The 251,179-nt window shown below is 46.1% G+C and overlaps 2 protein-coding genes and 1 long non-coding RNA gene across 7 annotated transcripts; 1 reads left to right on the top strand and 2 right to left on the bottom strand.

The window, feature by feature from the left end:
- Positions 1 to 7,868: 7,868 nt before the first annotated feature.
- On the bottom strand, positions 7,869 to 31,015 carry TP53INP2 (tumor protein p53 inducible nuclear protein 2). 4 transcript variants are annotated; one of them, XM_063960239.1, is made up of 5 exons: positions 30,829 to 31,015; positions 30,325 to 30,496; positions 22,444 to 22,712; positions 20,204 to 20,513; positions 7,869 to 18,944 (listed from the first exon to the last, which is right to left on the bottom strand). In XM_063960239.1, exons 3-5 carry the CDS (start codon positions 22,559 to 22,561, stop codon positions 18,695 to 18,697), a joined length of 678 nt encoding a protein of 225 aa, XP_063816309.1. In that variant the 5' UTR covers positions 22,562 to 22,712; positions 30,325 to 30,496; positions 30,829 to 31,015; the 3' UTR covers positions 7,869 to 18,694. The 4 variants fall into 4 exon arrangements, with proteins under 4 accessions (XP_063816309.1, XP_063816307.1, XP_063816310.1 ...); XM_063960237.1 differs by having other exon boundaries at positions 30,834 to 31,015; XM_063960240.1 differs by lacking the exon at positions 30,325 to 30,496.
- Positions 31,016 to 31,043: 28 nt separating this feature from the next.
- On the top strand, positions 31,044 to 149,943 carry LOC135055793 (uncharacterized). Of its 2 annotated transcripts, none has more exons than XR_010243813.1 (4): positions 31,044 to 31,279; positions 134,986 to 135,097; positions 141,019 to 141,149; positions 149,608 to 149,943. It is a non-coding gene; the product is annotated as an uncharacterized LOC135055793 (long non-coding RNA). The 2 variants fall into 2 exon arrangements; XR_010243814.1 differs by lacking the exon at positions 31,044 to 31,279 and adding an exon at positions 32,986 to 33,207.
- Positions 149,944 to 223,117: 73,174 nt separating this feature from the next.
- Positions 223,118 to 224,134, bottom strand: LOC135057300 (adenosine receptor A3-like). The gene has a single exon (XM_063963189.1). The coding sequence runs from the start codon at positions 224,132 to 224,134 to the stop codon at positions 223,118 to 223,120; it is 1,017 nt and encodes a 338-aa protein (XP_063819259.1).
- Between the last annotated feature and the right edge of the window lie 27,045 nt (positions 224,135 to 251,179).

Raw genomic sequence — 251,179 nt, 5'->3', positions numbered from 1 at the left:
TCATTTAACTCATGTGAAGGGGGAAAAGTCACCTCTTGCTTTTTCTCCCCATACATATATACCCTTTTGTCAGGGACAGGGTTTTCCTCCGGTATGTGCAATACATCCTTCATTGCTATAATCATGTATCAGATGGCTTTAGTCATTTTAGGCTGCAACTTTGCCTAATCGTCATCGACACTGGAGTCAGAATCCGTGTCGACATCTGTGTCAACCAACTGGGATAGTGGGCGCTTTTGAGACCCTGACGGCCTCTGAGCTGCAGAATCAGACACGGGTTGAGACCCTGACTGATTATCCAACCTTTTATGCAAGGAGCTTACATTATCATTTAACACCTTCCACATATCCATCCAATCAGGTGTCGGCGCCGTCGGCGGCGACACCACAGTCACTGGCACTTGTTCTGCCTCCGCGTAACCGTCCTCGTCAAACATGTCGACACAAACGTACCGACACACCGCACACACACAGGGAATGCTCTAATTGAGGACAGGACCCCACAAGGCCTTTTGGGGAGACAGAGAGAGAGTATGCCAGCACACACCCCAGCGCTATATAACCCAGGGATTACACAGTAACTTAGTGTTTACCCAGTAGCTGCTGTTTATGATAATTTTTCGCCTAAATTTATGTGCCCCCCCCCCCCCCCCTCTCTTTTTACCCTTTTTCTACCTTAATACTGCAGGGGAGAGCCTGGGGAGCTTCCTCTCAGCGGAGCTGTGAAGAGAAAATGGCGCTGGTTAGTGCTGAGGAAGAAGGCCCCGCCCCCTCAGCGGCGGGCTTCAGTCCCGGGTCTGTGTAATAAAATGGCGGGGGCTCGTACATATATACAGTGCCCAGCTGTATATATGTGTCTTTTTGCCAAGAGGTATCCTAATTGCTGCCATGGGCGCCCCCCCCCCCCCCCCCTGCGCCCTGCACCCTACAGTGACCGGAGTGTTTGGGTAGTGTGGGCGCAATGGCGCACAGCTGCAGTGCTGTGCGCTACCTCATGTGAAGACAGGAGTCTTCTGCCGCCGATTTCGATGTCTTCTTGCTTCTGCCGGCTTCTGACTTCTGGCTCTGCGAGGGGGACGGCGGTGCGGCTCCGGGAACGGACGACAAGGTCAGGTCCTGTGTTCGATCCCTCTGGAGCTAATGGTGTCCAGTAGCCTAAGAAGCGCAACCTAGCCGCAGTTAGTAGGTTTGCTTCTCTCCCCTCAGTCCCACGTAGCAGAGAGTCTGTTGCCAGCAGATCTTTCTGAAAATAAAAAAAACCTAACTAAAATACTTTATTAGCAAGTTCAGGAGAGCTCACTAAAAGCACCCAGCTCTGGCCGGGCACAGATTCTAACTGAGGTCTGGAGGAGGGGCATAGAGGGAGGAGCCAGTGCACACCAGGTAGTACTAAATCTTTCTTTAGAGTGCCCAGTCTCCTGCGGAGCCCGTCTATTCCCCATGGTCCTTACGGAGTCCCCAGCATCCACTAGGACGTTAGAGAAATATGAGGCGTATAATTGGTCCCCCTTGCACTGCAACATGGTTTGTTTAGTGCAAAGTTACAGGCTCTTTTTTTCTTTGGGCCTGAGTCTGAGGTGGGAATAAAGTCTAATATCCCCACTTATGCTCTCTCTCACCGCTGTGCTACCATACTTGGTTACTGGCTCACTTTGTAATCTAAAGTCTTTAGAATCAGGAAAAAATCTGACTTGTGCCAAAATGTAGGTAACGAATGCTGATAATATCCATCCTTCATACATCATGTGAAAAGATTCTACTGGCCACCAACATAAATTTTGCTCCAGGGTAAAATACTATCATTTATGTTTCATACTGTGTGGTAAGCTGGCTTTATTATTATGTTGTTAAACAAATGCATTAATAGGGTTTTTATACCACAAATGGCAAAAATATTTCTATATTTTATTGTAGAATTGTTTAAATGATTCAGTGGTACATGCTGTTCAAAAACAAAGCCTTTCCAAAAGTGATACTTCCCTGTTTCATCTAGGTCACTTTTGTGGGGTTTAATGACTGATGCTTTTGTTCCCACAGTGCATTTCCTTGCTGTAATCCTGGGATCTTGAGCAGAATATTGCATTTGGGTAGTTTTCCTGTGTGCGTAGACGTAGCTACCGAAAGCGGGAGGGTATCAGAATCCCAATGGTCAGGTATCCCGAAGTTGACAATCTCGAGTGTTCCCGGTGAGTATTTTAACCTTACCCCCAACTCTAACTCACCCCTCCCCTCCCACAGTCAACCAACCCCTCCCACAGCCTAAACCTAACAGCCCCCTAGTGCCTAACCCCAGTACTTATTGTCGGGATTCTGACCATCGGGTGCTGCTGTCAGCGGCGATATTAAATACATCCACTAAGACAGTGGTTCTCAAGTACCCCCAACAGTTCATGTTTTCCAGGTCACCTAGCTGGTGCACAGGTGTATTTATTACTCACTGACACATTTTAACAGACCCACAGGTGGAGCAAATTATTTCACTTGTAATCCTGTGAGGAGACCTGGGAAACATGAACAGTTGCTTGGTACTTGAGGACCGCGGTTGAGAACCACTGCCCTAACACACCCCTTCAGAAACATATTTCTGTGCACTCAGTTTCAAATTTGTATTAAACTGATCTTGTTTTTTGAAAGGGTGCAATTGGCCCCTTAAGGATTATCAAATATGCTTTAAAACTGTCTGCAGGTAGCCATACCGTAGGTATTTCACCTGTGTCTGTCTCCTATACACCAGATAATCAGCTGTTCTGTGGGCAGCACAGTGTTCATGAGAATGGATGCTCCTAATTCACGAAGAACTAGTGACAGCAGTGCAGAATAAGGCACAAAGTGCCTCATAGATCAGATATGCCAGTAGTTTCTAGTGAATTGACGGGCTGCTTCAGTCATTGGGGGTAATTCTGAGTTGATCGCAGCAGGAACTTTGTTAGCAGTTGGGCAAAACCATGTGCACTGCAGGGGAGGCAGATATAACATTTGCAGAGAGAGTTAGATTTGGGTGGGTTATATTGTTTCTGTGCAGGGTAAATACTGGCTGCTTTATTTTTACACTGCAATTTAGATTTCAGATTGAACACACCACACCCAAATCTATCTCTCTCTGCACATGTTATATCTGCCTCCCCTGCAGTGCACATGGTTTTGCCCAACTGCTAACAAAGTTCCTGCTGCGATCAACTCAGAATTACCCCCATTGTGTGAAGGTGACATGTATACAGTTCTAAAGTAGTGATTAGCCATAGTAGTGCCATAGTGATTGCCATTCTAATATGGCAGCTGAAAATGTGTGAGATCCCATGGACCAATAAGAAACCAGAAGCTCTGTGCATGCAGCTCATACTGGTCCATATGGTCATACCTCAGTAGGCTGTGTATACAGCATCAATCATTACATACAGCAACACTGTAGCATCAGGTAAACATTTTCAGCATGTAGTTGCCAGTGCTCCACTAAGAAGAGGAAGCATCAGCTCAGATAAACTTGAACCAGAAGTGCTCTCCCAGTGACTAAGCTGGCAATGCTAGGGGTATTTAATTGATTTGAAAGTACTTGTTTTGTTTCTTAATCAGATATAATCATCTTGTATGAAGTCCCTTATTTCCTAAAGCCAGTTTACACTGTGCCTCCAGGTGCGAAAGAACTCGATGCAATGGATGTAGAGTAATATACTAATTTTCACAGCAGTATGAGCATGATTCAGAACTGACCAGCCAGTGGCGTAGCATCAACCCCCACAGACCCCGCAGTGGCTTTGGGGCACCAAAGCTGTTGCTCTCACCAGTGTTTATGCATCTTCAGCAGATTCCGCATGGAGGAGACTGACACTAGAGGCCCTACTTGACCTCTAGTATCTGTCAGGGCAGCACAGCGTCATAGCGTTACCCAAAAGTTTCGGGAACGCTGGTGTCGCTGGCTGAAGGTGCAGAAAGCTGCATTTTCTTCTGTGAAACCCCTGGCAATGAGCATGGAATCTAGAGCATAAAACCGCTGGCAACGAGCATGGAACCCAGAGCATGAAATCCCTGACAACAAGTAGTTAAAGTAATTACAATAGCCTTACTGCGGGGCATAATTGTGTGTGGGGCATAAAATGTTGTCAGGGGCATAACTGTGTGTGGCATAATGTGTAAGGGGCATTACTATAACGATTAAACATGACAAATATTGTAAGGGGTATGAATCAGGATTTTTTTTCTATGATGGCCAATGTCTGGGCTTGCAGGTTGCAAACCCGGGGTATAAGGTAGTTGTTTATTTTCTGCACGCCCCTTGCAGTAAGGCCATGCCCCCTTTTTGGAGCGCATCTGTGGCACGAGCAAATTCTTTATTTTTAAAATGTCTATGGGGGTGGGAGCGCATTTTTAACTGTTCACATTGGAAGCCAAATTGCCTAGAAAAGACCCTGTTTATTTCAGCAAAATTCCATGGGGGCGCCAGAAACATTTTATGGCAGGGGAGGAACAAAATTTATAGTTACACCATTGTGGCCAGCCCATGGCTTCATGTATCTGTGGGAGTTGCCTCCAAGTGTTGTGGAACTACTAGCTATAGCATGCTAGGCCAGATAGTTAATATCTGGCAGAACCAGATTGTCCAGGCCTGTTATAGTGCATACACAGACATGCATAATCAGGTCATCACATTGTCCTCTAATTACACAGCATATCTAAGGTGACCCATGTACTTGGAGCAATAAATAAATAGACAATACAATGCATTAAGTAAATTTTAATTCTTTGCATTTTATCTTTTATGTTGTTTTTTTTTAAGTAATGACATGTTACAATTTAACAGAGTCATCTCAAATGAAAATTAAAGTACAAATAAAGAATATTAAACTCCATACAGTCATACGAGGACTAATGATCTATACAACATAATTATATTCTTATATCCACTAGCGATTATGCATTCTTACACACACCCCAATAGCTTACACTTTATATTCAAACTCTATTCCCTCTAACAGGGGGACAAAAGAATACAGTTATTATAACCCTTTAGCTTCCAGGGAACCTAAACTTGCTGGCAGTGAAAGGGTTATATCATCTTAAACATTAATATAAGGACCACTCCAGTATAAAGTGGTCACTACACAGGCATGAAGACTGAACTACTACACAGCAAATGCCACACATTGCACAGACCTGCTAGTTTGAGAGACACTTATTTCTCATTATAGCAGTGCCTGCCAAAACCCCTTTTTTGTCCATACTCCAAAGATGTTTTGTTGTAAGGCATACAATGGGTTAAAAGGCTTCACTTCCTGACATATAGGAGTGAGTTTTAGATTTCTCTATTATTTGCACTATGCATCTTATCACCATAACATTGACCACACACACACACACTTAGGGCAGAGAGAGAGACAGAGAGTGACAGACTAGGGCTGTGCATCTGCATTCGGTATGTTGTGATTTATAAAAAGAAAAAAGTGTCTCTAAGGGGGAAATTCATATAAAAGTAAAGTGTTACCTTAGTGACAGAACATTTATGGCTCAGCCACATTTTAATTAAAGTAAACCTCCTGAACTGGAAGTGCTCCGTTAATGTTTAATAACGTTGGCCCTAGCCCATAGTGGAGCCCAAGGTACTGTATGCTGAGTTATTTGGGACCAAACATCTGCTATAATGCATGCACCTACAGACCAATTAAAAGCTGCAAAAGGAAACTCATGGCAGCTTCCTATTGGTCCATGGGTCAATATACTATACAGCGGAGATATTAGTCTGGCTAACCTTTTTAATAACAATGTTAGCAAGTGGGGGCCAATTTCCCCAAAATGGAGGAGCCCTGGGGGAAAACTGCCTTAGATCACAGATCCCAAGCCTTGCTAAGAGGAAAGCAGTTTAATTAAACTGTAACTTAAGTGGGAGTGTGCCTTTATAATAAGCCAAAAGGCAGGGTCTATAAACTTCTTCTGCTCAGCCAAATAATTAAATGATTCGCATGTGTGTCATGGATAATGGGCCTAATTCAGAGTTGATCGCAGCAGCAAATTTGGGTGGGGTGTGTTCAAACTGAAATCTAAATTGCAGTGTAAAAATAAAGCAGCCAGTATTTACCCTGCACAGAAACAAAATAACCCACCCAAATCTAATAGGCCCTACACACTAGCCGACATCACTCAAAGATATGAACGAGATACTGTTCATATCTTTCAGTGTGGAGGCACCAACGATGAACGATGCGCGGCCCCGCGCTCGTTCATCGCTTGTGCCCCGTCACCTGTGCATGCAGGACAATATGGACAATCTTGTCGATATTTGCCTGCACTGCTACGGAGCCGGGTGACGGGGGGAGTGAAGAAACTTCACTCCCCCCGTCACTGCCTCTCCGCCGCTGGGTCGCCCGCCGGCCGTATCCGCCGTCGGGCAGCTCGGCGGCGGATCGGCCAATGTGTAGGGCCCTTTACTCTCTCTGCAAATGTTATATCTGCCACACCTGTAGTGCACATGGTTTTGCCCAACTGCTAACAAATTTGGTGCTGCGATCAACTCTGAATTACCCCCAATGTCTCTTAAGCAGTAACTAGAACATGATTTACTGTATAAATAAAAGGATAATAATAATTTCCATTTTTTAACCCTAGAAACAGCAAACCTATCACTCATCCCCATTGCAGATATCCTGTAATTAATATCACAATAATGTTTGCTTTTATTTGTCTTCACATCATTTTGCAATACATTATCTACAATAAATTGAATTTAGGGCTCATAACGGTTGTCGGGAAAATGTACAATGTAATACCTAGTTTAATGATGGGTGGTCAGAGCATTTATCATCCACAGGGTAAAGGGAATGTGATAAGATATGAGTCTGTAAAATAACATTTGCAGGTGTGGCAGATACCGCAGGTTTTTTGGGTGATTGTGCCACTCAGTTTATATTGGCAATATTTTTAAGAGCTAAACCAGGTAACCACATCAAGTAAAGATCACTTACAAGTTCATACCCTATTACATTCCACCCTTAAGGGCCCTACACATATAAAGATCCGCCGCCGAGCTGCCCGACGGCGGATACGGCCGACGAGCGACCTGGCGGCAGGGGGGGCAGTGACGGGTCGAGTGAAGTTTCTTCACTCCCCTCGTCACCCGGCTTCACTGAAGTGCAGGCAAATATGGACGAGATCGCCCATATTGGCCTGCATGTACAGCCGACGGGGCACCAACGATGAACGAGCGCGGGGCCGCGCATCCTTCATCGCTGGTGCCTCCACACTCAAAGATATGAACGGTATCTCGTTAATTAATGAACGAGATCGTTCATATCTTTGAGGAATATCGGCCAGTGTGTAAGGCCTATTAGCCTTCAGCATAGAGCACTGCCCTGTAGTACTGGGGCAAACCTTACAGATGATTTTACTAGATTGGTTCTGCATTCATTATTTTTATTTACAGCACTGCATTTTATCATAATAAATATAGTTTGGGCACTGCAGATCACATGTGGCGCCATATAAATAAAGGATAATAATAATAGTTTGTGTCCAGCACTTATTGTTGCCCATTATAAAAATAAAGTCTTTATCCAATGTATTTATCTCGGTTTCATTTGGTTTGTACTGTATCTCCATCCTCTCTCTCTGCCTTTGCTGGTTTTTGCCCTGCATAGGGATAACAGTGTATTTATTATATCTATGTAAATCACTGCTCACATCTCCAAAGGACACACACAATCCACTCACTGAAGAACAACAAACGTTCAAAGATGGCTTCAAAATCTGTGACTAAAAATCCATGCAAAAACATGACCAAAAAGGCACATGCATCTTATATACTGCAAATATGTATTACTTCCACTACTATATACAGTGTATCTTTTTATATTGCTGCAATTCATTTCACCACACAAAACTGCTGTCATTCCAACGCAAACTTTATTTTTTTCACTTTTGAATTATAATCTATTTAGCACACAAACACTGGTAGCATACGTATTATCAAAACTAGCACCCAAAATACAAAACCAGATTCGCGCTGAAGAATTATATTCCTTGTATATCTGGTGCACTTTTTAAAAACTCTGATAACATTTCTTACATGTACACATGTAACAGCACCATAAAGCTGTGAGAGCCTGTAGAGTCTGCACTAATGTCACATATACAGTTCTAACAATATATATAGATTTTAAAGAAAAAAAACAAAACAAAAAAAAAAAAAAACACTTGCATGTTTCCTCTAACTTTAGATGATGTAGATGTGGCCATGTCATATTTGACATGTACAATGGTTTTAAATTGCAAAATGGAATAAGTCCGCCATTTTGTGTAGTGACACTTTTGCAGGACCATAGGATGTAAAATGGGAATAGGACATTTCTGAATACAGAAGCGCAAACCTCATTCTTGTACTGTATCTAGCACAGAGGTTCCCAAACGTGGTCCTCAAGGCACCCCAACAGTCCAGGTTTTAGGTATATCCATGGCTCATCACAGATGGTTAAATCAAATTGACTAAGGTGCTAATTAAGTCACCTGTAGCCAAGCATGGATACATTTAAAACCAGGACTGTTGGGGTGCCTTGAGGACCGCGTTTGCGAACCTCTAATCTAGCAGATAATTTTTTCTTAATAGAGTTTAGGTGCATCCATTGCTTGTACACATTGGAATCAGCTATTTTGTAGGCTGGACAAATTTCATAAGAATACAAAGTATTATATTAAAGTCAGTGTTATTTCTGAATGAACCAATAATCTACTTTCTCCCAGCCTTGCCTGTCTGCCACGGACATGGTGGTAAGCATGTTTCCTAATTACTTATGAAGTTAGTGGTCTCCCTGAAGGTTATGCCGTTAAAGGTCGACAGTAAAAGGTAGTCATGCACAAGGTCGACAGGGAAATGTTCGACATGAAAAGGTCGACGTGAGTGTTTCATGTTTTCTTTGTGTCAAATTTTAATTTGCAGCACATAGAACCCAAATTAGTGTACCGCGTCGCTCGCCATTCTTCGGCAAGGTTACTATTCCCAATTGTAGTTCATGTGGATGGAAAAGCATGAAGAAGTTGAAAATAACCCAAACCCTCATGCCGACCTTTTGACCATGTCATCCATATGCACCAAGAGGAAGGCAGGAAAAGGCAGGAAATGTCATAAGATGACGTTACAGAGCGCCTTCACCCCACCACATGGCTGTTCTTACCCTTGCTAATGTGGAGAGAACACACCACCACAAGAAAAATGCAAGGAGGGGGAGAAAGGAGTATGGCTCATGGCTCTCAGCAAAAACAGATATTCCATCTTTGTTACAGTATGTCACAAATCTCCCAAATTCATTTTTTTTTATTTCTAACCAAATTCAGTATTGCGTAGTTTAGCACACATGCTGTCCCCAGAAGTGCCAGGATCCAAATGTGTATATTTCTGTGTGTGTGTTATTACATACTTTGTGGAGTATGGAGCTGTGTATTACAATTTGTAGGTATGGTGGCTTCAGAAAATAAATGTCCATTTACAATAATGGCACATGCCAAGTATGGTGAGGGGGATGTGATCAGGATCCCGGAAGTGGAGTCCCGACAGTAAGTACTGGGTTGGGGTTAGGCACTAGGGGCAGGTTAGGGTTAGGCTGCGGAAGAGGTGGGTTAGGGGTAGAGTAAAAATACTGGTATCCATCAGTATTTTGATCATCAGGATGATGACTACCAGGATTTCTATACCTTCCCGTCAACAAAACACCCTTCTATAACAATATTGTATGTCATAAGAGATAACCCAGCAAAACTCCCTTTCCACACATGTCTAGGTTACTAACATGTTCTAAATGGTGCCGCAATACTTCTAACTGCCAACAGGCATTGTACCATGTGCCTCAGTTTAAATGTAACAGAGAACACAAATATACCTAGACTGCATAGGTGTTTCTATAATGGGTGCAATGTGTGGGTCCAGGGGGGCCAACACTGCACACACTGCACCCATTTTTAATACTTACCTTTCCGGAGACTAGTGTCGGGCGCTGCAGTCACAGCGACAATGGCCACCACATATGCGCAGTAGCCAAATTGGTCTCTGGAACATGGCGGGCACCATGTTTCCGGAGACCTGCGCAGTAAACTCCAGCACAATGCCAGAGACTACTGTGACGTAGAGAGGAGGGGGCCCACCCAAAGGTACACACGGGCTCCATCCTCTGTTAAAACGCCCCTGCTAGATTGCCATCTGGTTGGTTAGCAATAGGACCAGTACATTTTAGGCATTCAGCGTGATGCAGTTTTACCTTAATACATATCTGCAATAATATCACAGGGGGAAAAAAAAGACATTAATCCTACTGAATACAATTTTAACCCTATTCCCTCATAGGCCCTCATTCCGAGTAGTTCGCTTGCAAGCTGCTTTTAGCAGCTTTGCACACGCTAAGCCGCCGCCTACTGGGAGTGAATCTTAGCATAGTAGATTTGCGAACGAAAGATTAGCAGATTTGCGAATAGACAGTTCTTAGCAGTTTCTGAGTAGCTCGAGACTTACTCTGCCACTGCGATCAGTTCAGTCAGTTTCGTTCCTGGTTTGACGTCACAAACACACCCAGCGTTCACCCAGACATTCCCCCGTTTCTTCAGACACTCCCGCGTTTTTCCCAGAAACGGCAGCGTTTTTTCACACACACCCATAAAACGGCCAGTTTCCGCCCAGAAACACCCACTTCCTGTCAATCACATTACGATCACCAGAACGAAGAAAAAACCTTGTAATGCCGTGAGTAAAATACCTAACTTAATAGCAAATTTACTTGGCGCAGTCGCACTGCGGACATTGCGCATGCGCATTAGCGACTAATCGCTCCGTTGTGAAAAAAAAATAACGAGCGATCAACTCGGAATGACCACCATACTTCCATATCATTTTTGATAACAAGTCTGCAATATAAATGTTAACACTAACATAGTATAACCTCATATATTTACATGTTAATATTTTAAAACCGCATTACATGGGTTATCAGAATTGAATTTTCACCTAGTGCTGAACTAGAAACATGGGCCCTCATTCCGAGTTGTTCGCTCGGTATTTTTCATCGCATCGCAATGAAAATCCGCTTAGTACGCATGCGCAATGTTCGCACTGCGACTGCGCCAAGTAACTTTGCTATGTAGAAAGTAATTTTACTCACGGCTTTTTCATCGCTCCGGCGATCGTAATGTGATTGACAGGAAATGGGTGTTACTGGGCGGAAACACGGCGTTTCAGGGGCGTGTGGCTGAAAACGCTACCGTTTCCGGAAAAAACGCAGGAGTGGCCGGAGAAACGGTGGGAGTGCCTGGGCGAACGCTGGGTGTGTTTGTGACGTCAAACAGGAACGACAAGCACTGAACTGATTGCACAGGCAGAGTAAGTCTGAAGCTACTCTGAAACTGCTAAGTAGTTAGTAATCGCAATATTGCGAATACATCGGTCGCAATTTTAAGAAGCTAAGATTCACTCCCAGTAGGCGGCGGCTTAGCGTGTGTAACTCTGCTAAATTCGCCTTGCGACCGATCAACTCGGAATGAGGGCCATAGTTCATTTATATATATATATATATATATATAAATTACCAAAAAAAAAAAGGTTTCTGCATCATTGTACTTTTTCCCATTTACTATTTTATTTAAATGGGGGACATGCTAAACAAATTTGTTATTCTTAATTGAAATTAGCAGATGGGTTTGAATTTTCCGGCGCTGGAATCCCGACCACCGGCATACCGACAGCTGGGCGAGCGCAAATGAGCCCCTTGCGGGCTTGCTGCGCTCGTCACGCTGCGGACACGGTGGTGCGCTACATGCGCCACGATATCTATTCTCCCTCCAGGGGGGTCGTGGACCCTCAAGACGGAGAAAATGACTCGGTATGCCGGGTGTCGGGATTCCGGCGCCGGTATACTGAGTGCCGGGATCCCAACAGGCGGCAAACTAAATACCACCCCTCCTGTCTGACCAGCTAAAAACCACTGATCTAATACCTATCAGCATTACTGTTCCTGCACAGTTAAGAGTACCCAGATTTTAATATAATTTATGAAATACTTAGTCTTTGTTCTAACCAAACAGTTGGGACAATCATGTTTCTTCAGCATTTTATAATGAACATTTAAAAACTAGAGTGTTATATTACAAGTCAGCACAAAATGTTAATGCCGCGTATTAAGAAAACCCAGCTTCTTACCGTCTTACATCAACCTCTATGGTGACTTGTAATAGTCTTATAAAAGTTAAATGTAGATTAGGTTATATCATGTGCGCTTTAAAGAAGAGTAACTAGTAAGTATATGTCTGGAATTCACTTAGCCACAGTATTTTTTTCAGGCACGGTGAGGTTTTTTTTCTATTTTTTTTTTGTGCTATTTAATTAGCCACCGTTTTCTGGACCTGAAAAAAATATCTGATAGCTGCCGATGGCCGCGCTTCGGGGCTAATTGTATAACTCCAGGAGATCAATTTGCCTGTGGTAAATTACCATGGCTAACTGAATTTCCCTGTGTGCTTAGGCACACCTTAATATTTAGGGCTCCATTGAAGAACAAGTTATAACCCCTCCAAGTAACCGCAAATGGGATTATTCTGAGTCACATGCGGCCATGTCTTTTGCCGCAGCCTTATGCTAATGCCAATGATCTTCAAACTGATATGCCCACTTCCTGCCGAGCAAATCCTTCTTGGTGTATCTGTACGAGCAGTTCTCTTAGATGCAGTCACTGTCAGTGACACGCCCGCATCTGGCTAACCTCCCAGGAGCACTCACTGAAATTCACTCTCCCTACGTCCAAATTTGTTATGCATCACTCAGCGGTAATCAATGGGATGCATACGCAGACTTAAAACATTGGCCAATGCGTGCCACATCGCCACTGCGGCCAACTCTGAATCTGTACCTAAAACAGTTCCAACATCCATGCTGTACTTAGCAAACAGCGGTAAGCTTGTGACTGTACGGTTTACGCCATCAATAGGAACCCAGCAAGAGCCTTTTCCGGCTTTGCAGAGTCCCGGTCAGGTTGAAGCACATGCACATTCACAGAGGGCTGTCGTGCATTAGTCAGAAATACAGGAGGGGACACCAGAGAGAAAGGAAGACTGCACTGGACCTTGCTGGACAAGTAATAGTAAATACCACCTGCATATTCATTAGGATCACTGTGATGCAAAAAAAAAAAAAAATGCAAACAATTATTTCCATTGTTAAATAAAGTCTTTAGGGAGAGATTTATGAAATATTATAAAGACAACTAGTGGAGGTGTTGTCCGTTGCAAACAGATTCTAGTTATCATTCATCTAATACGTTCTCTAAAAATGACAGCTAGAATCTGATTGGTTGCTATGGGCAACAACTACACTGGTCCTCTTTAGAAGGTCCGAAAAATCAAAATATTGAACAAATTTTTCTGTGCTTACGGAGACTGTCTTCCTGATATTCTAACAAGCAACCAATTGGTGAGAATTTGATGTCACTGTGCAACTCCCCGATTAATTTCTGCTGCCTGGTACCGCCCCCTGGAAGGAGGAGTATACTACCGACACATGCTGTAACCCATCCATGTGCAGCTATCTGTAATAGTATTGGCAACAGACACATGACAGACAGGAGGGTACCTGGCATGTACCTCTTGTAGTGACTGAAAAGGGTGTGTGTGTGTGTGTGTGTGTGTGTGTGTGTGTCTTATTACATGATGGTTTTTAGATTATGAACTGGCACCATAACTGTGTGTGTGTGTGTGTGTGTGTGTGTGTGTGTGTGTGTGTGTGTGTGTGTGTGTAGCATATATGTTGTTCCTGACCAATGTCCCTTTATATAGAATTTGTATCTAATGAAAATAGTGATTTTAACTAAAAAACACATCACTCAGTGTGTATGCCCAATATGTGTGTGCCCGGGGTCGCTAGTGATGATGCCCCAGTTGGCCCTGCTGCATGGCCAACCGGGTGAGAATGCTAGTGATCTAGGTGAAAATTAACCACGGCTAATTGATTTGCCCCAGGCTATCATATTGTCCCCAAAAAGCAGTCACAAAACGCGGTTTATCAATGGCATTGTTTCATCTGTCTCGAGCAGGCAAAACAAAATTCCAGATAAGCGACGACTTTACGGGGACGTGAACGCGAAATTACACGGGTTTCACTGAACCTGTGTGTTATTGCTTGAGAATGGATTTTTTCGGGTGTCCTACTAGGATTGCCCCCCAAAAATATTGGGGAAACATTGCGAAAAGTACCCATTTTTTGCATCTGATGATTTTTCGCTGATAATTGGATACTGCCCCTAGTTCTATTGTGTACCCAGAATCCGCTATGTCGGCCCTTTGGGACAACATATCGACTGGGTACGCATCGCTCAGTTTGTACCCAGCTTAATGTTTCAGAATACGCTTTAAAAAAAAACCAAATCTGATTATATTAAGTGATAACGATATATTTGGATTATACATGCTAAATCAAAGTACTAATTTACTGTAAAACATTTTAATTAAATACAGTAATATTAAGGAACAGGCCTTAATATATTCATTTCAATTTAACCAAAATTAAGTTCTTAACAAAATACAGCCTTTAGGCCAGCTTTCAACTGGCGTCATGTTAGTGTTTTCTGCAACTAGCATCTGTAGTAAATACATGTATAGCACTCTTAATCGGAATGCTAGAAAACACTACTAACAGTGGTAGTGGGTATGGGGACATTACAAAGCCACCCCATAAACATTTGACCACTAAGCTGGTGGTGTATCTTGGGAATGGGGATTAAATCTAAAAAGGTGGCTCCTATGATCTCCAATGGTTGGAGCCTCATAAAACTATCAGCTATTTTGTATTACATTCAGAAGTACAGTAATCAAATCACTGCATAGATATTTTCCATGACTATTTCCAAGCAATCTAGATAGTAGCCATTTTGTGTTTGCTTTTATAAATATTATTTGACTGGATAGTTAAAATAATCATACAGAAAATGTAAAAGATGTTTTGTTCATGTAACAAAATGGAGGAAGTAAAGTACAACTTGCTGAATAAATGGCTGCCTTTTCAATGTCAGGGGGTAGCAGTACATCTGTCACTGAAAAAGGTAGGTGAAGTTCAGCTCAGCAACTCATATATTGTATCTGCTTTAAAATGGACCTGTGATCTTCATATACACAGTAGAAGCAGCCATTTTGGGTGCTGAACCAACATACAGACATGTCCCTAGTGATCCCTGACACATGCACAATTGAGAGGACTACTTTCTATAATGGCTATGGTTTAAGACACAAAATGGCTGCCACCACTCAAAATAGGGGATGGGTACATTTCGATAGACTTACACATCCAAATAGTTTCATCATTAGCTGTTATGTCCCTGAGTCCACACAGAAATTGACATTTCTCTCACTTATGCACACAATTCTTCCAAAAATAGTTTAAACAGCATTTTTTTTTTAATTAATTACAAAATAAAATGAAGCAAAACATGTATCTGGTAGCTATCAGGCATCTCTGCACCTAGACAAAATGGATTACACTAATCGTGCAAAGTCCCATTTGTGAAAACACTGTCACCAAACACTCACACATGCTTTTAATAGTGTTCTAAAATATTTACACACTGTTAAAGAAAGTTACTATAGTAAGCACCTTTTAAGTGTTTATATACAAGTTTGTTGAATTAAAAATAAGGGTTGGTTACTGCAAAGATATATGGTTGTTCAGCCATAAATATTCCATAACTTAACCCAGTCTCTAAAATATTATGCTTTTAGTAGGTTAACTGAATGTACATGTTTGGATATTAGGATAAGAAAGTAGCAGACATTAGGCCTGAAATAGTTTGCTTATGTTGCCAAGTTAGATGACTGGTCATTAGAAAGAAGCCCAACACTGTCTGACCCTGTCCTGGCAATATGCAGTCAGATTACTGGACATCAGGCTGAAACCCATAATAGGTGCTGTGTGTTACCATAATAGAAAGGAGTACTAACTCTTTTAACCAATAAAAAGTTAGACCAAATTCAAGTTAGACCAAATTCAAGTTAGCCAATGAAAGGATATTCACGCTTGTTCTCTATATCTGATTATACCGAGTATGTGAGGGACTTGCAATGCTCCAGCTCTCACTCTCTATTCAAGTAAGGCTGCTGTTAGAGACTTGGGGCTACGATTTACGAAGCAGTGGCTTTTGTAAGCCGTCCCTTCTCAGTGGGCTGGTGCCAAACATTCAAAGTGACACTAACATTCAGTGTAAAGCCCAGCGTGCTTTACCGTGAATGTTAGTGCTGCCTTAAGTTTTCAGCTCCCAACGAAGAGAAGCTTCTGCTTTGTAAATATAGCCCTTAGGGGTATACTTGCTAACAGGCTGTTTGTCAAAGCCAGACCAATAGTTTTAAAGAGACAACAGGAATCAGTGCTGTTCAGCTAGTTTAGCATTCATTCCTTTTAACACGTTTTGGCCGGGTGGGTAGTCTTCAAATATTCCCACCAGATTTTTCTTAATTGGGACAAATTTAGACATCCCTCGAGAAACCTTGAAAAATGTGTAGAAAACTGCCCACCTGGGATAAAACTATTGATCAAAGCTGCTGATGACAAACCACTGTTACTAAATAAGGGGTCTATTTGCGAAGACTTTGAGAGAGATAAAGTGGATTGTGATAAAGTACCAGCCAATCAGCTCCTAACTGCCATGTCACAGGCTGTGTTTTAAAAATGACAGAGCTGGTTTGTTGGTACTTTCTTTCAAGGCTTAGTAAATAGACCCCAAACACCTTAAAGGTAGATTTACGATGGATAGTTTTAAAACAGCAATGGGAATAAGCCATTCACTCCTATTGCTGTTACATAACTATCAGCCAAAGCTACAGATGATCAGCTGCTTTAACAAACTGCTCCTTAGTAAATCTATGCCTTACAAAGAGATGTATCATACGCTCTAATGAGAAGTGAAGGATTTTCTAACTACCATTTATCTAGTATATTCTATAAAATTATAGTTAAAAACGGATTAGTTGCTATGGGCAATTTCTAAATGTGTCCTCTTTAGGAGGCTTGATACATTTCCAGCCTATTTTGTAGTTGAAATTATTATGCCGAATCTGTTTGAGAAGCAAATAGAAATAAATGAGAACATATGGATTAAATAATTGCGGTATAGCACGCCACCCTATCAAGTGTGCATTAAAATTAACAACACAAGAAAAAGTAATATGTGTGTGTGATATATATATATATATATATATAACACCCACATTGTGTCTTTACTAGTTTTAGGTTCTCTTCTGTATTTTAAAAAAATATTTAACAGAAAATTTACAAACATAATTATGTGTTAACGGCCCTGCAGCTTGAAATGATACAAAATATTCTGTAACCAAGCTATACGTCAGGCAATATTGTTCTAGTTTATAATATCATTTACACATTTGTCCCAACAGCAACCTTATTTGTCAACCATTTACCACCTCTCATTGCCATAACATAACTGACACGTGCACATTTACTTTCCCATCACAGAATTCCATTCACCCTGCATTTGCTTTGCTACATCCTCTTGCGATCGTCAACCTACATTTCCTTTCTACTAATGCGCAGCATTGCAGGTCCCTCTGGCAAGTGCAGGGAAGGGGTTCAGTATGGTATGCCGGCGGTCGGGCTCCCGGCGACCAGCATACCGGCGCCGGGAGCCTGACCGCCGGATTACTGACAGCGTGGCGAGCGCAAATGAGCCCCTCGCGGGCTCGCTGCACTCGCCACGCTGCAGGCACGGTGGCGCACTACGCGTGCCACGCTATTTTATTCTCCCTCTAGGGGGGTCGTGGACCCCCACGAGGGAGAATAAGTGTCGGTATGCCGGCTGTTGGGATTCCGGCGCTGGTATACTGTGCGCCGGGGTCCCGTCAGTCGGCATACTGAAGACCACCCCAGGGAAGACCATAAACAATTTATTTAGGACGTGTGTTCTCTTCCCGCCATCTTCAGATGTGCACAATGCTTAACAGAACAGACCTCACCAAAGAGGTACACTGTGTGCTGGTTATTTGTGTGACAACTCTGCACAAACAGATGAATGAAAGGCTACACCAGACATTTTGGGAACATTCCATTGGAACAGGATATAAAGGTGCATCTTTCAAAAACATCTAACACATTGTAATGGGATTTTACAATGTTTCAATATTCACAATTACCCTTGCTTATTGCAATATGTAAATCCTTTGGCCATTACATTTCAAGGATTACAATTTTGTAAAATCATATCAAAGAAAAATTGCCACCATTTTGTTCGGGGAGTTCCACTTTGTTCCACTCAGGAAACAGGGAGTAACAAAGCCTAACATTACTATTGGAGAAAAGTGCTATATAAATACAATTATTACATTTTTAGAGTTACATGAAAGTATTAGGATGGCGCCATATTACGGGTTGGAGTTTTAAAATAATTGATAAGAACTAGAGGAAATCAATTTTGAAGCATCTCAAGGGTAGGATTACCTTTTTAGTTAGCTTTTATCCACCCTTACTACAGTTGCCATGAAATCTGTATACTTACAGCATTCCCATGCAGTGGGACATGTTTATAACATAAAACCAAGGGGAGGGGGAGTGAGGGCAGATATCGGTGTTACGTTCAGGGGAGGCTGTATAAAAGAGGCAAGATACAGTATTGCCAAACCATGAGGCAGGACAGGAGATTTCTGGGTAGTGATAATGCCCATGTTCTTGTAAACAGCTAAAAGAAGTTCAGTGGTTGCACTGGCGCTGCCTTGGTTGGCACATATAGCTGCGGTTCCGCACTGCATTGCGACCCTGGAACTCCCGTGCCAGATTCTGCCTTTGCAGATTCTTACGTCCTAGCTTACGCTTATCCGCCAGAGCTCTGGCGCGTTGGATCCTCGAGACCTGACCCACTTTTTCCAAGATAGCGGCTTTGGCAGAAACTGACGTGGCATGATGTGGTGTACGACGCTCCACTCTGGTTTTGGATGGTGATCTGCGAATAAGGTGGTCATAAATTAGAAGTATTTTCTTGTAATCATTCTAACATAAATCAGCGTTACATACCCATCTTAATCATTATACCTGTCACTTTATAACCCCATGTCTACAAATCAGTGTCTTATTTTCTGGCATGAAATAGGTGTAATTTTCTAGATCAATTCGATAATCTTCACTCAACTTATGTCCGTCCTGCGTTTATTTTTAAAGCGGCAATCATTTACAAGGCAAAACCAGGTCGGTTTTGCCTTGTAAATGATTGGCGCTTTAAAAAAATATGGGCAAGGCTTGCATCTCGCAAGCTATTACATTCTGCCGTTAGTCTCAGACTTCTTCATGAAGAAGTCTGAGAGACGAAACGCGTTGGACCTTTCCCTAGAGACCTCTCGCTAAATCAGTTAAGATACCTAAACTATATACTATGTAATCTCTCTCCTGAGATTTTTTTGCACTTTAGATGAGAATTATATATAATATATTGTGAGAGCATTTTTTATATATATACTTTTTAATTTCATAATTGTGTTCCTTTTTATAGTGTTTTTTAGTATTGTAAAATAAAATATTTTTATTTTAATATACACACTTATTTTGTGGTAATTTAGATTGTTAATATCACACCACTGGTCACTAGAACCCCTATTCGGTATATATATATATATATATATATATATATATATATATATATATATATATATAGATATATATAGATATATATATATAGATAGATAGATAGATATAGATATATATATATATATATATATATATATATATATATAGATATATATATATATAGATAGATATAGAAGAATGTGTATCTCGGCACTCCCTCTATTAAGTCCGTGCCCCGGTGCCTTCAGAAAGAATACTCAGTAAAAGAAATAAATGCTGCGGCACTCAGGGTCTTGTAGCGGAAGATGTGTATTGGTAAACAATTACATCAACAACGTTGTTGATGTAATTGTTTACCAATACACATCTTCCGCTACAAGACCCTGAGTGCCGCAGCATTTATATCTTTTACTATATATATATATATATATATATATATATATATATATATAATGATAATAATAACAACAATACTTCCAGTTTAAAACCAAACGTTGTGGTAAATGGGATTTTTATAAACTACGCTGGTAACTTATACTTTTTAAAACACAGTTTACCTACAGTTTCAGCTTCTTTTAGCCCCCTACACCACCACACTATTGTTCCAAACATGTTGTGAGATATGTTTACGAATGCACTTACCTGTTTCTGGTTATGTCACTAGTGTCTTGCTCCACAACGATGCTGCCACTGGTGACGTACACCGACATGCTGGGATGCTCTATCAGAAGGTCTTCCAGTGGACTGCTTCCCACTGCACTGTGGCCAGGACCCTCTGCAGTGAAACAGGGGGGAGGGGTAACGAACCAGCTCTCGTCCATCGAGTGGGGCGGGTGGGGGGGAATGGACCAACCAATCCGCTCACCCAGGGAATGTGGCAGTGGGCTGGAAGCAACATTCTCCACTTGGCCTTCTGCCACATCTTCCCCGCTTGAGGCTAAGATGTAGCTATCTGATATGGTCAAGTTAGGAAGGTAGGGAACATGCCATGGGAGAAAGAAAGAAAGATGAAGGATCACACACATACCGTGTTAAGGAGGAAGGGTGAGGGATGGGAGAAACCATGGGGAAGTTATTAGAAATTATTTATTTAGGTGTTTATCCTTTCATTTACATTTCTTTTTAGCTTCAGGTTAACAGTGTTTTCCCCCCAAAACTGCACCAATATTACATTCATGTAGGTGCACCTATCAGAACTTGTGAAATGTGTAGTACTGTAATAGTTATAATTGCATGAACAGGCATTGGTAAAACACAAAAGTAATATTACAATGGAAATCCATATGCCAGGATGAGTGTACATCACAAGATGTTATAATTATTATTCCTGAAACCAATTATTTAGTGCAGCAATGTGTTGACTTCTATTTAATAAGAGTACCATGTGCTTGCACTGCAGGAAAGTAGTCATGTCACATTTTTTTTTTTTTTTTTAACAATCTTCACTTGCTCTCCGTTTCCCATAAACCAACATGAGGTAGTTTGTATAAAAATGTTTTACCATTAATAGTAATGTTGATTTAGGCCTAGATTACAGCAAATGAACCTGTGTATCTGTGTTCTATAACTGGTTCGAGGGTAAAAGGAGTGGAGGAGGTTACTGGTTAAAGCAAGAGGCACTGTAAAACCATATTATTCTTCCGAAGTGTTAGTACATTACTCAACACTGGCACTGGCTTGAGGAACAAAACTTGGAATAGTGTAACAGTTATGTTGTGATGTACCCACACTGCCAACACCAAGAAAAGAGTAGGAGGCTTAACCAGCAAACATTTCAACAATGTTTTTGTAGGCCTTTAGACACCATCAAAAAGATGGTGTTATGGACTCTTCATTAATTATCAGTATTGTTTCCTATCAACACATGTTCATACCATTATGCTTATAACACACATTAGTAAAGAGAACATTGCACAAGTTGTGTTTTCTAAGCATACTGTAGATTGGCTTTCTACTATACTCGCATATTGGGGTGGGATGCCCCTCATTTCAGCACTGATCCTTTATCCTCAAATATGCTGCTTCTCAATGATCTGCTACTACACAAGCAGTTACAGGGGATACAACAGACTAACTTCTCCGGAAGATTAGCCCAGTCCACATAGGATCGGCTCCACTGGAAGATGGGCCCACTTTATATTGTATATAGTACAGTCAGGCCCCATAGCATTATTTGGTGAAGGGCCCAACCCCTGGACCTGCTTGGGCAGGAGCACACAGTTTCTTTGGAATCGCTATTTTGCCAATTTGTGCAAAGCTGTTTTTACCAACTTTGATTACAAAATAAATGAATGTTGTACTATTGTTGTGATGTGAATGGCCAAAATATTCTCTGTAAAGTGCTGCGGAATATGTGTGTGCTATATAAAGAACTGGTAATAAATAAATTGTTGCTGAGGAATTTGTTTTATCAGGTAGTTATAGTCTGCCAATAAGATCTCCTAATTACTGGGTGCAATCTCCCCAAATGGGGTGAGCATCACTTGAATCATAAACAGGTTATAACTTATTTGTCATCTTACACTGTACAAAATAAAAACAGGAACTGTAGAGAGGATCACTCTCATTAATCATCTTAATTTGAGCATTAAATTGCAATAGGCAACACTTAATGAATACTAAAGTATACTGCAGCTTTCTGTCATTTCTGAGAAACTAAAGGGCATTGGGCAAGCCAGATACAGCTGTAGCCAACAGCCTGTCTGGAAACTGATAAATAGTTTTTCCTGAACCTTTTTCCATAACACGATATCATGGGACTGAGAACAGACACATGCTTAGTGCAGAGCTAAATTTAAGGCAGACCTCTGGAGAATGGGCCTAGGAATGTTAACAGCAGATAAAGGCCACTAGCAGTAACGTTTCTGTAGTTCATTACTTACCTGGGATGTCAATAATCAACCAGCCATCATCTTCTTCCTCTGAAACAAAGGCTTTGGGTTCTGTGGGATCAGTTACTGGTCCCTCACTGAAGAACAGCCGGGTTAAACGTTGAAACATGGCTGGAGCGAGCCCTGGGGTTTGCTGGAGATTCTGGGAGCGGAAGTTGGTGGGGTGTAAACAACTTGGTGATATGGTGTGGTGGGGTCAGCAGAATCCCACAGAAGGATTTGTAAACATCAGGCTTCTGTATTGCTTGGTTAAAATAGCCCTGCAACAGGAGACAACAGATTGTAATAGAAGAAAATGTAACTCTGTGCACTAGACATGTGTTAGCTGTTCACATAAAAATATTGGATATAACTCATAAATGATTTTAGAATGTGAACAAATTATTTTAATCTTTGTGTTTATTATTTTGACCGCTAGGTGGCACTGCTCTATGAAGTCTCATTTTCCAGAATACAGGTACTTATTTCACCATTGCTCCAATGTCTGACAATTTACATTTTGCTTAGCAGCTAAGGAAATGTGGCCTATCACACTCTTTAATAAATGCAAACCAACACAGAGCAACTAAGATTTTTGTGCACTAAAGCTAATGTTCCTATAGAGAAAAACAGGCTACATTAGTAAAAAGAATATACATTTATTCAGGTAGAAGTTGCTTATTCTGATACTCATAACCATCTGGTAGTGACCTAGTACTGTGTACCATTAAGCTACATAAAAGGCCCAAACATCTAAAACGCCTGTTTTAATTTGCATTAAGTTACATGTACAATTATATTTCAGATTTATTTAAATACACAAAGCCTTTTACACAGGGTTCTGTATCCCTTTTACACAGTATATATTCCTCTGTACATCAAAATTCACAGTGCGATCATAAAAACACTGCAATATGTCACCTAATTCCCTTTGTTTGGGGTATGACTCTTGTCGTGATTTGCACACAGACATTGGTAGTTTTATTTAGGGCAAAGAGCAAGGTTCACTAATCTCCTTACTATTTGGGGCTGTGACTGGCATAGAAACCTCCCAATAAAACAGTCACCAGATCTCCACAAACAAGAGCTGGAAAGAGCATTATTGGCCCCTGTTTTGTGTAGGTTTAATGTGACCTCTGATAAAATGGTTGCAGTTGTGTTCTGCGGAAATAGGCCTTTAGTACATATATCTGTACGTGTATATCTGGTAATGAAGCGTTAATAATATTTTAGTGTACAGTGTTAACTTGACCCAGGAGGCTGGGACTGTTTGTACAGCTCACAGGGTGAGCTCACCTTACAGAAGTGACACAAATATCCAGACCTGTGAGTGTTGCTGCCTCATTAAGTTGATATGCCTATCTTAGTAGGAGTCTCTATAATCTACCTAATAAAAGTCCCATATATATGTATCCGTGATTGGCGAATATATTATTTGCTTTGTTATCATTGATTTGTATAGAGAGACACCATATTATGTAACACTTTCCAGAGTATGTTTTTGGAATGCGGAAGGAAACTGAAGCACCCAGACATAAACACACAGGCAGAACATACAAACTCCTCACAGATGGTGCCAAGGTCAGAAATGAACACACGGTCCCCAGCATTGTGATGGCAGCAATGCTAACCCAGGGTGCTGCCATGAACAAGAACACACTTGAAAAAGCCAGGGAATACATATCTTATGTAACGCACCTAAATATGTAACTCTAGTCTGATAACATTGCATCAGCAAACACAAAGAGATAAATATATGAGTAGTGTCACAGAATACAGCTAGGGAACAAAATTCCCTGCACTCCCTAAGGGCTCTATGTACTAAGCCTGGGAGAGAGATAAAGTACAAACCAACCAGCTCCTGACATTTTTCAAACACCTGTAACATGGCGGTTAGGAGCTGATTGGCTGGTACTTTATCTCCATTTACTTTATCTCTCTCCAAGGCTTAAGGGGGGTACACACGGAGAGATCAGTGTTTAAAATCTAAGCAATCTGACCAGATTGCTTAGATTTTGAGCACGGATCTGCCGTGTGTATGCCCCCCAGCGATAGCGATGCGCGGGGCTATCGCTGGTGCTAGATTGGCCTGCATGCAGGCTCAATCTAGCGGGTCACTCACTTCACCATTGTGTGAAGTGAGCGGCCCCCAGTCTGTCCGTCACCCCTCGCTCAGCACATCGCACAGGGGTCTGTATTAAGATCGCTCAGCACACATCTCCCCCGTCAGTACCCCCCTTTAGTACATAGATCTGTGCCATTATATGCTGTGACTGTTGCAGATATGAGACAATAAAAAGCTTATAAAAATAGCTCCTCAGAATTTTTACTGTTAGCTGCTTAATGCACAATTCATTTAACAGAAAGAAATAGTCATAGGAAACTATTTTAAAGGTGTCAGAATTCAAACACTACCAATAGGAAGAGGGAGGCACTCAGCTCTTCCTAACTTGGCATTCTGCTGGGAGGTCACATTTAAAAAAAGGAGGCAGACATTGGAATAATAAGATTAGGTGCAGTACATAATGTACTGAGCAGACACCCAGCTGTACAGTGTCAGCAAGGTGGACTAAGGGATTCTAAAAATAGGCTCTAGGGTACAGTAATAACCTTCTACCTGATACAGAGTTTGAACTTCAGGATTCTGGCCAAGGAGGGCCAGCCATGACAAGGTCATAGGTCAGTAAAGAAGATTCTTCTTTTTTTACAAACATCATCTAACTGGATGGCTGCACCATGGGGGTAATTCAGAGTTGATCACAGCAGCACATTTGTTAGCAGTTGGGCAAAACCATGTGCACTGCAGGTGTGACAGATATAACATTTGCAGAGAGTTAGATTTGGGTGGGTTATTTTGTTTCTGTGCAGGGTAAATACTGTCTGCTTTATTTTTACACTGCAATTTAGATTTCAGTTTGAACACACCACACCCAAATCTAACTCTCTCTGCCAACCCTGCAGTGCACATGATTTTGGCCAACTGATAACAAATTTGCTGCTACAATCAGGTCTGAATTGGGCCCCATGTCTGCAGGCTGTTGAGTCATTTAGCTGAGGCAATAGGATGAGCATCTCACAACAAACTACCGGTGTTCTGCTTTAAACTGGCCAAAGTGCAATTGTTCAATCCCTTTAGAATAGTACAGGCATTATGTATTCCGTTACAGGGACCAAAGTGTAAACCCTTGTGGTTATCCTCCTCTAAATTATACCAAAGTATGTAATTAATCACCATTATAATCCCAGGCCCTTTGCTTCAATTCTAATGGGGGCACATTTCGATTTATCCCAGACTACTGTAATAAACATATAATAGTTATATATAGCAATTGTAATCATATAAAGTCCAACAAGTTGCAATAATTTGTGCAGTCCAACGACCATGTTTAAGGCACCTAGATTACAGCTTCAAAGGAAAACCATCACGTCCACAACCATTTTCCAGACGCAATGACGATTCCAAATGTAATTCATTGGACAGTACATAGAACTCGGATTCTGCCCCAGGTATTGCAGTTAGGGACCTGATGCAGAGTGGCCTGCAGATTGGCTGCAGATAGCAGATTTACGCCTGTATACAGAGTTAGCTGCATATGCACCATGCCCCCCCCCCTCATGCGCTTATGAAAGTAGTTGTCATCGCTATCAGCCCTATCCTTGGTGCCCGAAATCAGTTGGATCTCCGCACACTGAGCTGTGAATTGCCGGCAATTACATCTACACGCCCTTTACATGCCCTCTTTCAACTTTGCCTATGTGCAAACACCCTGTTACCAACTAGTTACACCCATTTTGCCACAAGTGAGAAGCAACAGATGCGTACATCTCTGAATCACTCATAGATGTGTGTGCCAAGCTCTGACACATGCGTAGTTGCTAAAAATCACAACGAACTTGCGTGCAACTCTGAATAAGCCCCTTATTGTTAAAGTACAATAATCGCTCTTATGAGGCAGAACACAAAGGGGGTAATTCCAAGTTGATCGCAGCAGGATTTTTGTTAGCAGTTGGGCAAAACCATGTGCACTGCAGGGGAGGCAGATATAACATGTGCAGAAAGAGTTAGATTTGGGTGAGTTATTTTGTTTCTGTGCAGGGTAAATACTGGTTGCTTTATTTTTATACTGCAAATTAGATTGCAGATTGAACACACCACACCCAAATCTAACTCTCTCTGCACATGTTATATCTGCCCCCCCCCCCCCTGCAGTGCACATGGTTTTGCCCAACTGCTAACAAAAATCCTGCTGCAATCAACTTGGAATTACGCCCAAAGAGAGAGTAACAATATGTCTCATTCCAGTAACTATGTATACAGTATCTTACAGGAGCTGGCGACTACTTTCTTTCAGAGAAAATGGCAGGGCCAGAATAAGAATGCTCTAACACAGCATTTCAAATATTCTACTCACTCACTTAAAGTACAGGAGCCCTGTTTTGATTCTAAAAATAAGTGTTAACAATAGATATCTGATCCATATATACTGTATACCCTCTGGAAAGGATATGACTGACAGGCCGATTGTCAATAATAGATGTACATTACTTCTCTTCTGTGGACAGCTAAGAAAACAGCAGAAGCTTTTCTCCCTGACTGACTATTAAGATGACAACACTATATTAAAAAAAAAAAAAAGTAAACAACTACACTACAACTAAATGCAAACATAGCGTCTCACTTCACATATACTGTCATTTTACAATCATATATACTATGGATCAGCAGTGGCCAACCCGCGGCTCTCGAGCCACATGCGGCTCTTTCATCGGCCGCTTGCGGCTCGGTCGGCTCCTGGCCACCGCTGCCCCAGCCCCAGACACACGCACGCCTCTCCGGCGCGGTGTCTCGCTTCAATACGGCACCAGCCCTTGAGCCAATCAGAGCTCGCTGACCGGCAGCTAAGGCTCCTGATTAGCTGCCGGGCCGCGAGCGTTGACTGGCTCACGGACTGGCGCCTAATTGAAGAGAGACTTCGGAGAGTGAGCAGCAGCAGCAGCGTGGTGAGCGGGGCGAGGGGGGGCTGATGAGCACTGTGGGGACATGTGTATCTGGGACTGGGGGCATAGCAGGCACTGGGGGCATATCTGGCACTGTAGGGGCATAGCAGGCACTGTGGGGACATGTGTATTTGGCACTGGGGGCATATCTGCCACTGAGGGCATAGCAGGCACCGGGGAGCATAGCAGGCACTATGGGGACATGTGTATCTGGCACTGGGGGCATATATGTATCTGGCACTGTGAAGACACCCATTTTTTGGCATTTTTATATGTATGTGGCACTGTACTGGGGCATTATATGTATGTGGCACTGAACATGACAAAAAACGGGGTTATGATATGAGGTCATACTTCTACAAACGTCATACCGAAAGGTGTGCACACAAAAAATAGGATTTTAATTACCTACCGGTAAATCCTTTTCTCGTAGTCCGTAGAGGATGCTGGGGTCCATATTAGTACCATGGGGTATAGATGGGTCCACCAGGAGCCATGGGCACTTTAAGACTTTAATAGTGTGGGCTTGTTCCTCCCTCTATGCCCCTGTCTGGTAGGAGGTGCATAGAGGGAGGAGCCAGCCCACACTATTAAAGTCTTAAAGTGCCCATGGCTCCTGGTGGACCCGTCTATACCCCATGGCACAAATATGGACCCCAGTATCCTCTAGGACGTAAGAGAAATGGGGTGTGGCTTTGTGACAACTAGGCCACGCCCCCATATTTGCGCGCGCGTCTTCGACACGCGCATGATAGTGGCTCTTGCTCTTGACTACAGATCTTTTCTGGCTCTTTGCCTCTGACTGGTTGGCCACCCCTGCTATAGATGATGACTATCGTGTATGTCAACACTGGGGCTGAAGTGACAAAGTGGCTACTCGAAAGAAAGTGGACATAAAAATATTTAAGCCCAACAGATGCGCCTGGTTTACTACAATTCATCTTCATTGGTGTATGCATGCATCTGCCCTATGATAGGTGCAGAAGATACACCTTATAACAGAGCTACATTTGTCTAAACATGCCTTTACTGGCCTTTGCTTACTTAAGAACACACCTTCCCACAGCCAATCTCCCTTTCCAGTCTGAAGGCTTAATAGGTGCAAAATGCATGAGTGTCTGCCTAGGCGGATATGTACATTTACTCTCGGAGAATGCACAGTGCAAAGTCATGCAATATACACTGTGCAAACTGGCATACTACTTTCTCTGCACTCACTTAGCACAGCTCAATTGTTTATGGGTGGATCAACCTACAATCCAGAGTGACGGTTTAGTTAAAAAATAATGATCTGTGTGCTCTAATCGCAGAAAGAAGCAATCTTTCATACCAAGGCACTTGTGTTGATTAACCCCTTTAATAGTAGTCAAGTGTCATGCAAATAGATCAATAGTCATAAGATACATAAATCACAAGTAACATAACATGACCACAAAGGTAACCAGTAGAGGTTGCTGGTCACATAACTACATCCCAACCCGTAGCTCTACCAGCTGCGATACAACATAAAGCAATCATATAGTGTTATATTATCTAAGGGGGTTACTATATAAGGCCTATGTTCTAAATGTCAGTAACTGGTCATGTGAAGATGGGGTTGTAAGGTTTATGGAGAGGAGTAGGGTATGCCCTGCACATACAGGCAGTTCAGCAGAGGACACAGTGTGACATTCAGTGTCAGATGCAAATTAGGCACACATCACTGATTTCTTTAATATGAAACAAATCCACATTAACTAGTGAGTGCCTACTCTTCATTCACCAATATCTAGTAATGCTGTATTATACATGGTATATAACTCTGTAGTATTTGTATAAATTAACTGTCTCCCCCTATTGCTCCATAATAGCTTTCCTTAATAAATGTCTCTTTATCTCTTATATGGCCCACTGTGACTCCGCCTATTGCTTGGTTAAGCCCCTCCCACAACATGTCTAACCTCTGTGCTCATTAGAATTTAAAAACTTAATATGTAGTAATATGTGTTTAGACATATATTGATGAATATTAAAAGAAGTATGCACTTTAATAAGCTGGACTGAATATTAGTCATGTATTGTATTACTTAAATGTCACATTCTGTAATTGCTCATCGTTTGTATGAAAGGCAATGAATAAAAATAGACTGGGAGTGATGTGGTACACCCCAAATACTCTAGACAGAGGGTAGTGATTGGACGTAAATAAAACCAGGTAAAAGTAGATTACTGAACACATAACTACTGTACAAGGGGTCATATGATTTGTAGACATACCACATTTTGGGAAGAGTTTAGGCTTGGGCTGTGATCCACAAACAAGACACTTGACAGTAATTCAGATTTCCATAGAAGGATTGAAATTTAAGGCAGATTTCTCTTGCAGATGACACCCCTCCCCCTGCATAACGCATCCTGGGCTTTCATCAGACCCGGATTATATATTTGCATATTGACAGCCCAAGCTCGGGAAGAAGGAAGGGAGGGGAGGCAGTGTGGCACAACAGGGACATTAGTCCATAAGTACCTCTAAATCACGGCTTGCTAACCCCTTCCCAGCCAGGGGGCTCGTAATGATGGGAGGGGGGCTCAGTAGGACCACACAGCCCTGGGGCTGAGCCCACTCAGGGGGAAAGAGGAGAGAGAGGGGGGAGGGAGGGAGAGGTACAGATGGAGGATGGAAGAGGAGGAACTACAGAGATAAGAAAGAGGACAGGACACAGCTATACAAAAGCAAAGGCTTATGGAAACAGGGTCACCCATCAAGCAGGATGACAGGCATAGTGCAGTCTAGGGCAAACACATGCAAATAAAGAAGAAAAGTGGTCACATCTTATGGGAAAGGTGAAGCAATACATAGTAACTCTAGTTATCTTATTCCTCGCTGCATTTATACAGACATACAGTTTAAGGTACCTGCACAAAGATGTCCTCTCCTCCCCACCTCCCCCATCTTTTCTGTCTACAGTCACCTATGACAACATCTGATCCCTCGCCGAGTGACGTCACAGTGGAGTTGACATTGTAATAAAGGAGAGATTTATGATGGGAGGGGGAACCTGTGACTCCATCACTTGCAGATCTGTCACTGTACGGGTGTGTATGGGAAAGATCATTAACAGCTGTCTTTTATAAAATAGGTGAATGTCCTTAAAATAAAATATATATATACATACATACAGTGTAATACTAACATCACTGTCACTGTGACCTCAAGGGCAGCATTATTTCACCTCCACAACTTGTGACATTGCTGTCTAGGCCACACAGTAACCTCTGCACTGCTGATTAGAATAACAATGCCGGCACATCACGTACACAAGACAAACATACAATATTTCAAGTAACCGTATCCAATATGTCCGGACTGTATGCTCGCTCTCATTGGACGATGCACAGAACTCCCGATAGTGTAGTTACCTTACCGTGCAGCAGTCAGTGTATACAGACAAATACAGTATCCAAGCCGCTGTACAGAAGCCCAGGTTGAGGTAGATGCACAGTGCTGTATACAAGACAGGCTCTGCCGCCGGCTCATCTCACTGCTCAATCATTAGAACGGTTCCAACAGCTGATAACCACGTCACAAACCCTCGCCCCGCCTCCACAGGTGACGTCACAATGTGCAGTTTAAAAGCACAGAGGAGGAGGCGGAGCCGTCCTGGAGACAGGGGCGGGGAGATAGCGGCGGTGACGTCATAGTGAGTTAGCTTGTGTTGTTGATGCAGCGGTGGGACACCGTCTCGGAGCAGAGAGGAGAGGCTTATGCTGGCCATACACCAGGACGACCTGCATCCGATTCCAGCCTCGATTTCTCTTCAATTCACACAGCAGCTCTGGACACACGATGGGTCGTTAAAATTCAGAGCAGGTTATTTTTATTGCTTTTAATGGTCTGAGACTTGGGTACACACTTGCCTATGTCAGTGACATCGTGCAAGATCCTCACCAAACAATATAGTCATCTTTAGATGTCAAGTTGAACCTTGATAATGACCTGCAGGAGTGCGGATCGTTAAACACATAGGGTATACACAGGGCCTGCTCCAGGCCTATTTGCACCCTGAGCGAGAAAATGTCAAAATGTCCCGTCCCCCCATCTCCCCCCATGTGCACGCCAAAGGTGCGCACGCTTCTGGAAAAGTGGGTATGGCCTCGCGTCTTCATATTATCAAACGATAAATAAATATATTTTCACCCCCCCTCTAAATGCACACAATTATCAGCTTTACACATAACAGCCACATTACTGTTCCTCTCAGCAGTGTCAGCTACACGTGATATGCCCCCCAGCAGTGTCAGCCAGGGGCGGAACTACTGGCGGGGCAGGCAGTGCATTGCACTGGGGCCCCGCCGCACTCAGGGGCCCACAGCCGCCGGCCGGCATTTAGAACAGATTGACATGCGGACGAGAGTCCGCATGTCAATCTGCGTTCTCCTCTCCCTCCTTGCTGCTCCCCTGCTCCCCCGGCCCCCCCCTATGTGTTGGAGGGACACGAGCGCATCGCGCGTCTCTCTGTGTCCCTCCTGGCTCTCCCCCGGCCGCTCTAAGGAAGCATGTGCCGTTCGTGAGCTCTGATTGGCTCACGAACGGCACATGCTTCATTAGACCAGCGGGGGAGAGCCAGGAGGGACACAGGAGAGACGCGCGATGCGCTCGTGTCCCTCCAACACATAGGGGGGGGGAGGGGGGACCGGGGGAGCAGGCACTGGGGGGACAGATCTGGCACTGGGGACATATACCTGGCACTGGGGGGACAGATCTGGCACTGGGGACATATACCTGGCACTGGGGGGACAGATCTGGCACTGGGGACATATACCTGGCACTGGGGGGACAGATCTGGCACTGGGGACATATACCTGGCACTGGGGGGACAGATCTGGCACTGGGGACATATACCTGGCACTGGGGACAGATCTGGCACTGGGGACATATACCTGGCACTGGGGACATATACCTTGCACTGGGGGGGCATATACCTGGCACTGGGGGGGAATATCTGGCACTGTGGGAGAATATCTGGCACTGGGGGGGCATATACCTGGCACTGGGAGCATATAACTGGCACTGGGGGAGCATGTACCTGGCACTGGGGGCATATACCTGGCACTGGGGGCATATACCTGGCACTGGGGGGGAATATCTGGCACTGTGGGAGAATATCTGGCACTGGGGGGGCATATACCTGGCACTGGGAGCATATAACTGGCACTGGGGGAGCATGTACCTGGCACTGGGGGCATATACCTGGCACTGGGGGCATATACCTGGCACTGGGGGGGAATATCTGGCACTGTGGGAGAATATCTGGCACTGGGGGGGCATATACCCGGCACTGGGGGCATATACCTGGCACTGGGGGGGGAATATCTGGCACTGGGGGGGAATATCTGGCACTGTGGGAGAATATCTGGCACTGGGGGGGCATATACCCGGCACTGGGGGCATATACCTGGCACTGGGGCATATACCTGGCACTGGGGGCATATACCTGGCACTGGGGGCATATAACTGGCACTGGGGGGGCATGTACCTGGCACTGGGGGCATATACCTGGCACTGGGGGGGAATATCTGGCACTGTGGGAGAATATCTGGCACTGAGTGCATATACCTGGCACTGTGGGGGAATATCTGGCACTGGGAGCATATGTGGCACTGGGAGCACGGCCCTAGCAACAAGCACTACCCACTAGCAACGAGCATGACACCCAGTGCATGAAACCCCTGGCAACGAGCATGACATCCTGGCACTGTGCATGGAACCAAGTGCATGAAACCCCTGGCAACAAGCAGGTAATTTCTTTTTTTATTTGTTGGGACTGCCTGCCGCAATGTGTAAAAAGGGGGGACTGCCTGCCGCTATGTATAAAAATGGGGAATCTGCATGCCGCAATGTAAAAATGGGGAATCTGCCTGCCGCTATGTGTAAAAAGGTAGAATCTGCCTGCCGTAATGTGTAAAAAGGGCACGCTATCTGCCGTTATGTGTAAAAGTGTATGGTGTCTGCCGTAATGTGTAAAATGGGGACGCTGTCTGCCGTAATGTGTAAAATGGGGACGCTGCCTGCCGTAATGTGTAAAAAGTGCACGCTGTCTGCCGCTATGTGTAACGAGGGCACGCTGTCTGCCGCTATGTGTAACGAGGGTACGCTGTCTGCCATTGTGTAAAAAGTGTATGCTGTCTGCCGCTATGTGTAACGAGGGCACGCTGTCTGCCGTTATGTGTAAAAAGTGCACGTTGTCTGCCGTTATGTGTAAAAAGGGGAATCTGTTCGCTGTAAGGAGTAAAAGGGTCTCTACCTGGTATAGTGGTGCTACTGTGCGGCGTAATTTGAAGAATGGAGACTACTGTGCACCGTTTTATGAATTGGTATTATTTTGTGGACACACCCCTTCCCCACGAAGCCACGCCACTATGTATTTTTGCGCGCGCGCCTACGGCGCGCACTGCCCATGGGGTGTACTTGGATGGGGGGCCCAAAGCATTTTGTTGCACCTGGGCCCACCGCTTGCTTGTTCCGCCACTGGTGTCAGCTACACGTGATATGCCCCCCAGCAGTGTCAGCTACACGTGATATGCCCCTCATCAGTGCCAGCTACACATGACATGGCCCCCAGCAGTGCCAGCTACACATGACATGGCCCCCAGCAGTGCCAGCTACACATGACATGGCCCCCAGCAGTGCCAGCTACACATGACATGGCCCCCAGCAGTGCCAGCTACACATGACATGGCCCCCAGCAGTGCCAGCTACACATGACATGGCCCCCAGCAGTGCCAGCTACACATGACATGGCCCCCAGCAGTGCCAGCTACACATGACATGACCCCAGCAGTGCCAGCTACACATAATATGCCCCTCAGCAGTGCCAGACATGATATGCCCCCCCAGTAGTGCCAGATACACATGATATGCCCCCCCAGCAGTGCCAGATACACATGATGTGGCCCCCAGCAGTGCCAGATACACATGATGTGGCCCCCAGCAGTGCCAGATACACATGATATGCCCCCCCCCCCCCCCCCCCCCAGCAGTGTCAGTTACACATGATATGATACTTCCATAGCCTGTATAATAAGGACTATCAGCATGAGATATATGGGCACCTCCAGCTGCTGGTGTATAGTACAGACAGTGCAGTATATATACCTGATAGAGGGAGGCTGGAGTGCTGTACCCAGTAGCATCCCATGGGAGGGTCTGCACAGTCTCCAGCCCCTGACCCCCCCCCCCCCCCCCCTCCGCATCCCAGGCATGAGAGCACTAGTAGTAGTGAGTGTGAGCCCATGTGTAGTACAGGATTTGCACCTTGCTGTCAGTGCTGGCAACCTGTGTGAACCCCCTCCTCTTGCCCTTGCAGAGCACCATCATGCTGGCTTCTCCCCATACAGCCTGGAGAATTCTGGCGCTGCCCTGCTGCTGCTGATGTATCACAGTGCGAGTTACGGGACAGCACGCCCGCAGACTAAAGCTAAACTACTCTGTGTGCGGTTCCGGCGTCTGACCTCAGACGCCGGCGCCGCACAGTGTGCACAGAGTAGTTTAGCTTTAGTCCACGGCCTGCCCACAGCACTCCCCTTCGTCGTCACACACAGCCACTGCTGCTAGTGCTAGGAGGCGGGCTGGGATGGGCGCTGCTGTAGGACCTGGCTCCAGGCAGGCTCCAATATGGCGGCGCCCTGTTGGAACGAGCCTGGAGCTGACCCTGGGTATACACACCAGCCGATGTATACGATATATATATCGCATACCCTCCAACATTTTACACATAAAAATCGGTACAAATTAGGAAAGGGGGGCATGGTTACAGGTAAAGGGGCGTGGCTACACCCCCTTTCCTATACTTTTAATGGAAATTTGGACAATCAAAAATCAGTACAGACCATAAAAAAAAGGTACTATACCTGCCAAAAAGGTACAGTTGGAGGGTATGATATCGTCTGATCCTCCGGTTTGGACGATATATCGGGTGCACATCTGCAAGTGTAATATCTTGGTTTCGTAATAAAATGTGTCCATTGTTAGTTGAAAATACTTTCTAACATTAACCAGTCTCTATTCCCACTGGCGTTTGTATAATAATGGGTGCACACTGCACCCCAGTGCCGTCTGGTGAGTTGAGGCAGAGCCTTTCTTGCCATACTAACATGTAAACCAGAGGTTTGATTATATAAAGTACATGAAAAATACAAAGCATATATTAGAAATATCATCTTTGTGTTATTCTATCATTTTTATAGTCAAAACTCTGGAGCAAAAAGTCTGAGGGCGATTCTCTGTGATGCACGGGACAGTTACACAAATTCAAATGACATACATCTCCAAAATACCAAGATTTTAGTGGGTCTTGAGTTATAGGGCAAGGCATTACTACTAAGTAATTAAGTTTTCATATAACAACAATTTCTTAACAGACCAGTTTAAAAGGAAAAACATTTTTAAAAGCATGTGATGCACCAGACTTTATGTTCACTTTCTGGAGAATCACCCATGGCACGCGAGGCAGTGCCTCACCTGCCTATCTTGTCCACACATCTCTGATCAAAACTCAGCAAATTTCCAGCAGTATATACAGTGCATCTGGAAAGTATTCACAGCGCTTCACTTTTTCCACATTTTGTTATATTACAGCCTTATTCCAAAATGGAATAAATTAATTTTTCCCTCAAAATTCTACACATAATACCCCATAATGTCAACATGAAAAACTTTTTTTTTTTTTTTTGCACATTTCTTAAAAATAAAAAACTAAGAAATCACATGTACATAAGTATTCACAGCCTTTGCCATGAAGCTCAAAATTGAGCTCAGGTGCATCCTGTTTCCACTGATCATTCTTGAGATGTTCCTCCAGCTTAACTGGAGTCCACCTGTGGTAAATTCAGTTGATTAGACATGATTTGGAAACACGCACACCTGCCTATATAAGGACCCACACATGACAGTGCATGTCTGAGCACAAACCAAGGATGAAGTCAAAGGAATTGTCTGTAGACCTCCGAGACGGTATTGTCTCGAGGCACAAATCTGGGGAAGGGTACAGAAAAATATCTGCTGCATTGAAGGTCCCAATGAGCACAGTGGCCTCCATCTTCCGTAAATGGAAGAAGTTCAGAACCACAGAAATCTTCCTAGAGCTCTCCGGCCATCTAAACTGAGCAATCGGGGGAGAAGGGCCCTGGTCAGGGAGGTGACCAACAACCCGATGGTCACTCTGTCAGAGCTACAACTTTCCTCTGTGGAGAGAGGAGAACCTTCCAGGAGGACAACCATCTCTGCAGCAATCCACCAATCAGACCTGTATGGTAGAGTGGCCAGATGGAAGCCACTCCTTAGTAAAAAGCACTGGGCAGCCCGCCTGGAGTTTGCCAAAATGCACCTAAAGGACTCTCGGACCATGAGAAACAAAATTCTCTGGTCTGATGAGACAAAGATTGAACTCTCATCACCAGGCCAATACCACCCCTACAGTGAAGCATGTGGTGGCAGCATCATGCTGTGGGGATGTTTTTCAGCGGCAGGAACTGGGAGACTAGTCAGGATAGAGGGAAAGATGAATGCAGCAATTTACAGAGACACCCTGGATGAAAACCTGCTCCAGAGTGCTCTTGACCTCAGACTTTGGTGACGGTTCATCTTTCAGCAGGACAACGACGCAGCCAAGATATCAAAGAAGTGGCTTCAGGACAACTCTGTGAAATTATTGATTGGCCCAGACTTGAATCCCATTGAACATCTCTGGAGAGATCTGAAAATGGCTGTGCACCGATCCTTCCCATCCAACCTTATGGAGTTTGAGAGGTGCTGAAAAGAGGAATGGGCGAAGCTGACCAAAGATAGGTGTGCCAAGCTTGTGGCATCATATTCAAAAAGACTTGAGGCTGTAATTGCTGCCAAAGGTGCATCAACAAAGTACTGAGCAAAGGCTGTGAATACTTATGTACATGTGATTTATTAGTTTTTTATTAAGTAATTTGCAATTTTTCTCGTTGTCATTATGGGGTATTGTGTGTCAAATTTTGAGGGAATTTTTTTTATTTATTCCATTTTGGAATAAGGCTGTAACATAATAAAATGTGGGAAAAGTGAAGCACACTGAATACTTTCCGGATGCACTGTACTGCTGCACCTGTGTATAATGCTCGCATGTACTTATTGGCTCATACATTGTGTGTAAATCTCCTCAGCAATTTACCTGGTATCCGGTAGATAGACAGTGTCTAATTAAACACTCAATAGATAGACACCTTATATTAGACAGACATTAGGTAGACAGGGTCAAAAGGTCGACATGAAAAAGATAGACAAATGTTTTTTTAAAATTTAACATGTTTTTGGACTATTTTATACCTTCTCTATCCATGTCGGAATAGAGTTGGTTATAAACCTTGTGGCGAGCGCAGCGTGCCACTGAGCCCGAAGCGTGGCGAGCGGATGACCTTCTACAATTGGGGGTCCCAGATGACAAAACTATCCACACAAACCGCAAAAATGCAAAAAAAACATGGTGTCTTCCTTTTGACCCTGTCGACCTTTTGACCCTGTCGACCTAATGTCTGTCTAACACAGGCATTCCCAACCACAGTCCTCAAGGCACACTAACAGTGCAGATTTTTGTGATATCTGGGCTTCAGCACAGGTGACTTAATTAGTAGCTCAGTTATTCTGATTTAACCATCTGTGCTGCAGCCTGGATATCACTAAAACCTGCACTGTTGGTGTGCCTTGAGGACCGTGGTTGGGAATGCCTGGTCTAACATATGGTGTCTATCTATTGACTGTCTAACAAGACACTATCTTTTATACCACACCCATTTACCTCACCGCACGTCCCTGCTGCACCCATGTTTAGTTTACTTACCTTACCGGAATCCTATGTCAGAGATGCAACCACGGTAAAAAAAATCACTGGTAAAATGGCGGCTGTGCATGCGCAGTAGGGATTTAGGGGGTAATTCAGACCTGATTGCTAGGCTGTGTTTTCTCACAGCCTGCGCTCAGGTCCGAACTGCACATGCATATGCACCGCAATGTTGGACTGCACCGGGCATTGGTGCATAGCGACGGGATGGTGCGAAAAAAGCGATCGCAAGGAGATTGACAGGAAGAGGACGTTTGTGGGTGGCAATTGACCAATGTCAGGGAGTGTCTGGATAAACGCAGGCAGGACCAAGCGTTTGAAGGGAGGGTGTCTGACGTCAAATCCGGTCCTGAACAAGCTGATGTGATCGCAGCGGCTGAGTAAGTCCTGGGCTGCGCAGAGACTGCACAAAATCAGTTTGTGCAGCTCTGCTATACACATCCTGCGATGATAGTCCTGCTATCATCGCAGGACTGTAAAAATCGCTTCCTAGCGATCAGGTCTGAATTACCCCCTCAGTCTCTGGCAGACACAATGTTTCCAGAGATCTGCGCATGCGTAGTAGACTCTGGCACATCTACTGTGTCATGAAGAGGAGGAAGCCCACCCAGATTCTGCACACGGGCCCCCTCCTCTATTAAAATGCCCCTGCCTATTCTCCAATGTAAAATGCTGCTGCCTGCTGAGAGCAGTGGTGGTGCTATATAAATATTAGTGATGTGCACCGGAAATTTTTCGGGTTTTGTGTTTTGGTTTTGGGTTCGGTTCCGCGGCCGTGTTTTGGGTTCGAACGCGTTTTGGCAAAACCTCACCGAATTTTTTTTGTCGGATTCGGGTGTGTTTTGGATTCGGGTGTTTTTTTCAAAAAACCCTAAAAAACAGCTTAAATTATTGAATTTGGGGGTCATTTTGATCCCATAGTATTATTAACCTCAATAACCATAATTTACACTCATTTCCAGTCTATTCTGAACACCTCACACCTCACAATATTATTTTTAGTCCTAAAATTTGCACCGAGGTCGCTGGATGGCTAAGCTAAGCGACCCAAGTGGCCGACACAAACACCTGGCCCATCTAGGAGTGGCACTGCAGTGTCAGGCAGGATGGCACTTCAAAAAAATACTCCCCAAACAGCACATGACGCAAAGAAAAAAAGAGGCGCAATGAGGTAGCTGTGTGAGTAAGCTAAGCGACCCTAGTGGCCGACACAAACACCTGGCCCATCTAGGAGTGGCACTGCAGTGTCAGGCAGGATGGCCCTTCCAAAAAATACTCCCCAAACAGCACATGACGCAAAGAAAAATGAAAGAAAAAAGAGGTGCAAGATGGAATTGTCCTTGGGCCCTCCCACCCACCCTTATGTTGTATAAACAGGACATGCACACTTTAACCAACCCATCATTTCAGCGACAGGGTCTGCCACACGACTGTGACTGAAATGACTGGTTGGTTTGGGCCCCCACCAAAAAAGAAGCAATCTCTCCTTGCACAAACTGGCTCTACAGAGGCAAGATGTCCACCTCATCATCATCGTCCGATTCATCACCCCTTTCACTGTGTACATCCCCCTCCTCACAGATTATTAATTAGTCCCCACTAGAATCCACCATCTCAGATCCCCGTGTACTTTCTGGAGGCAATTGCTGCTGGTGAATGTCTCCATGGAGGAATCGATTATAATTCATTTTAATGAACATCATCTTCTCCACATTTTCTGGAAGTAACCTCGTACGCCGATTGCTGACAAGGTGAGCGGCGGCACTAAACACTCTTTCGGAGTACACACTGGAGGGAGGGCAACTTAGGTAGAATAAAGCCAGTTTCTGCAAGGGCCTCCAAATTGCCTCTTTTTCCTGCCAGTATACGTACGGACTGTCTGACGTGCCTACTGGATGCGGTCACTCATATAATCCTCCACCATTCTTTCAATGGTGAGAGAATCATATGCAGTGACAGTAGACGACATGTCAGTAATCGTTGGCAGGTCCTTCAGTCCGGACCAGATGTCAGCATCAGCAGTCGCTCCAGACTGCCCTGCATCACCGCCAGCGGGTGGGCTCAGAATTCGTAGCCTTTTCCTCGCACCCCCAGTTGCGGGAGAATGTGAAGGAGGAGATGTTGACGGGTCGCGTTCCGCTTGACTTGACAATTTTCTCACCAGCAGGTCTTTGATCCTCTGCAGACTTGTGTCTGCCGGAAAGAGAGATCCAACGTAGGTTTTAAATCTAGGATCGAGCACGGTGGCCAAAATGTAGTGCTCTGATTTCAACATATTGACCACACGTGAATCCTGGTTAAGCGAATGAAGGGCTCCATCCACAAGTCCCACATGCCTAGCGGAATCGCTCTGTTTTAGCTCCTCCTTCAATGTCTCCAGCTTCTTCTGCAAAAGCCTGATGAGGGGAATGACCTGACTCAGGCTGGCAGTGTCTGAACTGACTTCACGTGTGGCAAGTTCAAAGGGTTGCAGAACCTTGCACAACGTTGAAATCATTCTCCACTGCGCTTGAGACAGGTGCATTCCACCTCCTTTGCCTATATCGTGGCCAGATGTATAGGCTTGAATGGCCTTTTGCTGCTCCTCCATCCTCTGAAGCATATAGAGAGTTGAATTCCACCTCATTACCACCTCTTGCTTCAGATGATGGCAGGGCAGGTTCAGGTGTTTTTGGTGGTGCTCCAGTCTTCTGTACGCGGTGCCTGTACGCCGAAAGTGGCCCGCAATTCTTCTGGCCACCGACAGCATCTCTTGCACGCCCCTGTCGTTTTTTAAATAATTCTGCACCACCAAATTCAAGGTATGTGCAAAACATGGGACGTGCTGGAATTTTCCCAGATGTAATGCACTCACAATATTGCTGGCGTTGTCCGATGTCACATATCCCCAGGAGAGTCCAATTGGGGTAAGCCATTCTGCGATGATCTTCCTCAGTTGCCGTAAGAGGTTTTCAGCTGTGTGCCTATTCTGGAAAGCGGTGATACAAAGCGTAGCCTGCCTAGGAACGAGTTGACGTTTGCGAGATGCTGCTACTGGTGCCGCCGCTGCTGTTCTTGCAGCGGGAGGCAATACATCTACCCAGTGGGCTGTCACAGTCATGTAGTCCTGAGTCTGCCCTGCTCCACTTGTCCACATGTCCGTGGTTAAGTGGACATTGGGTACAACTGCATTTTTTAGGACACTGGTGAGTCTTTTTCTGACGTCCGTGTACATTCTCGGTATCGCCTGCCTAGAGAAGTGGAACCTAGATGGTATTTGGTAACGGGGGCACACTACCTCAATAAATTGTCTAGTTCCCTGTGAACTAACGGCGGATACCGGACGCACGTCTAACACCAACATAGTTGTCAAGGCCTCAGTTATCTGCTTTGCAACAGGATGACTGCTGTGATATTTCATCTTCCTCGCAAAGGACTGTTGGACAGTCAATTGCTTACTGGAAGTAGTACAAGTGGTCTTCCGACTTCCCCTCTGGGATGACGATCGACTCCCAGCAGCAACAACAGCAGCGCCAGCAGCAGTAGGCATTACACTCAAGGATGCATCGGAGGAATCCCAGGCAGGAGAGGACTCGTCAGACTTGCCAGTGACATGGCCTGCAGGACTATTGGCTTTCCTGGGTAAGGAGGAAATTGACACTGAGGGAGTTGGTGGTGTGGTTTGCGCGAGCTTGGTTACAAGAGGAAGGGATTTACTGGTCAGTGGACTGCTTCCGCTGTCGCCCAAAGTTTTTGAACTTGTCACTGACTTATTATGAATGCGCTGCAGGTGACGTATAAGGGAGGATGTTCCGAGGTGGTTAACGTCCTTACCCCTACTTATTACAGCTTGACAAAGGCAACACACGGCTTGATACCTGTTGTCCGCATTTCTGTTGAAATACTTCCACACTGAAGAGCTGATTTTTTTGGTATTTTCAAAAGGCATGTCAATGGCCATATTCCTCCCACGGACAACAGGTGTCTCCCCGGGTGCCTGACTTAAACAAACCACCTCACCATCAGAATCCTCCTTGTCCATTTCCTCCCCAGCGCCAGCAACACCCATATCCTCATCCTGGTGTACTTCAACACTGACATCTTCAATTTCACTATCAGGAACTGGACTGCGGGTGCTCCTTTCAACACTTGCAGGGGGCGTGCAAATGGTGGAAGGCGCAAGCTCTTCCCGTCCAGTGTTGGGAAGGTCAGGCATCGCAACCGACACAATTGGACTCTCCTTTGGGATTTGTGATTTCGAAGAACGCACAGTTCTTTGCTGTGCTTTTGCCGCAAGTCTTTTCTTTTTTCTAGCGAGAGGATGAGTGCTTCCATCCTCATGTGAAGCTGAACCACTAGCCATGAACATAGGCCAGGGCCTCAGCCGTTCCTTGCCACTCCGTGTCGTAAATGGCATATTGGCAAGTTTACGCTTCTCCTCAGACGCTTTTAATTTTGATTTTTGGGTCATTTTTTTACTGATCTTTTGTGTTTTGGATTTTACATGCTCTGTACTATGACATTGGGCATCGGCCTTGGCAGACGACGTTGATGGCATTTCATCGTCTCGGCCATGACTAGTGGCAGCAGCTTCAGCACGAGGTGGAAGTGGATCTTGATCTTTCCCTATTTTTTTAACCTCCACATTTTTGTTCTCCATATTTTGCGCACAACTAAAAGCCACCACAGGTATACAATGTAGATGGGTGGATAGTATAGTATTATATTACTTATGGACGACGAGTGACGACACAGAGGTAGGTACAGCCGTGGGCCTACCGTACTGCTGCTTATATATATAATATACTGTATAACGGACCTGGTGGACACTGTCAGCAGACTGCTAAACTAGTATGAAGAAAAAAACAACACAGGTATACAATGTAGATGGATGGATAGTATAGTATTATATTACTTATGGACGACGAGTGCACTGACGACACAGAGGTAGGTACAGCCGTGGCCTACCGTACTGCTGCTTATATATATATATATATATATAATATACTGTATAACGGACCTGGTGGACACTGTCAGCAGACTGCTAAACTAGTATGAAGACAAAAAAAAAACACAACAGGTATACAATGTAGATGGATGGATAGTATAGTATTATATTACTTATGGACGACGAGTGCACTGACGACACAGAGGTAGGTACAGCCGTGGCCTACCGTACTGCTGCTTATATATATAATATACTGTATAACGGACCTGGTGGACACTGCCAGCAGACTGCTAAACTAGGATGAAGAAAAAAAAAACACCACAGGTATACAATGTAGATGGATGGATAGTATAGTATTATATTACTTATGGACGACGAGTGACGACACAGAGGTAGGTACAGCCGTGGCCTACCGTACTGCTGCTTATATATATAATATACTGTATAACGGACCTGGTGGACACTGTCAGCAGACTGCTAAACTAGTATGAAGAAAAAAACAACACAGGTATACAATGTAGATGGATGGATAGTATAGTATTATATTACTTATGGACAACGAGTGCACTGACGACACAGAGGTAGGTACAGCCGTGGCCTACCGTACTGCTGCTTATATATATAATATACTGTATAACGGACCTGGTGGACACTGTCAGCAGACTGCTAAACTAGTATGAAGAAAAAAACAACACAGGTATACAATGTAGATGGATGGATAGTATAGTATTATATTACTTATGGACGACGAGTGCACTGACGACACAGAGGTAGGTACAGCCGTGGCCTACCGTACTGCTGCTTATATATATATAATATACTGTATAATGGACCTGGTGGACACTGTCAGCAGACTGCTAAACTAGTATGAAGAAAAAAAAAACACAGGAGTGTTTTTCAGGCAGACAAACGTATACTGGACTGGTGGTCACTGTCGGCAAAACTGTGCTCTGTACTCCTGCTATAACTGCTCCCCAGTCCCCACAATTAGGCAGTGTGAGCAGAGCAGTGCACTCAGCACAGATATATCATGCAGCAGTGCAGCACACTGAGTGAGCACAGATATGGTGGTCGGAGCGGTTTTTTCAGGCAGAGAAACAAAGGATTAAACTCACTGGTGGTATAATCAAAACCCTGCACTGTACTCCCTAACAGCTGCTCCCCGTCCCCAATCCTCCCCACAATTATAACTAAGTCACTCTGTGTTCTACTATAACGGAGAGGACGCCAGCCACGTCCTCTCCCTATCAATCTCAATGCACGTGTGAAAATGGCGGCGACGCGCGGCTCCTTATATAGAATCCGAGTCTCGCGAGAATCCGACAGCGGGATGATGATGTTCGGGCGCGCTCGGGTTAACCGAGCAAGGCGGGAGGATCCGAGTCGCTCGGACCCGTGTAAAAAAAAGGTGAAGTTCGGGCGGGTCGGATTCCGAGGATCCGAACCCGCTCATCACTAATAAATATATGTAAATAATAATGACAGGGATTCTCAGTAGGTCCTAATACTACATATACCTGCCCACCACCACCCTACCCTCTGGAATATCTGATGAAAGGGGGGAAGGGGGGGAGGAGGTGTGTGTGTGTTTGTGTATATTGCATACATGGTATTCTAAATAGACTACCATGCCTGATCGACAGTTATGCTGATTAGACAAACAGCCTAGCGCACCAGGATGTGGGGCTACCGCCCTACAGTTAGCTGCAAGGGAAGAAATTTAAAACCTAATTCATTCCATGTTTGCAGCGGCAGTACAACTTAAAGAAGCTTGTTAGTTATCCAGCTGCCCCAAGGTGTTGTTGAGGGAGGTTTTTAAAGTGACTACCAATGGCAGTGGTGCTGTAACCATGTAGCTTATCGTTAAAATCTTTATGCACATAAGGATGGGCATACAGTCTCGATCTTTCAAAAAGATACGTCATCATTCCCGACAGTGGCGCTGACCATATAGTGCATAGAGGAACCGCTTAGCACATATAAACATGCATGTTTTGATGTATGTAATATATGTGCTGGTTTGTTCTCCAGGTATTGGCAGTGCTGTGTGTATCAAGCGCCATGAGGCACCTGGGGCTCAGCATAAGGCAATGGCGGATTTAGGGGCAGGCAATAAGGGTGATCGCCCCATATAACACACAGCCCCAGCCCTGCCCAATTGCTATTACTGTGGCCAGCAGAGGTCGGGGTAACTGCGGGTGTCGGCGAGGACCTGGCCATGTTTAGTCAGGGCAGCTGAGTCGGCGCTGGGTGAGTAAACCCAGTGTGCCCAGACCTCTTCTACCAGCAGCACAACTCATTCTGTCCCTGCTCTATAGCGGTCTCTCACAAGCTGCACTAAGTCACCATCCGACTGGAGCAGTGTCTCTGCCACCAGTAGCCACTTCTACCAGGGGCACACATGACCAGAACTGCAGATTCCCATTTGCCAGGTCTCTTGACTTTTCCTAATCTCTGCAACCTCGAGCGTGGCTTGCAGAAGGGAAAGTCTCTCTAGCACTCTAGCAGCCCAGTTCCCTTAGCTAACAGTAAGCGTTGTTTGGGCACCACTGGCTGTGTGACACTTTGTTTTCCAAGCATTGATGAGACCATGCGTGCTTTATCTGTTACTAGGACTGTAGCGCTTAGGGATGGGGATCAAAATAAAGATATAATTGCAGCTAGTGATTAATGAATTAAAAAAATCTCATCACTAATTATCTTACTTCTCGATATGTTAGGAAGCTGAAATTTAACATAAGTATTCTGCAGGTGGGAAATAGGAAAACTTTGGAATTAGAATTTTAATAAACCTCCCCTAAGGGGATGAAAAGGGGTTTGACGTAATGACGTCACAACTGATGTGTGGCTTGCATTGCATGAAGGGTAACTCCCAAATGGACAATCTGATAAAAATTTGGATTGCACCTTCAATGTGTAGAATTTAATAAACTACAAAAATGGTCCTGTCACGTTTTACCGCATCTGCTACAGGTGATCCTTGGGTAACGGCAAGAACCATGGATTAATATTTTAAGGCTAGAGAAAATCGGTCTCAAATCCTCAACCACTCCCCAATCTATTTTTTTGTGCTGTGAAACATCTGGAGCCTGCTGCTGCAGTCATGCTTTTTTAGGAGTTTATTTATCACTAATTGTGTAATCCTTACGTTCTGGGCGCAAAATACAACAAAATACAAGAGATAAAGGTATGTGAGGTCACAGTTTGAAAATGGGAGGAGCCAGGACTGGAAGCGGGAGGAGGAATGAGTATTGAGGGGAGGAGTCAGAATTTATTCTTCAACTGCCCCCCCCCCCCCCCAAAACAAAAGTTTAGATCCACCCCATACACACACTTCTTCTAAGCCTGACCCCAGACTCCTGTGAAACTAGCCAATAGGTGGGCTTAAGTTTAGGCCCAGATGCCCCATGGCATCTGATACACACAGTGCTGCTGATCCCTGCGGGAACCAGCCTGCACATATATTACATACATCAGAACATGCATGTTTATATGTGCTAAGCAGTTCCCCTCTACACTATATGGTCAGCACTGCAGTCACCGCTTATTCCCGATAGTCCATGATTTCTGGACCAATTGTGAAATTGTGATGTATCATCAGGATTGATCCTAAAATCGTGATGCTGGCGATCTACTCATCTATTCCTGGTGTCTCCACTGCACATCTGTAACCTTTTACTTTTATTTTCTAACTGCACATGCATGGCGGTTCCTCACCTTCCAACTGCGCATGCACAACAATATCAATCTTGCAGAAGAACAATATATTTGTGCTGATTTTTCTTTTTATTAAATACAAAGATGCAGATCCAGTATCCACTGAAAAGATTGTTGTGGAACTGCCAAGCACATTGTTCTACAGTGTCATCTGGGTAGCCTAGGGAGAGGCATACGATTATCTTTAGAGTAGGTGCACAACTTACAGGCCGCATACGGGCAGTAGTTTAATAGCGGGAAGCAGTTGGCTTCCCGACGAACGGATCCCGGTGGTCAATATACCAATGCCGGGATTCTGAGTTAGGACAGAAACCCGGCGTCGCTATACCGACACCGAACGGGATGCCGGCATCAAAATACCGTCAGCCGACATCCCGATCGTTCCGGACAGCAGGACGCGCTGCAGTCCTAACGTCCGTTCGGAGGGGGGGGGGGAGAGTTAGGTTTTTAGGCTGCAGAAGGAGCGTTAGGGTTGGGCATTGGGGAGGGAGGGTTAGCTTTAGGCACATAGAAGGGGAGATTAGGGTTAGGCACCAAGCAAGGAGGGTTAGGTTTAGGCAGTGGGGAAGGGAGGGTTAGGGTTAGGCATCTAGCGGGGAGGGTTAAGCACCCACAAGGGAGAGTTATGGTAGGGAAAAGGTGAGGATTAGGGGACATCCTGGGGGGCTGTCGGGATTTTGATAGATGGGATGCCGCTGTTGGTATACTGAATGCAGGCATCCCGTCCATCGGCAAATCATACTGATCTCCTTAATAGCATGTTGCCCGCTCCTCAATGCCCACCTTCTAGCACTCAGACCTGCTTCAATTAATCAGAGCAGGCCCACAGGGCATTCACTAGTCATTGATGTTTCTGTGACAGACAGCCATGACCGTAAATGAGATCAGCTGCCTGGCTGTCTGTCTTAGCAGCGCAGAGCTTAGTCTCGTATTTGGCAATCTTGTGACATTGACACTCTGTTCCTGCAAAAGTGACCATGTGGGAACTCTTGAAATCCACCATGGACAGATTCACCCCAATGGACAACACCAGACACCTTTCTGGACAAACGAAACTATATTTTTAGTTAAACAATTTAATCTGGGACAGATCTCAGCAGTTTACAAACAGTCCCTCACTTCGTCTCTTCCTTTACTCCATTTTATTTTTCTCTAACGTCCTAGTGGATGCTGGGGACTCCGTAAGGACCATGGGGAATAGACGGGCTCCGCAGGAGACAGGGCACTTTAAGAAAGAATTTGGATACTGGTGTGCTCTGGCTCCTCCCTCTATGTCCCTCCTCCAGACCTCAGTTTGAATCTGTGCCCGGACGAGCTGGGTGCTGTTTAGTGAGCTCTCCTGAGCTTGCTATAAGAAAGTATTTTGTTAGGTTTTTTTATTTTCAGGGAGATCTGCTGGCAACAGACTCCCTGCAGCGTGGGACTGAGGGGAGAGAAGCAGCCCTACTCTCTGAAGATAGGTCCTGCTTCTTAGGCTACTGGACACCATTAGCTCCAGAGGGATCGTACACAGGATCTCACCCTTTGTCGTCCGATCCCGGAGCCGCGCCGCCGTCCCCCTCGCAGAGCCGGAAGACAGAAGCCGGGTGAAAGAAGCAAGAAGACTCCAGTCTTCAAACTGAGGTAGCGCACAGCACTGCAGCTGTGCACCATTGCTCCCACACTAAACCCACATACTCCGGTCACTGTAGGGTGCAGGGCGCAGGGGGGGGCGCCCTGGGAAGCAATTAGGACCGCTTTGCAAAAGTTGGGCATATATACAGTTGGGCACTGTATATATGCCTGAGCCCCCGCCATAATTTTACACAGAAACGCGGGACAGAAGCCCGCCGCTCAGCACTTACCAGCGCCATTTTCTCTCCACAGCTCCGCTGAGAGGAAGCTCCCCAGGCTCTCCCCTGCAGATTCACGGTAGAAGAGGGTAAAAAGAGAGGGGGGGGACATAAATTAGGCGCAAAAACATTATATACAGCAGCTACTGGGTTAACACTAAGTTACTGTGTGATTCCTGGGACATATAGCGCTGGGGTGTGTGCTGGCATACTCTCTCTCTGTCTCTCCAAAGGGCCTGGTGGGGGAACTGTCTTCAAAAAGAGCATCCCCTGTGTGTGTGGTGTCGGTACGCTTGTGTCGACATGTTTGACGAGGAAGGCTATGTGGAAGCAGAGCGGGAGCAAATGAATGAGGTGTCTCCGCCGACTGCGCCGACACCTGATTGGATGGATATGTGGAAGGTTTTAAATGATAATGTTAATTCCTTGCATAAAAGGTTGGATAAAGCTGAAACCTTAGAACAGTCGGGGTCTCAGCCCATGCCTGATCCTATGTCGCAGAGGCCGTCAGGGTCTCAGAAGCGCCCACTATCCCAAATTATTGACACAGATACCGACACGGATTCTGACTCCAGTGTCGACTATGATGTTGCAAAGTTACAGCCTAAATTGGCTAAAGCTATACGTTATATGATTATAGTAATGAAGGAGGTGTTGCACATCACAGAGAAAACCCCAGTCCCTGACAAGAGGGTTCATATGTATGGGGAAAAAAGGCAGGTGGTGACCTTTCCCCCTTCACATGAGCTAAATGAGTTATGTGAAAAAGCTTGGGAATCTCCAGATAAAAAAACTGCAGATTTCCAAACGGATGCTTATGGCGTATCCTTTCCCCCCAACGGACAGGCTACGCTGGGAATCCTCCCCTTGGGTGGACAAAGCTCTAACACGCTTATCCAAGAAGGTGGCCCTACCGTCACAGGATACGGCCACCCTAAAAGATGCTGTGGATAGAAAGCAAGAGGGTACCCTGAAGTCCATTTATACACATTCAGGTACCTTACTAAGGCTGGCAATTGCGTCGGCCTGGGTGTGTAGTGCTGTAGCAGCATGGACGGATACCTTATCTGAGGATCTGGATACCTTGGACAAGGATACTATATTAATGACCCTGGGGCATATAAAAGACGCTGTCCTGTATATGAGAGATGCTCAAAGAGACATTAGCCTACTGGGCTCTAGAATAAATGCAATGTCGATTTCTGCCAGAAGGGTCCTGTGGACTCGGCAATGGACAGGCGATGCCGACTCAAAAAGGCACATGGAGGTTTTACCTTACAAGGGTGAGGAATTGCTTGGGGAGGGTCTCTCGGACCTGGTCTCCACAGCTACTGCTGGAAAGTCAAATTTTTTGCCATATGTTCCCTCACAACCTAAGAAAGCACCGTATTACCAAATGCAGTCCTTTCGTTCACAAAAAGGCAAGAAAGTCCGAGGTGCGTCCTTTCTTGCCAGGGGCAGAGGAAAGAAACTGCACAAAACAGCTAGTTCCCAGGAACAGAAGTCCTCCCCGGCTTCCACTAAATCCACCGCATGACGCTGGGGCTCCACAGGCGGAGCTAGGCCCGGTGGGGGCGCTTCTCCGAAATTTCAGCCAGAAGTGGGTTCACTCCCAGGTGGATCCCTGGGCAATAGAGATTGTGTCTCAGGGATACAAGCTGGAATTCGAGGAGATGCCCCCTCACCGATACCTCAAATCGGCCATGCCAGCTTCCCCCTTAGAGAGGGAAATAGTGTTAGCTGCAATTCACAAATTGTATCTTCAGCAGGTGGTGGTCAAGGTTCCCCTCCTTCAACAAGGAAAGGGTTATTATTCGACCATGTTTGTGGTACCGAAACCGGATGGTTCGGTCAGACCCATATTAAATTTAAAATCCCTGAACATATACCTGAAAAGGTTCAAGTTCAAGATGGAATCGCTCAGAGCGGTCATCGCAAGCCTGGAAGGGGGGGATTTTATGGTGTCTCTTATGGTGTCTCTGGACATAAAGGATGCATACCTTCATGTCCCCATTTATCCACCTCATCAGGCGTACCTCAGATTTGTGGTACAGGATTGTCATTACCAATTCCAGACGTTGCCGTTTGGTCTCTCCACGGCACCGAGAATATTTACCAAGGTAATGGCGGAAATGATGGTGCTCCTGCGAAAGCAGGGGGTCACAATTATCCCATACTTAGACGATCTCCTCATAAAGGCGAGGTCCAGAGAGCAGTTGCTGATCAGCGTAGCACGCTCTCGGGAAGTGTTACAACAGCACGGCTGGATTCTAAATATTCCGAAGTCGCAGTTGATTCCTACGACTTGTCTGCCCTTCCTGGGCATGGTTCTGGACACAGACCAGAAGAGGATTTATCTCCCGATGGAGAAGGCTCAGGAGCTCATGACACTGGTCAGAGACCTATTAAAACCAAAACAGGTGTCGGTGCATCACTGCACGCGAGTCCTGGGAAAGATGGTGGCATCATACGAGGCCATTCCCTTCGGCAGGTTCCATGCGAGGACCTTTCAATGGGATCTGTTAGACAAGTGGTCCGGATCACATCTTCAGATGCACCGGCTGATCACCCTATCCCCCAGGGCCAGGGTGTCTCTCCTGTGGTGGCTGCAGAGTGCTCACCTTCTCGAGGGCCGCATATTTGGCATTCAGGACTGGGTCCTGGTGACCACGGATGCAAGCCTCCGAGGGTGGGGGGCAGTCACACAGGGAAGAAATTTCCAAGGTCTGTGGTCAAGTCAGGAGACTTGCCTTCACATAAATATCCTGGAACTAAGGGCCATATACAACGCCCTACGTCAAGCGGAGACCCTGCTTTGCGACCAATCAGTTCTGATTCAGTCAGACAACATCACAGCAGTGGCTCATGTAAACCGCCAAGGCGGCACAAGGAGCAGGGTGGCGATGGCGGAAGCCACCAGAATTCTTCGCTGGGCGGAGAATCACGTAAGCGCACTGTCAGCAGTGTTCATTCCGGGAGTGGACAACTGGGAAGCAGACTTCCTCAGCAGGCACGACCTCCACCCGGGAGAGTGGGGACTTCATCAAGAAGTCTTCACGCAGATTGCAAGTCGGTGGGAACTGCCACGGGTGGACATGATGGCATCCCGCCTCAACAAAAAGCTACAGAGGTATTGCGCCAGGTCAAGAGACCCTCAGGCGATAGCTGTAGATGCACTAGTGACACCGTGGGTGTTCCAGTCGGTTTATTTATTTCCTCCTCTTCCTCTCATACCCAAGGTGCTGAGAATCATAAGAAAAAGAGGAGTGAGAACAATACTCATTGTTCCGGATTGGCCAAGAAGGACTTGGTATCCAGATCTGCATTAAATGCTCACAGAGGACCCATGGCCTCTGCCTCTAAGACAGGACTTGTTGCAACAGGGGCCCTGTCTGTTCCAATACTTACCGCGGCTGCGTTTGACGGCATGGCGGTTGAACGCCGGATCCTAGCAGAAAAAGGCATTCCGGATGAAGTTATTCCTACGCTGATAAAGGCTAGGAAGGACGTGACGGCTAAACATTATCACCGTATATGGCGAAAATATGTTGCTTGGTGTGAGGCCAGGAATGCCCCCACGGAGGAATTCCAGCTGGGCCGTTTCCTTCACTTCCTACAGGCGGGAGTCACTTTGGGCCTAAAATTATGTTCCATTAAGGTCCAGATTTCGGCCCTGTCTATTTTCTTTCAAAAAGAACTGGCTTCTCTGCCTGAAGTGTAGACGTTTGTAAAGGGAGTGCTGCATATTCAGCCCCCTTTTGTGCCTCCAGTGGCACCTTGGGATCTGAACGTGGTGTTGAGTTTCCTGAAGTCACACTGGTTTGAACCACTTAAAACCGTGGAGTTAAAATATCTCACGTGGAAGGTGGTCATGCTATTAGCCTTGGCTTCGGCTAGGCGTGTGTCAGAATTAGCGGCTTTATCACATAAAAGCCCCTATCTGGTTTTCCATATGGACAGAGCAGAATTGAGGACCCGTCCACAATTTCTGCCTAAGGTGGTGTCATCTTTTCATATGAACCAACCTATTGTGGTGCCTGTGGCTACTACTGACTTGGAGGATTCCGAGTTACTAGATGTGGTCAGGGCTTTGAAGGTTTATGTAGCCAGAACAGCTAGAGTCAGGAAAACTGAGTCGCTGTTTATCCTGTATGCATCCAACAAGCTGGGTGCTCCTGCTTCAAAGCAGACTATTGCTCGCTGGATCTGTAACACGATTCAGCAGGCTCATTCTGCGGCTGGATTGCCGCTGCCTAAATCGGTTAAGGCCCATTCCACATGGAAGGTGGGCTCTTCTTGGGCGGCTGCCCAAGGGGTCTCGGCATTACAGCTTTGCCGAGTGGCTACTTGGTCAGGTTCAAACACTTTTGCAAAGTTCTACAAGTTTGATACCCTGGCTGAGGAGGACCTTGTGTTTGCTCATTCGGTGCTGCAGAGTCATCCGCACTCTCCCGCCCGTTTGGGAGCTTTGGTTTAATCCCCATGGTCCTTACGGAGTCCCCAGCATCCACTAGGACGTTAGAGAAAATAAGATTTTACTTACCGGTAAATCTATTTCTCGTAGTCCGTAGTGGATGCTGGGCGCCCGTCCCAAGTGCGGACTTCTACTGCAATGCTTGTATATAGTTATTGCTTAAATAAGGGTTATGTTATAGTTGCATCAGGGTTGGTCTGATGCTCTGTTGTTGTTCATACTGTTAACTGGGTAAAGTTATCACAGGTTATACGGTGTGATTGGTGTGGCTGGTATGAGTCTTGCCCTGGATTTCCAAAATCCTTTCCTTGTACTGTCAGCTCTTCCGGGCACAGTTTCTCTAACTGAGGTCTGGAGGAGGGACATAGAGGGAGGAGCCAGAGCACACCAGTATCCAAATTCTTTCTTAAAGTGCCCTGTCTCCTGCGGAGCCCGTCTATTCCCCATGGTCCTTACGGAGTCCCCAGCATCCACTACGGACTACAAGAAATAGATTTACCGGTAAGTAAAATCTTATTTTTTCTCTCCAGGTACAGATACTTTTCCAATCTAAATCCACCCCTTCTATCATCACTGAAACTAGGAGGGGTGGGAGCATGCTGCTGTGCAGGGAGCCTGTGGGCAGCACCAGTTCTCACCCATGGCCCCTGCATCTGGCTAGTAGGGTGCCTGGAACAGCCCCCTGCTGTCAGAATCACTACTATAGTTTTTACAGCTTCTGGAACATCATGAGAATATTCTGTCCAGTACTGTAAGTCCTGGACCCATTATAGATATGCCACTGCTTACCCCCCTGTGCCCATATTTATTTATTACCAGTTATTTATATAGCGCATGCATATTCCACAGCACTTTACAGAGAATATTTGGCCATTCACATCAGTCCCTGCCCCAGTGGAGCTTACAATCTATATTCCCTACCACATGTACATGCACACACATTCACGCTAGGGTTAATTTTGTGTTGGGATCTTATTAACCGGAGTACCCGGAGAAAACCCACACAAGTACAGGGAGAATATACAAACTCCAGTTAGGGCCATGGCGGGAATCGAACCCATGACCTCAGTGGTGTGAGGCAGTAATGCTAACCATTACACCATCCGTACAGTTGAGCCCAAAGGTCTCAACTGTAACATTACCCCATACCATACTTGCCTACGTGACCCTCTCCATGAGGGAGAAAATGCTCTGTTCCTGGACTTTCCTGGTAATGTATGATTGCCATCACCTGTGGTGAGCTAATTAATTGATAAGAAAGGTGTTTCACCACAGGTGATGGCAATCATACATTACCAGGAAAGTCCATGAACAGAGCATTTTCTCCCTCATGGAGAGGGTCAGGTAGACAAGTATGCCCCAGACTCCAAATGTCCACATATCCCCATTGTTGCCTATCCCACCGCCCACCAGGGACAATAGACTTCACAGTAGCATTAACCTCCCACCATCCCCTAGTAACAATAGATTCCCCTCCCCTCCAGTAAAATTAGCTCCTCCCCTTGTGCAGAGTGCAGTAGAGGAGAGTGTGCCAGGGAGAGCTGATGATCGGTTCCCCTGCTGCTCTTATCTCTGCACTGGCAGATATCAGCCTTATAGTATTCCACTTTTGCAAACAGCACGTGCTCTGGAATGTCGATCACACAGCCATTAGATGAAAAAGAAATCACGGGAGAGGTGACCTTAACTAAGAGTATAGCGGCTTAACTATACCTCAGTACTTCACTACACATACAAGTGATATGTATTGTTTTACCACAACAGATGAGGCAGAGGTCTGTTATATCACAGAAGCTGATGAAATGCTTCCTTGAAATTATATCAGCTATTTATTGTTCATAACAACTTAACGTGTTCTGTGTGAATCATCTTCTTTATGAACACAAAACTGGAAATACAGAGTCAACCGCTACTAAAACAATGCCTGGTTATCTAGAAACGTGAATGTCCGTGTATGATGGCCCTGATATTAGAGAGCAACCCAGCACTGCCTGATCCTCTCCTGCAATCTGAAGTTTAGAGCTCACTGGAAATTATTAGATAGAAACCCAGCACAATCTGATCTTGTCATCTTGGTCTGCAGGCAGGAAATCACTGGACACTAAGGAAACGCAGGAAAAGCAGCAGGCATCCCGCTGCTACACACTAGCCAAATAAATACTTGCAGCCTGGTATTGAACACAAAATGGTCACCACTTTTTCACACTATTAATATACACGGCCTAATTCAGATCTGATCGCAGCAGCAAGTTTGTTAACTAATGGACAAAATCATGTGCACTGCAGGGGAGGCAGATATAACGTGCAGAGAGAGTTATGGGCCCTACACACTCACCGATCCGCCGCCGAGCTGCCCGATGGCGGATAAGGGGGAGAAGTGACGGGGGTAGTGAAGTTTCTTCACTCCCCCCGTCACCCGTCTCCATAGCACTGCATGCTAATATGGACAAACTCATTCATATTGGCCTGCATGCATAAACGACGGGGCACCAAAGATTGAGTGCGGGGCCGCGCATCGAATCGTTGGTGCCTACACACTGCACGATATGAACGAGAACGTTCATATTGTGCATTTTATCTGCCAGTGTGTAGGGCCCTTTAGATTTGGGATGAACCCCTGTAGCTGCAGATAGGCTGCGTATGCAGGAGATCCGCCACCAATCTTTTAAAATCGGAGCAGCTGCGTGTGACGTCACGCAGCCGCCCTGAAAACTTCGCTGCCCCCTGCACACCCTGCGAACGCCTCTGCCTGTCGATCAGAGGCATTTGCACCCAATGCGAGACAAACATATTCGGCGGCCACACATGTGCAGGACAGTACCTGCTTCTATGTGATGCGACCGCAGTATCTGCCTATGTGTACAGTCAGGGGAACAAATGAGCCGTAGGGATTTCCAGGACTTTTCGTGTATGCTCAGTAGCAAATAATCGCTCAATTGCACAAACATTGGCATTGTGTCCTCTAAATCAGGCCTTACATCCTTTTGCTTGGTTGTATTTGTGGAGAAAACAGAAGATTATTAAGAAGAGATTACAAGCTATAGATCCCGATGCAGAGTTGGAAGTAAATAGGGCAGGTGATGTTCCTGAACTGTGTGCATGGAAAACAATGTGTATATCCACCTGTATGCAGAGTTGTATGCAGCCTGCAGTGCACCAGCACCCTGGGCTGATTCATGTAAGTAAAGCAAAACAAGCAAGCAACTGGGCAAACCATGTTGCACTGCAGGGGGGGGGGCAGATGTAATGTGCAGAGAGAGTTAGATTTTGGTGGGGTTTGTTCAAACTGAAATCTAAATAGCAGTGTAAAAATAGAGATGTGACTTCTGCTGTGCATGCCCACTCTCTGTGACTTGATCTCCTGAGGAATTCATACCTGGACCAGGTCCCCACCATTGTCTTTCTGTGGACCCCGTTGGAAGAACATCTCCTCACCGTGGAACTTTCACACAGCCAACCAAGGGAAAAGCCTTCTGCGGATGCCAACCGCTTAAACGCCTTGACAATTGCTGGTGGTAAATATTTTACACGGTGGGACACTAACGGGAAATCCAAGTTAACCAACAGGGGACTGTTATTGGAACAGGCTTGAACTTTATACATCTATTCCCACTGGGATTGAGAGGGGCACAGCTCATTTGAGATTTGATACTCACTTGTGTTTTTCAACCCTTTTTTGTTTTTAATTACCTTTTAAATCATTATTTATTCATCAATTTAATAAATTCATGTGTTTAATATGTGACCTTTTCCTCTCATATGACCACCTAGCGCTATCATTTTATCTGTATTTTGTTTTGTGTTTTGGGGGTCTGACCAACCCCTTTTGTTTAGCTGCTGTGCTGAACCTCCCCTTCCAGCGCCAGGAGTAAATCCACCTTAGGGTTTTTTTTCTTCCCAGCGAAAGAATCCAGCTCTCTTTTTTTAATTTTTTTTTTATCGCTAGACGTAGACAAGTTGTTTAACAGGAATCAGAAGTTTTGGGGTGGCAACTGGTAGTTTTCTGGGAGTGTCAGTAAAAACGCATGCGTTCCCAAGCGTTTTCAGCAGGAGGGATTTTAGGGGTCAGGCCGCCCCTAGGCACATTATTGGTTGCTGCATCCTAACCCCTCAATAACGTAATTTGCCTCTTCGTTTCGGAGCCAGCAGATGCCTCAAGACCAGCCAAAGCAGCACCAGCCTCACACTACTACCACCTCCTGGACCACAATTTGCTACCTATTGTCCCACTCCCAGTAAGGTCCCCCAAGAAGTGCCGCCCCTAGGCACGTGCCTAGTGGGAAATCCACTAGTGGTTTTCAGGGAGGGCGTGTGATGTCAGCTCCAGCCCTGATCAGCCTGTTTCTATCGCACTGTAGGAGTTGGTCCTGGGTAATGCACAGACTGGAAAAATAATTCGATGGTGAGCGAGTTGCGAATGGATTTGCAGCTGACCGGTGTTTGCATGACTTTTCGCATGGCCTATGCAGATTTGGATGGGGCAGGTTTTCACTCTGTCTGGGCGCTGACTATCTGATCGCAGACCTCTGCAAACTCGCAGGTGAGCGATCAGGTCTAAATTAAACCCTTAGCCTGCATACTGTACATGTGGTCATAAGCCCACTAGCTGTCAACGTTTACCACAAGGCTACGTCAGGTATTTACTATTGCAACATGTGACAGGATATGTTTTCAGCAGCTTATTAAACGATGCAATGTAATTAAGTAATTTTCCAGCAGGTGTAAGACATCCACAGCTGTAATCAGTTTTGTAATTGCCAGGTCAGGTCAGTTGTTGATCACTAGACTTTTCTTGATGACATTTTTGGCAGTGCTTGGCTAACAGCCTCAGTACAGCATAAATGATGAGTGCTCCGTGCTCCATGCACGGCACCCCAACTATGATATCCTGCTCTGTCCTTGTTGGACCATACGAAACAGGTAACTCTTTGCAAAATTTCAACCTTTGCCGTCAGCTGGCCTGCAATATGATAATCATGGAATATGTACAGCCACTGTTGCCCTTTGCTGATGATGCTTTCCCTTGTCATGCTGATATCACCTTAGACATCACTTGCCATGAAATATTAGCAAGTTTAACTGTGTAGGTCACAGAATCGCCTCTCAAACACATCCCAGCAATCCCTCAGAGTTACGGAGGCCTGCTTGTACAGCCAGACTAGCCATAATTACAGGTAACCAGGAAAGCCCAGCAAGCTAGTGGGCGCTGGTAAATTTGCCAACTGTCACTCATTTCTCCAGTCAGTCCCAAGTTTTAAATTTTATCCAGGAGATTTTGTATTTGGGAAGATGAGGATGAGCCAAAACGAGCAATTTGGAACCTAACGCCCTTCTCATTAAAGTTATTATAAAATGCAGGTAACAGTTTGTCATGGCCATTGTCGCCTAGATCTCACAATGCCGTAAGATAAGATTCAGTCCAAAAACGGAAATGGAATGTTGCCGAAATGCGAGCAAAGATTGTAGCAATAGAAGGGAGTATGATAAAATGGCGACGCTAGTATCAATGGTGTGTTTATTGCTGTAGAACCCCTGCCTTAGGCTAAGGTATGGCTACTACCTTTTTTATTTCAGATTCTCAGAGAGAAGTTGTGTTTAAAACAGCAGTAGCTTTACACCTATTGTCAGAGCTCCATAATACACCCAATGTGCCATTAGACTCCTCCACATGCACCTAAATGTGCCATATGTCATGGGGGGGGGGGGGGGGGGGGCAGTCAATTGACCGCCGGAGGAGATCCCGGTGGTCAATAAACCGATGCCGGAATCCCAACACAAGCTACGATACCACCGGCTGGTCCCACCACTTGGGTGGTGGTCCACTCCACCACAAGAGGTGGAATAGAACCCTGTGGCGACCGAAGCATGGCGAGCACAGCTAGCTCGCGAGGGGACTCGATGCGCTCGCTGCCGGGATCCCGGCTGTTGGGTTCCCGACAACGCTCTCTTCCTCTCTTTGCCCCTTTATAGGCCATCAGAACCCCCACATGTCCCTTTTACATGCAGAGCTCTCACAGCACAGGCATCAGTAGGGGTTACTTCTGCAGGGATAATAAAGTGGTCTATAGGGTGATAAATCCCATTTCTGGTTTGATTTTTGTATATCTATACCAGCGTTTTTCAACCCATGTGAGTGTGCCGCGGCTGGTTGACAAGTGTGCCGCAGAGTCAGAATCCCCTTCACGAACTGTGGACCTGGGCAGTGGACACGCGGCAGCGCTGGGCTCTTCTGGGAGTGCCTGAGCTGTGACCTATAGTGACGCGGCGGCATGGCATCACAGGTCACACGCGCTACATACCATGGCTGGCAGCATGCCCGCCCACCAGCCAGCCCATACAACCGTCTGCCATCCAGCCCGCATACCGGCCCCACTTGCCAGCTAACCAGCCAGGCAGCTAGTCTGCCTGCATGCCTGTCTACCGCTCACAGATCTGCACTGTGAGTTTCACTTCAGCCGATGAGGGACCTGAGCTCCTTTCTCTTCTACCAGCAGGTAGCGACCAATGTACTGTATTTTATTTATTTTTATTTTGGGAGCAAATGTGTGTTTCTCTATCGTCCTTGTGGATGCTGGGGTTCCTGAAAGGACCATGGGGAATAGCGGCTCCGCAGGAGACAGGGCACAAAAAGTAAAGCTTTCCGATCAGGTGGTGTGCACTGGCTCCTCCCCCTATGACCCTCCTCCAGACTCCAGTTAGATTTTTGTGCCCGGCCGAGAAGGGTGCAATCTAGGTGGCTCTCCTAAAGAGCTGCTTAGAGAAAGTTTAGCTTAGGTTTTTTATTTTACAGTGAGTCCTGCTGGCAACAGGATCACTGCAACGAGGGACTTAGGGGAGAAGGAGTGAACTCACCTGCGTGCAGGATGGATTGGCTTCTTGGCTACTGGACATCAGCTCCAGAGGGACGATCACAGGTACAGCCTGGATGGTCACCGGAGCCGCGCCGCCGGCCCCCTTGCAGATGCTGAAGTAAGAAGAGGTCCAGAATCGGCGGCTGAAGACTCCTGCAGTCTTCTAAAGGTAGCGCACAGCACTGCAGCTGTGCGCCATTTTCCTCTCAGCACACTTCACACGGCAGTCACTGAGGGTGCAGGGCGCTGGGAGGGGGGCGCCCTGGGAGGCAAATGAAAACCTTTTTTGGCGAAAAATACCTCACATATAGCCCCCAGAGGCTATATGGAGATATTTAACCCCTGCCAAGATTCACTAAATAGCGGGAGACGAGCCCGCCGAAAAAGGGGCGGGGCCTATCTCCTCAGCACACAGCGCCATTTTCTCTCACAGAAAGCCTGGAGAGAAGGCTCCCAGGCTCTCCCCTGCACTGCACTACAGAAACAGGGTTAAAACAGAGAGGGGGGGCACTGATTTTGGCGATATTGAGATATATATAAAGATGCTATAAGGGAAAACACTTATATAAGGTTGTCCCTATATAATTATAGCGTTTTGGTGTGTGCTGGCAAACTCTCCCTCTGTCTCCCCAAAGGGCTAGTGTGGGTCCTGTCCTCTGTCAGAGCATTCCCGGTGTGTGTGCTGTGTGTCGGTACGTGTGTGTCGACATGTATGAGGACGATGTTGGTGAGGAGGCGGAGAAATTGCCTGTAATGGTGATGTCACTCTCTAGGGAGTCGACACCGGAATGGATGGCTTATTTAGAGAATTACGTGAGAATGTCAACACGCTGCAAGGTCGGTTGACGACGTGAGACGGCCGACAAACTATTAGTACCGGTCCAGGCGTCTCAGAAACACCGTCAGGGGCGTTAAAAACGCCCATTTACCTCAGTCGGTCGACACAGACACGGACACTGAATCCAGTGTCGACGGTGAATAAACAAACGTATTTCTCGTTAGGGCCACACGTTAAGGGCAATGAAGGAGGTGTTGCATATTTCTGATACTACAAGTACCACAAAAAAGGGTATTATGTGGGAGTGAAAAAACTACCTGTAGTTTTTCCTGAATCAGATAAAATAAAATGAAGTGTGTGATGATGCGTGGGGTTACCCCGATAGCAAATATTGGCGTTATACCCTTTCCCGCCAGAAATTAGGGCGCGTTGGGAAACACCCCTTAGGGTGATAAGGCGCTCACACGCTTATAAAGTGGCGTTACCGTCTCCAGATACGGCCGCCCTCAAGGAGCCAGCTGATAGGAAGCTGGAAAGATATCCTAAAAAGTATATACACACATACGGTGGTTATACTGCGACCAGCGATCGCCATCAGCCTGGAGATGCAGTGCTGGGTTGGCTTGGTCGGATTCCCTGACTGAAAATATTTTATTCATATAGAGCATTTAATAGGATGCATTCTATATATATGTACGTGAGATGCACAGAGGGATATTTGCTCTCTGGCATCAAGATAAGTACGTTGTCCATATCACCCAGAAGATGTCATGGACACGACAGTGGTCAGGTGATACAGATCCCATACGGCACATGGAAGTATTGCCGTATAAAGGGAAGGAGTTAGTTGGGGTCGGTCCATCGGACCTGGGGACCACGGCAACAGCTGGGAAATCCAACCTTTTTACCCCAAGTTACATCTCAGCTGAAAAAGACACCGTCTTTTCAGCCTCAATCCTTCCTTTCCCATGAGGGCATGCAGGCAAAAGGCCAGTCATATCTGCCCAGACATAGAGGTAAGGGAAGTAGACTGCAGCAGGCAGCCCCTTCCCAGGAAAAGAAGCCCTCCACCGCGTCTGCCAAGTCCTCAGCATGACGCTGGGGCCGTGCAAGCGGACTCAAGGTGGGGGGGTAGTCTCAAGAGTCTCAGCGCGCAGTGGGATCACTCGCAGGTTGACCCCTAGATAGTACAAGTATTATCACAGGGGTACAGATTGGAGAGTCGAGACATCTTCTCCTCGCAGGTTTCTGAAGTCTGCTTTACCAACGGCTCCCTCCGACAGGGAGGCAGCATTGGAAACAATTCACAAGCTGTATATCCAGCAGGTGATAATCAAAGTACCCCTCCTACAACAAGGAAAAGGGTATTATTTTTCCACACTATATTGTGGTACTGAAGCCAGACGGCTTGGTGAGACATAGTCTAAACTGAAATCTTTGAACACTTACATAGAAGGTTCAAATCGAGATGGAGTCACTCAGAGCAGTGATAGCGAACCGGAAAAAAGGGGACTATATGGTGTCCCTGGACATCAAGGATTACCTCCATGTCCAAATTTGCCCTTCTCAACAAGGGTACCTCTGGTTCGTGGTACAGAACTGTCAATATCCGTTTCAGACGATGCCGTTTGAATTATCCACGGCACCCCGGGCCTTTTACCAAGGTAATGGCCGAAAAGATGTTTCTTCAAAGAAAAAAGGCATCTAAATTATCCCTTACTTGGACGATATCCTGAAAAGGGCAAGTTCCAGAGAACAGTTGGAGGTCGGAAGAGCACTATCTAAAGTAGTTCTACGACAGCACGACTGGATTCTAAATATTCCAAGAATCGCAGCTGTTTTCCGACGATACGTCTGCTGTTCCTAGGAATGATTCTGGGCATAGTCCAGAAAAAGGTGTTCCTCCGGGAGGAAAAAGCCAAGGAGTTATTCGACCTAGTCAGAAACCTCCTAAAACCAGGCCAAGTATCAGTGCATCAATGCACAGGAGTCCTGGGAAAAATGGTGGCTTCTTACGAAGCGATTCCATTCGGCAGATCTCAGGGGATTTGCTGGACGAATGGTCCGGATCGCATTTTCAGATGCATCAGCGGATAATCCTGTCTCCAAGGACAAGGGTGTCTCTTCTGTGGGGACTGCAGAGTGCTCATCTTTTAGAGGGCAGCACACTCAGCATTCAGGACTGTGTTCTGGGGACCACGGATACCAGCCTGAGAGGCTGGGGAGTAGTCACACAGGGAAAAAAATTTCCAAGGAAGTGTGGTCAAGTCTGGAGACTTCTCTCCACATGAATATACTGGAGCTAAGGGCAATTTACAATGCTCTGAGCCTAGGAAGACTCCTGCTTCAAAGTCAACCGGTGCTGATCCAGTAGGACATCATCATGGCGGTCGCCCACGTTATCAGACGGGGCGACACAAGAAGCAGGAGGGCAATGACAGCAAGGATTCTTCGCTGGGCGGAAAATCATGTGATAACACTGTCAGCAGTGTTCATTCCGGGAGTGGGCAACTGGGAAGATTTCCTCAGCATAAATGAATTCCACCCGGAAAAGTGGAAACTTAATCTGGAAGTTTCCACATGATTGTAAACCGTTGGGAAAGACCAAAGGTGGTTATGATGGCGTCCCACCTGAAGCGCCAGGTCAAGAGACACTCAGGCAATAGCTGGGACGCTCTGGTAACACCGTCGGTGTACCAGTCGGTGTATGTGTTCCATCCTCTGCTTTTCATACCCAATGTATTGAAAATGAAAGGAAGGAGAGGAGTAAGAACTATACTCGTGGCTCCGGTTTGGCCAAGAAGGACTTGGTTCCCGGAACTTCAAGAGATACTAAGAAGGGTCTTGATTCGGCAAGAACCGTGTCTGTTCCGGGACTTACCGCAGCTGCGTTGACGCCAAGGCGGGTGAACGCCGGATCCTAAGGGAAAGAGGCATTCCGGAAGAGGTCATCCCTACCCTGGTCAGAGCCAGGAAGGAGATGACCGCACAACATTATCACCACTTAGGTGAAAATATGTGCCAGGGTGTGAGTCCAGGAAGGCTCCACGGAAGAATTTCAACTAGGTTAATTTCTACATTTCCTGCAAACAGGAGTGTCTATGGGTCTCAAATTGGGTCCATTAAGGTTCAAATTTCGGCCTGTTGATTTTCTTCCAGAAAGAAATTGGCTTCAGTTCCTGAAGTCCAGAAGTTGTTAAGGGAGTACTGCATATACAGCCCCTTTGATGTCTCCAGTGGCACTGGGCGATCTCAACGTAGTTTGGGGATTCCTAAAAAAATCACATTGGTTTAAACAACTCAAATCTGTGGATTTGATATATCTCACATGGAAAATGACCATGCTGTTGGTCCTGGCCTGGGCCAGGCGAGTGTCAGAATTGGCGGCTTTATCTCACAAAGCCATATCTGATTGTCCATTCGGACAGAGCAAAGCTGCGGACTCGTCCCCAGTTTCTCCTTAAGGTGGTGTCAGCGTTTCACCTGAACCAGCTTATTGTGGTACCTGCGGCTACTAGGGACTTGGAGGACTCCAAGTTGCTGGATGTTATCAGGGCCCTGAAAATATAGTTTCCAGGTTGGCTGGAGTCAGGAAATCTGACTTGCTGTTTATCCTGTATGCACCCAACAATGCTGGGTGCTTCTGCTTCTAAGCAGTCGATTGCTCGTGGGATTGGTAGCACAATTCAACTTGCACATTCTGTGGCAGGCCTGCCACAGTCTAAATCTGTTAAGGCCCATTCCACAAGGAAGGTGGGCTCATCTTGGGCGGCTGCCCGAGGGGTCTCGGCATTACAACTTTGCCGAGCAGCTACGTGGTCGGGGGAGAACACGTTTGTAAAATTCTACAAATTTGATACCCTGGCAAAAGAGGACCTGGAGTTCTCTCATTCGGTGCTGCAGAGTCATCCGCACTCTCCCGCCCGTTTGGGAGCTTTGGTATAATCCCCATGGTCCTTTCAGGAACCCCAGCATCCACAAGGACGATAGAGAAAATAAGAATTTACTTACCGATAATTCTATTTCTCGGAGTCCGTAGTGGATGCTGGGCGCCCATCCCAAGTGCGGATTATCTGCAATACTTGTACATAGTTATTGCTAACTAAATCGGGTTATTGTTGTTGTGAGCCATCTTTTCAGAGGCTCCGCTGTTATCATACTGTTAACTGGGTTCAGATCACAGGTTGTACAGTGTGATTGGTGTGGCTGGTATGAGTCTTACCCGGGATTCAAAATTCCTCCCTTATTGTGTACGCTCGTCCGGGCACAGTACCTAACTGGAGTCTGGAGGAGGGTCATAGGGGGAGGAGCCAGTGCACACCACCTGATCGGAAAGCTTTACTTTTTGTGCCCTGTCTCCTGCGGAGCCGCTATTCCCCATGGTCCTTTCAGGAACCCCAGCATCCACTACGGACTCCGAGAAATAGAATTATCGGTAAGTAAATTCTTATTTTTAATACTATGGGGGATAGTGTGTGTGTTTTTTGTTCTTGAGGAGGCAAATGTTTGTTTTTATTGCTGAGGGGGCAAATGTTTGTTTTATTCTGAGGAGGCAAATGTTTGTTTTTATTTGTGAGGGGACAAATGTTTGTTTGTTTTATTCTGAGGGGGCAAATGTTTGTTTTATTACTGTGAGGGCCAAATGTGTGTGGGGGTTTTCTCTGGTGGCAAATGTATTTTATTACTGTGAGTGCCCGTGTGTTTCTTTTATTACCGTGGGGGCCACTATGTGCGTTTTTCCCTGTGGAGGACTGGTGGTGTGCCTCAGCAATTTAAAAATATTGGGGGTCATTCCGAGTTGTTCGCTCGTTATTTTTTTCTCGCAACGGAGCGATTAGTCGCTAATGCGCATGCGCAATGTCCGCAGTGCGACTGCGCCAAGTAAATTTGCTATGCAGTTAGGTATTTTACTCACGGCATTACGAGGTTTTTTCTTCGTTCTGGTGATCGTAATGTGATTGACAGGAAGTGGGTGTTTCTGGGCGGAAACAGGCCGTTTTATGGGTGTGTGCGAAAAAACGCTACCGTTTCTGGGAAAAACGCGGGAGTGGCTGGAGAAACGGAGGAGTATCTGGCCGAACGCTGGGTGTGTTTGTGACGTCAAACCAGGAACGAAACTGACTGAACTGATCGCAGATGCCGCCGAGTAAGTGTGGAGCTACTCAGAAACTGCTAAGAAGTGTCTATTCGCAATTTTGCTAATCTTTCGTTCGCAATTTTGATAAGCTAATATTCACTCCCAGTAGGCGGCGGCTTAGCGTGTGCAAAGCTGCTAAAAAGCAGCTTGCGAGCGAACAACTCGGAATGAGGGCCCTTGTTTGGTGTGCCGCGAGTTGAAAAAGGTTGAAAATCACTGATCTATACAATAATAAATTTCATGATCTAATTTGGTAAAGGGCCACCACAGATTTTCCTGCATTGAGTTAAGTTTAGCAGTAGGTGACAATATTGTGAACTCCTTGCTCCTCCACTGTAATTTATTACTTTTAATATTAAAATGATCTTTGTAGATGTCATCAGAGTTGTAATCCTTCTGTTTTTCCATCTTTTATTTCTAGGGGTACAGACACAATGAAATAGAGAGGCTGGCTTATATGAGGCACACTAGGGGAGTGGGTTCACAACTACTTTTCTTGTGGGTGAGAAATCTTTCCACTAGGTATAAATTGTTTAACTGTAATACCCTCAAAATGAATTTAAAACAGAACATTTATTTTCTCTTATGTCCTAGAGGATGCTGGCTCCACATTAGTACCGTGGGGTATAGATGGGTCCCTTGGGAGCCATGGGCACTTTAAGAGATTAATAGTGTGGGCTGGCTCCTCCCTCTATACCCCTCCTACCAGACTCCGTTCATAAAATGTGCCTGGTGGAGCCGGTCACAGCTATGGAGGTCCAAGGAGTTTTTCTAGTTTTATTGTTTTCTTGTAAGAGTTAGGTACAGGAAGGCTGCCTCCCTGCTTTGTGGGACTTAGGGGGTTGGGAGTAGGATCCAACCCTAGAGATTGATGGCTCCTATCTCCGCTGACAGGACACTGAGCTCCTGAGGGTGATGATCGCAAGCCCACGAGGCGACCGCTCACTCCCGCAGCACAGCCGCCACCCCCTAACAGAGCCAGATGATGGAGTGGTGAGTATGACGCCGGCGCCCCGGTAAGCGGGTCACCGGCGTGAAATGGCAGCATAAGGATTGGAGCGCAGCCCTGTGAAGCTGCGCTCCGGAGTGCTCAGCGGTACGATGTGTGGCGCTGTGAGGGGGGGTGCCCTGAGCCAGCACGCAGACCCTACACTGGTATCCAGAGGCTAACAGGGGCTAATCCCACTGTTAGCAACCACAGTCACCTCAGGCCAGTATAATTTCATCAGCAAGAAGACGCGCCATTGCAGTGGGCGGGGCTTCTTCCTCAGAGCGGACTCAGCACTCACCAGCGCCATTTTCTCCCTGCAGATAACACTACAGAGACGCTGACGGGGAGTGCTGCCCCCCTCTTCACTCCAGATATCCTCTGCGGTACCAGGGTGTATTAGATAAGGGGGGAAGGGTGTGTTTTTTCACTGTTTGATCTATTAGGGTTATTCAGTCAGTGCCAGGCATTTATCATAATAACTGCCTACTGGGGTGCTGTGTGGCTGGCTCCTTATACTCTGTCTCTCTCTGAAGGTACTCTGTGGGGAAACTGTGTCTGCATTTTCCTGTGTGTGTTGATATATCTCACATTACCATGTCCAGAGACTCTGTATCTTGTGCTGCAGAGTGTGTATCTTCTCCTGTAGAATGTAATATTCTGTCCCAGGATTTTGAATCCGAACCCCCATGGGTGGCTTCTATCCGGGGAATGATATCCCAGATTTCATCTAAGATAGCTCATAATGAGACTGAAACACAGGTTTTAAGACAATCTGTAGAGGTTCTGTCGTATTCAGCTCCCACTGCCTCATCAAAAGCCCCTGGTATATGCCCTAAAAAGCATGCTCTTGCCCAGATAATGCAAGTCGACACGGGTACAGACTCTGATTCAGGGGACGGTGATGGTGATATACTGGGTGGGGGGGAAGGGAGGGGAAGGCAGCCCTTGCTAAAGGGGTGCAACTCATGATTGAGGCTATTAGGGATGTTTTACACATTACTGATAAGGTACCTGAGCAGGTGGAGGAGGCTTATTTTACTGACAATAAGAAAGATTCCCTTACCTTTCCTGCATCTAAGGCATTAAATGCATTGTTTGAGAAATCCTGGGAAAATGCAGAGAAAAAATTTCAAAGAGGGTTCTCATTGCTTTTCTTTTCCCTGAGGAGGATAGGAAAAAGTGGGAAAACCCGCCTGTAGTAGACGCATCTGTATCTAGGTTGTCTAAAAAGGTGGTTTTACCTGTCCCTGGTTCAACCGCGCTAAAAGAGCCGGCTGACCGCAAGATTGAGACTACATTCAAATCTTTATACACAGCTAATGGCGTAGCTTTAAGACCCACTATTGCTTGTGCATGGATTTCTAAGGCCATAGTACAGTGGTCAGGCACATTACTAGAGGAATTAGATTCTATGGATAGAAGTGACATTGAATTGTTTTTACGTCACATACAGGATTCTGCTGGTTTCATGATGGAGGCCATTAAGGACCTTGGACATCTGAATGCAAGGGCTTCTTCCATGGCTGTCTCTGCACGCAGGGGGCTCTGGCTGCGCCAATGGTCTGCGGATACTGAATCCAAGAGAAGTGTGGAGAATCTACCCTTCACAGGTCAGGCTCTGTTGGGGGAAGCGTTAGATGCGTGGATCTCCTCGGCAACGGTGGGTAAGTCCACTTTTCTTCTCTCTGTACCACATACGACTAGGAAATCCTATTCTACGTCTACAATGCAGTCCTTTCGGACCACAAAAGTTAAAAAGTCCAAAGCCCCTTCCACTTTCTTTAGAGGAGGTTGGGGGAAATCCAAGAAACCTGCACCAACAGGTTCCCAGGAACAGAAAGCTGATTCTGCTTCCTCAAAATCCTCGGCATGACGGTGGACCTCCCAGCCTGGAGATCGGGCAGGTGGGAGCAAGACTAAAGAAATTTCAGTCACATCTGGGCGTCCTCATGCCTGGATCCTTGGGTACAGGATATTGTCACCCTGGGATACAGACTGGAGTTTCAAGAACTCCCACCTCACAGATTCTTCAAATCAGGCTTACCAGCTTCGCTGACAGAAAGTGCTATCCTACAAGAAGCCATTCAAAAATTGCTAAAGTCAAATGTAATTGTTTCAGTTCCACCTCACTTAACAATTACTCAAACCTGTTTGTGGTACCGAAACCGGACGGTTCAGTCAGGCCAATATTGAACCTAAAGTCATTGAACCCTTATTTCAGGGAATTCAAATTCAAGATGGAGTCTCTGAGAGCGGTGATCTCAGGTCTGGAGGAGGGGGAATTTCTGGTATCCCTAGATATCAAGGATGCGTACCTTCACATTCCGATATGGCCGCCTCATCAGGCTTATCTAAGATTTGCGCTGCTGGACTGTCACTATCAGTTCCAGGCACTGCCATTTGGCGCCTCCACGGCACCGAGGGTGTTCACGAAGGTCATGGCGGAAATGGTGCTACTCCTCCGCAAGTAGGGTGTGAACATAATTCCTTATCTGGACGATCTGGTGATAAAAGCGTCTTCCAGGGAAAAGTTGTTACAGAGCATTGCTCTCTCGACTCAACTACTACAGGATCATGGTTGGATCCTGAATTTTCCAAAGTCGCATTTGGAGCCGACAAGGAGACTGTCCTTCCTGGGGATGATCCTCGACACGAAAAGTACAGAGGGCGTTTCTACCGGAGGAGAAAGCGTTGGTGATTCAAACAATGGTCCGGGATGTCCTGAAGCCAGCCCGGGTGTCGGTCCATCAGTGCATTCGCCTTCTGGGAAAGATGGTAGCCTCTTACGAGGCTCTACAGTACGGAAGATTTCATGCACGACCCTTCCAACTGGATCTCCTGGACAAGTGGTCGGGATCTCATCTTCACATGCACCAGAGGATATGTCTGTCGCCGAAAGCCAGGATCTCGCTTCGCTGGTGGCTACAAACTTCTCACCTGCTGGAGGGCCGCAGGTTCGGGATTCAGAATTAGATCCTCCTAACCACGGATGCAAGTCTCAGAGGTTAGGGAGCAGTCACCCAAGGGGAAAACTTCCAAGGAAGGTGGTCGAGTCTGGAATCCATCCTTCCGATAAACATTCTGGAATTAAGGGCCGTGTACAACGGTCTTCTACAAGCGGCACATCTTCTAAAATATCAGGCCATTCAGGTTCAGTCGGACAATGTAACGACGGTGGCTTACATAAACCGACAAGGCGGAACGAAGATCAGAGTGGCAATGTCAGAGGTAACAAGGATCATTCTCTGGGCAGAAAAGCACGCGGTGGCACTGTCGGCAATCTTCATTCCGGGAGTGGACAACTGGGAAGCGGACTTCCTTAGCAGACACTATCTCCATCCAGGAGAGTGGGGCCTCCACCCGGAGGTGTTTTCTCGGAGGTGACAGGTCTTTGGGGCGTGCCTCAAATAGACATGATGGCCTCCCGCCTCAACGAGTAGCTTCGGAGGTACTGTTCCAGGTCGAGAGACCCACAGGCAGTGGCGGTGGACGCCCTGGTAACTCCGTGGGTGTTCAAGTCCGTGTATGTGTTTCCTCCACTTCCACTCATCCCAAGGATTCTCAAACTAATAAAGAGAACAAGAGTTCAGGTGATCCTCATTGCTCCAGACTGCCCAAGAAGGGCTTGGTACGCGCATCTTCTGGAGTTACTGCTGGAAGATCCTAGGCCTCTTCCTCTCGCGAGAACCTTCTGCAACAGGGGCCGTTCGCTTATCAAGACTAACCACGGCTAGTTTTCACGGCATGGAGGTTGAACGCCAGATCTTGGCTCGGAAGGGCATTCCGAACAAGTTTATTCCTACCCTGATGCAGGCTAGGAAGGTAGTAACGTCTAAACATTACCATCGCATTTGGAAAAAGTATGTGTCTTGGTGTGAATCCAAGAATTTTCCTTATGTGGAGTTTCAACTAGGACGGTTTCTCCTCTTTCTGCAAGCAGGTGTGGATGTGGGCCTGCGTTTGGGCTCCATAAAAGTCCAGATTTCGGCCTTGTCCATTTTCTTCCAGAAACAATTGGCTACCCTACCTGAGGTTCAGACTTTCTTGAAGGGGTTTCTGCACATCCAGCCTCCCTTTGTGCCTCCTACGGCACCTTGGGATCTTAATGTGGTGCTGCAGTTCCTGCAATTTGATTGGTTTGAGCCTATACAGGAGGTTGAGGTCAAGTTTCTTACTTGGAAGGCGGTCACACTGTTGGCATTAGCATCTGCTAGACGTGTGTCAGAATTGGGGGCATTGTCTTGCATGAGCATGGTTCAGTACTGCCTTGTTACTTGGTTAAGTACTGCATTGTTGGTTAAGTTGTTCAGCCGTTGCTGACTTGTTTCAAGCTAGTTGGCTTGATTTTCTGTTTGTGTGAGCTGGTGTGAATCTCACCACTATCTGTGTATTTCCTTCTCTCGAAGTATGTCCGTCTCCTCGGGCACAGTTTCTAGACTGAGCCTGGTAGGAGGGGCATGGAGGGAGGAGCCAGCCCACACTCTTAAACTCTTAAAGTGCCCATGGCTCCCAAGGGACCCATCTATACCCCATGGTACTAATATGGACCCCAGCATCCTCTCCGGACTACGAGAAAAGGATTTACCGGAAGGTAATTAAAATCCTATTTCCTCTTAAAATGTCTTGATAAGCGAGACATTCATATATAGCAAAATATAGAAATGTATAAGTACACTGTGGTATAGTCTACTGCTCATGTGAGAATGTCCAGGAAAATGGTGCCAGTGTCATTCTCCCAGTGATCTCTGTGACAATTGGTGGATAGGTAAGTATAAGCCATGGGTGCAGGGAGTGCTGTGTGGGCCCCGCTGCACTCATTATACACATGCATGCATGAAGTGCCTTGGTCTAACAGCAAGATTCCATTTGCTTGTCCCCTCTCCGCCAGCAAAAGGAGCAAAACTGGGCATTCTCCTATTCCACACATTAATGACTAAGCCTGGGTACACAATAAACAGTCCGTGGATCATGGCCGATGATACGATCGATGGGGTGTTGGTTGGCTATACACACTGAACGTTATAGCTTACGATCCTGCGATATATCTTTCATGGCCACATTCAGCTATATGCTGTTAGGGGCTGTGTGGTCCCATCAGCAATGCAGCACAGCTGATGGGACGAGCCCGATGTCAGCATGCGGGAGTGCATGGTAGTGTGTACACACATGACCCGATGTGCATGATATATCGGTCTGATCCGCCGACCACCCTGGATTTGCCTTCTAATTGATTGGCACTTTAAAACATCAGAAACTTTCCGATGCCTGCAAGTCAGTCTCTTACATTTCCCCCTATATCATACTGGACCTGAGGAACAACTCCCAACATCCCAAACCCTGCCATCCCCAAACTCTCACACCTGGAACATGTGGCTGTGGCAGGTTTATAGCAGCAACAATGTAAGTACAGTACCCATGTTTCGCTGATGGCTGTCCTGCACACAAGTACATTAAAAATCATACTTATCTACTGTTTTTCCTATGCCCCTTGGATGATACCAGAGGGAGAGGTCCAGCTGGAAGGCTGTATAATGCCAGAGAAATGGTTAAATTGTTCCCGGAGGCTACATCCTGAGGAGTCCAGGAGATCTGACAAGTCTCCCAGACGGGTTTGGTATGTATTACTGCCGCTTGGGATGCCGAATGTCGTTATACAGTCATCGGCATCCCGAGCAGTAGAATGCTGGCGGGGGGGGCGGCGACTGCAACGAAGCCGCTTGCTGCGTTAGCCATGCTGCGGGCTTGGTGGCGATCCACAGGTTCTATTCTCCCTCTATGGGTGTCGCGGACGTATACCGGTGGTGGTATGGTGCCCCCCTCGGGATCCTGACGTCGACATTGTGACAGCCGGGATCCTGACGAGCGGTATGCTTTTATAGTTAAAACCTATAATAAAATATCACTTTTTATGGAAAATTCTCATATGATAACTTCATGTGTAGTCAACGCTTAAGATTGAGATTACTAAACTAACATGTAACCAGTCTGAACACCTAATCAATAGCAACAGCAGTTTGGATGTGAAGCTATTAGTATTTATGTAAAGCAGTGCATTTGATCAGTCTTGTCATATTTAGCATAGGTGGCACAGTCAGCGTTACATAACTCATAATAAATCTTGTCCTGTTTACACCCACTCAAGTCATATGCTAGGCCATGTGCTGTCAGTGTATGTCCTAATCTGTTCCTATGTCCCATACATTTCCCCTTACTGTCACTTCACCTGTCCCTATTTCCCCAGCACCACATATACCACATATCAAAATATCAACACAGATGCCAGGCATGCCATTCTGCAATATGTTTACTGCTGGCAAGTCTGTGCCGTACGTCACTAGTATAAATGTTCATTATATAGGAATGTGGCATCTAGCCAGGAGTCGTCATACTAAGGTATACAATTCAATAGCTAAACATTTCAGATCCTATCACTGGGATATGTTACTCTGCCTGTTTCTGTCATTCAGTCTGAGCATCAAACTTATTTAACCCCTTTAGTATGTATGTAATAGAGGTTTAGAAACCAATAACACTTTTATGGGTTTTTGAAAGTTCTTATTAGACACATATTGTACAAAAAGTTTTTTTTACATTTCCAGATCACTCGCGTTGCTGGGAACCATTAATAATACCTAACTTGATTGCAGCTTAAAAAAAGAAATAATACTTTGCTGTGGCAAGCCTCCTCTTTTGGCTGTGGATATATCACACGCTTTACGTTTATGCAGTACGCTTACTACAGCGGAGGTCCGCAGGGTACAGGTGAATCATAAAGAGCCACTGTGGACTCATTGGTGGGCAGCATTGGGTGATTAGTACAGACATCATATGGTAAGCATGATGTGCATTGTGTTATGTTTGTGTCTGAAATGTCACCAGGGGAATAATCAAGGGTTTTACAGGAAGTCTATATATGCCAGTATGTCCTTCTAATCTCCGCCATCACGTCCCACTCTTTCTTTTCGTGACAGGAAATTCCTATCCATGGAAATCAGCTTTCCAAGTAAAAAGCATGGAAGGGGTTAACGTGAGGAAAGACTCATCATTACCATACACTCTCCCTTTAGTTCAGTGATGGGGAACCTTTGGCACTCCAGCTGTTGTTGAACTACACATCCCAGGATGCCTTGCAACATTTTTGCTATTTGGCCATGCTAAAACTGTAGCAGGGCATGCTGGGATGTGTAGTTCAACAACAGCTGGAGTGCCAAAGGTTCCCCATCACTGCTTTAGTTCCAGCAAGAGAGCAGTTAGACTCGGTTAAATTTACTAAAGCTTCTAAACATGAAAAGAGATCATGTTGCCCTCAGCAACCAATCAGATTCTGTCAATCTGATTGGTTGCTATGGGCAACACCACTTTTCACTTTTAGAAGCTTTAGTAAATTTACCCCTCAGTGTTACATATAAAACACAGAAGGGGAAGACCTCCACATGCCCCATACAGCCCTCTTCATAGGGTATATGATTATATGGTATCAGCCCAAGTAGAAATTTGAGTGGGAATAAAGAGAGGTGTTCTAGGGAGAACTGGGGATTGCTGTGACTGGCATTATTCAGAACTTGGAGTGTGGAGCCTCCAAGGAAAGCTGGGCCTAATTCATATTTGTACGGAAATGCAGTAGAATGAATAGAGACGCCCACTGGAGCCAAAGCACTCATTTGCAATTGTGTAGACATTTGCAGCCCAAACCTAGGAACATCAAGGCTATGGCTTTGCAGACTAGACACATCAGTAGCAGCAAAGGCGCCATGTTTTTGCACATACAAGCTTGCAGCTGACGGCAGATGCACGCCCCGAAAACGGCTATGACACGTCTGTGTTTTACCAAACACTCCCCCTAATCTCCCAGTTAACACCTCCAAAAGGTCACTTTCCTTGGCGCATGCGCATTGTTGCATGACAATCAGCTATTGCATTCAAACATGAATTAGGCCCACTGTGTGGGTAAGATCTTTCCTAGAGGTTTTTATTATTAACATATGTGATATAGAATTATTATATTGCCACCTTAAAATATAATAAAGATACAGTTGTACAGGTATAATACCGCTTATCTTGTCAGTGTGATCCAGGGAAGGGCGGTGAGCTAAGTGGCTCAGGAGGCACTGGCTAGTACCAGAGCCAGATTTACACACAATATATGAGCCAAAGGGTACACCTAGGCATTATACACAGGTGCAGCAGTATAAACTCCTGGAAATTTGGTCAGTTTTGATCAGAGAAGAGCGGAAAAGATAGGCAGGTGAGGCACTGCCTCACCTGTCATAGACTTTTTACTCCACAGTTTTGGCTATAAAAATTATTAGAATAATACAAAGAAGATATTTCAAACAAATTATTTATATTTTTCATATACTTTATACAGGAAATACTCTGGCACAAACGTTAGTATAACAGGAAAGGCTCTGCCTCGCCCCACTGCACGTCACTGCACTGTGATCACAACCCTTAATAAAGAGGTGGTGGAAGAAAAACACCATCTCATATGGTCTTATGCTCAGGACCAAAAGGCCACGGATGAAGGAAGCTGTCCCATGGGAGCAATTTTATTCCAAAATAACCAAAGTGGTTATTTAGTGGTTAAAGCACCATTTAAGGTTTCACTAAAGGTGCCAACTTGATATCGTCCTTTCTGCGGGCATGCTACTCTCTGATGGGCCTGTCCTGCACATTGCAATGCTGCTTAACTATTCCATAAGCACAGAAAACAACAATACTTAGTAATTCTTCATGCTCGGGACTGTAACTGGGGTCACAAGATGTAGAGGAACCAGCAGTGGATTCTGGTGACTCTTGCTCTTCTTCTGGATTGGTGATTTTCTCCAAGTTAGATGGAGGAACAGGAATTGGGAGTTTAGATGTATGTGGGGGTTGGTATGAAATGACGGCTGTTGGGATGCAGGCGGTCAGGAGACCAACAGCGGCATCCCAACAAAGGGCAGTAAGTAATTCTAACCCTCTCCTTACCCTCCCTTTTAGGTGCCTAAGCCTCATCCCCCGCAGCCCAACCTCCTCGGGTGGTGCCTAAACCTAACCACCACTCCTCGCACCCTAAACCTAACCATCTCCTCCTCGCAGCCTACCCCCGAACTGGTGGTGACTAACCCTAACCTTCCCTCCCCGCCCGAGGGGCCTGGTCCCAGTCATCTGTTAAGGTGGTCCCTTTTCCAGATGCGAGGAGGAGGGGACATGAGGGTGGGGAGCGTGTGCACTCAAGAGGAAGTCTCTCTCAATAGGTGCTGGCTGCTGTCGGAGGAACCCTGCCTCCTGTAGATCACATTCACCCTCCACATTAACTTCTACCACCCCAGCAGCACCCAGACAGGGAGAGGAAGGTCTGCGGCACATGTCCCCTGGCCTCCCTGCTTATTCCTGCTATGGGGCGCATAAAGCAGAACCTGGAATAATGGAGTAGGTCAGTGTGCTCCCTCCAGGGCTGGTGCCCAGAGACCACTGCCTTCCATTTTCTCCTTTATGTACGTCCCTGCCCACACTGCAGCCATAATAATCATAATAAGCTTGTATTCGCTTCTGCGTGATTGACCGATGATGTAACTTCACTGTAATTTATCCACAAATACAGCAAATATTCCGTGATGGATTTATACATGCTCAACGCTTTCACTCAATCATTAAATATTCTACGAAACAAACATCACACTTAAACTAGACAACCTGCCACTGCAGCTTATAAAGAAGGACTATCTCCTGAAGCTTGTTGCTGCCGCCAGGCTCAGCCCTGAAGAGGGCACCACCTCCGTTGTCTCCCAGCCCATTCCATGCTTTTCATGGTTTTTGCTTTAAAACAGGAGCCACCGAGGGGGCGCTCCTTCCCTGTTATCTAGTGACCTGCTCTGTCTGCTGGTCGCTGTCGGATGTTACCCTGAGCCTTAGGACCCGGCCGAGAGACAGTGCCAGTCCAGAGAGGAGGCTGATGCGCTGTCACTGGAGGGGCACAACATTTACTGTCAACATTGTGACTGCTGACGTGCACATGTCGCCATTTTCACTGTCCACATGCTGGCCGCATACCATGTCATGTTGTTACTGACTGAAACTTACTGCTTTTTATTTTGAATATTCGTATTGTACCAAATTGTTAAATATGACAGGAATCTGCTAAGACGTTTTTCAACCAGATTAATATCTGTTTTAGCTATATTTACAAGCTCAGCAATAACATGAAGTATATTGGCTGCTATTAGCTGTGAGCTATCTGTTGTTATTATTGAAACAGGCAGTCAAGGTGACCATTCCCAGCAAGTTTATCACTCAGCCCTAAAGAAATATGTGAAAGGTGAACGCACAGGAAAAAGTAAAGAACTCAATGAACTACAGATTCCAATGAGCAACTGTGTACTAAATGCATTCAGGTTATTTACACACACGCACACGGACTACCAAGTAGGCAGAGTCAATGGATCACAATAATATTGATTTGAAAGAAAATTACAATCAAGCTTTCTGAAATAGTTTCCAAAAGATAGAAAAAATGAATCAACCACAAGGGGCATATATTCATCATCACTAAAATAAACATTTCTACCTACTTTTGTAAAAATGTACTTTTGGGGTCTTTTCTTTATGAAGGTAATGCAGGAGATTTCACAGATATCTCCTGCATACCTTTCTCTCCCGAGCTGGCACGATGTCCCCATCAGGGGCAATTTAAGGGAATAGGGGACCCGCGTGCAGCCTTCGTTGTGGGCCCCCTCCTCTCCAGCAGCTAGTAGACTCTGGCATAATCTACCCATTATAGGAATGGCTATGGTCCCCATAGTATGGGGACTTCATTCATCAAGCTCTGAAAATACACACCAATCACAAATGATTCTCAGGTCATGGCAATTTTTTATTTGTACATTGAGAGACCCAAAGATCACTTTTATGGCCTCCATGCACACCTTTGAGGTTGGACTGACCAAACTTCCAAAACACGTTATTTTCACAATTTTTACAAAAAATTTGAAACTTTAAGGTGCTTGCCAGAACAGAAGATCTTGACTCAGACGGTTGTAATTGACCCCGAATGGCAACATTTGGATACTAAGGCCGTCACTTTCGAGTTTTCCAACCCACCCTAGTGACAGAAGCTGTAACTAGGTGTGTGCGGAGTGTGCCACTTCACATAGCGCTGCAGGGAAAGGGGCACTAGTCAATGATCTGTTTTAATTACTTTCACTTGCAGCATCTTTTTGAAGGCCATCAACTCCTAATTACCACTGTTTCCTACCCCCACCCCTTCCATTGCTAATACCTTTACAACATTCATGAACCTTAACTTGATAGTTCTTTGTTATTCAGTCATACTGTCCTTTATTACATGTCAAGATGCTGACATACCCGGGATTCAAATCCATTGCCTGTGGCATTGCAGTCATACACTGTATTAATTGAGCTATCTGCCTGTGCAAAGAAGGCTAGAGAATTCTAAACAGTTGAAGCTTACCTTGTACTTTATGAAAAAAAATGGGCTTTGACTGGAATGAAACAGGTTATAGGTTTGAATCCTGGATATGGCAGTATATTGAAATGTGTTATTTAATAAAGTGTATTGTAACTGAATAACAGCGAGTACTCAAGTCAAGTGCATGAATGTGGTATAAATAGGATTTGTGTCCAAATCCATTTTTTTGCAGTGGTCTATAAATGTGTGCATTATATATATATATATATATATATATATATATATATATATATATGTATTTTTTATCAAAATCTGGGAAGGGGCATTATAGCATGGGCTTTTTCTGGGATCTATTTTGTCATGCCCCTTCCCCATGAGGCATGCTAAGGTGCATGTCCCTATTGGAAAAATGAAGGGGGCACCAATTCTCTTTCTTGCACAGAGCACCAAAAAGTCTAGTTACGGCTCTGCCTGACAATAATGTGCTCAAAGACGTAGGCTCAGTGAGAAACAGATAATGAAATCTAGCAATATCAAAATTCATAACTGGAGAGTCAGCATGAATTTGGAAGGGTTCTCATGGACAATGCTAGTGACTGATTTCATACAAATAAACTCACTAACAGTATATTTGTGGTGTTGCACCCAAAATGTCACAATGAGTAACTTCACAATTTTAAATTATATATAAATAAAACACAGACAGCAGTGCTGGCGTTAAAATTATGTCAAATTTTATTGACAATAATTCAAATTGGTCCCAGCATTTAAGGATGGATAGAACAACAAGCATGCGTGCAAAGCCAAATATTGGTATTCATCTCCCCTCTTACCTACCCATTCAGGTGGTGTAGTCATTTCCCAGTAATACAATTGGCCTATAATGTAGAGTGCACCCAATAAGACTAATGCTTAACTTTAAGAACTGGATTTCCATTCTGTACTACCATAGCAAGGCCTAATCTGACCCACAACCAGAGTGCCCCCTGTACATATAATACTACACACCTGCCCATCCCTATACATATAACATTACACACCTCCCCTCAGTACATATAAAACTACACACATGCGTCCCAAAACCTCCTCCTCTGTACATATAACACAGCTGTTCCCCCCCCCCATACATTTAATACTACACACCAGCTCCACCCCAACTCTACATAATGTATAACATTACACATCTGCCCCTAATGTACATATAATGCTACACACAAGCACCCTCCACCCACCGTACATATAAAACTACACACCTTGGTTTACATTTTCAAGTACTAAGTTATCAATTAGTTTGATGTAACTGTCAATCTTTTAAAAAGTAATTGGCAGCTTAGCAGCTCTTCCAACACACCCATGAGGTGGCTGCATAATGTGTTTGTGGTTTTTATTTTGGTGGGGTGTTGCCAGTAGCCCTAATCCCCAGCTTTCCTTATTGTTTAGTTATATTGGGTTACATTTTTTTCTGTGTAGGGTAAACACTAGCTGCTTTTGCATGTAACCCACAAATGTTAGACTGTTTTATTTTTATACTACATCTCTCTGCACATGTTACATCTGCCCCACATGTAATGCAACATGGTTTAGCCTGTCATGCCTGAGGTCTGACTTTGGACAGTAGAGATCTCAGGCGTAGGGGCAGAATGGTATGTGAACCTGAGAGCTTTGATTAAGTTCTTGTACATAAACCAGGACGTGATGTACTAGAGCATAGGCCCGAAGGCGTGACCCAAACAACAGAGATTGTAAAATAAAATAAGTCTTTTATTCAGCACGCAAGATGGTACAGTTAGCGGCAGTTGGTAATAGACTCAGATACTCGGTATCACAGATAATGCAGTAACTTAGGCATAGGAACTGAGGCAATGTTGTAGCAGATGTAACATCGATGGCAAGATGTAATATCGGATGTAGTGTGAACCACTAATGAAGTCTCAATATGGGTGAGCACACAATAGACTTTAGATGCAGTGTGAACCACTGATGAAATCCCAACATAAATAAGCACAGCAGCAGACTTGGATGCAGTGTGAACCACTGATGAAGTCCCAATTTGAATGAGCACAAGGTTACTGACCACTGGAGCTGAGATAGATACCGATGATACTGGATATTGGTGCGGAGCACCACTGTAGCTTGAGATCGATGGCGGAACACCAAAGGAGCTAGAGATCAATGGCAGAACACTGATGGAGCTAGAGATCGATGGCGGAACACCGATGGAGCTAAAGATCGATGGCGGAACACCAATGGAGCTGAGTATTGATGGCGGAACACCGATGAGCCAGGCAAAGCTGCAAGCTGGATGGAACTCAGGTCTCAGGACAGAGTGGAATCTCCTGGAGCAAGGTATCCTGGAAGCAGCTGAGAGCAAACAACCATACAGGGAATGGCAATCATAGCACTGGCTTTTCTGGACCATACCCTTTCCAATCAATTAGGTATTGGTGATGATCGTACCAAATACGAGAGTCCAGGATCTTAGCCACTTCGTACTCCACTCCTCGCTGAGTTTGCACCTTAGGTGCATTGGGAAGCTTGGAATGGAATCTATTCAGGACCAGAGGTTTCAACAATGAGATGTGAAAGGTGCTGGGGACTTTCAGGAAAGGAGGCAGTTTAAATTTGTAAGTCACCAGATTGACGACTTCTTCAATTGCAAATGGACCAATATAGCGAGGAGCAAACTTCATGGAGGGCACTCTCAACCACAGATTTTTTGTAGACAGCCACACACGATCTCCCGGTTGGAGAGCAGGAACCGCTTTCCGCTTCCTATCACCAAACTTCTGATACCTGACAGATGCCTTGAGAAGCGATGATCGAATGAGTTTCCAATTTTTAGAGAATTGTTGGAGTGTAAGATCCACTGCTGGCAGAGAAAAAGCTAGAAGCTGGCTGAATTCGGGAACTCTGAGATGGAACCCACAGTTTGCAAAGAATGGTGTGGCTGAGGATGAAGAGTGGTACTGGTTTTTATGGCAGAACTCTGCCCAAGGAAGCAAGTGGGCCCAGTCATCTTGAGAGGAGGATACATAAATTCGAAGAAAAGACTCCAAGTCTTGATTCACCCTCTCCGTCTGTCTGTTCGTTTTGAGGTGATAGGCCGTGGAGAACTTCAACTTGACTTGGTATATACAGAGACTTCGCCAAAACTTGGCGACGAACTGGACTCCTCTGTCAGAAATAATTTCCACAGGTAGCCCATGCAGCTTGAAGATCTCTTGCACAAATAATTGAGCCAGCTTGGAAGCCGACGGAAGACCAGTGAGCGGAATGAAGTAGGCCATCTTGGTGAACCAGTCAACTACCACCCAGATGGTATTGTATTTATTGGACTCAGAGAGGTCTGTAACAAAGTCCATTGAGAGATAAGTCCACGGACGATGGGGCACAGATAAGGGCATTAATTTCCCGGCTGGAGACTGATGACTGATCTTGTGCTGTGTGCACTTAGAGCAAGAAGCAATAAAGTCCTGTATGTCCCGTTTCAGGGTTGGCCACCAATACTGCCTGGTGATGAACTCGTAGGTCTTATGAATGTCTGCATGACCAGCGAAGCGAGAAGCATGTGCCCACTGAAGGAGCTTTTTCCTGAGTGCTGGCTTGACAAAGCTTTTTCATGGAGGAGGTGTAGAGTCCACTCCCACTGCGGAGAATGCCACTGGATCAATAATTGGATACTTTTCAGTAGAACTTGACTCATTTTCTTGCTCCCAGGAGCGGGAAAGGGCATCAGCCTTATGATTGTGACCCAGGACAGAACGACAGTTTAAAGTGAAACCTGGAAAAGGGCCCATCTGGATTGACAGGGGTTGAGACATTGAGCAGACTTGAGGTACAGCAGATTTTTGTGGTCAGTTAGAATGGTGATTTCATGGGAAGCGCCTTCAAGTAGATATCTCCACTCCTCTAATGCCAACTTGATCGCAAGCAATTCTTGGTCACCCATAGCATAGTTGCGCTCTGCGCATTTAACACCTTTCAGTGAAGAAGAGATTGGCCAATCTTGAATTGCTTGAAGCTTTTCTGGATCCATTCTAAGAACGGAACCTGAAATACTGTAATATAGCCATGGAATGGACTTTACCTCGAACATACACTTTTCAAGCATGCAGATTAAATGGTTGGCATGTAGACGGAATAGAACCTCTTTCACCCAAAATCGATGTCCTTCCAAATCGTTTGCAAAGATCAGAATGTCGTCCAGATATAAGACAACGTGTCGGTAGAGCAGATCATAAAATATGTTGTTTATGAAGTGTTGGAAGACTGCTGGAGCATTACTGAGTCCGAAAGGCATGACGAGGTACTCATAATGACCGTCCCTGGTGTTAAAGGCCGTCTTCCACTCGTCACCCTTCCGGATACGGATGAGATTATATGCACCTCTCAGATCCAGCTTCGTAAAAATGGTGGCTCCACTGACTCGATCAAACAATTCGGTGATGAGAGGTAACGGGTACCGATTATTTACTGTAATGTTGTTGAGACCTCTATAGTCAATACATGGACGCAGTCTGCCATCTTTTTTTCTTCACAAAGAAGAAACCTGCTTCAGCAGGTGAGGAGGATGGTCGAATTAACCCCATGGCAAGATTCTCTTTGATGCAGTCTGACATAGCTTGAGTCTAAGGAAGCGAGAGAGGGTAAGTACGTCCTCTGGGCGGAGTCTTGCCTGGAACAAGGTCTATGGGACAGTCCCATTCCCTATGAGGAGGAAGTTCATCTGCACTGGTTTTTCTGAAGACATTGGTAAAGCTGGTATATGGATGAGGTGGAATAGCAGCAGATTTGGAATCTGAAGTATGTGCCAGAAGAACCCGCTGAAGAAATGTACCTAAACAAGAGGACCCCCAGACTGTGACTTGAGAAGTCTTCCAATTGATCTGGGGGTTGTGGAGGTGGAGTCAAGGCAGGCCCAGAGCCAGAGGATTGGTGGCTCTGGGTATCAGTAGGAAAGACAACAGTTCAGAATGCAGGACTCCCACTTTAACTTGGAGAGGCAATGTCCTGCAATTAATAGTAGCTTCTGGAATCCTGCTGCCATCCACAGCAATGAGATACACAGGATGTGAAAGGTTATCGGTGGGAAGGGACCACCGCTGAACCAGTTCTGCAGTCATGAAATCCCTGCTACTCCGGAATCCAGTAAGTCAGAGACAGTCTTGAAGTTTTGGGAAACTTGCAAAGAAACTGGTAAGATACAGTCAATTATAGATGGAGAAGATTTAATTACTTCTAGCCGGCCTTCACCCTGACGGACTAGGATTTGGAGTTTTCCTGATGCCTTGGGCATGCATTAATCATGTGCGAAGGAGCAGCACAGTAGAGACACAGGTATCTTTGTCGCTCCTGTGGAGACAGGTGGGACCGATTTACCTCCATTGGCCTGGAAAAACCGGACAAGGTGTAGAGACGACTTGCACCTTGGATTGATTGGCTTTTCCACGTTTAATTGCACGTTTCCAAAAATGGAGGTCAACTTTGGTACACAAGGAGATGAGCTTGTCCAAAATCGAAGGTAAGTCACGAGTAGCTAGCTCATCTTTTATATGCTAAGAAAGACCATGCCAGAATGCTGCGTACAGCGCCCCATCATTCCAGGTAAGTTTGGATGCCAGAATTTGGAAAGTCGCCACAAAGTTCTTATATGATGACAGGAGGGCATCCAATCTTTCCCATAATGGTGATGCCCAGTCTAGGGCTTAACCGGACAGGAGAGAGATAATATATGCAACTTTAGCACATTCTGTCGGGAAGTTGCTGGGCTGCAGTTCAAAATGGATCTCGCATTGGTTCAGGAATCCCCTACAGGCTTTAGGGGAACCATCGAACTTGGCAGGAGTTGGCATGTGGAGACGAAGAACAGTTGTAGCAGTTGGAGGTGACAAGTCCACCTGGGGTACACTGGGAGCCCCTGAACCACAGAGGGTAGCCTGTAAATTATCCAGCCGAGAGGAGAGGTCTTGCAGACAATGAATTACCTGACCCTGTGTAGCTTCTAGATGAGCTGACAACAGTTGTACAGGGCTGGTGGGTGGGGTCTGTTCTCCAGATGAATCCATTGGGCCAGTGCTAACTGTCACGCCTGAGGTCTGGCGTAGGGGCTGAGTGGTATGTGAACCTGGGAGCTTTGATTAAGTTCTTGTACATTAACCAGCACATGGTGTACTAGAGCATAGGCCCAAAGGCGTGACCCAAACAACAGAGATTGTAAAATAAAATAAGTATTTTATTCAGCACGCAAGAGGGTATAGTTAGCGGCAGTTGGTAATAGACTCAGATAATCTGTATCACAGATAATACAGTAATTTAGGCATAGGAACTGAGGCAATGCTGTAGCAGATGTAACATCGATGGCAAGATGTAATATCGGATGTAGTGTGACCCACTAATGAAGTCTCAATATGGGTGAGCACACAACAATAGACTTTAGATGCAGTGTGAACCACTGATGAAATCCCAACATAAATAAGCACAGCAGCAGACTTGGATGCAGTGTGAACCACTGATGAAGTCCCAATTTGAATGAGCACAAGGTTACTGACCACTGGAGCTGAGATAGATACCGATGATACTGGATATTGGTGCGGAGCACCACTGTAGCTTGAGATTGATGGCGGAGCACCGATGGAGCTAGAGATCGATGGCGGAGCACCGATGGAGCTAGAGATCGATGGCGGAACACCGATGGAGCTAGAGATCGATGGCTGAACATCGATGGAGCTAGAGATTGATGACGGAACACCGATGGAGCTAGAGATCGATGGCGGAACACAGATGGAGCTAGAGATCGATGGTGGAACACCGATGGAGCTGAGTATCGATGGCAGAACACTGATGAGCCAGGCAGAGCTGCAAGCTGGATGGAACTCAGGACCGAGTGGAATCACCTGGAGCAAGGTAACCTGGAAGCAGCTGAGAGCAAACAACCATACAGGGAATGACAATCATAGCACTGGCGACTAGGCAGTCCTTATCCAGCATTCTTATAGAAGCCAGTGTGCAGGGATTGGCTGGAATGATCAGCTGGACAGCAGGATAGACTCACTGGCATCAGATGACTGGATCAAACATGGCAGCCCCCATGTTTGGTTTAGGAGGGAAACTATGTTTGTGTTACATGTGGACGCAGACCACACTGATAGCAACTGGGACTGGAGCGTAGTGACAGCTTGGACAGGCACTTGAAAGGTAAGAATGTCTGTTTAATTACCCGGACCGTGACATAGCCCAGTTGCTTGCATTTTTGCTTTACTTACAAATATGAATCAGGCCCTTTATGTAATCCCACAAGGGCCTGCACAAATAGTACTGGCTGTAATCTTGACAGTTCTGATGTGTGTGAAAAATAAAAATAAAGAACAAGTTTACCGCTATATACTTTTGATGTTTAGATTGGGTCCTCTGCTTCTACCCTTCAGATAAGGTAGGAAAAAATGTCCAGGTCACATCACATTGCACATTGGGACAACACAGTATATCTGTAGCCATTGTGTCAGGCAAGGGACATGGAAGGTATGGTGACAGGATGATACAGCCATTTCCATTCCAACTTCAATGTCAGACATGCAGATTATACAGTACGCTACATCCTCTCCTGCAACAGTGTGTCTACTGTAGAATGGGCCTTAGGATGTTCTCCAGCCTCAGGAATGCTTCCCTCATTGCAGCTGTTTATTTCTTCCTTTCTTTTTATAATGGTCCAGCTCTTCCTCTTCCCAATGATGGTCCAGCTCTTTCTCTTCCCGATAATGGTCCAGCAATTTCACTTCCCGATGATGGTGAAGTTCTTCCTGATGATGGGCCAGCTTTTCCTCTACCAGATGATGGACCAGCTGTTCCTCTGCCTGATCATGGTCCACCATTGGATGGTTTGCGGTGTCCTGACCTCAGCCATGTCACACTGATGTTATGGTTTGTTCCTCGATTTCTAAACAAATGGGCTAACTCCCTTCGGCGGGAAAGAAAAAACACAGATGTGATTGTTTGCGGAGATCTGGTCACTGGTGAATCGCTGGCAGCAAATACTAGTGAGCAAACGTGATCTCTCTTGGGAGGCTCTTTCTCATGCGTAAGCAACAGCTTCAACTCAAGAAATGCCAGTGATATTGCTGTGCGCTGGGGATTTATGCCATGGAGAATTCAAATGTGGCATGCGGGTGGCAGTTGGTGATGGTTGCGCTTCACGTCAGCAGCATCTTCCCACTGATATTACACAGTGATACATGTGGGAAATTAGTGGGACATCAGTGTGAAATTACATGTTAGTGCTGAGGAGTCATTACACCAAGAACAGGCTTTACTACTGGGGGGTGGGGGGCATTACTACTGGGGGGCATTACTACTGTGGGCAAACTACTGGGGACATTACTACTGGGGGGCTTTACTACTGTGGGCATTACTACTGGGGCATTACTAATGGGGACTAACTACTTGGGGCAAACTACAGGAGGGCATTACTACTGGGGGTATAACTACAGGGACATTACTACTGGGGGCATAACTACAGGTGCATTACTACTTGGGGCAAACTACAAGTGGGCATAACTACTGGGGCTAAACTACATGGGGGCTTACTACTAGGGGCATTACTAATGGGGGCTTACTAGTGGGGCTTACTACTGGGGGCAAACTACAGGAGGGCATTACTACTGGGGGCAAACTACAGGAGGGCATTACTACTGGGGGCAAACTGCAGGAGGGCATTACTACTGGGGGTATAACTACAGGTGCATTACTACTTGGGCAAACTACTGGGGGCATTACTACTTGGCATTACTACTGGGGGCTAAACTACAAGGGGGCAAACTACATGGGGGCATTACTAACAGGCTTACTACTGGGGGCATTACTAACGGGCTAACTACTGGGGGCAAACTACAGGAGGGCATTACTACTGGGGGCAATCTACAGGAGGGCATTACTACTGGGGTTAAACTACTGGGCATTACTGCTGGGGGCAAACTGCAGGAGGGCATTACTACTGGGGGTATAACTACAGGGGTATTACTACTTGGGACAAACTACAGGGGGGGGTTAAACTACTGGGGGCAAACTAAAAGGGGGCATGACTACAGGGGCTGAACTACAAGGGGGCAAACTACAGGGGGCATTACTACTGGGTGCTAAACTACAAGTGAACAAACTACTGGGAGCATTACTAACGGCAAACTACATGGGGGCTAAAGTACAGGGGCTAAACTACTGGGGTCATAACTGCAGGGGCATTACCACTGGGGGCATAACTACTGGGGCTAAACGACTGGGGGCATTACTACTGGGGGCAATACTACACAGGGGCATTACCATTAAGGGCATTACTACTGGGGTCACTAATGAGGGCATTGTAAAGGGGGCACTTCATAAAGGGGCATCACTCCTGGGGACATAAGGGGCACTACTATTGCGGGCCTTGCATAAGGGGCACCACTACTATGGGCTCTATATAAGGGGCACTACCAATACAGTGGACATTGCATAAGGAGCACTACTACTGTGGGCATTGTATAAGGGGCGCTACTGCTATGGGCATTATGTGTATTACGGGGTGCTGCTACTGTGGGCATTATTACTATTGTGTGACTACGCCCCTTTTTTAGAACACACCCCTTTTTTGTGGCGCGCGCCTTAGGCACAGTATATCTATATATATATATATATATATACACACAGTATGTGTGTGTGTATATATATATATATATATATATACACAGTCGGCGACATTCACGGCTCACATGGACAAAAAGACAAGCCGCGCAGCTTGTATGTCAACGTTTCAATGTTCATTAGACATTTTCATCAGGAATTTGTTAGATATATACACTGCTCAAAAAAATAAAGGGAACACTAAAATAACACATCCTAGATCTGAATGAATGAAATATTCTTATTAAATACTTTGTTCTTTACATAGTTGAATGTGCTGACAACAAAATCACACAAAAATTATCAATGGAAATCAAATTTATTAACCCATGGAGGTCTGGATTTGGAGTCACCCTCAAAATTAAAGTGGAAAAACACACTACAGGCTGATCCAACTTTGATGTAATGTCCTTAAAACAAGTCAAAATGAGGCTCAGTAGTGTGTGTGGCCTCCACGTGCCTGTATGACCTCCCTACAACCCACACAAGTGGCTCAGGTAGTGCAGCTCATCCATGATGGCACATCAATGCGAGCTGTGGCAAGAAGGTTTGCTGTGTCTGTCAGCGTAGTGTCCAGAGCATGGAGGCGCTACCAGGAGACAGGCCAGTACATCAGGAAACGTAGAGGAGGCAGTAGGAGGGCAACAACCAAACAGCAGGACCGCTACCTCTGCCTTTGTGCAAGGAGGAACAGGAAGAGTACTGCCAGAGCCCTGCAAAATGACCTCCAGCAAGCCACAAATGTGCATGTGTCTACTCAAATGATCAGAAACAGACTCCATGAGGGTGATATGAGGGCCCGACGTCCACAGGTGGGGGTTGTGCTTACAGCCCAACACCGTGCAGGACGTTTGGCATTTGCCAGAGAACACCAAGATTGGCAAATTCGTCACTGGCGCCCTGTGCTCTTCACAGATGAAAGCAGGTTCTCATTGAGCACATGTGACAGACGTGACAGAGTCTGGAGATGCCAAGGAGAACATTCTGCTGCCTGCAACATCCTCCACCATGACCAGTTTGGCAGTGGGTCAGTAATGGTGTGGGGTGGCATTTCTTTGGAGGGCCGCACAGCCCTCCATGTGCTCGCCAGAGGTAGCCTGACTGCCATTAGGTACCGAGATGAGATCCTCAGACCCCTTGTGAGACCATATGCTGGTGCGGTTGGCCCTGGGTTCCTCCTAATGCAAGACAATGCTAGACCTCATGTGGCTGGAGTGTGTCAGCAGTTCCTGCAAGACGAAGGCATTGATGCTATGGACTGGCCCGCCCGTTCCCCAGACCTGAATCCAATTGAGCACATCTGGGACATCATGTCTAGCTCCTTCCACCAACGCCACGTTGCACCACAGACTGTCCAGGAGTTGACGGATGCTTTAGTCCAGGTCTGGGAGGAGATCCCTCAGGAGACCATCCTCCACCTCATCAGGAGCATGTCCAGGCGTTGTAGGGAGGTCATACAGGCACGTTGAGGCCACACACACTACTGAGCCTCATTTTGACTTGTTTTAAGGACATTACATCAAAGTTGGATCAGCCTGTAGTGTGTTTTTCCCACTTTAATTTTGAGGGTGACTCCAAATCCAGACCTCCATGGGTTAATAAATTTGATTTCCATTGAAATTTTTGTGTGATTTTGTTGTCAGCACATTCAACTATGTAAAGAACAAAGTATTTAATAAGAATATTTTATTCATTCAGATCTAGGATGTGTTATTTTAGTGTTCCCTTTATTTTTTTGAGCAGTGTATAAACAGTAGTTTTGGCAGTCAGTGTACATAAATCAATTGCCCTGGTGTCCTAGTCCAACGCGGTGTGTCTGCCAGGTATATGGAAAAGTATGGGACGGCACTCAGAGGTCTTTTCAAACTTGCAAAAATTTTATTAAAACATGCAGGAAAAAGTTACATACTTCTGTCAACATTTCGGTGCCAGCATGCACTGTCGTCAGGACATGTAACCATGCAGAAAAAAAAACAAAATATGCCAGAGAACACCAAGATTGGCAAATTCACCACTGGCGCCCTGTGCTCTTCACAGATGAAAGGTTCTCACTGAGCATATGTGACCGACGTTACAGAGTCTGGAGACGCCAAGGAGAACGTTCTGCTGCCTGCAACATCCTCCAGCATGACCGGTTTGGCAGTGGGGTGGCATTTCTTTGGGGGGCCGCACAGCCCTCCATGTGCTCGCCAGAGGTAGCCTGACTGCCATTAAGTTCCGAGATGAGATCCTCAGACCCCTTGTGAGACCATATGCTGGTGCGGTTGGCCCTGGGTTCCTCCTAATGCAAGACAATGCTAGACCTCATGTGGCTGGAGTGTGTCAGCAGTTCCTGCAAGACGAAGGCATTGATGCTATGGACTGGCCCGCCCGTTCCCCAGACCTGAATCCAATTGAGCACATCTGGGACATCATGTCTCGCTCCATCCACCAACGCCACGTTGCACCACAGACTGACCAGGAGTTGGCGGATGCTTTAGTCCAGGTCTGGGAGGAGATCCCTCAGGAGACCATCCGCCACCTCATCAGGAGCATGCCCAGGCATTGTAGGGAGGTCATACAGGCACATGGAGGCCACACAGACTACTGAGCCTCATTTTGACTTGTTTTAAGGACATTACTTCAGAGTTGGATCAGCCTGTAGTGTGTTTTTCCACTTTAATTTTGAGTGTGACTCCAAATCCAGACCTCCATGGGTTAATAAATTTGATTTCCATTGATAATTTTTGTGTGATTTTGTTGTCAGCACATTCAACTATGTAAAGAACAAAGTATTTAATAAGAATATATCATTCATTCAGATCTAGGATGTGTTGTTTAAGTGTTCCCTTTATTTTTTTGAGCAGTGTATATATATATATATATATATCTATCTGCAGCGGGGTACACTGGGATTCCACAGGGAATACATTGGGGTGTGGAGTTGGATCTTGATCCGAGGCACCAACAGGCTAAAGCTTTGACTGTTCCCAGGATGCATTGCACCGCCTCCTCTATAACCCCGCCTCCAGGCACTGGAGCTCAGTTTGTAAGTTGGTGCCTGCAGTGCAGGTCACTAACAGGTGGGGCTGCGCTAGGCAGCCCTGAAAAGAGCTTTTTAAGAAGACTTCAAGGGCCGCAGCACTATTTATGTCAGTCTGACATTCTGTGCTGCGGCTCCATCACCTCCCCAGCAGCACTGCATACTCCCGCGTCCGCGTTCGTGGGTACTTGCAGCGGAGGCGCATCGGTCATCAGGCACACCACCGCTGATGCTCTCCAGGATCGCGTGGCTGCACATCAGGGAGGAGGTAAGAGGGTCCCCCAGGTGGGACCCGCCGGTTAATCGCAGTCCGTGTAACGGTCCCAGGAGACGGCGTGGACACTGTACTGCACAGGGACCCCACTATATCCACCAGGGCAAGGGAGCACAGGTCGGATTTACTAAAATCCATTTGTTATAGGCTCCACAGTACCCCGTGGTGAGGACCAGCATAGGAGATAAGGCGCTGACCTATAGCCCCTTCTCACCGCTGCGGGCACCATCTACTGCTGGTGTTCCCGCCCTGGAGCTGCAATCACTCCCTGACAGAGATTTTGGCGCCATCTTCACCAGCTGGGCTGATCTCCGGGACTGCAGGGCCCTGTCTCCTCTGTAAAGCCGCCTGTCTCATCAGACGTAATGAGATAGGCGGCTTTACAGCATTTACAGGCACTTAAGTATTCTACATGTCATTTTAGACAGTGTTAAGAACAAGTGTACTGCTATCTGAATATTTAGTACAAGTATTCTGTGATATACATCCAGTATCTAGTGTGCATTGTTATATCTATACTCATACATATCTTTATGTAAATTTACTAGTCCAGTGCAATTTTATTGTTTATATGTAATAACTTATGCGTTGTACATGTGACTGAGTGTGCCTGTAGCTGTTGTGTGGGATTCCATTCTCCTGTATCACATATTGCTATCACTATATTCTGTACCCTGAGGGGCTAGGTGCGTCAGGGTCTCATATATATATATATATATATATATACATATATATATATATATATATAGTCTCGGCGGTATATATATATATAATAAATAAATGATGGTCCGCATCATTTATTCATACAGAAAAGCTGAGTGCCGTGCCACCGAGACTGTATCTACATTGTAAGTGAAGGCACCGGCGCACGTTGCTTTCTCTAACTATGGAGTGCCAGACCCCCGAGAATGCTATATATATATATATATATATATATATATGCGTGTGTGTGTTACACAGAATATACAATTTGGTATTTTTACTGTGTTTTTCAGTCACCTCATACCGCTTAAATCCTCTGTTTTATGTCCTGTGTTCACTGTCACATAACATAGGGGGTGTTTGCAGGTATTGTGTTTGTCTGGCTATATTGTACTGTTACGCCCTAAGGCTACATTCCTTATAATGTCTGCCACACAAGGCGGGAAATCCGCGGACGCTTTGGCATCCTGCAGTGCTGGCACCACGGATTTACTTGAAGGGGAAGTTTTAGCTGCTGGTTCAGGTGCTGAGTGCCATACACCCAGTCAACCTGCAGCACCTGTGGCCAATCAGGACCCACCTTGGGCAGCGTTCTCAAGTATGCGGAGTACACTTGTGACACGTCTTACGTCCCCTGTGGAACCTCCGTTGCCATTGCAGCCACATATTGTCCCTGTAGTTAATCCGCCCTGGACGGATACTCTGTCTACCCAATTACAACAATTAAATCAATCCTTGGTTAGACAAAAGTCTACCCCACGCCCCTCTGGGGCCAAGGGGTCATTTAAATGGGCCATTTCTTTCTCACGGGCCATTTCTTTCTCACAATCCACTAATATTTTGGATAATTCTTCCGATGAGGTTGGGGAATATACTGATCCGTCAGACACTGATACAGTTGCTTCTGATGAGGAATCTACAACCCAGATTGATGTTTCTGACCTAGTGGAGGCTATTAAGCTAATTCTTCAAATAGATGATGACATTGAGCCTACTACTGCGTCTAAGAAACGCTCAATTTCATTCCCGCCCTCTGTAGAGGTTAATCCTTTCCAAGTGGGACAGCCTGCCTCATTGGATCAGGTCTCAAACGATCTCCTTGACTCCGGAGGTTCGCCTGTCACTGAGCTTGTGGCTACAGGACCAACAGTTGAGCAGGGACCGTCCCTTCTGGATCTCCAACTGGGTCCTCCTGACGACGGAGGCCAGTCTGCGGGGTTGGGGCGCGGTGTTGGAGCAACACTCTCTCAAGGGTCGGTGTATCAGGGAGGAGTCTCTCCGCCCGATAGACATTCTGGAATTGCGGGCGGTGTTCAATGCGTTGACACTGGCCCTGCCTCTAGTACAGAACAGGCCTGTTCAAGTACAATCAAACATTGCCACCACGGTGGTGTACATAAATCATAAAGGCAGCACTCGAAGCCGCATGGCAATGCTGGAAGTATCAAAAATCCTCAGTTGGGCGGAACGCTATCTGTCAGCAATATCGGCAGTGTTCATCCCCGGAGTCCTCAACTGGGAAGTGGATTTCCTCAGTCGTCAGCACGTTTATGTCGGAGAGTGGAGTCTTCATCCGGAAGTCTTTCAACTCCTAGTGGACAAGTGGGGCCTACCAGATGTAGACCTGATGGCGTCTCGACACAATCACAAGGTTCCGGCCTTCGGATCAAGGACAAGGGATCCACGAGCATCATTCGTGGACCCACTGGCAATTCCATGGAACTTTCGGCTGCCATACGTGTTCCCTCCAGTGTCACTCTTGCCCAGGGTACTACGGAAGTTCAAGCAAGAAAGAGGAATACTACTTCTAGTCGCTCCAGCATGGCCCAGACGGCATTGGTTCTCAGACCTGCAGCGTCTATCAATAGAGTGTTTTCTTCTACTTCCTCAACGCCCAGATCTCCTCGATCAGGGCCCTTGTGTCTATCCAGACCTGGCCAGACTGGCTTTGACGGCATGGCTCTTGAAGCTTCACTCCTGAGGGCCAAGGGATTCTCTGTGGCAGTTATTCAAACTATGTTGAAGGCCCGCAAACCGGCTTCTGCACGGATTTATTACAGGGTCTAGAACTCTTACTTCACATGGTGTGCTGCTAAGAATTATGATGCCTCTTCGTTCAAAACGCCTAGGCTTTTGGCTTTTCTGCAACAAGGCCTAGATTTAGGCCTTCATCTGCCCTCCCTCAAGGTTCATATATCTGCCTTGTCAGTGTGGTTGCAGAGGAAAATTGTGTCTATTCCTGACATTCATACTTTCACTCAGGGTGTTTTATGGATTCAGCCTCCCTATGTCCCTCCTGTGGCTCTATGGGATCTGTTTGTTGTCTTAAATGCCCTACAAGAGTCTCCATTTGAACCTCTTGAGTCTCTGGGTATTAAATGTCTTACACGTAAGGTCGTGTTTTTATTGGCTATTGCCTCTGCTAGGAGGGTGTCGGACTTAGGCGCCTTGTCCTGCCAGCCACCCTTTCCGATTTTTCACTGTGACCAGGCAGTTCTTCGAACTCACCCTGGTTATCTTCCTATGGTGGTATCATCTTTTCATCCAAACCAAGAGATTGCCATCTGCAACTTCTCCACTGGCTCACTTCTCCACTCTCCACTCTTTTCACTGCTTCATAAATAGCCCCGTAAGTGTTGTTTATTTTGTGTATGATTCAATTTTATATAGTTTTGCAACAAAGATTTTAGTGCTTGGGGGTCCAGAGAATATGTTAGAGAAACTTGACAGCATTTTCATAGTTAAGAATTGCATCTGTAGAGATGCAACAGTTGTTTATATACGTATGTGTACTATTCTGTGGTGAATACAAGTGATGAATAGTAAACAACAGCACAAAGACCAGTTGGAGGACACCAGCCGGATAGATTTAATCAGGAGCTTTGGTTTATTTGTAGTGCACAGATATTGTAAAGCGGTACTTATGGATACACAGGTAGATAGTTGAGATGGAGCAGAGCATACAGCAGACCAGCCAGTCATGTATGTAGGCACTGGCAGTAGGATATTGCAGGGTCCCCCAAAGAGCTAAGTTGTACACAGCAGGGTACCACTGTGGCACTCCAACACAGTGACAAGATGGCGCAGCATATGCGCAGACTAGGTATCGGTGGTCATCTTGGTAAAGGAAGATGCTTCAGTTATGGAGCATCATGGAGGGAAAAGCACTCCATAGTCCAACAACAGAAAGTTTTTTAAGAGGTTTCAATTGTTTATGTATAAAGGGGAAATTCGTTATAACTACTAATTACACTCCAGAGTTAGTGTGCCTCCCTCTCGTGATGGGTGAATAATGGTATATTTCTTGTAGTTTTAACAAAATAGTTCAGTGTTTTTGTTTAATCGGACACTAACATTCAGGGCTTGATAGAATATTTGGAACTAGATTCTTTAAGCATTGGTATTATTATAGTACTTATATTAGTATTACTATTCCCTGGCCAAGCTCCCTGAGACCCAACGTACCACGCTTAACATGACATTGGCATGCTGGAAAAGATTTAGGCAACTCTCTTAATTTGCTCTTACAGTTTGCATACATGTTTCCTTTGGTGTCCAACCCAGATTTCTCTCCAGGACTTATGCAAATGCATATTACAGCTTAGTCCTCAGCTAGTGAACTTCATGCAGTGAAATCTATTGCAGATCTTCAACTTGCCCTTATCCTCCCGTCCCATTCTTTCTGGATTTATCTTCAATTGTGACACTTTGTACTTTCACTACCTCATCATTGCTCACTCTTCAAGTCATCTTCTACATTTGAACACCTGTGTCTGGTGAAAGACCCTCCTCAACATTTGATCTCAAAATTATACCAGTTATGTTTGTAAGGGTTATATATCTTTCCCTCCCCATGTTAACCCTTGCTTGGAACAGGGAACTAGATGAGGAGCTTCGGAAGAAACAATGGTATCAGATATTCCAACACTCAAATGTAATAGTTCTGTAATAGTAATGGAAACATAATAGTGTGTACTCAGCCAGATACCTACCCCTATACCCCACCCAAACACCAACTTCCCCATGTTCTCCTTTATCTACTCACTCTCCCTTGCACTGTTGTGTTTTACTGATAATGTTTATTTCCTATATATAAATGTAATTTTTAATGCCAGATATCTTTTATATGACAAGCCCCTGATGATTTGTTATTGTTTTTCTACCAGATAACCATTGTTTTTATGTTAATTATTCTCCTGAAGAATCAATGTTAGACAGAGACAAAGGGCGGAGGGGGTGCTGGTGCTTTCTAGCACCTGAAGAATAAATGTTGCAAATTACTGTCATCTTTAATAAAAAAGAGATTGCAAATAAATATATATATATATATATATATATATATTTGCAATCTAACCGCATTATATATATATATATATATATATAATCTGTTCCAAGTCAAAATGAAGCTTTGAAAGACATATGTACTGTTTTCAGCAGCAGAGAATTGACGATACTGTATTGAGCGCTTGCAGTTAAACTGAGCTACTCAATGTATCTTTAACAAATCCAGGCCAGTGTGTTGTAACACAAGCATGAAAGCAAGCTCGTTGTTAGGACACCCTACCAAGTACAATCTGCTGAACAATGGGATTAGACAAGAGGGAGTTGTCCATGGAATTTAAACCATGCCTCAGTGCATGAAAAGTTAATATTTAAACTGACGCTTGTAAGCCAGAACTGAATTTTCATTTGCACAAAGCAAAGATTTTCTTGACAGAACTTTCTATATTATTATTTTTATCAGCGTAAGGAGCTTATTTATAAATATTCGGGACTGCTTCGCTTTCCAGAGCTTGGTAAATCTGACAGCATCACATTCCCTCATAGAAATCTATGGGGGTTGCGGCTGCAGTTGGAAATGGAGGGATTGCAGCAGATTTCCTGGAGATATCTACTGCGATCCCTCCTTCTTACATGGGGGTGATAGTAAATATTTTCAGTTAACCCTGAAAGCAGTGGGAAAACAGGCCGTACATAAATCTGGCATACCATACATGCCAATATTGGTTCCATCATCAGAAATTGCACCAGCCCTATGGCAAGTGCAGTTTGTCCATCCGACCGTGGCCTCCTATGCTTGTGGCTGTGCATCTGTGAACACAGCTGCTCACATTAACATGCAGACACTTTCATAATACACCCACTGAACGGGCCATATTTCTGTTCATTTCCAAGATTCCCTGCAGTTGGCTCTCATAGGACCTGATGCAGAGCCACACAAAATACAGATATTCACAGAGGACCATCTTAAAGTATGAGCTCACTGGGCAGCTGCCAAGGACCCCATGATTCTAATGGCCTTTGAGCAGGGCTGGTGCCTCTGGAGCTTCTAGGGGGCAGGTAGACAATGCCGCCTCACCGCTCTGTTTGTGAATTACATGCAGTCAGAGCAGCCAGGCAGCATTCTCTACTTGCCTCCCAGCCTGCAGCCAGACAGTGAATGGCTGTCAGCATACTGGTGGATCACTGGCGCTATCCACCAATCAGAGTGCTGACAGCCGATCACTCCATGTAAGCATGTGGTTATACGGCTCAGGACCCCAGGAGGGGTAATTTATGATTCTTTTAAATTTATTCCAGCAAATGGTTGGGTAGGGGCCCCAGTGCATTGCTTTGCTCAGAAACTAGGAACTACATTGCTGTTAAAACGGCCCTTAATCCAGGATTTGAGCAAGTTTTTTGCTCCTGTGGTTGTTGCAAAAATCCCTAAAAACTTCTACAGCACATGTGTTACACAGAGTGTATGCACAAAGGTGCTTTGAAAAGTTCCGGGTGTTCCTGAGCGGTGACTGGGCGGTGGCTAAACAGACCCATGGAGACATGGGCGTGTTATAATCGTGTTACGGACGTATCGCTGAAGTGTTTGAGTACTCAGACACTCAATTGGTAACACTGGATCTATACTCAGACAGTAAATCTGCACCTGCCACAGGGTGACTGATGGTGGCGTCCCCCAGGGTGCAGCCTAGCCCTAACCCTCCCCCACATCTTAAACTTGACACTGCCCCCACCCCTCCCCTGTGGCTTACCTCACCAGTGTGGTGGTAGCTGGCTGTCGGGATTCTGGTGCCGGGCTGGAATTCCTATTCGGGATGCCAGTGTCAGCATTCCGAATAGTGTCTGGATTTCGGCGTCGGGATTTTGACTGCCGTGATCCCAACCGCTGGGATCCTGACGGGATCCCAATGTAGCATATGAAGAGAACATGGTATTCTCACTGCTGCTAGCTTAGTGCTCCCTTCTTGCTTGTGGATCTAAACATACATGTCTTTAACCATTATGCTTTTAGAGAGGACAGTGTGACCTCAAATGAATACACAGCTGGGCACTAAGATACCGCTTCAAGTTACATGGATCAGTGGTGATAAATATCCAGTGTCTGCCTGAGATAAATAGGGGCAGGAATGTGCTGTTACACAAGTATGTCCACAGGCTTGGCATAATCTGCGCACAAAACAGTAAATATAAACATGCATACATAGAGGGATAGGGCAGAGGAGTAATCAGTATGTGGATACCATAGAGAATGGGAGAAAGTGTGACTAATATAGAGGGCAGGAGCAGAATGGAAGTCATTTACCTGGATGTAGAACAAAGATGGTAAAAAGAAGGAATGAGATTGATGCTTATATGCCTGAAGAAGGGAATTAAATTGCTACCTGCACAAAACATATACTTTACACTAAGCAAAGCCAGCCTTGTACCCGCTGTGCCCTTCAAATTGTACAAATGCGCCTAGTTTTTCACCAAGGTGTATATTGTTATGGAGCAAAATGGCAACATTTGTGGAAAAGAATTTCCATTTGCAGTGTGAGATTACTACAGTGAGATAAAGGGATGCAAGTGGCCCGGAAATCCGCACCATACATGCGCTCTGATTTTGTACATACAGTCACAACATGGATGGTGACTGGGAAGTAACAGGGATGGCTAAAAAGAAGCACAGAGATGTTGTGCCTTAAGGGAGTGCTGCAGTCGTGTCACATAAAGCGGTTTATGTACAAAGATAGTGACCTGCTCAGAGGCCATACTCAATCAGAGGCACTGCACCTAGCATAGGCTACTGCAAGCTTTGATGGCGTGACCAATGGTGGCGCCTATAAACACACCAAACGGTATTTCAGCATCTAAGGAAGCGGACAGTGGGCATCTCAAACATTGCACCTTCAATCGCATAGATCTACCCCAAGGAAGGGCTTTGCTGTATCATTGGCATACATACACAGCCATGATCCCGTATGCATCCACCTCAGAAGCAACGCCTTTATCTACTCCAAAAGAGGATTTGAATCTTACACCGATCCTTGGGTCTCACCCTACAGTTCCAATGGGACAAATTTAGTACCTTTATGTTGCATGTCTGCAGAGAAATGCATTTCTGTGGGCACTACCAGCAATGTAACAAAAAACTACATACACACACACACATAAAAGCTGCCATTTGAAATAAATATAATCCCTATGTTCTCTCACTCTCATTATAGATGTAAGCTATACAGATGTATCCTCCCTCATCGTTGTTGCAGTCATGTTAAACAGACCTTCTAATCGCGCCTAGTTGTGAGCGAGTTTATTAACACAGAGTGTCTTTTAGTGCATTTTTCACCTGAAAATGCATCTTATTCACATCACTATGCAAATAAGACTTGCAGGTAGACTTTGCTGAATAACATTATATGTGGCATGACTGTATTCTGTGTGTGACTGCAGCTGTATCTGTATAACAAGTATTACACTACAGTATTTTCCTGGAGTACACTGTAACCACTGGCATATCTACAATGGGTGCAGTCCAGCAGGGCTCACACCACACATGCTGCACCCATTACTTTGATACTCACCTCTCCAGAGTTTCCGTCGGCAGCAGCGACAGAGCACAAATCACTGGGAAAATACCATGGCGGTCATTTTAACTACATTTTGCTCATTCGCAATAAGGAAACCGTCAGAAAAATGGCCACCTCTTCCTGGTGCTCAGACTCTCCACAACACAGTAGGTTAGAGAGGAGTGGACCCGGACGGAGGCTGCACACAGGCCTCCTCCTCTCTTGAAATGCCTCTAACTGTAACGTAGCATTTTGTATGCAGATACATCTGCGGTTGCACACAGAATATAGTCATTCCGCATATCATTTTAATCTGCAGTATGCTTGTGCGTCTTATTCGCATAGCTGTGCATTTTCCGGGTACAAAATGTTACCTATGATAAGCCATAAATCCTGTGATGACCTCAGTTTGTGCAAGACTATGGCAAAATTAAATAACTTTCCTATTAATGCAATAACACAGAGATATCACATATCTCTATAGTGACAGTGATACTGATGTATTTAAAAAGCTTGTTTCTGCTAGCTTCCCTATGGCGAATGCCTGGCCATAAAGGGATCTTCTTCTGACCCAACCTGTAGTATGAAGCGCCTCTATTCCTTCTTTGCGAAAATATGGCAGTGGCATGGCCGGGTCCTAACCCTGCAGGATAATGAATGGTGAGGGGTATAACTATACTGTATTCTGCTCCTAGGACAGCATCTTATCAGCTGGGGTCTCCTGGCTGGGGCTTCTTGGTAAATTGCCACAAAGCTTCGTCTCTTACTGCCGCCAATAGCGATCAGAGATGATAGTTTATTGTAATTTGTATTAATTAATAAATGTGCCCCTCATCAGTCTTCGCTGCAGAAATCTGCAACACAAGTCACTGCAGCTGCCAAAACTTCTGTCAGACTAATCTGTAAAAATGGTTGTCTTTTTGCTATTTTTTAATAGCATTTATTTTTCTCAGTCATTACAGAGAACTCTAATGGGATTAGGTTGGCTATAAAATAAAGTCGAGATATGAGTTTTGATACAGGCAGCTGGGGACTGAAGTCAGAATAGGGATAGCGGAAATTCCAGCAGTATAAGTATATGAATACACGCGAGTGTTACACAAATACATATACTCTGCACTCTGTTGGCATTGCTCCAGCTTTCTAGAGTCAACGGGTTCATGCAGCCTTCTATGAAGCTTGTCACATTCCTTGTAGCTGCCCCTCCTCTCCTCACCCAGACAGCAAACCACAGCAAAACACAACACACATTACAGCGCGGCAACAACAAAAAAAAGGATTAATGATTAACATTTTTTATTATCTATTTTAATTTGCATTTACTGTATCAGACAATTTTGCTAAACTACAAACATATTACAAACTCAACTAAAGCCTCTTCATATGTAACTAAAATATGCAACAAACCCAGTGAGGTTAATTTAATGCATTTTACTAGAGGGTTTACTGCTTTGTAGAATACATATAAATAGTTTTAGTACTGTATCATACACCCTACAGCGGTTACTAGTCTTGGCTAGCCGTGTCGTAGCGTTACTTTTACATTCCAGTTTTCGGACCGCATTTTGGCGGGTGATTCAGATCTGATCGCTGGGCTGCTAACTTTGCTGTCCTGCGTTCAGATAGTCGCCGCCCAAGGAGGAGTGTAAATTTGCTGTGCAAGTGTGCGATCCAATGTGTACCCTGAGCTGCAAAAATCCAGTGTGTGCAGTCTGTGCGCAGCCCAGGACTTACTCCTACAGTGCGATGAGAACAGGCTGATGGGGGCCGGAGCTGACATCAGACACCCTCCCTGAAAACGCTTGGGAACGCCTGCGTTTTCCCTGACACTCCCAGAAAACGGTCAGTTACCACCCACAAACGGCCTCTTCCTGTCAATCACCTTGCGAACGCCCGTGCAAATGAAATTATCGCACCATCCTGTCGCTGACCAGTGATGCCTGCTGTTTGCCGACACGCGTGCGCATTGCGGTGCATACGCATCTGCAGTCTGTTGCTGATTGCCCACTGTGCGAAAACGCACAGCAGCTATCAGGTCTGAATCACCCCCTTTGTTTTATCCACATAAGCTTTAATGGGTGTAAACGCATTATGGAAGTCTGCAAGGGGATCTGTTGGCAAACAATTTATATATAAGATTAAAAAGAGACACTTTTGCTTGCTGTACATATAAATAGATCATATATATTTTGGAAGGCACACAAACAGAAAGACATCAACATAAAACAGATTTCCATAATCACAGACACACTCCAGACATTCAATATTATAAAGATGATGGAAATTGTTACATTGCATTTAGGATCTTCTCAAACAATTCTCGAGTTACATAAAATATACCAAAAAGCATATGATACATGACAAGCGGGACATAGAGTACAAACCAAGGCCACATATGTACTTTTTATTTTTAAATAATCTGCTTTAAGGCCATAACGTAGTTATGCAATTAGTTTTTCCAGAGCCAGCACTACCATTCTAGCACTCTTCCAGTGTATTATAGGCCCAATTCAGACCCGATCGCTGTTATGCGAAATCGCACAGTGGGCAATTATCTAATGACTGCGCATGCATATGCACCACAATGCGCAGGCGCGATGACAAACAGCGACAGGATGGTGTGAAAATTTAGATCAGCGGGCGTTCGCAAAGGTGTTTGACAGCAAGAGGACATTTGTGGGTGGTAACTGTCCGTTTTCTGGGAGTGTCTGGAAAAACGCAGGCATTCCCAAGCGTTTTCTGGGAGGGTGTCTGGCGTCAGCTCCGGCCCCGATCAGCCTGTTTGTATCACACTGTAGGAGTAAGCTCTGGGCTACGCACAGACTGGAAAAATAATTTGATGGTGAGTGAGTTGCGAATTAATTTGCAGATGTCTGCAGCCTGGCAAAGTTTTCACACGGCATACACATGCATTCGCACACTTGCACGGTGCAAGTATTCACTCTCCCTGGGCGGCGACTATCTGATTGCAGACCTCTGCAAATTTGCAGCACAGCAATCAGGTCTGAATTAGGCACTTAATGGCTACATGGAGCACCAGTCACTGACATGACAGCGAAGTCAGCAGCTTCTTTCTAGCTATGATGTCACAAATATGCGCCACACTCCCTGTGTGAGAAGCTGTAGATGTTGCCCCCAGGGCTTATACAAGCACTGGGGACTGATCATCTAACCATTTATCTTACTGTACAGATACACAGTATATCTCATAACAATCTTTTATTTAGGTGCATTGAATGTCAAATAATTTGAACTCTTGTATGTCTTGTAGCTTAATACAATAATTCCCTATAACACGCAATTCAAAGTTCAGCCTTGCTCATACTCTTCCTTCTAGTGAAGACCTGCAAATGACCAAAATCATAGAAAAATTCAGAACAACTCAAGGGTGGGATGTAATGCCTCCCGAGTTCTGCAACCATGCGGAGTGCCGGCCGAACTCAGAGGTTTTTTAAAGGGGCAATCACTTACAAGACAAAACCATGCCCCTTCAAGTTAGGCCAGCATACCGCACGGCCGCTGAACTCAAGCGGCATTACATCCCGTCTCAAGTTTTCCATTGTAAACATTTCACGACGTTGTATTGCGACGTTGCGGCAATACAAATTCCGAATTCTGCTTTATTTGCCATTCTGCAAAATGTCATTGTCACGATCCGGGTATCTGGATGCCATTACTTACCCTTCAGATGCCTCCTAAGGCTGGCTCAGCGTTCCAGGACCGGATCCCGCTGTTCCTGAGTTTCCACATGCAGAATGTCAGAGTGGTGATTTCATCAGCCGCGGCCTCCGCTGTGCCCGCGTGGTTAAATGTGCGCTTGTCAGTCTGGCATCTCCTGTGGCCGGCGTCGCCATTACTGTTTCAATTCTCACATGGATTACAAACCAAACTTCCCTCCAAGTGTCTGCATGGGCGCAGCCATCTTGGATTTTGTCATCTGAGCATTTCCACCAATCTGCTGTCTGTATTGTTGATTTGCATAATTGCCTAGCCAACCCCTTCCTTGCTGCAGGTATAAGTAAGCTGTGCCTGAGCAAGGAAGGCGTCAGTGCTTTGGTTGTCTAACCTAGTTCCAGTTTGTCTCTCTCCTGTGGTTGTCTTCCAGGTTCCAGCTCCTGTCTCCAGACTTCTGCTATAGAGACCCGCACCAGCATTCCATCTGCGGTGTAGCCTGACTCTCCGATCCATTCTGGACTCACCTGTTTCCAGTTACAACAATCACCTGCTTCCAGCCCAGCTTCCAGCAGTGTACAGCTTCTCTTAAAGGGCCGGTGTCCTTTCTGCAGTTTACCACTCTCCACCGGTATTATTATTTCACCGCTCTCAAACTCCAAACTTCATCAATCACCTGCTTCCAGCCCAGCTTCCAGCAGTGTACAGCTTCTCTTAAAGGGCCGGTGTCCTTTCTGCAGTTTACCACTCTCCACCGGTATTATTATTTCACCGCTCTCAAACTCCAAACTTCATTATTATTTCATCGCTCTCAAGTTCGTTTATTATTTAACTGGTTCCAGCCAGTATCCACTCCGTACCAACAACAGTCTGGTTCCAGCCAGTATCCACAGCAGCCGTTTTATCTTCAGCAACCCAGCCTTTCCTGGAACACCAGCTGGTACGATCCTGGGTTCTCTCCATTGCTACAGTCAGGTCTGGTAAGGACTTTCCAACTAGAAGATTATAAGAACTGTCTCACCCTACCAGTGCCTGTGGCCCTTGCCGCCCTGTAGTACCCAGGAATTGTATTTATCCTCTGTTGACTTTTATGTTTTCTTTACTGCTGCTGTGTTACGGAGTTTGTCATAATAAACATCATTGACTTTTATCCTGGTTGTCGTGGTCACGCCTTCGGGCAGTTATTCTACATGATACTTACATGTCTAGGGGTCTGATACAACCTCCCAGGTTCCGTTACATCTCAGCCCCTACAACTGAGGCTGCCTCCCGTCAGCTCAGTCCCTCAGTTGTGACAGTAAGCACTGACCTAATGAATCCAGCCGGAGACCAGGATCAAGCGGCCAGGCCAATGCAAGAACTGGCAGCCCGACTTGAACATCAGGAGGCTGCACAGGGCCACATCATCCGCTGTCTCCAGGATCTCTCTACACGGCTGGATGGGATTCAAACGACCCTCCGTGGACCTAGCACGTCCGGTGCGTCCACTACAGTGACACCAGCTGTAACCCCACCCACCTTACCCATTTCCAGTCCACATCTTCATCTTCCAACGCCAGCAAAATTTGATGGATCTCCAAGGTTCTGCAGGGGATTTCTCAATCAATGTGAAATCCACTTTGAGCTTCTACCTGGCAATTTCTTCAGTGACCGTACCAAAATTGCCTATATCATCTCCCTTCTCAGTGGCTCAGCCCTTGACTGGGCATCACCTTTATGGGAGAAGTCTGATCCCCTGCTATCCTCCTATACTGACTTTGTAGCTACATTCAGGCGCATCTTCGACGAGCCAGGCCGGATAACATCTGCTTCATCTGAGATTCTCCGTTTACGCCAGGAAACACGTACTGTGGGACAGTATCTTATACAGTTTAAAATCCTGGCATCCGAACTGGCATGGAACGACGAGGCCCTGTATGCTGCATTCTGGCATGGCTTATCAGAACGCATCAAGGATGAGTTAGCTACCAGAGCAGTGGTTCCCAAACTTTTCTGAATCACGGCACCCTAGAGTATCAGAATTTTTTTCACGGCACCCCTAAGCCAATAGTTTCTTATTGAAAACTTTAGAAAGAAATATTAAATAAAGTAAATTGTCTTTATATGTCATCCTTAGGGTAACTTATGTGGTGAGGGACAAGATTTGCTTCTGATTGTCAATATATTTTATGATTGGCAGCCATTAACACTGGTTTTGCTTTTTACATTGACCATGCATAATTTGAATTGGTTCTGGACCACCAACCCGAGGCACCCCTGCAAGTGTCCCGAGGCACCCCAGGGTGCCACGGCACACAGTTTGGGAACCACTGTACCAGAGACTTGCCCTCTAAGTTGGATGAGCTAATTTCTCTTTGCACGAAGGTTGATCTACGTTTCAGAGAGAGAGCAACTGAGCGAGGAAGATCATCTACTCCTAAATCTTCTGCTCCTCCTCCTCGTCAACCATCTCCATCCAAGGATGAGTCTATGCAAATTAGTCGTTCTCGTCTATCTCCCGCTGAGCGCCGAAGACGTCTCTCTGAGTCTCTCTGTCTCTACTGTGCAGCTCCGTCGCACACTATCAATGCCTGTCCCAAACGTCCGGGAAACTCCAGATCCTAGCTCGCCAAGGAGAGGGCCGGCTAGGAGTAATGATCTCCTCTCCATCTCCTCATGACTGTAACCTCCCAGGTTCGCTCCAAATTGCTCAACGTTACAGGAACGTCATTGCCCTCCTTGATTCCGGAGCAGCTGGGAATTTCATAACCGAAGCTTATGTTAAACGGTGGTCCCTACCCACCGAGAGACTGTCCTCGTCCATCTCTTTGACTGCCGTGGATGGCAGCAAGATTTTTGACGCAGTCATTTCCTTAAGGACTCTTCCAGTTCGTCTGAGAGTGGGAGTTCTTCATTCTGAGTATATTTCTTTTTTAGTGATTCCAAGAGCCACACATCCAGTGGTTTTAGGCCTTCCATGGCTCCGTCTCCACAACCCATCAATTGACTGGACGACTACGCAAATACTGGCATGGGGTCCCTCCTGTGCTGAGACTTGTTTAGCCAAAGTTCTTCCTGTTTGTTCTTCCTTCCCCAGGTCATCTGATGTTCCGCCTCCTCCATATCAAGACTTCACGGACGTGTTCAGTAAAGCCTCTGCTGATATCCTTCCTCCTCATAGAGAATGGGACTGCCCAATCGACCTCATTCCAGGGAAGGTTCCACCGCGAGGCCGAACTTATCCGTTATCTCTGCCTGAGACACACTCCATGGAAGAGTACATCAAAGAGAACCTGGCGAAGGGTTTCATCCGACCATCTTCTTCTCCAGCCGGCGCAGGCTTCTTCTTCGTTAAGAAGAAAGACGGTGGTCTGCGTCCGTGCATCGACTACAGAGGTCTGAACGACATTACCGTCAAGAACCGATACCCTTTATCCCTGATTACCGAGCTCTTTGATAGAGTTAGTGGTGCAACTATTTTCACAAAGCTGGACTTGAGGGGTGCCTACAATCTCATCCGAATCCGTGAGGGTGACGAGTGGAAGACCGCCTTTAACACCCGTGACGGACATTATGAGTACCTCGTCATGCCCTTCGGATTGAGCAATGCTCCAGCAGTCTTCCAGCACTTCGTGAATGAGATTTTCAGGGACATCTTGTACCGCCATGTCGTGGTTTATCTAGACGACATCCTCATCTTTGCTAATAATCTCGAAGATCATCGTTTCTGGGTAAAAGAGGTTCTTTCCCGTCTCCGTGTCAATCACCTCTATTGTAAATTGGAGAAGTGTGTGTTTGAAGTTAAAACCATTCCGTTTCTAGGTTACATTGTGTCCGATTCCGGACTAGAGATGGATCCTGAGAAACTCCAAGCAATCCAGAATTGGCCTATACCCTTAAGCCTCAAAGGGGTCCAGAGGTTCTTAGGGTTCGCCAATTATTATAGAAAATTTATACGAGACTTTTCCACCATTGTGGCGCCTATCACTGCATTAACCAAGAAAGGTGCTAATCCGTCCAAGTGGTCCGAGGAAGCTACACAGGCCTTTCACCTTCTGAAGCAACGGTTCATCTCTGCACCAGTTCTGAAACAGCCCGACACCGACTCTCCTTTTATCTTAGAGGTAGATGCCTCCTCCGTTGGAGTAGGAGCAGTGTTATCCCAGAGGGCCAAAGATGGACATCTACATCCTTGCAGTTTCTTCTCCCGGAAGTTCTCCCCAGCTGAGCGCAACTATGCCATTGGCGATCAGGAGTTGCTAGCCATCAAGCTCGCTCTGGAGGAGTGGAGATACCTGTTGGAGGGAGCTTCCCACTCAATCACCATTCTTACCGACCACAAAAATCTTTTATATCTCAAAGGCGCACAATGTCTGAATCCTCGTCAGGCCAGATGGGCACTTTTCTTCTCTAGGTTTGACTTTAAACTCCAGTTCTGTCCGGGTTCTCAGAATCGTAAGGCCGATGCCCTTTCCCGCTCATGGGAGCAAGAAAATGAGTCCGAGTCTGCAGACAAGCATCCTATTATTAATCCGTTGGCATTCTCCACGGTAGGGATGGACTCTACGCCTCCACCAGGGAAAAGTTTTGTTAAGCCAGTTCTAAGGAAGAAGCTCATGCATTGGGCCCATGCTTCTCGTTTTGCTGGACATACAGGCATTCAGAAAACCCTTGAATTTATTTCTAGGTCCTACTGGTGGCCAACTCTGAAGAAGGACGTTATGGAATTTATTGCCTCCTGCCCAAAGTGTGCCCAACACAAAGTCTCCCGCCAGTCGCCTGTGGGGCAACTGGTTCCATTATCTGTTCCCCGTCGACCTTGGACCCATTTGTCGATGGACTTTGTTTCCGATCTACCTATCTGCAACAAGTTTAATACCATCTGGGTGGTAGTTGACCGGTTCACCAAGATGGCACATTTCATCCCTCTCACCGGTCTTCCGTCAGCTTCCAAGTTGGCTCAAGTGTTTATACAAGAGATCTTCCGACTTCACGGTCTTCCTGAAGAGATCATCTCGGATCGTGGAGTACAATTTGTAGCCAAATTTTGGCGAAGTTTGTGTCAAGCCCTCCAAGTCAAGTTAAAGTTTTCCACGGCTTACCATCCTCAGACCAATGGTCAAACCGAGAGGGTGAATCAGGACTTGGAGGCCTTCCTCCGTATATATGTGTCTTCCTCTCAAGATGACTGGGTTCAACTCCTTCCTTGGGCCGAGTTCAGCCACAACAATCAATACCATTCCTCATCTTCTTCTACACCATTCTTCATTAATTATGGATTCCACCCTAAAGTCCCAGAATTCCAACCGCTTCCCGCAACTTCTGTTCCAGCAGTGGATGTCACCTTGCGTCAGTTTTCAAATAACTGGAGGAACGTCCGCGCAGCCCTGCTTAAAGCCTCATTCAGGTATAAGAAGTTTGCCGATAGAAAGCGTAGAGCGGTTCCTGCCCTCAAGGTGGGTGATCGTGTGTGGCTGTCCACGAAGAATTTGAGGTTGAGAGTTCCCAGCATGAAATTTGCACCTCGCTACATCGGACCCTTCAAGATTGAACAAGTCATCAATCCTTTTGCCTACAGGTTACAGTTACCATCCTTCTTGAAAATACCCAGGACATTTCATGTTTCTTTGTTGAAACCGCTGATCCTGAATCGGTTTCATTCCGCACTTCCTCCAGCTCCCAAAGTTCAGACTCAACGCGGAGTCGAGTACGAGGTGGCCAAGATTTTGGACTCACGTTTCCGTTACGGTCAGTTACAATACCTCATTGGCTGGAAGGGCTATGGTCCTGAAGAACGCTCTTGGACCAATGCCTCAGACGTCCATGCTCCTGCCTTGGTCCGAAATTTCCACGCAAAGTTTCCTTTAAAGCCTAAGAAGTGTCCTGGGGCCACTCCTAAAGGGGGGGGTGCTGTCACGATCCGGGTATCTGGACGCCATTACTTACCCTTCAGATGCCTCCTAAGGCTGGCTCAGCGTTCCAGGACCGGATCCCGCTGTTCCTGAGTTTCCACATGCAGAATGTCAGAGTGGTGATTTCATAAGCCGCGGCCTCCGCTGTGCCCGCGTGGTTAAATGTGCGCTTGTCAGTCTGGCGTCTCCTGTCTCCTGTGGCCAGCGTCGCCATTACTGTTTCAATTCTCACATGAATTACAAACCAAACTTCCCTCCAAGTGTCTGCATGGGCGCAGCCATCTTGGATTTTGTCATCTGAGCATTTCCACCAATCTGCTGTCTGTATTGTTGATTTGCATAATTGCCTAGCCAACCCCTTCCTTGCTGCAGGTATAAGTAAGCTGTGCCTGAGCAAGGAAGGCGTCAGTGCTTTGGTTGTCTAACCTAGTTTCAGTTTGTCTCTCTCCTGTGGTTGTCTTCCAGGTTCCAGCTCCTGTCTCCAGACTTCTGCTATAGAGACCCGCACCAGCATTCCATCTGCGGTGTAGCCTGACTCTCCGATCCATTCTGGACTCACCTGTTTCCAGTTACAACAATCACCTGCTTCCAGCCCAGCTTCCAGCAGTGTACAGCTTCTCTTAAAGGGCCGGTGTCCTTTCTGCAGTTTACCACTCTCCACCGGTATTATTATTTCACCGCTCTCAAACTCCAAACTTCATTATTATTTCATCGCTCTCAAGTTCGTTTATTATTTAACTGGTTCCAGCCAGTATCCACTCCGTACCAACAACAGTCTGGTTCCAGCCAGTATCCACAGCAGCCGTTTTATCTTCAGCAACCCAGCCTTTCCTGGAACACCAGCTGGTACGATCCTGGGTTCTCTCCATTGCTACAGTCAGGTCTGGTAAGGACTTTCCAACTAGAAGATTATAAGAACTGTCTCACCCTACCAGTGCCTGTGGCCCTTGCCACCCTGTAGTACCCAGGAATTGTATTTATCCTCTGTTGACTTTTATGTTTCCTTTACTGCTGCTGTGTTACGGAGTTTGTCATAATAAACATCATTGACTTTTATCCTGGTTGTCGTGGTCACGCCTTCGGGCAGTTATTCTACATGTTACTTACATGTCTAGGGGTCTGATACAACCTCCCAGGTTCCGTTACATCTCAGCCCCTACAACTGAGGCTGCCTCCCGTCAGCTCAGTCCCTCAGTTGTGACAGTCATGAACTCTGGGGGTCATTCAGATCTGATCGCTGCTGTGCGTTTTTTCACAGCGGGTAATCAGATCCGAACTGCACATGCATCTGAGCCACAATGCGCAAGCGCATCAGATGGCTACAATGGGCATCGGCGGTCAGCGATGGGATGGTGCGACGGATCCATTCGCACGGGTGGTCACAAGGTGATTGACAGGAAGAGGCCGCTTGTGGGGGCAACTGACTGTTTTCAGGGAGTGTCCGGAAAAACGCAGGCGGGCTCAAGGGTTTTCAGGGAGGGTGTCTGACGTCAGCTCCGGCCCTGATCAGCAGGACTGGAAGAGTAAGTCCTGCACAAACTGACATAGGAACATACATAGGAACGCACACTTGCGCAGTGAAAATACACTCCCCCTGTAGGTGGCGACTATCTGATCGCAGGACAGCAAAAAATGCAGCCTAGCGATCAGATCTGAATTAGGCCCAGTATTTCTATGTCACTTTTCTGAGATTACGGGCCAAATGTAATAGAGTGAGAGTTTCCGAAAGTGAGAGATTTGGTAAGGTTTTTCAGTTTATTTGTAAGTGGCAATCATTTACACTGCAAAACCAGGTTGTTCTTGCGTTGTAATCAAATGATTGCCACTTTAAAAAAAAATGCAAAATCTTACCAAATCTCTCACTTTTTGAAACTCTCACTCTATTACATTTGGCCCTATGTTTCATAACTAGAACTGGGACAATAATAGTCATTCATTCTGACATGTAGTGTGGTGGCTGTCGGATTAAGATTTGGTAACCATATAACCAAACTCCACTAGCAAAACATACAAAACATTGTGGCCAACTATTAATAAATGAATACGTTTTTAAAATGACTCTAATTATACTCATCACATCAAGTGTAGTGTTTCATGCTTCATATAAAGCTCCAAGTCATCAGGTCAGACAGGTCTGGATTTAAAATTGTTACCACCCTAAGCCACCCCAATCACTCTATGCTTCACATTCCAGGGCCCAAATGTAATAGCCTGCGAGTTGGGGGCAGCGGTGACATATCAGTGACATAGGCTTATGATTTAAAGTGACGATTTTTTGTAAAAATGTAGCCAACCTGGTTTATACCTTTAAAAATTTGCCGCACTAAATCTTGAGGCTACCTTTCCGAAATGTTGTCGCTACAAAAAAGTTGCAGGTTATTACATTTCAGTCTATGTCTCATTTGCATAAGATAAATAGGTATGTAAAAATGTATTCTTCAATTTTAAAATCATCTGTCTGTCTACAAGTCCAGGTCTGCGTTTTCATATTCTATTTCTTTGCTTTTTTTTTAGTTTTGTTTTTTTAATTGGTTGTTGCGTGTTGCGTGTTGTTTCCGTCAAAACCACAGGCCTTGCTAAAAGGGTTGAGAGTTCACAAATGTATATGATTCACATGAAGTACTGTATGGTCGCATTCATTCATGATGGCCTTGGGCAGCTCATTTCCTAAATATGGTCCTACAGATAATGCTTCATAGAATTCTGACACATTCACAGATGTCAACTGGAACATCACATGCAAAGAACCAACTTTCTGTGCCAGACCAGGATATTTGCTTAATAATTAGGAAGCTTGTCAGACAGGCCAGTCCTGCTCCTATTTGCGCTGCTGTGCAGGATTCTAGAATACCACAGTGCTGACTAATAACCCATGTGACCAATCATGCCATCTGTTTCATGCCAAGTTAGGTCTTGGTAGCTCTGTAGACACCACATAGAAGCACATTATTAAACTTCTAAACAATCTGAGTCAGTTGGAGACCATTTTCTCCCACAGGAAGTGTTCTGCAGTCACCGTTTTCTAAATAAGCAGCATTAGGCAAGCTGTCCAGTGGCACTCAATGTATCCCTGGTCTTTATGGGGCTAAGATCTAGTGGTTTGGGAAATTATATCCATAACAAAGTTTCCAAGAGTCACTGGCCAAGCCAAGCAAATATAGGACATAAGTATGAGACTTTGGCTGCCCTCTAACAAGGCAGATGTCTCTGAGTAACAATGGGCTTTTGAGAACACTTTTGAAACAAACACTTTGCAGTAGAGGTTGTGTTCATTTGTTATTTCTCGATTGGTGATGAATTTACAATTTGAGTATAAGTACGGTTTAATGTTTATAAGATCCTATGGAGTGATCTTTTTTTGATTGAGCAGTAAAATTGGTTGGAGCCACTGAGAGATCTCACATCCCAATGAGGGCTGTATTCATAACATCATACACCTATACCAACATGATATTAGGCTTCTTCAAGATGCTCATTGCTACATGGGTGGAGAAGTTGCCCATTGCAACTACCTAGCTTCTACCTACTATTTTATGGAATGCACTTGACAAATGCAACTTAAAGCTGATTATGGACAAGTTGCCCAGAGCAAATTGTCCATTTCTCCACTGACCCACATGTTTTGAAGCCCTCTGTTCAAACGTAAGAAGAAACTATTTTAAAACATGTCCATTTCTTTTACTTTCCAATTAATATTTATATCACATAATTTCCTCATTGTATATTGTAACCTCTATTTAAACGTTAAGGGTTTCATTTATCAAGAATTGCATATGCAATGTGATCGGAGTGCAAACTTAGCACCCAGAATCGCATTGCATTATGTGATTCTAATGGCTGGATGTATTACAGATCACCCACAGGGACACCCATCATTGCTATGTGCGCTGAGTCCTGCCGGAGCTCCTGCGTATGCACGGCCCCACTGCCCATTGCTGGGGAGGATCCCGGGGAAACCTCTGCTGGCTACCTATGTGATATGATTATGTAGCCCATAGGCTACTGCTATGTTGGTAAATCTAGCAGCATCGCATCCCCCATAGAAACCTATGCGGGTTGTGGATGTGAAGGGAGCTGCGAATATTCAATGATAAATGGGCCCCGAAGACTTTCCAGCTATCATGCTACATTATTGTTACACAACCAGCTTGGTATAGAGACATATAAATGTATTATGAACCTCTGCTTAGGAATCTCAAGTATAAAATATGAAGCAGCAAATATAAAGAGAAACCTAAAGAAAACAAGATTTTTCTACTACTTCAGAAAAGGTTAGCGCAAAAAAGGGATATCTGTCCATGTAATAAAGTCCTTTCCAATTAGTCCCAATTCACAAATGTTCTGTTTTTGCTCAGTCAGCCAAGTGTAAACACTATCCTCCAAGAAATGAGAGCCATGTTTAAAACACTAGGGAGAGCTAGCCTGTTAGTCTACAACACCTGTATTCTTGTTACTGGATAAATTCATCTGAGTAAAGCCAATCAACCGCATTGTTTCATGCTCAACAGCCAAAAACTGTCGATGTCCTCTGACACATGGCACTGAGGAAGGGACAATCTGAAAGTTATGTCCAGTCTTCTCAGACATAGGGGCCTATTTTTTGTTTTTTTTGTTTGCGGCTTGTTCAATAAAAACACCCGTTTTAGTGTCACCTAAATGTATGTAGGAGGGACCGCAGTAGGTATGCCATCCGGCAGCTGCATCCGCATAGGTTTCTATGGGGCATGTGATGCTGCCAGATTTGCCAATTTCCAGAATGCCAAGTATTCCGTAAACTGGCCCCCACAGCTACCGCCATCTTGCTTGCTGTGGCGATGGGCTACACATTGGAAACCTAGCCGGCAGAGGGTTCCTCCAGAATCCTCCCCGGAAAAAGGCTGCCATGCATGTGTGGTCAGTGGTACTGTGCCAGCGCAGTAGTCCAGCTTCCACACTGAGCACATCACAGATGGGCTCCTTTCTGAGCCCTTGTATCAGCGGCTACTCCATCATACATCTAGCCAATGTATGCACATTGTGCAATGCAATCTTGTGCATTAGCATCGCCCCCAAATCACATTGAAAGTGTAGTGATAGAAAAATGGCCCCAATAGAGTAAATCACCTGGGGTATCATGAGAAGTAGAGTATTAAAAGGGTCTTATCGTAGAAATGGGGGGTGGTTTCTCTTTTAGGAAATTAAGTCTGGAGATGACTATTTCCATACATGTATCTGGAGTAAACTTGCTCAAAGCAGGGTGACTTTTGTGGCCTGTTGCCTTCAGTGACACAAGAGGGAAGTGAAGCCCTTGGGCATGCAGTTAGGAAGGTGCCCCCATTGCACTCTATAACAAGCACAAGGACTATCCTGTGGAGAAGTACAGAAGAGTGACTTTACATATAAATTATTACCCACATATCAGTGTGATCTATGGATGTTTAGTGTATTAGCTATGAATGTTGCCATGTACCTCCATTAATACATTGTGTTTACTTCTTGTGAGCCACAGTGTTAACCAGTGTTGGACTGCACGGACATTCAGTATCTTGCCTCCCATTCACTAATAGAGCTCTGAGGAAACTAAACATACTTTTCTGACAAATCTGAGGAGTTTATAAGTGGCAACGTATACTAGGTACCAAGATAGTCCAATTCACTGTGAATAGTAATAGGCCTCACCTATGATCATGATTTAGAGAACAGTCCTGGTTATGTTCAAGGCACATAATGAAACAAGATAGAGGTATATACTTTGTTTCATATAAGAGACACATCTTCCTGCCCCATTGTGCCTGGAGCCTTATATCATCACATGACAGGCAGTGGTGTTGAGTGAGGGGGGGAGAGGGTACAAATTTCCCGTGCTCAGGTCTGATGGAGGGGCCCTGTGAGGGTCCAGTAAGGGCCCAGGCCCCCTCCCCCTTACCTGGCAGCAGCAGCTGCAGCTCTTCTTCTCAGCCCAGCACACTCTGCTGTGTACTGGGCTTCAGTTTGGCCATGGAGGTTCTTAAAATACAAATTTTCAGTATTTTTTTCTAAAAGTACATCACCACACCTCCTGTGATTAGGCCACGCCCCTTGAAAAGTACCTGGGCCCAGCCCGGCTCTCGACTGCCCTGATGACAGGTACTCTTGTCCTCAGCAACTCGCTATCACAAGGGTACAGGCCATTTCCAACCACAAGAATACTCATCTCCTGCTGCTGTAACTTTTCCAGGTATCTAATTGGCAATGCTGTGAACACTCCAATGATCTGATTGGCTAAGGCACAGTGTACATAGTGAAGTTGGTCAGTCCCCAGTTAAAACAACTTAAAGACAACTTTCTTAAGCTTTATTTGGGACAGACGTATTAAGCCTGGAGAAGGCATAAAGAAATGATAAAGTGGTGATAAGTGCAAGGTGATAACGTGCCAGCCAATCAGCTCATAACATATTGGAGCTGATTGACTGGTGCGTTATTACCTTGCACTTATCACCGCTTTATCACTTCTTTATGCCTTCTCCAGGGTTAATACATCTGCCCCTATTTGTTTGTATTTGTCCCATGCCAGCTGCCCAAGCCCCATTAGTTTATCCAAATACAGTATAGAATAAACTTATATGTTACATTACAGCTGCACCTTATTCTTATGTATAAGGGCTTTCAATGCTTTACATTTACAGATTTAAATATGGCAACACTTTTTGCTTCATGTATTCAATTGTGTGAATGTCCACTATGCTATTTTCTACACTGAAGTTATGTGAAATTGTTAGCAGGAAGGTAATCGACAAGAGACTTTGGGGGTGATTCCGACCTGATCGTAGCTGTGATCATCTTCCCTGACATGCGGGGGGACGCCCAGCATGTCAGGTTGCCTCCCCCCAGCACAAGTACAAAAGCATCGCACAGCGGCAATGCTTTTGTGCTTGAAGAATAACTCCCAGCCAGCGCAGCTCCTGCGGCTGGCCGGGAGCTACTCGTCGCTGCTGCGGCTGCACGGCTCGCAGCGGCTGTGTGTGATGTTACGCAGCCGCTGCGCCCGCCCCCACCCCGCACGGTCTGGTCACGCTTGCATTGGCCGGACCGCGACCCTAAAATGGCGGCCAAATGCCGCCGTGCCGCCCCCTCCCGCCCAGCGACCGCCTCTGCCTGTCATTCAGGCAGAGGCGTTCGCTAGGTAACAACAGCAGTCGGCTGTCAGCCATGCGCCAGCGCACTGCGGCACCAGCGCAAGCGCAGTTCTGACCTGATCGCTGCGCTGCGAAGAACTGCAGTGAGCGATCAGGCTAGAATGACCCCCTTTAACCCATGAGATAAAAACATTCCTGTGATCCATATAACAATATGCAAGTTTATTTTACTTTTACTGCTCAGTCATCTACTGACTATGAGAGACAATATTTCAATAGTGTTACATCTGAGGTATACAATTACTTTCAAATAAAGACACACAGACCTATAACAATGTTTTACATCTATAAGCTATTATTATTATCGTATTATTCTTCCAGCTATTATTTACATACAATGAGGAGGAGGAAAGAGCAAAGTCAAATGGCTCCATTTTATATCAGACCAACAAATCATATTTTACAAGAGGGCAATAATATAACATTACCTGCTCTTTAAATAATTTGACCTACAAAAGGAATTTCTCAGCTGTGACATACAGACATTGAGCATTCAGGAAATAAACTAGTAGCAGCTATGCTTACTCTGTCCACATCTGAATCAGGCCCAAAATGCGCCGTAAACAGGGCCGGTGCAAGGTTTTTTGGCACCCTAGGTAAAAGTTCAGCCTACAGCCCCCCCCCCCCCCCTCCTCCTCCCCCCTTCCCCCTCTATTAGTAAGAATTAGTTCTAATAAAGACGTGAAGTGTGAGGTGTGATCTAGAGGCTGTGCAAATAGCAGAAAAAGAGAAACTAGATATTTACAGTATTACATAAATGACATGTTAAAATGAACCCAGTCCCAAAACCAGGTAAGGTACAGTATAATACAGTACCACAATCTGTTGTTTTATATTATAGATATGCACTATATCTCATTGTTAATAATACTGTGGGCTGAAAAGCCTGCAATTGTTTATAGGGCTCCTCATAGGGGATGCAGTTAAGTTTGCGACGGTCAGGATACCGACGCTGGGATCCCGACCGCTGACACTTCTGACAGCCGGAATACCAGCTAACGGGCTATTCCCACTTGTGGGTGTCCACAACACCCATAGAGTGGGAATAGAACCTAACGCAAGCGCAGCATGCCACCGAGGCTGAAGCATGGCGAGTGTATCGAGCCCGTAAGCGGACTCTTTGCACTCACCCTGCTGCTGGCATACTGAGGGTCGGGATGCTGTTGTCGGTATACTGACGGACGGCATCCTGGCCGACCGTATATCATACTGAACCCCCTCATAGGGCCGCAGAAACTGAACGCTATGTGTCTGCGATAGGGGAATACAGTGCGTCCACATATACGCACATTACATACAGATATATACACACACTCACATATACACATACATATCACGCACACATACAGCATGCACATAGATACACACACACACATACAGCATGCATATATACACACATACAACATACACGCACACACACACACACACACACACACACACACACACACACACACACACACACATATACACAGGCACAGCATGCACACAAATATCACACACATATTACATGCAGATATATACACACACTCACATATACACATACATATCACGCACACATACAGCATGCACATAGATACACACACACATACAGCATGCATATATACACACATACAACATACACGCACACACACACACATATACACAGGCACAGCATGCACACAAATATCACACACATATAACATGCGCATATATATATATATATATACACAGCATGCATTGCACATATACACACACATACTGCGCTCCTGTCCACACTCTGGCCACTTGTTTCTCTGCTCTTACCAGCCTTGTGCACCGCTGTTGTGACACAGGGTCTTCGGGATAACATGGCAAAGCAGGGAGAGGCCAGCAGGGTGGCCTGATCTCCAGGATTCGGGCTGCTGATCCACCACTGCTCCCTGCATCCTCTGCTCCCTGGCATCTCCCGAGCCCATCACTTACCCGCACAGCTGCAGCATTCACGGCTCTGCCCCTGCCGCCTCCGCCTCCTCCGCTCCTCAGCGTCTCCATCCTGAGAAGCAGCCCCTGAGTCACTACCGCACACAGCCGCATGCTTGGCTCCGCTGCTTCCTCCGCTCCATCAGGATAAACTGCGCCCCCCCGCTCCTCCCCGCATCCCCCGAGCCTGTCACTTCCACACACAATATGCTGTTCGGCTCCGTCGCCGCCTCCTCCGATCCCAGTCAAGCGGCAGAACAGCGGCTATTCTGCTGTTTGACTGGAATCGGAGGAGGCGGCGACGGAGCCGAACATGCAGCTGTGTGTGGAAGTGACAGGCTCGGGGGATGCGGTGGGGGGATTGCCTGGGACACATAATCTGTGGGCGCATCCTCCAGGGGCAGTTGATTAAAAAAAAAAGTAAGTTTAGTGGAAGCTTGCCGCCCTCCAGTGGCAGGCGCCCGTAGGCAGCTGCCTAAAGCTGCCTAATGGTGGGGCCGGCCCTGGCCGTAAACCACAGCAACCAACTAATACTTTGCTTTTTTATGACATAGACCAGCGGCTCTCAACTTCGTTTCTCAAGTACAACCAACAGATCATATTTTCTGAGATACTTTAATCGTGCACAGGTGACTTGATCTATTTTTCTGGGTCAGTAATTAGTCTACAAACAGAATTCCAGAAAACATGACCTGTAAAGGGGGGAAGGGGGGTACTTCAGGACTGGCGTTGAGAACCCCAGGCATAGTGCAACTAGTTATTTGTTTTCTGATTTAACTTTTTCATAAACTCCAAGATAAATTATCAGAATTGATTTGGGCAAGGCTTTCACCTCGAGCAGCCCTGTTCCCATAGAACGCTACGATGCTACTGCAGAGATACGTGCAACAGAGGCGGAACTACCGCCAGTGCAACCAGTGCATTGTACTGGGGCCCGCCCCTGTCCAGGGGCCCAAAGCATGTAATGAGTCAAACTGACTCATTACATGCCGCTGTGTGCTGCGGGCAACCGCTGCCCGCAGCACACAGCCGCCCGCAGGACACAGGAGAGGAGCGCAGCGGTCACGGGGGTAAGGAGGAGGAGGGAGCCGCAGCAGCGCTTTGTTACTGGTTGAGGCGCTGCTGCTGCTGTCCCTCTGCTTCACTATAAGCTGTCTTCCGCCGCTGTGAAGCGCATCCCAGCCATTCACAGCGGCGGAGAACAGCCTATAGTGAAGCAGAGGGACAGCAGCAGCAGCGCCTCCACCAATAACACAGCGCTGCTGCGGCTCCCTCCTCCACCTCCCTCCTCCTCCTTCTCTCCTGCACGGGAATCGTGATCCATTTCTGCCAGAAGCTGCACCGAGGAACCTGAGCCAGAGAAGAGGGTAAGTATAATTATCTTTCTTTCTTTCTTTCTTTCTTTCTTTCTTTCTTTCTTTCTTCATGTGCAAAAAGGGGGACTGTCTGCCGTGATGTGTAAGAAGGGGGAATCTGCCTGCCGCAATGTGTAAAAAGGGGGAATCTGCCTGACGTAATGTGTAAAAAGGGGGAATCTGCCTGCCGCAATGTGTAAAAAGGGGGAATCTGCCTGCCGCAATGTGTAAAAAGGGGGAATCTGCCTGACGTGATGTGTAAAAAGGGGGAATCTGCCTGCCGTGATATGTAACAAGGGGACGCTGTCTGCCATAATGTGTAAAAAGGGGGAATCTGCCTGCCGTAATGTGTAAAAAGGGGGACGCTGTCTGCCGTAATGTGTAACAAGGGCACGCTGTCTGCCGTAATGTGTAAAAAGGGGACGCTGTCTGCCGTTATGTGTAAAAAGGGCACGCTATCTGCTTTTATGTGTAAAAAGTGTACGCTGTCTGCCGCTATGTGTAACAAGGGCACGCTGTCTGCCATTATGTGTAAAAAGATGACGCTGTCTGCCGTTATGTGTAAAAAGGGGACGCTGTCTGCCGTTATGTGTAAAAAGTGCACGCTGTCTGCCGCTATGTGTAAAAAGGGCACGCTGTCTGCCGTTATGTGTAAAAAGGGGGAAGCTGTCTGCTGTTATGTGTAAAAAGGGGGACTGGCTGCCGCAATGTGTAAAAAGAGGAATCTATCTGCCGTAAGGTGTAACAGGGTCTCTACCTGGTGTAGTGGTGTTACTGTGCGGCGTAATTTGAATAATGGAGACTTCTGTGCACCGTTTTATGAATTGATATTATTTTGTGGCCACACCCCTTCCCCACGAAGCCACGCCACTATGTATTTTTGCGCGCGCCTACGGCCCCTGTTTTGCATGCAGGGGTGGGGCTCTGATGCCGTTTCTTGCACACAGTGCTAAAATGTCTCGTTACAGCACTGTTGCTAGGTATCCATTTCTCTGGCCCTGAGCAGGTCCCCCTCACCAGATCCTCTCCAGGGGTGAGGGGGTGGACTTGGATGGGATGGGGTGGGGGTGGGGCCAAAGCATTTTGTCGCACCTGGGCCCGCCGCTCGGTAGTTCCGCCACTGACGTGCAAGTCTGTTTTCCAGTCAGATTTTGAGTATGTTGTCACTGTGCATGCTCTATGGGTGTTTTAGAATCATATGCAACTGAGTTGCACCTCCACTTACAGATGAATGGATGCAACTGGGTGGTAATGGGATGTTCCCATGTATGCTAACTTGTGAGCTATGTTGAGTTGTGGATATGCAAAGTCCTATCTGATTTTATACAGATCTCATACACCAAGGACAGGTCATGTGCAGGTGTGCACCGATATTGAAGACAACTATAAAAACAAGTGTGTGAATCGGTGCGGTTAAGCCGCATAGGGGTACTGCCATAGACTGCTGCCATTTAAAGTAGTTGGCACAGATGAAAGTCCAGCATAAAACCAACCCCGAGGGCCCAGATGACATACAGTATAATGTTGGGAACATATGTATATAGAACGCATAGGAACAAAACTGAAATGTTAGCAAGGAAAGGCAACTGCACACAGACCAAATTAAAGCCGGTCTGTCCGTAACAAAAGTATAGAGCTACATAGTAACATAGTGTCTAAGGTTGAAAAAAGACAATTTGTTCATCGAGTTCAAACTATTTGTGGTCTCCTAAGCAGGTTTATTTGGTCTAAAATTTTGACTGATGCTGATGTCAGCCGTTGCGTTGTACCCTTTTTGTAGTATCTATAGTGCGTGACTATGCACCATAACCCTGGATATCCTTTTCCATTAGGAATTTATCTAACCCATTCTTAAAGGTGTTGACTGAGTCCCCATTACAACTCCCTCAGGCAGGAAGTTCCAAACACGTATTGTCCTTACCGTGAAAAAGCCTTTGCGCCGTGATGTGCGGAATCTCCTCTCCTCTAACCCAAGCGAGTGTCCACGTGTCCTCTATGCTGATCTAACCAAAAGCAGAGTTGGCAGAAGGTATGAGTAGTTTGCAAAGTTCAGGGAATTTACTATAAAGACCTGCACATTCTCTTGTGCTGGTTATCTTCTTGCTAGGAATGTATGTACCTGTATGTACAGTGGCCCTCATTCCGAGGAGTGTATTTTAGCATAGCAGGGCTGAGATCGCTTGTGCAGCCCTGCTATGCTAAAAATGTTTCCTGCAAAACAAGACCAGCCCTGGACATACTTACCCTGTGCGACGGATCCAGCGATGACGGGCACGGCTTTGACGTCAGACATCCGCCCTCCGTTCGCCTGGATACGCCTGCGTTTTCCTTACAAGTCCCCGAAAACGGCTCCAAAAGGTGAGTTGCCGCCCCAGAAAGCCTTCCTGCAGTCATTCTTCTTGCGGTCGCTGCTACGACCGCTTTCTTCGTAGTCAGCGTCGTTGCCCGGCGACGGCCATCACCGGGCAACGACTCGCATGCACATTACTGCCCCCGCGCATCGGAAGTAGTGACCCGGTCGCAGCTGTGCGAATGAAAGCACGCTGCGATTGGGTGTACAACAGTCCTTAGTATATAACACAGGTGTTTCATGGATATGAGATTGAGTGGTCTACGTACTAACCGTTGGAGAGAGATAAAGTGGAAGGTAATAACGCACCAGCCGACCAGCTCCTGTCATTTTTCAAACACAGCCTGTGACATGGCAGTTAGGAGCTGATTGGCTGGAACTTTATCTCCATCCACTTTATCTCCATCCAAGGCTTAGTACATAGACCTCTTAATGAGTTAACTGCAAAAGTGGAGCTCAGACTAAAACTGTCCTGCTTCTTTGGAGAGAAATTAAAATGTGTCCAGCATTGAGAGCAAGTAATTTCAGCCACTATAGTACATGTCATATTCTGTCCTTAATGGTTTTCTAATTGGCATTGACGCCCTTTTGTTTTTACTCAGCAGGAAATGATGTGTTTTACATATGACATTTCACAATTAGAAATACTAAACACTGTAGATAAATGCAAGCACATTGGCCCTCATTCCGAGTTGTTCGCTCGCAAGCTGCTTTTAGCAGCTTTGCACACGCTAAGCCGCCGCCTACTGGGAGTGAATCTTAGCTTATCAAAATTGCGAACAAAAGATTAGCAAAATTACGAATAGACACTTCTTAGCAGTTTCTGAGTAGCTCCACACTTACTCGGCATCTGCGATCAGTTCAGTCAGTTTCGTTCCTGGTTTGACGTCACAAACACACCCAGTGTTCGCCCAGACACTCCCCCGTTTCTCCAGCCAGTCCCGCGTTTTTCCCAGAAACGGTAGCGTTTTTTCGCACACACCCATAAAACGGCCTGTTTCCGCCCAGAAACACCCACTTCCTGTCAATCACATTACGATCACCAGAACGAAGAAAAAACCTTGTAATGCCGTGATTAAAATACCTAACTGCATAGCAAATTTACTTGGCGCAGTCGCACTGCGGACATTGCGCATGCGCATTAGCGACTAATCATCCGTTGCGACAAAAAAATAACGAGCGGACAACTCGGAATGACCACCTTTGATACTTCTGTTAAAGAGAACTCTGAAATCTTACAGGGTGCTGCTTTCTAGTTGCAAGAACCATATTCCAAAATGCCAATTTCAGTACAGAAGTGCTAATTTATTTTTTTTCTTTTATTTCGCAAGTGTAAGGCTTGATGAATACTGTAATAATAGAAATGCTTGGGGCTTAGCAAATGCTGCGATGCTGAAAGAATTATTTTTAATAAGGAATTGTTGTTCTGAAAAGACTGCACTGGCTAAAAGACTTCACCATTGTTGCTGATAAAAGCAGTTTTATTTTCCAGACAAAAAGAAACTCCTTTAGATGAACCTGCCTCCACCTCTCCATTTAATACTTCTATCCAGAGTGCCTTAATTAAACAGAAAGATGGGATTTTATGAAACTGACTGCTCGCCTCACTCAAGAGTGAATATTCTGATGGTGTAAATGGACTTTTAGCCAAAACCATATTAGATTTTATAAATATATTTATTCACAGGGATATAATCCAAGGCAGGAAACCAAGAATAAGTATAACAGATTTAGGGGTGAAAGTGAGCATTAGCCTCAAGCATTAACACCTGTGGCTATTCGATTGGAATCCCAAATTAGCTTGGTTATCGCCCATTAAAGTACTGTGTTAATGAACATAAACACAGGTTAACAGGCATTGTATCAATACCTCAGACATTCACAATGATTATCCAATATTTTTAGTGTCACCATCTACACACATGTTCATGTCCGACGTCGTTCAACTTATACCACTTGTCTTTCCACATGCCATATTACTTTGTCCGGTGTGTTTAGTATAAAATAAAGTCCCCAGTAAGCTTTTGTCTGTTTGTTTGGGCTAATTTCGAGAACCACTGGATGGATGGTATTTTGATGCGGTTTTCACAATTCTATACAGCATTTGTCAAGGATGCTTTAAGTATATGAACCATTAATCTGAGACAAAAGGGAGACGAGCAGTGACTATTTTAGTAATAAGAGTACATTTGCTGATGGCAAAGTGAAAAACACATTCTAATGACTAGAGGGCAGATATTTCTGATATCTGCTGCGATCCCTCCATACCCGTTGGCAGCCGCTGCCCCCATAGGTTTCTATTGGGAATGAGATGCTGACAGATTTAACAGTTTCTGGATTGCAAAGCCTTCTGGTGGAGATTGCCCCCCGCAGCTACCTCCATGTGAAGATGGCAGTAACCCTCCGTTACCTATGGGCAACACACCGCAATCTTAGTCGGCAGTGGGTTCTCCCAGACCCCCCACCTGTTTACTGATACAAAGTTCCACCTGTCCCTGTGGGTGCATGTTAATACATGCAACCACAGTAATCACATATTGATTGCTATGCAATCCTGGGCGCTAATGTCACCCAAATGGCATTGCATATGTAATCAATAATAAATGGGCCCTAAAGTCCCCAGTAGGCATCTGTCTGTTTGTTCAGACTAATCTCGAGGATCTCTGGATTGATTTTGATGTGGTTTTTACAATTCTATAGGGCTTTTGTTGAGGAAGGTTAAGGTGTATGACAAAGGGGAGACGAGGAGTGATGCTTTTAGTGAAGCACGTCAAAGACAAGACACCCGTCTAAGCGTTTTCTTGGCTTACGCTGCCTAAACCATTAAATATATATCATAACTATTGACTTTATTTCATACTATGTAGAGATTAATACGTATTATTCAGTGTCTCCAGAAAAAAATATTTAAACCCTGTTTACTGATACAAAGTTTAACTTTTTTTCCCCCTGTTCCTATTTGTTATGTGAAAAACATTTTTTTTTTACCTCAAACTAATCTGTGTAAATTCAAAATTGCTCTCGTGCGAAGCCGGGCGGGTCCCTAGAAGAGTGATAAAGGGAAATGCCTTTAGATGAAAAGACCGTCACTGTCTCAATAGTGCACTCGCTGAAGAATTTGTGTAGAACCAGTACCATTCTATGTGTACTAAATAGAATGAGAATGCCCCATATACAGTTCAGATATGAGGCTCAAGTTCAGAACATGGAATCCCCTGGGCTATCAGTTTTACTATCCACGTGGACATCTATTGGGAATAGTAACCGTGCCCGAAGTATAGGTAGTGAAGCGAGCCCGCAAGGGAACACTTTTTTAATGTTCTGAATAAGCCTAATGATGTTATGAAGCAGTTTAGTTATGCTAGTACAGGGGAGCCTATGTTCTGAACTTGAATCCAGATATGATGATAATTGGAACTAAGCACAAAGACCATGGCCCTCATTCCGAGTTGATCGGTCGCAAGGCGAATTTAGCAGAGTTACACACGCTAAGCCGCCGCCTACTGGGAGTGAATCTTAGCTTCTTAAAATTGCGACCGATGTATTCGCAATATTGCGATTACTAACTACTTAGCAGTTTCAGAGTAGCTTCAGACTTACTCTGCCTGTGCGATCATTTCAGTGCTTGTCGTTCCTGGTTGACGTCACAAACACACCCAGCGTTCGCCCAGGCACTCCCACCGTTTCCCCGGCCACTCCTGCGTTTTTTCCGGAAACGGTAGCGTTTTCAGCCACACGCCCCTGAAACGCCGTGTTTCCGCCCAGTAACACCCATTTCCTGTCAATCACATTACGATCGCCGGAGCGAAGAAAAAGCCGTGAGTAAAATTACTTTCTTCATAGTAAAGTTACTTGGCGCAGTCGCAGTGCGAACATTGCGCATGCGTACTAAGCGGATTTTCACTGCGATGCGATGAAAAATACCGAGCGAACAACTCGGAATGAGGGCCCATGTTTGGAGATAGACTAAATATGATCTGTAAATAGTCATCGGATGGAATACTCTCAGTGAGTCTGCTATGTACTTAATAGCCATGTAGGAAGGCTGCGCACCACACTACTTTTCCTCAGGTGGACGTGCTGCACCCAATCACCAGAGCAACTATTCCACCAAGGAAAAGGTAACACAGCCATTATAATGGGAGTGTCCCATCTAAATTAAGATGGTTGGGAGCTATGTTTTAAGGCCCGTACACACTGGTCGATATATCGGCCGTTCTCTTGAACGGCCGATATATCGCGGGACCATCAGCCAGTGCGTACGGCCGATACGTCTGTGAACTCCGTCGTTCACAGACTTATCGCATCGGCCGCGCAGCACAGCCGACGGCCAATATATCTACCGATATATTGGCGCGTCGCTGTGTTTGTACGGGGCGGTCGGCCGACCGCCCGTACACATGCTGCGGCGGCCGGCGGTGATTGACAGGTGAACTGGGCGGGCGTGTGTACACGCCCGCCCAGTTCATGACGTCAGTCCCCGACGGATCGAGCAGTGTGTATGCTGAACACACTGCTCGATCCGTCCATAGATATATCTGCAGATCAATTGATCTGCAGATATATCTGTTAGTGTGTACCCACCTTTAGTTGCTCAGATCTCTCAACTACAATAATCCCAAAACCCTGGCATGGATAATGATATAAATGCTTTATTAACATATAGCTGTATTCTGAAAATAAATGTATTTGACCTCTAGTCCTTAAAATTATTAAAAATACAAAAATAAGAGATCATGACAGCTTCCAGTCTCCAAATGCTGAGATTGAATGTATAGAAATATAGACTGCCGAAGTTGTGCACAGACATATCTAAATGTGAACGTTTTTAATGTACATGTTCATGTTTATTTTTGGTTTAAAATAAATCCCAATTAAAGTAGTCATATGTACCACTAGAGGGCACCAGAGACCTTTACTGTGCTACATACTCCAGAACAGTCACATGAAATGTTACCAGTTACAGATTCATGTTTGTGATTAGCTTGTTGTTATTCATTTTGAAATGGCTAGCAATTAATATAATTAGAGAGGCATTTGCATTTGCTGCCTTTAATGATGAAGTGGTAATATAATAGTGGGCTTTTAAAACATGCAAGTGCCCAGTGGAGGATTTACCACAAGGCACCCAAAACAGCTGCTTAGGGCCCTGCTGGTCTAAGGGGGCCCGCCGACAAAGCTGTATAAAGGGCATTTCCGGTGGACCATGAGTTTCAACGAAATTGTCCGAGAGCTGGGCTGGCTGCATACTCCCAGTAGGCTGTCAGTGATTAGATTGTAAGCTCCACTGGGGCAGGGACTGATGGGAATGGCAAAATGTTATCTGTAAAGCGCTTCAGAATATGCATCCACTATATAAATAACTGGTAATAAATAATATCAAATAAACAAGTACAACTACCATCCGCCTGCTGTAATCGGCAGGGCGCAGAATGGGGAGCATAGACTGACTGGGGGGGGGGGGGGGGTGACATAATGAGTGGGGACCTGTCTACTACAACAATTGGTCGGGAGACACACAGAGGATTGTTTGAGGAAGGGGGGCCCCAATTCAGTGTCTTGCTTAGGGCCCCATGAGTTCTAAATCCACCTCTGCAGGTGCCAAACAGAGACCCTATAGCACTGATTGTGAGTCACATGCTGCTGTGACCACTTAGCGTCTTTAGTCGTGTCTGTGACTATATAATAATGCTAGTATCAGCCAATCCCCATTGTGTAAGCATGCAAGGACTATGACAGGGTTGCCTACCCTCCCGCATTCCCCGGGAGGCTCACGCTTTTTCATTGACCCTCCCGCTGCCCCGCTTAACCTCCGGGTCCTCCTGGTTTTTCTGCGCAGTACGCCGAAAATGCAGACTGCACATGCGCGATCCAGACTGACAAGAGGCGGGGCCATGCATCGCGACGTCATGAAGAGGATGTCACTTTTATATAAATGCCGGCCTCTGTTCTCCACATTCCCGCCCGCTATGGCTCATTTAAATAACATGCCGCCCATATGACATCGTCCGTGCAGGCCACGCCCCCAACATTCAGGACTCGCGCATGCGCAGATTGCATTTTCGGCGAGTCCTGAATGCTGGGGGTGTGGTTTGCACAGAGGATGTCATGATACGGGCAGCATATTATTTAAATGAGCCACAGTGGCCGGGAATGTGGGGGAACAGAGACCGGCATTTCAATAAAAGGGACATACACTTCATGACGTCGCGGTGAAGGCCCCGTCCCCATCATTCCGGACTCGCGCATGCGCAGGTTGCATTTTCTGCGAGTCCTGAACGCTGGGGGTGGGGCCTGCCTTAGTCACTTCATGACGTAGACGTCATGTTATTAAAATACCGGCCACAGCGGGGTTCTCTGGGTGGGTAGCACCGAGGGAAAAAAGACGTCTCGTGTCACTAGCAGGCTGCAGCAGGTAGCAGCACAGGCAGGAGCAGTGGTGGTCTCTCCCTCACCCCCAAGGTAGCATATTACAATTAAAATGTAATTAATTCATTTAAACAGCATCATGGAGCTGCGTGATGGCTGTGAAGGAAAGAGTGATTGAACTGTGGCAATGTGGCCTTTTTTTCTTTCAACTCTCTCATACAGAAGTCTGATTTCACTTTTACTTACTACTTGTGTTATGGCAGGGTTGCCTATCCTCCCGCATTGAGCGGGAGGCTCCTGTTTTTCAAGTGACCCTCCACTGCCCCGTAAAAACCACTGGGTCCTCCCGGTTTTTAGGTACAGCTCAGTGAAAATATGTACTGCGTATGCGCGAGTACGCTGGAATGCTGGTGGGCGGGCCTGCCCACATCATGACGTCGCCTGTGCAGTCCCCGCCCCCGGCATTCTGTACCCACGCATGCGCAGTTCGCATTTTCTGCAAGCTAGGAATGCCGGGTGCGAGGCTTCCCGGGTGATGTCATGAAGTGGATGTTATTTTATGTAAATGTTGGCCACTGTGGGGTTCTGTGCGCTGGGCAGCAGTGGCTTCTTGGAAGAGGGTTTTTTATATATTTATATATAAGTTCCACAGACGGCACTCCGATCATATCATAAAGAACAACACGAACACTGCTTCTTTGGCAACATTTCAGTGCCTCATAGCACTTTTATCAAGCCTCACAAAATAAGAAGTGACACACTTACCAATTTTATAGATCCCCGCCACCGCTGCCAGCGGTATTCGCCCTGCTTCCGCGTCAGTCACTGCTCTTACCAACCCGGAAGAGACGGCGGTGCCCACGGCAACTATATAAACAATAACACCAACGTGACACATACAATAATACAACAATACAAACACACAGATAACAGCATGAGATATGCACAATAAAGCTTACAATCCATATTATCATAGTTAAACATTATAAACATACAGATCATCCATAATAAAAATAAAAAAAAACTTATGTGCAAAGCATAGACCGAATCTGGGACAAAACACCACATATCGCCTTATTTGAACAAACATACATCCTACCTATATATCACGTACTAGATCAGCCGTGGCCAACACACGGCTCTCGAGCCGCATGCGGCTCTTTCATCCCCCGCATGTGGCTCGTTCGCCTCCCGAGTCCCGCCCACCGCTCCCTCCCTCTGCTGCTCACCGCGCTGCTGCTGTGAGGGCAGGAGAGCACGGCGTGCGCCTCTCTTGCCCCTCAGTGTCTACCTTCAATTCGGCGCCGGCCCGTGAGCCAATCAGAGCTCGCGGACCGGCAGCCAAGGCTCCTGATTGGCTGCCGGACTGCAAGCTTTGATTGGCTCACGGATCGGCGCCTAATTGAAGATAGGCACCCGCACAACTGCCGGAGACTGAGGGGCAGGAGAGGCGCACGCTGCACTCTCCTCCCCTCACACACAGGACAGCAGCAGCGCGGTAAGCAGCAGGGAAAGGGGGGTCACGGTGAGGACATGTGTTTCTGGCACTGGGGGTATTTCTGTATCTGGCACTGGGGGCATATCTGGCACTGTGGGGACATGTGTATCTGGCACTAGGGGCATTTCTGTATCTGGCACTGGGGGCATATCTATCTGGCACTGGGAGCATATCTGACACTGGGGGCATATATGTATCTAGCACTGGGGGCATATCTGGCACTGTGGGGGCATGTGTATCTGGCACTGGGGGCATATCTGGCACTGTGAGGGCATGTGTATCTGGCACTGGGGGCATATCTGGCACTGTGGAGACGTGTATCTGGCACTGTGGGGGCATTTCTGTATCTGGCATTGGAGGCATATATGTATCTGGCACTGGGAGCATATCTGGCACTGTGGGGGCATGTGTATCTGGCACTGTGGTTACATGTGTGTCTGGCACTGTGGGAACGTGTGTATCTGGCACTGTGGGGGCAAATATGTATTTGGCACTGTGGAGGCACCCATGTTTTGGTGTTTTTATATGTATGTGGCACTGTACTGGGGCATTATATGTATGTTGCACTGTACAACATGACTAAAAATGTGGTTATGACACAAGGTCATACTCCTACAAACGTCATACCGATAAGTGCGCGCGCATGACAGTGGCTATTGCCCTTAACTACATATCTTTCCTGGCTCTTTGCCTGTGACTGGTTGGCCACCCCTGCACTAGATCATAACACACCAATCAATTGGACTCCAAGCCAGTGGCTCTTCAAATGAATACTTGCATACCCAATGTTGAAATAGATATGCCCATAGGTGGAGCTAGACACGCCCCTTGGGTGGAACATGACACACCCACTCAGTGGCGTGCCACACATTCTGCTAACATCTACAATCTCTCTGAAACTACTTTTCAAAAGTAGGCAAGTATGGACTATGACACCCTCTTTGTGCATCTTTAGATGCTGTAATACCGCTTAGTGCATCACCAGTGGTTGCACCATCAAAACTTGCTGCAGCCCTATAGTGGGAGCAGATTTTTCATCTGCATATGGCCTCCTATGTGATCAAATAAGCATCTGTCTACACAACTACTTCAGCTACACTCCCATGTTTCTGAATCACCACCTCCTTGTCACTGCCCAGAAAGGTCCAGCACATTTCCAATACATTTCTAGTATTGTTTTTTATGGATTTTCACATATGCGTAGTAGCGGAATATCGCTCAACTCTGTGAACACTGGCATTGCATGTGACTCAGAATCAGGCCCTATCTATGCAACTGCCATAAAAATTACTTACAACCATCATCCAGCACTGAAAGGTTGCTTCATAATGCTACTTCCATGTATAAGCGTAGAAAAGGCTGTTGCTACATTCATAACCAACATATTCAAGTGATATATCACTCCACTCCCAATCTTCTTTCTAAAGTGATCCCGGTTATCGCGCATAATGCACCCATAGTAATCAGGTTTAGCTGCGTAAAGGGTTTGGCGCCCTCGCTACTCTGGGGGTAATGAGCTGAAATGATGATATATGGCATACTGGAATGTTAACAGATATTGGAAAGTTCCAAAAGCCATTTGATTCTTATCAGTGAGTGGGGGAGTTTATGGCCCCAAAACCAGTTAAACCAGTTCTGGCAGACCCTGCCACATGGAGGGGGGTTTATAACAAGGAACAAAAGACAGGCTACGGTGGAGTGTGAGCTGAGAACTGGGATGGAAGGCACAGGCTAAGTGACCAGGGAAGAGAGCCCATGCTAGAGCTGTGGGACAGGCATGGCATCCCACAGCCCCTGGCATTATGGAGAGAAGAGCAGCATGTGGGTGTGGGAGAGCCCATATCTGCAGTGTAACAGGAGAGCCAGCAGCTTCAGTGAGAGATGGAGAGTGCAGTGTGCGAGCCACAGTATGCAGAATACAGTGGAAGGAACCAGGAACAAAGGGGATCCCCACCTTCAGGGGTACCCAGGAAGCAGGAGAGGAGGTGTGAGTCTTTGGGAGAGGACTACCTGGGTGAGTGGTAGTAAACCACGTGTGGCAGAAGGCCCCTAGTGATGAGTCCATGAGAGATACCATTTATATACACTGCAAATATCCCCAAGCGAATGGGGGAGAACGCACCGAAATGAATCTCAGTTTGCGGCTGCTCAGTTTACTGATTCCCAGTGACTGCATGGGTATGTAATATAATGCTGTCCCATCATTGAGTATGCTGTTATTGCCAGTGAAGCGAATGGAAGGAAATGCTAACCTGATGTAACCCATATGAATATTGTGCTGGAGAGAGGAGAACAAGAAATTACATGTGATTGTCGTGATAACCCTGTCTGAACTTTGAATAAACTGCTTGCTTATGTGATGCTTTAAATGCTTTAAAATCACTGACGGACCAGAAACTGCCCGGGTATCACAGATACCTCGCCTGTCAGTAGAAGCAGAACGGGTGGGGAAGGGGGTGAAAATAATTGAATACTGTCCATAGTATGACCTAGGAAGCAGGGGCTTAGCCAGAACTCTGTGGGCCCCATAGCAATACCTTGAAGCAGTCCCCATCTCAATGCTTCTAGATAGACAGCTCGACCCACAGCAGATGCTCATTTTATGATCCATAGTAGTGCCCTAGTTACATTTATATCCCATGGCAGTGTCCTGGTTCATTTTATGCCCATAGAAGTGAACTTACCAGTATAACATCCATTACCATATACCTCCTGTACCATTAAAACTTATTAAAAATGGGATGTTACCCTGTTAGGCCGCCTTATCCTACACAGACATCTGGTGAGAGATCATATCCCATGGACCTCTTATCTCGCATTATTTGGTGATACTTGAAGTGCTTCATCCCTGTTGGTCAGATTTTGAATCTTACATGCCAGCCACACATCTGCAGATCCTTCAGGGATGAGAAAATTGAAGTTTGGATTGAGTATAAAGATAGTGGAGGAGGGGACTGAAATCAACCAGCTCCTACTTGAAATGGATACTCCCTATTGCAACTTTGAGAGCAGATCTTAATTTCAGCACACTGGGCCTGATTCAGATGTGGTCGCAACTTCGATGGTGTCACAACTGAGTGGTTAACGGTAGACGGCATGCGCCACGGCCACAGTGTACATAGACCAAGGTACCTTTTACAATACCGTTCACAGTGAGGAATCAGTCACAGAGTGATTGACAGGAAGAAGTAGTTTGTGGATGGTAATGGGGTATGTCGTGGCTGTTTTTGGAGTATGTCTCAGCGTGTGACTGTAATCTTGTATGCATAAAACATGGCGCCAGCATTACACCACCTGCCTTTTTGTGCAGTTGTGTAGGAACTCAGGGAGCCAATGTTCCTTGCATCTGCATCGCGGCTGAAACAAGATTATGCAGTTGCTGAGCATGTTGTGATGGCTTTGGTGGGCATCTCTTTTCACTTGTAGGTAGCTGCTACACTTGCAATTTCTCACAGTTCCGTCACTGAAATGGACCACATCTGAAACAGGCCAAAATCCCTTTCTGCGACTTTCTAATCTCAGTGCTTCATCCCCACTCGCCGCACACTTCATAATGGTTGTAATCAAGCAGAAGTCTACTCTCCGACTTTGCCATGCTTACTGATTAGCTCTGCGCTGCCTGTGAGAGTGAAACAGGAGTGCTGGAGATGAAGCATATCAGTATGGAGCTTTACTGAGTGGGAGAGACAGAGACCGCCACCGTTATAGGCGCTGATGGGTCCCCCTTTTCAAAGCAGGCCTTGGGTCAGGTCCAATTGCTTAACAGGCAATTACAGAAACTTGGTAGATAACTATAAGACCTGAGTCTGGGGTTCTCTATGCCTCTGGCCCCATAGCAGTGGCACCCCAACACCCACTAGCTACGCCCATACTAGTAAGCTATTGGTCTTGGTAGCCACTTCCCCCACCTATTATATGAGTTAGCTGGGGCCAAGCATGCTTTAGTTATCATTCTTGTGCTCCAGATAATCCTGGAGATTTTGAAATGGACATGAATAAAATAATTTTTAGTAAACACTTCATTGGACACACATACGTTCTAACAAGTATTTGCTTCTCTATGTTTTGCATCCACATCAGTAATGCTAGGTACAATATAATATAGTAGCTTGCTCTTCGCTCACCTCTTTTTTTTTTTTTTAGACATCACTAGCTGCAGTGGTCAATGCGTAGGCCTGTGCTTGTATGCATGGCAGGCCATCACCAAACACCCTAGTTCAGAGGTTCTCAAACGCGGTCCTCAAGTCACCGCAACAGTCCAGGTTTTAATTATATCCATGGCTCAGCACATCAAATTGATTGAGGTACTAATTATGCCACCTGTGGCCAAGCATGGATATACTTAAAACCTGGAGAACCACGTTTGAGAACCTCTGCCTTAGTTGTTTAAACATTTCTAATTATTCAATCTCACTCTCCAGAGGAGAATGTGTGCTCCCACTGCTCTAGTCCCTCATCTTCGGTATATAGAATTACAGTAACAATCTAATGCTTCTAAACAGGGTATGGAACCATTGGGAGCAATAATATCACTTATTAAACTGGAATTTAATATAAAGCATAAAGAAAAATTGCTAAAAGGTTCACAGAAGAGACATGCAGAAGCATATGAAAAAGATAATGGAATAAAAAGTAGAATAATCACATTAAACAGGGTCACTAAACAGACTTGCCGGTGGCTGACATATGTGGAAGAATCAGACTTCCCAGGTAGACTGGGCCACACTAAACGACCATCTTTCAGTACATTTCAATCCTTTTTAAAGTTTCCTTAATCCACGGCCCCCTTTCAGGTGAGCCTCTAGGAAGGCAACACCCTCCTTATACAGGAATCTTGCCTCTATGCTTGTACTCTTAGCTGGAATATGTTTTTATTGTTTATGTGTTTGTTAGGCTAGTGGCTATGGCAACAGACAGAGTATGATGACATCATTTATGGACGCCATCCCTCTGCTTCCGGACGCCGCCTCCTTCACAGAGGGAGACTTACCTTATACCCTATAAGGTAAGTGTTGTTTGTAAATGTGGTTTATGCCTGACGACGAAGAAAGTAAATCTTCGAAACGTTCCAGTTTACCTGCCGCCTATTTGTGATTTGTGACTGAGTGCCACGGAACGAAGTATGATATGCTGGTGTTCGTTGTGATACCTACCGCTGGCACCAGGACCTTTTTATGTGAGTTTACTGGTGTGCTTTCCTGAACGTATATATTTGGGTGTACTCACTTGGCAGTAAGTAAATTACACCAGAACTAGCACCCGTCACTTTTTGCTTGATACCAAGTTGCCTGGCTACTAATTTTGATTGGACTGTGCTATGACCTAAAGATGGCCGAAGGTACAAGTGGGGCAGGCAATTCCATGTTTGAATCTGTGAATCTCTCTAAAATTACTCAGGGCACGTCTTTGTCCTTCTCTGAATCAGAAGCTGAGAGCATATTATTCAAGGACTCGGTGGGTGATGATGCTGAATTTAAATCCCATTTATAACAAGGCTAGATTAAATTAAAACAACGTGATATGGCTTTTTACTACCATGGTCTTACCCTAAGTGATTACTATAAAGCAAAACGCATTCCATGTGGATTCAGGGTCAAAAATTGCCCAACTATTGGGCGTCATAACAGTACTTTCTGCAAACGGTGGACAGCCGTCCTTAACAAGTGTAGTTATAATTTAATGTTATTGATGATAGAAGAGGCGGGTAAAGAATTGGCTATCACCTGTGATAAAATCATGACATTTGAGTCTACACATAAATCTACATTTACTGATGATACCACCATTGATTGGACTGAGAAATTGAATAAATAGATGACTATCTATAAACGTGAATTGGTGCAATTTAAGAAACATAAACTCAATAAAGTAATTGCTGATTACGAACAAAACGGTGTATAGCTGGATTGACAGTAACCAATAACCATGGCGATAGAGCTTGTCCACAGCGTAATTTCAACCGGGGTAATAGTTTTTACTCAACACCAGATGTCATGACAACAAGTGATTCTGATCTAAATGATGAAAACTCCAGCCACGACAGTGCTCCTTTAGGTGTATGTACATGGCGCCAGTTAAGAGACCCCCAAGGCGCCTGAAACGTTGAGGTGGCAAGAGGTCATGGTCGTGGAAAGACCGTCAGGCTGCCACTTCCTAGAAGATAGTTATTCAATTTTCTACTGCAGGGTACACTGGGCTCCACAAGTCTGGACAATGGGGTGTAGAGTAGGGTCTTGATCCGAGGCACCAACAGGCTCAAAGCTTTGACTGTTCCCAGAATGCACAGCGCCGCCGCCTCTATAACCCAGCCTCCCAGCACAGGAGCTCAGTTTGTCAGTTGGTGCTGCAGTAAGCAGGCACTTAACAGAGGGGCTGCTCCAGGCAGCCCTAAGAAAAGCTTTTTATGAGGTAAAAAGTGAAGACTTCAAGGGCAGCAGCAGGGGTAAATGTCTTCTGACATTCTCTGCTGCAGCTCCAGCTCTCCTCAGCGGCGCTGTACACTCCCGAGCCCTGGTTGCCAGGTACATATAGCGGAGGCTCCGGTTTACTTCACGTTAGGCACACACGGCTGGGGCTCTCCAGGATCGCGTGGCCGCGCTTCGGGAGGTAGCAAGTGGGTTCTGCTTGCGGGACCCGGTCTTTATCACGATCCGGCGTGGTCAGTGGGAGGCGGGCCACGCGCGCTGGCGGTGGACACTGTAGATACAGGCGATCCCACTAGATCACCAGGGCATAGGCGCAGGTCAGGTTTTCTCTTAAAACCGATTTTAATATCGCCCACAGTACCCGGTGGTTTTGCCAGCAAGGGGGATAAGGCTTAGACCTGAAGCCCCTCCCCCAGCCCCAGGGCGCCATTTACAGCAAGTGTTCCCGCCCTGGAGCTGCATCTCTGTCTTTCCTCACTCCCTGTCAGTGTCTGTGGCGTCATTACTCCTCAGCTCACTGTTCCTGGGACTGCTTGGGCAAATCCTACTATGTAAAGCCGCCTGGTTGTCAGTGCTGTGACTTTTCATGACACTTAAGTATTTTACCTGCCTTTTTAGTCAGTGTTAGTAAGAAAGAGTGCATTTAGTCAGGGGTTTATAGTACAATTACCCTGTGATATACATCCAGTTTCTTACTATGTAGTGTTATATCTATTGTTATATAGCTGTGTAAGCTAGTCCAGTGCAGTATTATTGTCTGTAATAACCTCTGCATTGTACAAACTGTGACTATTTGTGTGTGCATTGATAGCTGAGTGGTGTCCATCTCGTGTCTTTCACTCAACCTGCTATCCCTATATTCTATAACCTGAGGGGGCTTGGTGCGTCAGGTGTAATTTAATATAGGATTTTCACAAAGATATACTGTATTACGTATTTTTCTCTGTGATTTAGTCACCATATCTCTCCTTTATCTCTGCTGGTGCTGACTACACTGCGCAGGGGTTTGGGTTTAGGGATATAGTGCTGCTAATAATTGTACTGTGTTACCTGATACTGCAAGTTATATCATGTCTGCTTCTGAGGGTAATGGTTCTGGGGCGGAACACACTGCTGGTGTTGCTGATGCCACAGGCACATATGGGGAGAATATAGCAGCTGTGGGCTCTGGTTCTGGGGGTTCCTTGCCCCCCAGTGGGACTGTGGCAACGGAGGCACATACTGACCCTCCGTGGGCCGCTTTTTCCACGCTTCTGCATACGCTAGTTCATAAACTAACACCCCCTATGGGACCCCCAATGCCGTTACAACCGTATGTGGTCCCTGCAGCTAACCCGCCATGGGCGGACGATTTATCTGCTCAATTAAAGAAGTTGAACCAGTCCCTAACTACTAAAAAGTCTGACCAACGCTCGCCTAAGTCCAAGAGGTCCTCTAAGCGAGCGCTTGTCTCCTCACAATCCACTGCTGTCACTGACACCTCGTCTGATGAAGACAGCACATACACTGACCCCACAGGTTCTGACTCAGATACGGCTGATGGGGAGGGTAGTTCACATGTGGATGTTCCTGATCTTTTGGAGGCTATTAAGTTAATTCTGCAGATTACGGATGATCTCAAGCCATCCGTTCCTCCTAAGAAACCAGATAGGTTCAAGCGTCAGAAGGTGATTAAACAAGTTTTACCTCACTCTGACCACCTAGTGGATATACGTCAGGAACCCTGGCAAAGCCCGGGTACGAAGTTTGTGCCTCAAAAGAAGATGTTGGCTCGCTATCCCCTCGCGCCAGAGCTGTCTAAGAATTGGGAAACACCTCCTCCAGTAGACTCACATGTGGCTAGGATGGTGGTTCCCTCAGCTCTACCTGTCACTACCGTCACGTCTCTAAAAGAGCCTACGGATAAACGTGTCGAGGGTTGTCTAAAAGCGATTTACACCCTCATGGGTGCTGCACAAAGGCCCACTATTGCAGCTACATGGGCGGCAGAGGCTATTGAAGCATGGGCCTTGGAGTTAGAGGCTGAAATCTCCTCTGACCATGCTAGACAATGCTTGTCATATATTGTCACAGCTTCTCGCTATATTAAAGAGGCGGCTTCTGATGCCGGTATCCTAGCAGCCAAGGCCTCCACTACGTCAGTCCTGGCTCGCAGGATATTGTGGCTGAGATCCTGGTCTGTGGATCTGGACTCTAGAAAAACCCTGGAGGTACTCCCTTTCAAGGGAGATATTCTGTTTGGGGAGGACTAAAATAAGATAGTGGCTGACTTGGCTACTGCCAAAACTGTCTGTCTGCCTAATACAGCTCCTTCTGTGTCGAATTCCAAAGGTTCGCCCCTTTCGTCCTTCAGGTAAAGCAAAAGGTCAGGCGTACCATAAGCAGGCCCGTACTTCCAAACCTGGTAAGCCGAAGCCCAAAAGAGCCTGGGCTGCCCGTCAGCCAGCAGCCAAGACCGATAAGCTTGCTGCATGACGGGGCGGGCCTCCCCCTAAGGGATCCCAGGGTGGGGGGCCGGCTTCTAGGGTATACCCAGGAATGGTTGAAGACCACTTCAGATGCCTGGGTATGGGAAGTCGTCACTCGAGGTTACGCCATAGCCTTCAAAAACCGACCCCCTCATCGATTTTGCCAGACAGACATCCCGTCGGACCAGACAAAGGCAAACACTCTGCATTCGGTGGTACAGACCCTCCTGGATACAAGAGTCGTAGCACAGGTGCCTCTTGCTCAGAGGGGCCGGGGGTACTATTCTCCGCTGTTTCTAGTCCCGAAACCGAATGGGTCCTCCCGGCCCATTCTCAACCTCAAGGCACTGAACAAATGTGTGAAGGTTTCCAAGTTCCGTATGGAAACCCTTCGCTCTATAGTTCTGGCCTTGGAACCTGGGGACTACATGGTCTCCCTGGACATACAGGATGCTTACCTGCATATTCCTATAGCAGTGTCACATCAACAATACCTGAGGTTCGCTATTGGCAACCTCCATTACCAGTTTTGGGTGTTACCTTTTGGTTTAACAACGGCTCTGCGAGTCTTCACCAAAGTTATGGCGGTGATGACGGTGGTACTCCGCCGTCAAGGGGTCAGGATACTGCTGTATCTGGATTTGGGTGCCTTGTCTTGTAGTTCCCCATATCTGATTTTTCACCATGACCGGGCGGTTCTTAGGACTTGTCCCGGATATTTACCTAAGGTGGTTTCTTCGTTCCACCTTAATCAGGAGATTGTGGTTCCAGCTTTTGTTTCTCCTGATTTGTCTCCCAAAGAGCGGTCTTTGGATGTGGTGCGGGCTCTCCGTATCTATGTGAAGAGAACTGCTTCTATTTGAAAGTCTGATTCTCTCTTTGTTTTGTTTGGATTTCACAAACGTGGCTGGCCTGCTCACAAGCAGACCCTGGCCAGGTGGATTAGAATGGTGATTGCGCATGCTTATGTGAAGGCTGGTCTGTCAGCTCCTGTTCACATTACGGCCCATTCTACTCAGTCTGTTGGACCTTCTTGGGCGGCCCAACGTGGTGCGACCCTTGACCAATTGTGCAAGGCGGCTACGTGGTCCTCCGGGAACACGTTCATAAGGTTCTATGCCTTCGATACTGCCGCTTCCCAGGATGCTTCCTTTGGACGCCGGGTTCTTGTGCCCGCTACTGTGCGTCCCCTCCCATAAGGAACTGCTTTAGGACATCCCCATTGTCCAGACTTGTGGAGCCCAGTGTACCCTACAGCAGAAAACGAGTTTTATGGTAAGAACTTACCCTTGTTAAAACTCTTTCTGCGAGGTACATTGGGCTCCACAAGGCACCCACCCTGACGCACATAGCTTCTTTGGGTTGATATGGCATTAGCCGCTGACACTTCTCTTGTCGTGAGAGTGTGGTGTATGTGGCTACTAACCGTTGTCGTCTCTTTTCCTGCTACTGCATTGGGCTGGTTAACTAAACTGAGCTCCTGTGCTGGGAGGCGGGGTTATAGAGGAGGCGGCGCTGTGCATTCTGGGAACAGTCAAAGCTTTGAGCCTGTTGGTGCCTCGGATCAAGATCCTACTCTACACCCCATTGTCCAGACTTGTGGAGCCCAGTGTACCTCGCAGAAAGAGTTTTAACAAGGGTAAGTTCTTACCATAAAACTCGTTATCTGCCCACACCCTGACGGAAACAGAGTTTGACAGCTTTAAGTGGGAGATTGAGAAATATCGTTTAAACCGGCAGCTATGTATACATGAACATTTTAATGGACAGAATAAAACACCGGTAGTAAGACAGGATGAAACCAGTATTCCACCACAATTGCGCAGGTAACAGCCTAAATCTATGTTTGAACCATATACAGCCACCTCGGTGCAACTTTTAGGTCTAAAAACAATATTGTGAGGTGTTCAGAATAGACTGGAAATGAGTGGAAATGAATGTTATTGAGGTTAATAATACCGTAGGAGCAAAATTACCCCCAAATTCTGTGATTTTAGCTGTTTTTATGTTTTTTCCCCCCAAAAATCATCCAGATCCAAAACCAAAACACGAAAGGATGGGTTTGACAAAACCAAGCCAAAACCAAAACACGAAAATGGAATTAGAACCAAAACCAAAACACAAAACACGAAAAGTGCCAGCCGCACATCTCTAATAACCAAAGGTGATATCATGAATTGCTATACTAGAAGGCAGAATATTCACTATATGGTTGTAAGGACGCATATAATTAAAATGCAGTTAGAACGTGAGGATACTAGTTTCTTGGGACGTAAAAATGGGTGTTATCGCTGCTTGGATTGTACCATGTTTCGATCTTTAGTGGTAGGTACTAGTTTTTGTTATCCCTACAGTGGGGAAAAACATTATATATAAACATTGAGTGACCTGTACTTTATTATTTATCTAATTATGTGCCCATGTGGCTTGAGTTATGTTGGGAAAACCGAGTGTATCTTGCGCAAATGAATGGCAATGCATCGTTATGCCATTCTTGATGCCCTGACTTCTAAACAGAGTGACCAACCTGTGGCTCGCCACTACATGCAGGTGGGTCACTGCTTGGCCACTCTACGTTATATGATTATCGATCATATTCCACCTAAGATCAGAAGGGATGACCATGCATTGACTCTACTAAGGTGTGAGGCACGTTGGATTCACTGCTTGCAGACGCTATCCCCTAGGGGGCTAAATGAACAGTCTGGTATCTATGCTTGCATTTGATTTTGATATTATACTATGTTTTTGATACACTATCATCGATGTCAAAAACCATCGGCTGTCAGTAGTTATCCATTGATGTTTGGCAACTATCAATGGTTGATGGCCATCCCTACTGCATTCCTCCAGTCCAATACTGCAAGGATGGACAATGCATTAGTAGATGAGACACACAGACTGGTGTCTATGTTGCAAAAAAATGTAAAACTGCCGGCAATTATATAGAGCGCTTGAAAAATCAAATACAGGTTGAGTATCCCATATCCAAATATTCCGAAATACGGAATTTTTTGAGTGAGAGTGAGATAGTGAGACCTTTGTTTTCTGATGGCTCACTGTACACAAACTTTGTTTATTACACAAAGTTATTAAAAATATTGTATTAAATGACCTCCAGGCTGTGTGTATAAGGTGTATATGAAACATAAATGAATTGTGTGAATGTACACACACTTTGTTTAATGCACAAAGTTATTAAAAATATTGGCTAAAATTATCTTCAGGCTGTGTGTATAAGGTGTATATCAAACATAAATGCATTCTCTGCTTAGACTTGGGTCCTATCACCATGATATGTCATTATAGTATGCAATTATTCCAAAATACGGAAAAATCCGATATCCAAAATACTTCTAGTCCCAAGCATTTTGGATAAGGGATACTCAACCTGGGTACATATGTATATAAAGAAGCATTACCTGTAAGGGAAAAAAAGGTTAAACAAGCCAAATTTGAATATTTAAGCTCTTTTATGAAAATTTGTATCAGTGGACTCCTGTTTTAGGTGGTACATGGTATTGATGCAGATATGGCGGGTGTGCTGCTAAAACTAATCTGTCCCTAATTCTGCCTACCTGCTTCCATGCACTTGTCCGACTGGATTCTTCCATCCTCCGTTCCCCGTCCAGCGTTAGCTCGTGATTGGCGCTGAGGTCACTGTCCAGTTGCCACTGATTCGATAGCATGCTCCAACACGTTTCTGGCCAGTAGCCATTTGTCATCCAGTACACAAAGCGTTCCATATACATGCAAAAATGATTAAACATTATACATTCATACTTTATGTTATAGTCCTTACTGTCGATGTCATAATCTCCATGCTATGATTCTGCTTTCTTCTCTGGCTGCACTTAAGAGACTATTATTATATTATTATTATTTAAAGACAGGGAATCTCCTTTGGCGACGGAAGTCATGTTTATTCTACATGATCAAAACGGGTCATACAATGGGGCAGATGTGTTAACCTGGAGAAGGCATAAGGAAGTGCTAAACCAGTGATATGTGCAAGGTGATAAAGGCAGCAGCCAATCAGATCCTAACTGTTCATTTACATGTTGGAACTGATTGGCTGGTGCCTTTATCACCTTGCACATATCACTGGTTTATCACTTCCTTATGCCTTCTCCAGGTTAATACATCTGCCCCTAGGTTCTTAAACACAATTTATGGCTGGTGCAGACTGTGTCTGTATCTGTGGTGAAGTGAATCTTGTCTATTTTCACAACATGCATGCTGCAGAACAGATATATGCAAGTTTTGCAGTTTTTGGTTGCAGTTACACCTACAAGTGAAGTGGTGGAACTAGGATATAACAGGACATTCTTACATTCAGTGAGAGTGTGATGCAATTGCTGATTAAATACACCTGGACATAAGCATGAGGATGGTTGTTTCCAGGCGTATCTTTTGCACCTACTGTAGTATAGGATAGATGCAAGTTTGCACTAATGATGATGACTATTGGCATAGCAAGGATACACACAGGCGGGCGCACAGCAAGGTGAATACAAGCCTGCATCAGTCCATTCATTTACAGTAAACTAAGCTTAAGGGGGACATTTACTAAGCAGTGATAAGAGCGGAGAAGTGAGCCATTGGAGAAGTTGCCCCATCAACCAATCAGCAGCTCTGTATGATTTTATAGTATGCAAATGATAGATGTTACTTCAGTGCTGATTGGTTGCCATGGGCAACTTCTCCGCTCTTATAACTGCTTAGTAAATGTTCCCCTAAGTCATAAATCATAACTTTTGAAGTTGCATGAGAAAGGGGTGTGCCCACACACTGTGAGGGTGTGGCCACATAATGCTGAACCTCAACAGAATGGGCTAGATGCGTCATCGCTTGTAGAGTGATAAAATGGAGAGAGTAGAAGTACCAGCCAACCAGCTCCTGTCATTTTTCAAACACACTCTACGGTATGGCAGCCCTATACAAATGGTTTTGATTGCTTGTAAGTGGTGTTAGGGAAAGATGAATAATAGAAACGTAGAAACATAGGGGTCTATTTACTAAGCCTTGGATGCAGATAAAGTGGGCGAAGATAAAGTACCTGCCAATCAGCTTACAGGCTGTGTTTGAAAAATTCCAGGAGCTGGTTGGATGGCATCTCCATCCACATTATCTCCATCCAAGGCTTAGTAAATAGACCCCATAGAAACATAGAATTTGACAGCAGATAAGAACCACTTGGTCCATCTAGTCTGCCCCTTGTTTAACATATTTTTACCTCAAACCTTAATTTGATCCTTATTTGATCCATAATGATGTATATACCAATGTGTTCATTATATTGCTTACACTTTTATATCTTCTTTATAACACACATCTATAGACGTTTTCTGGGCCTAATTCAGACCTGATCGTAGCAGCAAATTTGTTAGCAAAACCATGGTGGTCATTCCGAGTTGATCGCACGTAGCAACTTTTTGCTGCTCGTGTGATCAACTAGATGCCGCCTATGGGGGAGTGTATTTTAGCATAGCAGGGCTGCCATCACTTGTGCAGCCATGCTATGCTAAAAAAGTTTCCTACAAAACAAGATCAGGGTCAGACCTACTTACCCTGTGCGACAGATCCAGCGACGAAGGTCCCGGGATTGACGTCAGACATCCGGCCTCCAAACGTCTGGACACGCCTGCATTCGGATCTCAACGCCCGGAAAAAGTGTGTTCAAACTGAAATCTAAATTGCAGTGTAAAAATAAAGCAGCCAGTATTTACCCTGCACAGAGAAAATATAACCCACCCAAATCTAACTCTCTCTGCACATGTTATATCTGCCCCCCCTGCAGTGCACATGGTTTTGCCCAACTGCTAACAAATTTGCTGCTACGATCAGGCCTGAATTAGGCTACCAATTTTATTGCACAATGGTTACCAATGTGCAATAAAATACATTTTCAGATTTTGCAGAGGCCAGTTTACTTTTATATATAGCAAATGATGCTACATAATTTCAGCTAAAACCCATAACTGACTTCACAGTTGTCTCTGTAAAGATGCTATTCAGTTCATTCTCCATTTACCATAAGTTCCACTGCATTACCGGTAAAGATAAGAGCAGCTGAGGTCGTTAATGCATCTTAATTAGTATGTTTGCCACAGTGGGAGTGTTGTACTAGTATGCACGAAGAGAGCTTCACATGCCACTTCTGATGTTGAGGTCACCTTATGTTGAAGTAGCTTATTTACTGAAAGTTTCTTCTCTTCTTCTTATTCTTTCTGTAGTAATGGAGCCACTGTCTTATAATGCATTTAAATGATTTGCCAGTACATTTAATTTTTGCAATTCAATTTAAAAAGCATGTTTAATCAAAAGAGGCATAATGCATACAGTAAAATACTGTTAGACATACAGGGGGGAATTCAAAAGTTTGAAAAGTTGGTTGGGTGTCTGTTTATTCCTGTCTATTAGATAGGAAAAAACAGACACCCAACTGACTTTTCAAACAATTGAATATCCCCCATAGACATAGAGTAATTATTTCATGCAGAGATGCATTTAACAACACAGTTTTCGGGCATCAGTATGACTGAAGCCTCACATCGTTACTCCACTAACTCTTCGACTGTGGCTTCCTACTTGACTCTATTTACCTAAAGGGCCCTACTCACTGGCCGACCCGCCGCCGAGCTGCCCGACGGCGGATACGGCCGACAAGCGACCCGGCGGCGGGGGGGCAGTGACGGGGGGAGTGAAGTGTCTTCACTCCCCCCGTCACGCGGCTGCATTGAAGTGCAGGCAAATATGGACGAGATCGTCCATATTGGCCTGCATGCACAGCCGACGGGGGACCAGCGATGAACGAGCGCGGGGCCGCGCATCGTTCATCGCTGGAGTCTCCACACTGAAAGATATGAACGAGTTCTCGTTCATTTATGAACGAGATCGTTCATATCTTTCAACAAATCGGCCAGTGTATAGGGCCTATAACAGCATGACACTTCCTCATCTACCAAAGATACAAAATATTAGGTACTGAGGGCCTTATTCAGACCAGGAAGCAGCCGTGTGTTTCTCCGCAGCGGCTGCATCCAGAGGGTCTGTGCAGGAGCACCAGCCGAAGTACGCATGTGCAGGCTGTCATGATGTGATCGCATCCCAAAAAATGCGTTTGCATCATAATTGATAGCCCTGGGCGTCGAGCGCGGTGCCACAGCATTTCTTGGGCATAGTCCGGACAACGCAGGCTGTCCAGACCATTTTCGGAGCGGCTGCGTGAAGTCACACGCAGCCGCTCCGAGAAAAAAGATCGGCTGCGCAGGCAAGGGTCTTCCTCTAATCGATGCATTTGTAATTAAATTGCGAATGCATCATGGGGTGGTGCAACACACATGCTGGACGGCCTTGTCCCGTGCTGGATGGCCCTCAGCATGTGAGTAGATGAACGCAAATCTTGCTGCGGAAGCAAGATCCGCTTCCATCCCTTAATAGAACCCTGAGACCATAGTCAAAAGCACCTTTTTTCACTTAATATTCCATTGATACTCTTACATAGTCTGAGTATAGAACCCAATTCAGCTGTGTAGAGAGGGAGGGTGACAATGGGTAACAAAGGGCCCAGGTCTTTGTAGTGAAGATTATCGATGCTGGCAGGGGCTTAGCCAGAACTTTGTGGGCCCCATAGCAACATTTTAAAGGGGCCCCCATCCCAATGCTTCTAGAGAGACACTTCTCTGCAGCAGTTGTTAAGTGTATGCCCTATAATAGTGCCCTAGTTTATTTTCTGAACCATAGTAGAGCCTTATTTAATGTTATGCTTCATAGTAATGCCCTAGTTACTTTTATGAATTGCAGTAGTGCTTAAGTTCACCCTATGTCACATTTCAGGGGTTACGGTCATTAGGTCGACAGCACTTAGGTCGACCACTATTGGTCAACATGCATTAGGTCGACATGGTGAATAGGTTGACGTGTGCTAGGTCAACATGGAAAAAGGTCGACATGAGTTTTCATTTCCCCCCCCATTTTTTTAACTTATTCATACTTTACGATCCACGTGGACTACAATTGGGAATGGTAACCTGTGCCGAGTGCAGCGATAGTGGAGCGAGGCACCTGTCCAAAACATGGTGAGCGAAGCGAGCCATGCAAGGGGACACGGTGCACTAATTGGGGTTCCCCGTCACATTACGAAGAAAATGACACCAAAAACTGTAAAAAAAAACCTCATGTTGACCTTTTCCCATGTCGACCTAGTACATGTCGACCTATTGACCATGTCGACCTAGCGACCATGTCGACCTACTGCATGTCAACCAATAGGGGTCGACCTAATGACTGTTGACCTAAGTGTGGTCGACCTAATGACCCATACCCCATTTCAGAGCTGCCAGTACACATTATGCCGCACAGTACCCCCCGATTCACATTATGATATATAGTGCTCCCCATTCATATTGTGCCTCATTACAGTGCCCCGGTTCATATTGTATAACATTAAAATGCCCTCCAGTTCATTTTATACCACACTACAATGAGCAGGTCTGGAGGCAAGTCCTCTAGCTCATCTTCTCTAGTCTCCTCATGCCTCCTTCCAGAGCCAGCCCTAGCCAATTTGATGCCCTAGGCAAAATTTTGTCTGGTGCCCCCTAGCTCCGCCGCTAGTTCTGCATCTGTACCTGCAACGCTCAGGTAGTGGGGCCCACCGGGGGGTTACCCTGTGGGCCAGTTCAACTCTGCACAATGCCACACAGTAATGACCATAATACATATAATTCCACACAGTAAAGGAACCTTACACATATGCCCCACATTAGTAATGCCCATAATACACATAATGCCACACAGTAATGCACCTTACACATATGCCCCACATTAGTAATGCCCATAATACACATATACTGCCACAGATACTGCCACACTTGCTGGTTATACAAAAAGATCAGTATCAAACATGTAGAAACTGTCCATTCTCTTCACTATTCAGTGTGTTTGCTGGTGTCTGTTACTCCCGTTAACTGCATGCACTTTACTTTATACTGTGGGAGCTAAATGCTCTGCCCTCCAGTCTGATGTGTCCAAAAGTCACGCTGCACTGATGTTTCATATAGAAATAGCACAACGCAACTTACTGACCACGTTACAGTGCTAGATGGCAGGGGAATTTTACGGTATGGACTGACTAGGAAATAAAGTGTGGGGAGAACACTGCCCATGTTATGTCCCTGCAGACACCTGGGGTTTGCACAGGGATAAGGGACACACAACAGGATGGCAGAGTCCCCCTCCCCCATGTGCACAAGCAGTATAGGTGATGTCAGGTTTCTGTGAAGCAGTCTTCCAAAATACACATGTGTTATCATAAGAAGCCATCCAGTAATAACCTTATATAGTCAGTAAAATGTCACAGGTCCAGGAATTGCATTTACTGGGCTTCTGCTGTCTGTCTGAGGTCTCACAAGTCAGGAGCATTCAAGCATGTCAGAGGAAGTTTAAGGCACAGTGTGCATTTTTTTTTGACAAATGTAAACAGCAGTGTATACAAGTACTGATTGAATACATTTGGAAAGTAACAGTTAGTTTGCGGACTGTCCCTCTCAGCATGAGATGCTGCAGGGGCATGCTTGGATGCCCCTAGACATGCTTGAATGCCATAGGCAAATGCCTAGCCTGCCTATAGCTAAGGCCGGCTCTGCCTCCTTCCTTAACATGCACATTACTGCTGAATGAACCATGATTCCACTGGTTTAGTACCGGGCTGGGCTGCATGGAGATTTGGAAAATTCGCTGGTGTGTACTGTTACCGTGCCATGCCACCGCCAACAGTGCACATATATTTAATTTTCAACAAGTTTATCTTTTTTTAATAAGAGCTGCCGGACTACTGTTGCTAAACAACTGTATGGGGATGGTGATATCAGTACTTGTATGCAGAGACTGTAGAAAAATCTCCTGGTGATACACTACTCCCTACCAGTTGAATTGTTAAATTATTATTATTATTATTATTATTATTATTATTATTATTATTGATAATAATGGGAAGTAGATTTAATAAAATTGATTGTTAATGTTAAAAACTCCTTTAAGTAATCTAAAAGCATTTTCCGCATTGTGGAGGGAAAATCCTGTAACTTTCCTGTGGGTTAATTTTGTTAGTACACAGTATATGAGACCTGCACAATACTGCTGTTGTGTTAATCAGAGCATACACTAATTAAGCTGAGATAAGGATTAAACACTGTTATGTACCACTGAACAGGTCCAGATGCAGATGCTTTCAACAAATGAACGCCTTCTCTCCCACTATCTCTAAGGAGGCAGATCCGAAAACCTTTTCTCGTTGTGCGTTTCCTTACTGTCTTATTGCTGTATATGCTTCATACATAGTATTCTTACTAGGTCTGTAAATTGTCCCTCTGTGTAATTCCTATAAACAGTCAAAGGATCTGTTGCTGAAATGATGCTCTGTTGGATTGGTGTAGGAGCTGTAGGATAACTATACCTTATATTATACAGATCATACCTCTAGCAGCTAGACTCAGTTTAGATTCTTGGTCATAGCTTGAGTAACAGAATGCTGCTATACTGTAGTTACTTAATATAACCCATTCACATCTGTAAATGTTCCATACATAATTATCGTGTCTTTGTGCCCAACTGTTTTACAGATGGCAGATTTCTGATTTGAGAGAGTCCCAGGGGCTGCCAGCATCCTGAATCAGCGCACCGTGACAATAACTTACGCTGCCAGAACTGCGCAGTCAGGAGGACATACAGACATCTGCTGGCGCGGACACGTGTCACCAGGACACCTGCTCTGAGCAGACACATATTTCCCATTTGCTTTTGAGCACAAACTGGACTAATGGAAACAATGTGTTATGACAGTTTGCGCCGTTTCTTACTTTTAAAATGACTGACATGTCTGCTTGTACTTGCCAAACCACATTACTTAGCAAAATATGACATACAAAGCATTGAGGGGCAGATTTATTAAGCCTGGTGAAGTGATAAAGTGGAAGGTGATAAAGGACCAGCCAATCAGCTCCTAACTAACATGTTACAGGCTGGGTTTGAAAAATGGCAGTTAGGAGCTGACTGGCTGGTGCTTTATCACCGTCCAATTTATCACTTCACCAGGCTTAATAAATCTGCCCCTCAGTTCTCCAGCACTTGTGTGAAAACAGATTTCATGAAATGATACCCACTTTTCTAAACTGTTTTGTCCATGCGATGCAGATCACAGTGGCACAAAGAAATACATCACCGTTTACACCTCTGGCCCATGGCATCAGAGTTTCTATTGTTTGCAGCTCCCATTTTTTTTATTCCACACGCACAAGCATATGCAGACAGACAGACACACACAGGGCCGGTTCTGGCCCTTGTGGCGCCCCGGGCGGAAAATAGGGGCGTGGCTTCATACAGGGGCATGGTCAGTTATGCCCCCTGTAGAGTTGTGCCCCCATTTGTGCCCCCTGTAGAGTAGCGCCGCTTACTAAAAAAATAAAAAAAAATACTGTCCCCGTTCCTGATTCCCGACCGCTGCAGACCTCCGCCGGCGCCGCTCCTCTCCTCGGATCTATGGGAGAGACGTCATGACGTCTCTCCCATAGTACAGCATAGATAGACACTAGAGGTCAAAGGTCCTCGCCACGAAGGGAAACTAGACGGGTAGCGTCTAGTTCCCTTCACAGCGGGGGACACACAGCGGGTGGCACTGCCAAACAGTAGCAGATCTTGCCATGGTGCGGCGCCCTACGGATTGCGCCGGCGATCTCAGGAAGGCGGCGCCTCGGGCAAAAGTCCTGCTTGCCCGTGGCAAGATCCTACTGGACACACACACATTGACATTAGAAACTGCCATAACATACCGTATATATGTTATACGAGCAACCTAAAAGGATTTCTAAAGTGCAGCCAATGTATGTACTGTCCATTACAATTCCCAGCAACTGATGCACTGCCAATTTTAAGGCCACTGACATACTGTCCTGCATTTAAGAGATGCTCAACAGACAAAGAGGAAGGGGGGTGCAAATCCCCAACCCCCAAATTCCCTTCCGCACACTGAGAATTACCTGTAACAATCCCTGAACCTATCTGGTAATAAAATTCAGAGAATTCGTCACAAATGTTTGCAAACACATGTTTAGCTGCTGGCCACTTCACGGCTTCTCTGATACAGCAGTCCTAACCTACATAATAGCAGTGCCCACATAGAGCCATGTAATTTGTCACAGTACGCCTCATGATAAAGGCTTTTACTAAAACACTTCCAAACAGAGAGCTAACTTACCCGGGAGCCACCCCCAGGATCTCCCATTGGCACTACAAGGAACAGCATGCCTTCCAAATGCTGCTCCCATTCAATGCCTCATGCACGCAAGCAGACAAACAATTGGGAAGCTGCTCAATCATACCTGGAGGTAATTATATATCAGGTGCTGGAAGGGGGAGGGGTCACAGACAAACAACAGACAAAGAGGAAGGGGGGTGCAAATCCCCAACCCCCAAATTCCCTTCCGCACACTGAGAATTACCTGTAACAATCCCTGAACCTATCTGGTAATAAAATTCAGAGAATTCGTCACAAATGTTTGCAAACACATGTTTAGCTGCTGGCCACTTCACGGCTTCTCTGATACAGCAGTCCTAACCTACATAATAGCAGTGCCCACATAGAGCCATGTAATTTGTCACAGTACGCCTCATGATAAAGGCTTTTACTAAAACACTTCCAAACAGAGAGCTAACTTACCCGGGAGCCACCCCCAGGATCTCCCGTTGGCACTACAAGGAACAGCATGCCTTCCAAATGCTGCTCCCATTCAATGCCTCATGCACGCAAGCAGACAAACAATTGGGAAGCTGCTCAATCATACCTGGAGGTAATTATATATCAGGTGCTGGAAGGGGGAGGGGTCACAGACAAACAACAGACAAAGAGGAAGGGGGGTGCAAATCCCCAACCCCCAAATTCCCTTCCGCACACTGAGAATTACCTGTAACAATCCCTGAACCTATCTGGTAATAAAATTCAGAGAATTCGTCACAAATGTTTGCAAACACATGTTTAGCTGCTGGCCACTTCACGGCTTCTCTGATACAGCAGTCCTAACCTACATAATAGCAGTGCCCACATAGAGCCATGTAATTTGTCACAGTACGCCTCATGATAAAGGCTTTTACTAAAACACTTCCAAACAGAGAGCTAACTTACCCGGGAGCCACCCCCAGGATCTCCCATTGGCACTACAAGGAACAGCATGCCTTCCAAATGCTGCTCCCATTCAATGCCTCATGCACGCAAGCAGACAAACAATTGGGAAGCTGCTCAATCATACCTGGAGGTAATTATATATCAGGTGCTGGAAGGGGGAGGGGTCACAGACAAACAACAGACAAAGAGGAAGGGGGGTGCAAATCCCCAACCCCCAAATTCCCTTCCGCACACTGAGAATTACCTGTAACAATCCCTGAACCTATCTGGTAATAAAATTCAGAGAATTCGTCACAAATGTTTGCAAACACATGTTTAGCTGCTGGCCACTTCACGGCTTCTCTGATACAGCAGTCCTAACCTACATAATAGCAGTGCCCACATAGAGCCATGTAATTTGTCACAGTACGCCTCATGATAAAGGCTTTTACTAAAACACTTCCAAACAGAGAGCTAACTTACCCGGGAGCCACCCCCAGGATCTCCCATTGGCACTACAAGGAACAGCATGCCTTCCAAATGCTGCTCCCATTCAATGCCTCATGCATGCAAGCAGACAAACAATTGGGAAGCTGCTCAATCATACCTGGAGGTAATTATATATCAGGTGCTGGAAGGGGGAGGGGTCACAGACAAACAACAGACAAGGAGGAAGGGGGGTGCAAATCCCCAACCCCCAAATTCCCTTCCGCACACTGAGAATTACCTGTAACAATCCCTGAACCTATCTGGTAATAAAATTCAGAGAATTCGTCACAAATGTTTGCAAACACATGTTTAGCTGCTGGCCACTTCACGGCTTCTCTGATACAGCAGTCCTAACCTACATAATAGCAGTGTCCACATAGAGCCATGTAATTTGTCACAGTACGCCTCATGATAAAGGCTTTTACTAAAACACTTCCAAACAGAGAGCTAACTTACCCGGGAGCCACCCCCAGGATCTCCCATTGGCACTACAAGGAACAGCATGCCTTCCAAATGCTGCTCCCATTCAATGCCTCATGCACGCAAGCAGACAAACAATTGGGAAGCTGCTCAATCATACCTGGAGGTAATTATATATCAGGTGCTGGAAGGGGGAGGGGTCACAGACAAACAACAGACAAAGAGGAAGGGGGGTGCAAATCCCCAACCCCCAAATTCCCTTCCGCACACTGAGAATTACCTGTAACAATCCCTGAACCTATCTGGTAATAAAATTCAGAGAATTCGTCACAAATGTTTGCAAACACATGTTTAGCTGCTGGCCACTTCACGGCTTCTCTGATACAGCAGTCCTAACCTACATAATAGCAGTGCCCACATAGAGCCATGTAATTTGTCACAGTACGCCTCATGATAAAGGCTTTTACTAAAACACTTCCAAACAGAGAGCTAACTTACCCGGGAGCCACCCCCAGGATCTCCCATTGGCACTACAAGGAACAGCATGCCTTCCAAATGCTGCTCCCATTCAATGCCTCATGCACGCAAGCAGACAAACAATTGGGAAGCTGCTCAATCATACCTGGAGGTAATTATATATCAGGTGCTGGAAGGGGGAGGGGTCACAGACAAACAACAGACAAAGAGGAAGGGGGGTGCAAATCCCCAACCCCCAAATTCCCTTCCGCACACTGAGAATTACCTGTAACAATCCCTGAACCTATCTGGTAATAAAATTCAGAGAATTCGTCACAAATGTTTGCAAACACATGTTTAGCTGCTGGCCACTTCACGGCTTCTCTGATACAGCAGTCCTAACCTACATAATAGCAGTGCCCACATAGAGCCATGTAATTTGTCACAGTACGCCTCATGATCCTACTGGACACACACACATTGACATTAGAAACTGCCATAACATACCGTATATATGTTATACGAGCAACCTAAAAGGATTTCTAAAGTGCAGCCAATGTATGTACTGTCCATTACAATTCCCAGCAACTGATGCACTGCCAATTTTAAGGCCACTGACATACTGTCCTGCATTTAAGAGATGCTGCAATGCTTGTGGCATAATATGATAGTAAAGATTGACACTGGTGCTAAGGGGTTGGAGATGGAATGCCGGTGGCCGGAGATTAGTATATCGGCACCGGGATCCCGGCCGCCAGAATGCCGGCAGCGGGGTGAGCACTAGAAAGACCCTTGCGGACTTGCTGCGCTCGCCGTGCTGCAGGCCAGCTGGCTTGCTGCGCTCGCCACAGGTTCTATTTCTGCTCTGTGGGTGTCGTGGACACCCACAAGTGGGAATAGCCCTAGTGCAGCTGTCGGCATCCGTGGCGGTCAGGCTCCTTGCATCAGTATTCTGACTGCCGGGATCCCGACCGCTGGGATATTAACTACATCCAATGCTAAGTGCAATGCTGAGGGAGTCTTGAAATCCCCAACAAAAAGGTGCACATTGAACACACACTGTGAACATTGTTGCTTGTGCATATGGTTTATGCTCCTACAAGCATCACCATTGCCATAAAGGACAAAATCATAGCAAACCTGAATTGCTTACCAGTGTTTGGAGTCATCGCAGTTGTAGAAAAAGTTAGTCAAAGGATATCAGCTATGTTGTATGCGGTAAAGGATGGCTTTGTTTGCATGTGCAATTATTGGTTCACCTTAACAAGGAGGAGATCACATCACTCATTCAGAACTGACTGCGAATATGCCAGATGCCAAAGTCTTCATCACATTGGATGCCAAACTTCAGTTCTGGCAAATGCTTCTCGACAAAGAGTCATCCATGTTGACCACTTTCATGACACCCATGGGTCTATATGTTGTCCTGAGAATGACTTACAGTATCAATATGGGCTGTAAAGTATTTCAGGACTGTAGTATCCCTTTGCTTGACATCCCTATGAAGTCAGTACTGATAACATGCTCATCTAGGGCAGCCACATACAAGGGCATTGTCATGACTTGGGCACGCCGAACCCAAAAATATGCTAATTTGCGAATCGCCATCCATTACACTTTCCAGTTACCTCAGCGTGTGTGGCTAATCAACACAGTTGCTTCCACCAACTGAAGTGACTTTTTGAGACAACTCCCAGAGCAAGCTTCAGCTCTCACCCGCACACACAATTATTTATACATGATAAATAGGTAACATGGTCCGCTTGGGGTCTTGGGTCAGAAAACTGAATCAGAACTAGAATTTAGTATTTAATTCAAGAATATCTTCAAAGCTGATATTTACAAAGAAAAAGCTTACAAAGATTATAATAGTTTGAAATGGTCACACAAGTAATAACAATTTCATAAAACAAATAAATGAGAGAAAAAACAGCGTTCATAGACAGGGTTGGATGCTGTTAGAAGTGAAGACTCTTCCTGAGGTTTGGTTTCATCATGATCCTATAGATCCCTTCACGACAATGAACAAGCAGTACTATGTAGGTTTTATGGGCCTACTCAGGAAAGATTTGGACTAAATGCCTTCTCCCAGCAATCTCTCGCCCCTACATCAAAAGGAGATTTGATACCTCTGGTGGGCAGTGTGTCAAGCTCTGTCCCAACACCTGGCCTTAGATCAACAGCTCCACATAGAACACAGGGTCATTAGCATTTGGTCTCTGGGGTTCTAGTGTGTATGAGTACATCCCAGCAAAGTAATTCACTTTCAACCATTTGTCATTCTAAGGAATTTTTTTCAACACAATATACATTGATACATAACCCAATGTGAATAATACAATCACTAATCAAGACAAAAAAACCTGACCCCTCCAAAACTACACTGTTGCACTCAGTTGATCACCCTACTGTGGCAGCTTCTCCATGCTGATGCAGAATGGTGTTGGAAAGAGTATCATGATGCAGCTATAGCTAATATGAATCTCATGTTGACCAGCCATCCCATGCTCTAATATTTTTTTATTCATTTCTTGTATAACAAATTATAGTGGGACATTGTCAAAGAATCACAAAGCAATAACAGAACATGGTAGATCACATGAGTTATCCAGAAGACTCTTAAGCAAAAAATCAAATAGTAAAAACAAAACAGCAATGTCAACAAATATTTTTTGTTTTTTTTGTTATTAGAATAGAAAGAAGTAAAAGCAGAGTAAGAAAGGACCAGGGAACAAGGGAAGGAGTGGGACATGGGAAAATTAGAGGAGAAACATACTATTATGCACCAGAGTCCACAGAACTTCAATAACACAGAAGACACCAGGGCATCTTCCAACAACTTCAAAATATGACATATTTGAAAAGCAAAACAGTGAAGGCCAATATGAGTGTAAAGACCATGTAGGAGCACAATAAATGCAAAGCATCACAGCTTAAATACATACATTGATTGTATACATACAGAGAAAAACAGTTATGGAGTTGGGAAAAGAAAGAGAGCCAATGCCATTTAGGTAATTTGGCGTAACATAAACCATATGGTGGATTCAAATACTTCACAATATGTGACTGAGTCATATCAGGCAGTGTTTCAATATATGGATTACATTTCTTACAGAAGCATTGAACCCCTCTTTCTAAATCAGAAAAGGTCCCTACGATCATGATAAATGAGATCAAGAAGAATAGCTTTAACATCACTTACAAAGGGTGCAGATTTGTCTAACCATTTGCGGAGGATAGTCTTTTTAGCTACTGTGACTACTGTATAAGCGTCAGGAGGGGGATTAGGTGCGTTATATTGGAATCCGTTTTCCAACTATGAAAGTTGGAAAACAGTAGAGGAATCGGGTGGAGATGTAAACGTATATTGAAAGATTGATTAATAAACGATAAAATCTTGTTCCAAAATCTTCCTGAGGTTTGGTTTCATCATGATCCTATAGATCCCTTCACGACAATGAACAAGCAGTACTATGTATGTTTTATGGGCCTACTCAGGAAAGATTTGGACTAAATGCCTTCTCCCAGCAATCTCTCTCCCCTACATCAAAAGGAGATCTTGTTCCAAACTCGACGGATCTTAGGGCAGGATCACATGTTATGAATGAAATCAGCGCGTGAGGCAGTACATTTCGGACATTGACCAGTTTCCTCTGACAGTATATGACTTTGAATTTGTGATACATATGCCCTGTTCATAAATTTATAATGCAACTCTTGCATCATGGGGGAACCTAAGGCTTTCAATGTTTTGGCAATCGGGGTGATAGTGATTTGAAGATTAGTAAGTTCAGGGACATCTCTGGCCCAATTCGCATAGGTAGGCCCCCATAATTTATTCAAATCCTGTACTAGTAAATCTGAGTATAGAAGCCTAATCCGGAATATATTTGTGCGCAGGTAATGGAGGAGAGAGTCTAGTTTGCAGCAATAGAGTTTATAGCTAACGAGGAAGGTGGTTTAGAGGAAGCATAGTGTCTTAATTGTAAGTACATGTAAAATTGTGAGGTCGAAAGGTGAAACTTCTCTTGTAATTGTTGGAAGGAAAGTATGTGGCCTCCGGGGTCGAAGACGTCGTAGATAGCTTTAATTCCTACGCAAGCCCAATCATAAAATCGTTGGTTATGTAGAGATGGTAGGAATTCTGGGTTTCCCCAGATAGGGGTGTAGGGTGAACTAGTATGGACTCTACCCATTCTCCTATTAATCGTTATCCAAACCAAATATGTATCTTTAAAAAAAGGGATGATTTAGAATATGAGGAGGAATACATTTTCTGCAGAGATGTGACAAGGCAGCAGGGGAGTATGGTGAGAATAAAGCCTCATCAAGAGGAGTATTTGTGAAATGGTTATGGTTAAGTAGCCAGTCTGGTATATCGAAAGAACGCTGCATAAGAAAATGCTTGAATATCAGACAGGGCCATTCCACCAGGGGTTTTCAGTTGGACCAAATGTAAACGGGAGATCTTGGGTTTTTCGGATTGCCATACAAATTTCACAAATGCTCTAGTACATAGGGTAATATCAGCTTTGAACATGGCAATTGGGAGCATCTGTATGCAATATGAGAGTTTAGGAAATATTACACTTTTAATCAGTGCAATTCTGCCTAAGAGTGAGAGGGGTAATTGCATACAGTTTTGTAGTTGAGACAAGATAGATCGAATAATGGGAGAGAAATTTAGGTCATACAGGTTCTGAATCTTAGCAGGAATATGGTCCGGATTCCCAAATTTTTTAAGGAAGTGCAGGAGACACGAAACGCAGACAAAGAGAAGGGCATTGCAAGACTGAGAATACAACAGAATCTCAGATTTCTGAATATTAACACGATATCCTGCAAACGAACTAAATAACTTGATAATATCCATTATAGCTTGTATGGACACAGTTGGGTTGGAAACGAATAGCATCATATCATCAGAGAAAAGTGATAGTTTCAATTCTATGGAGCCCAGCTTAACACCACTATATGCAGGAAGCTCACGAAGTGCTATAGCCAATGTCTCTAATGCCAGTGCAAATAGCAGCGGGAAAGGGGGCAACCCTGTCTAGTCCCACGTTGTATAGTAAATGGAGAGGACAGAAATCCGTTTGCTAAGATTTGTGATGATGGTGCAGTATACAATGTACGGATAAGGTTAACGTAAAGAGGGGGGAAGCCAAACTTTTGAAGAGTGTCATAGAGGTGATCCCAGGTCACCAGAACAAAAGCTTTTTCAGCATCCAGTGATAACAGGAGACTGGAATCACCCCTAGGAGAGCTCCCAGCATAAACCACCGCAGATAAAACCTTGTGAATATTCGTCACAGAGTGCCTTCCCCAAATAAAACCAGACATCAGTATGTATCACATGAGGGAGAATAAGTTTAAATCGTTCTGCCAAAAGTTTAGTAAAATATTTGTAGTCTGTATTAAGCAAAGAGATTGGCCTATATGAGGAAGGCAGTGTGACATCTCAACCAGCTTTGGGAAGCATTTTAATAATAGCCGAGTTAAAGTGTAAAGGTGAAGAATTAGTTTTAATAAATGGAGTTGTAAAAAGTAGTAAGGGGAGACTGAAGTTGGGGGAGAAGGATTTTATAGAAATCTGAAGTAAGGCCGTCTGGACCGGGCGCTTTCAGGGGCTTAGCCCCTCTAATAACTTTTTCAACTTCCTCAGATATAGGGGCTAAAAGGGACTCGCAGTGGGCCAAAGAAATTTGAGTTAATAGGTTCATCCAAAATTCGTCTCTATGAAGAAGATTAATTGTGCCTTGAGAGTAAATGTCTTGCAAGAAACTTTTAAAGGTGTCAGAAACTGTGTCTCCCCGAGAAGTCAGGGTACCTTGTGCAGTTTTCATTGTATGTACCTCATTGGATTGCCGGGCACCACGAAGTAAATTAGAGAGAAGACGTCCCGATTTATTACCAAATTTATGGAACATATACCAGCCTTTATTAATATACCTGTCACCTAGTTGTGTAAGAATATTGTCATAATGATACTTAGCAGCTTTATAAGCCTGTATATTAGCAGGGGTAGAGCGTGATGCATTGACTGGTAAGAGTTTGTAACACTTAGTTGTGCCGTTAGCAAAAGAGCATTTAAGTTTTTTCTATATTTGGAGCAGAGGTGTAGCTAGGTGCCATGGTGCCCGGAGCAAGGGTATGTTTTGGCGCACCCCTCCCCTGTACTGAATTGGGGGCCTAGCCAGCATGTGATGGCCTGGTACATTTGAAAAGAAACAATATTTCAAAATCCTAAATTGGTGACAGGGTCGGTTCTAGACCATGTGGAGCTCAGGGCGATAGTTTCCTTTGCGTGCCCCCCATGTTTAAAATAGGGTCAGTGCGTACCAAAGGCTTACAACAACATATAGGGGCATGGCAGTATAGACGGTGTAATGGTTAGCATTACTGCCTCACAGCACTATAAAGAGGGTTGGCAGAACTCCGGCATGTGCCGGCTGTCAGTGTCTCCTGCTGTCACCTCTGGCCTGCCCTGTTCTCTACCTAGTCTCCGAGTCAGTGTGCTTCTTCTCCTCCTGCTCTGTAGCTGCCAGTACAGGGGCTCGCAGGAATGGGGGAGGTGGGCAGAGGCGCACCCTCTACATTTTTTGGCTCCCGGAGCTCGCGCTCCACTGGAGCCACCCTCACTACACCCCTGATTTGGAGATATAAAATAATAGCACCTCTCAAGCACGCCTTGGCAACTTGTTAAAATAGGGTGGGATCATCCAAGTGTACGACATTGTTGGTGGCATAGTCAACCCAAGCTGATTTCAGCATGTCTTGAAATTTCTGTGAATTTACTAAAGACGTAGGGAAGCACCAATGTTGTATGAGCCAGTATCGCCAAAATTCTGTAGTGATACCCACACTGGGGCGTGGTCGGAGACCACTACAGGATCAATGCCATTGTCCGACACCTTGGCCGTTAACGTGGAAGACAATAATAGGTAATCTAAATGGGAAAATAAGAGATGGGGAGATGAAAAGAAAGTATATTCCCTATCTGTGGGATGATGTACTCTCCACATATCGGACAGAGAGAGCTGATCACAGATGTATTTGATGCCTACTTTGTGCAGTCGAGCATATGCAAGACCTAAGGATTTCCTGTCAAGTGTATCAGATGCTACCAAATTAAAATCACCACCTAGGATTATATGAGAGTGTGCACGCGGGTATAGGGAGTTAATAAGAGATAAAAAATATGATTTAGAATAAGAATTAGGAGCATAGATATTTGCAACAGTATATCTGTGACCATCCAACGTGACATCTAAGATCAGAAATCGGTCTTCTGGGTCTGTCATAGTGTGATTGAGTGTCACTGGGAAATCTTTACGAGCCAGTATAGCTACACCCCTGGATTTAGAAGAGTATGAAGCAAAGGCAAGAACCTTATGACGGAGCATGTTAAATTTGGCATGTTCTTCTAGATCAGTTAAGTGTGTTTCCTGTAACAGGGAAATATCGGCTTTAGCTTTGTTAAGGTACATTAAAATGCGTTTCCTCTTAACAGGAGAATTGACACCCTTGACTTTCCAGGAGCATACCTTAAGGATAGTCATATGTCCAGAGAAAAAAGTGTGTGTCATGTGGACAAAAATACTAGTGCAATAGCATGTGGTAGTGGTGGGAGAGGATGGGAAAGATTGGAAAGGCAAGAAAGAAAGTAAGCACATTACAGCAGTGGCTAACGGAGAGGCAAGACCTCCCTAGTGGACTTAAGCATAGTAACAAACTTAGGTGAATAGAAAACTTGTGCTAACAAAACATGACTTGTACATGAGTAAATACATTTGTGGAATAGATCCACTCCTATCCACCAATTAAGGCATATCAATCCTTGAACACAGATACAGGCCTAGAAAATCAGTCGATGTCAAATGAGAGACATGAGTTGGAGAAATGAACATAGCTAAGATATTAATTGCAGCGGGGTACAGGAAGTCTTAATACTCATCCTGATTCATCTGCGGCCTGATGCTCAGCCGTAGCGGAGCGTTCCATGTCATAATTAATAAGAAAGTCTTGGGATTCAGGAGGAGAAAGAAAATCTTTAAATTCCTTGCCATCATATACACAGAGACGAGCAGGAAAAAGTAGAGCAAAGTTCCTGTGAGCCCTGGCAAGTTTCGAACAGATAGGAGCCATTTCATGACAGGCCCTGTCAACCTCTGCAGAGTAATCTTGAAACATCAGCAAGGTAAGGTCCCACCATGTGATTCCACCAGCCTGGCGGGCAGCAGCTCTAATATTTTGATGTTCAGCACCACATGGGCTGCTTACAAGCAACGCAACAAGCCTTCTGCTTTTGCTTCCAGGTCCCTGAATGAGACTAAAGCTGGCCATACACCTAAAGATTTATTGTCCAATCTGGATGGTTGGAACTTAAATCTGGTAATGGATGGGAGCAAATGACAATTGACCATTTGCTCCCAAACACTGAAAATAGACAAAACCTGTCGTTCATGACAAATTGGTTAAATCCATTTGATTTAACCAATTTGTCTGAACGACCGTTTTTGTCAGTTTTCTGGCATTTCTGAGCAAGTGGTCAATTGTCATTTGCTCCCATACATTACCAGATTTTCGTTACAACCAGCCAGATTGGACAATAAATCTTTAGGTGTATGGCCACCTTAAGACTAGATATGCCCAGATCGAGAAAGAGCTATTTGCGCTTGTGTCAAGAGCGTTTTAAGAGAGGAGTTGGCCCATGTGCAGACTCCGGGTGGGCCCCCTCTTCTCCACAGCGTCGGTGGCTCCGGCATAATGCCAGACTCTACTGTGCATGTCTCCATAAACATGGCACCTGCCATGTCACGGAGACAAAATTCGTACTGCGCATGTGCAGCAGTCATTTTGGAAGTGATTATTTGCCACAAGGGCTGTGGCTGCAGCACCCGTCGCTGGACTCCAGGAGAGGTAAGTATTAAAATATGGGCGCAATGTGTGCCGTGTGGGCCCCCCCCCCGGACCCAGGGGCCGGTGTGTACCACACACATTGCACCCATGAGAGAAACGCCTATGCCTTGTGTTCACTTGTAAGAAGTTCCACAAGTTATCTATGACCATACCCTGGTTATCGACACTGATCACTATATGCTCATCACCATATTATGCAAACCATTTCATCTGCACCAGGGCCAGTGATATAGTGTTCAGCGCCCCACTGCAAACTATAAATTTGCGCCCTCCCATATTCTACAAACGGACAGTGCGTGCCAAAGGCATAATGCCCCAAGTAGTAGTGCCGCTTAAACACATAATGTCCCGTATAATAGTGCCACTTGTACATAATGCCCACAGAAGTGCCACTTATACATATTATGCCCCCAGTAGTAGTGCCGCTTATATATAATGCCCACAGAAGTGCCACTTATACACATTATGCTGACACACACACAGACACACATTCTCTATCTCACTCTCTTTCCATCCACTTACTGATCACAGTCTGGCTGGGAGGATCTGTAGCAGCATAGTTCCGTGTAGCTCCGTCAACTCAGTCCCATGTAGCTCTACCTCCTCAGCCCTGTGTAGCTCCACCCCCTTTTCAGGCTGAACATTGACATGAGAGGGGTGGGTGGGGTGAGGACGCTTGAAGCTTGCTCACGCAAATGAGAGATAGAACTGAAAAATCAGTGTTAAGCTTAACACTGATTTTTCACTTCTATCTCTCATTTGTGTGATGCCCTGGGGTGCTATGGCTGGGATGATTTGGGGGTGCTCTGCGCTCCAGAGGTGAACTCCTATAATATTAGAGACCTGTCCGATGAGGTCACCGTGAAGCAGATGGGCAGGCTCATATATTGTCAATATATGCCAAGAACCTCAGATATGATGGTTGTTATAATTATAATTTTAATGGTGTATGGTGCACCTGCACCCTTGTTACTATATTGTAGTACTAAGTCCCAGCAAGGTAGCACATCCCATTATAAGAAGCTAGGGCGTGCAGTCCAGGACCCCTCTCCAACACTATATTCTATATTATGTGTGTGTATACACACCTGAGAGCTTGGGACACCCTCATCTGGATTAGCACCCCACCACACTGCCTCTCAGGCTTTTAAACAGGGCACTAACATATGTTGACTGCACACAAGCCATAGGTAACATCGGCCCTCATTCCGAGTTGTTCGCTCGTTCTTTTTCATCGCATCGCAGTGAAAATCCGCTTAGTACGCATGCGCAAAGTTCGCACTGCGACTGCGCCAAGTAACTTTACTATGAAGAAAGTATTTTTACTCACGGCTTTTTCTTCGCTCCGGCGATCGTAATGTGATTGACAGGAAATGGGTGTTACTGGGCGGAAACACGGCGTTTCAGGGGCGTGTGGCTGAAAACGCTACCGTTTCCGGAAAAAACGCAGGAGTGGCCGGGGAAACGGTGGGAGTGCCTGGGCGAACGCTGGGTGTGTTTGTGACGTCAACCATGAACGACAAGCACTGAACTGATCGCACAGGCAGAGTAAGTCTGGAGCTACTCTGAAACTGCTAAGTAGTTAGTAATCGCAATATTGCGAATACATCGGTTGCAATTTTAAGAAGCTAAGATTCACTCCCAGTAGGCGGCGGCTTAGCGTGTGTAACTCTGCTAAATTCGCCTTGCGACCGATCAACTCGGAATGAGGGCCATCTTTTCAATTATATAGAAAGTCAGTTTGGGAGTGAACATTTGGGGCGTGGGGCTGCTTGGATTGCTCTGGCTGGGCCACTTTGGGGCATCACCACCTTATACTTATTTCTAACACCTATGTGTTTGTTTGTTTTTATGTAGCATTTTTCACATATCTTTTACACTTGTAACAGTGATCATCTAACCTCACTTTCTAACACTTTGACACCTTACTGCTGTCCTCTTTCTAACACTCAGAAGCTTCCCTCAGCTGCTTAACACTGATTTTTCACTTCTATCTCATTTGTGTAATGCCCTGGGGTGGTATGGCTGGGATGATTTGGGGATGCTCTGTGCCCCAGAGGTGAACACCTCTAATGTTAGGGACCTGTCTGACGAGGTCATTGTGAAGCAGGTGGGCAGGCTCATATATTGCCAATATATGCCAAGAACCTCAGGTATGATGGTTGTTATAATTATAATTTTTTTTTGAGAAAAAGTTTTTATTGAATTTTGAACTTTTAACAAGATATTCATAAGATATACATTACAGGTATCACACATTGGTACATATCGCATTCAACTGTCAAATAGCAGTGGCAGAGTATCTATCTATGTACAATATCGAGTGAGTAAAGAATCAAACAGGCACGCATGCCAATGTATAGAAAGCTGTCAATAGATAGTGTAATACATTTGGTGTGTACCGTAGCTAAGGGCGAAGGAATATCTCTTAATGAAGCATTATAGCTTATAAAAGAAAAACAAAGAGTAAGTTTAAGATTAGAAGTATAAGAGAAAAGAGGCAAGGAGGGGGAAGAGAAAAGAAGGGAGGGAGGATTGGGAAGGGAGGAAAGGGAGGAATGGTCGGGCGGTCCCAGTCGCCTGGGCAGTGCGTCAGATTATCCTCAGTTGGATAGGGTATTGTGATGGTTCCCATTATCTTATATGGTAGTTAGTGGAGGTTCAGCACCGTAGTGTGACGTCCAGGGTGACCACGTATTGCTAAAATTATCAGGGGTGTCCCGGAGAACCGCTGTAATACGTTCCAATCTATAGGTTTGCCATATAGCATTAATGGTAGCAGGGGTCGTGGGGGGTGACAGAGATTTCCAGTTAGCCGCGATTTGGCATTTGGCCGTATTTAAAATATGCTTAATTAGCTTTTGTTGGTGGCGAGGGGTGTGAGGTATTGGGCGAGAGAGCAGGGAATAGAGAGGAGACATCGGGATCGTCAATCCGAGGACCTTAAAGATAAGTCTATGGACCCTAGTCCAATATCCCTTAATTTGCGGGCAGTTCCACCAAACATGCAACAGGGTTCCGCGCTGGCCGCATTGACGCCAACAGTTATCCGAGCAGGAGGGGTAAATTGAATGGAGACGCGATGGTACCAGGTACCAACGGTAATATAGTTTGTAGGCATTTTCTTTAATTCGGACCGAAATGGAGCTCGTGGAAATTTCTTGCCTGATCTCAGACCACTCATCTGTCGTCAGGGTTTCACCTACCTCCCGCTCCCACGCTACTTCGTGGGGTTCCTTCGGGGGCGAGTTGTGAGCTAATAAGATTTGATATATAGTTGAGAGTAAGCCTTTAGTTGATCGGCAGGTACAGCAGAGGGATTCAAAGCTCGTTTTACCTCCCACGGGCGGTGTTCCGGAGATAGAGGCAAAAAAGTGGCGTATCTGCAAGAATTGATAAAAGGTTGAGCGTGGGAGCGAGAAACGGGATTGTAAGACGTCAAACGTGGGGAACGTATGTAGCGGGGCGATGTCTAGAAGGAAAAGTGAGTTATGGCTGGTCCAGGACTCAAAAGCTAAGTGGTTCTCCCCTGGCGGGAATGCCGGGTTGTTCCACAGAGGGGTGAGTAGAGGGTGAAAGGAGCGTAGCCGGTAAAGACGTGAGCAAAGGTCCCATATGGCAAGGGTGAATTTCACTGTGGGCAACAGCGAGGAAGCTGGGGGACGGCTATTCGGTCGACACCAGAGCAAGCTGTAGGGGGAATATCTGTGGAGTGTGGTAGTCTCTAGTTGCGTCCAGATTCTGTGTCCAGGATTATCGTGCCAAAGGACACATGTGGTTAAGTGAGCAGCTCTATAGTATTTAAGGAGGTCAGGAACTCCTAGACCCCCTTCTAGACGATGCTTTTGGAGGATTCGCATCTTTACTCTGGGCTTTCGCCCTGCCCAGATAAATCTGGTGAGGTCTGCTTGAAGATTTTTAAGGATTGAGGTGGGGACGTGGATGGGAAGAGTTTGCCATAGATATAACAGACGGGGCAGTAGTGTCATCTTAACGGCCGTCATACGTCCAAACCAAGACAGAATGTATTTATTCCACTTTGTCATATCGTGTTTAATAGAGGTTAAGAGTCTGGGAAAGTTGGCAGCATAGAGACTAGAGTAGGACTTAGTGAGATAGATGCCCAGGTATTTGAGTTTATCAGCTCGCCAAGCACATGGGAAGGCGGCCTGTAGGAGTCGAAGATCTGGGTCCGCGACATGTAGGGCTAATATTTCGGTTTTGTCTGAGTTAATGTTGTAATTTGAAAATCTGCTATACGTAGCTATCTCCTCTATCAGATGTGGGAGGGAGGTAGGTGGGTCAGTCAGGGTGAGAATGACGTCATCGGCATATAGAGCAATTTTGTGATTGTGAGCTCCCGACATGACACCAGATATGTTACGGTTTAGTCTAATTCTAGCTGCCAACGGTTCCATAATAAGGGCGAAGAGTAGGGGGGAAAGGGGACAGCCCTGTCGGGTGCCGTTGCGTATGGGAAGAGGATCAGAGGAGAGGCCATTAATTAAGATAGAGGCTGAGGGGTTCTGATACAGCGAAGTAACGCCTTTATAGAAGGCGCCATGCAGGCCCATATTTAGGAGTGTTTGTTGTAGGAATGGCCAAGCTACCCTATCGAAGGCCTTTTCTGCGTCGAGAGCCACGACCAGCGTCGGGAGAGACTTGTCTTGTGCCAACTGGATAAGGTCAATGAGGCGCCTGGTATTATCTGCGGCTTGTCTGGAGGGAATGAAACCGACCTGGTCGGGGTGAATGAGGGCGGGCAAGAATGGAGCAAGTCTATTAGCCAAGATTTTGGCGAAAAGCTTTAGGTCCACATTCAAGAGCGAGATGGGTCGATAGTTCTTCATCTCCATCGGGTCCCTGTCAGGTTTCGGAATGAGGATAAGGTTGGCCCTGGTGGTGGCTGCATCGAATGAGTCCCCATCTAGGATTGCGTTAAACAGAGATTGGAGCATGGGGAGCAAAGAGGTAGTGAATTTTTTATAATATAGAGCGGTGAAGCCATCAGGGCCAGGGGCTGCGGTGCGGCGTAACTGCTGAATGGCCACTGAGATTTCCTCTGTGGAAATGGGGGCATTGAGTGTCAATATATCCGAGTCGGAAAGTTTAGGGAGTTTGCAAGTGGAAAGATAGTCTCGGAGTTTAGAGACGTGATCAGGATCTGCATCAAGAGTGGAAGGGAGATTGTACAAGGATGTATAATAATCCCGGAATTGGGCGGCCATTCGCGATGGATCATATGTGGCAGACCCGTCCGCACAGCGTAGGGATATAATGCGATTTTGAGTGCGTTTTGCTCTTAGTTTTTGGGCTAGCAGGGTGTCAGCCTTATCAGATTTCTCATAGAACCTTTGGCGTGCCCATAAGAGTGCCTTGACTGCCTTTTTGGTGAGGATTTGGGATAGCTGACCTTTAACTGCTAGGAGTTTGGGATATGTTTTCTTTCTGGGGCGGCGCTGATGCAGAAGGGTCAAGGCGGCAAGTTCTGTTTCTAAAACTCGGATCCGTTGGGCTTCAGTTTTCTTTTGGGCAGCCGAAAGGCTTATAAGGTAACCTCGGATGGTGGCCTTATGTGCTTCCCATATTAGGGAGGGAGAGACGTCAGGAGTCGCATTTTCCGCATAATAGTTAGCTAAGGCGGTGGCAATATCAGCTACGGTGCATTTTTTAAGCAGAAGAGATTCATTTAGCCGCCAGAATCTGGTGGGGAGGGGTGAAGAGGATGAGATCTCGAGCAAAACAGCGGAGTGGTCCGACCAAGAGATAGGGAGCGTCTGGGCACTGAGGAGTTTACGAGTAGTGTCTCGGTCGACGAACATATAGTCTATGCGGGTATAGAGGTCATGGGGCGGGGAGTAGTGAGTGAAACCCTTCGCTGAGGGGTACAAGGTCCTCCAACTGTCATACAGGTTATATAGTGTTAAATGCGTCTGCAGACGCTTGGCTAGTTTGGCGGGAGTAGAAGTAGTAGGGGCGGGGCGAGATCTGTCATGGAGTGGATCCAGCGTGACATTGCAGTCTCCACCAATTATAATCGTGCCCGTAGGAAGGCGGGATAGGCTGTCAAAAAAGGCTGTAAATAGAGAGCCCTGCTGCGCATTAGGGGCATATATGGAAGCCAAGATCAGGGGAGCTTGGTTATAGGAACATGAAAGGATAACGTAACGGCCCTGGGGGTCCAAGATAGTATCATGAACAGTTATAGGGAGGCCTCGACGTATCATAATAGCGGTTCCCCTTCGTTTGGTAGGCATGTTTGAATAATAGACATGTGGAAATTGTTTGCAGGACATAGAGGGGTGTGGGGGTTTAAAATGAGTCTCCTGAATTAGTACCACATCAGATTTTTGTCTGTTAAAGAATTGGATGGCCATGGCTCGTTTGGTGGGAGAGTTAAGGCCATTAGCATTAACCGATATAATTTTCAGGGTCATGGTGGGAAGAACTGTGGGTGACGCAAATAGAGGGGCGGGATGGGAGCGGTCCGACCATGGGGATGGAGAGGGGGAAAGGAGAAATAGAGACAGAGAGAAAAGGGGAAAGGGACTGTATGAAAATACAGAGGGGGAGAACCTTTTCCTGTAGAAGGGCAAGGTTTAACATTAAAAGGAAAAACGCCATCCTGGCGTATCCTTCGGGGGGGGACGTGGCATTGTGACAGAACGATAAGTAGGGTAAGGAGGGGCATAGGGGAGGGAGAGGTTGTAATAGGAACGACCAAGTGACAGGGGGGAATAAAGGTAGCGAGGAGGATAGCATTATTGAGATAAATAGGAGTAGTGTGAGCGGTATAGATATGATGAGGGAGAAGGATAAAGCATGCAATGGTGTCGGATACTAAACCAACATCGGTCCTACCAGGAGACTATGAACAGTAACAAATGAGCGCCACGCTAATCATAGGCCAACATGAACAAACATGAAAACAGACTATAGAAATAATAAAAACATAAATAAAATTTGAAAAAAGAAAACAGCTTGACGCTCACGCGTAGCCAAGTGGACCGCGCCGTCCGAGGCGTCGCAGCCAGTCGGCCACGCAGAGGGCCTGAGTAAATACATGTGATCACTTAGCGCGTCAAGGCAGTAGAGTATGCAGATTAGGGTATTCAGCAACTATACGTATCACATTTAACAAGGATTGTATCATGGGGTGCCTGCGAGCAGTCAAGTAGAGGACTACTCCGGGGCCGGGGCCCTTGGGCTTGAGATTAAGGGTGACATCTGGTCTTGGGTCAAAATCGACATCAGTCTAACCAGGAGATTATGAATAATAACAATAACAAGTGTGCACTATGTTAATCATAAACCAACATGAACAGACATGATAACATACTATAGAAGTAAAAATAAATAAATAAAAGAAAAAAGAAAAACTATTTGACTCTCACGCGTAATCAAGTGGACAGCACCGCCCATGGCGTCGCAGCGACTCGGCCACGCGGAGAGCCTGAAAAACATATATGAAAACATGGCAAACCGAAGTATGAAGGCCTTCATACTATAGAAATAAAAAATAAAAATAAATAAATAAGACAAAAATATAAATGGAGAACTATTTGACTCTCACGCGTAACCAAGTGGAGAGCACCGCCCATGGCGCCGTAGCCAGCAGGTCACACGTAGAGCCTGAAAAACGTATATGAATACGTGGCGAACCGAGGTATGTAAGCTTTCAGTAATTATTGAGTGTACATTTAACACGGGTATCTGAAATCTTTCAAGTAGAAGACCATTCCGGGGCTGGGGCCCGTGGGCTTGAGATTGAGGGTGACATCTGGTCTTGGGTTGATTCAGGAAGATCTTCAAAAATGCCAAAAGTTTTAAGTAGATCAGCTCCTTGCGTTGGTGTCTTGACTGTGAAAGTCTTCCCATTCTGCGTTACCTGCAGTGAGAAGGGGAAGCCCCACTTATATTTTATGGAGTGGGCTCGGAGAACCTTGGTAATATGTGCTAGGTCTCTGCGCTTCTTGAGTGTAGAGGGGGCAAGGTCCTGGAACAGCTGTAACTGGGAGCCCGCATAAGACACCGTCGTTAGACCTCTAGCCGCCAGCATGACCCGCTCTTTGGTGGCGTAGTAATGAAAACGTATAATGACGTCTCGTGGCGGTTGTGTCGGAGGCGGTCTAGGGCGGAGGGCCCTGTGGGCTCGGTCTAGCTGGAGAAGGGCCTCGGGGACATCCGGCGTCAGTTGTAAAAAAAGGCTCTCCAGATACTCAGGGAGAGAGCTGGGGGACACATTTTCAGGGATGTTGCGGACTCGGATGTTATTCCGACGATTGCGGTTGTCCATATCCTCTAGTTGTTCTTTGTACGCTTCCATATCTGCCCGAATATCCAAAAGTTCCTGTTCCACCACCGTTTGAAATTGGCAGACGTCGTCCACTTTGCGCTCTAGTGTATCTGTGCGGGAGCCCAAGTCGGCTATTTCGGATCTGAACTCAGTTAAAACCGACCTCATTTCTGACTGAATCGTTTTTGTAACGATAGCCACCACATCCTGAGTGGTCAATGGGCTGCTGGAGGTGGCGATGTCAGCTGGATCAAAGGATTGTTCAGTTGATGGGGAGCTCCGGGTGGAGGAGCCGGACTTCTCCCAAGCACGCAGGATACTAGCTTTAGGTATCTGAGAGTTCTTGCGGTTTTTTTGCGACATTGTAAATAGGGCGCTTTGTACCAATGTAATAGAATAATGCAATATGTATGGCAGAGCCCCCTGTCACTTCGTGGTCGTTATGCTTAAGGGGCCATGAGCTCTATGAGGCTCAGCGAGCGGGGAGAGAAATTTGGTTTGGTAATGGAGTGCAGGTCACACTTGCAGGTCGCTCTTGCGATGGGTAGGTGGGGTGAGGGCTATCCAAGCACCTGCACTGTGGGACCGCAGCTTTCCTCGTAGTTAGCGAGGGGAGGGTGGAGGGTCGGTGGTTCCGTGCCTCCAGGGCGCGGGCTCTCCCCAGGAATCCAGGTTAGGATGCCGTGTCGTAGGAGGTCCAGGGGTCCTGTGTCGTTGGCTTCAGACAGGTTATTACTCGTGGGGGTGGAATAGAGGAGACGCGGGTCCCGCAATAAGCAGCGGGCCGCGAGAGGGCTCACCCGTCGGGTCCGGTGGTGTCTAGGGGCCGCTTTGTCTGTCAGCAGGCAGTGATGATGGCCGGTGACCTCAGTGGGGTTCGGCAGGCAGGAATCAGTTTGGCATCACCCCACAGCTCCAGACACCCCCACAGGCAGTGGGGAGTGAGTGAGCTTTAGTTAATATAACAGTCCTGGATGTGATATCAATTTGGTGAGGTGTGGAGTTGTGAGCCAGATAGCTCAGAAAGGGCTCTCTATGTGGGCAGCCTGTGTGTACTGTAACTTTGAATCCAAGATCGTTATAATTATAATTTTAATGGTGTATGGTGCACCTGCACCCTTGTTTCTATATTGTAGTACTAAGTCCCAGCAAGGTAGCACATCCCATTATAAGAAGCTAGGGTGTGCAGTCCAGGCCTCCGTTCCACAAGATATTCTGATCTGCACATATACAGACATACCACCTGGAAGTGGTCTACAAGTGTGGTAAGAAATTACATGTGGCTGATGCACTGTTCCAAGATCATCTTCCTCAGCACTATCCTGATGGTTAGGATGGTACTGAATTCAGTGGTCCTCCAGGAGGCTGGAAGAGCTTAAGAAGGCTAGCATCAGTGGTCCAGAGGTGACCTTTGCCTTTCGCAGGTGGTGGTTGCAATACTGACCTGCCTCTTCCAGAGAGCTTCAGCAGGACCTTCAATCCTTCTTTACCATTTCTGATGAGATCAATGTATCAGACAGTGTCCGCCTACATGGCCAAAGGTTCAGCAAATCAATTTTGCGTCACCGTTTCTTTGCATGTCAAGTGCATCAAAGTCACCCAAACTAAGTATGCTTTGTTCTGGCCCTCCATGGTTAACAACATTGATCATGTGGTTGTTGCTTGTGTTCCCTGCAATGCCATTAGGATGCACCATGTAAAAGAGCTGTCAAATCTCCATGACATTCCTGAGCTCTATTACTGCTGCATACATCACACATCTTTGAATGGTGGGGGAAAAAAACATCTTGTACTGGTTGATTCCTGCTCTGCCTGTCTTGGATGGACCATCTTCCCTGTCTCACAAACTGTACAATCATTACAAAGTTGAAGAAACACTTTTCTGTGCTTAGCATACTACGACTCATAACAACGGCACAATAAGCAATAAAGGTCAAGAGCTCAGAAAGAAATGGGACATCAAACTCATCACAAGCAATCCACGTTATCCACAATCTGTTGAATTAGGAGAAAGAATTGTCCACTCTCACATCATCATACTTGTAGTTCCATCAACAAGCAAAGGTTGAGACTGACCTACAGAGTGCAATACCCATATCAATATTATGGGTCGAAAAATGGCATGATAAATTCACCAACCATTTCAGCCAATTCAATACAGGCCAAGTAGTTTGCATTCAAATCAGTGTTTGGTTTGACAAGTTGGGCACCATCCAAGGTCTCTCTAGGAGGGCCAATAGGTACATTATGGAAGCTGTACCATTTATGAGCACAACAGACATCACCTGCTTGGAGAACCCACATCCATCAACTACAACTATCCAAGCATGTGCCAGTTCACCCAACACTGTAAACTATGTTCCACAACATTGATATATAACCTTAAACACATGCATTGCTGTACTTTGTTTATTCTTATTTTGTTAGGTTCCACTGGTATTGCCACCAGGTTCCTGCACACACATGAACCTGTTGTCTACATTGTTGTACTTAAAAGAAGGGATGTAGATGTATGTTATGTCTGGTTGGTGTAAGCTGAATCACGCTTACAACTCTGTAACTGGTAATGGTGTCTGGGTCATCTTGGTTCCATAGTGGCATGGAGTAAAGATGTGTTTTCACAGCATCCTGGCATTCATTCTTTTTTTTGAACCTTACATAAATTTACAGCAGCCATTCCCCCATGGCTGATCAGTTCACATCCAGTTTTGGAAGGTATGCATACTAAATGTAGATAGCATCTGGTCAGACTCAGACCCAGGGCTCTAATGCCTTGAAAACAGGGACATTACTAAGACTCTAAGAAAGACTAGTGTAAAATGTAAACCAAGATTCCTTTTGAGCCTCCTTAGCAGTTAGAAGGATCATTTTTGAGATACCCTCGCCATGTCCATTTCCAACGTAGTTGTACTTGTTTCCCTGCGCATCCATCTAAATTGCATCATGCATGTGTCCCGATTGTGATTTCAGAAGTATGTATATTGAATATGTATTGAGCATTCCCTGGCAGTGACTGAGAGGTGGCTATTCAGGCAGATGGATATGATACGTCTTATAGGTGTGTTATAAAAATGTTGTAGGCATGTTGCTGAAGTGTTTGTACACAAAGATGCTTAATCACTGACATTGGAGGCCATACTCACATGGAGAATCTACACTTAGCATGGGGCTGGTGCAAGTTTAGATGGTGCGTACAATTGCAGTGTCTGATGACAAGAAAGTCTGTAAAAGCTACCTGCTGAGAGACCTCATCTTCAGTGCTATCTCTGCTGTTTTTCCAGGGAGAGGTTTCCCTTAGCCGGGCCCTAACCATTCATCTGCAAGGATTACAGTAGAGTCTCTAGAATTCCAAAGTAAGTCATTGGGATGCGGTTAGCGTCCTGGCAGTTGGGATGCCAGCAAGTCATGTGACTGACACCAGAATCCCGACACCACTCGTAATCCCAGCCCTGGAACACCAACTGCTGACATCCCAAATGTATCGGGGTCACTATAAAGGTAAGGGATCGAAGGGGGGGGGGGGGGGGGGGTTAGCCGTAGCTGCTGCCCCCTCTGAGTATTAGACATAACCAGCATTTCTTGAGTTTTAGGCCTAGCCGCCACCCCCCTGAATCTTAGCCCTAGTCGCCACCCCAGGTGGGTTAGGGTTGGGGTAGGGGACAGGGGAGGGGTAAAATAATTACCCCGTCTCCTATCGACATTCTCATTGTTGGGATGACAGTGTCCAACACATACTCAACCGCTCACATTACCTTGTTATAAGCAGAGCATATGCCATGTACAGATTGACATAGGGGTATGACATGGTTGAGGGTGCATAATCTTTGTATTGTGTGGAAGTCACAGGGATGTTCCCAGTATTGTATAGTAGCTCTAGTGATGTTCTCTGTATTGTGTGGTGGTCACAGGGGTGCTTACACTGACAGGCCATATCCACACACCATGGGTTTTGCCAGGATCATTTTTATTTTTTTTCCCAGGTCAAAGATTTTATTTTGTAATGTCCTTTCAAAGGATGCATACAAGTTTGTTACGGCATAACATAGCAATACATATTTAACAATGCCTACCCTCTCCTGCACAGCTATTCTTTTGGCTACTATTTAAACCTCCGAACATTTGGGGTCATTCTGAGTTGATCGCTCGCTAGCAGTTTTTAGCAGCTGCGCAAACGCATAGTCGCCGCCCACTGGGGAGTGTACTTTCGCTTTGCAGAAGTGCGAACACCTGTGCAGCAGAGCGCCTGCAAAATCATTTTGTGCAAAACAAGACCAGCCCTGGACTTACTCTTCGTGTGCGTTGATCCTAACGTTGGTGGGTTGGCTTTTGACGTCACACATCCGCCCAGTGTTCGTCCAGCCTTGCCTGCGTTTTCCCTGGCACGTCTGCGTTTTTCTAAGCACTCCCTGAAAACGGTCAGTTGACACCCAGAACTGCCCCTTTCCTGTCAATCTTCTTGCTGCCACCTGTGCGAATGAAAACGTCGCTAGAACCTGTGCAAAACAACAAAAGCCTTTGTACCCGTATGTCGCGCGTGCGCATTGTGGTGCCTACGCATGCGCAGAAATGCCGATTTTTAGCCTGATCGCTGCGCTGCGAACAACGGCAGCTAGCGATCAACTCGGAATGACCCCTTTTGTCCATGAACACAACCTAAAAATGAGGCATGGTCATGCAGCAATGGCAGTGTCCTACTACTCACATGATGTTGCACCTAGCGCTTGCAAAGAACTGTCCCTTTAAAAAAAATCCTCCCATATAATACTTGTGAATTACCTTCTATTTTCTTGCAGTCGGTACATTTGTGCTGGAAGTCATAACAGCAGGATAGTCCTCCCAAACTGGAAAGAATTATCATTCCAGTCTCCTACACAGGAAACAACTGCATTTCTACTACACAGGAAACACCTACCATTCTCCTACACAGGAAACACCTGCAATTCTCCTACACAGGAAACACCTGCCAGTCTCCTACATAGGAAACACCTGCCAGTCTCCTACACAGGAAACACCTACCAGTCTCCTACACAAACACCTGCCATTCTTCTGCACAGGAAACACCTGCCATTCTCCTACACAGGAAACACCTACCATTCTTCTGCACAGGAAACACCTGCCATTCTCCCCCACAGGAAACAACTGCACAGAAAATAACTGCCATTGTCCTGCACTGGAAACGCCTTCCATTCTCCTGCACAAGAAACGCCTTCCATTCTCCTGCACAGGAAACAACTTCGGGGGTCATTCCGAGTTGTTCGCTCGCTAGCTGCTTTTAGCAGCATTGCACACGCTAGGCCGCCGCCCTATGGGAGTGTATCTTAGCTTAGTAGAATTGCGAACGAAAGATTAGCAGAATTGCGAATAGAAAATTCTTAGCAGTTTCTGAGTAGCTCCAGACTTACTCACAGATTGTGATCAGCTCAGGCCGTTTCGTTCCTGGTTTGATGTCACACACACGCCCAGCGTTCGGCCAGCCACTCCCCCGTTTCTCCAGACACTCCCGCGTTTTTCCCTGACACGCCTGCGTTTTTCCGCACACTCCCAGAAAACGTCCAGTTTCCGCCCAGAAACACCCACTTCCTGTCAATCACACTCCGATCACTTCAACGATGAAAATTCTTAGTTCGGACGTGAGTAAATCTACTAAGTTTTGAGCAGAAATACTTAGCGCATGCGCACTGCGTACCATGCGCATGCGCATTTTTGCCTTAATTGCTCCGTTGCGAAAATCGGCAACGAGCGAACAACTCGGAATGACCCCCTACATTTCTACTACACAGGAAACACCTGCCATTCTCCTACACAGGAAACACCTACCATTCTCCTGCACAGGAAACACCTGCCATTCTTTTGCACAGGAAACACCTACCATTCTTCTGCACAGGAAACACCTACCATTCTCCTGCACAGGAAACACCTGCCATTCTTTTGCACAGGAAACGCCTGCCATTCTTCTGCACAGGAAACAACTGCACAGAAAATAACTGCCATTGTCCTGCACTGGAAACGCCTTCCATTCTCCTGCACAGGAAACACCTTCTATTCTCCTGCACAGGAAACGCCTTCTATTCTCCTGCACAGGAAACGAGCTGCCATTCTCCTGCACAGAGCATGCTTGCCATTCTCCTGCACAAAGTACGCCTGCCAGTCTCCTTCACAGAGTATGCCTGCCATTCTCCTGCACAGAGTACGCCTGCCATTCTCCTGCACAGAGTACGCCTACCATTCTCCTGCACAGAGTACGCCTGCCATTCTCCTGCACAGAGTACGCCTGCCATTCTCCTGCACAAAGTATGCCTGCCATTCTCCTGCACAGAGTATGCCTGCCATTCTCCTGCACAGAGTACGCCTGCCATTCTCCTGCACAGAGTACGCCTGCCATTCTCCTGCACAGAGTATGCCTGCCATTCTCCTGCACAGAGTACGCCTGCCATTCTCCTGCACAGGGTACGCCTGCCATTCTCCTGCACAGGGTGCGCCCGCCATTCTCCTGCACAAAGTATGCCTGCCATTCTCCTGCACAGAGTACGCCTGCCATTCTCCTGCACAGAGTACGCCTGCCATTCTCCTGCACAGAGTACGCCTGCCATTCTCCTGCACAGAGTATGCCTGCCATTCTCCTGCACAGAATACGCCTGCCATTCTCCTGCACAGGGTACGCCTGCCATTCTCCTGCACAGGGTACGCCTGCCATTCTCCTGCACAGGGTACGCCTGCCATTCTCCTGCACAGGGTACGCCTGCCATTCTCCTGCACAGGGTACGCCTGCCATTCTCCTGCACAGGGTGCGCCTGCCATTCTCCTGCACAGGGTACGCCTGCCATTCTCCTGCACAGAGTACGCCTGCCATTCTCCTGCACAGGGTACGCCTGCCATTCTCCTGCACAGGGTACGCCTGCCATTCTCCTGCACAGGGTGCGCCTGCCATTCTCCTGCACAGGGTACGCCTGCCATTCTCCTGCACAGAGTACGCCTGCCATTCTCCTGCACAAAGTATGCCTGCCATTCTCCTGCACAGAGTACGCCTGCCATTCTCCTGCACAGAGTAAGCCCGCCATTCTCCTGCACAGGGTGCGCCTGCTGTTCTTGATAGTTCAGGTGTCATTCGATAGGGTGTGTGATGTAGATGTGCAACAAGGTCACAAAATTTTGATAAGTGGTCAGGTTGTTGAGGAATAACGTCAAAGTTGTGATTTTCTCCCCATAGAAAAAGCATTGAGTGGGGCGTGGGCACTTTTTACCTTTAGGTTGTAAATTGCAGCAAAGACCTTACCTATTTTTTTCTGTCCTAAATACAGTTGATATAAACGGCGGGCTGCAATGGAGTCCAAGATTGCCAGAGATTGCGGGATTCCAGGCGATCTCTGACGTTTTTTTTAAAGGGGCAAACACTTACAAGATTTTGCTTAGTAAATGTTTGACCTTTTAAAAAAATGTCTGAGATCGGCTGGAATCCCGCACCTTCGGCGATCTTGAACTCTGTTACATTCCACCAGTTTCAATATACAGTAAAATTTCAGGATACAGTAAACTGTGGGGATACAGTAATCTTAAAATGAACGCATTGAAGAACACACAATACATTTTTTTGCTCAATTTCGAACACGGTTGACTATTGAATTGTTATGCTGTACACTATACACAAGAGAGAACTATTGCAAACTGCGTTTAAATTAAAAATGTCATGAATTACAAACTCCCCCAAAACTTTCTGAATAGATGGCCGCAATTTGGTATAATATAGCAGCAACAGGACTAAAACTACACCTGTAACATTACTGGATGAAGCAACACTATTATATATTACATACTACACTAGGAACTCACCAGCATGCAGCCTATATAATGCCCTATAAGGTCCTTGCTCCTATCAAGCTTTGTATGATCAAAGTTGGGATTTGTATTTCTCTGTTAGTACTTTGGGGGTACTACGTTCATTTACTCTGACATGTGGGGGGACGCCCAGCACAGGGCTAGTCTGCCCCGCATGTCAGACCCTACCCCCCCCTTTCCCCCCGCACAGGTACAAAAGCATTGCACGCCGTTGATGCTTTGTACTTGGTGATTAGCTCCCTACCTGAGCAGCTCCTGGGCACTGTCAGGGAGCTACTCACCACGTTCCGGGTCACATTGCCCCCCCAATGGTCCGGACACGCCTCCGTTGTCCGGACCGCACTTCGCCAACAGCGTTCTAATGCCATTGGCATGCCCCCTCCTGCCCCAGACCACCTCTGCCTGTCAAGCAGGCAGAGGCGACTGCAGCCCATGCGCACTCCACAAAGTAATTCAGACTGCGATCTCTGCCACTGCAGCGATGCAGTCTGAATTACCCCCTTTGTTTTGTATTTGTCTGTTCATCGACTTCAGCTGAATATGATGTATCTCTGATAGTTACCTCAGTCACTTTTTCTTTCCTGGGAGCAACCAGGACTATGACAGCAAGCAGCAATCATACATGGTTAGACAGTGCCGCAGCCCAGGTGTCATCATTAGTTAATCTCTCTTTATACCAGGCCTCTGGTACATGCAACAGATATTCCTCCTAAGATGCTTACATGGGGAGCTACATCCACATCTGATCAGGTCGCATCTCCTGTTATCATGGTATGTTTAAAGTGGGTACACACTGAGAGATCCGTGCTTAAAATTTAAGCAATCTGACTAGATTGCTTAGAAATGAAGCACAGATCTCTCGTGTGTATGCCCCCCAGCGATAGCGATGCGCGGCATGCAGGTTCAATCTAGCAGGTCGCTCACTTCACCGCTGTGTGAAGTGAGCGCCCCCTCGCTCAGCACACATCGAGTGCTGTGCGGGGGGAGAGATGTGTGTTGAGCGGTCTGTGATAGATCGCTCAGCACACATCTCTAGCTGTGTACCCCTAAGTAAACATTTCTGTTCCATCTCTCCAGGTGTAAGGCTTCATAAGTATAGGCTACACACAAATCTAGGTACAACATATTTGGTGCGAATGAGCAGTAACAAAATGCATAGATTTACTTCACATAAACCTGACATATACCCAGTTCTTATACTTACTGACTGTTCTGTAGCCTCCTCCAGGAGCAGGTTGTCAGGTGGGAGGTGTTGGAGTGTGGCACTGGAATTACATAATTGTGCCGTTGTCTGTGCTATACAAAACCACAATTCCTGACCTTATAAAGCGAGGGGAGGGGTCACAATAATGAATACTTATAGACACATACTTCACTTGGAAAGTGAACACCAATCAATGGATTGTGGGAGACTTACCTCTCTTGCTGGAACCCGGGAGAGCAGCAAGAAATGTAGGTGTCTCTCAGACATCTGGGATCGGGACGGTAGGCAAGTGTGCTGTAAATCAATCCCACTATATATAGTATGGTTTGTTATACCCTATTTGTCTTTTGTCTTTCTTTTTCTGTTATTTATTAATACAAAAAAAGTACACAATTATCAAATTCAATAAACACGACACAATGGCGATTATGATGTTTCAGAGCCTGCAGAAATAGTGTCAGGGATGTGTGCATCCAGAACCAAAGTGTTCTGGGAAACTATTTTGAAATGTTGGCAGCTCACTTAGAATGTTATAGAACAGTAATCTACATTTACACATTAATTACATCAACACAACGCATACTTGTGGCCCACAACGCATACTTTTGCCGATGGAATGTGGCCCACCACCATCAGATGACTGTTGGAACGTCTGCAGTGATTGGAGCTTAGCTATGATCGGGCAGCATTCACCATTCTACACATGCGCAAGAAAGTAGTGATAGAGATGGGGACATGTCCATGGGGGGAGCTGCTGTGCGTGCACCGGCTGCCTTTGCAAAGCTCTGCCCCCCCCCCACGCATCCCGCCTTCTCAGCACCATTAGCCCTGAAGCATACCTCCCAACATGATCCTCTCCAGGAGGGACACAATGCTCTGCTTCTGGACTTTTCTCTTAATTTAAGATTGTCTGCACCTGTGTTGAACAGGTTAATAGATTAGAAAGGTGTTTCACCACAGGTGATGGCAATCATACATTAAGATGGAAGTCCAGGAGCAGAGCATTCTGTCCCTTCTGGAGAGGGTCATGTTGGGAGGTATGCTGAAGCTGTCACGCCCTGTAGGTGTGTGTGCTCGACTGCCCTGTGTGCCAAGCTGCCCTAATTGCAGGAGAATTCTTCTGGAGAGTGGACCGCACAATGATATATGAGGGGGAATAACACAGCTCCCATCTAACACTGATATGCATGCCTCCCAACATTTCTTCTTTCTAAAGCGGGACACACGCGCGGTGAAGCCGCTCCTGAAAAGGGGCGTGGTCTAATAAAAAGGGGTGTGGCTTTGCGGGAGGACCCACGATCGCGAGCCACGCCCCGTTTTCGTCACTGAGGGGGCATGCCCAGCGCTCTGTGAGCCGCTGGCATGCCCCCTCTCCCTCTTACTTCAGTGAATAGACGCTGTGCTCTGCTAAGCAGGGCAGCGACAGACAGAGCCTCCCAACTGCCCCCCCCCCACCGCGGGTCACTGCGGCCCGCGGGTGGGACAGCGGGACAGTCCCCAAAAAACGGGACTGTCCCGTGAAAATCGGGACAGTTGGGAGGTATGGATATGTGGTAGTATTATTATTATTATTGAATAGAGGAGAGAGGGCTGCACAGTGATATATGAGGGGGAATAACACAGCTCCAAGCTAACACTGATATGTGCACCGGAAAATTTTCGGGTTTTGTGTTTTGGTTTTGGATTCGGTTCCACGGCCGTGTTTTGGATTCGGATGCGTTTTGCCAAAACTCCCAGAAAATTTTTTGTCGGATTCGGGTGTTTTTTTTACAAAAAACCCTCAAAAACAGCTTAAATCATAGAATTTGGGGGTCATTTTGATCCCATAGTATTATTAACCTCAATAACCATAATTTACACTCATTTTCACTCTATTCTGAACACCTCACACCTCACAATATTATTTTTAGTTCTAAAATTTGCACCGAGGTCGCTGGATGGCTAAGCTAAGCGACACAAGTGGCCGACACAAACACCTGGCCCATCTAGGAGTGGCACTACAGTGTCAGGCAGGATGGCACTTCAAAAAAATAGTCCCCAAACAGCACATGATGCAAAGAAAAAAAGAGGCGCACCAAGGTCGCTGTGTGACTAAGCTAAGCGACACAAGTGGCCGACACAAACACCTGGCCCATCTAGGAGTGGCACTGCAGTGTCAGACAGGATGGCACTTCAAGAAAATAGTCCCCAAACAGCACATGATGAAAAGAAAAAAAGAGGCGCACCAAGGTCGCTGTGTGACTAAGCTAAGCGACACAAGTGGCCGACACAAACACCTGGCCCATCTAGGAGTGGCACTGCAGTGTCAGACAGGATGGCACTTCAAAAAAATTGTCCCCAAACAGCACATGATGCAAAGAAAAAAAGAGGCGCACCAAGGTCGCTGTGTGACTAAGCTAAGCGACACAAGTGGCCGACACAAACACCTGGCCCATCTAGGAGTGGCACTGCAGTGTCAGACAGGATGGCACTTCAAAAAAATTGTCCCCAAACAGCACATGATGCAAAGAAAAAAAGAGGCACGCCAAGGTCGCTGTGTGACTAAGCTAAGCGACACAAGTGGCCGACACAAACACCTGGCCCATCTAGGAGTGGCACTGCAGTGTCAGACAGGATGGCACTTAAAAAAATAGTCCCCAAACAGCACATGATGCAAAGTAAAATGAAAGAAAAAAGAGGTGCAAGATGGAATTGTCCTTGGGCCCTCCCACCCACCTTTATGTTGTATAAACAGGACATGCACACTTTAACGAACCCATCATTTCAGCGACAGGGTCTGCCACACGACTGTGACTGAAATGACTGGTTGGTTTGGGCCCCCACCAAAAAAGAAGCAATCAATCTCTCCTTGCACAAACTGGCTCTACAGAGGCAAGATGTCCACCTCATCATCATCCTCCGATTCCTCACCCCTTTCACTGTGTACATCCCCCTCCTCACAGATTATTAATTCGTCCCCACTGGAATCCACCATCTCAGATCCCTGTGTACTTTCTGGAGGCAATTGCTGGTGAATGTCTCCACCGAGGAATTGATTATAATTCATTTTGATAAACATCATCTTCTCCACATTTTCTGGAAGTAACCTCGTACGCCGATTGCTGACAAGGTGAGCGGCTGCACTAAACACTCTTTCGGAGTACACACTGGAGGGAGGGCAACTTAGGTAGAATAAAGCCAGTTTGTGCAAGGGCCTCCAAATTGCCTCTTTTTCCTGCCAGTATACGTACGGACTGCCTGACGTGCCTACTTGGATGCGGTCACTCATATAATCCTCCACCATTCTTTCAATGGTGACAGAATCATATGCAGTGACATTAGACGACATGTCAGTAATCGTTGGCAGGTCCTTCAGTCCGGACCAGATGTCAGCACTCGCTCCAGACTGCTCTGCATCACCGCCAGCGGGTGGGCTCGGAATTCTTAGCCTTTTCCTCGCACCCCCAGTTGCGGGAGAATGTGAAGGAGGAGCTGTTGACGGGTCACGTTCCGCGTGACTTGACAATTTTCTCACCAGCAGGTCTTTGAACCTCTGCAGACTTGTGTCTGCTGGAAAGAGAGATCCAACGTAGGTTTTAAATCTAGGATCGAGCACGGTGGCTAAAATGTAGTGCTCTGATTTCAACAGATTGACCACCCGTGAATCCTGGTTAAGCGAATTAAGGGCTCCATCCACAAGTCCCACATGCCTAGCGGAATCGCTCTGTTTTAGCTCCTTCAATGTCTCCAGCTTCTTCTGCAAAAGCCTGATGAGGGGAATGACCTAAATCAGGCTGGCAGTGCCTGAACTGACTTCACGTGTGGCAAGTTCAAAGGGTTGCAGAACCTTGCACAACGTTGAAATCATTCTCCACTGCGCTTGAGTCAGGTGCATTCCCCCTCCTTTGCCTATATCGTGGGCAGATGTATAGGCTTGAATGGCCAATTGCTGCTCCTCCATCCTCTGAAGCATATAGAGGGTTGAATTCCACCTCGTTACCACCTCTTGCTTCAGATGATGGCAGGGCAGGTTCAGGAGTGTTTGCTGGTGCTCCAGTCTTCGGCACGCGGTGGCTGAATGCTGAAAGTGGCCCGCAATTCTTCGGGCCACCGACAGCATCTCTTGCACGCCCCTGTCGTTTTTTAAATAATTCTGCACCACCAAATTCAATGTATGTGCAAAACATGGGACTTGCTGGAATTTGCCCAGATGTAATGCACGCACAATATTGGTGGCGTTGTCCGATGTCACAAATCCCCAGGAGAGTCCAATTGGGGTAAGCCATTCTGCGATGATGTTCCTCAGTTTCCGTTAGAGGTTGTCAGCTGTGTGCCTCTTATGGAAAGCGGTGATACAAAGCGTAGCCTGCCTAGGAACGAGTTGGCGTTTGCGAGATGCTGCTACTGGTGCCGCCGCTGCTGTTCTTGCTGCGGGAGGCAATACATCTACCCAGTGGGCTGTCACAGTCATATAGTCCTGAGTCTGCCCTGCTCCACTTGTCCACATGTCCGTAGTTAAGTGGACATTGGGTACAACTGCATTTTTTAGGACACTGGTGAGTCTTTTTCTGAGGTCTGTGTACATTTTCGGTATCGCCTGCCTAGAGAAATGGAACCTAGATGGTATTTGGTACCGGGGACACAGTACCTCAATCAAGTCTCTAGTTGCCTGTGAATTAACGGTGGATACCGGACACACGTTTCTCACCACCCAGGCTGACAAGACCTGAGTTATCCGCTTTGCAGCAGGATGACTGCTGTGATATTTCATCTTCCTCGCAAAGGACTGTTGGACAGTCAATTGCTTACTGGAAGTAGTACAAGTGGTCTTCCGACTTCCCCTCTGGGATGACGATCGACTCCCAGCAGCAACAACAGCAGCGCCAGCAGCAGTAGGCGTTACACTCAAGGATGCATCGGAGGAATCCCAGGCAGGAGAGGACTCGTCAGACTTGCCAGTGACATGGCCTGCAGGACTATTGGCTTTCCTGTGTAAGGTGGAAATTGACACTGAGGGAGTTGGTGGTGTGGTTTGCAGGAGCTTGGTTACAAGAGGAAGGGATTTAGTGGTCAGTGGACTGCTTCCGCTGTCATCCAAAGTTTTTGAACTTGTCACTGACTTCTGATGAATGCGGTCCAGGAGACGTATAAGGGAGGATGTTCCTAGGTGGTTGACGTCCTTACCCCTACTTATTACAGCTTGACAAAGGCAACACATGGCTTGACACCTGTTGTCCGCATTTGTGTTGAAATAATTCCACACCGAAGAGGTGATTTTTTTTTGTATTTTGACCAGGCATGTCAATGGCCATATTCGTCCCACGGACAACAGGTGTCTCCCCGGGTGCCTGACTTAAACAAACCACCTCACCATCAGAATCCTCCTTGTCAATTTCCTCCCCAGCGCCAGCAACACCCATATCCTCATCCTGGTGTACTTCAACAGTGACATCTTCAATTTGACTATCAGGAACTGGACTGCGGGTGCTCCTTCCAGCACTTGCAGGGGGCGTGCAAATGGTGGAAGGCGCAAGCTCTTCCCGTCCAGTGTTGGGAAGGTCAGGCATCGCAACCGACACAATTGGACTCTCCTTGGGGATTTGTGATTTAGAAGAACGCACAGTTCTTTGCTGTGCTTTTGCCAGCTTAAGTCTTTTCATTTTTCTAGCGAGAGGATGAGTGCTTCCATCCTCATGTGAATCTGAACCACTAGCCATGAACATAGGCCAGGGCCTCAGCCATTCCTTGCCACTCCGTGTCGTAAATGGCATATTGGCAAGTTTACGCTTCTCATCAGACGCTTTCAATTTTGATTTTTGGGTAATTTTACTGAACTTTTGTTTTTTTGGATTTTACATGCTCTCTACTATGACATTGGGCATCGGCGTTGGCAGACGACGTTGATGGCATTTCATCATCTCGGCCATGACTAGTGGCAGCAGCTTCAGCACGAGGTGGAAGTGGATCTTGATCTTTCCCTATTTTAACCTCCACATTTTTGTTCTCCATTTTTTAATGTGTGGAATTATATGCCAGTATCAATAGCAATGGCCTACTACTATATATACTGCGCACAACTGAAATGCACCACAGGTTTGGATGGATAGTATACTTGACACACAGAGGTAGGTAGAGCAGTGGCCTTCCGTACCGTACTGCTATATATACTGGTGGTCACTGTCAGCAAACTGCAAAACTAAAATGCACCACAGGTATAGAATCTAGATGGATAGTATACTTGACGACACAGAGGTAGGTAGAGCAGTGGCCTTCCGTACCGTACTGCTATATATACTGGTGGTCACTGTCAGCAAACTGCAAAAGTAAAATGCACCACAGGTATAGAATCTAGATGGATAGTATACTTGACGACACAGAGGTAGGTAGAGCAGTGGCCTTCCGTACCGTACTGCTATATATACTGGTGGTCACTGTCAGCAAACTGCAAAACTAAAATGCACCACAGGTATAGAATCTAGATGGATAGTATACTTGACGACACAGAGGTAGGTAGAGCAGTGGCCTTCCGTACCGTACTGCTATATATACTGGTGGTCACTGTCAGCAAACTGCAAAACTAAAATGCACCACAGGTATAGAATCTAGATGGATAGTATACTTGACAACACAGAGGTAGGTAGAGCAGTGGCCTTCCGTACCATACTGCTATATATACTGGTGGTCACTGTCAGCAAACTGCAAAACTAAAATGCACCACAGGTATAGAATCTAGATGGATAGTATACTTGATGACACAGAGGTAGGTAGGGCAGTGGCCTTCCGTACCGTACTGCTATATATACTGGTGGTCACTGTCAGCAAACTGCAAAACTAAAATGCACAACAGGTATAGAATCTAGATGGATAGTATACTTGACGACACAGAGGTAGGTAGAGCAGTGGCCTTCCGTACCGTACTGCTATATATACTGGTGGTCACTGTCAGCAAACTGCAAAACTAAAATGGACCACAGGTATAGAATCTAGATGGATAGTATACTTGACGACACAGAGGTAGGTAGAGCAGTGGCCTTCCGTACCGTACTGCTATATATACTGGTGGTCACTGTCAGCGAACTGCAAAACTAAAATGCACCACAGGTATAGAATCTAGATGGATAGTATACTTGACGACACAGAGGTAGGTAGAGCAGTGGCCTTCCGTACCGTACTGCTATATATACTGGTGGTCACTGTCAGCAAACTGCAAAACTAAAATGCACCACAGGTATAGAATCTAGATGGATAGTATACTTGATGACACAGAGGTAGGTAGAGCAGTGGCCTTCCATACCGTACTGCTATATATACTGGTGGTCACTGTCAGCAAACTGCAAAACTAAAATGCACCACAGGTATAGAATCTAGATGGATAGTATACTTGACGACACAGAGGTAGGTAGAGCAGTGGCCTTCCGTACCATACTGCTATATATACTGGTGGTCACTGTCATCAAACTGCAAAACTAAAATGCACCACAGGTATAGAATCTAGATGGATAGTATACTTGACGACACAGAGGTAGGTAGAGCAGTGGCCTTCCGTACCGTACTGCTATATATACTGGTGGTCACTGTCAGCAAACTGCAAAAGTAAAATGCACCACAGGTATAGAATCTAGATGGATAGTATACTTGACGACACAGAGGTAGGTAGAGCAGCGGCCTTCCGTACCGTACTGCTATATATACTGGTGGTCACTGTCAGCAAACTGCAAAAGTAAAATGCACCACAGGTATAGAATCTAGATGGATAGTATACTTGACGACACAGAGGTAGGTAGAGCAGCGGCCTTCCGTACCGTACTGCTATATATACTGGTGGTCACTGTCAGCAAACTGCAAAACTAAAATGCACCACAGGTATAGAATCTAGATGGATAGTATACTTGACGACACAGAGGTAGGTAGAGCAGTGGCCTTCCGTACCATACTGCTATATATACTGGTGGTCACTGTCAGCAAACTGCAAAACTAAAATGCACCACAGGTATAGAATCTAGATGGATAGTATACTTGACGACACAGAGGTAGGTAGAGCAGTGGCCTTCCATACCGTACTGCTATATATACTGGTGGTCACTGTCAGCAAATTGCAAAACTAAAATGCACCACAGGTATAGAATCTAGATGGATAGTATACTTGACGACACAGAGGTAGGTAGAGCAGTGGCCTTCCGTACCATACTGCTATATATACTGGTGGTCACTGTCATCAAACTGCAAAACTAAAATGCACCACAGGTATAGAATCTAGATGGATAGTATACTTGACGACACAGAGGTAGGTAGAGCAGTGGCCTTCCGTACCGTACTGCTATATATACTGGTGGTCACTGTCAGCAAACTGCAAAACTAAAATGCACCACAGGTATAGAATCTAGATGGATAGTATACTTGACGACACAGAGGTAGGTAGAGCAGTGGCCTTCCGTACCGTACTGCTATATATACTGGTGGTCACTGTCAGCAAACTGCAAAACTAAAATGCACCACAGGTATAGAATCTAGATGGATAGTATACTTGACGACACAGAGGTAGGTAGAGCAGTGACCTTCCGTACCGTACTGTTATATATACTGGTGGTCACTGTCAGCAAACTGCAAAACTTAAATGCACCACAGGTATAGAATCTAGATGTATAGTATACTTGACGACACAGAGGTAGGTAGAGCAGTGGCCTTCTGTACCGTACTGCTATATATACTGGTGGTCACTGTCAGCAAAACTCTGCACTGTACTCCTCCTATATGCACGAGTGAAAATGGCGGCGACGCGCGGCTCCTTATATAGAATACGAATCTCGCGAGAATCCGACCGCGGGATGATGACGTTCGGGTGCGCTCGGGCTAACCGAGCCATACGGGAGAATCCGAGTATGCCTCGGACCCGTGTAAAATGGGTGAAGTTCGGGGGGGTTCGGTTTCCGAGGAACCGAACCCGCTCATCACTAATTATTATTATTATTATTATTATTATTATTAAACAGAGGAGAGGGGGCTGCACAGTGATATATGAGGGGAAATAACACAGCTCCCAGCTAACACTGATATGTGGTATTATTATTATTACAGTATATAGAGGAGAGGGGGCTGCACAGTGATATATGAGGGGAAATAACACAGCTCCCAGCTAACACTGATATGTGGTATTATTATTATTACAGTATATAGAGGAGAGGGGGCTGCACAGTGATATATGAGGGGAAATAACACAGCTCCCAGCTAACACTGATATGTGGTATTATTATTATTACAGTATATAGAGGAGAGGGGGCTGCACAGTGATGTATGAGGGGGAATAACACAGCTCCCAGCTAACACTGATATGTGGTATTATTATTATTATTATTATTATTATTAATATTATTATTAATAAACAGAGGAGAGGGGGCTGCACAGTGATATATGAGGGGAAAAAACACAGCTACCAGCTAACACTGATATGTGGTATTATTATTATTATTACAGTATATAGAGGAGAGGGGGCTGCACAGTGATGTATGAGGGGGAATAACACAGCTCCCAGCTAACACTGATATGTGGTATTATTATTATTATTACTACAGTGTATAGAGGAGACGGGGCTGCACAGTGATGTAAGAGGGGGAATAACACAGCTCCCAGCTAACAATGATATGTGGTACAGGTTGAGTCTCCCTTATCCAAAATGCTTGGGACCAGAGATATTTTGGATATGGGATTTTTCCGTATTTTGGAATAATTGCATACCATAATGAGATATCATGGTGATGGGACCCAAGTCTAAGCACAGAATGCATTTATGTTACATATACACCTTATACACACAGCCTGCAGGTCATTTAATACAATATTTTTAACAACTTTGTGTATTAAACAAAGTTTGTGTTCATTGAGCCATCAAAAACAAAGGTTTCACTATCTCACTCTCACTCAAAAAATTCCGTATTTTGGAATATTCCGTATTTCGGAATATTTGGATATGGGATACTCAACCTGTATTATTATTATTACAGTATATAGAGGAGAGGGGGCTGCACAGTGATATACTGTATGAGGGGGAATGACACAGCTCTCAGCTCACACTATTAAATTTATTTTCTTCCCGATACTTGACATCTCTTTGATTATACTTTATTGTTGTTTTTGCTAATAAACCTTTAAAAATTGCATATACTGGGGGACGTGGCCTAGCTGTATCCCTGAGCAGACGTGCTACAGCAGAGCTCCAGGGAATACAGCTTATAATCCCACTTTGCTGCAGCCAAAATCGGACTGGATCACCCTTAAGTTGGGTACTGATGACAGGGAGTGCACAGCTGTGAGACCCCGGGACTTTGCGAGACACTGCAGGCCACTCCGGCGACGCGGCCTACTCCAGCCACTGAAGCCGGGGCCTTGAGTTTGACGACGGCCCGGCGGGAAGCTCCGGACTGGCGCGCGGCCGCAACGGGACCCAGACGGCGCTCCACGGACACCCCTTGAGCCCCCTGACCACCTGGGGACTTGCTACAGACCCTCAGGTACACCACAATAAAGGGGAAATCTGCCAAAAGCCCGCAGACTCCACACACAGACCTGCACCTTTCAGCCTGTCATAGCAGCGGCGGCCATTTTGGCTTCTAAGCCACAGTGCACACAAGCTGCACAGAGAAAGGGGCTCCTTTACTCACTCTTCCCCACTGAAAAAAGGAAGTGCAGGCCTGCTACTGTATGCTATAGTGCATTGCTCCTCCGCTGATATTGGGTCCCTGCTCCCCCTGGGGCTGCCATACAGTCATTAGACCCTGCTGCTCCCACATCTGGTCGGCCCCCAGGAACGTAGTGCACACTTGAGACAGTGCGGTGCCCGACGGCTCACAGGTGCCTCGTGCCTCATACCTCATACCTACGAATCGGCAGGACTAAGCCCTGGTACCGCACGGTTACGATCAGCTCCTGTCGCTACCCATAATCTACATACGTCGATGACATTCCTAACCCCTACCGACACATATACCATACCTATTTGCAGTAAATTTCTAAACCTGACCGCAGATTCCCCTGCAACTATGGGAAGACCCCTAGACACTCCTTGGAAGATGTGTCTGCTCGATTGATGTCGCCTTAAAGCCACGTGGGGGGCTACTGCATGGCGATGACCCGCGCTTTGTTATATTACCGGGGATATGTGAAAGTATAATACTGCACCAACCTTCTTACAGACCGATCTCATGGTGAGAGGCACGAGGAAAAAAAAGGCCAAAACCAAGCCAGACGAGACTCCAAAATACGCGACGCGTCATTCATCGGACCTGCGTCAGTTCTTAACTCCACCAACCGCGGGCCATACTTCCACCCCAGCGACACCAGATTCCTCGATTCTTCATATACCGAAGGGCGACATGTCAGTCTCCAAAGACGCACATTCCCCATGGACTTCCTCCTCATCTGCAGAAATTAGTGAAATTCTGTCTCACGTCAAGTCGCTTCCCACTAAACAAGACTTCTCGGCGTTAGAGACACGCTTACGCTCTACTATTAAACAGGAGGTGGCAGCTCTCCAACAGGACATATCTCAAGTCGCGACCCGGGTGGATATATTGGAACGCCATGGGACATCTAGCTTGGACACTCTAACTAAATTTCAAGAGGTGCTTACTCATCAGAGGAATGATATTGCCTTTCTCAGGTCACGTATCGAAGATATGGATAACCGCGGGAGGCGGAACAATATTAGGGTCAGAGGCCTCCCTGAGAGTGTCCAACAGGCTGATCTGACGTCTGCCCTTAACTCAATATTTGGAGAGCTCATTGATCTGGATTCGAATGAGACAATCATGTTTGATAGAGCACATCGAGCCCTCCGTCCTCGCGGTATACCATCAGACAAGCCACGGGATGTGATTTGCAGGCTCCACTATTATATCCAAAAGGAGGAGATAATGAGAAAAGCCCGTCAACTGAATGATATCGATTTCCAGGGGGAAAAGATTCAACTATTTCCGGATCTCGCATGGTCGACACTGCAACAACGCCGTGCCTTAAAGCCTCTTACCGATTCCCTTCGGAAACAAGAGGTGAAATATAGATGGGGCTTCCCTTTCTCTCTCCAGGTTACCCACAATGGCAGATCGGTCATCCTCTCCAGACCTTCAGAGTTACCAGCCTTCCTCTCGACTTTGGGTTTGCAACCAATATTGTTACCTGATTGGGACTCTTTTCACCACCAACCTGAAATACCAGAGGTGACCCCTCCGGATGACGGGTGGCAACAAGTGCGATCCCCGCGGCCGCGGGGAACTGGCACTGTGAGCGCACAATCTTCTGAGCCTCCATGACGGTGATGCCTTGCTCTTTTGAGGCATAAATGTTTTTGTTATTGCAGCCGCATAATTGGTTTCTTTTGCTCCTCTGTGCTGCAATATGTCACTGATATATACAATCGGTTCTGTAATGTTTTTTTTTTAAATGATTGTTATGTTTTCGTTAGCCTGCGTTTCGATTATGTCTAGACCGCATTTTTTGCTAACGATGCTAATGCTTTCTTCATTCCTTAGTAATTTTTTGCGCACTGAATAGCTTTCTAGACTCGTGGGTGATCGCCTTCAGTGGCCCCCCGTAGGACCCCCTATATGCTGCATCCCCTGTCTCTTTGGGCTGGGAGCTGGCAGGACCCCGCTCCTGTCCCTATTGCAGCAACCCTTTTTCTACTACTACGGTTAGCTATGTTTGGTATTATAGCGCTTTGTGCTGTGGTTTTCCACATTACATTCTTTTTTATTTTTCTTGGTTATGTTTTGACTTTCTTTTCTTTCCTTGCTGTCCTATTCTCTTCTTCTCCCTCTACTATGGTTGAGATGACTGATATAAATCTGCTTAGGTTTAGGCTATAATGGGTCACGGTGATTTACATGTTACTTCCCTCAATGTTAAGGGCTTAAATATTCCTGAGAAAAGGTCCAAACTTCTCAAATGGCTTAGAGATGAGAAAGTGGACGTTGCCTTTATTCAGGAAACTCATTTTAAGATTGGCCATGTACCGTCACTTAAATGTCATTATTACCCCCATGTCTTTATGACTAATAATCCCTCTGGTAAGACATTAGGTGTAGCCATTCTGTTTGCCCGTCACTTGCCTGTTCAAAATGTCACATCTCATAGATTAGTGGAGGGCAGGGGGCTGCTGGTAAAATGTGATATTTATAATCAACGCTTTTCCTTTTTGACTGTATATGCTCCCAATATTAACCAGCCTTCCTTCCTGACCTCGGTTCTGGAACTCGCCGAGCCTCTTCTGGAGGGAGTGGTAGTGATGGGAGGCGATCTGAACTGGACTCTCGACCCTCTCCACGACTCATCTAAAAAGGTATCTCATAAACCAGAGAAGGAGTATAGGAGGGTGAGGCGCGCTTTGCTTGACCACCAGCTGATCGACACGTGGAGACTGACACACCCTTCAGAGGTAGACTATTCTTTCTTTTCCCACCCCCATCAGACATATTCTAGGATTGATTACTTGTTTCTAAGCCACCGACACCTACACCTAATTTCTGACACCTCTATAGGACAAATTGTATGGTCCGATCATGCCCCTGTTAATCTCACGATACGCCTTCCATCAAGTCCACGGCGCCAATGGTCGTGGCGTTTCAACGACACACTTTTACAAGATGAGATATGTCGCTCTCAAATAGGAGCGGCTATAGACTCCTATATTGGCGACAATGACCTAGATGATATATCTAAACTTTCGGTGTGGGAGGCACATAAATGTGTCCTGCGGGGGGTTTGCATTCAGATAGGCTCTCTTCGCAAAAAGCAGAGGGAACAGCTCAGAGAAGATCTATTATTTAAAATAAAATCCTTAGAACTCCTACATAAGAAGTACCACACCCCTCAACACTATACAGATCTCGAGACAGCTAGGGCAGATTTGAACAGACTGCTCTCTGATAGAGTCAAGTTCTCCTATCGGAAATGTCGGAGCAGATACTATCAATGGGGCAATAAACCGGGGAAATTATTAGCCAGGGCTCTCCGTGAACAACGAGCTATTACTTTTATTCATTGCGTTAAGGATGGTCGGGGGAAGCCCCTCCACGAGACTCTTCACATAGCTAAAGCCTTTCAGGCTTATTACTCCGCCCTGTACAATCTTTCTGGGCCGTCTGGGAGGGCAGATAAGATTTCACACCAAACAGCCATAGCAGATTATTTAAACAGCATAGATTACCCTACTTTGTCCAGAGAAGATGCAGAGGGTTTGGACGCACCCTTCTCATCGGAGGAGGTTTTAAAAGTCATCGAATCCTCCCCCAATGGCAAAAGTCCGGGCCCCGACGGGTACACTATTGCTTATTATAAGGCCTTTAAGGAGAAATTAACCCCTATTCTTACAAGAGCTTTTAACACCGTTTCGGAAAAATCACAGTTTACTTCACAATCCCTAGAGGCACATATCACAGTTTTGCCCAAGGAGGGCAAAGACCCCAGCCTCTGCTCTAGTTACCGGCCGATCTCACTATTAAATATAGATATAAAACTCTTTGCAAAGCTGATTGCAAATCGCCTTAAATTGTTGTTGCCAGATTTAATTCATGGAGACCAGGCGGGGTTTGTCTTGGGTCGAGAAGCCAGGGATAATACCTCTAAGGTGCTTAATATGATTTATTATGCCAACCAGGCCACATCCCCCTCAATTATATTGTCAACTGATGCTGAAAAAGCGTTTGATAGGGTGGATTGGGACTTTATGTCCGGCATTCTGAGGCACCTGGGGCTTGGCAACGCTTGTCTCCATAGAATTTTATCCCTCTACTCTACCCCGTTCGCCAAAATTAAGATTAATGGCTCCTTATCGGACCCCTTTACCATTTCCAATGGCACACGACAGGGATGCCCGTTGTCCCCTTTACTTTTTGTCTTATGCATGGAAGCTTTGGCGAGAAGCATTAGGGCTAACCAAAATATCTCTGGGTTGTTAGTAAGAGGACGCGAATACAAATTAGCTCTGTATGCTGATGATTTGCTTGCTCTAATTTCAAACCCGGTGACTTCTCTCCCAAATTTGATGCTAGAATTTGATAGGTTTGGAGCCCTTTCTAATTTTAAGATAAATTATTCCAAATCCATAGCAATGAACCTAACTACTTCCCCTGGCGTGCTGACTGGTCTGAAGGGCTCTTTCCCTTTTACCTGGCACGAACACAAAGTTAAGTACTTGGGGGTAATGCTATCTAACGATTTATCTAAAATATTTCCCTTAAATTTCAGCCCCTTGTTGAAAACACTCCGTTTAGACTTCCAGAAGTGGAAGAAACTGCGTTTATCCTGGTTTGGTAGGATTAACGTGGTTAAAATGAACGCTCTCCCCAGGATTCTATTCTTTCTTCAAACCCTCCCTATATATATCCCTCCTCTGTGGTTCAGGGACGTTCAGAACCTCATTCGTACGTTTGTCTGGGGAGGTAAAGCCCCTAGATTTAAACATGACATTCTATTCCGGAGAAGACATCAAGGGGGACAACAACTCCCTCATATTCCCAGCTACTACCATGCTGTACAATTAAATAGAGTTTTGGAATGGACAAGGGCCAAAGACTGTAAACAATGGGTGCTTCTGGAAGAAGGCTGTCTCTCACATTACATAGAAATAGTTCCATGGTTGCCCTCCCTTCCGAAAGTCGCTCACCCTACAGTTTCCCCCACGCTTAAAGTATGGCACAAGCTTAGGTTAAAGACTCACATCTCTTCTAAGTGGTCCCCCTTGACTTCCTTTCTTCATAACCCCGAATTTGTTCCAGGACTCCACAGCCTGGTCTTTGCTTCTTGGGCTGAGGCGGGGCTTTTCAGGGTCGGTCAGCTGGTGAGTTCAGGTAGAGTGCGCTCATTTTCAGATGTTCAGTCTCTCTGGAAAATATCAAGCGTCGACTTTTGGAAGTTCCTTCAGGTTCATCATTTTCTAGGGTCATCCAAGAATCTCTCTGATATAACTAGAGGTCTCACTAATTTCGAAAAATTATGCGTTTCCACTCGTTCCCCTGCACATGCCATCTCCCAAATTTATGCGTTTATTGTGGAGGATCTGTTTTCCCAACCCCCTGCCTTCATGACTTCTTGGGAGAGGGAAATGCCAGGGATAGCCTCTCAGGCCAATTGGGACACTATATTTCGTAATGCTCAGGCAAGCTCTCTATGTATATCGACGAAGGAAACGTTATATAAGCTTATATATAGATGGTACAGGACTCCCCTTGTCCTTAATAAAATGTTTCCTACCCTTTCGAATCTCTGTTGGAGGTGTAAGGGGGCTCCAGGGAGCTTTTTACACATTTGGTGGGACTGCCCTTTTATAACTCCTTTCTGGAAAGACGTTTTTAGATGCTCCGAGCTGATAGTGGGAGATGTGATACCCAGGGAGCCTGAGTTTTGGCTCTTTAATCTTACCTCAGCAAGTGCACATTCCTATAAATGCTCACTTCTGAGACACCTTAGCAACGCTGCAAGGGCCGTGATACCGGCTCTTTGGAGATCCACCTCCCCACCCTCGATCAAACAATGGTTTAATAAGATTACATACTTTTTAGACATGGAAGACCTTATATTCTTCTCGATGGGAAGAACCACTGACTTTACCGCTACCTGGTTCCCGTGGTTTGACTTCATGGAGTCTCCGATATACAGGTCCTATATGGTAACTTAATCATCTTCCCATTATTGTTCTGATAATTCTTCAACCCCGTATAAATCTCTAGACATAAACTTCATCCCAACTTACTTCTTTTGTATTCTCTTCTTCTTCATATTTCTCACTTTCTTTCTTTTTCTACTCTCTTTTTCTTTTTCTACATTTTTCATAGTTAATGCGTTATAATGTCTGTATTCCTTTATATATTTTTTGATTGAAGAACAGACAACTTTTCTATCTGCCCTACTATGTTTAAAACAAAGTTAATAGGACGGTACGACCAGAAATGTCTTCTTTTGTTTATTTTGGATTTTATTGTTTGAAAATGTTGTACTACTGTTATATCTACAGCTTTAATAAAAACAGATTAAAGAAAAAAAAAATTGCATATACTTTTAGACTTTTTCTTGCGTACATAGCATTAGGGTGCCTTGAGGTCCGAGTTTGGGAACCTCTGCTCTATACACTTTGGGGCCGATTCAATTCTCTGACAGTTGAATAGCGCCGGGAATTAGCTCCCGGTGCTATTCAATGCAGCGCCAAGTGACACTCAATTGTCGGGAATTCTTCTCTGACCCCCGGGGGATGCGAGAGGAAATTCGAGAAAAGTGCTCCCCACGCTTCTGTCGGGAATCAGCATCGCGGTGGGGAGTTAAGTCAGAGAAAGCTTGTTCTCCCAACAAATCAACCTGTTAAATCTGGGAGAACGGGCATTCGCCGACTTAACTTGAGCTGAATTGAATAGCGGCGGGAGCTAATTCCTGGCGCTATTCAGCTGTTGGAGAATTGAATCGACCCCTTTGTGTGTATAGATTAGTGGTATCTTTATCACTGAAAGGTATTGCATACTTACCGACTTTATGGCTGCTCTCTCCGGGTGAGAGCAGCCAGGTCGGCTCAGCAGGGGGCGGGGCAGGATAGTGATGAGAAGATGGGGGTGGAGGTGGAGTGGGGGCATGGTTGATGTATCACGTCATTTAAGCCACAACCCCCACAGTGTAATTCCGCTATTACCGGCATTCAGTGCCGTAACTAGGCATTTTAGTGCTGTGTGCAAGAAACGACATTGGCGCCCCCCATGTAAGATAGGGGCAGTGCGCGCCGTAGGCGCGTGAAAAATATATAGGGGCGTGGCTTCATGGGGAAGGGGCGTGGTCACAAAATAATAGCAATTCATACTATGGTGCACAGTAGTCTACATTATTCAAATTACGCTGCACAGTAGCGCCACTACACCAGGTAGAGCCCCTTTTATACATTACAGTAGACAGCGTCCCCCTTTTTACACATTACAGCAGACAGTCTCCCTTTTAACACATTGCGGCAGCCAGTCCCCCTTTTTACACATTGCGGCAGACAGCGTCCCCTTTTTTACACATTACAGCATACAGCGTCCCCTTTTTTAACATTACGGCAGACAGCGTCCCCTTTTTACACATTACAGCAGACAGCGTCCCCGTTTTTACACATTACAGCAGACGGTGTCCCCCTTTATACACATTGCGGCAGCCAGTCCCCCTTTTTACACATTACGGCAGCCAGTCCCCCTTTTTACACATTGCGGCAGCCAATCCCCATTTTTACACATTGCGGCAGCCAGGCCCCCTTTCTACACATTGCGGCAGCCAGGCCCCCTTTTTACACATTGCGGCAGCCAGTCCCCCTTTTTACACATTGCGGCAGCCGGTCCCCCTTTTTACACATTGCGGCAGCCAGGCCCCCTTTTTACACATTGCGGCAGCCAGTCCCCCTTTTTACACATTGCGGCAGCCAGTCCCCCTTTTTACACATTGCGGCAGGCAGGTCCCCTTTTTACACATTGCGGCAGCCAGTCACCCTTTTTACACATTGCAGCAGCCAGTCCCCCTTTTTACACATTGCGGCAGCCAGTCCCCCTTTTTACACATTGCGGCAGCCAGGCCCCCTTTTTACACATTGCGGCAGCCAGTCCCCATTTTTACACATTGCGGCAGCCAGGCCCCCTTTTTACACATTGCGGCAGCCAGTCCCCCTTTTTACACATTGCGGCAGGCAGGCCCCCTTTTTTAACATTGCGGCAGCCAGGCCCCCTTTTTACACGTTGCGGCAGCCAGTCCCCCTTTTTACACATTGCGGCAGCCAGGCCCTCTTTTTACACATTATGGCAGACGGTTGTTATGAACCACAGGTAGTGGTTCATTCCTATTTTATGTTTATAAAGTTGTCTTGCATGCCAGGATTTCCTGTTGCTCTGTTTTAGAATACTCTTGTCTGCTGCCGCTGGTGAGTCTGTGTAATTGCAGCTTGTTCCCTTGTGTTCAGCCTCACCTGGCTGCTAATTGCATCTGGTCAGTTTGGAATCATGCAACAAGGCAGCTGCATGGGATTATAAATTAGGCCTCTCTGTTATATGCTGGCTGTTTGCAATTCACAGATGCTGGTGATATTCCTTGGTTTGCAGTCTGCTTGAGTTCTGAGCTTGGTTCCTGCTAGTTCCTGAGCTTCCTGTGTCGATTCCTGTGTCAGTCCCTGTGTCGATTCCTATGTCTGATCCCGTGTCCTGCCGTGAGGCGTTCCTGTCCTGAGGTCCAGTACCGTTGCCTGTGCAAGTTTCTGGCTTCTTGGTGTCCACCGGTCTGTCGTTTGGGATTCTGCCTGTCCTCCAGTTCTGAGAGTCTGTGTCAGCAGCATTGGGAGTTCCTGTCCGTTTGCCAGTATTCGTACCGGTTCCGTGAGTAGCGGCACGGCCGCGTCCGTCGGCCTAGGCCGCTGTATTCCCTTATTATTTCTGTCACTGGTGTTTTGCAGAGGGTTCTGCTTATGCTGTCACCGCCGGTACACAAAAGTATTGTGTCGGCGTGTGGTCAGCATTTCCTTTGTTGTTCTTTTCCTTTGGCGGCAAGCCGCACATACTTTGGTTTTAGGTTTGTTAGTAGCCCCTGGCCTTGTTGTTTAGTCAGAGGGCCCCTTGTTATCACCCTGTCTCGGTTCACTCTTTGTCTCTCATTAAGACCTGAGGGGGCATCGAAGTTGGGCAGACGTAATCCGCCCTTCAAACGCGGCTGCCATGGGCTCAAGCAACCATAGTCTCGCAAGAGTGTACTGACAGCACGGGTGAGACAACGGAGATAGGGCGCCAGGGGCTATTCCCTTTCCATTCCCCTTTCCCAGCATTACGTCCTGGTGCTCTGGACTCGCTTCATAACATCTCCCTTGTTCTGAGCACCAGGAACCTAACATTATCACCAGCCATACCACAAAAAAGAAATAAAACTTTTTTTCTTTTTTGGCCCAGTCCAGTGTCTAGTCTAGAATCCAGTCCTGTCTAGATTTCAGTGTGTTAGAATCCAGTCCGGTGTTAGAATCCAGTCCGGTGTTAGAATCCAGTCTTGTCTAGAATCCGGTGTTTAGAATCCAGTCCGGTGTTTAGAATCCAGTCCGGTGTTTTAAAAAAAAAAAAAAAAAAGTCTTGTTTTGTTTAGCAAAATTTAGTCTTGCCTTGTCTTGCCTTGCCTTGCCTTGTCTTGTCTTGTCCTGTCTAGTTTTAAATCCTCCTATGTCTACTATGCAAGCCCTGCAGGCATCTCTCGCAGCCCTGAACTCTGTATTCAGTGCTTTGAGACCAGAGCGACTAGAAGTTTTGCAGCAATCCCTAAAGCAACTGCAAAACCTTCTGACTAAAATCTTGCTCATTTTGCCAGAAGTCGTTGAGAGTACATCTATCTCTAAAGAGACTCTTGTTCACAGTATGGTGACAAGAGAATCCTCTGGTTTAATTGAAGAGAAAAGGTTTAAAAGTTTTCTGCGGCCCAGGCTCTCAGAAGAGGAGCGTCTGCGTCGCAGAAACTTAAACTTATGCCTATATTGTGGGGGTTTAGGCCACTATCTGCAGACCTGTGAGTTGCGCAAGCCAAAGTGTGGTGACGAGTCTTGCCCTCTGGCCAAGTTGAGTCAGGATACAAGACCTACTCCTGTCTCTACTGTGGCAGAGGTACTTGTCACACAACCCACACTAAAAAGCTCTCTGTCCTATAATTGGGGTCCTTGGGCAAGGGAGCCCCATTATAGATTCAGGAATCAAAAAAGAATGTTTTTCTCCTCTCTTGAGGTTCCTGTGGAAGCGGAGTTGCAAGCCCCTGGAGTGGTGCCCGATGCCCAGGGTCCTGGAGTGGAGCCCGTAGCCCAGGGTCCTGGAGTGGAGCCCGTAGCCCAGGGTCCTGGAGTGGTGCCCGTAGCCCAGGGTCCTGGAGTGGTGCCCGTAGCCCAGGGTCCTGGAGTGGTGCCCGTAGCCCAGGGTCCTGGAGTGGTGCCCGTAGCCCAGGGTCCTGGAGTGGTGCCCGTAGCCCAGGGTCCTGGAGTGGTGCCCGATGCTCAGGTTCTTGGTGCGGTACCCGATGCCCAGAGTGCTGGAGCGGTACCCGATGCCCAGAGTGCTGGAGCGGTACCCGATGCCCAGAGTGCTGGAGCGGTACCCGATGCCCTAGCTTATAGAGGGACATCAAATATTATAGTTCAGGTGTCCATACCGGAAGGGGTCTCAGAAGCTGTCACCCCAGGTAGGGACTTGAAAAGCGCAACCCAAGAAAGGGTCTCTAAAACCATAGTTCTTGAAGGGAACTCGAGAAGCAAAACCCCAGAAGGGATCTTTGAAGTAATATCCCCAAGTGGGGTCTCGAGAGATGCAGCCCCAAAGAAGGGTCTAGAAGTCGCTTCCCCAGGAAAGAACTTAAGAAGCATAGCATTAGTGGAGGATCTGAACGTTATTGCTTCAGCAAAAGTCCCGGAAGTCATAGTCCCGGGAGAACTTTCGATAATTATCGACTCAGAGAGGGAGGCCGATGGCCCGATCCCAGTCAGGGAGGCCAACGGCCCGGTCCCAGTAAAAGAATCCGAGGTGCTGGCCCCAGCGGGGTTCTCGGAGGCCACTGCCCCAGCGGGGTTCTCGGAGGCCACTGCCCCGGCGGGGTTCTCGGAGGCCACTGCCCCGGCGGGGTTCTCGGAGGCCACTGCCCCGGCGGGGTTCCCGGAGGCCACTGCCCCGGCGGGGTTCCCGCAGGCCACTGCCCCGGCGGGGTTCCCGGAGGCCACTGCCCCAGCGGGGTTCTCGGAGGCCACTGCCCCAGCGGGGTTCCCGGAGGCCACTGCCCCAGCGGGGTTCCCGGAAGTCACTGCCCCGGGTGGGGTTCAGAAAGTCACTGCCCCGGGTGGGGTTCAGAAAGTCACTGCCCCGGGTGGGGTTCAGAAAGTCACTGCCCCGGGTGGGGTTCAGAAAGTCACTGCCCCGGGTGGGGTTCAGAGAGTCTCAGCCTCGAGTAAGGTCAATAGTGACCAGGTCCTAGCAAAGCACTCCAGTCAGTCAGATGAGAAGGAAACAGATCCTGACTCTGATATCTCAACATCCATAACCTTTGATGGGGACTTCTCCCAATTTCTGGCGCTTTTCAAACACTATTACACTATTATGTTGTCTAGACCATTTCTGGGCATCACTTCAGAAAACCTTGGGCTCTATCTGATTTATTCTTTTAGAGGAGAGCCTTCTGAGTGGGCGACCAGTCTAATGAAAGCTGAAGATCCCATTCTTCAGGATCCCCTAGCATTCTGTGATGCAATTGTTAAAAGATACGGTTCCAAAGAAATTGGTTCAGGTTCCTCTAAGTCACCCGTCTTGTCTGCTGAGAGTCCACCAAATACTGTAAACTCTGCACAAGAGTCCCAGCCCGTTGTTTTGACTGCAGGATGTGCTTTTTTGACTTCTTCTTCTAATAATAGTACTTTACCAGAAAGTTCAGCTCCCAAGGGAAAGAGACCTGTCTCTGATTTGAACGCAGCCTTGCTGGGTGGTACCATCAGTTCAGACAATGTTTGGGGAATTACCTTGGTCAGACCTAAAGAGCGTTGTAAAAAGAAGAAGAAGAAAAAGAAATAATTTTTGACTCTTGCCTTGATAAAAAAAAAAAATATTTTTTTTTTCCTTGTCTTGTGTCCAGTGGCCACCATCAAGGGGAGGGCACTGTTACAAGTTGTTGCTACAACTTGTTTTTTGTTTTCTTGTCTGTTAGACCAGTGTGTCAGGTTTTTTTTTTTGTATCCCTTGTTCTGGATAGTCTGAATTTTGGGGTCTTTTGACCCCTCCTCAAGGGGGGGGGGTAATGTTATGAGCCACGGCTGTGGCTCATTCCTGTTTTGCAGTTTTGTTCTGTATTTCATGTTATACTTCTGTTTATGTTCCCCGTGGGTGTCATGGGGTGCTCGGAGCTCACCCTTAAGGAGGGGATACTGTTATGAACCACAGGTAGTGGTTCATTCCTATTTTATGTTTATAAAGTTGTCTTGCATGCCAGGATTTCCTGTTGCTCTGTTTTAGAATACTCTTGTCTGCTGCCGCTGGTGAGTCTGTGTAATTGCAGCTTGTTCCCTTGTGTTCAGCCTCACCTGGCTGCTAATTGCATCTGGTCAGTTTGGAATCATGCAACAAGGCAGCTGCATGGGATTATTAATTAGGCCTCTCTGTTATATGCTGGCTGTTTGCAATTCACAGATGCTGGTGATATTCCTTGGTTTGCAGTCTGCTTGAGTTCTGAGCTTGGTTCCTGCTAGTTCCTGAGCTTCCTGTGTCGATTCCTGTGTCAGTCCCTGTGTCGATTCCTATGTCTGATCCCGTGTCCTGCCGTGAGGCGTTCCTGTCCTGAGGTCCAGTACCGTTGCCTGTGCAAGTTTCTGGCTTCTTGGTGTCCACCGGTCTGTCATTTGGGATTCTGCCTGTCCTCCAGTTCTGAGAGTCTGTGTCAGCAGCATTGGGAGTTCCTGTCCGTTTGCCAGTATTCGTACCGGTTCCGTGAGTAGCGGCACGGCCGCGTCCGTCGGCCTAGGCCGCTGTATTCCCTTATTATTTCTGTCACTGGTGTTTTGCAGAGGGTTCTGCTTATGCTGTCACCGCCGGTACACAAAAGTATTGTGTCGGCGTGTGGTCAGCATTTCCTTTGTTGTTCTTTTCCTTTGGCGGCAAGCCGCACATACTTTGGTTTTAGGTTTGTTAGTAGCCCCTGGCCTTGTTGTTTAGTCAGAGGGCCCCTTGTTATCACCCTGTCTCGGTTCACTCTTTGTCTCTCATTAAGACCTGAGGGGGCATCGAAGTTGGGCAGACGTAATCCGCCCTTCAAACGCGGCTGCCATGGGCTCAAGCAACCATAGTCTCGCAAGAGTGTACTGACAGCACGGGTGAGACAACGGAGATAGGGCGCCAGGGGCTATTCCCTTTCCATTCCCCTTTCCCAGCATTACGTCCTGGTGCTCTGGACTCGCTTCATAACATCTCCCTTGTTCTGAGCACCAGGAACCTAACAACGGTGTCCCCCAGAGAGAGAGAGAGAGAGAGACATACTTACCATCTCCCCGCTGACAGGCTCCTCGTGCAGCTCCCTCGGTGCAGGCAGGTGAGAAGGAGGAGGAGGGAGGGGGACTGGAGCCGCAGCAGCGCTATGTCATTGGTAGTAAGCGCCGCTGCAGCATCCCCCTCTCCTTCCGTATTGGCTGCCCGGCGCTGCTGTGGATGCTGGGATGGAGGAACCGCATTCCAGCATCCACAGCAGCGCCGGGCAGCCAATACGGAAGGAGAGGGGGATGCTGCAGCGGCGCTTACTACCAATGAAATAGCACTGCTGCGGCTCCAGTCCCCGTCCCTCCTCCTCCTTCTCCGTTGCCCAGCGCTGCTCTCCTCCTCAGTGCGGCGGCGGCGCACAGCGCAGACTTTAGTGGCGGCATGTAATGAGTCAATTTGACTCATTACATGCCGCTGGCCGTGCGCCCTCAGGGCAACTGCGCTGTGTGCCAAGCCCACTTGGCACACACGTAGTTACGGCCCTGCCGGCATTATATTGCAGCGGGCGTGGCTATGATGACGCAATTCAACAAGAATCGCCATCATCGACTGCCCGGACTGCCCACTTTACTCACTAAGAGGGCGGCCAGGCAGGGGGGACCTCAGAAATCAGGAGACTTGCCTGCTCTTCCGGGGGGCCGGGAGCGTCACCCGATTTTCGGGAGCCTCCCGGCCACTCCGGGAGAGTAGGCAAGTATGAGGTATTGATAAGAGTAAATGCTGTACTGAGCATATGCTTGGCACATACAAGAAACTGCAAGCCCCAGTTCCAATGAATTGTATGGTAGATAATATATACTGTAGCATGATGTTATATGTACAGGTTGCCCCGCTCTCCAGAAAATATTAATTTTCAGAGGGAAGAGGCAATAGCACTAATCATTTTTAAAATATCCAGGCAGAAAAAGAAATGGTGAAACATGGAATTAGCAGAACAGATATAATGGTAGTACAGTACAAGTACTGCCCAGATATTAGTAATAGGGTGGCAATCCCATTAATACGTTGGCTGAAGAATAAAAGAGGCCCACTTTATATTCATCCTTTCATTCTAAATCTAAAAAATACCCTTTTTTTTCTAATAAAATCAAGCGCACTTTAATGGCATTTAGTATACACATATTGACCACATCGGTAAACAGTGAAAGCATAGTACAACATTAATAATATATTTATATTACCGGCAGAAATAAGAACTAGACTTCTGCATCCTAAACAAACTGACAAATGTCCTGCTGTTACATTAAAATATATTTAAACTAAATAAATTGTACTAGATAAAGATGTTTTGTATGGTGTCTGTGTGCCTGAATACTAACTGTTGTGTGTGTAAATACGGTTGTTATGCAAATAGGCAGCAGGAGTCTCATGGTAAGGCAAATAGACTGTCATGTGCAAACACTGGATGTATTTTATAAGAGGGTGAGGCTTGCAATACAGTTTAATAGGTTTTGCCAGTTTATAAGAGCACTCTATGGGAAACTAAAACACAACAGGAGTAATTTACTGGCTATTATTTCCTGACTAGTCTTAAGGGCCCTTCAGACTCGGCGACTAGCCACCAAGCTACCGGACGGCCGATTCGGCCTTCGAACGACCCAGCGTCAGGGTTGTGATGGGGGGAGTGAAGTTTCTTCACTCCCCCCGTCTCCTGGCCCCATAGACCTGCATGCAAATATGGACGAGATTGTCCATATTGGCCTGCAGGTATGAATGAGCAGGCACCAATGATGAACGAGCGCGGGGCCGTGCATCGTTCATCGTTGATGCCTACACACTGAACAATATGAACGTTCATATCATTCAGTTTTATCTTCAAGTGTGTAGGGCCCATTAGGCCACTGCTCATTACCCCCCCACCAGGGCCGGATTAAACCTTGCGGGTACCCGGGAGAATTAAGACAGGGGATCCTAGGGGAAGGGGTGTATATTAGATTGTGCATACCACCCAACATGACCCATTCCAGGAGGGACATAATGCTCTCTACCTGGACTTCCATCTTAATATATAATTGAAGTCACTATATAATTTAAGTCACCTGTGTTTACTATTTAATTGATAAGAAAGGTTTTTCAACACACGTGATTGAAATCATATATTAAGAGGGAAGTGCAGGTACAGAGCATTTTGTTTCTCCTAGAATGGGTTATGTTGCTATGAGAACTTAATTGATTTGAATGACCTTGGCTTACGATCTTAATCTACCTCCTCTAAGCAAACACAATTCCAAGGCCATTATTATAGTCGCTACCTGTGCCTGCCTTAATCAAATATCTCTGAAGAAGAGATTCTGGTGATACTTTACAAAACATGAGACAAGACGTAGGCAAGAGAGCGTAAAATAGAAAGATGGCAGCCATTACAAAAAAATGCTATTTTAAATAAAATAAACAACTGCAGTATAGTGTATTTAGGTAATGACACTTGCTGCATGGTACCTGCATTAATACACTGTCCAGGCCTCAGCTATGCAGAACAGCCAAACATACAAACCAGTTCAATTGCCACAGGGACAATAACATGGCCATGGATGCTTCAAATTTGAATAAAGAATCTGGTATCTCCAAACGATTGCTGAATCTCCTGGAAATTGTCTGTATGGCTGGACTTGTAAGAGATTATGCGGTTTATTTACTAAGCCATGGATTGATAAAGTACCAGCCAACAGGCTCCTTACTGTTATTTTTCAAACCTAGCTTGTGACATGGCAGTTAGGAGCTGATTGATTGGTACTTTATCTCCGTCCACTTTATCTGCATACAAGGCTTAGTAAATAGACCTCTAAGTGTGCCCTATTTCTACACTCAATTATCTTATTAACTTCCAAAACAAACCAACCATACTCTGTTATGGATGTACCTCCACTCACTGATGGATATTCAAAACGTCACCTAAGGTCACTCAAATTGAAAGATATGGAAAAAGAAATGGAACAGAGCATTTTACATAAGTGTTGGGGTACTGAGATATTAGTGGGGTGAGTGCAAATGGGTTATGTCAGTGGTAGATTATGATGGGAATAAAAGGGGCCCCAGACTCCCTCTTCGATCCCTGATGAACCACATTCAAGGCAGGGCTAAGTGGCTGTGCAGACCAATCGTTTGCTATTGTGTATGTGGCACCTCCTAGGCTGTGTGTTGAACATCATGGAGGGCGGGAGGAAAAAGTGGTAGTACCAAGGTCTGAGATACTGTCTGTGGCCCTTATCAGCAAAGTGGGTTATATTTAAAGGTGAGGCAATGTAAAATGTAAGCACTATTTATTCAGGTAGATAGTCCTACACTGTACCTCAATGTAACATCTATTTCATACCTCCGAACATCAGAGGTTGGCATTTTAGGACAGGGGGCATGTCTTTGGGAGAGAAAATACAGCAAATAGGTACAGTGGAGCAGCATGTATCAGTAGGTTGTTCCTATTTGTTTTAATCTAATCTACCTATAATTTATTTAAATTATAACTTTACTTATGTGCTGGATGACTTATTTTTAGGATCAAATAGTGTGGATCACTTGTTACATTGTCATGCCTTTGAGGTTTGTAATGGGCATACAGTGGGTGCAGGGGCGGATCAAGAAGAAAATGAAAGGGGGGCACCATGATAGGGTAACGGTAATAGTTATATTTACATGCACCTAAGGCACGCGTGCTCCCAGATAAGAGGGGTGGTATCACAGGGGACATGCCCTCACAGAATACGCCATCAGGTAATGATTGACTGTAGGAGTGCATCCTGGTTTATTGCCAATGTTTCACCCTGATGAAAAGGCTGATTGGGCCTTGAAATTTTGGTCACCTGTTCCATTAGGTATGAGAGCCTGGAAGGTACCCCAGCACAACATAATTATTATAGTTTTTAGTTGGTGCTGGCAGGTGCAGCATACCTTGTTTTGGGCACTGCACTGAGACTCAGACTGCATGACACGAACTGCCCATCTTTGATTAGCAGAAGCTGCCAGCTGGATCTCTTTTAAGCAGCATAAGACATCTGCAGGACAGCCCTGTCACAATCACACAGGCCGCCTTCTCAAAGCTGAGTCTGAGTTTGACTGCACCTAGCATTGTGTTAAAGGAAGTGGAGGAGGAAGCGCTGGGTAACTGTGCGGTGCAGTGAGGGCTGATGAAGCCTTCTGTGCCATCATAAGTTACAGTATTACTCGATGCTGGCAGTGGGGGGAGGTAGGTTGCGGTGTGAGCAGGGAGAGGCTGGAGCTGCAGCTCCAGCCTCCACATTGGTTACCACATGGACTTGCTGTTAGAGCCACGGAGGGTCCTAGTGCCTGCCGGCTCTTTTATCAAATCTGACTGACGTAAATAGCAGTAATGACAGGGGGGGCACGGGCCCAAGTGCCCCCCCCCCTGGATCCGCCTATGAGTGGGTGGATGCATCAACCACCACAGGCATCCCACCACTCACTGCATGCATATCAGGGTTTATTAATGCCGTGTGCAGGAATATTTTAGCAAAGGACAGTTCTCCCATTTTCAGAGGTTCACCACGTTTTAAACGGTGCATCCCGCTCACTGAGGTATTCTGTGTCGTTATGGGGGAGAAGCAGTATCAGCACACTTTATGTGCAGTGATACCGCTTCTCCCCTATGTATGACAGCGGCGGTGCTGACTCAGTGATGGGCGCTATGCAAATGTTAGCCCGAAAAGAAATGTAAACAGTGTATGGATGACTTGCAGTGAGCTAAGTGACATTATACAGCAGCTTCTTTATATACTAATACCATGCACACTTCTGCTGCTGGATAAAAGTGGCATATTAGTACAAGATTCAGGAGGGTATCCAATTAGAGGTTTTGTGATTTTTCCCGATAATTCACCTGGCTTTATGGAGCTAATTGGATAGCGCCTGGCAGAACAGTTAGCACTGGTAATTAACCGCGGCTAATTGGAAACCCCTCCACAGTGTTCCCCCAATGGATTATTCACATTCCCCCAAGTCAGTGCCACCACACAGGAAACAATAGATATGAGTCTGCTGCTCTGTATGTAACCCATAGGATGGTTCCCACTTCCCAGACATCCCCATCCAACAGCCTGTGATTAGGACAATGGCCCTCATTCTGAGTTGTTCGCTCGTTAATTTTCTTCGCATCGCAGCGATTTTCTGCTAACTGCGCATGCGCAATGTTCGCACTGTGGCTGCGCCAAGTAAATTTGCTAAGAAGTTTGGTATTTTACTCACGGCATTACAAGGTTTTTTCTTCGTTCTGGTGATCGGAGTGTGATTGACAGGAAGTGGGTGTTTCTGGGCGGAAACTGGCCGTTTTATGGGTGTGTGTGAAAAAACGCTGCCGTTTCTGGGAAAAACGCGGGAGTGGCTGGAGAAACGGGGGAGTGTCTGGCCGAACGCTGGGTGTGTTTGTGACGTCAAACCAGGAATGACAAGCACTGAACTGATCGCACTGGAAGAGTAAGTCTCGAGCTACTCAGAAACTGCACAGAAAAATCTTTTCGCAATATTGCGATTCTTTCGTTCGCAATTCTGCTAAGCTAAGATTCACTCCCAGAGGGCGGCGGCTTAGCGTGTGCACTGCTGCGAAAAGCGGCTAGCGAGCGAACAACCCGGAATGAGGGCCAATGTTCTGCCAGTAGCTGTGGAGTGCAACATGGCCACAGGCAGACACAGACAGCCGAAACATCCTCACTTTGCTTTTACCACCATGCTGCTGCTGGCCACATATTGCAAAGTCTCACTGCAGTGTGGAAGCGCAGATCCTGGTCCTCTGCTGCTGGGTAACAGCTGGGACTCAGGGCTGTCTTAACAGCAGTGTAGGCCCCTGGGCAAAGCAATGCACTGGCACCCCTACCCATCTTTCAACGTAGGGGTGGGAAGGGGTTCACTATGGTATGCCGGCGGTCGGGCTCCCGGCGACCAGCATACCGGCGCCGGGAGGCCGACCGCCGGCTTACCGACAGTGTGGCGAGCGCAAATGAGCCCCTTGCGGGCTCGCTGTGCTCGCCACGCTACGGGCACGGTGGCGCGCTACGCGCACCACTCTATTTTATTCTGCCTCCAGGTGGGTCGTGGACCCCCACGAGGGAGAATAAGTGTCGGTATGCCGGCTGTCGCGATCCCGGCGCCGGTATACTGTGCGCCGTGATCCCGTCAGTCGGCATACTGAAGACCACCCGGTGGGAAGTGCTATCAGCGGCAGCTTTAATGACCCGTGTGTGGTAGGGGGTGTTCTATCTTCCGCTCAGCATGTAGAACCTGGAGCAGTAATTTCTGCTAATTACCCCTTTACTGCACAGATAGTGGGAGATGGGGTGGGGGAGAGAACACTAAACTGTAGAAGGGGGCACTTGGCATAATAGAGGGGCCCCGGTACATGACTTTCAGGGTGGTAGGTGGTGTTTAATACGCAGGGGAGGGGTGGAAAAGTGGAATGGACTTAATAATCATCAGAATAATCTTGTACCCCTGGAAAAAGAGGACCACCAGCTATTAGCACAGGGCCCTTATAGTCCTGGGGCCCTTAAGCAACTGCCCATTAAGCCCATATGAAAAGACGGCCCTGCTGGGATTCGCAGATACCGGGGATCCGTGTCTCCATAGGCGGATCCAGGGGGGGGGGGGGGGGGGGCACTCGGGCTCGTGCCCCCCCTGTCGTTTCTGACTTCTTCTTTTTTTTTTTTTTTTGCAAATAAAGTTTTATTGAAAATTTCGAAGAAAGAAACAACTAAATAGCATCTAGTAACATCAGAGATACAGCATCAGGAAGTACTCAACACCGTGTATATTAAAGAGACCCGTAAAGGGAATATCGCCTTTCCACAAACATATCGTATCTCCAAAAAAACAAAAACATTACATGAATTACAACTTCTTAAAACAAAAAGGAAGAAATGGAAGAAGGAGAGGAAAGATGGAAAACAAGAGAAAGAGAAAAAAAACAAAGAGATAAGGAGTAATGTTACTCTCAGAGTAGAGGAATAAAGAGAAAGATAGCGTAGGCAAAAAAGATTTAGAAAGGGGGGGGGGGGGGTCTCTCTTCCCATCCTAAGGAGCTTTAACTTTAACTTATCTTCAGGTGACTACTGGAGATAAAAAGGGGAGGTATCTCTTAAAGAGAAGATTTATAATGGGTTGTCGCTTTATATTCCAGCCATGGGCTCCAAGTAGCAGTGAAGGATGTGTTTCTCATTTCCAGTGACAAAATGAGGTCCTCCATTGCCATATAGTGATCTAAGCGGGCGGTCCACTCTTTCATAGTGGGAGACACTATAGATTTCCAGTGAACTGGGATCACTGCCTTAGAGGCACTCAAAATGTGGCGAAGTAGTGATTTCTTGAGTTGATATCTGGGTGTACGCGTAAGATTTAATAACCAAAAACTAGGGCAGAAGGGTAAATCCTCACCGAGAATAATGCTAGCTGTCTCCACCACCTTGTGCCAATATGGTTGAAGGAGAGAGCATTCCTACCATATATGAAGTGGGGTGCCCACTGCTGTCCCGCATCTCCAACATGTGTTGGGTACTCCAGGGTAAATTTTCGCAAGGAGATTTGGGCATCTATACCACCTTGTAAGTACTTTGTAGTGAGTCTCCAAAACTAACACATTGGTAGTTAATGAGAAAGTATTGTTATAAATATCTTCCCAATCGTCTGTGGTCACCAAACCCCCAAGATCTAATTCCCAATCCTTGACAAATTTAGGTTGGGAGGAAAATCTGTGGTTTAATATCCATTTGTAAAACGTAGAAAGAGTGTGCCTGGGGTATGTGTGGGAGAGACGCAGCTGCTCAAACAAAGTCAGTGCTCGTATACCCTTCCCAGAAGAGCAAAAAGTCTTTAGGTAATGTTTAATTTGGAGATATCTCCAAATTTCTTTATTGGGTAGATTCCATTTAGTTTGCAGTTCGGGAAAAGGTATTATGCCAGATGTGTCCAGCAGCTGGCTTGCTCTCAGGATGCCTCTTTCTCGCCATAAACAGAACGACAAGGAGTGGCATCCTGGGGGAAACTCAGGATTCCCAAACAACGGTGAGAGTAAGAGACGCCAACACGAAAAGATGGGGCCAGCTAGCGGGTGCAATACCTGGGGGACTTTAGAAAGCCAAGGGGAGTCCGAGCTAAGAGAGGGGAGAGAGGCCAGTTCAATGTCTACCCATTGTTTCCTGTGGAGTTCACGACTCCACTCCGTTACTCTCGTAAGGAGTACTGCATGGTAGTAGGATAAAAAGTGGGGAAGTTGGAGGCCTCCCTGGTGTTTCCGTCTAAAGAGAATCTCATGCTTAAATCGGGGTTTTCGTCCCGCCCAAATGTAGTCTCTAATCTTTCGTTGCAGTAAGAGAAACCATGATCGGGGAACAGCGACGGGTAGAGTTTGTAGCAGGTAAAGAATTCTGGGTAAAATATTAATTTTGATAACTGCTATTCTACCTATCCATGAAATTTTTTCCCCACCCCATTTGGAGAGGTCAGATTGAAGTTTTGATAAGAGTGGGGGGAAATTCAATTGGTAAATCTGGGAAAGATCCCTATGTAGGATCACTCCTAAATATTTTAATTGTGTTGGGTGCCATGCAAAGGGCGAGATGGATTGGAGAACTTGGAGGCTCGTCTGATCCAATGTTAAATTCAATGCTGTAGATTTAGATAAATTAATTTTAAAATTGGAGAGAGTTCCAAAACATTTAAATTCTTTAAGAAGGTTGGGTATAGAGGTCAGAGGGTTAGATATCACTGCAAGGAGATCATCAGCAAACAAGGCAAGCTTATACTCCGTCTTTCCCACCTGTATCCCTGTGATGTTAACGTTCTGACGAATGGCCCTCGCCAGGGTCTCCATGCAGAGCACAAAAATAAGCGGTGACAAAGGGCAACCCTGACGAGTGCCATTCCGTATCTGGAACGGGTCCGACAATTCTCCATTAATACGAACACGGGCCGCGGGCCCAGAATACAGGGCCCTAATTCTCTGGAAGCCCACTAGGCCCAAGCCCATGTGCTCCAACACCCCCAACAGAAAATCCCAGTCGACTCTGTCGAACGCTTTTTCTGCGTCAGTTGAGAGGAGAATGGAAGGGGATTTGCAAGTTGATGCGTAATAAATTAAGTCCAGAACCTTCGTGGTGTTATCCCTGGCCTCACGGCCCGGAACAAAACCCACTTGGTCCGAGTGTACCAGTTTTGGAAGGAGGAGTTTTAGGCGATTCGCCATTAATTTGGCGAAGAGCTTCAAGTCTACATTTAACAGGGAAATGGGCCTATAACTGGAACATTGGGCCGGATCCTTACCCTCCTTATGGATCACTGTAATATGTGCGAGCATAGACTGGGGAGAGAAGGGGGACTGGTCTGAAACCTGATTAAAAGCTCTAAGCATCAAAGGCAACAAAACATCTCCAAATGTCTTATAATAGGCTAAAGAGAAGCCGTCAGGGCCCGGACTCCTACCATTAGGGGTGGTTTTAATAGCTTCTTCAAGCTCTGCCAGAGTGTAGGGGTCCTCGAGTGACTCGACTTCTTCAGGTGTAAGTGTGGGGAAATTAATTTCACGCAAGAACTCTGCAATAGAGGCCTTTCGGAAGAGGTCAGGTTCGACTTCAGTAGAACCTCTTAGATTGTATAACTGAGTATAATAATGTCGGAAGGCTGCTGCTATCTCTGTCGTGGTATGCTGTGTTGTTCCAGTATGCAATTTTACTTTAGATATAAAAGATGCTGCACGTTGAGCCTGGAGAGCCCGCGCCAGCAGCTTCCCAGGTTTATTCCCCCATAGAAAATAACGACTATGGCATTTTCTTGCCTCCAATTTCAATCTATGGGACATAAGCGAGTCTAATTCCTTCCGAGCCAATAATAAAGGTTGAAGGTTATCATCTGACAAGGTGGATTTATGGAGAAGTTCTAAGGCTTGAATTTTTTGTATTAAGGCCTCCCGTGCCGCCATGTGTTGTCTTTTCCTATGGGCGCCCAATTGAATGAGTTTTCCCCTTATTACACATTTGTGGGCCTCCCAGACTACCACTTTAGAGATCTCCTCCGTGTCGTTAACATCAATATAGTCAGCTATAGCCTCCCTGATCTGCTGTTGGCAATAAGGATCCTGAAGGATCAGCTCGTTTAATCTCCACGTGTAAGAATTCGGGCGGGCAGGGGACAAACGAACCCCCAAAGAGACAGGAGCATGATCAGCCCAGGATATGTTACCCACAGCAAAAGCCTCAGCCAGGTGCAAAAATCTATGCGGGATAAATAAGTAGTCAATCCTAGTGTAAGTGTTGTGAGGGTGTGAATAGAAGGTAAAATCACGAGTAGAGGGGTGTTGTATCCTCCAGACATCAATGAGTTGGAAGTTATGTAGAATCCTCCGGACCCTACGATGGAGTTTATCCGAATACCTAGGGGAGAGGTTGGAGGAGTCCAATTGGGGCTCCAAAGACCAATTTAAGTCCCCGCCAAAGAGCAAAATCCCATTAATATGGGGTTGGGCTAGGGTAAGGACTCTTTCTAAAAAGCCCGGTTGTACCTTGTTCGGGGCATAAACATTAAGAAATGTAAGAACTCTATTGGCAACAGTACAATTTATAAGCAATGCCCTGCCGGGGACAAGTTGATGGCAGACAACATCAGCAAGGGCAACATGTTTGGCAAACAATATCGCTACACCCAAAGTCTTACCATCAGCGTTATTGGAAAAATACCCTGTAGGGAAGTCTCGATTCCTGAGAGAGGGGGCCACCCCCTCTTTAAAGTGGGTTTCCTGCACAAAGGCAACGTCTGCTTTTTCGGCCTTCAATTCTCGCAAGGCCCTTGACCGTCTCTCAGGAATGTTGAGTCCCCGGGCGTTAATAGAAACCACTTTTAGTAGCGCCATTTACCTGTTCCAAAAAGAAATAATGAATCTAGTCTCATAGAGGTCCCAGCAGCATAAAATAGGGTTCGGGCATTAGTGAATCCAGGTAATTCTGGAAGGGAAGAGAGAACCAGAAGGAGAAAAGGGGAAAGAGAAGAGGACAGAGGAAGAACAGCAGGGCAGAAAAACATGACAATATAGAACAATTGAACAAGTAACCAAGGTAAAGACATAACACCGCTCCCGGTGATACGAGCAATGGGGACGGTGTTCCCATCGATCGATCCGGGACCAAACATTGCGGTGCAAATGGGGCAACAAGGGAGGAACGGATCCACCCTCCGACACGAACCACATCATTGGCATAAAATGAGGAATATAAAAATAAAGAGGAATATATATATATATATATATATATATTAAAAAAAAAAATTTTTGTAGAACACAATTAGCGACCACAATATTATGGACACGACATATCACAGTAATAGGAACAGTACGTTACCCAAGCTATGTTAAGGCAGTAGAGACCATGGCAGAGTTGTTAAATCACCACTCTATTCGGGAAATAAAATGTCCAGGTCCCTCAAACAAAATGGGACTATCAAATAGAGAGACGGGGCTTCGGGAAACATCACGCCCTTCGACTGCAAGGTGCCTCAAGGGAGGGAGTCTTCTTGGAGGGACAGTGGCCCCTCCCATAGAGTCTCGGCATAATGATGCAGTCTTCTATGTGCCAATAAATCTCGCATAGTAAGAAAGAGTTACAACTCAAAGAGTGGGGTAATCAGGTCTTCGCAGCCGAGGAGGAAGATGAAGAGGACGGAAGGGAGCGGTTCCGGTTCTGTGATGCTGAAGGAGATCCCACTGTTTGGAAAGGTGTGTCAACTCGGGGGGGGTTGGGGGGGGGCGAATCCTCGAGCACACGGATTGCCACTCAGGGACCTGCACCGGGTCAATAGATAGGGTGGAGCAGAAGAGGGCGACATCCTCAGGGGTCCGAATCGTGGCAGACCGACCTTCATTGGTAGCTGTAATGCTGAAAGGAAATCCCCATCTGTATTTGATATTGCTTTTACGAAGGGCATCAGTTAAGGGCTTTAATTGACGTCTAGACTGTAGGGTGTGACGAGAAAGATCTTGGAAAACCTGGATAGGTGAGACATTGAAGTCTAGGTCTCCGGCGTTCCGGAGTTTCCTAATTATTTCGTCTTTTTGGCTATAGTAGTGAAGACGGCAAATAATATCTCTTGGTCGTTCAGACTGCAGGCCTCTGGGACGCAGCGCCCTGTGTGCCCTGTCGAAGACGATGGGGTCGTTTGGGTCGGTTTCCAAGACTGCACCGAAAATCTTGTTAAGGACATCTGGGATGCTTTGCTGTGGTATGTCTTCAGGGATGCCCCTCACTCGCAGGTTGTTCCTGCGTCCCCTGTTGTCTATATCATCAAGATGGTCGTGCAGGCTCTGAATCTCTTCTGCTTGAAGTCTAATGGTATCCACCAATGCGTGGTGAAAAGCGTTGGATTCTTCTCCACTAGTCTCCAATGTTTCGATACGAGAGCCCAGCTGAGTCAGTTCGGACCGAAGTGAGGACACCTCGGAGTGAACCACGTCTCGAAGTTTACTTTCCAAAGATGTGAAGTCCGCCTTAGTGGGCAAGGACTGTAAGAGGTTGAGGACTTTCTGCATATCCTGCTGTCCAGCGGAGCTCCTATCTGGTGGAGTCACCCTGGTTTCGACTTGCGTCTCCGACCTCTCGGATTGAACAGGAGAGGATGGCGTCGATGGAGTCGACATATCTGTATCTTTCCGGAGATTGAGATACCGCCTAAGGTCTGAGCGGGGGGTAACTTCAGACTGACGAATAGAGGTTTTCACTCCCCTACGTTTCCTGCGACTCATGGGTAACAGGAAGGGGATGGGAGCGTCAGAACCTGCACAACAAGAGCTGGAGCAGGGGTATTGGGCGGCTCAGTGCCACAGATCACGCCTTGATCACTCCCTCGTTCCCATCTCCCGTAGCTAGGGGCTGATATTCACAGAGCACTACGTCGCAACCATGTAGAAGAGAGTGTCAGGTGCAGTGGTGGGTACAGATAGCAAAGAGCATTGGTACGGGCATGTCGGAGTGGTTGCGTTATCGTGTCGGGTCTAGCAGAAGGATGTAGGATCAGCGAGACAAATCTATGGTCGTTTTGTCGGTAGTACGTGTCAGAAGGTGTCAGCCATCACTCCTCGAGACGGCCTTACATGATTGCTAAAGGAGGCATCTACTCCCGTTAGGGTGGGGACAAGGTGTTCACATGGCAGTGACTACTTGTAGGCAAGTTGTTTCGTTATAATACAAGCAAGTGTGACAGAAGGGAAGATGAGATTCAGCAAGGACCCAACTAGTGAAGTGGCAGGAATTCTGTACCAACAGCACCTGTCACCAATACCAGAGGTGCTAGCAGGGCAGTGATTCCCCACAGGACAGCGTTTCTCAGTGTGGGCACCTTTCCAGTAATAAAGATGGCGCCGCCAGGCTCCTGTTCCAAATACCTGTATTGCGGCCACTTGCAGCCCCAGCCTGCGGGGAAGACTCGTTGGTGGCAATGGTGGGTGTCCCAGCAGCCAAAGTGGGGCCTCAGAAGACGGATGGCGAGCGCTGGAGGCAGCGGCGGCCGCGTCTGGTCCCGAGAGCGGCACCACGTGACCAGCGCCGCACTCTCCTGCACTACGGAGCTACCCGCCGGGCGCCGCGGTCAGCGGGGGAACCGCTGCATAGAGCAGCCCAGCAGGGGAGAGACTGAAATAGAGGAGTGGGGACTCCAGGGATGAAGGGGAGAGTTCCGTCGCGGCTCTCTATCGCAGGGCACCACACTTCCGGTCCGGGGCAGCTCCAGACTCGAGGTCCCGGCTCCAACTGGTAGGGCAGGCCGCAACCCGCACGGGTCCAGGAGGCACCCGCCGGCTCTGCAACCCCCTCACTCAGTGCAGGGGAGCCCGAGCAGACAGAAGGTAGGTCCCGATTTCACTAATAAGAGGGTGTTTGAGCAGTTAAAACTACTACTAGGGCAGGAGCTCAAGTCCGACACAACCTCCTGCATTAACAGCTAGGCCACGCCCCCTTCTTTTTTTTTTTAAAGGAGAACAGCAGCAGCACTACTGCTATTTCCGTCAGTCAGATTTGATAAAAGAGTCGGTAGGCACTAGGACCCACCGCTGCTCTAACAGCAAGTCCGTGTGGTAACCAATGGGGATGCTGGAGCTGCAGCTCCGCGCCCCCCTGCTCACACTGCAACCTACCTCCCCCAGTGCCAGCCAGCCAGAGTCCAGCCCAGGCGCGGGGTTCAAATGCCAGCATCGAGTAAGACTGTTACTTATGACGGCGCAGAAGGCTTCATTAGCCCTCATTGCACCGCACAGTTTCCCAGCGCTTCCTCCTTTACCACCATGCTAGGTGCAGTCAAACTCAGCTCAGCTTTCAGAAGGCGGCCCATGTGATTGTGACAGGGCTGTCCTGCAGATGTCTTATGCTGCTTGTTGGAAATCCAGCTGGCTGCATCTGCTAATCAAAGATAGGCAGTTTGTGTCCTGCAGTCTGAGTCTCACTGCAGTGCCCAAAACAAGGTATGCTGCACCTGCCACCACCAACTAACAACTATAATAATTATATTGTGCTGGGGTGCCTTCCAGGCTCCCATAACTAATGGAACAGGTGATCAACATTTCAAGGCCCAATCAGCATTTTCATCAGGGTGAAACATTGGCAATAAACCAGGATGCGCTCCTACAGCCAATCATTACCTGATGGCGTATTCTGTGAGGCCACGCCCCCTGTGATACCACTCCTCATATCTGGGAGCACGCGTGCCTTAGGTGCATGTAAATATAACTATGGGGGTCATTCCGAGTTGATCGCAGCAGGAACTTTGTTAGCCGTTGGGCAAAACCATGTGCACTGCAGGGGAGACAGATATAACATGTGCAGAGAGAGTTAGATTTGGGTGGGTTATTTTGTTTCTGTGCAGGGTAAGTACTGGCTGCTTTATCTTTACACTGCTATTTAGATTGCAGCTTGATCACACTACACCCAAATCTAACTCTCTCTGCACATGTTGTATCTGCCTCCCCTGCAGTGGACATGGTTTTGCCCAACTGCTAACAAAGTTTCTGCTGCGATCAACTCAGAATTACCCCCTATTACCGTTCCCCTATCATGGTGCCCCCCCTTTAATTTTCTTCTGGATCCGCCCCTGCGTGTCTCCCTAGTTGCTGCATTGTAGAAGATCCCGCAGTCACCTTTAGCACCAGGGGCAACGGGAGACGCTGCGGCTGGAGTTGAGGGAGCTGTGAAGAGGCGGAGCATGCAGGAGGGGAGCGTGCAGCTACAGCGCTGCCATCTGTAATGTATGCAATGGTGGTGCGCCTGGCAGAGATGCTCCCACTGCTACATATGTCGCAGCGGGCAGCACTGCAGCTAGCAGCGGTGACAGTGGGTCTGGGGCATGAAGGGAGAGTTGTGTAGGTGTTGCCAGCTGGTTGTCCGCTCACAGCGCATATGTTCAGGCACCGCAGACACATACCTAGTTACAGCCTTGCTGATTAGCACAAGAGCCTGGGCAATGTGTGAGTTATCGGCCGCCTCATGGACCCTTTGCAATTAACAACAGCTGGACAGCAATGAGAAAATAGGGTGAGTTAGCCCTATGGGGTAGCTAACACTTTCGAGCGAGATCCTGCCACCATAAAGTGCGGTGAGTGTTGTGCGAATTCAGATGGGTAAACAAGTTGCCGGCAATTTAATTGCCCCCTTGAACTGCACAAATAGTGTGTTGAGTAAAAAAAAATTAGAGTTGTTTTCAAATGTTATAATAAGAAACATTTGGACAAATTATATTGAGGGGTTGTTTGGCCATTTTTTCCAGGTATCTTTGGTGTGAGCGTCTCATTGTAGGATCCAGAAATACCCCATTCAGATTGGCAGAGCCGGGTCGCACCCATGAATTTGTACACTGATGCTTCCCAGATGCGACCTGGATTGAGACCCCCTTTCAGACTTGCAGCCCAACACGGCATATTGCCGGGTTGGTGACATCATCGCCGTCGCTACAGGAGGCGGTGCTCGGAGATGATCATCCTCTTATGCAAGGAACGGGTCACCTTGACCCGGCTTACCGTTCATACTGCACCGAATCTTGGGTCGATTCCAGCTTCAACCCAGGTCGTGACCTGGGATGAAATCCGTGGACGCTTGACCCAGGACCCTTTCAGACTAAGCAAAATCCCAGGTTGATGCGCATTCACATGCAACAACCCAGGAAATTGATGCTAGTCTGAAATGGGTAAAAGTGATTAGATTATTCCACCAGTTCCAGAAGGTTCCAGCATACCAACTTCCTCTAGAATGTAAATTTTGCACATCATTTGATGACACAGAGAATTTCACTACAAATGGTTTTATTTAAAGATAGACAAATAAGTATTAATTTGTATAGATATATATATTTTTCAACAATTTGTAATATTGGCGCCCTCTAGATATTTTATGTTTGAGGTAGTTATTTGATCCTGGACTGACAAGGGATCATTCCTGGGGAGCAGCCAACCTTTTCGTGATTGATTAGGGTATTATTGGAGTAACAGCTGGATTTATAATTTTATAGCACGTAATATAGATTTAGGTCATTTTATATATATATATATATATATATATATCTGTGAGAAATCCTGCACTCTCATCAATCAAATAACAACAGGGGGGTGCTCCCAGTGGTCTACCACCTGTCCGTGGTGGTGCCACATAAATAGATGCAGTGTCCACTCAGGTGGGGGTGCCCTCTCCACAAACGACGTCTTCCACACAGGTCAAATAAGATAAAAACCTTTTTATTCAGTCAAAATTCAGGCTTGAAATAATTGATGTTTCGATTCAATTTTGCGAATCTTTATCAAGGTCAGCCTATGAGGCTTAACATATTTAAAGGTACAGGAAGTTTGCATGGTGACACGCAGACCCTCTCCTAGAAAACAGGAGTGACATGCCCCCATTTCTAGGAATGCAGCCCTTCCTCCTCCCCACCATCTCAACGCCGCTGCTTGTCAATTAGGCAGCGACTGAGGGCAATGGGGTTACAATGCTAGGCCCATTCTGTGCATATGCAGAACGGACCTTGCGCAGCCGCAGATTCCCAATAATCGTGAATCTGTGCTAACCACTGAATCAGGCCCTTTATTTAGACACTGACTGGATGTTTACACTGCAAGCAAATTCCATTGTGAAAGCCTAAATCACATTGAACTTCTATTTAATCCACATTAGATAGTCACATAAACCATATTGAGTCATAGCGTTGCAAAATGTAATGCTTTGGTTTCATTGCTTACAACCAGGAATATGTTGTTGTAAGTACAGACATCACACTGTTATGACTAAAAATGGTGAAGTATATCTGGACAATTGGCTGTAGCTCTGACTGTCTTTCCTATAATCCATCTCTGAATGCATGATGCATTAAACTACACTGTGAGTGTTATGAGAGCACCAGGCACTGTCTGCCTGATGGTGATCATGTTGATATGATTATGTTCTATGTCACATTGCAACACTGAATGTGTCAACATCTAAATGTCACATAACAAGGTGACATAATAATTCACATAGCATAGAAGGAAGATCACTGGGCAGTTCTTCCAATACAGTTAAGTGATGGAGGGCTTGGGTACATTTTAGGTGTGTGAGTTTAAGGGCCATTTGTTTTAATTTGGACAATTAGGGTTAGTGTAGGTTCATTTCTGTAATGAAGAGATTGGTTTTCCTTAACCAATGTAACCATGTAGGGGCATGTGGGATGATGGTAGATGTTAGATCCAAGTAGGTTAAAGGACCTCTGATGTCACGGGGAGGAGCACAGTTGGCGAGCTGCACTATTGCTATCCAGGTCAACATCTATTCCCTTTAGCAACCGAGCCCTCAACCATACTTATCGGGTTCCATGTCATGACCTTGCTCCTCCCCCTCTTGTCGTGGGTCACGTGATGGTTGTGACGTCAGAGGTCCTTTTGCAATTTAGCCTCAACCGTGCAATGATTATTAGGGCTAATGGGCAAGAACCTTAGGGGGCCACTAGCGTAACAGCAGTTTGTGGACACGGGGGTCATTCCGACCGATTTGCATGCTGCTTTTTTTTGCAGCCATGCGAACGGGTCTGAACTGCGCATGTGTGCGGATGGCAAAGCGCAGGTGCGTCGTTGCCCGGCGACAGCAGCGACGAAAAATACTGAAGAATGCGTTCACAGCGGTGAACGCAAGAAGATTGCCAAGAAGAGGGCGGCCGGGGGAGGAAACTGACCGTTTTCTGGGAGTGCCAAAGACAAAAGCAGTCGAGTCCGGACGTCAGCAGGGAGGGATCCTGACGTCAGCTACAGGAAAGATCGTTGCAACGGGTCAGTAAGTCTTGAGCTGTGTAGAGACTGCACAAACTTTTTGCTTGTGCAGTCTCTGCACAGCGGATCGCAGCCTTGCAAAGCCCTAACCCCCTCCCCTGTAGGCGGCGACTACCTGATCGCAGCAGTGCTAAAAGTAGCCTGCTAGCGATCAGGTCAGAATGACCCCCACAGACAGTAAGCTACTGGGGTACAGGCTAATCTGAGTTGGTCCTGCGGACATACAGTTGAATTGGAGTTAATACAGATATGACGCGGATGTGGCATAGAGAATACATAAAAACAAACTGTAGCTAGAACAAACATTAAGCAATACAAAGTGAAATATTAACCAATTAACAAAGAGAAGAATCTTGCTTAAAGGCTTGTAAAGTGTAAATACCAATATTAATAATGCTAAATAAATCTAACATTTAGCTAAAGAGCTGGTTACATGTAATAAATAAAGCAGATATACAGGGAGGACTATTGCACAATAAATTATATTAACTGAATAGAAGAAATAAATGTTAAATACTTTAATGTGTTTAATTCCATATATAAATCTACCTTCCATAGGCTAATGTTGCTAAAACCACCCATATTTTTAGACAGTTACATGCAGCAACATATGCATACAAAACACATGCTTTTTTTTCAATAGCAATGTCCATGTTTAATGTTCTACCAGTATAAATCCAGCAATGCTGGCAATGAAAGGGTTAAGTGTAAGAAGTGGTCATAACAGCCCGGCTTCCTGACATCCTTTTCTAGTATTCTGCACAGGGCATCATTTTGCTGGCATGCCGGCTTTAATGGGACCTAAGAAATGATACAGATCCCTGGGCATTTACCTCTAGTTCTACAGGCTGACCAAGGCAAAGGCTTAGTGTCCGTGTTGAGATGTTGAGCTTTCTCTTCACAAATGCTTGAATATTTTCTTCATTAAATAATTGTGGCTGGTAAATAAAAGTGAGCCAGTATGTTATTTCACAGCTGCGCTTTTGACAAGGACCTCTGCATGGCATGTAAATAGACTATAGGTCTCCTTTTTAGAACAATTGGCTGAGAGTGCTTCGTTGTTAAAATCTTGATCCCCATCCTTGCAGTTATTAGAGCATTTTGCCCACAGAGAGATCAGGCAGTTTCTGGCCAGAAAACCTCTTTGATGACAGCAACACATGGAGAAGAACAATCCTCTTTAATAGTGCACTGGGGTATCTGCTGCTGCAGGCTTGGGGACTTTTGCGCTTGTTTACTGAACAGCTCCCGGACCCCTTGCCTGAATTTTAAGTCCCTGACACTGTAGATAACAACATTCCAGCAGCTATTGGATGTGAGTATCCAGAATGCATAGAAAGAAAACTCGCACCACACATACCCCAAAACATTGCCTACAACAAAGACTGCAATGGGACTGAAGGAAGCAGAGAAGGCAAAGGTGAGGATTCCAATGGTCTTGGCTGCTGTAATGTCTGAGAATGACACTTTGCTGCAGTTGCTTTGGGCATCTACTTCCAACTGTTTCCTAACCTTGCAGTACTGCCTGATGGATGCAAAGGTGATAAAGTTTATTGCAAATGTGCCACTCAGAAGGGAAAAGTCAAAGGCTGGGAAGATGAGCATAATTTTCCAGGCAGGGTCCTGAGGCTCCATAGCAGTGAATGCATAGGTGCACATCTTACTACATGAATTGTACTCCAGAGTTATGTTTCGACTAAAAAGCATGGGTACCATAGCTAACATAAAGCTGAAGACCCAGGAGAACACAATAAGACACCCTATCCTTTTCCTAGTAATCACAATCCGCTTGTGGAGAGGTTTCAGTACAGCAATGCTCCTTTCGACTGACAGCAAGAAGATAGTAGATATTGAGACAAAGGTGCAGCCGGCAAATATAGGTCCCATAATAAAACAAGGGACGTGGGAGCTGAAATTGGAGGAAACGGTTTCTTCAACCTTTCCCAGCCCATGTATGGTATGGGTAATCTCCATGTAGACAGAATAAGGCACAACCAGTAGTCCAACTGCCAAATCTGCAAATGCTAAAGAGGTCTTCAGGAAGCCCTGAGATGTCCTGAGTTGCTTGGTCCTCAGAAAGACAATCAGACTCACCACATTGCCCACTGTGATTGTCACAATAAGCAAAACCATGAGAGAAATCTTAAATGTGTCCCCAAGTAGATTGGTGCTGCAAAGACTGCAATTCCAAGTGGAGGAAGTGTTTTCAAGCATTGGAGAAGCAGAAGAAATGAAACTCAGTGTATAGAAGCCATTGTCTACTCTATGTCCTTGCAAAGCATCCAGAGATGTTTACAGACATAAAAAGTAGGAGACATATTTTAACTTGAAGACAGGAACATCTTTCTGATCAACATCGCACGTAGCACTGCAAAGCATCCGTCCCCAGGTAAATATTTTGAGCTCAGAACAAACAGTGATATTTCTGTGGCAAATTGAAAGCAATCCAAACACTATATGCAGATAAGGGGTTTACGGAGACGTTTAGCGCAATCACTCTTTCAAGAGCATTATTAGCCTAGTTCCTTCCCATTGAACAAGGGGACAGTGGAGTGTTTGCTTTAAACTGAAAATGCTGCCAAAAATTGTGCTCAAACAAACAGAACTCAGTAGCTCCAGATGTGTTCAGCTGTAGGGAGAGATCAGACAAAATCACAGTGCTTGCTGAAAGACACAGCAGAAGAGAGAGAAATACTGGGAGGTAGAATAGAAACAGCGAGTGTCTAAGTCAGTCCCCTGTTCTATTCCTTCTTTATGCTCTACTATTCTCACTGTCCCTTTCTCCTCCTCTCACCCATTACCTCCCACCCTTGCTTTTTCAATTTCTCTCTCTCTCTCTCTCTCTCTCTCTCTCTGTTCACTCACTAGACCCCCCCTCTTTCTTTTACCTTTCTCTTCTGTGTCTTACTCCTGTCTTTTCTAGTTTTAATAAAACTGTGAAACACATAATATACAGTGCATCCAGAAAGTATTCACAGCGCTTAACTTTTTCCACATTTTGTTATGTTACAGCCTTATTTCAAAATAGAATAAATTAATTTTTACCTTAAAATTCTACACATAATACCCCTTAACGACAATGTGAAAAAAAATTTTTTTTCGATTTTTGCACATTTATTAAAAATAAAAAAACTAAGAAATCATATGTACATAAGTATTCACAGCCTTTGCCATGAAGCTCAAAATTGAGCTTAGGTGCATCCTGTTTCCACTGATTATCCTTGAGATGTTCCTACAGCTTAATTGGAGTCCACCTGTGGTAAATTCAGTTGATTGAACATGGGGGGTCATTCTGACCCGTTCGCTCGCTGCTGTTTATCGCAGCCGAGCGAACAGGCCTCTTCTGTGCATGCGCCGGCGCCGTAGTGCATGCACTGACATGCCGGGCAGGCTCGCCCTGTGCAGGACGTCCCCCCGCATGTCAGTGTAAATGATCGTAGCTGTGCTAAATTTAGCACAGCTACGATCAACTCGGAATGACCCCCATGATTTCGAAAGGCACACACCTGTCTATATAAGGTCCCACACTTTACAGTGCATGTCTGAGCACAAACCAAGCATGAAGTCAAATAAATTGTCTGTAGACCTCCGAGACAGGATTGTCTCGAGGCACAAATCTGGGGAAGGGTACAGAAAAATATCTGCTGCTTTGAAGGTCCCAATGAGCACAGTAGCCTCCATCATCTGTCAATGGAAGAAGTTCGGAACCACCAGGACTCTTCCTAGAGCTGGCCGGCCATCTAAACTGAGCAATCGGGGGAGAAGGGCCCTAGTCAGGGAGGTGACCAAGAACCCAATGGTCACTCTGTCAGAGCTACAGCATTCCTCTGTGTAGAGAGGAGAACCTTCCAGAAGAACAACCATCTCTGCAGCAATCCACCAATCAGGCCTGTATGATAGAGTGGCCAGACGGAAGCCACTCCTTAGTAAAAAGCACATGGCAGCCCGCCTGGAGTTTGCCAAAATGCACCTGAAGGACTCTCAGACCAAGAGAAACAAAATTCTCTGGTCTGATGCAACAAAGATTGAACTCTTTGGCATGAATGCCAGGCATCATGTTTGGAGGAAACCAGGCACTGCCTATCATCAGGCCAATACCATCCCTACAGCGAAGCATGGTGGTGGCAGCATCATGCTGTGGGGATATTCTTCAGCGGCAGGAACTGGACTAGTCAGGATAGAGGGAAAGATGAATGCAGCAATGTACAGAGACATCCTGGATGAAAACATCAGACTGGGGCGACAGTACATCTTTCAGCAGGACAACGACCCTAAGCACACAGCCAAAATATCAAAGGAGTGGCTTCAGGACAACTCTGTGAATGTCCTTGAGTGGCCCAGCCAGAGCCCAGACTGGAATCCAATTGAACATCTCTGGAGAAATCTGAAAATGGCTGTGCACCAATGCTTCCCATCCAACCTGATGGAGCTTGAGAGGTGCTGCAAAGAGGAATGGGCAAAACTGGGCAAAGATAGGTGTGCCAAGCTTGTGGCATCATATTCAAAAGACTTGAGGCTGTAATTGCTGCCAACGGTGCATCAACAAAGTATTGAGCAAAGGCTGTGAGTACTTATGTACATGTGATTTCTTAGTTTTTTATTTTTAATAAATTTGCAAAAATATAAAAAAAAAACTTTTTTTCACGTTGTCATTATGGGGTATTGTGTGTAGAATTTTGCGGGGAAAAAATGAATTTATTCCATTTTGGAATAAAGCTGTAAAATAACATAATGTGGAAAAAGTGAAGCGCTGTTAATACTTTCCGGATGCACTGTATAAATAAATGTGTCTACATATACAAAATAGGAGAGTTTGTGCACCATGGGTCTGCTTTAAAATGCGGCCGTAATGCTGATGCAGCAGGAATCCTTTTTCAGCGACAGAACTGTGAGGCAGCAGCTGCCCACAAGTGAACAGAGATGCCCACTGAAGCCATCGCAACAATTTTGGGAAATGTGTACTTCATATCCGTGCGGGAGCTGCACCGATGGTACCATGTTTTATGGGTTTGAGATCACAGTCACATGCTGAAACACATCCCGAAAACAGTCACAACACTCTTGCGATTTAGAATACACACCCTGATACATCAGCCAAACTGATTTTTCCTGCCAATCCCTCTGCAACTGATTCTTCACTGCAAGTGGAATCACAGAGGTACCATCGCATGTGCCCGCTATGCAGCCACGACACATGCGCACTGTACGATAATCGCTCAGTTGTGAATACCATCAAAGTTGTGACCACATCTGAATCAGACCCATATTGGGTTAGCTCACCTGCCAAGCAGTGTTAATTTTGTCAATGAACATTTTGACTAAAATTATTGATTGACTACAGTTTATTTCAGGGCTACGATAGTGATGAGCGGATTCGGTTTTACTCGGTTTTACTCGGTTCTCAAAACCGAATCTTATTGGCTCACTGATGTCACGTGTTTTGGATAGCCAATAAGATTCGGTTTTGAGAACCGAGTAAAACCGAGTAAAACCGAATCCGCTCATCACTAGGCTACGAGACTAAAATTAGACTAAAATAAGAGATTCACTGACTAAATCTTAACTACAAAAAAACAAAAAACAAAAAAGACTTTAACTAAGTTTAAAATCCTTGATAAAATTAACACGGGAAGTTGGGTTTGAATTTTTTTTACAAACAAGTACGTGTTCTAGATATTTGTAGAAAATAAATATGACTTGCTGTGAAAGAAATAGGATTGTGTATTGCACTTCTTTATTCTAACAAACTCAAGGCATTAATTTGTATATGATATATGGGAGTACTACGGTAAATCAGACTCAGTATGTAACACATTCTCAGTCAACTGAACCTAGATTATAATTTAAACCAAACATTTGTATACAATATGATATATGGGAATACAACGTTAAATCAGACTCAGTATGTAACTCATTCTCAGTCTACTGAGCCTAGATTACTAGTTAACACATAGTTAAAGGTTTGTAAACTTCTCAAGAGAATTTTAAAGAAATGTTCTTTAGCAAAATCCATAACAGTATCATTAAACTACAAAAATTATTACTAAAACACTGACTAAAATTAGACTAAAATTAAAACTGAGATCCACTGACTAAATATTGACTAAAACGAAGCAAAAAATAAAAAACACTAAAATGTGACTTTAATTTAAAGCAATTACAATTTTAAGAAAGTGACAAAGGGGTATATGCAATTGCGGTCGAATTCCGGCTGGAATTCGACCGTTTTTTAATTCGACACAATTCGAAAGTCAGACACCCTGCCGCCGGGCACCGAATTCGACATATTAAAAAAAAACGGATTCGACAGTCCCGCTGTCGAAAAACGGACCAATTGACGGATATGTACGTCCTGGATTCAACTTTTTGGACGGCACAAAAGTGTTTAAAAAACCCAGAAAAAAAATGCGTGGGGTCCCCCCTCCTAAGCATAACCAGCCTCGGGCTCTTTGAGGCGGTCCTGGTTGTAAAAATACGGGGGGGAAATTGACAGGGGATCCCCCGTATTTTTACAACCAGCACCGGGCTCTGCATCCGGTCCTGGTGCAAAAAATATGGGGGACAAAAAGCGTAGGGGTCCCCTGTATTTTTAACACCAGCACCGGGCTCCACTAGCTGGAGAGATAATGCCACAGCCGGGGGACACTTTTATACTGGTCCCTGCGGCCGTGGCATTAAATCCCCAACTAGTCCTCCCTGGCCGGGGTACCCTGGAGGAGTGGGGACCCCTTAAATCAAGGGGTCCCCCCCTCCAGCCACCCAAGGGCCAGGGGTGAAGCCCGAGGCTGTCCCCCCCCATCCAAGGGCTGCGGATGGGGGGCTGATAGCCTTGTGTCAAATAAAAGAGTATTGTTTTTTGTAGCAGAACTACAAGTCCCAGCAAGCCTCCCCGCAAGCTGGTACTTGGAGAACCACAAGTACCAGCATGCGGGGGGGAAACGGGCCCGCTGGTACCTGTAGTTCTACTGCAAAAAAAAATACCCAAATAAAAACAGTACACGCACACCGTGAAAGTAAAACTTTATTACATACATGCCGACACACACATACTTACCTATGTTGACACGAGGTTCGGTCCACTTCTCCAAGTAGAATCCACGGTGTACCTGAAAATAAAATTATACTCACCAAAATCCAGTGTAGATCTGTCCTCTTCTTTTTTGTAATCCACGTACTTGGCAAAAAAAGAAAACGCATTTACCCGGACCACGCACTGAAAGGGGTCCCATGTTTACACATGGGACCCCTTTCCCCAAATGCCGGGACCCCACGTGACTCCTGTCACAGAGGGTCCCTTCAGCCAATCAGGTAGCGCCATGTCGTGGCACTCTCCTGATTGGCTGTGCGCGTCTGAGCTGCCAGACGCGCATAGCACATACCGCTCCATTATCTTCAATGGTGGGAACTTTGCGGTCAGCGGTGAGGTTACTCGCGGTCAGCCGCGAGTGGAGCCGGTGCTGGTGTTAAAATACGGGGGACCCCTACGCTTTTTGTCCCCCGGATTTTTGGCACCAGGACTGGACGCAGAGCCCGGTGCTGGTTGTGAAAATACGGGGGATCCCTTGTCATTCCCCCCCCCCCCCCCGTATTTTTACAACCAGGACCGGCTCAAAGAGCCCGAGGCTGGTTATGCTTAGGAGGGGGGACCCCATGCATTTTTTTTTCTTGATTTTAAACCATTCCCACCCCTTCCCACTGAAAACCATGCTCTGATCTCTCCATATTATTTTAGTCAGTTTAAAAAAAAAAAATTATTTAAAAAAATATATAAATAATACTTGTGTCTCCTAATAGACAAACCAAGTACATAATCCCTTCTAATATAAATAGATATGCTATTAGCAATTAAAAAAAGACAAAAAAAAACATGTTTTTTTTTATTTTTATTAGATTCCGCCAGCAAAGTGAGGCGGAATGAAATTGATGAAATTACTGTCGAAAAGCACTGTTGCCAAATCGACATTCTTCTATTGAATATACTTTTGTAGCAAAGCCGCATTTTTACCATTGCAGACATGTCGAATTTAACAACTGTCGAATTTCAAAAAGTTGAATCTGAAACGTCCGTTTTTTTGTCGAAAAGTACTGTATTGCATTGTCGAATTTTTTTTTGTGTCGAAAATGCCCTGTTTTTCGACATTTGCGGCAATTCGACCGCAATTGAATATACCCCTAAGACTGAAACTACAGGTGAAACTCAGAAAATTAGAATATTGTGCAAAAGTTATTTATTTCAGTAATTCAACTTAAAAGGTGAAACTAATGTATTATATAGACTCATTACATGCAAAGTGAGATATTTCAAGACTGTATTTGTTATCAATTTGATGATTGTGGCATACAGCTTAAGAAAACCCCATATCCAAAATCTCAGAAAATTAGAATATTACATAAAATCAATAAAAAAAGAATACTAAATACAGAAATATCGGCCCTCTGAAAAGTATAATCATGCACATGTACTCATTACTTGGTTTGGGCCCTTTTTGCATGAATTACTTCCTCAATGCGGCGTGGTATGGATTCTATCAGCCTGTGGCACTGCTGAGGTGTTATGGAAGACCAGGATGCTTCAATAGCGGCCTTCAGCTCTTCTGCATTGTTCAGTCTCATGTCTCTCATCTTTCTCTTGGCAATGCCCCATAGATTCTTTATGGGGTTCAGGTCAGGCGAGTTTGCTGGCCAATCCAGCACAATAATCCCATGGTCATTGAACCAGGTTTTGGTACTTTTGGCAGTGTGGGCAGGTGCCAAGTCCTGCTGGAAAATGAAGTCGCCATCCACGATGCAATCACATTTTCCTGTTTCCAGGCCCAGTGTGCACATTCAGGTCCAACTTAAGCTGAATAAGGTCTATTGTGTATATTTGGTAGCCCATTAATATTCATTCTTTCTCGACCTTCCCCACCGACCTCGCCTCCCTACACTCAGGTTATGTTGAGCTAAGGACCCAAACTACTTTACCAAGCTTTCTCTATCACAGGGAAAAAAAATGGTTTACTAGGGTGAATTCTAGGTACTTAGAATCCCCCAACTGCATGCACCACCGTTAGTCTTCCCTGTTCATATGGTTATAAGTTAACACACAATGCTTCCCCCTGGTGACTTGAAAATGCTACAAATTGATGCTCCCTTACTACTCACTGTATTTGGTAATGACATGGTCATGCAGCTAGAAGTGGTCAAGTTGTCTGCTGATGGCTCCTCAGTCTGTCTCCTGGTAGAGAGACGTATGGAAGAGCTGTGAGCAAACATGACCTCTCCCAGCAGCTCACTACAGTCATTGTTTTGTTAGCATTGTAACAATGGCAAAGAATAGCAGACTGTAGTTAGTGATGCTGCTGAGAGGTCACATCTGCTGGTGGCTCCTCCCGTCATTGTGTGTTATACATGGGGGTGGGAGACAGTGTGTTCTCGGTACCACCCTGGAGCAATGGCACTCTATAGCCATAATGGCTTATTTGGCCTATGCCCATGGCTGACTCTATGTGTATAAGTATGTGAGTGTGGAGACATATGTACTGATACAGTAAGAGGCATCATCTTAGGGTGCATGTTTATGCATTCTTATCATGACAAGGGATCTTCAGCTCCTTAAAGGCCAGTACACACTTCAGAGATGTGTGCTGATCGATCTATCACAGACCGCTCAGCGCACATCTCTCCCCCCGCTCAGCACAGCCCGATGTGTGCTGAGCGAGGGGGGAGGGTGACGGGGGGTGAAATAAGCGATGTGCTAGATTGAGACTGCATGTAGGCCAATCTAGCACTGGCAATAGCGACGCGTGCGGCCGCGCATCTCTATCGCTGTGGGGGGTACACACGGAGAAATCAGTGCTTAAAATCTAAGCAATCTAGTCAGTTTGCTTAGATTTTAAGAACGGATATCTCCGTGTGTACCCCCCTTAAGAATAAGATTAATCCACCTAAGAATACACTGAGATCCAGAATCAGCCAAGATTTCTGAATGATGTTGAAACCTAAAAATTGTTTTAACCAATTGCTATTTAACATATACAAATGAAGGAATTTGTAGTACCCTAAGATATTGTACTTGATGTAGTTGTTTTTACAAAAATTAGAACCTATTATCTGTTTTGCCTGAAAAGTTATTGTTAGCAGATGGAAGAACACTGCAGACACACAGTCCAAGCCTGAAGTGGCTGAGATTCCAAGTTGTGTTATTGGTTTAGCAGATAATTATAAAACAGAGATTCGCTGGCATGTGTTACTATTATAGTGTGCGTACCACTGCATTTGATACAGAAAATTGAAGCACTTATTTTTAAAAGGCAAACCTAAGCTGTCATGAGGTGAACGGGTGGCTCAGTATAGTACATTTATTATTATTACAGAGAGTTGCTCATATTTAGCAAACAGATTGGTACAAAGGTGGTAAGATAAGGATTTTACCAACATCCGCTATACTTTTATTAATGTTGGATAACCTTTGTACCCATGCAAAAAAACATCCCCTTATTTTACATAATTTCAATACTGGGAACATGGAAATAGGACAAATTCTAAAATGAAAGTCTTTAGAAAATATGAGAATACAGCTACAGTTTGAATATAATAGACCAGTTATCTACCCTCTATCACTGACCTGGTTTGAGGAGGTTGTGGACTCGGGGTTTCTTCCGATGACCGGGAAGTGGAACCGCAACTGGGCCGCAGCAGAGATGGCCGGATGTAAGTCTTCCTCATGCAGGATCTGATCGGCGGACAGGAGGCACGTGCGGACGCTGAAGGTCTCCTGAAAGAGAGAACTTGACAGGTGCTGGTAAATCACGAAGGTGCTGGGAGGCACGGAGGTGCTTGGAGGCACGGAGGTACGAAGGTGCTGGAGGCACGGAGGTGCTTGGAGGCACGGAGGTGCTGGAGGCACGGAGGTGCTGGAGGCACGGAAATGCTTGGAGGCACGGAGGTGCTTGGAGGCACGGAGGTGCTGGAGGCACGGAGGTGCTTGGAGGCACGGAGGTGCTGGAGGCACGGAGGTGCTTGGAGGCACGGAGGTGCTGGAGGCACGGAGGTGCTTGGAGGCACGGAGGTGCTTGGAGGCACGGAGGTGCTGGAGGCACGGAGGTGCTTGGAGGCACGGAGGTGCTTGGAGGCACGGAGGTGCTGGAGGCACTGAGGTGCTTGGAGGCACGGAGGTGCTTGGAGGCACGGATGTGCTGGAGGCACGGATGTGCTGGAGGCACGGAGCACTGGAGATCACAGGTACAGTTTGAACGATGATACTCAGGCGCCGGAGCACTGCCCGGCGTCTGAATTTAAACTTCCCGCCAGGGCCTGATTGGAGGACGGGCCGATGACGTCACCCGCAGCTCCCGAGGACGTCGGACGTGGAGGCCTGCTAGGCGGAGCGCCGGACGCCGGGGACCCGCCAGCGAGGACGGCCGCACGGAGACCCAGCGTGCCCGGAGAGGTAAGTATGAAGACCGCGGCGCCGTGACAGTACCCCCTCCTCTAGGAGTGGCCCCTGGACACTTTCCCGGCTTCGCAGGATGTCTAGCATGGAAGATCCGGACTAGTCGAGGAGCCGAGACCTCAGAAGCCTTTATCCAACTTCTCTCCTCAGGACCATATCCTTTCCATTCCACCAGATATTGCAGATTCTTGTGAAGGTAACGCGAGTCTAGAATATTTTTGATCTCGAAGTCTGTTCCTGTTTCAGTCTCCACTGAGGTGGGGCTAGAGGTCTTTGAATGGAAACGATTAAGGACGAGAGGACGAAGAAGAGAAACATGGAAGGCGTTCGGTATACGTAGGTGTGAAGGTAAACCCAGCTTGCAGACCACAGGATTCAGGACTTGTAGCACAGGGTAAGGACCGATGAATCTTGGAGCAAACTTCATGGTGGGCACCCTCAACCGGAGATTACGTGTGGACAGCCATACCTTGTCGCCAACCTTGTATTGTGGAGCGGCTCGCCGTTTCTTATCCGCAAAGAACTTGTAGCGGACTGAAACCTTCTTAAGATTAGCATGAACCTTACTCCAAATTTGTCTGAAGTGTAGTAGAGTGGACGTTACGGCTGGAACCTCTTCCATCGGAAGGTTTAGTAATTCTGGAACACTTGGATGGAACCCATAGTTGATGAAAAATGGAGATTCACCAGTGGAAGAATGAAACGAATGATTATGGGCAAACTCTGCCCAAGGTAACAACTCCACCCAGTTGTCCTGTGAAGGGGAGAGATAAAGACGGAGGAAAGTCTCTAGATCTTGATTGACTCGTTCCGTTTGTCCATTCGTTTGGGGATGATAAGCGGAGGAAAACTTAAGTTTAATCTGTAGAGTCGAACAGAGGGCTTTCCAAAACCTTGCGGTGAACTGTACCCCACGATCAGAGACTATTTCCTGTGGCAACCCATGCAACCGAAAATGTTCTTGGATGAACAGTAGAGCTAGTTTCGGGTGCTGTTGGTAGTCCAGTCAAAGGAACGAAGTGTGCCATCTTCGAAAAACGGTCGACGATTACCCAAACGGTGTTGCAACCCTTGGAATGGGGCAAGTCAGTGATGAAGTCCATGGAAATATGAGTCCAGGGTTTCATAGGAATGGACAGAGGACGAAGCAACCCAGCAGGAGGTAAACGGGGAGATTTATGCTGTGTACACTGGGGACAGGAATTAACGTAATCCTGTACATCCTTCCTCATGGAGTCCCACCAGTAAGATCTTTGCAGAAACTTGTACATCTTCTGGGCGCCGGGATGACCGGAGAATTTGGAGATATGGGCCCACTGAAGTATCCTCGACCGGAATTTGACCGGTACGGACATTCTTCCAGGAAGAGGACCTGGAGTAGTCGAGGCAGCAGAGACAGAAATTGGATTTAGAATTAAACTCCGTTCAAAGGAATCCTCATCATTTGTGGGAGTTTGTGAACGGGACAGTGCATCCGCTTTGGTATTGAAAGTCCCGGCTCGGTATTTGATAATGAAAGAAAATCTAGTGAAGAAGAGTGCCCATCTAGCTTGGCGAGGATTCAAACACTGTGCGGTTTTGATATACAACAAATTTTTGTGATCAGTGTAAATGGTAGTCACATGTTTGGCCCCCTCTAAGAGATATCTCCACTCTTCCAAGGCAGATTTAATCGCCAAGAGTTCCTGGTCTCCAATAGTGTAATTCCGTTCAGCTGGAGAGAATTTACGAGAGTGAAAGCCGCACGGATGTAATTTCTTATCTGAGGCATACTGAGAGAGAACGGCCCCAACTCCGACCGAGGATGCGTCGACTTCTAGGAAGAAAGGTTCCTCGAAACTTGGTTGTTGGAGTACTGAAGCGGACATAAAAGCTGATTTCAAGTGGGAAAAGGCCTCTATGGCTTCGGGAGACCACAACCCCGGGTTGGAACCCTTTCTCGTTAGGGCGGTAATGGGTGCAACAATGGTGGAGAAACCTCTAATGAACTTTCTATAATAGTTCGCAAAACCCAGGAACCTTTGTATTGCTTTCAAGGAGAGTGGCTGTGCCCAGTCCCGAATGGCAGAGAGTTTCTCCGGATCCATGCGAAGCTCCTTCCCCGAGATAATATAACCGAGGAACGGTATTGATGTTACTTCAAAGGTACACTTGGACATCTTGGCATAGAGATGATTCTCACGTAGACGGCGGAGTACCTCTTTGACTTGTAATCTGTGTTCAGCAAGGTCTTTTGAAAAAATCAGGATGTCATCCAAATACACCACGACACTTAGGTATAACATGTCTCGGAATATTTCGTTGACGAATCCCTGGAAGACAGCAGGAGCATTGCTAAGACCGAACGGCATCACCAGGTACTCATAATGCCCATCCCGGGTATTGAAGGCGGTCTTCCATTCATCTCCCTCTCTGATGCGTATAAGGTTATAGGCCCCCCTCAAATCGAGCTTGGAAAAAACATGGGCACCACGAACTCTATCAAATAACTCTGTGATTAGAGGCAAGGGGTATTTATTTTTGATGGTAATATCATTTAAGCCGCGGTAGTCGATACATGGTCTTAACCGTCCGTCCTTTTTTTTCACGAAGAAAAAGCCCGCTCCAGCCGGGGAAGTAGAGGGGCGGATGAATCCCTTGTGAAGATTGGTTTTGATATAGTCAGGCATAGCCTGTGTCTCTGGGAGAGACAGAGGATAAATGCGACCCCGAGGCGGCATTTTTCCCGGGATAAGGTCAATGGGGCAGTCCCAAGCTCTATGGGGTGGTAACTGGTCGGCTGCTTGTTCCGAAAACACATCTCTAAATTCTTGGTATGCCTCTGGAATAGGTTCCTCCTCCGCCTTAGAAGAAACACGAAGCGGACAAACAGGGGTGAGACAGTTAACGTGACAAAAAGAACCCCAAGACCGAATCTGTGCGGTCTTCCAATCGATATGGGGATTGTGACTTTTGAGCCAAGGTATTCCGAGAACCAGATCGTGATGCATTTCCGGGATCACCAGGAACTCCAAGTATTCTTGATGTAGAGCCCCGACCTGTAGTTTAACTGGAACCGTGCGTTCTGTTATGATACCCTTGGATATCCTAGTACCATTGATGGCTGTCAAGGAAATAGGCCGTTCGATGGACCGTACTTCCAAATTCAGGCTTTGAACACAGAGGGAAGAAACGAAATTCCCCACAGCTCCAGAGTCCAACAGGGCTTCAAAAGACTTGGAAGTGGCCTTGGTGATTAACGTTACGGGAAGCAAACAGTCCGAAGTGGGAGAAGATTTGGTCGTAACCCCCAACTTGACTCCTCCGGAACAAGCTAGGCCTTCTCGTTTCCCGGACGGGATTTGCAGGACTTGATGAAGTGACCCGCAGCTCCGCAGTACAGGCAGAGCTTACCCTCATGACGACGTTGCCGCTCCTCCGGGGACAATCAGGATCGGTTAATCTGCATGGGTTCGTCTGGACTTGGACCCACCGCTTGCCTTGCAGGAGGAAGCCGGAACCTAGAACGATCCGATCGACTACGTTCTCCTCCACGTTCCTGCATCCGTAGATCTACCTTGACACAGAGGGAGATCAATTCCTCTAAAGAACCCGGAAGCTCTCGAGTGACCAACTCGTCCTTCAGGCGATCAGAAAGACCGTTCCAGAAAGCAGCTCTCAGAGCCTCATTATTCCAACGAAGTTCAGAGGCAATGGTTTGGAAATGAACCACATACTGACCCACGGATCGGGAGCCTTGACGGATGCGGAGTAAGTCAGAAGAGGCCGAGGTCATCCTGCCGGGCTCGTCAAAAATTCGTAGAAAAGACGTGATGAATTCGGAGTAATTGGAAACCAGTGAATCAGAACGTTCCCATAATGGAGACACCCAGTCCAAGGCAGATCCTTCCAGCAGAGAAATAATATATGCTACCTTGGACCGGTCTGTAGGAAAGTTGTGAGCTAGTAGCTCGAAATGTACCTCGCATTGGTTTAAGAAACCACGACAATTCTTAGGATTCCCATTGTAACGGGATGGCGTAGGCAGCTGAAGGCGCGGAGTGGCACCGGCCGATGGTTGGACATTGCTGGAGGTGGCAAGTGGTGCAGCTACCGGAACTGGTGCCGGAATTACTGAGGCTAGAGACGCCTGAATCTGATCCAGACGTCCGGACAACTCCTGGAGGTACTGCATCACCTGACCTTGTGCCGCTTCCTGACTTTGCACACGGGAAGCCAGGTCCTGGATGGCACTTGAGTCCGTGTTCCGATTCCCCGGGTCCATGGGGCCTGAGTATACTATCACTGACCTGGTTTGAGGAGGTTGTGGACTCGGGGTTTCTTCCGATGACCGGGAAGTGGAACCGCAACTGGGCCGCAGCAGAGATGGCCGGATGTAAGTCTTCCTCATGCAGGATCTGATCGGCGGACAGGAGGCACGTGCGGTTGCTGAAGGTCTCCTGAAAGAGAGAACTTGACAGGTGCTGGTAAATCACGAAGGTGCTGGGAGGCACGGAGGTGCTTGGAGGCATGGAGGTACGAAGGTGCTGGAGGTACGGAGGTGCTTGGAGGCACGGAGGTGCTTGGAGGCACGGAGGTGCTGGAGGCACGGAAATGCTTGGAGGCACGGAAGTGCTGGAGGCACGGAGGTGCTTGGAGGCACGGAGGTGCTTGGAGGCACGGAGGTGCTTGGAGGCACGGAGGTGCTGGAGGCACGGAGGTGCTTGGAGGCACGGAGGTGCTTGGAGGCACGGAGGTGCTGGAGGCACGGAGGTGCTTGGAGGCACGGAGGTGCTGGAGGCACGGAGGTGCTTGGAGGCACGGAGGTGCTGGAGGCACGGAGGTGCTTGGAGGCACGGAGGTGCTTGGAGGCACGGATGTGCTGGAGGCACGGATGTGCTGGAGGCACGGAGCACTGGAGATCACAGGTACAGTTTGAACGATGATACCCAGGCGCCGGAGCACTGCCCGGCGTCTGAATTTAAACTTCCCGCCAGGGCCTGATTGGAGGACGGGCCGATGACGTCACCCGCAGCTCCCGAGGACGTCGGACGTGGAGGCCTGCTAGGCGGAGCGCTGGACGCCGGGGACCCGCCAGCGAGGACGGCCGCACGGAGACCCAGCGCGCCCGGAGAGGTAAGTATGAAGACCGCTGCGCCGTGACACCCTCCACTACAAAATAACAAATTGTCCATTACTTGATTGAATGAAGATACATCATATAGCAGTTATATAATGTAAACTATAATTACGAGTGAGCACTAAGTACAACAAAATACAACAAAATAAAATACATTTAACTGTAACATCTTAAATGTTTGGGAATAAAGTATGTGCCAGACTAAAGATTCCTTTGGAAAGAAGTATGAAAGGCTGATTATAAAATGACAATGTATTCAAAGTTCCCAGGAATCGAGGCTCAGATATTGCTAAGCTACATGGTGAAGAAGTAGAAAGCATAGGTGAAGATGTACTACAAGCATAGCACATACTGTATATTGTGAAAATAAATACTTAGCATATACACAATATAGAAAAATCATAATAATCTGATATATGGAATGCAGTAAATTTACCTACAATCAAAATCCTGATGGTCAAACTACTGCCAACCATTGACTGACGGACAAAATACCTACAAGGTCAAAATCCCGACATGGTCAAAATACTGACATTTAAAACACCGACAAGGTCAAAATACCGACATTTAAAATGTCAACAGGTCAAAAAGTCAACATAAGTTTTTCATGATTTTTTCATTGAAACAGACTTGTTCATACTTTACCATCACAGTGGACCTGGAGGGGGAATATAACCATGCCCAAAAGCATGGCGAGTAAGTGAGCCATGCAAGGGGACGATGTACACTTATACAGTGTCCATGTCGACCTTGGTCGACATACACAAAAAAAGGAAAAGCTTGTGTCAACTTTTCAAACTGTCGACATTTTAAATGTCGGTATTTTAATCTTGTCTGTATTTTTAAATGTCGTCATTTTGATCTTGTCAGTATTTTGACCTTGTCGGGATTATGATTGTAGGTATTTCATACTAAACCCCTGACATAGATTTTATATATATATATATATATATATATATATATATATAGGAGAAAGAGAGAGAATTCCACAAAGAAAGAACCCATAAATTCGCTGTCAATATCAAAAAGTTGATTTTTATAGCATCATTAATGTAGCAGCAGCAGCAGCAAAAATTCACACAAAGGGGGTAATTCCAAGTTGATCGCAGCAGGAAATTTTATAGCAGTTGGGCAAAACCATGTTCACTGCAGGGGAGGCAGATATATCATGTGCAGAAAGAGTTAGATTTGGGTGGGTTATTTTATTTCTGTGCAGGGTAATACTGGCTGCTTTATTTTTACACTGCAAATTAGTTTGCAGATTGAACACACCACACCCAAATCTATCTCTCTCTGGACATGTTATATCTGCCTCCCCTGCAGTGCACATGGTTTTGCCCAACTGCTAAAAAAATTCCTGCTGCGATCAACTTGGAATTACCCCCAAAGTGTGGTCAATGCAAGGTCAGTCCGTTAGTCTCTGGATTGCATCAGTGAAGCGTCAATAGCCGTTTCGGTGTTACAAATGCATCTTCATCATGGACAACTGATGGCAAGTGAAGAGAACACTTATATAGCCCTACTGATGTGCTGCGTGTAATCACCTGTTCCGGAAGTACCCGACCGAAAACATTGCCCGCGTCATGTCAACCAGACGCATCAAGTGAAAAAGGAAGTGCACACTGTATCATATATATATCTGTATAGAGCAAATCTTGTGCAGCACAAAATCAGACATGTTGTGCCTGCTTCAGGTTTGTTAGCAAAGCAAAAAAGCACACAACTGAGCAAAACCATGTTGCACTGCAGGTGGGGCAGATATAAGCACATCAATCATTCTGCAGCTTAGGGAGCACTGCAACCATTGTCACACACACTGTTCTGCATATGCGCTGGGCTGGTCCTGCACATGTAGAGATCGAAGATGTAAGCAAACCATCGGGTTTGTGTACATCTCTGAATCAGGCTCATAGATGGCATCTTTCTGTTTAAAAATGTACCCATTTGTGGGGTTTCCGTTTGAATTTAAACCCAGTGTCAATGTCATAACGATAACGTCAACCAGTTTGGGACTAGTTGACGTTATAGCAGGAGCAGTAGCGGTTCTTGCCACGGGCAAGCAGGACTTTTGCCCGGGGCGCCGCCTTCCGGAGGGCGCCGCACCATGGCAAGATCCGCTACTGTGGCCCCCGCTGCCGATGTGTCCCTCGATGGTCCCCCGCTGTGAAGGGAACTAGACGCTACCTGTCTAGTTTCCCTTCGTGGAGAGGACCTTTGCTGTGCACCGCACAGCATTGTGGGACTGGCACAGACGCTAGGGGTCATAATTGACCTCTAGTGTCTATGCTGTGCTATGGGAGAGACGTCATGACGTCTCTCCCATAGATCCGAGGAGAGGAGCGACGCTGGCGGAGTTCTGCAGCGGCCGGGAATCAGGAGCGGGGATAGTAAGTATTCGTTTATTTATTTATTTTTTCTTTCAGCTGCGCTACTCTACAGGGGGCACTAATGGGGGCGTAACTGACCACACCTGTAGGAAGCCACGCCTATGCTGTGTGCCTCCCTGGTATAGCACCAGGCCCCCAGCTGGTGCTGGATTGTGCTGAATATAGGAAAATAGGGGGAACCTTGCATAGTTTCCCCCCCTATTTCCCCATACCAGCCTAGGCTGAGAGGTGCGGGGCTGGCTATTGGTTTGGGGTGGGACACCACGCATTTCTTTTTTTTTTATGTAACTATTTCTAATATTTTAAACCTACTAAAGCCTGCACAGATCTTAGTGATCCCTGCAGTGCTTCTACCAAACTATTGCTAGGCGGCTTTCCCGTCATTTTGTGGTCAGTTTATGGTCAGTTTTAAAACTGACCAAAATCGATTGTTGGTCACATGTTGTGAAGTGAAGTTAGAGAGAACCCCTCGCTTGCCACGCTTTGAGCATGGTAGCTCACTCCACTGGCCACAGGTTACTATTCCCACTAGATGTCCACGAGGATAGTGCAACTGATAGGCCAGAGGTCCCATGTTCTCAACTTGGGCCCAAATATATTTCTCTTATGTCCTAGAGGATGCTGGGGTCCATTTTAGTACCATGGGGTATAGACGGTTCTGCAGGAGCCTTCGGCACTTTAAGACTTTTTAACAGTGTGAACTGGCTCCTCCCTCTATGCCCCTCCTCCAGACTTCAGTTTAGAAAATGTGCCCGGGAGACTGGATGCACACCAGTGGAGCTCTACAGAGTTCTGCTAAAAAATACTTTGTTAGGTTTTTTATTTTACAGGGAAGCTGCTGGCAACAGCTTCCCTGCTTCGTGGGACTTGGGGGGGGGGGGGGGGGGAGTATGAACCAACTTCTCAGTTAGTTTAATGGCTCTGCTTCCGCTGACAGGACACCATTAGCTCCTGAAGGGTACTGAACACAGCCCTTGCCTGGCTGCTGCTCACTCCCACAGCACTGCCACCACCCCTAACAGCAACATGTCTTTCAGCACAGGGAGCAGGACGCACGCGGGGGGGGGAGGGGGGGAGGAGGGGGGGCGCGCTCTGAGAGGCATGATAAATCATTACTCTCACTGGCAAAATGTACATACATGTGAGCCGCTGATGTACACTACCCCCGCCAGTATAAATATTACTGTGGCTGAACCGCGCCATTACAGGGGGCGGGGCTTCATCTCAGAATTGCTTGTAACACTCATTTGGCCCCATTTTCTCCTCACAGAGACGCCGGAGCACATCACTGATACAAGTACCAGGGTGTTATAGAAGGAGAGGGGAGCACATAATTTATTGAAGTCTGCGGGCTTCATATTGGATAAAAAGGCGCTGTTTTGGTATATATGTATATTCATTGTATATAATACATATAGGGCGCGTGGTGTGGACTGGCAATTTGCTCTGGGTCCCTCTGACAGACATTAGTGTAGGTCTGTCCCCATTAGTTCCCATGTGTGTGAGTGGTGTGACTGTACACGTGTGTACCATGTCTAGAGAAAGTAGTTCCCCAGAGGAACCCATTTTGGAGGCACAACAGTGTTCTGAGCCTGTGTGGGTGAGAAAGCTGCAGAGTAATATGTCTAAGCTAGCAAAGAAATTCTCTGAGTCTGAACAACAGACAAAGCAATGGAGACAGTCTGTGGAGGATGCCCTGTTTGCTGATTCCTCCATGTCACCCACTAGGGACCCCTACTGTTCCCAGAAAAGGTCTCTAGCCCAAATTATGCAAAGGGACACTGACACAGATTCCGACACTGACGTCGACACTGGGGATTTGCGGGGGGTAGACCCCAAACTGGCTAAGAGCATTCAATGTATGATAGTCGCTATAAAAGAGGTGTTGGAATTTTTTGACACAACACCTCCACCTGAGGAAAAAGATTATTTTAAATTAAATAAAAAACAGGTGGTGACTTTTCCTCCATCTTAGGACTTAAATACATTTTTTGAGGAATCCTGGGATAACCCGGAAAAGAAATTTGCTATCCCTAAAAGTTTGCGGGTAGCGTACCCTTTCCCTGAAGAGGATAGGCGTAAGTGGGAGTCACCCCCAAAGATAGACACCTCAGTCTCTAGGTTGTCAAAGAAAATCATTTTACCTGCCCCAGGGTCAGCTTCATTAAAAGAACCTGCTGACCGCAAATTAGAAACAACTTTAAAATCCATCTATGTTGCTACGGGTACATTACTCAGGCCCACAATTGCTTCTGCGTGGGTAGGTAACGCAGTCAAAAAGTGGGCATATAACTTGATTGTTAATATTGACACGGTCGATAAAGATGACATGCTGCAAATTCTAGGTCATATCAAAGACTCTGCAAGTTACTTGGTTGAGGCTATGAAGGACGTAGGCTTACTGGGCTCACGAGCCTCTGCTATGGCGATTTCATCCCGCAGGGCGCTCTGGATCCGTCAATGGAATGCTGACGCAGAATCCAAAAGAAATATTGAAGCGCTCCCTTACAATGGTGAGGCCCCCTTTGGAGAGAAACTAGATGCCATGATATCAACTACTACATCTGGCAAGGCAACATTTCTGCCGTCGGCAGCTGCACCGGCTAATAAAGTATATCATTCTCATACTATGCAGTCCTTTCGGCCCAACAAGTCCAAAAAGGCTAAAACTACCCCTTTTTTCACAGTTTCTGCTCAAGACAGCACAAATGTCCTGAATGCAATACACAAATTATGTCAAGACAAAGTAATTGCCTTGGTTCCTGCGAACAAAGGAACCAAGGCTTTTATTCAAGCCTGTTTGTGGTACCGAAGCCGGATGGCTTGGTCAGAACGATTTTAAACATAAAATCTCTGAATCTTTATTTGAAAAGATTCAAATTCAAGATGGAATCATTGAGAGCAGTGATTTCCAGCTTGGAAGAAAAGGAATTTCTGGTGTCAGTGGACATCAAGGATGCTTACTTGCATGTCCCCATTTACCCGCCACATCAAGCATACCTGAGGTTTGCGGTTCAGGATTGCCACTACCAATTCCAGACATTACCGTTTGGGCTCTCCACGGCTACGAGAATATTCACCAAGGAGATGGCGGAGATGATGGTTCTCCTTTGCAAACAAGGAGTCAACATAATTCCATACTTGGACGATCTCCTCATAAAAGCGAGATCCAGGGACAAGCTACTCCAGAACATAACATTATCCCTGAAGGTGCTTCAACAGCACGGTTGGATCATCAACTTTCAAAATCCCAGTTGGAACCGACAATGAGATTATCATTTTTGGGAATGATACTGGACACCGAGGTACAGAGAGTATTATCTACTGGTGGAAAAGGCTCAGGAGATCTAGAGCATGGTCAAACAACTGTTGAGACCAAGAACAGTATCAATACATCAGTGCATTCGCCTGTTGGGGAAAATTATATTGGCTTACGAGGCGCTACAATATGGCCGTTTCCATGCCAGGGTCTTCCAGTGGGACCTACTGGACAAGTGGTCAGGGTCGCATCTCCACATGCATCAAAGGATAATCTTGTCAGCGTAAGCCAGAATTTTGCTCCTGTGGTGGCTACAAATTTCTCACCTCCTGGAGGGACGCAGGTTTGGGATTCAGGCCTGGATCCTGGTGACCACGGATGCAAGTCTCCGAGGATGGGGAGCAGTCACGCAAGGCGAAAGCTTCCAAGGAAGATGGTCAAGAAACACGCCTTCACGTAAACATTCTAGAGTTGAGAGCTGTGTACAACAATCTTCATCAAGCGGCACACCTTCTTCAAGGTCGTCCCATACAGATCCAGTCAGACAATGTAACGGCAGTGGCTTACATAAACCGTCAAGGCGGAACAAAAAGCAGAGCGGCAATGGCAGAGGTGACAAAGATACTCCTCTGGGCAGAAAGACATGCAAAAGCTCTGTCGGCAATTTTCATTCCGGGAGTGGAAAACTCAGAAGCAGACTTCCTCAGCAGACACGATCTCCATCCAGGAGAATGGGGCCTCCACCAAGAAGTCTTTGCGGAGGTGACAAGTCGTTGGGGCGTTCCTCAAGTAGATATGATGGCATCACGCCTCAACAAGAAGCTTCAGAAATATTGTTCCAGGTCGAGATACCCACAAGCGATAGCAGTGGATGCACTGGTGACCCAGTGGGTGTTTCAGTCGGTGTATATGTTCCCTCCACTTCCACTTATTCCAAAAGTTCTCAAGATCATCAGAAGAACAAGAGTTCGAGCAATCTTCATTGCTCCAGACTGGCCAAGAAGGGCCTGGTATCCAGATCTTCAAGAGTTATTACTGGAAGATCCTCGGCCTCTTCCTCTTCGTGAGGACCTGCTTCAGCAGGGGCCATTAGTTTGTCAGGACTTACTGCGGCTGCGTTTGACGGCATGGCTGTTGAGCGCAAGATCCTAGCCCGTAGGGGTATTCCCAACGAAGTCATTCCCACACTTATTCTGGCCAGGAAAGGAGTAACGTCCAAACATTACCATCGTATTTGGAGAAAATATGTATCTTGGTGTGAATCCAAGAAGTCTCCTGTGATGGGAGTTTCAATTAGGACGTCTTCTCCTATTTCTACAGGCGGGTGTGGATGCTGGATTGAGATTAGGATCTATCAAGGTTCAGATTTTGGCCTTGTCAGTTTTCTTTCAAAAACAATTGGCTTGCCTTCCTGAGGTCCAGACATTCGTGAAGGGGGTTCTGCGCATCCAACCTCCCTTTGTGCCTCCTGCGGTGCCATGGGATCTTAATGTGGTGTTGCAGTTCCTTAAATCGGACTGGTTTGAGCCTCTACAAGACGTAGAGTTGAAATTTCTCACTTGGAAAGTGGTCATGCTATTGGCCTTGGCCTCAGGCAGACGGGTGTCTGAGTTAGGAGCTCTCTCACATAAGAGTCCTTACTTAATATTTCATGAAGATAGGGCTGAACTGAGAACACGTCAGCACTTTCTTCCGAAGGTTGTGTCTTCTTTTCATATCAACCAACCAGTGGTGGTGCCAGTGGCTTCTGACACTTCAGCTGTTTCCAAGTCCCTGGATGTCGTCAGAGCGTTGAGGATTTATGTTGCAAAAACGGCTCGGATAAGGAAAACAGAATCTTTGTTTGTCCTCTATGACCCCAACAAGATTGTGGGTCCTGCTTCTAAGCAGACTATTGCGCGCTGGATCAGGGGTACCATTCAGCACCCTCATTCCACGGCAGGATTGCCGTTACCGACTTCGGTAAAAGCCCACTCTACAAGGAAAGTGGGTTCGTCCTGGGCGGCTGCCCGGGGTGTCTCAGCTTTACAAATCTGCCGAGCTGCTACTTGGTCAGGTGCAAACACGTTTGCTAAGTTTTATAAGTTTGACACCTTGGCTGCTGACAACCTGAAATTTGGTCAGTCAGTTCTGCAGGAATATTAGCACTTTCCCGCCCGTACTGGGAGCTTTGGTATATCCCCATGGTACTAAAATGGACCCCAGCATCCTCTAGGACGTACCTGCTGGTAAATCCTTTTCTCATAGTCTGTAGAGGATGCTGGGCGCCCGCCCAGTGCTCATTTTTCCTGCTGATTACGTTTATCTTTTTGCACATTTTTCATGTGTTCAGATGTTAACAGCTGTTGCTGTTGCATTATGCATGCTGGTTGGCATGTCTTATGTTAAAGGCCATGTTAGCCGACATATTGTTTATGTATGGTGTGAGCTGGTGTGAATCTCGCCACATGTTTAACAGTAATTCCTCTCTCGAGAATGTCCGTCTCCTCGAGCACAGTTCCTATACGGAGGTCTGGAGGAGGGGCATAGAGGGAGGAGCCAGTTCACACTGTTAAAAAGTCTTAACGTGCCGAAGGCTCCTGCGGAACAGTCTATACCCCATGGTACTAAAATGGACTCCAGCATCCTCTACGAACTATGAGAAAAGGATTTACCGGCAGGTAATTAAAATCCTATGTAAGCTTTAACAAGAGATAAAGTGGAGGCGGCTAAAGAGTGATAAATGACCAGCCAATCAGGTTCCTAACTGCCATGTAACAGGCTGTGTTTGAAAAATGACAATTAGGAGCTGATTGGCTGGTCATTTAATTTTTTTTTTTTTATCCGTCTCCACTTTATCTCTTGTTAAAACTTAATACATTTGAGCCTTGAGCCATTAGGGATAATTGTATTATAGCGGCACGGATCGTGCCACCATAACACTTTCTGCTTCGCCTCATCAGGGCTGTTTCTAGCTAATTTGGCTACCAGTGCGAGATTTCAAAATGCTCCCCCCTCCCACTGACATAAAAAAATGCGCCCCATAGATATAAAAAAACTACAAATTTGTGCGCGCTCCCGACAAGGGGGTGGGGCCTTGATAAAATGGGCGTGAGCTCACTAAAATGGGTGTGGTCTCGCCTGAAAAGACAACCTTACACCACAGGGGAAAAAAATTAATTCCACCATATTAAGCTCCACACATTAATGCCCCCTGCACCATATTCTGCCAGACACCACAATGCCCTTGATACATTATGCCTTACAGTAAAGCTTATAATTACTTTTTAAATTACCTACTCATTGCCAAGGGATTCACGCGCTGGGTGTCATGCTGGTTGCCAGGGGTTTCATGCTCTGGGATCCATGCTGGTTGCCAGGGGTTTCATGCTCTGGGATCCATGCTGGTTGCCAGTGGTTTCATGCTCTGGGATCCATGCTGGTTGCCAGGGGTTTCATGCTCTGGGATCCATGCTGGTTGCCAGGGGTTTCATACTCTGTGATGGGTATCATGAATATTGACAGGGCTGTGTAATGCTAGTTGCCAGGGCTGTATAATGCCAGTTGCCATGGCTGTGTAATGCCAGTTGCCAGGGCTGTGTACTGCTGTTTTTAAGGGGTGTTTACAGCGTCCGCCCTGGCTGCACGCCAGCATCACCCTCCTCCTCCTCCCGCCCGCCCATTGTTTTGTCCTGAGTCCTGGTGCTCCCCCTCCTCCCCGTCATTACTACTCCACTCGGGGGCGCAGTTTCACGTAATGACGCGTTTGCTTCCTAACATTACGACGCAGATGCGTCATTACGCTAAACTCTGCCCCCCCCCCCCCCCCGAGCGGAGTAGTAATGACGGGTAGGAGGAGGAGCACCAGGAGCCACCAAAAGAGCAGCAGCGGGCGCCCCATGCGACAGTACGCCTTGCCAGCTGCAAGAAACAGCTCCGCGCCTCATTACCAATGCAAAGCAGGAAGGGACATTGACAAGATGTAGTAGCATCTTGTCTGTTGAAGTGGGGGAGTGATAACTCCCCCTTCTGGCGATGCCCCCCGGAGCACACAGCACATCAGCCCAGTGCTGATGTGCTGTGTTTCCCTACCCGGCAGGCTCTATTGCGTGGGTGTGGGATCTTGCTACTCACGCGAGGTCCCCTACGCAGTCCGGACCTGGCGTCTGCCACAGCCAGGTACGGCTCTGTCACTGCTGTGGAGATAGAGCATAGACACCTGCAGCTGTTGAAATGGTCAGTAAAGCTGACCGTTCATACATTGCCTCCTCATATCGGCGTGATATCTGTTAGATAGCAACACCGATATGTGCCCCTGTCGCTGATATCGCACCGCCGCTGTAATACATAGGGGGGAAGCGGTACCAGTGCACATAACGTGCGCTGATACTGCTTCTCCCCCATAATGAAAGATCATACATTTACCCCTTATTTACTTACACTGGGTGCAATATTTGCACCAAAATATAGCAACTAATCAGAGGTCGGCTCTCATAGTCTAACTTGCACTGTACTTGGTTGTTGTATCCTTTGCACATTAAGCACATAAGTGGAGTGATAGTAAATGAGCAATACTGTTTCTTTGATTATGAACATGAAGTAACTGTAAATGGTCTCTGGAAATATTAATTGAAGGGGACTAGAAGGAGGAAGTTTTAAACAAACATGCCCTAAATTACTATGTTATTATAGACAACAGTTCCTTCTGAACACTAAGGGGGATATTCAAATGTTTGAAAAGTCGGTTGGGTGTCTATTTTTTCCTGTCTATTAGATAGTAAAAAAACAGACATCAAACTGACTTTTCAAACAATTGAATACCGCCCTAATAGTCTGACGGTGATTTGCAACCTTTTGACGAGTGTTGACAATCAGGAAAGTGTGTGAAAATAAGCACTAATCACATGAGAATAATTGCTGTTATTTTGCTGAAAAGGCCATAAGTGATTTCTACAGACAATAGCATCAACGGTATACACTAACAAAGGGTTTTATGCGTTGCGTTAAAATAAATGACTACCATATTTTCTATAAAGGGCATATTTAGAGCTGAATACAAAGATGTCCTACAGTATGTGTACATAATAGTAGAGATGTGCACTTGAAATTTTTCGGGTTTTGGTTTTGGGTTCGGTTCCGCGGCCGTGTTTTGGGTTCGACCGCGTTTTGGCAAAACCTCACCGAATTTTTTTTGTCGGATTCGGGTGTGTTTTGGATTCGGGTGTTTTTTTCAAAAAACACTAAAAAACAGCTTAAATCATAGAATTTGGGGGTCATTTTGATCCCAAAGTATTATTAACCTCAAAAACCATAATTTCCACTCATTTTCAGTCTATTCTGAATACCTCACACCTCACAATATTATTTTTAGTCCTAAAATTTGCACCGAGGTCGCTGGATGACTAAGCTAAGCGACCCTAGTGGCCGACACAAACACCTGGCCCATCTAGGAGTGGCACTGCAGTGTCACGCAGGATGGCCCTTCCAAAAAACACTCCCCAAACAGCACATGACGCAAAGAAGAAAAAAAGAGGCGCAATGAGGTAGCTGTGTGAGTAAGCTAAGCGACCCTAGTGGCCGACACAAACACCTGGCCCATCTAGGAGTGGCACTGCAGTGTCACGCAGGATGGCCCTTCCAAAAAACACTCCCCAAACAGCACATGACGCAAAGAAGAAAAAAAGAGGCGCAATGAGGTAGCTGTGTGAGTAAGCTAAGCGACCCTAGTGGCCGACACAAACACCTGGCCCATCTAGGAGTGGCACTGCAGTGTCACGCAGGATGGCCCTTCCAAATAACACTCCCCAAACAGCACATGACGCAAAGAAGAAAAAAAGAGGCGCAATGAGGTAGCTGTGTGAGTAAGATAAGCGACCCTAGTGGCCGACACAAACACCTGGCCCATCTAGGAGTGGCACTGCAGTGTCACGCAGGATGGCCCTTCCAAAAAACACTCCCCAAACAGCACATGACGCAAATAAAAATGAAAGAAAAAAGAGGTGCAAGATGGAATTGTCCTTGGGCCCTCCCACCCACCCTTATGTTGTATAAACAGGACATGCACACTTTAACCAACCCATCATTTCAGTGACAGGGTCTGCCACACGACTGTGACTGAAATGACGGGTTGGTTTGGACCCCCACCGAAAAAGAAGCAATTAATCTCTCCTTGCACAAACTGGCTCTACAGAGGCAAGATGTCCACCTCATCATCATCCTCCGATATATCACCGTGTACATCCCGCTCCTCACAGATTATCAATTCGTCCCCACTGGAATCCACCATCTCAGCTCCCTGTGTACTTTGTGGAGGCAATTGCTGCTGGTCAATGTCTCCACGGAGGAATTGATTATAATTCATTTTAATGAACATCATCTTCTCCACATTTTCTGGAAGTAACCTCGTACGCCGATTGCTGACAAGGTGAGCGGCGGCACTAAACACTCTTTCGGAGTACACACTTGTGGGAGGGCAACTTAGGTAGAATAAAGCCAGTTTGTGCAAGGGCCTCCAAATTGCCTCTTTTTCCTGCCAGTATAAGTACGGACTGTCTGACGTGCCTACTTGGATGCGGTCACTCATATAATCCTCCACCATTCTTTCAATGGGGAGAGAATCATATGCAGTGACAGTAGACGACATGTCCGTAATCGTTGTCAGGTCCTTCAGTCCGGACCAGATGTCAGCATCAGCAGTCGCTCCAGACTGCCCTGCATCACCGCCAGCGGGTGGGCTCGGAATTCTGAGCCTTTTCCTCGCACCCCCAGTTGCGGGAGAATGTGAAGGAGGAGATGTTGACAGGTCGCGTTCCGCTTGACTTGACAATTTTGTCACCAGCAGGTCTTTGAACCCCAGCAGACTTGTGTCTGCCGGAAAGAGAGATCCAAGGTAGGTTTTAAATCTAGGATCGAGCACGGTGGCCAAAATGTAGTGCTCTGATTTCAACAGATTGACCACCCGTGAATCCTTGTTAAGCGAATTAAGGGCTCCATCCACAAG

The sequence above is a fragment of the Pseudophryne corroboree genome, chromosome 3 (genome assembly GCF_028390025.1).
Source record: "Pseudophryne corroboree isolate aPseCor3 chromosome 3, aPseCor3.hap2, whole genome shotgun sequence".
NCBI classification, from domain to species: domain Eukaryota; kingdom Metazoa; phylum Chordata; class Amphibia; order Anura; family Myobatrachidae; genus Pseudophryne; species Pseudophryne corroboree.
The sequence above is the reverse complement of the archived record's forward strand: the minus strand, read 5'-3'. Positions and strand labels throughout refer to the sequence as shown.

What these genes read in the sequence shown, in the direction of transcription:
- LOC135057300 (XM_063963189.1), bottom strand. Translation starts at nt 224,134, where the DNA reads ATGGTTTTGCTTATTGTGACAATCACAGTGGGCAATGTGGTGAGTCTG.
- TP53INP2 (XM_063960239.1), bottom strand. Translation starts at nt 22,561, where the DNA reads ATGTTTCAACGTTTAACCCGGCTGTTCTTCAGTGAGGGACCAGTAACT. An exon ending in GTTGATTATTGACATCCCAG is followed by an intron (nt 20,514 to 22,443) that starts GTAAGTAATGAA and finishes TGACCATATCAG; the next exon opens with ATAGCTACATCTTAGCCTCA. An exon ending in AGTGACATAACCAGAAACAG is followed by an intron (nt 18,945 to 20,203) that starts GTAAGTGCATTC and finishes CCTTATTCGCAG; the next exon opens with ATCACCATCCAAAACCAGAG.